Consider the following 240,495-nt stretch of genomic DNA (forward strand, 5'->3'; position numbering starts at 1 on the left):
CTTCTCCAGCTGAGGCAAATCCCTTCACAATTTGGGCTGGCTGAATGGGTGTTCACGCTGGCCGTGGTGTGTGGGACTGAGGCTATGCCTGTTCTGTCGGCTGGTGTGCCTGGGCTGTGGGGGACAGAGCTCAGCCTGCTCTGCTGCAGCAGTAGTAATATGAGAGTTGAGCCCCACACACAGAGCTGTAGTGCTTTTTGTGTGGGGTTGCAGGAAACTTGTGGCACTGTGTAAAATCCCATGTGGCACAGCAATAGCGGCCGTTATCTGTCTCTTCCAGCTTGTTCACCACCAAGATGCAGGTGCTTTGTCTCACATAGGCTAAGAATTTGTCACTGGAGAAGCCTGCCTCTCGCTTTAAGTCTGACCCAGAGAGAGTGAGGTACAGCAGCCTGTGTGGGGCCCCTCCAGCTTGGGCTCGGTACCAGTGGATGTAGGTAGAGTCCGATCCACCAAACACCTTGCAAGTAAATTTTGCAGAGCTGCCTTGAAGTGGCTGCTTTGTGACAGAGGTCTGCTCCTGCTCCAGGTGCATGGCCCACAGAACAGCTGGAAGGGAAAAAGAGAGAAAGCTACCATGAGGAGACAGCACCTAGACACATTTCCCTCTTCAGAGAGCAGTAACATATACATGGCCTTGCAAACTGTGAGTTCCTGAGGAAGGTACATGGGTTCAGTTATCCTTTGCCTTGCAGCTTGTGTAGCCATTTATGTCTCTGTAAATGTGAGGGGAAAAATGGCTAAAGCCCCTATCTGTAGTGTGAGTGAAGATCCATTTCTGTTTACACCTGGGCAAAGATGGTGTGAAAAATTACACAAGGTACAGGGCAGTGAAGAATCTTTATCTGTGTGAAACCATCCAGGAATATGGATCCTGATTTCCCCATTTCCATACACCAGTTTTATTTCAGTACAATCCTACCAGTTTCATTGGGATTGCCCCAGCATCAAGTTGTGTTACTGCACTGGAGAGAGAGAGAGAGAGAGAGAGAGTGTGTGTGTGTGTGTGTGTGTGAGAGAGAGAGAGAGAGATAAATAACACAGAATAAAACAATTAACTATAGCTAATGTGTCTAGTAAACTTACCAGGGAAGAAACAAGCAAAGAGGGCTTCTAGACACCCCACCATGTCTCCTTAGCTTGCTGCACCTTTTCAGGAAGGAAAAAGTTAATGGTGCTCAATTTTGTCAAAAGAAAAACACTGTTACCCAGTCCTGACTGAAGAAAGCAAGAAATAAGGATATTGCTGCTGTTCTTACTGTACTGGCTGGTTTCCTGTTGGGTTGGGGGGGGGGGAGGAGGGAGAGAGAGAGACTAACCATTTTAGGTTCTTAGGTCCAGATCCTAATTCAGTGATGAGGATGATTTCAATGAAAGTTAGACTAAATACCTTTGAGAATTTTGGCCTTAGTGCATTCTCCTCCCATCGAAGGAGATATCCATGTAATGAATTCTAGTGCACTCTTCCACCATTAATGCCCTGTGGTTAAGGCACTAAACTAGGACTCGGGAGGTCTGAACTCAATTCACAGCAATGCAGAAAACTCAATACATGACCATAGGCAAGTTACTAAGTGCCTGATCTTCAGAGGTGCACAGTACCCACTGCTTCAGTTGACTTCCACTGGAGGGAAAATGTGCTCAGCTCTTCTTGGAAATCTATCCCATAGTTCTCATTTTACAGAGAGAGGACAAGTGCCCTTCTCGTTTGATTTGAAGAGTTTGAAAGTTGTCCAGTATTGTACTGCTTCTCTTGCATTAATCCATTGAGGGTTTCTCTGGGTGTGTATAATGTGCAGTAAAGTTAGTTCTGTTATGTTTTGTTGTCTACCCTCGGCCGCTGCTGCCATGGCCACAGAATTCCTGCATCCTGTGTCTACTAGTGCAGAGGTTCTCAACCTTTTTTTTTTTCCCCCTTAGTTCTCCCCCTCCCCACCCCGAACATACTATTAAAAACTCCATGGCCCTCTTCTGCCACAACAACTAGGTTTCTACATATAAAAGCCAGAACCAGCATTAGGGCGTAGCAAGCAGTGCAATTGCCTGGGGCTCCATGCCACAGGGCCCCCCAGGAAGCTAAGTTTCTCAGGCTCTGGCTTCAGTCCCAGGTTTAAGGGGGTCAGAGCCCCAGGCCTCAGCCCCATGCAGTGGGACACCAGCTTTCTGTCCTGGGCCCCAGCGAGTCTAACACTGGCCCTGTTTGATGGCCCCTTTGAAACCAGCTTGCAGCCCCCACCCCCGCAGGGGTCCCCAGACCACTGATTGAGAACTACTGTACTAGTGGACCCACCATTGCCGAGTGTGAAACTGGGGCAAAGCTGGTTCTAAGGCCTTGTCTGTGTTTGTGTAATGCCATGTCCCTGGGTGGGTTGTTGGAAGCAGGGATTGAAAGCATGAGCTCAAAGAGCCAGCAGTGTTAGCCAAGGCTGTAGCAGGCTATTCAGTCTCTTTCTGCTGCCCAACCATGGCTAGAGGGAGATAACAGCATTATACTGAGGGGGTTCAATCAGCACCTTTCTGTACCTTTCTCTACCATTGTTCACTTGGCTAGCAATGTTGCAGATTCAGGAATGGTGACAATGGTAGGGGAGGGAGCACAGTGGCTGCGGGTGGTTTTTACACTGCATGATTTAGACCCGTTTCTAATCAAACAAAACTGCCGACTGATCTTGATTTTTCCTTTGGTTTTATGTGGAAAGTAAAATGGCAGAGGTAGCGGTTTGAGTAGGGTTAAACAGTGTGATAGCACCCTGTGTACGCTAGTACTCCAGTCATTGCCAAAAACTCTCAGTGGAGATGAATTACGTGACTTGCTGATGTGAGCAAACTAGAAATTCTCTTCCCCATTCACCTACCCCAAATCCTCTGCAGTCTTTTATCCTCTCCACCCTGTTGTCCCTTATTCTCTCCTCCCCCATCATTCTCAATCACCTGTCTTGCGATGTGATGATTTAAGTAACAATTGCTCGTTCTGCCTTTAGAGATGGAGCCGGTGTTGCTAGGCAGATGCTGGGGAAGTGGGCCCAGTACCACGCACTAGGAAAGCTCCTCCTCCCAGTTCCTGGGATGAAGGGGCATCAGCATGGGTGGGTGGAGCTGGGGCAGGAGTCAGTCTGCTGTATTGGCTACGGTATGTGTTTGAGAGGCTGTCTGCCCTATAGAGTGGGCTGAGGGTGGGGCTCAGTGAGCTCTGCTGCAGCTGTAATGTGAGAGCTGAGCCCAGCCCCCCAGGATGTGTGTGTGTGGGGGGTGATTTTGTTGTTTTGTGCAGGGCTGCAGGAGGTTTGTGGCACCGTGTATAATACCATGCGGCACAGTAATAGTGGCCGCTGTCTGCCTTTTCCAGTTTATACACCATCAGTCTGCAGATGCTGCGCCTTTGAAAATAGGCAGTGAGTTTCTCATTGGAGAAGCCAGCCTCCCAGCTTGGGTTAGAGTCTGAGAAAGAAAGGTAGAGCAGCCTCTGTGGTGCCCCTCCAGCTGGGGCTCGGTACCAGTGGATATAGGTAGAGTCCGACCCGCCAGACACTTTGCAGGTGAATTCAGCAGTGGTGCCCACATGTGGCTCCTTTGTGATGGAGATTGGCACCTGCTCCAGGTGAATGGCCCATAGCACAGCTGGAAGGCAAAAGGTGGGTAAAGAGAAAGGAGAAACAGCGGCTAGAAATAATCCACCTAGATGGAGCTGTAATATCTATCCTAGAGGGCTGAAGGGATACCGGCATTGCTTCTCCGCTGCCTTTCACCGTGTATGTTTATTTAGAAGTGTGCATGGTGAGGGTAAAGTGTGTAAATTTCTGCCATGGGTGTGAGTGAGAGGACAATTCTGATCTCAGGGTTTGTTCTCGCCCAGGCACAGGTGTCAGTGACTGCGCAAGGGGCAGGGCAGTGGAGAATTGGGCCCATTGTCTGTGGATTATCTGTAAAGCTCCATACACACTCAGGGGTGCTGACACTCCAGTCTTACTCCATTGCATTGACTAGGGTTGTCCTGGAATAAAACTGTTGTAACTCTGGGGATCCAAGCCCACAATGCTGCATAAATAACCATAACTAATAAACAGAACTGAGTTCAACAAACTTACATGGCAAGAGGCAAGTGAAGAGAAATTCCAGAAACCCCACCATGTCTCCTGGAATTGCTCTGGCTCCTGAGGAGAGATGAAGACACAAGAAGTCAATGCTGCTCAGTCTTGAGTGACAAATACTCAAATGCTGAAAGAAAACAGTGGGAGCAGGCTGCCCAGTCCTGAGCAGAAGAGATGAAGTGCTGCTGTTCTCACTGTGGCAAAGAGCTTCCAATTTATTTAAGAGTGTGAGAGGGGACACGTGTCAGCCCAGTGTGTGAGCCACTAACCAAAAACAGACTGCTCACGGCATGCTCTGCACCCTGCACTAGAGAACTACACCGTCATAAGTCTTGACACATACAAACTTTAAATAGTTAATGTTAAAATCATTTAGTCAGTTAAACGGGAAGGGCTAAACCATGTCTGACTCTCAAAAACTCCACACCAGATCCCTCTAACGCAACAGGCAGGAGGTGCTGTCATTGGAAATAAAACACAAACTCATCCCTTCTTGGGTAGATCGCTGCCTGCTCATGTGTGTCCTTTTTTTCCCTTCTTTTTCTTTTTAATGAAATTTAATCCAAAAATTGTGATAACTTGTTATGGTTAAAGATGCCATGGAACCTTTTATAAGAGTAGGAGCCTATGCCCAATGTTCTAAGTATTTATGTGCCTAACTCCAATTGATTTCAATTGGCGTTAGTCGTATCTGGAGCATGTGGGCTCTAATATCTTTGTCCAATTCCTATTTGAGTACTTCCATTCTGCTCACCTAAACTTCCCCCTGCAGTTTCAGTTGGATACTGTGTAATCCTCGCTTTCTCTCCAAGCTTTTGTGTAGGCTCATTACATTTCACCCCTGAAACAGCTGCATTACAATATAGATAGGCTTGGAAGGATTAGATTTTTTTTTATATAGGTAAATGTTGATTTCACTATATCTACACACACAGCATTTCCATTAATGATACTTTGTTTGTCTGTAAATTGATTAAGAGAAGTGCTGCTTGAGAACTTCTTAGTTTGATTTAAGGATATTTACTTTTTATATTTTGACATGCAATGTTGATAAGCTGTATCTTAACAGTTATAAAGCTTTAACGTTTTGAATCTGAATATCTACTGACACTAAATGATTGTCTGACTCCTGGATAAATTCCTGCAGCTGTAAAAATTAAATTGATAAAATTGCTGAAAAATAAACATTGATTATTAGCTATCACAATTACAAATAAAAATCGAATTCTTCCAAGCCTAAATCTAGGATAAAGTGAGTCCTGGATGTAGTGTATATATCAATTTATTAAAGGTACAACACCAAATTGAAACATGCATTGCTGTCTGAAGATGCTATGACTACTATTGGCCCAGAGCATCCCCTCCGCCTGGCAATCCATGGGCAGGAGCTCAAGGAGAGGAAGTCCCTATGAAGATACCCTCATTGAGTTTCTTGCACATTATCCATTACGGTGAGGGGAACCATATGGAAACAGCTATGGAGCCTGTCCCCAGACCGAGGGGGGCTTCCCAGTGTTCATTATAGGAGAGGCAGGCCCATTTGATTGGAGTCCTTGTGCCTTCACCCCGGTCCCATCTCCTTAGCATCCCGCCTCTCAGCTCCCTGATAGTGCCATTCTATTGAACTCTGGGAGGCAAAAAGGTGGGTTACACACAAAACAGCACAGGCTGGAGCTAACTTGAAGTCAGACACTATTCTGCATTTCCCTGATAAAAAAGCCAGGAGTATAGAGGAGAGAGAGAACTTGCTTATTTGGGTTGTTGCTACACTTTCCTAATTCTCTCCTTCCTTTTCTCCTTTCCCCCACATGTGATGCTAGACAACTAAGGCGGTGTGTAAACTAAACTATGCTGCTGAATACTGACTTATGAAGAGTGCTTTACATGGGAGAGTCAGTTTGCATGAACTTAAAGGGTCACTATCAGGCATATGTGAGCCAATATTTGATGGAGGGTCAGCCGCTGGGTAAAAAGTGGGGAGGAGGGAGATTTTACACACCCTAATGTGAATAAAATGAGCACAGTTTTGTTTGTGATTAAAAACATTCTTTTGAACTGCTTGCAACTCAAACATTGCAGCTTGGGGGCAGGGCACGTAAACCAAGAAGTGAAACCGAGTAATTTGTGGTCCTTGTCCAAGTGGAAACAAACAGAAAAAGTAAATCTAAGAAAACTGGGAGCATAAATTGGGTTTATGTCTCCTTTGCATTGCCAAGGTAGTATGAAGCTCTCTGAGCACCAGAGTGACTCGGGCAGTAGATTGAAACATTTCTTTCATTATTGTGAAATGATGATTTGAGTTAGTTTTTACCTGTTTCAAATAAATATCAGACTGTTTTTTTTCCCTGATAGTGCCCCTTAAACCAAATCAGCTGTATGCTGCTGGTTATTCATTGCAGAATTGCTAAGGGGAGAGAGTATAATTTGATTTATGGTATATGTTTGAATATGCATGTGTTTCCCAAGTTGTTTTGATACAATGTGTGATACTCAATGCACATTGAGTAATATACTTTTATCTTTATTTCTCTGCAGATCTAAATAGCCAGTTACTATACATGCACATTGGTTTTGAGTCACAAATTAAGTGAAATGATAATCTGACTAGATGACCCCCCTTCCTCCATGATAATAAACATTGCACCCAATTCCTGCTTGAAGACTGAGCAAAACAGCTCAGGTTAGCTACAAATTCAAGCTTCTGGTACCCCCTCCTGGCGATAAAGGAGTAAAACTCTTGGAAATCAGTTTGAATAAGCTAGTACTGAAATATGAAGGAAGGTGGTTTCTCTAACTGTAGCTGGCAATTTTCTGTGATGTTACATTCTATCAATCACTCTTTAGTGTTTTTTTTAAGTGTACAGTTCATGCCAGAAAAGTGAATGAAGTTTGTAATTCCAGTGTTGTGAAAGTGCTGTACCAGGATAGAGGAGATCCTATTGTGAAATGTGCACAGACCACTCTAGACCAAATGCTGACTGCATTTATAGAGGTGCAAGACCACTGCTGGCACAGTCATTGCCTGTATGTAACTGGTGTCAGAATTTGACATAATTCCAATGAACTGGTGGTTTTACCATACATCAAACAGTGATAGTCCTGTAGCTGACATTATTCTCTAGGCCAGATTCTGCCCTTCATTACAACAGATGATCATCCTCCATTGAGTTCAAGACAATGATATAACATTGAGTAGAATTTGGCCAACTGTTCTATTTGTCTGTAAAACACCTCACTTACAGGATGTATGCCAGCATTTCCTTCCTGATCTCTAACAGTGGTGGTGTGGTAGTTGTTTGCTATAAAATACATATGCATCTTGAAAACCTGTTAACCTCCTCTTTTACAGGGAGACTTACCTCTGCAGAGTACTGGCATTCTATCTACACCTGTAGGTACGAGATACACAGATGAACATGCAGCTGAAGCTTGCACTGACATACTCAAGGTTAGTCTATGTTGGCCTAGTGACTCATGGCCCCCAGGGGACTTCCAACAGCTGGGGATTGTGGGGCCCAGGGTGCTCCTGCCATGCCTACTTTCTCCCAGGAGCTTCACCATCAGCCAAAGTGGAGGTGGGGGGGAAGGTGGCAGCAGCGGCGCAGACCTGCTATGCTGGCGCTTTGCCACCCAGGGCTTCAGCATTATTACTATTTTTCAGCAGGGGGGGAAGAGGGGGGGGGGGCCCCAGAGCCCCCCCCCCCCAGGCCCGGGGGCCCCCCCGAGAGTTTTTGGCCCCCCCCCCGGTTCCCTTTTTCCTTCGAGCTCGCTTGAGCTCCCGCAGGGCTGCCTGGGGGAGAGGCTCGAAACCGCCCCCCCCGCAGGAAAGGGCCGCGCGCGCTGCTGCTGGGGGGGCCCCGCCGCGCGAGACGGGCCCCGGAATTCTCTGGGCGGCCCTGTTTTTCAGGCAAACTAAATGTATTTCAGGGGCTGGCAGAGCGGAGCAGGTGCCACAGCTCTAACTACCTCAGCAGCCCTCAGAGCCTCACTCCCCTGTGACAGAATTATTCATTTCCACCTGGGCAATTCGGCTCTCTCCAACCTCTGAAGGGTCCACTTTTCATGACCTCCAAATCCCTTTGTACTTCTCTGCATCACTAGTTCTTGGTGTTTGTGAATGGACTGAAACTGTGTGCACTTCTACCAGTTGACTCTTTCATTGGTGCTGTTAGAACTCCTTGGGAACTTTGTTTCATCAGGATTTCTCATGCTGAGAATCCAAACATGCAGTATTTCCTTCCAAAATGACTTCTGCTTTGTAGAATTTGCATTCATTGGATCTGCATCCCCTTTAATCACAGAAAACCTTACTCTGTGTGTGTGTGTGTTTCTCACTCATTCTCCCCTTTCAGTGATTTAAAATGTTAGTTCTTGACAAACTAAGGAGAGACTGACCAACTGGTGCACACAACAAGCATCCACGGTGTGTATGCATGGGGTCTGGATATGGGTAATTATTCAAAATCTGTACATTGGGGAAGACAGAGTCCAAATACCCAGAAGAGCTTTACTGTATGTACTGGAACCTGGATTGTTACATCCTACAATTCCTGCCCCTACTGCATCATTTCAAAAGAGGTTTGATTTTTAAAATTCAGTGTTCCATGTAACTAAAGCAAAACTTTATATTTTGCGAGAACACAGACTAAGGGGTGTTCATTTTGTATAATACACTGTCATCTGCTTGTTTGTATCAGGTCCATTCCAATCACTTTGGCTGTAATAAGCCACTAAACTGGTTGCCCATGTGACCAGCAGAGTGCATAGCAGAGATTGCACAGTGAATGGTGCTAGTTATAATTTTGTTAGTGCCTGACAAACATAGTTGTACTTGTATTTAGTTCCTATAATCACATGGGTCTGTTGTGGTGTCTTTCTATTCCATGCAACAATTTGGCTTTTCTTATTAAGTAACTTCTTGTCATCAGTGATTGATTGGATTATCCAGCAATACTTGCTTAGAGCAGTCAAAGTTGATACTGGTGGTTTTTTTAATATAAAATAATTTTGTTCTTGAGCTTTTCATAGAATATCAGGGTTGGAAGGGACCTCAGGCGGTCATCTAGTCCAACCCCCTGCTCAAAGCAGGTCCAATCCCCAGACAGATTTTTGCCCCAAATCCCTAAATGGCCCCCTTGAAGATTGAACTCACAACCCTGAGCTTTAGCAGATCAATGCTCAAACCACTGAGCTATCCTTGATGAACTTAACCAGTAAAAAGCCAAACCCTTCTCGAAGTGCATGGTGTAAATAGTTGGGTTGTGTGCTGTGGCAGTGTGAGGGCCAAGGAATTGGTTTAAACACTGGGGAAGCAGGTGAACCAGGGAGGGGGAGTAGTGTTGCTTCTGTGACTCCCCTACCTCTGCTGGGAGGAGCAGCCAAGGCCTACTCCCTCACCAGCCACATATGATTAAGTAAAAGGCACCGTAATGACACTGTCCGGTATGTATTTGGGCCCTGATCCAGCAAGGTACTTAAGCACATGCCTATCTTCAAGCACGTGAATAGTCCCTTTTAACTTCAGTACTTGGAGATTAGCACTTCAGTCAAGCAATCAGTGTCTCTGAACTGGATGCTGTGCAATCCTATTAGCACAGGCCTGTGTCCTGAACCGTTTACCCTCCCCCACCTCACAGCTGATCTCTGGGATGGGTGCACACTTTTACTGGATTCTTTGGGGAGAGGAGGCAAAGCAGATGGACATCTAATTTAGTTCCAAAAATTAATGTAAAGGTAAGGGCTGCACACCAGATACAGCTACCCAGCACCGTCTATATTTGTATCTTAGACTAGATGTTACTCCTCTGCCCGCTATACTTTCAAGGCCACACGGTGCATAATCAATCACAGTAGTGGGAGGTTGCCCCATTAGATCTTTCAAGTCTTTATTCAGACTTAGAAATTACAGCTGTTGTGGAAGGTTACTAGACTCAGCATGTGCTATTGCTCCAGCATAAATAAGTCATTAGAGAAATTGAGATACAATGGGTTTGTGCTCCAGTGATGCACCGCCTGAAGTGTGGTAACTCACCATACCCAGTCCTGTACATTAATCAGAAATACAAATCAGGATGTAATTCTTAACCAACATAAATCCTGAAAAAAGTCATGGCAGTATGTACAGCTCCATAAGAAAGTATTTCCTGGTGTACTCTAGAGCAAGCTTCTATGTACACTGGACAAAATTATTTTAAATTTCATTTCTGTCCATTTAGGGAGCTGCAGACATAAGAGTACCACAGAGAAAAATGTGACTGCATAATCAAGCTTGAGTATGAAGAAATTGCTTATTGAAAATGCATGTTTGCCATCTTCAGAGAGACACAAGATTCGTATTCACAACCTGCACTTCCTAAAGGGAAAAGCTAAAATCATTATTTATCTGTCAATCTATTTATCTGTTGTTACACTGGTGCCCATCATTGTGGTATTTAAGCATCTCCAAAGTATTTTAAAGATGTAACACTAACTTCTACCCACTCAAAAGGAAATATTTGATTAGAATTGTTGTTTTTGTGGTGTAATGTGTGGTGGAAGTGAGAGAGGGTGTGGGTGCTTAGTGTGGGACAGTGAAGTCAAAAGTTTTGAGTTCAGTTCTAAACACAGTAAGACCCCTGGTCATCCTTCACTCTTGCAGTAGTGAGCCCCATAATCTAGGTCCAGCCCCTGTGAAATGTCTCTCGTGAAAGCCTCTTCTTGTTGGCTAATTAATGCTAGTGTTCTGGTGGAATGTGGCTATCGTTACACATCTTAGTTGCAGAAAGAGGCAATGTCTTAAATAGCAGAGCAAATCATATGGAGGGCTTTGAATGTCAGGCCAGAGAATTTAAACAACTCTTGGTGACATCCTGCTGTAACTCCACCACCTCTACATAATAGTGCACCAAAAGATGGCATGTGAGGGCTCTACTAGCAGACAGTAATGCAGTGGTCATCTTAGTCACTGTGAAATGCATGTACGTGTAATGATTAAGAAGTCATGTATCTATAATGGAAATTAAACCCTTTAAGTTAAAGGCATCAGGTGGTGACAGGCCTTGGACAAATTCTGTTCGGGTAGGGGATGCTCCTCTCTTTGTCTGGTCAAGTGTGCATTATGTCTCCCACAATGCAAACCTATCTGCATGCAAAGCCAGATGCTAATTTAAAAGATTGCAAGGTCAACAAGAGAGGGAAGAACAAGTAGCAGGGGGTTTCCTGATTATGAATAAAGATCAAAGGATTGCCTGGGGGGGCACCCACATCTTGTCCAAGTGTAAAGTCTGTATGGGCTTTAAAGGCAGGGCCATACAGGTAGTATTGGATGTGGCCCACAATGGTAAATTGCTAGCCCCAGTGGAGTCTGCTTCCCACAGCCCCATATATCATCCTCAACACCCCAAGCTTGGATTTCTAAGAGGAAGAAGCCTCTTTCTCTTTCCAGAGCACCTAAGATGAGGCATTGATTACCCCATAAATCCTACTCTAAGGAGACCTCGTGTCCATCAAGGCGTTCAGCTGAGTCTCTCTCTGAGCCTGGTACTGAGCCTCCAGTACTACACAAGAAGCAGTGTGCAGACAGGTCTTTGAACAGACAGCCCAGAGAGCTGACACCATGCCCTGGTACCATCACCTTCCTTAAAGCAGGGCTCTGAGGCTAAAGAAGCTCCTCTACAAGTCTCACTGGTACCATACTCACCATCTCGCAATGCCAGGCCCTGGTACTGATTCTGTCTTCTGGATACCATTATTAGAGGAGATTTTGTCAACCCAGCAATATGCCTAGGCCACCGCCACTGACTGGAATATTGGTCACGCTTATTGTCAAAAGCAGCGATAAGGCCTTTGTAGCAACCTTAACATAACTAGGCAATCCATGAGGGGTGGGGGTTGAATACAAGAAATGAGCATGACTCTGCTGCCACCCTGTTGAGCATTCTTTTAAAATTGCTGAAGCATGTAGCTTTCAAAAACAGGAAGTCTAAATATATTTATTTGTTGGTAAGTAGAAATACAGCTGCACAACTAATGGCTTGAAATTGCCTACTTAACAGTTTTTTATCTATATGTTGTTGTAATGCTTAGAAGCATAAAAAGCGGGGCAAGGTCTGGGTTGAGAGGACTCATCTTAAGATCCCAGGCAGCAGACAGAAGGCTGACCACCGGAAACCTACCATTGACCACTCAAAGACTACTCCAGACTTTGGATAATTATAGATTTGGGGTGCTCTAACCTGTTGGTCGTCTGTGTGTGTGCTTGAGACTGACTAAAGGAAAAGCTTTAAGCGAAAGTACTCATGTTTGATTTATTAGACAGACTTGCTTTGTCTGCATTGATTTATTTCCTGACACTGTCTCACAAAGAGTAAGGTACCAAGAGATTTGGGTTCAGAAAAACACCAGGTAACATAACCCTCCAGATTTCTTTTCCCAGAAGACCTCTTTATACCAGAGGTACTGGAGTCTCCTGGACTATGATCTTCTACCAGGGCCTTTCACTGGCACTGCTCATCTATGTCTGAGGTTGCCCCATTCAGTCCAGTGGATGATTCTTAGTCAGACTCTCAGGTCTCAGCACAGGGCTCGCTTTTGGCGCCTTACCACCACATTCTGCAGAGCCGGTATTCTGAAGAAGCTCTTTCGAAATATCACTCCACAGGCTCAGGGAATGGAGAATTCTTTTCCCATTCCACTCCCAATTCCCTGGTAGTGGATGTAACTAATGAAATTAATAGACGAGCCCACTCCAGACCTTCTCCTTGAGATAAGGAGTCCCACTGTTTAGACCTCCTGAGTAGGAAAAACTACTCCTTCGTAGCTCTCCTTTTTTGCGTGACACATTTCGCCAACAAGACTTGGTAGTTTGTCTTCAACACACATTCCAAGTTCACGCATTTTAGTGAACATCTACTACACAACCAGAGGGAACAATTTCAAACGATCAAGTGGTACCCAGAACCTCCCTCTGAACTGTTCTAGAGGCTTCAGAAACAGCCATGATTGTGTGGACAGCATTCAGGCTCCAGTCTTCTGTTCTCCTCAGAGAGATGGGTTCTGTTGAAGGTTTTCCCTTTGAAGGCCCCTAGCTCTGACTCAGACTGCCCCCTCCACACCACACTCAGCTAAGAGCTTATGGTTGCTGCTATTTATTACTGAATGAAAAAGAGACAAAATTCAAGTTCTCAAACATCCCATCACCACATCCCCCCAGTCCAACCCAACCAAGCCTCTCCCCAGACCCCTTTTTCTCAGAAAGGAGATCAGAGATGTCAGAAAGGGGACTAGAGGACTATCACATCATCAGTTGCACCTCCCTTTTAAAGAAACAGGTTTCTTGAGGTCCTCAACTGAGAAGTCAAAACTATCTCTTGGGACCATGTGCTGAACAATTCCATCCAACCCTTGTTTGGAAATTGGCTATCCCACTTCCTCCCTCAACACCAATTATATTTGTGGGATGGGTGGATAGCTAGATGAAATTAGGTATCAAGGGCAATGAACCAGTCTCCCTGCTTTAGGGATGAAACTAGAGTGGCTGGAGGTGATTGATATGGAATACTCCATCCCCTTCTACGTGATCTCCCCTCCCTCCCGCACTCCTGCCCTGTCCCTCTTCCAATCTCTCAATCACTCTCAAGAGTAGGAGACAGTTTCTCCCAGAGTTTGTTGGAAGAAGATTCTACTCCAACTATTTCCTAGTTCCGATGAGGGGCAGAGGATGGAGACCAGGTTTCTTAGAGGTGTTCAATCATCAATCTATCCTTTCCCAGCACTTCACAATCATTGGTCTCCAGGATGCCTACTTTCATATAGTTATCTACCAATCCCACAAACATTTCTTACACTTCAAATTAGACTCAGAACACCCAGTACTGAGTCTTTCCTTTCCAATTTACTGCCGCTTCTAGGGTCTTCTCAGCATTGGTTGCCCTTTTTCATCAGTAGGGCATAGCATTATTCCCTGCCTGAACGATTGGCTTCCCAAGGGTCAATCACCTCTAGAGGTCCAGTCAGCAACCTCCAGGGCTGTAGGCCTGTTTCAGTCTCTGGACCTTTATATCAGTTGAAAGAAGTCTACATTGACCCCAGTCGAAAGAACAGACTTCATCAGAGTCACTTTAGACTCCCTAACCGCCAATCTCCCCAAAGAGATGATATTCTCCACTCTGTTCAGTCTAATCTCAACAATGCAACATGGCCTGCAAACAACTGCAAGAACCTGTCTAAAACACGTCCATATGTCAGCCTCCACGTTCGTCATGGCTCACATGAGACTGCACCTCAGATGTGTACACCCCAAACAGACAGTATCTCCACCAGCATCACAGTACCTCAAAGTTCTGGACTCTCTCCAGTGGTGAAGGAGCCACTGAAGGTCTGTGTGAGAACCCATTCTCAGATCCCCCATCTTCAAAGATTCTCACAACAGATGCTCCTCTTCTGGGATTGGGGGTGAGGTAGGGGGGACTCACCACCAAGGGAAAGTGGTCTGCACAAAAGGTCACGCTCCGTATCAATATTCTGGAGATGAGCAGTTTTTTATGCATGCCAACATTTTCTTCACATGACCACTCCATCAGTGTGTGTGTGTGTCTGTGTATATATATATTTATTTATGTATGTATGTATGTATTAACCAACAGGGTAGAGCAAGATCCCAGTCTTTATGTGCAGAGTTGCTAAGGCTATGGAACTGGCACATTTCCCATTAGATAGAAATCTCAGCTGTCTGTCTTCCAGGTCTCCAGAATACAATTGCAGACACTTCCTTCAGGGTCACAAATAAAAACTCAGTGGTTCTATCTTCCACAGAATTTGCCAGACTTGGAACTCAGCAGAAACAGATTTCTTTGCCACTCCAAATAATGTGAAATGCTGTCTTTTCTGCTCCAAGGGAGGATATGGCCACAACTTATTGGGAGATGTCCTCATAACACTGTGGGACCCATATCCTATTGTAGGCGTACCTGCTTCTACCTCTACGCCTCAAAACCTTACTCAAACAGTGTCCGGAAAGACTGTCATTCTCCTAGCACCATCTTTGTCAAGACAAGTGTGGTATTCGAACCTCCTTCATCTCTCTATGGTAATGCCTCTCAGGAAGGAGCTCATCTTGCAAAACCCAGGGACCCTGATCTATCACAACTACTCCTTCTTGAACCTATGGAGCATGGTTCCTAGATCGCTCTTGAACATAGAACTAACCTGTTCAGATATGGTCCAGTCAGTTCTCCTATTTAACAGGAAACCAAGTACTCGCAAAACTTACTTGCTTCCACTCCTGGTGTTCCCTTCACTCTTTCCAAGCCTTAGCTGTTCTGCTCTCCAAAATCCTGGACTACCTGTTGGGTTTAAAGATGTAAGTTATATCATTGAGGTCAGAGTACATTTTGGCCATTATAACAGCCTTCCTCTCACCCATCAAAGGCTTCTCAGTCTTTGCCCACCCTACTACAGCTAGATTCCTCAAGGGCTTACAAAACTTGTTCTCCTCCTCCTCCCCTCCCCCATACAGAATCTGGCCCCTCAGTGGGACCTCTGTTTGGTTCTCTAGGCCCTGAGAACTGAGAAACCTCCCTTTGAACTGATGGCTACCTGATCTCTCCTCCACCTCTCCCTCAAGACTTCATTATCCATAGCCATCACTTCAGCTAGACAAATGGGAGAATGCAGTGCTTTTATGGCTGACCCACTCTATGCCACCGTTTATAAAGACAAGGTAAGACTGTACCCCATTCTCTCTTCCTTCTCAAGTTCTCTTTAGAATACCACTTAATGAAAAGATTTGCCTGCCAGAGGTCTACTCAAAACCTCATGCCTCTCAGAGACCAGTCTACATACGCTAGATGTCAGAAGAGCCCTCACCTTCTACCTTGACAGGTCTAAGACCTTCTGGGCCTCTCCTAGGTTATTTGTATCATTTGAAAAGAAGATGAAGGATCAACCCATTTCCACTCAGACTTCAAAGGTGGGTTTCGTGTTGCCATTTTAACTTGCTATGAATCTAGTGGGATGCAGCCCCCTCAGAGAGAGAGAACACATTTCCCTCAAGCTCAGTACACATCTACAGCTCTATTGAAGGATGACCCCCATAACAGAAATTTGTAGGGCTGCAAGTTGGCCTTCTCTTCATACTTTTGCCAAGCATTATGCCATCTTACCTGCTTCCAGGGATGATACTGCTTTTGGTGTCCTCAGCACCCTTCTCCTCCTCCTCCTCCTCACTGAATTACTGCTTGGGAGTTTCCTATGATGGAGCACCCATAGGAATATATACTGAAGGAGGAGGAGAGTTTATTTACCTTACAGAAACTTGAGTTCATTAAAGATGTTTTGTTGCTATGGGTGCTCCTCCTGCTCTCCTTCTTCTCAGCTGTGGAGGGTCTGCTTTGCAGTTGAGAAGGAAGCGAGTGGCACCTCCCTTATGTCCTTACTTGGAGGCAAGAAGTGCTGCTCTGTGCAGGCACTGGCTTGCGGACACTGCTTTGCATTCTCCACAGGCACATTCCATCCCACAGCAGAGCACCCACAGGGACAAAACATCTAGAAGAACTCAAGTTACTATAAGGTAAGTAACTTTTCTCCTTCAAACCTTCGGAAGACCCTCCGCCCCCCGCCAATAAAAAAAAAATTCTCCCTCATTCTAATTTCTCCCTTCCCTCTACTGCAACCCCTGTCTCCATCTAAAGGGCCTTTTAAATACTGCAGCTCACCTGTTACCACCTTCCACCTCTCCCTACCTTTTTCCCCCATCAGGGAGAGGAAATGGTGATGGACTCCTGCTATGGGACAGATTCTACTCCAGATCTTCTGAGTCCTTCCTGTGTGACTACAAGCAGTAATTATGCATAGATGGTTGGATGTGCCTTCATCTGCCTCTGGCAGGGCTACCCTGAAATTAGACTTGCCAGAGGCTGGCACGCTTCAGGCAGGCACCTGAAACCTTCCTCTGCATCTGTAACTCTGGCTGCCTGCAGCCCATGTACTTCAGTGATTTAGAAGAACTGGAAAAGGCGCTGCTCCAGCAGGAGCAGTTCCCACATGACATATCAGCCACACTTGGCAGTAACCTGCAAAACGTAATCCATATCTAGATACTAGAGTGTCGTCATTAGTGGGTCTTACTATTTCTGGTATCCTGTGGACTTATGAACTGCCATTTTTCTTTTAAAAAGGGAGGCAAAATTGCAAGATGAAGAAAATAGTCACATAGTATTTATGTGGGGCAAAAGTATCCGTGATGGCTGTTCACCCCGGATCAGACCTTTCCTGTTTTAATATCTATGTGCTTTGTGTAAATTCTTGTGTAGGCTGCATACCGGATACCAATGGCAGTGAGACCAACACCAGTGGCATTGAAGTAGCCATGGCATGGGACATAGTGTGTGTCAGATGCATTTAGCACCTCCAAGGCATCAAGTGCACAAAGTGCAGTCAGCATTGGTAAAATTAAGACATTCAACTGATCACTATGTCCTCCTGCCTCTTTTATGTCCTCTACTGTTCTGAAGCAACAGGGCCTGGAGTCCTCAGTCTGCTTGCTGTCAGGAGATGAGGACAACCATGGTTCCAGGAAAGAGGTGAGGATGCTCCCTTTAATGCACAGGGTTTTTTTTTTTTTACTGTTTTACAGAAAACTAATGAAGTGTAGATGTCAAACACCATTTAAAGCAACGTGGGGCATGAGGACATCAAATCTGTGACATACACCAGCCACACTGGGTCTCATTTACCACTTCAAATTTGTGGAAGCAGAATTTGGGGTCTACTGCACCAGACCAAAACTGGTTCCCAAATGAGATCCTTTACTCTGGATCACTCAAAGCCAAGGACTTCTAGACCTATGGGAGCTACAAGATCAAGAGTTCTAGCAAGTCCATGAATGGATGTGGAACCAGATGTCAAGAAAAGGAACTCGAGGAACATCCTATATGTTCTTAAAGATACACAGCCCCACAAACAGTGCAGTTCATGAAAGATTTTTCTTTTCAAGATTTGGATTCAAAGTAAAGTAAATGGACAAAGGGTGCAGAATAGAAAATGTGAACTACAGTTGTGCATTAACCAAATCCCAGGTAAGTGCCTTCATTCGTGGTCAGAAACTAATTGGGGGTTAGAGCTCTAAGACAAATTAATTCTGTTTGAAGAGCAGGTATGAGATGGTTTGTGCTAGAACTCACACATATGGGTATCTGTTGTGCTGAATATCTTTGGGTGGGGGGGAGGAATTTTGTTAGGATTATATTAATCCAATTTAACCAAACTTCAAAAACACTCTCAAAAACAGCTTCTTTTGGATCAACGGTTTATTTTGAATGACACAACACTGAAAAACATAATAGTTTACAGATGATTTCTTGATACAGGATACATTATATACCTTATTTTAAAAGGATCTGTGATGGTGTGCTGCATAAATACATATAGTGAAAATATATTGTTTTTGTCCTTCTTAGATATTTTTTGTTTTCATAATTCAGCCAATTAAAGTATAGATTAGCATTATAACCACTCTATCCACACAATCTCAAACTATTGCAGCTAGAAATAGAGGAGACTGAGCCATGCCTTCCAATGTTTTAGCAGCAATTATATGATGGTTATAATTGTTCATCTCAGAATGAAAATTTCACATTACAAACACAGATACTGTATAATGTTTTTGGCAATGGAGCAGCTAGCTTTGTTTTGGAACAAAGCTATTTACTGTAATGCCAGACCTTGTAAGAGCAATGCATCTATTAATGATACTACAGAGTCAAAGAACTACAATGGAAGGTAACATGTTAATGCATATGTATCTGTATGCACTTATATACACACAAGCATATATGTGTATATATGTTCAAAAATAACATTGAAAAACTTTGCAGCAGTTCATTTTTTTAAACACAACTTAATTTGACCTCATTACTAAAGGATTACTAATAAAATTTTCTGTAGTGCAGCAAGTCAATACAATACACTTAGTGCAGAGAAGTTAAGGTTCTCGTAGTGAGGAGGCTAATTTTAGATTTCATGGGAAAGGATCAAATACAGGATCACCATAGCTCCGACAAAGCACAAACAAACCTGTTGCCACATACGTGTGAACAAATAAGGACATTTCTCTTAATACATTTTTTTCATATACTGCTTCAGACAATGCTAACTTAACTGTTTGCATTCGTGCTCATTTGATGTGTTTCACCAAGCTTTGTCTGGCACCAGTCTGTAAACCATTAGCAGTTTAACTACAAAAGTGGGTTCCTGTGTTTCAAAGAGATTTAAAAACCTACCGACTGAGCTTCTTATAACACTGTTATGCCTGAGCTGAGAACTACTCCAAGGGCTTTGTGAAGTTCTCTGGGAAAAGTCCCTTATAGGTTACTGCATCTCTGTACTGCAGCCAATCAGATTCTTTAATGCCTGTCATCCAGCCAGCCTCCTGCAAGGTAAAAGGGAGAGTTTATAGGCAGACAGCATTTTACAGGTGCAAAATTGGAGGATGTGTTGAGGTCCTTTTAAAATTCATAGTGTTTAATATTAGGGGTGTGTTGGGGGGAACCTTCTAACCCCAACAAGTTAGAGAAAACACATGTTTTTCCTTTCCAATCACCCTAAATTCTCCCCTTTTTATGCAGGATAGTTCACTGTGGTGCCTATAGTGGAAGTTGGTGGTGACAACAGTTCCTGGGTCTGCCACTATTAAAGTACCTCTAAGATCCCAAAACCATGTACCCATTACTTGAAACTTTTCCAAAGATCCAGGCTGAAGCAGACACCTGGCACTGAAAACTTCACACCAAATTATTATAGTTTGGCAATTAACTAACTGAAAGCAGGGTCTTACAGGGTCCAGTGTTGGGGAAACTTAACTTTCTGTAGTGCTAACCCACTCTCCTTCTAATATTAATTCAACGTCTTTCAAAATATATCCTCTGCTCTCAGCTCCAGACCTTTTTGGCTAGGTCAATGCTGCAGCTGGGAGTGAGCCTCCCAGCCTGGGTAGACATCATACTTTAGGTGTGCTCCAGCTAGCATGTTAAATAGCGCTGTGGATGTTGCAGCTCCAGTGGAGACTTGACCTAGCCCCCTGAGCTGCAGCATTCACACTGTGAGCTAACATGAAGCAGTTCAATTGACCACAAAGAGGTCCATGAAATACAATATATTGAACTGCTCCTATAACTTAGGGCAGCAGAGATTGCTAAACAAATAGAGAGGAGATGTTGAGCATCCATGAAAGAGACAAAAATAGATGGGGGGGGGGAAAGGAGAGAGTGGGCCAAATTTTCAGTGTCCTCAACTACCCTATAACGTTGCAACTACACTGTTGTTGTTTCACATGTTAGGCACTGCAATTCGACGTCTTCTGTGCAGATCTCGCTGTTATAGTCTAACTTTAGGCATCCTTCTGCCGAGTGGCTTTAGGTAGGAGATGTGGCTTCAAGTGCCTGCTCCACCCCAGATAGGGACAGGTGAGATCTGAACATGACTCTTCCCATATTGTGTGGGACTACGCTAACCACTGGGCTATGGGCTATAAGAGGACAATATCCTCCTCCTGTGTTTTGTATGGGGTCCAATCCAATAGACATGCACTTCGGCAGCCTCTGAGCAAGTCCACCAAATCAGGCCCTTCAGGCGAAATCGTGGCTGTGGGGATTAGGCGGTGGGTGTCAGGTGATTGTGCACACAACCAGAAATGTTGGCACGTAGAGGACGTCAACTGACAGAAACCTAAGTGCCTACAAGGTTAGCAGACAGCTAAATGGAGTTTTTTGGGCTCTAACATCTGGACTTTAAGATTTAGAGCTAGATCCACAAGGGGATTGAGGTGCCTTATCTACATATGCAAGTGTCTGTATCCTGGCCATTTAATTTTAATCATTTTTGCCTACAAGTGACTGTACTTGCAAAACGGTGGGCACACTTATCTGAATCCAGAATAGTGTAGGTCCCAAATTAGAGGCTGTTTTTAAGAATATGATCCAGACAGTCACCAAATAACGAGACATGATGGAAACTCCTGACGTTGCATTGGGATTATTTTCTCAGGGTGTACTTGTAGAGGTTGAATGCTTTTGATAAAACTTCAACACCACACAAAATTACATCAAATTGTGATTATTCAATGGCTTTCTGAAGTGTCTAGTCAGGGGTGAAATGGCTTTCTAATTTCATCAGGACTGAATACCACTGAAGCAGGTAAGAATGACAATAATTTAGACTGGCAGTGAAATAAACCAGGGTAAATTTAACTGAGAAAATACCTTTCAAGCATGTGGCATGATTGAGACAGAAGGGGCAGTAGTAAATGACAGCTTCCTGATCATAGGAGGAGGCAGATTCTGCTAGGAACAGGGGCTCACTAGAACTTATCTTAATCAATTCAACTCAAGTATATTAGAAAAAGTGGAGTCACCAGGATCAAATAAGCACACTTTGTGCTTGTTTGATATGATCTGAAACTATGAATCGATACTATCAAATATACAAGAAATATGGCTTTAGATAGGCCACTTTCGAAGGAGGAAAAGTGAACAGCTGAGATAAAAAAATGAAAAAACTCAATCTTCTTTTGTCCATCACTAGGGTACGTTGTGGTATTATATTAAGTTTAACAATGATGATAAACATGAAGGGTAAATGTGCACTGAATAATAAATGCTAACTGAATTCAGAAACATGACTATATAAAGGTCTATTTTCTCCATCAATACTGTGATGGGGCAAGGCCAGATGGCTACAGTAAAGTAGTGAGGAACAGTTAAACAAATCCCTGGTATCATGGTAACCAAATGGCAGTTGCTTCAGGTTAACCAAGAAACCTGGGGCCAATTAAGATAGCTAGATTGATTGGGACACCTGAAGCCAATCAAGGGCTGGCTGGAACTAGTTAAAAGCATCCCAATTAGTCAGTGAGGTGTGGGTGCCAGGAGCTATAAGAGGGGGCAGTGCTGTTGGAGGAATGAAGCAGTACAAATCCATATCAGGTGTAAGGAAGGAGGCCCTGAGGTAATGGTGAAGGAGATATTGACTAGGGGCTGCTGTGGAGAACTGGCCCAGGGAATTCTTTAGCCTGAGGCTAACATACGTGTTCCTCACTACTTTACTGTAGCCATCTGGCCTTTCCCCATCACAATACACACAATTTACTCCAATTAATGCTAATAGGATTTACATGCAAACAACAAGAGAATAATATACCTTTATAGATTAACCCAACAAAGACTATGCTTATACTTAATACTCCAAGAAAAAAGAGCTAAGGAATATGGCCCAGACCCTCAGAAGTATTTCAGTGCCTAACTTCCATTGACTTCAATGGAAGCTAAGGGCCTAAGTAGCTTTGAACCTGATTCTGTCATCCTCACATTTAGTACCTTACTTTGTGAATAATGCCATTGAAATAAATGGGACTGCCCATGGATTAAGGTACTACTCAACTTGAATCAGGATAGCAGAATCGAGCTTTATAGAAGAATGTAGAGTCATGCTGAAAAAGTATCCAGTACAGTATACTAGAAATGTAAAAGAAATTATCCTGCTCGTATATTAAAGCAAGAGATCAGTTGATAACATTAGCACTTCTTAAAAGGAGTATTATGAGGACCCAATGTTGCAAACGTGCTGTCAGGAATAGTGCTTAGCATTCTGAATAGTCCCATAGAAGACAATAGGATTATTTAGGGTTGTAAGGAATATTTCCAGCACTACTTACTTGCAGGATCAGGCCTCAAAATGACAGAAATAAGTTCTTCATATCTTCCCCTACCAATGGGGAACTACTCAACAATAAGAAGCTTGGTAAAATAGGTGCAGTACCTTCCTTGAACTCTTTGAAAAGGTAAAATAATTTCTCCACTGCCTATGGAAGAAGGGTGTGTGTGTAGATCTATGTTTCAAGCAAAGCTGAAGAATGCTTTTTGTTCAAATCAAATTGTGATCTGGAGCTATGATCTCATTCAGCCTTATCCTTTGGGAGTCTTTCTATTAAATTCAATGGGCATTAGATGAGGCCAAAGTTTAGAGTAATACAATGTTTTTTAAATAGAAGATACAATTTTATATACTATTGCAAATGTTTGACATTTAAATGAAATTAAAACATTTTTGCATGTTCCAAGAAAACGAAAACTCTGTTGCCAATCTTTTATCAACAACATGAACACTTTTATGGGGGGGCCTGGTCCTCCACAGCCTATACCACTGGAGGGTTTGGCTGAAGCTGCCAGGTCTTTTGCCTGGGTAGGAAACTGCAGGATTAGTAGAAGCTGATATTTCCAGAACCAATACTGTAGGAGATTGACTTCCAGAGGGAAGAGTTAAAACTACAGAGTTACTATGCATAAATTGGTTGTAAGGTTACACAATTTGTGAGCATAATGCTCTATGGCCTAATTTGTATTGATCTGATCTGTTCAAATCTATATGTATAAGCTCCAGATACTAGACTACCAATTTTACTGCAATGTTAAAACAAGATTTATAGTGACCTAATGCACTATTTGTATGCATCTACTATGTGTAAATGAGTGTGTGTGAGAGAGAGAGAGAGAAAGAGAAGTAAAACCATAATTTAAAGCAGCCAAATGAAATCTAGAAGAATGTTGGTCCATAATGAAGGTTAAATCATACCATCAATACATCTACTGCATTTCCAGGTTATAATCCACATTGCCTTCTACTCTTAGATGAAAATGAAGTAAAGACAGTTTTAGTCTTAATATGTTCTAACAGTGACATTTTAAATGACTGCATTTCTTAACAACTCTAGATTGTTAGAAATATCTCCAGGAAAAGAAAAATAGCCAAAGAAATGGTTCCTCGGTTGTTTACCTGGTCATCTGTGGCCTCAGAAGGGATTACTAGCACAGTATCGCCTCGTTTTAAGTTAAGCTCGTCAGTATTAGCTGCCTCAAAATCATGTAGCACTTCAACCTGAAGAATACAAAACATGAGGATGTCATCTAGGGAAAGTACTAAGAAAAAATATGTAGAAACAAATTATCTCTTTCGCGACTCACGTTTAACAATGTGCACCTGTACTGTGCTTTCAAACTCTCAAACACACTGCCATGGCATTGCCTCTCTTTCAACTGATATCACTGCACATACACTCCATTTTTTTTGTTTGATATGTCTGTTCATTCCATGTTTTTCTATTCTCTTCCATGAAGAAAATCACATATTAAATATGAATGTATTCACTCATTCCTTCAATGACAGGTGGGTCCTCTCAGCTCAGAGGGCTCTGGAGGATTGGTGATGCTGCAACATCCCATACGTGCTGCTGCTTGGACAAATCCTGCTGTCCTTATTCATAGAATGGCATCACTGGAGGCTTTCCTGAGGAAGGGTGAAAGGATTTGGCCACCCTATCTTAGGCAAACTGATCAGGGACTTAGAGTGATGCTAATACCCTAGTGATATCTGCGGTTCTGGGCTTTTGATCTTACTCCTGAAGGAATCCTCCCTGTAAATAATACTGAGGAAAATGGTATAATTCCAGTGGTCAGTTAAAGGTGTGGGTAATGGGAATCCTGCTGTGTGGACTGGAAAGCACTCTTGTTTTCTGGCAAATTAGGGCTATGATATTTCTCACTTCAACTAGTAATTATTGACAAGATAATCTGTTTGCAGAGCTAAACTGTTTCTTTAATTAAATAATTTTATCTCCATAAGTAGATACCATATTCTAGTTTCTTTGATGGCAACTAATCCCATGGCATCACTGCAGCAAAGCCAGGAATGGTAATGTGCATTCTCACTTAACTCACGAGAGTTTGGTGAAAAATAGAGGAACACTGTCAGTGTGTCTTAAGTCATAGTCACATGACATGTCTCACTCTTACCTGTTATTTTTGAAGTCTGCAAAGAACATTTGTGTATGAGAACAGAAAAAAACAATCCAGAATAACTTTGCATAACCATGGCTTGTTATGGGACTAGTTAGACTGAACTATCCAAATTATAATAGAGAGCACATGAACTTCATTCATCTTCGCTCAGCTTATCTATTAGTCAATCATTCTGAAATAAGAAACATCAGATACCTGGGAACCAAGAAACACAAAGGTTCTTGGCAGCCAACAAACACTTAGGGCAGAATTTCTCAGACCTGCCCACTGAAATATAATGTTTTTCAACATGATCACCTTAAAAGCTACTCTAATAATATGTGGAATCTTGTTTGCATTGAAGTCAACTGCAAAAGTTTCATTGACTTCAATGGGGCCATGATTGCACTGGTAGATTTTCAGGCCAGAAAGGAACACTTTGATAATCTACTCTAACCTGCTGCATAATGCAGGCCATAGAAATTCTCCCAACATATTAAAATATTTTCACTGCTCTGATTAGATTAGTGCATTTGCACATTTGGACTGAATGCCATAATTCTACCTGGATCATGTTTGCACATAAAGAACAGTACAAGTAAAGTTTTATTTCCCCCTTTACGTAGAAAAAACAATTCAAGGAAAAATAGCTTGACATTTTTGCTATTTAACCACATAGCTGTCAGCCTAAATAAACTGTACGCCCCTGGATATACTTACTTACACTTGGTGCTAGGTTTAAAGGAATGTTTAAAACAAGAGTGACTAAATACTCAAGTGGACCTTAAAGAGAAAGCCAGGTGGCATTCCATGGGCTGCATCATCCGCCGACACAGGCTGTTCCTCAGAGGATGTAGTTTGGATTTCTTCAATGGTTTTCTGCTCACTTACAACCTGGGAAGGTTCACTGGCATCACTTTCAATGCCCTGAGTGCCAACGTCTTCCACAACATCTTCGGATTCATTCACTATGACTTCATGTTCCTCTCCCTCCCCTTCATTGTTTGATGCTGGCTCTATTACTAGTGAAGGGATGCTGCTGACTTTCTCCTGGGGGAAAAAAAACAGAAAAAGAGAGAAATGTTAAGAGCATGATTAATTAGCCTCGTTAGCACTGACCCCCTACTTGGTAAGGCAACGCCCATCTTTTCATGTGCTGTATATTTATACCTGCCTACTCTATTTTTCACTCCATGCATCTGATGAAGTGGGTTGTAGCCTACGAAAGCTTATGCCCAAATAAATTGGTTAGTCTCTAAGCTGCAACATGGACTCCTCATTTTTATTTCTAAAAAGTATGAAACAAAACTTTTATTTATTTGCTTTTCTGTTTATGAGAGAAAATACGGATATATTTTCCTCTCATGCACAGCTGATCTTCTCACTGACGAGAGCTATGCTAGTGCATCTAGGGGATAATATCCTCCCAGTTTGTGACTGCTGGTCTCTATTCCTTCCCATGTCAATTCTGTATCTTACTTCCCATGGATTATAACTGTCACCATAGCAGACAATAAAACACTCTGCACCTTATTCTGTTTTCGCTTAGGCCCCTGTCCAACTTCCAGTGAAATTAATGGGAGTACTTCCACTAACTTCAAAGTGCTCTGGATCAGGCCATAACACTGCCGTAAATCAGAAGTAACTCCACTTATGTCAGTGAAGTAAGACTAGTGTAAACTTTGTGGAAGATCAAAATCAGGCAGGCTATATTCACTTGCAATAGTTTAAACACCAATTAAAGTTCTCCCTGATTTACATCAGCATAAACAAGAGAAGAGACCACATGAAGCTCATTACAATCATGTTAATATAAGAGCCCTATTCAGACAGGATTTTAGGCAGCTGTCTGGAGTGTGCAACCCTTTAAAGGCCGCATTTGCCAGCTATTCACCTAGCCAACATATCAATTCAGCCTGGTGCTCAAGGGAAATACCTCTCCCCCAGTTCTTTAGCATTTGTCATTAATGTGTGTGTGTGGGTGGAAGAGATTGTGTAAATGAGTTTCCCAAATCTGAATCTGTACCTCTTCTCCCAACCCCCCATGGGGAAGCAAGTAGAACAGAGGATGACCAGGTCTATCAATTGTTTTATTTATATAGTCTGGGTTAAAAATACCCCCAAACCCTACATAAAGAGAGAATTTGTATTGATGGGTCAGGGGCTGTTCTGATTATTATTAATTATTTGTACTGTGGTAGCACCTAGGGGCCTCAACTTCATTGTGTAAGGCACTGCATAAGCACATAACAAAAAGCAATCCACAACCTGAAGCGCTTGAGACAACAGGAGGGTGATTGAAACAAACAGATGTGAAGAGCCCAAGGTGATGGTGACATGGAAGTCCTCAATCCCTAGAGTGCCAGAGTAACACCTGGGGTCTTTTCTTTGGTCTCCAGTTGCTGAAAAGCTGGAAGCCAGCCTGACCACACACTAGAACAGGGGTAGGCAACCTATGGCACGGGTGCCGAAGGCGGCACGCGAGCTGATTTGCAGTGGCACTCACACTGCCCGGGTCCTGGCCACTGGTCCAGGAGGGCTCTGCACTTTAATTTAATTTTAGATGAAGCTTCTTAAACATTTTAAAAACCTTATTTACTTTACATACAACAATAGTTTAGTTATATATTATAGACTTCTAGAAAGAGACCTTCTAAAAACATTAAAACGATTACTGGCATGCGAAACCTTAAATTAGAGTGAATAAATAAAGACTCGGCACACTGCTTCTGAAAGGTTGCCGACTCCTGCACTAGAATATCCTTGCAATTTATTTCTTCTAGAGTTGCACAGGATTCAAGGCCTAACTTTCACAGGTGCCCGGGGGCATGAAGGGCAGTTTGGTACCCAACTCCCAATGGGAATAAGTGGGAGTTAGGCCTTTGCTACCCTGTGTGCCTCTGAAAATCTCCCCCATTGAGCACTCACCACCCCATTGACTTCAATGGGAATTACATGTGCTCAGCATCTCTGAACACCAGTGCACTTGATCTTATTTATTATTGGGGAAAAAAGAGCAGTTAGATAAAAAACACATCTGAAGAGTCTCAAAGCTCTGTTTAACAAGCCACTGCTCTTCAGATTTCTAGCTAATGGAATGAAATAGCTTCTGCTTAGCTTTAGGATTATTTGAGCCTGTTATAAACCCCAGAACACATCTGAGAAGTATCTGTCAATTGTAAAGTCATCAGAAATGATTTTTGGCACACTGGGCCAGATTCCCAGCTGGTATAAATTGGCATAGCTCCATTGAAGTCAGCGGTGCTACTTCATACCAGTGTCACTTAAAGCAGAATGGGGGCCAATATGGACAGATACATCATCTCTCTCCTGAGAAGGGGTGTTGTGGTAACTCAGGCCAGGAGACATGAACAGTCCAGTATTTTCTTTTGTGTAGTGCTTCAGAAAGCATCCCGACAACATCTTACCTGAGCCACCTCTGCTTCCTTCTCTTCTATTTTAGGTTTGTCACCTTCATCAGCTGTTTCAGCTGCAGCAGCACCTTCACTGACTTCAGTTACAACAACATTTTCAACTGCACCTGCATCTTCAGTTACAGCTACCATCTACAGCCAACAGAAAATGGAAACCGTTCAGCCACATCCATCATTCTGGACAACAGTTATTCACCAACTGCACCCAGGCCACTTTAAAGAGCTCCAGTCTTTGATCAATAGATAGATAGATATAAACGGGCATCAATTCACTTATTTAGATCCATTAGACAATAATAATAATAGGGAGATATACCTATCTCATAGAATTGGAAGGGACCCTGAAAGGTCATCAAGTCCAGCCCCCTGCCTTCACTAGCAGGACCAAGTACTGATTTTGGCCCCAGATCCCTAAGTGGCCCCCCTCAAGGATTGAACTCACAACCCTGGGTTTAATAGGCCAGTGCTCAAACCACTGTGGGCTTTATTGTGATCTCACACTGGTTTTATACCAAGGTAATGCCACTGATTTCAGTGGAGTGTCTCTGTATTTACATCAAAGTAAATACGAAGAGAATCATGCTGTTAGATGCTATTCTGCACCTTATGCTTAAAGGTGGGAAAAACCTGTTATGATGCTTCCTTAGTATATTTAGCGGCATCAACAAAAGTTACTTCTTCAGGGAAGTTACTTCCTAAGGCATTAGCTAAAAGAAAAATGGATTAAAGGCATACGGCTGCATATTGGGATGGCTCCTTACTGGGCACAGATATAAAACACATTCTACAATAAAAAAAAAAGTTTTAGAGCAGAGTTTGAGGGTTCATTTGCCTTTAAGCTGCATTGCTGGAGAATTTGCCTCTAGGAGAGGGCAGAATGGGTCTGCACTGCACTTTACACATGGGTTCGGCTGGAGAAGGGCCACTTTCACCAGGGCTGCGGCTCTATAGGAACCCAGCAGCAGAGGCTCTCCATGGAACATAATGAATGGATGCCTTGGCCACATCCCCTCCCCAGCTAGTGTCATCTGCTAAGGGGGCTCGGCAAAAATGAAAATTCATACTCCACAACCAAGCAGCTTCATTATGGTATTTCTGTTTATCACGCCATAGTGAAATTGGGGGTAAAAATGATTCACTTTCCCCTCCACCACTGCATGAATCCCCTCCACCACTGCATCTAGCAGAATAGGCTTTGGTGGCTAAGAGTCTGATAATCCTTGTTGCCTCATATCAGATAGCTGCTTCATGGATAAGGCTGATCACATCCAATCTGAGTTGGCTGCCATCATTGCTGGACATTACACTGGTCCCTGCCATCATTAACTCTTAATGAGGCTGGTAAACAAATCTTTCCAATTTTCTTTACAGAAGATAAGAAAAGCTAAAATATATTGTGTGAATTTATAGAGAGACTTTAATTTTAATTGCATTTGACACAGAATCAAGTATACACGGCTTTAACGGGCAGCCAGATCAAATTATACCAGCATACGTCATGGGACTTGTGACTAAAGACATCAGGGCAGGCCTTCTTTGTACTACCAATTTCAGCAGTCTTGCTTCAATAAGAGATTTAAATAAACAATAGTTGTAAAAACCCAGAGAGAAGCTAATGGAGGAGAGATGGGGGAGGCAGTGCATATTAGTTTGCTTTTATACACTATGCTTCTAACAAAATTCTATAGAAATTGATCCTGCTATCTGATGTGATCAGAATCAACACTTCTTTTCTATTTATTGGATTTGTGCAGTCCATTTTCCATGAAGGAAGCATGTTCTAATTTCACAAATATCAGTCCTAAAACACAGTACACCTAAATAGTCAGACTCTGACAGCCCTTTCTCATAAGTCACCGTATGTACAGCATGCATCAAAATGGAATGATAATTCATTCTTGTGACAGACTATAACAAGAAAAGAAAGAAAATCGTAAATATGGGATTTTGTCGATATTACCAGAGTAAGTGGCAAAAATGAAGCCATTTCTCTCTATCATATCTCAACATTTTGGATTAGCCCCTTAGCTATTTAGGATGAAATCCTACCTCCATTTAAATCAATGGCAAATTTCCCATTTACTTCACTGAGACCACAATTTCACCCTAGGTAGCAGTGGTGAATAATACAGGTATTTGTATATCTACATATGCTACCTGATTTCATATTGTAAACAAACCCTCCTGTATACAAAAAAGGTGTAAGTAAGAGGAGAAACATGGCCCAAGGTATTTACTGCTGGGGGAAGTCTATGAGTTAATAGGATCTAGTCCATAATGTTTGACCTGAATACTGCATGCCAGTTTTCACTAATTTAAGATTGGTCTCAATGGCTGGATTTAAAAAGGGACTGGATAATTTTTATAATTAATTATAATTGTAGCTAAGCAAGCTAATATAATGCTATGGGGAACTAAAGCTCATGCTTTAGGGAATAAATCCATTGCCTGCAGAGGTCTGGATGGATTTCCCATGTACAGAACTGCACAATTGGCTAAACAAATAATGGTGAGAGTGTGTGGGTCTCTCTCTCAAGCATCACATACCACCTTCTGCTGCAGGCAGGATACAAGACTCGATGGATAGAGTTTGGCAGCTGTTATGCATTGAACAAATATTGCCAATTTAAATATGAGATTCGATGCATGTGTGTGCGGGGTGAATGTGCCATGCAAGAGAGGTTGAGTTTACATATACACTATACTAGAGAGCTTGATGAACAGTTACATTTTGAAGACATTAGTCAGCTTGCACTTTGTGGACAGTAAGGGATTTCTTGAATACAAGCTGCTGGAGCAGACATATCAAGAGTGACAAGCCAAAGGCTCTAAAAGAAAGATGGTGTTGTATTTGGTATTATTTCAACCCTCAGATTTAGAGAAGTAGGGCTTGATTGACCACTACATTACTCCATTGTCATGCATGTGTAACTCCATTGATTTCAATGCAGCTACGCTGGTGTAAAATTGGAATAATGCAGTGGTGAATCGGGCCTATAATTTTCTGTTTAAATGGAAAAAAAAACAGCATTACACTTCAGGGCTTGATTCTCCATTCACACCAATGTAAAGCAGTAGCAATTCTAGTGAAGTCAATGAACCAAATTCTACCCTCAGTTACCCTGGCGTAAATTTGGAGTAACTTTACTGATAGTAGTAGATTTACTCCAAATTTACACCAGCATAACTGAGAGCAGAATTTGGCCCACTGGAGTTACAATCATCTGAAACCAGAATAAGTAGTGAATCGGTCTATGATATTGTAGCAAATACTTACACACCAGAGTTCAGAAACTTATAAAAAGAGAGGTAGTTAGCATCTTGCAGGATTGGACCCAAATTGAGGAGTTACTGGAGTTTACAGTTTCCTTATTTTTCAATCCTTTTTCCCATTTCTGGATGTATTTAATTTCCAGTCACTAGTGCTGAAATCCTCATGTTACTCTCACCATAATTTAAAATGCATTGTCAAGGTTGCACTTTAGTAAACAAGGATCCAGAATAAATAGTATATGTTTTCTCACACACATGAGAACATAACCTAAAACAAACAGTTGATCAGAGGGTACCTGGTCTTAAAGAGAAATTTAATATTTCATTAAATCTTTTAGTTGTTTTTAACTATATCTAATGAAATGCCCAATTTGTGCTTTAGAAAATAAAGTTGTAAGATAATTATATTCTAACTTCTGTTTCGGTTTAGGGCTTAGCATTCTAGAAAAATGGAATGATGAATGAAAGCAATTAAAAAAAAAAGACACTATTAGCAGCATAGACAAACAAATCCACAGGAAGCGTTAAAGCCTTTCAAACTCCATGGCAGCATATTTTTTGTTCATTCTGAATGTCAATAGAAACAACATATCACCTTCTACCACATAACCACATTCTTACCTGTCCTAAAATATTTATGATAGTATACTACTGCAACAGATAGGTTCTAAAATAGGTCTCAGTTGAATTGACCAGTTCTACTGGCCTGCATATTCATAACATGGAAACAAAAAACCAACACACACAACTTTGTGACACTTTTCTTGAAATATTAAAGAACATAGACCCTCCTACAGCTGTTCATATTTACCTCACTCCCTTCCTCAGCAATCCCAGTTGCCTCCTTTTCACCTGCTGTGACAGTCTCCTGCTAAAAAGGAAATATGGTCAGCACATTAATTTAGAGTTTTTGGCAACCGAAAAGTATGCATGAATAAAATGTAATGGCAGCAGGGCATGTACTGGATGCAACAAAATGAATAGCTGAAGCTCAATGGCAGAATATATGGAAGCTTATTCAGATATTGTCTGGCAAAACAAACCATTCTTATTACAACACAGCATCAGAGCAACAAGTCAGCATAGCCTTAGAACTAAGAAAATTAATCGTTTCCTCCCGCTTCATCGCCATTATCATGCTGAGAATTTGAAGAGCTCCATTATTAATTTTTTATGGTTATTCTCATGGTAATGTTAGCTTTGAAAAAATTTTGATAAGTACCTTCCTCAGAGTACTGCTGACCTTCTGGATTACAGCAATCTCAAACTTTTCCTATAGCTGGCTACAACTATCGTCGTCCCTCCTCCCGTAACCCAACATTTAATTCATATTTTCCTCTTGGGATTTCTCAAAAATGAGAGACTCTTTTTGATGCTCATTGGACAGTGATTCATTTAAGTGAACTGTGCAGAAAGCAATGTTGTTGCACAGAATGTATTGTTTCCCAATTAACCAAGGGCTGGTCTACACTACAAAGTTAGGTTGGCTTAACTACATTGCTTAGGGCTGTGAAAAATTTCACGCCCTCTGAAACATAGTTAAGCCTCTCAGAAGAGCCTCTTCCATTGCCGTAGTAACTGTCCACACCACAGCAGCGCATCTGTAGCCATGCTGCTGTAGTGTTTCTAGTGTAGACATACCCACAACCTACTTTAAGGTCTGATTCAATGGGGCTCAAACATATGCCTAAAGTTAAAAGTTAACAATGTGATCAAGTGCTTTGCTGAATAGGGGCCTCAGGTCTTTTCATGAGGTACTCAGATGTGTTAAAAAACTACTATGATGTAATTGGCTCCCCATACCTGGTATTTTCTTCAGTGTAGATGGGATTTAACACTAAGGCCCTCTAGACAGGAGGAGTAAAACTGTACTAACTGCAAGACCTGTTGGAAAACAGATGACAAGTACATTTCTTCCAGAACTTTTCTGGACTACCATTTCCTAGCTGTTTTCCAGTTCTATTGTAGCATGCACAGTTTTAACACCAAGGTAGACGCAGCTGTGGACAGGGATTATTTAAAAATAGGCTATATAATCTACCTTCATAGAAAAATTTTAGCATGCTTTCTGAATGTGGGGGTAACCCAGTCTGCATCAGTATTGTGTATGAACACAAAGCATGTTACAGTCATGTTTGGCTACAGCCATAGCCGAAAATAGTTTACACATAATAATGTAGACAGAGTCTCAATTAGCAATCTTCACAAGCCTGTAATTGTCACTCCAGAATTGCACAAACTTCATTAGAAATGGTGGTTTTTTTCCCCTAACAAAAGGATGCTGTGTTATTTCTGAACTTCATATCAATCATGTTTTTTAATCTAATCCTCTAGTATTGCCTGCAGTCACATCATAAGCCCTAAGCATGTCCAGATGCCAGGGCAAGTCAATTGCTATCAGCTGTGTTACTATGGAAACCTCTCACAGCTTTATCCTGTTAAAATTACAGTGTTATATAACCCTTTTTATTATTATTAATTCTCCTTTGACGCTACCAAAGCTGACTTCTTGAATTTTTTTTATCTATTTACACTGCAAGCGTAAGTGAGAATTTAGATGCATGACTATATGAACAAAGCTTGATCATAAAATTATAATTTCTTATAAGAAGTAAACACACACACATGCACCAAATGCAATTTTCTGCTGAGTTGACGTACACAATTTTTTTTATATTGATCATATAAAAATGGTCTCTCTCAAACTGGCACTTTTGCTGATTAGTACCCTGACTTTTTGTATGCTTACTGGAAAACTTATAAATGTATGCCATAACATACATTTCTCGGTCAACTTACCTTCAGAGGTGCCAACCCTAAACACCACTGTGCACTCATCTAGAGATGTGTGTATGTCAGACCTGACCCATTTCTTTATTTTAAAAACATACTGCACTATTATACAGTCATAATCCCAAACGGCACAGTTCACAATCATTATTGCATTAGTGTAGAATACTCTAGCATTTTTATAATGAAGTATTCACAGAGCTTGCCGTATTTAACAACTCTTACTATTCAGCTGAAAGTTTGTGGCCTAGTGGGAGGAAGGAAGTGTTTAAGAGAGAATGTGTTGATGGGAACCCATTGTGATGGGTTAGATCACAGAACCCCCCCTTGGGAGCTGCCACCTGATGTGCCAAGACTACTTCTACCCCTGCTTTCCCGCCAGCTCAGGACCCCAGCACCCTGTCTTGCTGAGCCAGACACTCCCGTCTGCTCCAACACACACCCAGGGTCTGAATTACTCACCCCAAAGCTGCAGGTTTACCTGAAAGCAGCTAACAGAAGTGTTCTTGTCTTTAACACTCAGATGCCCAACTCCCAATGGGGTCTAAACCCAAATAAATCTGTTTTACCCTGTATAAAGGTTATGCAGGGTAAACTCATAAATTGTTCGTCCTCTATAACACTGATAGAGAGATGCACAGTTGTTTGCTCCCCCAGATATTAATACATACTCTGAGTTAATTAGTAAAAAGTGATTTTATTAAATACAGAAAGTAGGATTTGAGTGGTTCCAAGTAGTAACAGACAGAACAAAGTAAGTCACCAAGCAAAATAAAATTAAACACGCAAATCTATGTCTAATCAAACTGAATACAGATAATCTCAGCCTCAGAGATGCTTCAGTAAGTTTTTTCCTGAGACTGGACACTTTCGAGGCCTGGGCACAATTCTTTCCCCTGGTACAGCCCTTGTTCCAGCTCAGGTGGTAGCTAGGGGATTCTTTATGATGGCTCCTCACCTCCCTTTGTTCTGTTCCACCCCTTTATATATCTTTTGCATAAGGCGGGAATCCTTTGTCCCTCTCTGGGTTCCTACCCCCTTCTTCTCAATGGAAAGACACCAGGTTAAAGATGGTGACATGATCACATGTCACTGTAAGACTTCATTACCCACTTGCCAGCACACATACATACAGGAAGCCTTACAGGTAAAACAGAGCCATCTGCAGTCAATTGTCCTGGTTAATGGGAGTCATCAAGATTCCAAACCACCATTAATGGCCCACACTTTGCATAATTACAATAGGCCCTCAGAGTTATATTTCATACTTCTAGTTTCAGATACAAGAGTGGTACATTTATACAAATAGGATGGTCACACTCAGTAGATTATAAGCTTTGTAATGATACCTTACAAGAAACCTTTTGCATGAAACATATTCCAGTTACATTATATTCACTCATTAGCATATTTTTATAAAATCATATTGACTGTAATGCCACACCCAAAAAAGCCCATTTGCTAGGCACAGCACCTTAGCAAGAAAATATTTAAAAATAATGGACCAGATTCTCAGAGGGTGTAAATCATCTTAGCACCACAGAGCTTTTCCAATTTACACCAGAAGAGGATCTGTCCTAACATTGCAGCTGTTTTCTTGTCCCACAGTCATATCAGGCCCTGAAGTTCAAGAATGAATTTGGTCACTTGTACTGGATCCCGTGGAAGGGATTGATCCAATGAACATCCTTTTACTTGCAATGTTATGTTCAAAAGTGTGGTGAGGTGTTAAAGCCTACTCCCAACACAGCTTGTAGAATATATATCTTGGTCCCATCTCTATTGGTTTTCATTCCTGTGGAGTATCTTGTCCACAGTCTCATGATAGCAAATGTTATTTTCCAAGATGCTTTATATTAATCTATGGATATTTTATCTTTTGACCATTTATTTCAGCTAATATTTTCCTTGATAGCATGTTAATATCCTTGATCGTTGTCATTCCTACCTGAGTTTCTGATTTTCTAAGTTTGGCTACCTCACTGCTATATATTCCAACATGTGATAGAATCCATTGAAAAATCAATTTATTGCCTTGCTCTCTGATCCTCTGAGCCTCCTTATGAACTGTATTGTTGACAGCATTCCGATTTCTTGAAAAGGAACTGAGGATTGCTTCTTGCAAGTCAACAATCATGAGAACATCCACCTCTATTTGTTTTTTTTTCTTCCATTTTTGAATACACTGAGAATAGCTTTCATTTCAGCCATATAATTCAAATTGATGTATCCCAACCTAATGCTCTTCCTTGTACTCCCTCCATTGAGGCTACCAGATGTAGACACACAACCACTATTCTTGAAGTATTTGTCTGACGAACCACCGGTGTACGCATAAATCTGTTTGCCTTGTGACTGACACTGCTGGATGGTCTTTTCTTCCATTTTCCTTAGTGAAACCAAGTCCAGGTGTTCCTTCGAGCAAGGTTTCAAAAGAAAGAGATATTTACCAAAGTAAATAGGTTCACATGGAGGAATTAATGGGCATACAAGATTCTTCAGGCACTTTACCTTCCTATCATCATGAAATGCCGCTGTTTCTTTAGTAGCCTTTACGCCTCTTTTGAAACAAGACAATCCTTTCAGCCTTGATTTGGTTTTTCAGTTCCTCAGCAATGACATTCAGATGAAGATGATTTCCATACCAAATTAACTGTTCTTTGCTATGATTCTCAAGACTCGCAAATTGCTGTTGGAGTAGATGTTACAGATGCAGTTATCAGGTGAACTGCAGACGACTGCACAAGGTCAGTCTTGGCAAGGCTACTGGGAGCAAATGTGTTACTAGAGAGATGAGGCATATTCAAGTATTGGGAGATTATTGTTTTCAGAGACCTAACACAAGAACCCCAATTAGTACTGGAGTTACATCATGGATGTTTCAGTCTCTTCTTTGCTTTGAATGCAATATTTGTGGTCCAAACCTTAGTTCTGTGGCCAAGGTCATTCCAAAATATACAAGGTTCTTCTCCAACAGCAATACCTACTCCATCCAATAGTATGGTAAATGGACTTTTTTTGGCTGGACTCAGCTGGAATATGTTCCTCTGCCTGACTAATTACAATTACCAAGTTGTCATTCAATTCATTCTCCATTACAGCTATTTCATACATGTATGCATATGATTTCAAGCAGCCTGGCAGTTCAAAGGAGCTCAGCAGGAAAAGAAGAGGACTTAAAACTGAGGGGTGAGGAATTCCCACACTGACTGGTCTTGTCACAAAAAGTACCATTTAGTCTTACTGTTGTTTTCCTGTACTGTAGCAAATCTCTTATCCAGAGGCACGTTTAGCCACAAATTCCCATCTCTCTAAATCTCACTCAGAGTTTATTGTGCCAGACTCTATCAAGTGCTGAACTGAGATAAAAAAAAAAAAAAGAGAGAGAGACTCTTATTGATGACTGTGGTGGCTTTAGTTGGAATCCATCAATAACAGGCTGACAGAAGGCCACCATCAGGTCCAAAGTTGAGTGAAAGGCCTGTATGCCATTTGGGTACGTTTTAGCTTCCCTTCTTTTAGAAGCCACCATAGGAACCTTGATTGTACCATTCTTTCCATTATCTTATAGAAGTGACTAGTGAAAGATACAAACTGCTAGCTTCCTGGAGAAGAGGGATCCCTGCCAGTCTTAAGAAGAGGAACAACAATTGCTGACTTCCACTGTTTAGGTACCTTCAGTCGTTTATGCCGTCCAACAACCTGGCTTTAGCCCTCTTCCCAAAGTTCTTTATCATATGTCCATAGATAAGGTCCAGTCCTTGGGATTTGCTTGGTTCAAACTTCTATTGCATCTTGGAGCTCGCATATAAGAGATCTTTTTGACACTAAGATACTCAGTTGGATATGTAGCCATGGTTTTAGATTCTCTTGGGTCTTTCCTCTTGAATAAGCCATCTTGTGTTTTGCACCAGCTCTGTCCTCATCTTTACATGTCAGCATGCTATTTATCTGTCACAGTCTTTCTCACATATATGTCCCAGAGCCCTCAGTTTTAAAAGAGCCTCATGCTCCAATCTGGCACCTGCAATTAGTTGCAAGCACAAAATTTTGACCAGAGTTAATTGCAGGTGCCGTCCATGGCACTTCCATACCTAACTATCTCATTGCACTCCCAAATCATAAATTGTGTCCACAACTAGATGCAACCACAATCTTGTAACCTCAGATTGAAGGCTGCTTTTTAAAATGAAGCCCAATGTATATTGAACTCATGTTGTGCTTGCCAGGATCATAACAGGTGAGAGTCTCATGCATAGTTGAATAGAACTATGAAAAAATATATAGAATTTAGTTTAGACTCTGACCAATTTAAGGGAGGGGGCACCATGCAAGCAGGCATTACCAGGGATTCTCACAATAAAAATGTTGGTGGCTTCAGAGTGTGGCCACCAAATCTTGCTGCTGGCCACACTGACACTTTTCCCTAAAATACTTATTAACCTGAGGAAAAACAAATAAATATGCATGTATACACACATCCAGATCACTGTAATTTATTTATGTAGGTTATTTTTATGGACTCAATAATAAAAATAATGCTGTGAAAAGTGATATTTGTATGTTTGTTAATATCACTTTTCACAGTAAGTCCTGGCAAACTAAAACCTGGATGGACGGATGGGGATTGAGGCAGTGGGCGCCATGGAGGATGGATGGAGGGGTGGGAGCTGAGGAAGCAGAGGCCAGGGGAATGGATGAGTGCCCCTGTCACCGCATGGGCTGGGGGGTCGGCACCCTGAGCCATCACCTACTGGAGCTCAGGGTCGGTGCCCGCAGTTGTGTGGCCAGGGCCAGGGATCAGTGCCCATGGCTGGGGATCAGCACCCACTGCCACGCGGCTGGGGATCAGCACCTGGAGCTAGCACCTGCTGCTGTGTGACTGGGGATCGGTGCTTGGGGTCCACGCCTGCTGCTACACAGCCAAGTCTAGGAGTCAGTGTCCTGGGCCAGCACCCACCGGATCCTGGGGTTGGTGCCTGCTGCCGCATTACCGGGGCTGGGGATCTGCACCCATGGACAGCACCTGCCAGAACCCAGGGTCGACATCCAGGAGCAGTGCCCAGGGTCAGTGGCCAGGGCTGGGGGTCGTCTGCCTCTGGGGCATGGGACTGGTGCTTGGGGTCTGCACCTGTTTCCACATGGCCAGGGCTAGAGGCCAGAGCCACCACCTGCCAGAGCCCAAGGCTAGTGCCAGGGATCTGCACCCAGGGCCAGCAGCTGCTGGAGCTCAGGGTTGGTGCCCGGGGTCAGTGACTAGGGCTGAGAGTCGGAGCGCATGGACGGGGTCAGCGCCTAGGGCCAGCGGCCACCGGCGGGATTGGGGGTCGGTGCCACGTGGCCAGAGCCAAGGACTAGAGCCCACTGCTGCGTGGCCAGGGGTTGGAGTCTGAAGCCACATGGCTGGACTCCTATTCTGCAGCCAGGCTCCCTAAGTCCCCACCGCCCAACCACCCCAGGGCTGAAGTCCGAGCCCCACTAAGCCCCCGATCCCCCTCACAGGTAGAGAACTCACCTTGCTCCTTCAGCATCGTGCACCACCTGTCTCCAGAGACGTGCAGAGTGGCACATCCAGGGGCAACAGTGAGGAAGGGGAAGGGGCCAGGAGGCTGTTGTGGCCACAGGGAAACATCCTGGTGGCCGCATTAGACCCAAGTCACAGGAGAGCTCTCTCAGAACTACTAAGCGTAACTAATAAAATAGGGATCTCTGAATAGCACCCCCTAAGCATCAGTGTGTTCCATACAACATACAAATGAACATAATAAGGTTAACTAACTTTTACATTAAGACACCACATTGTTGCCTTCTTCATTTCAAATCCAATCTCTTTTTCCCCCACATGTAGCGGAGTGTCTTGAATATAAATTACTACTATATTTGGTGATATATGCTGACATTTTTAATTAATGCATCTCCTCCCCACATGTGCAGCAGAACATCTGCCCAAAGAGCATTCAAAACATACAGCCATGCTCAGAGTTGTGGTCGGTGTTTAACTGAAGATGTATCGGAGTTTGAAAGTGAAAAATGGACACAGTGGAAAGAGCATTTTTAATCAGAAAAAGAAACAGCACAATGGCTAGTGTACCAGGTGCTTTTTTACATGGTATTCTATTTCTATCTTTGACTAGGGCATAGAAATAGGTGGCAGAACTGTCTCCAAAGAACTGCATTAGTGGTGAGACTGCCCTTCCTATACCAATGTAAGCTGATGATGCCTCTACTTTCCCTGGTGCTACGGAACACTGTTAGAGGATAGCATTAGTGTACATATTGCACCTTAGAATGCCAACCACTGCCTTCCCCGCAAAAGTGAGAAAATAAACAACAGCTCAATTGTTGCCGATAACTAATAAAAACCTGCAGTTGGTCTATGGCACTTGAGCCCTGAAGGACAAAGGAAGGAGCATGAAGTAAGTTCCTGTACTGCACTGACAGAATGAGACACTGGAATGAGGACACGGGAACACAAATGGAAGAATGGCCTGTTTTTTTCTCCTTTCACTCCCCCCATGAAGTATGTTTGTTGAAGAAAAAACAGAGGATGAAAGAAAATACCCATGTATCTGACTGCAGAAAATACCAGACTGATTTTTCAAGAACTATTCACATCTAAGGGCCATTTGTGTTAGTAGGACTTATGCCTGAATAAGTAGTACTTCAGGATTTGGCCTTTGGAAAATATACTCTTATAATATTACTGAATGAGACCTATTGGTATGGATCTGAAGCTTACTATAGGTTAACATATTACTTAAATCAGCTACTTACAGCTGGTTGAAAAAACAAATTTAGTCCCTCCCTCCATGCCCCATTTGCAAATCATTAAGGTACCAACCTGGATTTCTGCAAATGCATTTTGTTGTTTCTAAGTATTTACTAAACAATTTGGGCAATCAATTTTCAGGCAAAGGATGGTTTTTGAACAGTTCCCTTTGTCTATTTGCTATTCTTTATATGGGCACAATTTATTATTTAAGCCATGTCAAACTGATTCTGTTCCCTCACTTGGGGACTGAAACATTTTAAAACATGAGAATAAGGATTAAAGAATCATAAGTAAACAACAACAAGGCCAGATTCTGACAGCTACTACTCACTATGAGTTCACACTCCACAAGAAGCCCCTTTGACTTAAATGAGAGTATTCAGATAGCAAATTTCCCAAGATATGCATTAAATTATAGAGGGACTTATCCATAAATCAAATCTATCTAAGGTACCTGTATCCCCATTTTACAGATGGGAACTGAGGTAGAGAGAGACTAAGGGCCAGATTTTTAAAGGTACTGAGGTACCTGAAGGTTCAAATATGCGCCTAGTGGGATTTACAGAAGTGCCATTGAAATAATTGACTTCAGGTGCTTCTGTAAATCCCACTAGCTGCATATATGCATCTTTACACACCTAAATAAATACCATTGAGACTGTTCCAGAAGGTACTTCTATACTGCCAGTGGACTGCTCGCAGCAGCGAGGCTTCCAGCCTGGACTGAGAGAGACAGGCTAGTGGGGCTTGCACTATCATTCTAAAAAGAGCGTGTAGACAGTCATGGCTTGGGCTGGAGCTTCAGAGCCTGAGACACAACTTCTAAATGATGTCTACACGGCTACTTTTACAGCACTAGTGCAAGCACTACTAGCCCGAATCTTCTGACACGGATGGCTTGCTGATGTGAGTGGTGTCAATACCCTAAGCGACTTACCAAGGCCACACAGGAAGATTGTGGAGGAGCAGGGACTTGAATCCAAGTCTACCAAATCAGAGCTTAGTGTCCTGATAACTGGACTATCCCTTCCCTTCCTTCAAATTAAATGAGACCCACATTATGCTGGAAAATTTACCCTAGCCCCACAAGGTGGGCAATACATGTCTAAGGTACGTTTTCTGGCACAGCATGGTCTGACAGGAAATATACTACAGGCAAATTGCACCTATTGATGATGCCACTATAATTGGAGTGTAATGTAAAGCTAGAAGAGATATGTAGTGGGAGAAAATTTACAAATATAACACAAATTTTTAAAAAATTCACACCGATAAACTGAATGCAGGACTGCTATTGAGGGATGTTTTCATCTATGGTAGCCTTATCAAATGTTGGCCTTTGACCTTTTATCTATTTCTTCCTTAATCTTAATCTTCAAAAACTCTTCTTAGATCACATATTAAAAACTATTTTTCTAAAGTAACATTTGCTTCTTCCACTGGACCAAATTCCAACAGTAAATCTACTGCATGTTTTATTAACATCAGCATGTTTCATTTCTTATTTCCCAGAGGACTCCTTTTTTCAAATGAGCAGGAACTTAGTTTAATTTACAAAATAAAACAAAAAGGAGAAAACCTTAACAAAACCATTTAACTGCTATTTAATATCTATCATCTGTCTTCTGAATTGCTACTAAGTTGCCCCACTCTCAAATTATTTGTCTCCCTCTTTCACAATAACACTGCAATTTCTGCCTCAGCTGTACCATATTCTAGCAGAACATGAACTAAAAACTGCATGTGACATTAAGCAGCGAAAAGGATTATGTAAAAGGGTCAATTCAGCCCACTATGAACGAGTGGTGACTGCAGTTACAAGCCTGTCAGTTAATTAGCGTTCAAGGTGTATAATAGATTTTATACTTTCACTTTGCCTCAGCTGAGGATAAAAAGGGGTTAGCGATTTCTTCTTTCAGGAAAATAATTTATTCAAAGATTATTTCCTTCCATGAAATCCCTGTAAAAAGACAAAATCAAACCAATTTTAGAAACAGCCTCTTAAGGTTCATTATAATCTGCTCTTCAAAACGATTTTGTGCGCAATTCAGTTCACTGAAATGAAGAAGAGATTGGGGCTAATGGTTAATTTTCCCCCTCCTCATTTATTCTAAACTATCACATTTACTAAGAGTAGAGGGTAGGCATCTTAGACCCAGGTTTGACAAAATGCTGTGCCTCAGAGACAGGCTGTTTCACTGTTTGCCTTTCCATGATGTTGACACGTTATTACTGTGATTTATACCAATTCAAAAGAAAACACAGATGGGAGGAGCAGACGCATACAAATTGCAGAGGCTTAATGTTTTTTATGAATAATTATAAGCGGCTGATTCTGAGCTCACTCCGGTGAACATCTGGAGTAAATCCATGAAACCAATATAAATAAAACTAGAATGAGGCCCTAAAGACAGTGCAAGGGAGCATGGGGAAGTAAGGACCCACATGCAGCTACATTATGGCTACCAAGATTGTGACTCCAATTCTCTTGTAGAGCACAGCCCTTGTACTATCCATAGGCAAGTGGCCAGGGTAGGCATGGGTCAGGGAGGATGAATACATGGCTTCTGCACGCTCCCCCCACACTAAACAGGCCAGCCATTGGACCCAGCCAGGTGCAAGGGAAAAAAAGTACACTAAACTCTTTTCAGAGTTGCAATAAGTTACTTGTTCTCCCACATCACTGAGCTTAAAGGGTCGACCTAGCTCTTAGTGAATAACAAGTATTAATTTGCATTTGAGACTGTATGAATCAAATAGAGCTGACATCAGGATTCTTGATCTTACACCACTGAGTGAAACTCAGGCTGTAGGTACACGTGGTTGGCATGCAGTACCAGCCCTTCTCTAAGGTCCAGAGCAATTTCTGCAAAATGTAAGCACCTTGTTTTCTGGCTGTGAAGAACGCCTTCTGCATGTGAACTAATGCAGTGATAAAATACATTTACTTGAGTCTGCAGAGAAACTGCATGAAACAGTAATTCTAAAAAAAAAAAAAAGGTGAAGCACCCCATTATGACTATTTCAATATAAACAAATCTCCAGCTATTTTCTAGGCAGTGGCCAGAGTACGGGTTGGTAGCATAATTTTGAGTAGAGTCCTACAGCACATATGATAAGGCCTGTTCACTGCAGTACATATGCCATAAATAATTTCTATAGATGATAACGTTTGTCTAGATGCAGAGAAGTGCTGTTTTGATTTCATACAGTCAAACAGGAAAAAGCAGACGTCCACTTCCCCTATCCCTAGTGAAACAGTGGATGAAGGAAGGACTAATCCTGCTCTTACTAATAAATACCTAGCTTTACAAAGTAGGTAGCACCAGAAAATGAGGCACAGAAACTTGCCCATGTCACCTATCAGGCCCTCTGACTCCCCATCCAGTGCCCCTATTTCTGGTCAAACTGCTTCCTGAGGGTCATAAAAGGTGAATGAAACACTCCTCGACTTCAATGGCAGAAGGACGGACCCATAAAACAGTTCTTTTCCTGTCTAATTCTGGGTCATGTGTCTGCAACAGTCCACAGGAAGATTCCAGACTCAGTTATGGGCCTCAGTGAACTGGATTTTTGGAGCAGTTATGTGGAATATCAAATAATTCTTTGGATTATTTTACTAACTCTAAAAAGGAGTGATTAAGGTGCCTTCAAATGAGGGTAATACCTCAGATGGCTTCCAGCCAAATTCTTCTCTTCCCACACATAATGTCTTACAATCTATCTATAAGTGAGTAAAAAGCAATGGTGATATAATCTGATTTAATAACCTTTCATGTGAGTTGTGGGAAGTCAGGATTTGGCCCAGTGAATACCTGTTCAGATTCTAACAGTGACAGACCACTAGTTACTGACCTGGAGAAAGATAATAGTGCCTGTGGAAGCAGATACACGATTACGCTGGCAGTCAACAGAAATGGATGCATTTTTCTTTAGATCATGGATTCTCAGCACTGGGGTGAAACCCTCCTGGCCTTTCCATATTATTAATAGCAGGGGTGCCCTGGATAGATGGAAGAGGCCCCAATGGGTGCCCCATTATGGAAAAAGGTAGATCCAATACGGAAAAGACTGAGAACCACTGGTTTAGAGTACCTCTTGAAATATAACAGCTTGGCTAGGGAGGAGAGGGAAACAGCTTAGGCAACCTTGCTGCGGTTTTCTTTGAGAGCCATCATCTTTTCCCACAATATTTGACTCCCATTTTTCTGAATGTTGACTTGTAAGATCTTCAACTGGATACCCTCAATTGGTTTTGGAGCTCAGTTTTCCGGCTGGCTTCTAACATTAGGAGATTTTTTATAAACCTGTGTTTTGGTTTCTATTAGGAAGCAGTTCAATGTTCAATCAAACAACATTCAAGATGTACATTAGCCCAGTACTTATCTCTCCACTTGATCCTCTTGAAAAGAGAAAAGCATTAATGCTGTCATCTATAAATGATATCAATTCATTTCCCTGGTTATGTTTGTCTGACAGTTACAATATCTGAATCCACAGCAGTTCAGTTGAACGTCACTCTGAAACACCAGCCATAAGAGGAATGACATATTAAGGTAAAAAGGCACATATAGCTTTTGGAAAGCCTGTTCTGACATGGGAGGCCAGAACGGAAACCAGCCCTAAAAGTAAAGAGGATGAAAATGGAAAGGATGGCTGTAATGTGGTGGCCACATACACAGTGATGAACAAAAAATGTCAGATGAAAGCTGCGGCATATGAGGTATTGGTCACTCACCACAGCTTCCTTTGCTGGCTCACTAGGTTCAGCAGGCAGAGCTTCCTGTTCAGGAACAGCGGCAACAACAGGCGCAGTGGCAGCAGCAGCAACAGGCGCAGCAGCAGCAACAGGCGCAGCAGCAGCAACAGGCGCAGCAGCAGGGGGAGAGAGGGGTTCTTCAGCCTGGGGTTCCAAAGATGGAGCTTCTTCCGCCTCAATCTTATTTAGGTTGTTTTTTTTCAAATGAAAAAATCATTCAAGAACATTTGAAATTGGGGAACGGGAAAGAGTGCACAACTACAGTTCTGTATTTATTATAATTCTCTTTCCCTGGTAGCTGTCATAACAGGCTTGATCCTGCAGACCCATGCTTCAGAGAGGATAGCAGGACTGGGCCTCGTAACAGTAATTAACCCCTAGCATTTTCATCTTCAAAGCACTTTATGTGATTTAACTGATCCTCACGACATCACTCTGAGGTAGGGAACTGGTATCCTCCCAGTTTTAGAGGTAGAAAATGAGACAAAGAAATGAGATGACCTGAACAAGAATATTCTGAAAGTCTGTAGCAGAGCCAGGACCTGAACTCAGAGCTCATAAACCCCAGTCCAGTCTCTAAACCACAAGGCTATTGTAACTATGAGATTTTAAAACAATCCCTTGTTCTTTTATATGCAGTTTTGACTGTTCTGAAAATAAATGGCCCCTGTTCTGTCTATTTATGCTGGCTGTAGTCATACCAGACAGCCGTTTATAGGGAGCAAATATCATGGACCGAAACAATTTGCATTCCTGCTCTTTTCCAGGTCCAATGTCTACCCTTTCTCCCATTAACATTTTATTTAAGTCTGGCGGAATTAAAATAACCAGACTGTGATTAACAAGCTCTCCCTCTACCACACCAGTCACCTATGTGGAATCCATCTTCTGAGCTATGTTACCATGATTTGGATTCTGTCGAATTTTAGCATACATTTGTTGTTAACATAAGGATGCGTCCAGGAATACCAGTCCTGGCACAACCTCAATTCTGCAGCAAAGTGCCACCCCCCCACCCCAAAAAAGAGAAGGATTTTCCACCTTTCGTAAGACAGGTTCCAAGCAATTAACGTAACAGCGGTTAGTTTGTTAGTAAAAATACTTAGGGCAGGATTTGTTCCATATAGAACGGGAGCTACAGGTTGGGATCACTTACACAGAATAGCTAGCTCAACCAGACAAAATAACCTTAATGGATTAGTCCACCATGAACAAATTACTCTGTACGTTGCAAAGCTCAGAAGTTATTTAGTTCAGTCAAGCATTTTCATTCACATTTAATAACACCACACAGTTGGGTAGAAGGTCTCTTGTGATATAAAAGGTAGCCTCTATACAAGTCTCTAAGAGATTAAAACATTTTCTTTTCCAATATTTTTCAAGTAAAATCAAGAGGTCTTTACTTATTTTTCACTCATTCCTTAAATAGGCCAATTCCCACTGCAGTCAATGAAAGTTTGCCTACATAAGGATGTCAGGAGTTGGCACAGTATAAAGACGCATTCATTATATTACACCATGCCGTGCAGCACATTTCTATGTAGTGAATTAATATTAGCTGTATGGTATTTCACAAAGAAGAAATCAGAAACTGGAATGAAAAACACTAGACAGTTCTACCTAGGGAGTCCACTAATAAGCTTTCTGAGGTTTAATACTATAAGTAAGACTTAGACAATTGTTATAATGCAAATTATATTGATTTTCTTCAAGTTGCTTGTACACAACAGGATTTATCAAGTAATCTGCAGTCTATTTGCCATGTTTGAACTTCAGCTAAATACTGCTCAGAGTACACTTATTGAATGATGGAAATACACTATTTGATTACGTTTCTGGATATATGCATATGTACTGTACCAAAGCCGCACCAAATAATATTCTCAAACTTTTCCTGTTTGGCAGCTGGCATACACACTGTATGTCTCTATTTCCTACTATGCTGACACTTCATATTTTTCACATCACCTTTAGCTAAATCAAGACTGCAGCAGAGTATTGGTGAGAAAAAATTGTCTACCAGAGCATGGTCACTTGCACAAACATTTCTAAACCCCTGTATGATAATAAAAATGAATGTGTCAGATTAAATATATGAAAAACCACTGATCGAAAGTAATATTTCCAGCTGGATAAATTATGACAAAGATAATGTATTATTGTAACAGAGAATAAAGTTGGTGCCATTTTGGGCCAGCATCTACTTGGTTAACACTGCACAGTGGTGTTTATTAATACCCTTTCTTGATTGCAATGTCTGTATAAGTTATTAAAAACTAATATAAATTATGTGCAAACTGACCAGTGCTGTTATATTATAAAACTAAAATTCTAAAAATTAAATTTGGAATATTTAAAAACATCCCTTTTTAAGATGCTGGGTGCAGGGCAATGTTTCTGGTTGTTGTGGGTTTATTTTGTTCTGGTTTGCTTCTGTAGAAAAATGTTTGAGTGGAGAAAAATTCACAGCTACACAGAATCCTTAGCCCAACCTTGCAAGCAAAAGCTACATGATTTAAAAAATGGAAGCACATCAGTGCAATAGATGCATTTGCAAAAACACAACACAACATTTTATGGGACATTTAAAAAAAAGAAATAAAAGCCACAACTTACCAAGTTATCTACCACATTCTGATTTGATTGTACTGTGAATAGAGAAGTGTCCTAAGGATATACAAGAAGGAAGCAAGAAAAAATATTTTAGAAGTCTACCAAAGGCTTGGTCAGGCAATGCTCTCAGTTACTTCAGAGCTTTACCTAAGTAAGTGAGGGAGAATCAGATACCAAAACAGATCATTTTAATAAGTTTACCTCAAATGTAGACAATTAAACATTCTGTTTTTTTAGAAATATTTTATGGAAAAATGAAAATTTATTAAACATTATCCTGATGAAGGCATAGCAGTGTAAAACTGAGTTCACGGTCTCACAATATACCTAACTTAAAATAGCTCTATTAGAGAGACAAGGTGGGTGAGGTAACATCTTTTATTGGACCAATTTCTGTTGGTGAGAGAGGCAAGCTTTTGAGCTTACACAGAGCTCTTCTTCAGGTCTGGGAAAGGCACTCCACGTGTCACAGCTAAATGCAAGGTGGAGCAGATTGTTTAGCATAAGTAGTTAGCACATATTGTAAAGGACCATTCAAGGTAGAAGGATGAGAGTCTGGGGGCAGGACTACACTAGAGCGGGGATCGACACTCTGAGATCGATCCACCGGCAGTTGATTTAGCAGGTCTAGTAAAGACCCACCAAATCGACAGCAGATCACTCTCCAGTCAACCCCTGTACTCTATCCCCGAAGGGTAAGGGTAAGTCAACAGGAGAGTTACTCCCATCGACCCCCCGCGGTGTAGACCCCGCTGCAACTGGACCTAAGGTATGTCAACTCCAGCTATGTTATTCACATAACCGGAGTTGCATAGCGTAGGGCGACTTACAGTGATAGTGTAGACATAGCCTATGATATGTTTTTAAGGACAGAAGCACAGAATTAGTAGTCCAGGGGGGGAGGGGAAGAGACTACAAGAAAGGTGGCTATAGCTCACCTTTGTACTCTCCTGATTCTGTGCTGTTCTGAGGCCTGGACTGGCTAAATTATGGCAGCCTGTCCCCATCTTTCTATGAATCTCCACAATGTTGTCCTGTGGCCCTGCTTATCCCCAGACATGCTCCCAGCACATCCCCTATATAAAACCTGGATTTATGATGGGGTTCTTGGAAGATAATCTGAAGCCATCTTCCTCAGATCCTGCACTGAAGGAATTCTCCCTCAGCTGGACCTGGGGTTGTTAGGGCTCCTTTACATGGCTCTGGCTCTTTTCTGCATTATAAAGTGGCTGGAGCAGGGAAGAGAATTGCAATCACAGAGCCCAATTCTGCCTTCCCGCACACCCTAGTGACATGGTCTATTCTTATTTACCAGAAGATTGTTTTGTAAAATGATTGGTTGTTGTCAGCACATAGTTTATGTTAAATTTTATGTCATGTTACAAGATTGTTTCAAAATAAATGAAGATCTCTTTAAAAAATTGAAAGAAACTCATAAAAAAAGGAATTTAAACAATGAACCATTCATTAGCACAGTACCTTCAGACAGCTAAAATCTGCTTATCCAAATGAGATGGGGGATCTGAACACAAGTTAAATAGGTTTTTTTCACATAAGTATGGAATTTTGGTACATGTATCAGATTTTAGTATTTCACACAACAGATTTAGATAACGAACTTTTGACTAAATCTACAAATGTTAACTAAGCACTATCTGGTCTTCTGACTTCCTTTGGGAGGTTATAATATAAAATAGACATTGGGCTGTTAAGTGCATAGGGTGCAATAACTTTTACATTTGTTAAATGTTTATTATAAATACATAAATTCTCCTCTGCCTTTATTTGACAGATGATATCACCAACTAGACAGCTCAAGCTGTACAGTTGTTCAAAAAAAGTTTAGTATATTTTGTGAAACATTTTCAAAGAGTGCATTTTTTAATTTCATTCAAGAATTTTCATGCTTTTTTGATGAAAGTTTTAGAATTAGAATTTTTTTTAAATTAAAAAAGAAAATTTTGTTTTGGTGGGGAAAACATCCCACTCTCCCCCCCCCTTTTCACACTTCCCCCATTTTTTTCCAATAGAAAAAAGTTTAAAAGGGAGACAAAGTAGGGTTTTTTTCTCTAACTATTTCACCAGCAAAGAAGAAACAAAAAGCTTTACACATTAAAAAAAAAATCATAAACTTACAAAAATGTTCAATTTGAATTTTTACTGACATTGAAATGGGTTAAGAAACACCTCAAGTTTGTTGAAACAGCATTCTTCAACAATTTTTTTTTAATCAAAACATTTTGACCTGCTCTGCTTGCCTGTTTTATAGGTAAAGTGCCCTGGATTCAATAGCTTTTAAGTTTGCTATATACTTCAACAAGAGAAGACTCTGGCCAACATTCATTTGAAAGTCCCACCCTAAAATTTCACTGTCAATTTAAAATCCACATGTAATGAGGCAGATTTTTAAATATTGGCCTCCATTTTTGTGTTTGTAATTATTTGTTCTACCCTGCTTAAGTTCTTTTCTGAACCCATCACAGAGTTATCTTAGCAGGTGAAGATGCATAGATGTCCCTATGATGTTAACTGTCCCACCAAATAATTGTGGATGCAAAATTGCACCAATAATTTTTTCAGGTGCAAAGGTGGAAGCCAGCTTTTAAAAATCTGGTCCATTATATACAGTCAGGTCATTTACAAAATACTAAAGACAAATTCTGGTCCTACTGAATTCAATGAGAGCTTTGATTTATTTAAGTGGTACAAAGATTTGCTTCTGTAAGAAATTAAGGGTGAAATTTTCCTCCCCACTGATTTTCTTCCCCCTCCAGACCCATTGTATGGGTAAAAAGACTAGAGCAGCATAAAGGGGCACTGAAAGCCCCAATTCCGGCTGTGGGAGTTGGAAACTAATGTGCCTTCTGAGGGCCACATCACAAGACTTAGTGTAAGGGGAGTGAGTGTGGGAAAGACAGGAGCAGAGGCACAGCACTGCAGAGATTCCATGCAGCACAGTGGTGGCCCATAGGGTAGCCCAGGGATGCTGTTGTATCTTAGATAGGACCCAGGGCTGACTAAGTTATGCTGGGGGCCCTGGAGCAGCCCAAGATTGTGAGGGTGCAAAGGTCACTTAAAGCAACTTTTCCCCAACATACCCCACTTTTGCTGCACTTCTGCCCAGCACCGAGTAAACATCACTAGTAAATTTCTGTGGTTAACAAATAATCTAGAACTAACTTCCTTACTGGAAATCAGATTTTAAAAAATGAACACAAAGGTGTACACAAAAGTATAAGAGTTGGTGGAAGAATATGAAACCCACACTTAACATTTTGGGGTCTGAGTAAATTCACTTCCAAAAAATTCAGCCAAAAATCTAAAACACAGTAGCTTATTGGGGGAAACCTTAGCCCCATAGAAGTGGTGGGAGTTTTGGCATTAACTTCCATGGTGCCAGGATTTCACCTGAAATATTGGCGCTGTATCAGTGACATTTAGGGTGACCAGACAGCAAGTGTGAAAAATCAGGACAGGGATGGGGGTGATAGGCGCTTGTATAAGACAAAGCCCTGAATATCGGGACTGTCCCTATAAAATTGGGACATCTGGTCACCCTAATGACATCGGGTATGTCTACACTGAAGTCATGGGATGCGATTGCAGCTTGTATAGGCGTACCTGTGCTAGCTTTACTCAAGCTGGACAAGCCCACCCAAAACCCTGGTTAATTACTCATGGGGTCAGCCTATCATAGAATATATGGGTTGGAAGGGACATCAGGAAGTCATCTAGTCCAATCCCCTGCTCAAAGCAGGACCAATCCCCAACTAAATCATCCCAGCCAGGGCTTTGTCAAGCCTGATCTTAAAAACCTCTAAGGAAGGAGATTCCACCACCTCCCTAGGTAACCCATTCCAGTGCTTCACCACCCTCCTAGTGAAAAAGTTTTTCCTAGTATCCAACCTAAACCTGCCCCACTGCAACTTGAGACCATTACTCCTTGTTCTGTCATCTGCTACCACTGAGAACAGTCTAAATCCATCCTCTTTGGAACCCCCTTTCAAGTAGTTGAAAGCAGCTATCAAATCCCCCCTCATTCTTCTCTTCTGCAGACTAAACAATCCCGGTTCCCTCAGCCTCTCCTCATAAGTCATGTGCTCCAGCACCTAATCATTTTTGTTGCCCTCCACTGGACTCTTTCCAATTTTTCCACATCCTTCTTGTAGTGTGGGGCCCTAAACTGGACACAGTACTCCAGATGAGACCTCACCAATGTCGAATAGAGGGGAATGATCACGTCCCTCGATCTGCTGGCAATGCCCCTACTTATACAGCCCAAAATGCCATTAGCCTTCTTGGTAACCAGGGCACACTGTTGACTCATATCCAGCTTCTCGTCCACTGTAACCCCTAAGTCCTTTTCTGCAGAACTGCTGCCTAGCCATTCCGTCCCTAGTCCCTATGCTGAAACCCAAGCTGGCTAGATTAAAGATAACTTGGGTATATCAACATGAATATGCCCATTATGTATGATGTTTGGGAACGGAAGGGGTAACTCATGGTCTGGTATTGTCCTCTGCTCCTTACGCTTCTGGCAGTTTGAGACCCGCAAAGCTTAAGGCCAGTCCTTGTCCACTCTTGACAACACAGAAAATCTCTCAAACATGTTTATTTCTTACCTGTGTGAATCCATTAAATGTGCTGCTGGATGCCTAATAGAAGTGGAAAGCAGAGCAAATATAATTAGTTTATTAACTCAGAGAATAATTTTCTTAGTTGAAAATTTAAAAAAATGCCAAAAATACACCAAAAATAATATAAAATAAAATAAAAAAGATGAAGGGCAAGACAGTGAGAGAAGCTACTTGGTAACATTTTAATAGGCTAAAAAAGACAGAATGATTGCTCTTAGGATTTTGAAAAGACTGTGGGTGTATTTTTTTTTTAGAAAATATAAAATACAAAAATGGGCTTTGATGGTTTAGAGCTGCATCACATTTTGGAGAGTTGCATGAAAAATTTTCACCAAGATTAGCAAGGGGTTTAGAGGAGGCAGGGGGAACATGTAAATGGACTGTTTATAAAACACAGGGTTAAGTACAACCTAAGGAACTCTTTTTCTAGACTATGCTACACACTGGGGTAGGTACCTCTTCTTTATCAGCCTCAATTTCCTGGTACAATAATCCATATCTCCGGTTAGCAATTTCATCTTCAGATAAATCTGAGTTGTTGGTCTCATTGTCTTTGGGACTAGTTGAACTCTCGGTGCTAGCGTTTCTGGAATTTCCCACTTGAAACAGAACCAAGGGTCTAGCTATCTCCTTGCTTGGTCCAGAGGTGCTAATGCTTGCCTGCTCCCCAGATGAGCCTTGTTTTAAAGATACCTCCTGATTTTTATTGTTTGTGGTTACACCCATATCTCCCCAGCTATGATCTATACTTCCCAAGTCTTGGGTAGACCATTTATCACTAAAGCTTGGCCAAGTGTTTTCCATATTACTTTCCTCTGAGTCTTGTTGCTTAGAGGAAAAGGGCCAGTTATCAAATCCATTTGTTTGGCCATCAGACAGACTAGAAAACCCCCAGGGATCATTATTAACTGTGGGATCCCAGTTTGCCAGCCAGGGATCTGTTTCCAAGGCTCCTCCAGGGACACTAATGTTACTACTATGGTCTTCGGTCACTGCAAGTGCTGCCCTAACTACCAATGGAACTTCCACATTATCTAAACCAGAATCACTGCACTTTGCATTAGCTTTGTCAGCTGACTCGGGCTGCAGTGCCAATTCTTTTTCAAAGGGTATAAAGTCAGCGTGACCTTCATCAGCAGCACTACCATTTTGGAGGGTGCTGAAGCTATTGTCTTCAGTTTCTTTAACAGACTCTTCTGCACTGAATAATTCAGCATCACACAGAACCTTTCCATCATCTGCAGTGTCCTTTTCAGAGTGGTCTGTAACATCTAGGAAAACATGTCCCATAACATTTATGCACTCCCTGGCTGTCCTCCCTCCAATAACACTGCCAGCATGGTCTAAGTCATCCGAACACTCTGTTTCATGGTCACGATTCAAGTTATCTAAGAAATTCTCAGGTTCAACATCAGCACATTCTACATGCTTACATGTGTTCTCTGCTATGTTAGCCCCATCTTCCAACCCTGTACTCAAACTTCCAGGAACTATTTCATCTCTCTCTTGAATGACATTTACCCCTTTAAATTTTATTTGCCCATGATTTTCCAGGCCAGTTTCCTCAAGGCAATTGTCAACAGTTGTCTCAGTATGCCCATTATTATATTCTGACTCCCACACAGTTTCTATCTCAGTGTTTTCTAGGATTTCATGGTCTCGTTTTGCTAAGCCCTTAAGAGGTTCTACTTCACTGTGTTCTTTATTTTCATAATCTGTCTCTTCAAACTCCTTTGCATGTTTTATCTCCTTGAAGTTAACAGCTCTGGTCTCTACCTTTTCACATGGCTCCACACCTGCCCACACAGACTCTTCTTCCTCCTGCTTCTTCTCCTCTGCCTTTTCCACATCATATGGGGATTCATCCAATAAGCTATTAGTTCCAATGATAAGCATCTCACAACTGGATTCATTCGCTAAAGGCTGATCAGTCTCCAAATCTTTGCATGGGATATTTCTAGCATCTGAATGTGCCTTCAGTGAAGTCCTCTGATTTTCATCTATAGAAGATGACCCTGGTGCATGATCCTCCTGCTCACCTACAGCAGGCCAAACACTAGCAGACAATGTACCAGTGGATTCTCTTGAGGTTTCCTCTGCCTCAGGGAAAGGCAAAGAACCACCTGCAGTGATCTCCTGGCTGACACTGGCTGTGCTAAGTTCTAGGCCCCAGTTGAGTGAACCTAGATCAGTTTGGGATCTGTTAATATCTTCTGTTGACCCATTGTTTGGGGTTTCCTCCATGACCAGGTTACACAGGGAAAGACTTTTTGAAGAATCAGGCTTTAGGCAAGCAGAAAAGCAAAGAAAAGAACAAGATGAAAAAGAGAACGGCGGACTTGATGAGACAACACAAAATTCATATTATACTATAGTAATTTTAGTTTAAAGATAAAGAATGCAAAATAAGTAAATCAGTTTAAGGAAAAGTTATGTGGCTTGTAATATTTGGAGACAATAGCTAGCAATCTAAAGAATGGTATTGATAGATGAAAGAAAGAACTATATTACATCACACTGATTAAAAGATGAATCTAAAACAGTCAGAGGTTCAGGAGGTTTGCTTACCGGCTGCACCAGTTCACTGCTTGTCTGTATGGAAGAAAACCATATAAATAAACAAATGTAACACTAAACCCTGTGGTTTATCTAAACTGTTGTTTTGTTTTTTTTCAGTGCCATATGGATTACCAATGGTTATGGAGCTGGCTGATCACATGGTGCTGGCTCTCTTCCATGTTTCCAGCTGCTAACTCACATTAGTAGCTAGATGTATATTAAATAGTTTTCTAACATTGTTGTCCCATGTAAGTAATTTCTGTGCTTGTCCCAAGGATCTCATTCCATCACCAACAGAAAGGGAGATTGCTCTGCGTGATCATGAATGGGATGGGAAGTGATCCAAAAGACAATAGGTCTGGTCTATGCAGTGTAATTGTAGCTGTGTTGGTCCCAGGATACTAGAGAGACAAAGTAATACTAGAGAGACTGACAATGGGTCTGATGTCATTTACACTAAGTCCCTTTACACAACTCCCTGGCAGGGGCCTTACTGTAAAATAGGTCTGATTCTCTGTTACCATCCACCTTGCATAGACATTTGCATCAGTGCCAAATGGGTGTAAAATGCTGCCAAATTAAAATGCCAGCTATTTACAAACACTTTGCACTGGTACAAAAGACTACACAAAGCGCAGGGCAAAGGTGAATCTGGCTCAGTTTATCTGTTAAGAGGAAGTTCACAACATAATAAAGCTTGTGAAATGCCTGATCCAAATTATTTAACAGCGAAGCCCTTGTCAAGCTTGTTACTTGTTTTAACAGGAGTGGAGAGAACTAGAATTAGCTATAAAAAGAAAAATATTGACAAGCTACAAAGGAAAAATGTGAGATAAGCAGACTTACATAAAACATCTACTATTCATTCAGTGTTATAACTTCAAGAGGTTCTCATGGCATTTACACTGGCTTTGAAATTAAAAGTAAAAAATTAAATTCTAACTAGTATGTGTAAATGAAACCTTAATTTTTCTTCTGGACTTTGATTAATTCTCCCTAAGAAGCAGAGATGAGCATCATAAAAGCATCACACGTGCTATCTATTCATGCAACATGGCTGTAAAATTTTCCTACTTAAGGCCTTGAGTCAACAGAAAAGATCCACAGATTTCTGCGCTACTTAAGTCTGCACAAGGTCACAGATTAGAGTTCTTTGGTTCCTCAGGTGGTCTAGACAGCCAGAACTTGACACAAAGTAGGAAGAAAGCTCATGAAAATGAGCCCTCTTCTTCCTGCACATCATTATACCTGATTCAGCAGCAGGAGACGGGAGAAAGAGCAACTGCATTTTCTATAGCAGTGGCTGATTTTCTAAATACCAGCTGATGGTATGTCCACTGTTACTTTTAAATTTACTGTATTTAAATATCAATTCTCTCTCCACCCCTGAATTTTGAAAAATAAAAAATTAGGTGTCTATTGAAAGGAAGTTCAAAGGAAATACAACCTCAGACATCTGAAAACAGGTGTCCAGTAGCATCCATTACCACCCTCCAATAGCTATTAAATACATGAAAATAAAAGCAGAAAATAGCTGTAATCAGCTTGACTGAGAGAACCCTCAGTACAATTCCTCAATATAAACATCTCTTCTTCATTAGCACTGCCCAGAAGCTGAGTGTCTCCTTCCCTTCATATAAAATTGCCTTCCACCTCTGTGACCAGATACCCTATTTCTGGCCCCAGAGCTCCAAAACCCAGTTTGGTTTCCCTGCTGGCCTGTAATGCATCCAGGAGGTTTTGCATGTTGTGTCTGAAGCGGTGGACACGAGGCAAAACTTTCTGGGGTCTATTACTGCTGCTGCTGCAGGGCAAACAAATGGAATCCTCAGGAGTGCTGGGGAAAACTAACACAGCAGGGATGTAGGGAAAAGATGTAAGGCCAGATGCTCAGCTCATATAAATAAGTGCAGCTCCAGGGAAACCAACTATGCTAATTGACACTGGCTGATGTTCTAGACCATTTACTTTTGTCTCCCTGTGCTTTACATGGGATGGGTGAGGAAGAATTGTACACATGAATCCCCTGCATATGATACATCTGTTCAGCAGGTAATGCAGGATTTAGAGAGAAGGTTCACTTTAAATCATTTAAATCCGGGAGTTAATTTCATCCCAAGAGGGAAACAACTCCACCTCCAGCATGATGTGACCATAAATGGTCTGCTGGGAACATATCTAGGCTCTTTCCAAAACAGACCGTCTAGGACCTCGTTCAAAACTTATTGACTTCAACGGGCTTTAGATCAGATCCCTACTGTAAAGCTTTCTGACCTGGATTATGGCTTTGCATCATATTGTTTTACATGTAGGCATTTAGATAGGGAAGTCTTATTTTGGCTATCAGTTAAGAACAGCCAAACCTTCTTTATACATGTCAGAAACCCTCTATGTGCATCTTCAAGGGGACTCCCAAATAACATTCCCTAATGACTTTATACGGTACTCGGGATGGGATGAGCAACAGCTCTTGGGAGTGGAGCAGTGGCTGCACCAATGTCATAAATGTACATTATTAAAATAAGATTTTGGCTGATTAATTTGGCTATAGGGCTATGGTAGATCTGGCTTTAGATCCTATTTCCTTTTAAATTAACCCCCCAGAAAGATTTGTGGTATATGAGCTAGATGATAAAGGTCATAAAACCTTGTTAATATACTGCAATTTGTTGTTTGCACTAATAAGCACAATAAATCACTTTAAATTACCTTGGTAAAAATGACTTTATTGGACCCTGAATCATCAGCATGGCAATTTTAAAGCCAAAAAATGTCACAAGTAGAAGAATCCTATTAACCTGGATGACTGTAGCTCTTTGTTTTTTGTTGTCCAAATAATAAAGCCATTTTTTTCCCATTCGGTCCTAATGGTGTTAGGTGGGCTTCACATACTTTAAAATATTTTGGCATTCTCTATAAATGCTTCATTTTGCCTTATGTGAAAATGATTACAAATCCTCTAGAGTGCTACAGAATCAGAGGCACAGAAACATCACAATACGCAATGATAAATATTAATCTTACCGTCCATAAATCCCAGGGCAATGTCTGGAAAAAGGGGGAAAAAGATATTGTTGAAAATATTGTTTATACACTATATGTTACAACTTATCTGCATAGTGCTGTAACTATACCCGGTGCTTAAGCACAGCCTTAGTATATTTTTGGGGCTGAGGGAGGGCAAATGGAGGGTTGTGGTAGTTCCTACTGCAACAAAACTGCACTTGGTTCAGTGAGATCACACCACTATGCATATGACTGGCATGCATGGAAAACTTCAGGTATGGAGGATAGCTACACCAATGGCTATAAGCAGGGTAGGCAGGGATGCAACCCCACACTCTGAGTGTCCCTGGCCTCTGTTTGCCAAAGCTGGGAGTGGACGACTGGGGATGGATCACCTGATGATTTCCTGTTCTGTTCATTCCCTCTGAGACACCGGGCATTGGCCACTGTCGGAAGACAGGATACTGGGCTATATGGACCTTTGGTCTGACCCAGTATGGCCATTCTTATGTTCAGAAATGGAGGCCAGCTACTTGGATCATCAACATAGTCATTAATAGGTACATGAGTTTTGCAAGGGACAGTTGCTCATATAAGCCAGAGATCTGGCTTTCCCTTTTCACAATCCCTGTGCAAGTCAGGGACGTATTGTTTTATTTTACAGATGGGGAAATAAAAGCAGAAAGATTGTGACTTGACCAATGCATTAGAGGGAAATAGTAACAAAACCAGGAATAGAATGTGGGAGTCTCTTGCTCTCAATCCCTTTCTCAGCACACTGGATTTCTATATCTCTGAATCTATTAAAATATTCTTCCTTGTGAATAGAGATGATAAAAGTTAGTGGCTTATCAGAAGAAGGGCCAACCTAGTTGCATGGCACAGCAGGGAGAAAGCTTGTAGTGACTTTAGAACATCAGAGGCAGGATGGGTGTCTCTACCTCCCACACCTATTAAAGATTCCTTTCAAAAGATCAAGGGATATGTGGCCATGGCTCCCAAAGACCTTAAAGAATAATCTTATGTGGCTGTTGTAGCAACCCAGGAAAAATCTATAGCTTTAGGTGAAATCAAGTGACAAACTTTTAACCCTCGCAATTGGTTTACGTTCTGAACGTTCTCACCATAAGCAGAAGGGCCAGAGATGGATGGACAGACAGATGGATGAAAGAAAGCTAAATTTAGTCCTGACATTAATATTCCCCCACATCCAAAGGGTCTTCATTGGTCTCAAAGGGTGGCTGGGACACTTTACAACAGACAAAACTTATGCTTCAAAGAGGTGACAAATTAAAAACACAACTACCAAAAAAAAATCAAAAACTGTTTTGAGAACTGCTACTAAATATTTGCCTAACTTCGAGGATGGAGCATATTGCATTTGCCTTCCTGTCTTGCTAAATGCCTGCACCCTAAATTTTATGAAGGCCTGAAGCAAGTCTGCAACTTATGTAATGAACTACTTCAATTTTTTATGACTACAAACCCCTTTTCATAAATCAAAATCAATTACTTCAGTACCCAGCTTTACTGTGGATGAACATCATCATCCAGTTCTCAATTAGTTTATTCCCAGATAAGTATTTCTTTTCCGGACATATCCCAATTGATAATTATCCGCATGCATCTTAATAGCCTATTAGCTAACTGTCAATACTTTCCTGAAAAATTATGGGCCCAGTTCTGCAACCTTTCCTCAAGGAAATGATCAGACCTATTGACGCTGAAAGTCCCACTGACTTGAGTGGTACATTCATATGTGAATGAGAAATAATTGTAAAGTCAAAGTTGGAGGGGTGCATCACATGCTGGTGTCTGATGTTAGTACTACCATTAAGTAGCTACCAGTATTTCCATTAGAAACCCTGTTTTGAGTTGTGGCTTTTTTGTTAGTGACAATAGCGGTGTTTGGGAAAATTTCTTTGCATCCCTTTATCTCTCCTCCCACAGGGCCGGCTTTAGGCCAATTCCACCAATTCCCCCGAATTGGGCCGTGCGCCTAAGAAGGCCCCACGCCCAGTGGCAGGGCCGCCAGGGGGGGCAAGAGGCCAAGAATCCCTTCCCTGGCTAGAGGCTCCTTTTTAATTTTTATGAACCCGGCGGCGCTTCGGGTCTTCGGCAGGTCCTTCAGTGCCGTCGAAGACCTGGAGCGAGTGAAGTACCTGCTTCCAAAGACTATGAGCACGGCCCGGTGAGTACAAGACCCACGTCTTTTTTTATACTTTTTTTTTTCCACTCATCCCTGCTGGGACCCCGTTGAAACTCTTCGAATCTGGCCTCACACTTGCTAAAGACAGTCAGGGTTAGGGTTCCTATGGGTAGGGCGCCCTGCCCTAGGGTTAGAGTTCCTATAAGTAGGGCACTTGGAGCTAGGATTAGGGTTCCTATGGGTTGGGCTCCCCACACTAGGGTTAGGGTTCCTAAGGGTAGGGCACTTGGAGCTAGGGTTAGGGTTCCTATGGGTAGGGCGCCTCGCCTTAGCGTAAGGATTCCAAAGAGTAGGGCACTTGGAGCTAGGCTTAGGGTTCCTATGGGTAGGGTGCCCCGCCCTGGGGTTAGGGTTCCTATGGGTAGGGCACCTGGAGCTAGGGTTAGGGTTCCTATGGGTAGGGCACTTGGAGCTAGGGTTAGGGTTCCTATGGGTAGGGCACTTGGAGCTAGGGTTAGAATGGGTAGGGCACCCCGCCCAAGGGTTAGGCTTCCTATGGGTAGGGCACCGTGCCCTAAGGTTAGGGTTCCTCTGGGGAGGGCACTTGGAGCTACGGTTAGGGTTCCTATGGGTAGGGCGCCCCGCCTTAGGGTTAGGTTTCCTATAGGGTAGGGTACTTGGAGCTAGGGTTAGGATTCCTAAGGGTAGGGAACTTGGAGCTAGGGTTAGGGTTCCTATGGGTTGTGCTTCCTGCCCTAGGGTTAGGGTTCCTAAAGGTAGGGCACTTGGAGCTAGGGTTAGCGTTCCTAAGGGCAGGACACTTGAAGCTAGGGTTAGCGTTTCTATGGATAGGGCACCCCGCCATAGGGTTAGGATTCCTAAGGGTAGGGAACTTGGAGCAAGGGTTATGGTTCCTATGGGTAGGGCTTCCCACCGTAGAGTTAGGGTTCCTAAGGGTTGGGCACTTGTAGCTAGGGTTAGGGATCCTATGGGAAGGACTCCCCGCCCTAGGGTTCGGGTTCCTATGGGTAGGGCATTTGGAGCTAGGGTTAGGGTTTCTATGGATATGGCTTCCCGCCCTAGTGTTAGGGTTTTTATGGGTCGGGCACCCGGAGCTAGGGTTAGGGTTCCTATGGGTAGGGAATTTGGAGCTACCATTAGAGTTCCTATGGGTAGGGCTCCCCGCCTTAGGGTTAGGTTTCCTATAGGGTAGGGTACTTGGAGCTAGGGTTAGGGTTTCTATGGATATGGCTTCCTGCCCTAGTGTTAGGGTTCCTGTGGGTACGGCGCCCCGCCCTAGTGTTAGGGTTCCTATGGGTAGGGCTACCCGCCCTAGGGTTAGGGTTCCAAAGGGTAGGGCACTTCGAGCTAGGGTTATGGTTCATCTGGGTAGGGCACTCCACCGCTGAGTTAGGGTTCCTAAGGGTAGGGCACCCCCCTAGGGTTATGGTTCCTAAGGGTAGGGCACTTAGAGCTAGGGTTAGGGTTCCTATGGGCAGGACTCCCCGCCCTAGGGTTCGGGTTCCTATGGGTAGGGCACTTGGAGCTAGGGTTAGGGTTCCTAAGGGTACGGCACTCCACCGCTGAGTTAGGGTTCCTAAGGGTAGGGCACCCTCCCTAGGGTTATGGTTCCTAAGGGTAGGGCACTTAGAGCTAGGGTTAGCATTTCTATGGATATGGCTTCCCGCCCTAGTGTTAGGGTTCCTATGGGTAGGGAACTTGGAGCTACAGTTAGGGTTCCTATGGGTAGGGTGCCCCGCCTTAGGGTTAGGTTTCCTATAGGGTAGGGTAATTGGAGCTAGTGTTAGGGTTCCTATGGGTAGGGCTACCTGCCCTAGGGTTAGGGTTCCAAAGGGTAGGGCACTTCGAGCTAGGGTTATGGTTCATCTAGGTAGGGCACCCCGCCCGAGGGTTCGGGTTCCTATTGGTAGGGCACTTGGAGCTAGGGTTAGGGTTCCTAAGGGTAGGTCGCCCCGCCCTAGGGTTAGGGTTTCTAAGGATAGGGCACTTGGAGCTAGGGTTAGGGTTCCTAAGGGTAGGGGACTTGGAGCTAGGTTTAGGGTTCCTATGGGTAGGGTACTTGGAGCTGAGTTTAGGGTTCCTTTGGTCCGGGCTACCCGCCCTAGGGTTAGGGTTCCTCAGTGTAGGGCACTTGTAGCTAGGATTGGGGTTCCAATGGGTAGGGTACTTGGAGATAGGGTTAGGGCTCCTATGGGTAGGGCTACCCGCCCTAGTGTTAGGGTTCCTATGGGTAGGGAACTTGGAGCTACAATTAGGGTTCCTATGGGTAGGGCGCCCCGCCTTAGGGTTAGGGTTCCAAAGGGTAGGACACTTCGAGCTAGGATTATGGTTCATCTGGGTAGGGCACCCCGCCCGAGGGTTTGGGTTCCTATTGGTAGGGCACTTGGAGCTAGGGTTAGGGTTCCTAAGGGTAGGTCGCCCCGCCCTAGGGTTAGGGTTTCTAAGGATAGGGCACTTGGAGCTAGGGTTAGGGTTCCTAAGGGTAGGGGACTTGGAGCTAGGGTTAGGGTTCCTATGGGTAGGGTACTTGGAGCTGAGTTTAGGGTTCCTTTGGTCCGGGCTACCCGCCCTAGGGTTAGGGTTCCTCAGTGTAGGGCACTTGGAGCTAGGATTGGGGTTCCAATGGGTAGGGTACTTGGAGCTAGGGTTAGGGCTCGTATGGGTAGGGCTACCCACCCTAGTGTTAGGGTTCCTAAGGGTAGGGCACTTAGATCTAGGGTGAGGGTTTCTATGAGTATGGCTTCCCGCCCTAGGGTTAGGGTTCCTAAGAGTAGGGCGCCCCACCCTAGGTTTAGTGATCCTAAGGGTAGGGCACTTGGAGCTAGGGTTAGGGTTCTTACGGGTAGGGCACCCCGCCCTAGGGTTAGGGTTCCTATGGGTAGGGCAGTTGGAGCTAGGGTTAGGGTTCCTATGGGTAGGGCACCCCGCCCTAGGGTTAGGGTTCCTATAGGTAGGGCATTTGGAGCTAGGGTTAGGGTTCCTATGGTAGGGCGCCCTGTCCTAGTGTTAGGGTTCCTAAGGGTAGGGCACTTGGAACTAGGGTTAGGGTTCCTATGGGTAGGGCACCCCGCCCTAGGGTTAGGGTTCCAAAGGGTAGGGCACTTCGAGCTAGGGTTATGGTTCATCTGGGTAGAGCACTCCACCGCTGAGTTAGGTTTCCTAAGGGTAGGGCACCCTCCCTAGGGTTATGGTTCCTAAGGGTAGGGCACTTAGAGCTAGGGTTAGGGTTTCTATGGATATGGCTTCCCGCCCTAGTGTTAGGGTTCCTATGGGTAGGGAACTTGGAGCTACAGTTAGGGTTCCTATGGGTAGGGCGCCCCGCCTTAGGGTTAGGTTTCCTATAGGGTAGGGTAATTGGAGCTAGTGTTAGGGTTCCTATGGGTAGGGCTACCCGCCCTAGGGTTAGGGTTCCAAAGGGTAGGGCACTTCGAGCTAGGGTTATGGTTCATCTGGGTAGGGCACCCCGCCCGAGGGTTCAGGTTCCTATTGGTAGGGCACTTGGAGCTAGGGTTAGGGTTCCTAAGGGTAGGTCGCCCCGCCCTAGGGTTAGGGTTTCTAAGGATAGGGCACTTGGAGCTAGGGTTAGGGTTCCTAAGGGTAGGGGACTTGGAGCTAGGGTTAGGGTTCCTATGGGTAGGGTACTTGGAGCTGAGTTTAGGGTTCCTTTGGTCCGGGCTACCCGCCCTAGGGTTAGGGTTCCTCAGCGTAGGGCACTTGGAGCTAGGATTGGGGTTCCAATGGGTAGGGTACTTGGAGATAGGGTTAGGGCTCCTATGGGTAGGGCTACCCGCCCTAGTGTTAGGGTTCCTATGGGTAGGGAACTTGGAGCTACAATTAGGGTTCCTATGGGTAGGGCGCCCCGCCCTAAGGTTAGGGTTCCTAAGAGTAGGGCGCCCCACCCTAGGTTTAGTGATCCTAAGGGTAGGGCACTTGGAGCTAGGGTTAGGGTTCTTATGGGTAGGGCACCCCGCCCTAGGGTTAGGGTTCCTATGGGTAGGGCAGTTGGAGCTAGGGTTAGGGTTCCTATGGGTAGGGCACCCCGCCCTAGGGTTAGGGTTCCTAAGGGTAGGGCATTTGGAGCTAGGGTTAGGGTTCCTATGGGTAGGGCGCCCTGTCCTAATGTTAGGGTTCCTAAGGGTAGGGCACTTGGAACTAGGGTTAGGGTTCCTATGGGTAGGGCACCCCGCCCTAGGGTTAGGGTTCCAAAGGGTAGGGCACTTCGAGCTAGGGTTAGGGTTTCTAAGGGTATGGCACTCCACCGCTGAGTTAGGGTTCATAAGGGTAGAGCACCCCCCCAGGGTTAGGGTTCCTATGGGTAGGGCACTCCACCGCTGAGTTAGGGTTCTTAAGGGTAGGGCACCCCCACTAGGGTTATGGTTCCTAAGGGTAGGGCACTTAGAGCTAGGGTTAGGGTTCCTATGGGCAGGACTCCCTGCCCTAAGGTTCGGGTTCCTATGGGTAGGGCACTTGGAGCTAGGGTTAGGGTTCCTAAGGGTAGGTCGCCCCGCCCTAGGGTTAGGGTTTCTAAGGGTAGGGCACTTCGAGCTAGGGTTATGGTTCATCTAGGTAGGGCACCCCGCCCGAGGGTTCGGGTTCCTATTGGTAGGGCACTTGGAGCTAGGGTTAGGGTTCCTAAGGGTAGGGGACTTGGAGCTAGGGTTAGGGTTCCTATGGGTAGGGTACTTGGAGCTGAGTTTAGGGTTCCTTTGGTCCGGGCTACCCGCCCTAGGGTTAGGGTTCCTCAGTGTAGGGCACTTGTAGCTAGGATTGGGGTTCCAATGGGTAGGGTACTTGGAGATAGGGTTAGGGCTCCTATGGGTAGGGCTACCCGCCCTAGTGTTAGGGTTCCTATGGGTAGGGAACTTGGAGCTACAATTAGGGTTCCTATGGGTAGGGCGCCCCGCCTTAGGGTTAGGGTTCCAAAGGGTAGGACACTTCGAGCTAGGATTATGGTTCATCTGGGTAGGGCACCCCGCCCGAGGGTTTGGGTTCCTATTGGTAGGGCACTTGGAGCTAGGGTTAGGGTTCCTAAGGGTAGGGGACTTGGAGCTAGGGTTAGGGTTCCTATGGGTAGGGTACTTGGAGATGAGTTTAGGGTTCCTTTGGTCCGGGCTACCCGCCCTAGGGTTAGGGTTCCTCAGTGTAGGGCACTTGGAGCTAGGATTGGGGTTCCAATGGGTAGGGTACTTGGAGCTAGGGTTAGGGCTCGTATGGGTAGGGCTACCCACCCTAGTGTTAGGGTTCCTAAGGGTAGGGCACTTAGATCTAGGGTTAGGGTTTCTATGAGTATGGCTTCCCGCCCTAGGGTTAGGGTTCCTAAGAGTAGGGCGCCCCACCCTAGGTTTAGTGATCCTAAGGGTAGGGCACTTGGAGCTAGGGTTAGGGTTCTTACGGGTAGGGCACCCCGCCCTAGGGTTAGGGTTCCTATGGGTAGGGCAGTTGGAGCTAGGGTTAGGGTTCCTATGGGTAGGGCACCCCGCCCTAGGGTTAAGGTTCCTATAGGTAGGGCATTTGGAGCTAGGGTTAGGGTTCCTATGGGTAGGGCGCCCTGTCCTAGTGTTAGGGTTCCTAAGGGTAGGGCACTTGGAACTAGGGTTAGGGTTCCTATGGGTAGGGCACCCCGCCCTAGGGTTAGGGTTCCAAAGGGTAGGGCACTTCGAGCTAGGGTTATGGTTCATCTGGGTAGGGCACTCCACCGCTGAGTTAGGGTTCCTAAGGGTAGGGCACCCTCCCTAGGGTTATGGTTCCTAAGGGTAGGGCACTTAGAGCTAGGGTTAGGGTTTCTATGGATATGGCTTCCCGCCCTAGTGTTAGGGTTCCTATGGGTAGGGAACTTGGAGCTACAGTTAGGGTTCCTATGGGTAGGGCGCCCCGCCTTAGGGTTAGGTTTCCTATAGGGTAGGGTAATTGGAGCTAGTGTTAGGGTTCCTATGGGTAGGGCTACCCGCCCTAGGGTTAGGGTTCCAAAGGGTAGGGCACTTCGAGCTAGGGTTATGGTTCATCTGGGTAGGGCACCCCGCCCGAGGGTTCAGGTTCCTATTGGTAGGGCAGTTGGAGCTAGGGTTAGGGTTCCTAGGGTAGGTCGCCGCCTAGGGTTAGGGTTCCTAAGGTTAGGGCACTTGGAGCTAGGGTTAGGGTTCCTAAGGGTAGGGGACTTGGAGCTAGGGTTATGGTTCCTATGGGTAGGGTACTTGGAGCTGAGTTTAGGGTTCCTTTGGTCCGGGCTACCCGCCCTAGGGTTAGGGTTCCTCAGCGTAGGGCACTTGGAGCTAGGATTGGGGTTCCAATGGGTAGGGTACTTGGAGATAGGGTTAGGGCTCCTATGGGTAGGGCTACCCGCCCTAGTGTTAGGGTTCCTAAGGGTAGGGAACTTGGAGCTACAATTAGGGTTCCTATGGGTAGGGCGCCCCGCCCTAAGGTTAGGGTTCCTAAGAGTAGGGCGCCCCACCCTAGGTTTAGTGATCCTAAGGGTAGGGCACTTGGAGCTAGGGTTAGGGTTCTTATGGGTAGGGCACCCCGCCCTAGGGTTAGGGTTCCTATGGGTAGGGCAGTTGGAGCTAGGGTTAGGGTTCCTATGGGTAGGGCAGTTGGAGCTAGGGTTAGGGTTTCTATGGGTAGGGCACCCCGCCCTATGGTTAGGGTTCCTATAGGTAGGGCATTTGGAGCTAGGGTTAGGGTTCCTATGGGTAGGGCGCCCTGTCCTAATGTTAGGGTTCCTAAGGGTAGGGCACTTGGAACTAGGGTTAGGGTTCCTATGGGTAGGGCACCCCGCCCTAGGGTTAGGGTTCCAAAGGGTAGGGCACTTCGAGCTAGGGTTAGGGTTTCTAAGGGTATGGCACTCCACCGCTGAGTTAGGGTTCATAAGGGTAGGGCACCCCCCCAGGGTTAGGGTTCCTATGGGTAGGGCACTCCACCGCTGAGTTAGGGTTCTTAAGGGTAGGGCACCCCCACTAGGGTTATGGTTCCTAAGGGTAGGGCACTTAGAGCTAGGGTTAGGGTTCCTATGGGCAGGACTCCCTGCCCTAGGGTTCGGGTTCCTATGGGTAGGGCACTTGGAGCTAGGGTTAGGGTTCCTAAGGGTACGGCACTCTACCGCTGAGTTAAGGGTAGGGCACATGGAGCTAGGGTTAGGGTTTCTATGGGTAGGGCTCCGCGCCCTAGGGTTAGGGTTTCTAAGGATAGGGCACTTGGAGCTAGGGTTAGGGTTCGTATGGGTAGGGTTTCCCACCATAGGGTTAGGGTTCCTAAGGGTACGGCACTTGGAGCTTGGGTTAGGGTTCCTATGGGTAGGGCACCACGCCCTAATGTTCGTGTTCCTATGGGTAGGGCTTCCTGCCCTAGGGTTAGGATTTCTAAGGGTAGGGCAGTTTGAGCTAGGGATAGGGTTCCTAAGGTTAGGGCACTTGGATCTAGGGTTAGGGTTCCTAAGGGTAGGGCACTTGGAGCTAGCGTTAGGGTTCCAAAGGGTAAGGCACCCCGCCCTAGGGTTAGGGTTCCTAAGGGTAGGGCACTTGGGGCTAGGGTTAGGGTTCCTATGGGTAGGGCTTCCCACCCTAGGGTTAGGTCTCCTAAGGGTAGGGGACTTGGAGCTAGGGTTAGGGTTCCTATGGGTAGGGCTACCCGCCCCAGGGTTAGGGTTCCTAAGGGTAGGGCACTTGGAGCTAGGGTTAGGATTCCTATGAGTAGGGCTCCCCGCCCTAGTGTTAGGATTCCTAAGGGTAGGGCACTTGGAGCTATGGTTAGGGATCGTATCGTTAGGGCTTTCCGCCCTAGTGTTAGGTCTCCTAAGGGTAGGGCACTTAGAGCTAGGGTTAGGGTTCCTATGAGTAGGGCTCCCCGCCCTAGGGTTAGGATTCCTAAGGGTAGGTGACTTGGAGCTAGGGTTAGGGTTCCTATGGGTAGGGCTACCCGCCCCAGGGTTAGGGTTCCTAAGGGTAGGGCACTTGGAACTAGGGTTAGTGTTCCTAAGGGTAGGGCACTTGGAGCTAGGGTTAGGGTTCCTATGGGTAGGGCTCTTGGAGCTAGGGTTAGGGTTCCTAAGAGTAGGGCGCCCCACCCTAGGTTTAGTGATCCTAAGGGTAGGGCACTTGGAGCTAGGGTTAGGGTTCTTATGGGTAGGGCACCCCGCCCTAGGGTTAGGGTTCCTATGGGTAGGGCAGTTGGAGCTAGGGTTAGGGTTCCTATGGGTAGGGCACCCCGTCCTAGGGTTTGGGTTCCTATAGGTAGGGCATTTGGAGCTAGGGTTAGGGTTCCTATGGGTAGGGTGCCCCATCCTAGTGTTAGGGTCCCTAAGGGTAGGGCACTTGGAACTAGGGTTAGGGTTCCTATGGGTAGGGCTTTCCGCACTAGGGTTAGGGTTCCTAAGGGTAGGGCACTTGGAGCTAGGGTTAGGGTTCCTATGGGTAGGGCACCCCGCCCTAGGGTTAGGGTTCCTATGGGTAGGGCACCCCGCCCTAGGGTTCGGGTTCCTCAGTGTAGGGCACTTAGATCTAGGGTTAGGGTTTCTATGAGTATGGCTTCCCGCCCTAGGGTTAGGGTTCCTAAGGGTAGGGCACTTGGAGCTAGGGTTAGGGTTCCTATGGGTAGGGCACCCCGCCCTAGGGTTAGGGTTCCTATGGGTAGGGCACCCCGCCCTAGGGTTCGGGTTCCTATGGGTAGGGGACTTGGAGCTAGGGTTAGGGTCAGGGCCGCCAAGGGGGGGAAATGGCCGAGAATCCCTTTCCTGGCTAGAGGCTCGTTTTTAATTTTTACTCACCCGGTGGCGCTCCAGGTCTTCGGTAGCACTTCGGCGGCAGGTCCTTCACTCGCTCCAGGTCTTCGGCAGCACTTCAGCAGCAGGTGCTTCAGTGTCGTCAAAGACCTGGAGCGAATGAAGGACCCACCTCCGAAGACTAGGAGCGCCACCCGGTGAGTACAAGCCCCACGTGTTTTTTTATGTGTGGTTTTTTTTTTTAGTCATCCCTGTTGGGGCCCCATTGAAACTGTTCAAATTGGGCCCTGCACTTGCTAAAGCCAGCCCTGTCCTCCCCCACAATGTAATAATCTTTCCCAATCCTTAAAAGTCCACGATGTGAAGGTAACACAACTCTGGCATTTCAGCAGAACTATTTCCCCCAATTCTACTATTTTAAAAAGCACAAGAATTAAATTCCACAATAGCGGTCTCTCTTAGGCTGATGGAGGTATCTGTAAACACACTCAAATAGCATTAGCTTGACTGTTCAGATGCAAAATACCAACTGTCAAAAGAAGTTAAAGTAACATTAACTCTAAGGGATATTATCTCATTCCCATCTGAGGAAAAGGTGGATTTAAGATGTTAAAATCAGGCACTTGTGGGTGATATGGAGATTTGACAGCTGGGATGTGTGTAGGGACTGCATGCTCTGGGAGACAGGATACCAGCAGGACTCAGAATGAAGATCAGAATGTTTCTCTGTCTGGGTTTATTAGCTGGGGGTGATAGAGACTAGGTGCTTGTGGGGTGCATGTGTAATAATTACTGTGGAGAGAAGGGACAGAACACAGAGGGTGGTCTGGACTGTGAGGTGGGAAGTTACTGCTGGAAGAGTGGGGTAGGCAAAGGGAGAATAGTCCAAGGCACTTGTGGAATGAGGGTTACAGAGATGGAAAGGAGGTAGGGGCAGAGAGGAGAGCAGATGGGGCACTGTTCAGGGTCTGTTTGCAGTTGAGGGAGTGTGGTGGGAGAATTAAATGGCAGGTTGGGAAGGCATTTGGGAACCACTGCACAGAAGACTATGTTTATCTTCAGTACACTGCCTCAGTGCAGTTTACTGAGAGAGAAAAAACAAACCACAACAAGAACACCGAATGATCTAGAAGACAAGGAGTTGGAGTAAAATTAACACAAATTCAGAAAATGCACTTAAAGCGGGAACTCCATCCTTAGCGTCCCCCTTCCCACCAGTATTACAGGGCTCTCCAAACACTGAGATTGCAGATTTCATCCAGTTACATCTAGTCAGAATAGTGGATTGTAAGTGAATTGTAATCCTCAAAGATATCCTCCAAGTGGGGATAGGCACAGAGCCATGTCTCACCCACACAAAAGATAATCCCCTTCTGCATGTTATTGGGGGGAGGGGCGGAGAGGGAATGCCTCCTATGCACCTATGTGGGAATACACAGACAATGTACATAGTCTCTGTTTAATAGCTCTCCATATTTCATGTGGGCAAATATTTCATCCATTGCAAAAATAAAACCTACTGCAATTTGTACATTACGCTGTCAGCGCTCGAATGCTCTTTTATGAAAGTTTCATGTTTTGTGTTTAATTCTCCCATTTCTTTAATCACATTCAGGATTATTAAATGAGGAGCTGAAAGGGCAGAGCTCGCAGAGTAAAAGCTGGCATTTTCTGTCAACACTGAATGCATAAATCTAAATCCAAGGATTCTATTTCTTACAGGGAGGGGAATTAAATAACAAGCAGGATGTGACAAAGCTCCATGATAATTAAACATTGAAAGCTGCAATGAGAAATCTGACTTGGAGTTTGAAGTGCTGATAATGTGATGTTTTTCTGTCCCCACATGTATCAATGGAAATCACCACAGATCTATTATACAAACAGGCGTGCTCACCAAATAAATTAATTCACAGAGAGAAAGATCAGCAGAAAACCTAGATTGTCTAAACCACCTGGCTTGTCTTCTCACTCCTATACCACTGTTGAGCTCCTGAACAGTCGACAAACCATGTCAGGCCAGAATCACACTGAAACGCGGTCCTTGCTAGCAGTGTGTTAACATGGTTTCTCTTCCTGCTGTACAAGAGGGAAGTCCATGCTGGCCAGAGAAATTCTTATCACCTGACTAGCAGTAAGTATATTTAGAAAGGATTCTATTAACATTATTTAGTACCAGTATAGACAGAAGCTTAAAATTGCAGCTTCACTAGGTCAAGCCAGCAGAAAGCCAGCAACTTCTATATCGCCCATAATTCTGCTGAGGGAAGCTACCTTTGGTCAACATGGCATAGATCGTTATACAGTACAGAATAATTCTTCCCTATAATATCCCACATGAAAACATGTGAGATCATTTTCTTTTCTTTTTCTTATAGTCATAACTAAAATAGATTTATGAAAAAGAAAGCCAATCAGGTCGAATTTTGTACTTCGTACAAAGACTCCATCACAGCATTGTGGAAGTATGCTGCCCCTATAACACACTGAGTGTCTCCAAAGCCACAGTCAGTCATAGCTGGATTTAAAAAAAAAGAACCTGTCAGCAAAGCAGGCTTGGGAAGATTACAACATTTTTTCTGAGTTATTCTATGGTTTGAAAAAAGGTATAATGTCAGAGTCAAAGCCAACAGTTACAGGTGGCTGCTCTCCTTGACTATAATCTCATGTTAGCCTGACATTTCTCTCTCCTCTCCTACCCTATCATCAGGCTGTACTGGTATTGCTGAAGTAGGAAGATGGATGGCTAATGAGAACTCAGGGAGATCAAATTTTTCAGAAATTGTAAATCCATCATTCATTAATTCATGAGGCAGATGTTTGTTACCAAATTCAGCACACTCTATTCCTGTATAGCATACCTCTAGCAAAGAAATACCTGAGACATGGGTGAGTGGGTTAGGGTTATTCCTGTTGATACCACTTCTGGCTTGAAAGGGTCGAAGTCCAGATCTAGCAAACATTCCTCTTTCTTAGCTTCAGGAGCTTCATTCTGTTGGAGAAGATAAGCTCACTTAAAACTCATACAGAAACCACACTGTACAAGCAAAATATGAAGGTCTCCCATCTACCTGCAACCACAGGGAAAAAGTTCTCTAAAGACTTCAGAGAATTCTCCATACAATTCAAGGTTCACGACTGCCAGCCCCGATAAAGCTATAGGGTAAGATTTTTTTTTTAAAAGCCAAAGAGATTTTGATGCCTAATTCCCATCAGGCATCCAACTCTTTGGGGTCTTTGGAAAATCCCAACCATAATGCTCGACTGTTTGTGAAAAGTTAACATAAAAGGATAATGAATACCTGTGAATCAAATTTCACTCTAATAAATGTCTGTGACTCCAAACTGTAGAGTCATTCACAACCCTGCTTAAATCTTGCTACAGTGACCTGTCCAAAGTCTCCATTAACTACAGTAGCACCTTTCTTATTTGCAATTTATAAATAATCAAGTAAGGGCCTGATCCCAAACTCAATGGAGTCAATACAAACATCAGACTGTGTGTGAACAAACATGAAAAAATAATTTGAATACCACATCAGAAAATGCTTCTTTTCACTAATTTCAGTTACAGTTTAGATTTAAATATTTCTCATAACTGTCTAGTAAAGAATCTTAGTTTTTGCAATGAGACCTCACTGAAGCATTTGGTTTTTAAATGTTGGCAGAAAAGTAGGTAAAGAAACCACTGGTTTTTTACATATTAATTGTGGCGTATGCAGGTTACTGAAGTGTTAATTTGCGAGGCTCTGCTGTATTATTTTTAAAGGAATTCAGGTTAGCCATACCATTGTGGCGAATGATAAAATACTACACCTCTCTGGTGGCTAATAGTCTAAACAGATAGGTCCAGAGTTTTAAAATAGTTAAGGGTGAAAACACTGTAAATGAACTCTACTACTGGGAAATGGCAGTTTCAGATGTGTCTAATTAGTTAATTTCTCATGAAAAAAACTGACCTACATGCACAAGCATGGCAACTGTCCCAGGTAAATTAGGTGCATAAATTATCTGAAAATCAGGCTAATCATATTTTCTATGAATTCATACACTTCATTTTAAAGCTGTATATACATAGAATTTGTAGACTTATATTCAATGCAAGGAGTTACACTGCTAAAAAATATCCCTCTGATGTTGATTTTCAGATGAACTGGCTCACAGTTATACATGGAGGAGTTCCAGTTAGGTTTGAGCATAATCCTATGTCACACGGATATACTGAAAATATAATAGATAACATGACTCAGGTAATTAACACTCCTCCCCACCCCCGCACACACACTAGAATTATATCCTTTGTTAAGATTTGTCAAGTCAGCTTGTCAGCAACATTTGATTTTATTACAACATAATCTTGAGGTCCTAGCAGGGCCGGCCTTACCTACAATGGCGCACTGGGTGAGGCTAAAGGTAGAGGAGGGTTGGGGGAAGTGGAGCTGGGTGCAGGGGTGGAGCTTGGCTGGGGGCAAGCGGAGGTGCAGGCAGAGCGGGAGATGGGGTGGACTGGAGCTGGAGCTGGGGATGGGGGAGGAGCTATACTGGAGGTGGAGCTGGGCAGGGGGCAGACGTGTAGGCGGCGCAAAGGATGGGGCAGACTGGAATTGGAGGTGGGCCACGGCTATGAGGTGAACAGGGCTGGGGGGGGGGGGGGTGGAACTAGGGTGGGGGTGGGGGTGGCGGGAGGCTGTTATTGTGACACTCTTGATGCACGGCACCCTGGGCAGTTGCCCCCATCAACCATCCATAAGGCCAGCCCTGGGCACTAGCACTCATATATTTATACAGCTTCATGAAATAACTCAGAGTGTTAACCAGCATGTAATCAGAAATAGACTGAGTACAGAGAAATTAATTATCTTTTACTGAGTCTTGGGAAGGAAGCTGTTATTTATGAGAACTGAAACAAATGAGTGGGAGTCTCATTTAATCCCTGCAAAGTGACAAGGTGAAGTATCTGTTGTGATAGGATATGGACTGTTCAAGAGATTATTACATCATCAGCTACCTTTAGGCCAAAATGAACAGCATGCTCATTTTAACTCTAGAAAAAAACATCTCAGAAGAAAGATATAGTTTAATTTAGATACTGAATTATATGAAAACTTAGGAAAGCGAAAAAACTCTAATAAAGACGTAAAACACATAGAAATGTCTAAAAAATTACTCTGTATATTCTGTAGATTAACGCCTGTAGAACGGGATGAAGCATGAACAAACAATGGCATGATCTACCTCCAAGAAGGCTTGAACTGGGAGTGTATTGCAAAGGCAAGATTGTGCCTGTCTAAGCACAAGTGTGCAGGGGAGGAGGAAGATGCAAGAAATGTAGGCACCCATGCTAGGGATCAGCATGATATGCCCTTTGCCACCCTCTCAGTACAAAGACTATGTAAGCCCACTGTCAGTACTGGCCTCTCCAAAACAGATATAAAGGGGTGGACAGGTCCATTGCTTTGCTTCCTCACCAGGAAGAGTCAGTGGAATTAACTCAGTGCAGTGAGGAGTGCATGCTGTAGCCTCTTCAAGCCTGACTCAACAGCCATGCTCCCCAACCCTCACTAGAGCTCTGGGAGGCATTGCATGTGAGATTTTCAAAAGTGCTCAGCATGCTGCTCCCACTGAAACAAGTAAGAGTGTTCCCACTCACTGCAATGGAAGCAGCGTTAGGCTAAAGCTGAGTATTGTCAAAAATCCCCCCTCACACCTGCTTCATCTCTCTAACTAACGTATTTGGCATCCAGAAATGACAGTGATGGGAATAAGCATGGGAACGGCTCATAATCATTTTCTATTTTGTTTATCTTGCAGTTGAAATCCTGAAAATAAAACAATAATGTAAACAGCAAAAAGTATTATGCAAATATTGCAGTGACACCTAAAATCTCTAAATTGTGTCAAATACCTTCAGTATCCCAACCTAACGCTGTCTGAAGAGAGGGGTGTGGGACTAGGGAAGAAGAGAACACACATATAACAAAGCAACAAAACACAATTCTAAACTATCACCTTCCTCTGCTCTCCCAAGATGTCAGTTTTCTCTCTGTCTCTCTTTTAGTCAATGGGAATTAAATGCTTTCCTGAAAAGGGATGGACATAAGCATGTCCTTATCTACTTTCCTGAATCAGAGCCCTAAATTTTGAACTCTCTCAGGAAGGACTGTCCTTATTTTTACATCTTGTGCAGCACCAAGCACACTGTTGGTGCTTATTAAACAAACAAACAATGACCAATCATCATAATGTTTTTTTTTCCCCTTGTGCTGGAGGGGAAAGGAGGCAGCATGCTCTGAACTATTGAAAATCCTTTTTGAATGTGCTACTAGCGCAGCATGGCACCACTCATCAATCTGTGGCTTTGGTGTTTCTTAACAACAGTAAAAATGCCACTGGAAGATTTAATAATTGTTTTAAAGCTCTGCACCAGTAGAAGGCTTTGTGGGCTTGATGGCATTCAGACCACTCGGAACTGACTGCCAAACCAATTGGAGTAATACACAATATATAATGTAAAAGTGTATGAGAGGCGAGTATGCTTTCTACTCTTTTCATTTATTATATTTTCAATAATTACTTCCCTTATGTTTACCCCAAATTGTTAGTTACATTAAAGACCCTTTATACCATCTGGCAGTGTAAAAGGGCCTTGAAGGTGGTAGAAATGTGATTGACCTTCATTCAAGGCCCCTTTACACCATTAGTTCTTAGTGTAAATGAAAATCAGGCCCACTGCTTTCTATCAATCTATCTAGACAGATTAATATTTAATGCAGGTGGTTATATTCAGGAACAGGTTAGAATGGCATCTTCTGTGTAAGCCAGACTCACTTTCCCCTGCAGTGGTAAGTCCACATGAACTCAGAATGTTGTGGTGCAAGGCACCTGAAACACTCACGCTGTCAGGGCCCCCACAGCCTACCTGCAAAGGCCTCACAGTTAGTGGTTTTGGCCCAGGAGGGGTGTGTGGCCGTGGTAGCCAAGGCATGCACTGTTTCACTATATCCCTCTGCCAGCAAGGTCCCAGACAGATTTTTTCCCCAAATCCCTAAGTGGCCCCCTCACAGATTGAACTCACAACCGTGGGTTTAGCAGGCCAATGCCCAAACCACTGAGCTATTCCTCCCCTCTCCACTCCACTCCACTCATAGACAATTATAAGGGGTTGTCTCTACTACAAGTGCTACAGCAGCACACCTCGTGCTGCAACTGTGCCACTGTAGCGCTATGGTGTAGATACCTACGACAGCAACGGAAGGGGCTTTTCCATCACAGCAGTAAATCCACTGCCTCCAGAGGTGATACTATGCTAATGGAAAAATTCTTCCACCGACCTAGTTGTGTCTGCAGTGCAGTTCGGTCAACCTAACTACATCACACAGGACATGACATTTCTCACAGCCCTGAGTGATGCAGCTAGGTTCAAGGTGACCTAAATTTAAGGTGCAAGCCAGGTCTAAATTAATGCTGTCTTCACCAGGTTAGAATCCTTGCAAAAGGTGGCATTGCATTTTTGTAAAGAAAATTGAAATATTACTTGAACTGAGTCTGGAATCTAATTTTGTTTTTCTTAATTCTGTTTACACCCTCTTGATCTTATATAAATGTAGATGAAAACATTAACTCTCAAACACATACCACATTAATTCATACATTTTATATTTGTACACAGCATACCAGACCTAGGCTCAGATTTCAGACCATTTGTACCTATAATTGCAATGACTGTGCCTGCAATCACAATAACTAAGTGAAATTTATGCATGAACATTTTGCACAACTGATTTTTGTTATAGGTATTTGAACCTACACCATTTTTTATTTTATTTTACAGTATAATTAGACTAAGAAATCAACTTATCTTGTACAGTGCACTGTTGTGTAATTAATATTCACACAGGTCAAAACCAGAGAAGTACCTGATTCAGTTGGGGATGCTTTGCATGAATACATGCATCTATATTTTGCTTTCACTACACACAGTCATGGCGAAATCTGCACAAAAACATAACTGAAATCACAGAATGTCACCCTCCCCTCCCACCTCCCGCTGCTTTCCCCAGTCAGAATCAAGAGAGAGAGATTTTTTTTCCTCCATGATTTTGTTGGAAACCCATAAATTAGCCCAGGATTGCTCAAACGTGTATTTTGGGATATTTGGAAGCATTAGGCTTTAAAAACAAACAAGACTGAATTTGTAATGAAACCTGAAATCAGATGAGTGTCAAGTTTAGTTACAAACATTTCACAGGCCTTTTAGTTGTAGCCGTCTTCAGCAAATCGTATTTTTTCAATATGCCATCACTGCCAATCCTTTTGAGAATGAACAATATGTATAACTCATTCAATGATACTGTAAAAGATCAGTGTTGAATGCCCTCTGCACTCAGAACCCCAACTGACATTAATAGTAGTCCCCCTCTTGGGGAATTGGTGGATTAGCAAGATTAGACTCATATTGTAGCAACCCATCATCTCTGAGACTGACCTGTGAAGGAGTCGTCACACTGATTTCTGGTACAAAGTTGTCCTCAAAGAAGCTGATGATATTCTCCTGCTGCAGCTCCTTTGTGGGTGTGAGTTTAGGCATCGGTGGGACAGGAGGCCCTTTTCTCAACTAGGCAAAGAGCAAAAATGTCACGAAGTAAAAACTTAAGGCAGGTATAATGGAATTAATTTTAGGTTTTAGGTAGGTCTAAAATAAACAGTTCATCTTAAATATTTTGAGGTTAGATTCTGATCTCAGTTGCTTTAGTGCAAATCTGAAGTAACTCCACTGACCTCCGCAACTCCACTGTTGTAATTCAGATCAGAAACTCACTGTCTGACTGTTCAAAATCATCTGGTTTGAGGGAAGAAAACATTTTTAAAAATAAATCTCTCGCATCTATGAGGACTCCAGTTGAAAGGATTAATACGACAGCATTTCTTGGCTGAAGATTCAAACGATTAGGGTAATAGGCTGGAAGACACTTCACCTGCAACACAGTAGCATCATTTGCACTGCAGTGTTGCACAGAAACTTAACTCTCTCATTACTTGTTTGCTTAAACTTTCTTCAGTTTATGTCATTTTTCTGACTCATGTTCACCCATTATTTAAGGCTAGTAATGTTAAGTAGCTGGCAGGACTGGGAACTAATGTCCTTTTTCCCTAAGACTAAGGGAATGTCTTTGCTGCCCCGGAGTTTGGACCATGGAGGTGTGAATAGCAACCTGTTCCAAAGTGCTGCTTTGTAACTCCCCTGGGTGGACGACAAAAGGTTCCAATCATCTACATCAAAAAGTTTTTCTTGGTTGTGGCTTCTTATCCAATAGAAAATATGTAAGATTTTCTTTATTTAAAACTACAGGCAAGCAATCCAGAATGAAATCAATTAAAGGACAGTGATTTAGCCTGAAGTTAACTAGACCCTTTTGGTAGGCTAGGTACAATACTGTATATATTACTGTTCAAGAGGAAACTTGAGTGCCTATAGAAAAATCTTATTTTACCCTTGTGCTATTATACTCTAGTTTGACATAAGCTGCATAACCCGGGCTTCACCCTCACACAGGATTTGTTAAATTTTGCAGTTACAAAAGTTATTTGCTGTGGTGACATGTTTCAATGTGAAATAATCTATTGGTAAATAAATATTTTGGAATTTTCTGTTTTCCAGGGAAACCATCCAGTATATCGTCTGGGATAGAGTACATTTAAAAAAAATTGTAGTTTTGTGGCAAAGTAATCTTTTTACACTTATAATTAATTTTAGGGGGCTACAAATTTCAGATGCAGCCATCAAAGGCTTGTGCTCTTGAAATCCTCAAATATGAAAGAATGAAAAATAGCAGGTCTTTTAGGACAAGTTTTTAATCTTTGTCTTGGGGGTCCTGATTAAAAGCTGAGTGAAGTCAATGGGAATCTTTCTATTGACTTCCTGGGCTTTGCCTCAGGCCCTTAGTGCAGAATTCCATCAAAGACAGGCAAACAAAAACAAAGATAGAACTCATGGTCCTGAATCAGTAAAGCACGCAAGCAATCGTGCCTCTAATCAGCAACAGCACTTAGTATGTGCTTAACTTTAAGGACACATTTATGTCCCATTGATGTTAATGAAACTACTCACCTATGTAAGTTAAACATAGGTGTATGAGTATTTGAAGGATCGGAGCTAATAGCATCACATATGTATTTTAATCACATTTTCTCTCTTTTAAAATATTTATAATATATTAATTTGTTCATAATTTTCTACAACCACTGCAAATTCCTACATAAACAACTCTGGAGTGCATGGATGAGGCTTAAAGAGGAGAAAGTGTTATTTCAGGACAGAGGGGAAACTTTAGGTCAGAGAAAGTTTGTGGAGTGTCAAACTATATTAAGCATTTGAGAATAGAGGGATGGGGTAATATAGAAAACTATTTCCCCTCAGCATCCCATTAGCTCAGGGTTGGGCAAACCTTTTGGCCAGAGGGCCACATCCAGGTATGAAAACTGTACGGCGGGTCATAAATACTCACAAAATTGGGGTTGGGGTGCAGGAAGGAGTCAGGGTTCTGGCTGGGCCTGCAGGCTCTGGAGTGGGGCCAGAAATGAGGAGTTCAGGGTGTGGGAGGGGGCTCCGAGCTCGGGTAAGGTGTTGGGGTGCAGGATCAGGGCTCCAGCTGGGGATGTGGGCTCTGGGATGAGAGGCTTGGGGTGCAGGAGGGTGCTCCGGGCTGGGATCGAGGGGTTCGGAGGGCAGGAGGGGGATCAGGGCTTGGGCAGGGGGTTGAGGTGTGTGGGGAGGCTCAGGGGTGCAGGCTCGGGGCAGTGCTTACCTCAAGCAGCTCCCGGAAGCAGCAGCATTTTCCCCCTCCAGGTCCTACATGGAGGCGCAGCCAGGCGGCTCTGCATGCTGCTCCGTTTGCAGGCGCCGCCCCAGCAGCTCCCATTGGCCATTGTTTCCCGGCCAGTAGGAGCTGCATGGGCAGCGCTTGGGGCAGGGGCAGCACGCGGAACCCCCTGGCTGACCCTAAACATAGGAGCCGGAGAGGGGATATGCCTCTGCTTCCAGGAGCTGCGTGGAGCAGCTGCCAACCCCGCTCCCCAGCTGGAGCGTGGGAGCGGGACAAGCCCCAGGCCCTACTCCCCAGCGGGAGCTCGAGGGCCGGATTAATTCAGCTGGTGGGCCGGTTGTGGCCTGCGGGCTGTAGTTTGCCCCCTCCTCCCGCCCCCCCCCCACATTAGATCCTCAAGTTTAACTGTCAACAAGGCGTTAACCAAATCAAACAGTGTTGACTTAATTGACACCAGGAATTTTTTTTCAAAATGCCATTTTGCTGTGTGGCTGAAATGAGAAATTATGCAACATTTCTTAAAATCTGGTAATATTTGTCCTTTTTTCATCCTGATCGACTAAAGCATTTAACGTACATGTGTAACTAAGTATTTGCGTAGTCCCATTAACTACCTACTTTCTTAAGTGCTTTACTGGATAGAGTCCTTAATGATGATGCACCCATGAATTCTGTGATGATAACTGTGATAAACAGCATCAAGCAGAGATGGTAGAAAAGATAACATTCAGGGTCTACAGTCAGGAACTAACAAAGTCTAAGGACGTCTACTGTACAGTCAGAGGTGAAAGTAAGCCGGTCCAGTCCGGTACAGCGTACCGGCAAGTGCCAGTACGCCGTGCTGGACCGCACAGCCTTCCACGGCAGGGATTGAAAGGGCTCTGGGCTGCCCACGGCTGCAGGCATCCCAGAGCCCTTTGAATCCTGGCCGCGGCTCCGGCTGCTGGGCTGGGGCCTGGATTTAAAGGGCTCAGAGCTCCCCGCAGCTGCGGGTAGCCCAGAGCCCTTTGAATCCTAGCCGCGGCTCTGGCGGCCAGGCAGGCGCCGGGATTTAAAGGGCTCAAAGTTCCCCTCCATGGCAGGATCTCTGGGCCCTTTAAATCCCTGCCCCAGCCCTGCAAAGCTCGGGGTTCCCCCTGGCAGCTGGAGCCCCGGGCCCTTTAATTTGCCCCTGAGCCCCAGGGGGCTCCCAGCCACCTCTTCAGCTGGGAGCCCCTGGTTGATTTAAAGGCTCTGGGTCTCCCAGCCACAGCTGGTGCCCTAGGGCCTTTAAATCTTGGGAGGTCACGCCTCTTCCGGATGAGGCCATGCCCCCTCAGGACTCCGGCAGTACTGGTAAGTCCTGTAAGTTACTTTCACCCCTGTGTACAGTAGGTCTGAACAGCATTGTTTCCTGCACTGAGGAGAATCTGGTGGTAGACAGCACTGCACTTTTCCAGATGTAACAAGCAAGCTGTGATGACACATTTCTTACAACGTGACACAGAAAAAGTGACAAAATAAATCAAATCATATTTATTCTTTAGGAAAGGAAACTATAATCCCTCTGAATCACAAGGATAAAAATAGACATGGTAAATCCATAGTTTGGACTAATACCTAATACGATATCCATGCCTATGAAAATGTAAAAAACAGTCATATAAATCTTGGACAAACCCTCGGATGATGTAAAGCAATGTATCTCCAATGAAATCAATAGGGCAACACTGAATTACACCAGCTGAGGATTTGGTCCTTCAGTGCTGCAAGTAGACTGTGAGTTAGAGGCAAGCAGTCTGATTCTTATCTCACTTACACTGATGAGAATCATGCATGACTCCATTGACATCAAACTTCTCACTCTAGTATAAAATCAGTATAACGGGACAATCAGGTCCAATAAGTATTTTGCCCAAAATTACCACAATAGTACAGTATTTGAGCTACCACAATTATTCCTTATCCCAAGGAAAGGAAAAATTATGGTATCTCAGATAGCACTGTGTGGTGACAACGCTTGGTTAATGTTGACTTTTTAATGACAATGTTGTGCGTAAATAGTCAATAATAAAAGAAAATGTAATCTACAATTCTATTTTTGTATTAATACACATACATGTTTTTAAAAGTTTTTCATATGGTAATTTATGTGCTAGACCAGGGGTAGGCAACCTATGGCACGAGTGCCGAAGGTGGCACGTGAGCTGATTTTCAGTGGCACTCAGACTGCCTGGGTCCTGGCCACCGGTCCGGGGGGGGGGGGGGTGTCTCTGCATTTTAATTTAATTTTAAATGAAGCTTCTTAAACATTTTTAAAACCTTATTTACTTTACATACAATAATAGTTTAGTTATATATTATAGACTTATAGAAAGAGACCTTCTAAAAATGTTAAAATGTATTACTGGCATGCAACACCTTAAATTAGAGTGAATAAATGAAGACTCGGCACACGACTTCTGAAAGGTTGCCGACCCCTGTGCTAGATAGATCTAATTCCCATGAAAACCCTGAATATGTATCCTTTTAAAGGTTTTATTCATAAGTATCAACACATACACAGTTCAATCAGCACCACTTTCTAGTCTCAATCTATTCTCCCATCACCTGTTATTAAGATCAATTTCAACAAGCACCTGCAACAGGGGAACGAACAGCTGGGGCAACTCATGGTGTCACAGCCCTTCCTGACAAAGTTGCGTCAGTGTGGCTCACCATCACTCTTCATTTTAATTTAGAAATCACTCCTCCTGCACTCCAGCATTCACCACCCAAATGTAAATCTCCCACAATAGCTCATCTACATCTGTGTAAGAGGCCTGCTCCCCAGGTTAGCTTTGCTCTTACCTGTGAAGGTGATTTAGGCCGAGCTGGTGCAGGAGATGAAACAGGTGCCAGTGTATGATTGGGACTAGATGAAGGGCTAGGCAGGGGAGAGGCCTCCTCAGGGGGTGATGGTGTTTTCGCAATACGGAGTGGACCTGAGTCACTGAATGAACACGAAGTAACAAGTTCTGAATATATCATGAGGCTTCACTGACTTTATACCATGAGTTACATTTCTGAACCCTTTTTGAAATGTAGGTTTCTAACTCTATAGCCTCAAATAATGATATTTTTGACACAATAGTTGAAATGCATCCCTGGCATCAGGGATGTATTTGGCCCCTTATGTAATTAAATAACTAAAACAGTGAATAAATTGACACTATAGTTCATTGATAGGTTTAAAGGAAATTCCTATTTTCTAGAGGTTGTTTTCTAGAACATCTACTGTTCTCGTGCCTGTATCTTCAAAAAAATAAAGTCCTTACATTTCAGAAGATTCTGTATTTGAAATGATTTCTCATGTCAGTTTGAAAGTATAATAAAATGTGAATGACAATTATTGTCATTAACTCATTAACCAATTTACTTTACACAGCTCACAATCTAAAAGGCTCCAATGATCTACAATCCCAGTTCAAAGCTCAATAATAAATATTAGTAATCAAACAGAACAACAGCTATAAGATGAAATTTATTCGAAAACCTAAGTATACTACTAATTATAGGGCCACATTTTCAGCTGGTGTAAATCAGCATAGCTCACTTGATTTTGTTAGCGCTACATCAATTTATACCAACTGGATCAGACTCAAAGTCTGAGGGACATTTTACTGTCTAGAGATTTCTAAAGTCTAATATTGAAGAAAACAGATTTTTCCTTCTATAATTAATGAGCCTACAGTCTACAGGGTTCTATGAGTAACAGGAGAACTGGCCGTACGTATCTTTAGGGAGAAGTGAAGCATTACATGATTGAGGAGACCAGCCACAATCATGTTCTTAACACTAAAGCAAAGCAAATTTATTCTTTGGCAAGAATATATTTTAGCTCACACTCACCACCTTTTTCTGTGGAAATATTTAAAAAAAAAGGAATATGCAGTTATTAAAAAGCTCCTTCTTATCTATTTTATTTCCCATCAAGGTAGCGTATTCAATGACATGCCCCTTTAAAAAAAATGTGTTTTCCTTCTCCCACCCTCTGAAGAAAAGCTCAAAAAAATTGTGTTCTTTATTTACTTTTTAATAAAAAAATAACTCTCTTATCCTGAAATTACCCTTTCCTGAGTTCCTGAACAAACTTTTGGAACGGCAGTAAAAAAACGCCCTCAAAGAATCCATCCAGGTTTGACACAAGATCTAGTGCATATTGGGACATAAGATATTTCAGAGTGTGCACTGTAGTTAATTTTATGCAGGCTTTCGGCAAAAGAGTTAGACTCAAGTAAAGCTGTTGGTTCTTCAGCTTAATGCTGAATCTTAGCATAACAATAAAAAGCTTCCAAAGTAGGGTTACAATAGTATTCACACAACAACATAATGTAGTGATACCCCCAAAATTATTGTGTGTCATACTGGAAGGTCAAAAATACAAGGTTATTTAAATAAATTAGAAAAAAGCCCATATTGCATTAACCACTCTCTCTTCTGGCAAGAGTAACTTGGCAAAGGAAGAGCAGGGGAAGCACGGGTGTATTTGTAGGACCACAGCTGGCCAGAATACAGGTATATATTAATGGTAGTTTTAAAGTATTTTTATGGAAAATTCCTAACGGAAAGTGTGGTTTCTGTAAAATCAAAGTTTCTGCAAGTGCATCATGGGAGGTGTAGTCCAACCAAGGAAGTCCACAGGGAAGAATGGGGACATTAAGGAACTCCCATGAGGCACTGTGGCAGCTCACACAGATGCAGATTAATGTCGAACAAACCCAAAGTGAAATGTGTGGATAATTCTGAATAGACATTTTTCTAACCTTTGCATTTTGTAAAAAGTTCCAGTATTTCAAGTTTTCCTTCTGATTTAGGGTGAAAACAAATGTTGAAATATTGGAATCTCCTTTGGGACAGAAATTCTGTTTTTTGATCGGCTCTAATTAATGCTAATGTAACACTGTTTTAGGGGCAAATTAGCACATTGGTCAAAATTTAGTTCCACAATTGCTTATGCAAGGGATGATGGTTATAAATGCAGGAATTATATGTCTCTCTAAAACTTCAATTTTTTTCTATAGATCAGTACCATTCTTTTTACACTTTGTGCCTTTTCATCCCATCATCATTATACAACTGAAATCAGAAAACACATTTCTGTCTACGCCAGGCAGAGAGGCAGGAAATCATGCTGTGTGCAAAGTAAAAGTCAGGAGATAAAGGATCAGTATCACTAACCCCAAGTGTTCCAAAATCATGAGCTAAGCTCCCATAAAGCATAGAAATAATTTTGTATTATATATATATATAAAAAAGTTTGGGGTGGGATTCTTTTAATTTGCCTTTCAATTTTTGAATCTTTAGGGGGCACTTGAGCCATGTACTCAGGCTTTCCTCAGCAACCATGAGGGTTAAAAACAGACTTTGTTTTTAATGAAATCTGAGATTCTCACCTACTCAACATGGCTTAAGGAGCCATGGCTTTAAGTAAAACACCATGTATTACAAGACTTGTGGTAAAATAATTAGACAAGACAACACTGTTGTATATTCCACCTATAAGAATGCAAGGGCCAAATCCTTGGCTGCTGCACATTGGTGTACATAGATGAAGGTGTAGCAGTACCACATGCTATAGGTGGGTTGACTATTTTGGAAAGGTGAAAGCCCATTGTAATTTCATAAACAATTTATTACCTGGGTGCTCCTTGGATGGTAAAGGCCTTGTCAGCATGCTGATCTCCCAACTTGGTTATCACCTCATACAGTTTGTGGCATAGCTGAGAAGAAAAACATTTCTCTATGAAATGTGATATTAGGTTAAAGTTTACAGTATTAGATAAAAGTACAGATGGTAAGCCTGGTTTAGAAATTGCTGACTTCTCTAAAACAACATAAACCTCTTCAGATATACCATAGTGACATGTTCATTTAGGGCCTGATTCAAAGCCTACTGAAGTTGAGATGATTTGGAGAGTCTATGTACAATTTATTCATTCTGTATATGATTATGAATTCCATGCATTACTCTAACCCGCAATGTGTAGTGAGTGAGCCATGGCTGTCAAGGACACACTTGCATATTCACACCCTATCCGGATGAAGCTATGGAACAAATAAAGGAAGTTGTTAACATGAATGGCTCCCATTCAAATAGGAACAGCGTAGGACACTGGGTTGTCTGAAGCCTAGGAAAACAAGTTTTCTTCAACTTCTCTGCAGTGTTCCTTGGTTTGAAGGAATGGAATTTTCCCAGAAGCAGGACAAAGAACCAAGTTACTAGTACTAGCTTTTAACAAACACAGACTGAGTGTTTGGGGTATGTCTACACCACAGGATTATTCCGATTTTACAGAAATCGACTTTTGGAAACAGATTGTATAAAGTCGAGTGCACGCGGCCACAGTAAGCACATTAATTCGGCGGTGTGCGTCCATGTACCAAGGCTAGCGTCAACTTCCGGAGCGTTGCACTGTGGGTAGCTATCCCATAGCTATCCCATAGTTCCCACAGTCTCCCCTGCCCACTGGAATTCTGGGTTGAGATCACAATGCATGATGGGGCCAAAAATTTGTCGTGGGTGGTTATGGGTAAATGTCATCAGTCAATCCTCCCTCCGTGAAAGCAATGGCAGACAATCATTTTGCGCCTTTTTCTCTGGATTGCCTGGGCAGACACCATAGCACAGCAACCATGGAGCCCATTCAGCCTTTTTTCACTGTCACCGTATGTCTATTGGATGCTGCTGACAGACACGATACTGCAGTGCTACACAGCAGTATCCCCTTGCCTTTGCAAGTTAGCAAAGACGGTTACCAGCCCTACTGTACCGTCTGCTGCTGTCATGGGTGCTCCTGGCTGGCCTCGGTGAGGTCGGTCGGGGGCACCTGGACAAAAATGGGAATGACTCCCCAGGTCATTCTCTTAAGTTTTGTCTAATGGAGAGTCAACCCTGCCTAGAATATCAGGCAAGCCTACTAAAGAACCAGAGAGGCAAAAAGCCACTCCACGTCAGAGCCCCTGACCCTGCAGAAATGATGAGCTGCATGCCATTCTAGGGGGTGCCCCTGCAACAATGCCACCAGTTGCTTCCCTCCTCCCCTACCCCTCCCGGGCTACCGTGGCAGTTATCCCCCCATTTGTGTGATGAAGTAATAAAGAATGCATGAATAAGAAATAACACTGACTTTATTGCCTTTGCAAGCAGAGATCAAAGTGGGGAGGGCAGGACGGCTGGCTTACAGCAAAATAGAGTGAACCACCATTCTGCACTTGCTCAGCCTATAGCTGAAAATGGGAATCTGTGATAAGTACTAGGATAGAAGCACAGGCAGAACTGAATCTCCATTTGTGTGTGGGCCTTTGGTTGACACTGGTAAAATACAAAATGTCCCAGGATATGTATGTTGGGGGACAGTTCTAAACAGCAGCTTAATTTTTTTTATTTGCAGCAAAATGTAGAGGTCTAAGTATCTGATTGTGAGCCCTGGTAGCAAGGGGTAGGCGCAACCGTGCGGTGCTGCTGACTGGGAGAGCAGCCTGAGGCAGAAGCACCCAGCTGCCACGATATTCCAGGCATGACTGAATCTCCATTAGACAAAACTTAAAGAAGAAAATGAACTGGAGCCATTCTCATTTTTGCCCAGGCGCCCCCAGTTGACCTCACCGAGGCCAGCCAGGAGCACCCACGGGATGATGATGATGGATACCAGTCTTACTGTACTGTTTGCCATCCGCAAGGCAAGGCAAGGGGATGCTGCTGTATAGTGCTGCAGCACCGTGTCTGCCAGCAGCATCCAGTAGACACACGGTGACACTGAAAAAAGGTGAGAAACTATTTTTTTCCCTTTGCTTTCACAGAGGAGGGTGGAGGGGGGCAGGGAAAGGCTGAAGACATAGACCCTGAACCACCCGCGACAATGTTTCTGACCCTTCAGGCTTTGGGAGCTCAGCCCAGAATTCAATGGTTTTCAGAGAGTGCAGGAACTGTGGGATAGCTACAGTCGTCAGTTGCCCCACCCTCCGTGAGCGTCCATTTGATTCTTTGGATTTCTGGTATGCTTGTCTCAGCTCCTTAAGTTTCACGCAGCACTGTGTTGAGTCTCTGTTGTGGCCTCTGTCCACCATAGCCTTGGAGATTTTTTCAAATATTTTGGCATTTCGTCTTTTGGAATGGAGTTCTGATAGAACAGATTCATCTCCCCATACAGAGATCAGATTCAGTAACTCCCGTACGGTCCATGCTGGAGCTCTTTTTTGATTCTGGGACTGTATGGTCACCTGTGCTGATCAGTGCGCCACACTGGGCAAACAGGATAAAAATTCAAAAGTTTGCAGGACTTTTCCTGTCTACCTGGCCAGTGCATCTGAGTTCAGACTGCTGTCCAGAGCGGTCACAATGGTGCACTGTGGGATAGCTCCAGGAGGGCAAAACCGTCGAATTGCAGCCACACTAACCCTAATTCGAAATGGCAATGTCGATTTCAGTGCTACTCCCCTCGTTGGGGAGGAGTACAGAAATCGATTTTAAGAGCCGTTTATATAGAAGTAAAGGGCTTCTTTGTGTGGATGGGTGCAGGGTTAATTCGATTTAACGCTGCTAAATTCGAGATAAACTCGTAGTGTAGACCAGGCCTGAGTGTGTCAGGGAGACAAAGGAAGCTTAGGGCAGGAGAGATGAACAAAGGGACAGGCTTTTGAGGGAGAGGGGACTTCTTTGATTAAAGAATCAGCCAACGAAGAAGGGAGCTGTCTGCAAGAGGGAGAGAGAAAGCAAGAGAGAGAGATTCCATGATTCAATAATTAATTGACATTTGTAAAATGCTATAGGGTATTTCTTAGATGAAAAAGAGGCCGATTTTATAGCATATTTTGGTTTGTGTGGAGAGCTCTTGAAGAGAGCCAGTCTTAAACTAACTTTATTAACAATAGAGTGCTGTTAATTACCAGGCTCAATCCACAGGTTTGCCCTTAATCCACCCTGACATACTAAAGATATGAAGCAGAACTCACCCTGTACCAGTACTGTAGAAGGGTGTGGGTTTTATCATTGCATACAACTAAAGTGCATACCTCTGGAATTCATAGTCAAAGGAACAGTCATTTTTTTTATTTTTGGAATATGGTGGGATCTCCAACCTGTAAGAGGACAGTGGTTGGGGATTTCAAGTGTGAGGCACAGTCAAGGTTACTGTTGGACCCTTACCTGAAAACTTGGTTAGTTTCTAGTATTTCTTTAACTCTCTCTCTCTCACACACACACCTGGTCTGCACACAGTTATTGTACCAGTTTAACTAGATTTAAATTTAACTGATTTTGGGGTGTAGACAAGCTCTTAGGCACTGACTTGGTGAAGTATATAAGCATACGGTCATAAGTGTCTTACTGAAGTTACTCTGTTTGCTTGAGAACCATGGACATAATGATAAATTGCTGGCAGCGTAGGAATTCACAGAGGTAGATCTTGAAAGAGGAAGCCTCTACCACTGCCTCTTGCACTCGTGGAGCTGATGCAGTTTTAAAGTTAATGCTGGCACAAGGTGCTCAGCTACCTTGCCCCATTAATAATGTGTAAGAGGACAGTATGAAGGAAAAAAAAAAGAGAGGGAGGACATTCTACAAAGAACTTTGCAACTGGAGTTGGATTTTAATCCGACAATGTCAGGGACATTACTTTGGCATAGTGCGAAGAAGTGTAGTGAAAACTCATGTTAATACTACACTGTGACCAGGGATCAAGGCAGTAAGGACAAATTCTCAGATACAATATTTTCCACTGCTCCCAAAGACGACATTTGTTTGTTGCATAATTCACACAGCACATTCAGTTTTACTCACCAAAGCGATTTCCTTGTGAAATTTGGCTTCAAGGCTGGATATATTTTTGAAAGTGTTCACGTAGAAGCCAACTCGTCTGAGAGAAGATGACAGAGAGAAAGGAAAAAAGAAGGGTGAAGAGAGAGGAGAGAAAATGAGCTCTTCATTTATTTCAAACAACAAGCAACATTCTTTATTGTGTCCTGACCATTCTGAAGAAAGCAAACAATTGAACGGAATATTAAACAAAAAATTGTATCTTGATTCACTGATCATGTAACAATTCCTGAAGCAGTGCAGCTGGGGGCCAGATTCTGCCACCCTTGTTCATGCTGAGGGTTACTTTCTTCCCCACATGATCCCATTTATGTCAGTGGAAATACTTAGGGAGTAAATTAATACTCAGTGTGAATAAGGGTGGCAGAATCTATCCTGTAGGCATCATCACTGAAGTTAATATAATCAGTGCCCAATATACAATGATAATTACGTATTGTACATAAGCTCCTACCATGTTAGTACAGAATCATTATTATTATATATTTATAGTAGAGTAGCCTCAATAGAGCACCAATGGGAACAGGGCCCCACTGTGCTAGGCACTGTACAAATACATAATAAGAGCCTTCGGGCATGAGAGAGAGAGGAACAAAAGGGACAGGCTTTTGGAATTTAGGATATGTCTACACTATGGGATTATTCCGATTATCCCATAGCTATCCCATAGTTCCCGCAGTCTCCCCTGCCTATTGGAATTCTGGGTTGAGATCACAATGCATGATGGGGCAAAAACAGTGTCGAGGGTGATTCTGGGTAAATGTTGTCAGTCAATCCTCCCTCCGTGAAAGCAACGGCAGACAATCATTTTCCGCTCTTTCCCCTGGATTGCCCGGGCAGACGCCATAGCACGGCAACCATGGAGCCCGTTCAGCCTTTTTTCACTGTCACTGTATGTCTACTGGATGCTGCTGACAGACGCGGTACTGCAGTGCTACACAGCAGTATCCCCTTGCCTTTGCAAGTTGACAATGATGGTTACCAGTCATATTGTACCATATGCTGCTCTCATGGGTGCTCCTGGCTAGCCTCGGTGAGGTCAGCCAGGGGCGCATGGATAAAAATGGGAATGACTCCCCAGGTCATTCTCTTCTTTAAGTTTTGTCTAAAGGTAGAGTCAGTCATGCCTAGAATATCAGGCAAGTCTACTAAAGAACCAGAGAGGCAAACGGACGCTCTGGGTCAGAACCCCAGACATCCTGCAGAAATGATGAGCTGCATGTCATTCTAGGGGCTGCCCCTGCAACGACACCACCCATTGCTTCCCTCCTCCCCCACTCCTCCTGGACTACTGTGGCAGTTATCCCCCCATTTGTGTGATGAAGTAATAAAGAATGCATGAATAAGAAACAACACTGACTTTATTGCGTCTGCAATCAGAGATAAAACAGGGGGGAGGCAGCTTCCAGCTGCTATGATATTCCAGACAGGACTGAATCTCCATTAGACATTAAAGTGGGGGAGGGGAGCACAGCCTCCAGCTGCTATGATATTCCAGGCAGGACTGAATCTCCAGGAGACGAAGCTTAAAGAAAGGAATAACCGGGAGTCATTCCCATTTTTGCCCATTCGCCCCCGGCCGACCTCACTGAGGCCAGCCAGCCAGGAGCAGTCACGGGATGACAATGATGGATATCAGTCATATTGTACCGTCTGCCATCAGGAAGGGAAGGCTTATATAAAGAGCTTCGTTGTGTGGACAGGTGCAGGGTTAATGCAATTTAACGCTGCTAAATTCGATATAAACTCGTAGTGTAGACCAGGCCTTACAGTCTAAATAGACAAGACAAAGGGTGGGAGGGGAAAGGCGAGGCAATCAGAAGTGAAGTGACTTGCCTTAGGCCACACTGCAAGCCAGTGGCAGAGCCTAAAATAGAACCAAGATCTCTTGGATCTGAGTCCAGTGCCCTATCCCCTGGACCACGCTGCCTATTCAAATCATAGTAATTTCAGATCCAAGAGACGAGAAACATGTTCCCCAAATCTGGAATACCCATCTAGTTGCTGGCCTTACTGAAACAAGAATATATGTTGTTTAAAGCATCCAGCCTTTAAGCAAGCAAAAAAAAAATGGCAATGTCTATTCTTCACAAGACTCATGCTGAGCTCTTTCAGACTCACTACAGTAACACGGTGAGACAGGCAAGATTAGCAAATAACCCTGTGCTCCAAGAGATTAGTCCAGCAGTATCTTATCTCACATAGGGCTTCTGTGGTGGAGAACATTATAGTATCCGAGTGCTCACAAACATTAATGAATATATATTCACCCCAACCCCATGAGATGAGGTGGCATTATTTCTATTTTACAGATGGGAAACTAAGGCACTGAGACATTAATGTCAAAAGTATACACTAAATACACGTCTACCCCGATATAACGCTGTCCTCGGTAGCCAAAAAAATCTTACCGCGTTATAGGTGAAACTGCGTTATATCAAACTTACTTTGATCCACCGGCGTGCGCAGCTCTGCCCCCCCAGAGCACTGCTTTACCGCATTATATCTGAATTTGTGTTATATCGGGTTGCGTTATATCGGGGTAGAGGTGTATTGGGTGATCAATTTGAAAATCTAAGGGTCTTTTGAGGGCATTTAACATTGTATGGTTCTTTTTTGTTCAGATCATAGTCTCACAGACTTCAGTTGCAGCCAGCCCTTCTGCAAATCTGATCTCCAGGGTGTCAAATTGGGCATCCAGAAAATGAGGTACATACAGTTAGTGACCTCCTGTGAAAAGTTTGGTTCAAGTCACTTGCACAGGATTGCACAGGAACTCTGTGACAGAGACAAGGATAGAATCCATTTCTACAGACCACCGTTCAACTGTCATAATCACAGGACTGTCCTTTATCTTCCTGCATTACACCTTCCAACTTCTGGAACAAATGAGCTTCATTCACTAAACAAACCTGATTCATTCTCCAACCACCATCCATCGCTTCACAGGCTGTATATGTACAAAGGTTGATGGCAAGCGATAAGTTTTAAAAGACAGATGCCTAAATAGAGCATGCAAAATATGCACACATATGTAAAAGAAAATAATTATGAATGCAAAATACACAACTGTACATGCATGTAGATATTCACATAAAGATGTTTGTAAGAGCAATTAATTTTTCTATGTGTGTATGAACATTTTTTTAAATTGTTTGATTTTTTTTTAATTTGGTCCTGAAAATGTGTCTTTGGCTTATATTAGTGCAGGGAAATCTGAATAACCTTAAGAGCATAAAAACTTCATTTCTCACCTGTTTGGAAATTCCACATGCAATTTCTCCAAATTTTCACCAACAAAAAAATTGCCTTTGGGCTGAGAATAAGCCTGAGAAATTTTATACCAATAGGTCATTTTTCTGGAAAGTGGTAAGTATCTAAAAAAAGGGGGCTTTGAATGAATGTGCTTCCTGAACCATGACTGTAGGCTCAAATGTATGTTGAAATTCTATCAACCATTTAGTCTAGTTAGAAGGTAACAGACACACCGTAATGAAAAGGACATGTATGCCAAAGTGTGAGGTGTGGACTTTTTGTTTTTGTGTGTAGTTGGTTGGGGTTTTTTGTTTGGTTTGTTGTTTCTTTTGGTAGCCTGTAAAACAAATGTATTGAGGTGATAAGTGCCTGAAAGTACGAACAGCACAGAAAAATCTGAACTCATCTCACTTTAAATAGAAGGACAATAGTAGACAGAAATTCTGGCTGCCGCAAGCATCCTTTTTTCAAGTTTCATTTGTTAAATAATGTAACACTCTAATGGGACGTTTCTCTGTCATTTCTCTGTCACCTGCCTATTAAATCTAAAATAGAATTCCTGCATTTTACAACTATTTATCTCTTTCTAGTTCTTTTTAAATTGTAACTTGTAACACAGGGACTGCCATGCAATTTTAAAGAAAACAAGCTGCTAGAGATGCTCAGAAATTATGGTTCTGATATTGGTTCTGACACTGGGGAGTTGGACCTACTTCATTTACTGGGACAGCCATTCTGTGACACACATTAAAATTCAGTGGACGTTGGGAGACTAATTCTGTTAGGGTCTTTGAAAATTATGGCCTATATATGCAAGTTGTGCAATTACCTTGACCATAGAGATGGCAGCTCTTCTTGTAAATCAATATTAAAGTCTTCAAACACTTTCTGTGCTTTTTGAAACTCTTCTTCTGCCTACAACAAAGCAAGACATGTTGGCTTTTATTCTCCAAACACAGTGAAACTGCATGAATCTGTTTTTCTATTAACAAAAGAAGAGTGTAGTTCAAACTACTGTTGTTTATGATAGCTGTATAAAATTCACTTGTTTCATTTTGCAAAGGCTACTGCAAACATTTTTGTATTCTTTAGCTTGCATAGGTTTGAATCTCAGGCATTTCTGGTTCCAAAGAATACAACCAAAACCGAAAGAAAAAGTCACCTCTTTCTGTGTCAAAATGTGCAAAATCACAAGTTCCATGAGGTTGCAGTGGAAACAATAAATTGGCCCAGCTTTACTGTAGAGGTTCAGAGCTTCTCTAAACCTTTGCGTGAACCTCTAAACCTTTGCTGAGTCTTGCATTTGTAACAAAACTTAATTTTCCAAAGAACTCACATTGTAACGTTATTTTCTCAGTTTTACTATTTACACTCTTTTTCTTATTTATTTACAGAGTGATAGACAATATTCTGAAGAATGTAATAATCCAGGGCAAGATCCTGCAACCCTCATTCATGTGAACAGATGCTGTTAAATCAGTGGGACTACACATATGATTATGGGCTGTAGGATGAAGCCCCTCATGGTGGTCTCATCTCATAAAGGGTGCAACTGATCCCTGTACAAAGGGCAAGCACAAGGCCTATGTACCCCTTAAATCCCACTGCAACTCAAAATAGGACTTAAATGGGACTCACTCCTGCAAGAAGTTGAGCACTCTGGCTCTGATCTAGCAAAGTGCATAACGTGTTTAAACGTCAGCATGCAAGCAGTCCCATTTTCTGAAATGGAAGAAAACAGACTTTATGCTATCCACTGTGCAGAAATAAATGTCATCCAAACTCAGGACCTCTGCTGCCAGTAACATTATTATTTAAAGACATACCCTACCTTTGTAATTCTGCTTTCATCTCTTCTTTTTGAGCTCTGCAAGGCTTCCAAGTGATGTCTTGCACTGTCATAGTCCACCAGCTTTCTGCTTCGCTTTGCAATGCGAGTCTGCAAAAAAATTCAGCACTATTTTGCCACACATCCAAGCAATCTGAGAGGGAACTTTAAAGCAAATTAAATTAATTTGTCTGATTATTTACTCTCTCAATTGCAGTCTAAACTTTATTTATCATAGTATTGCACAGTGAAAGCACATTTGGTGAAAGAGACAATTTAGGTAATTTATTATTTTAATAAGGAACCTATTTATTGAGAAATAAGCATGTGACAAGAGATGTGTGCATGGAGAGTTTGCAGGACTGGAATCTCACATATCAATTTCATAATATATGAACAGCAGTGTGAATGGACTCATTAAGCTATACTATAATGGTATCACAAACTAAGTTCCCTTTCATATTACACAATGAATTTAATGATTAATATATATTAACTTTTGTCAGAGTTAGGAAAAATGCTGAAAACACACTTCTCAGTATGACTTCTTTGAATACATAACGAATACATTTAATTTTGACATCACATCATGGGAATGCTAATTAAGCCACTGTAGGTATCGTAGGACCTGTCATAATACTAAAAAAGGTCCCTTGGAAAATTGCTGACACTACAGTAATGCATATTGTATATACATTTCCTTTTATAATACTGTGGACCAGATCCCAGGCTGCAGCTAAAGAGAACAGGGCACAGCTCAGGAACAGGAGTGGGACTTTATCTCACCTTGAGCACCCAGGATCCTAGGTTGTCCTGGTGCTAATGTAGTCCCTGGTGTCAATTATAGCAGGGGCTGAATATGCAACCCTTACTCACAGCTGAAGATCATCCCTTCATAAGGAAGCTCTGGCTGTGTCCCTCTTTTCCTGGCTATTTTTCCTATGTCAGCAGCCTGGGAAGTCTGAAGTCATTAAGCTGGCTCTATGCCCCACTAAGATGCCTCAGTACTACTGGAATCTTCTAGTGGCTGGCTAAAATGACTTCAGAGCAGCTTTGCACCAATGGCAAGACGTAAAGTTGACCCAGCATATCAGAGGATCTGCCCATGTCTCAAATGAGACTGTAAGTAAACTTGCCAGTTATGGTGGTGATTTTTGCAATATGGCGGCTTGTTTTATAGAAAGTCATTGAGTCCACTCTTTCCTTTCAAATAAGCGCTGAACAGCCCTTAGATGACAATTTTGAGAGTCACTATTAGCATAGGCCTGATTCAAACCAGCAACACAGAAGCAAAAGGACTAAATTAATCACAGGCACGAGTGGCTGCACCTCAGTCAGTCAATCATGGGTGAAAGCTTGAGATCCAATTCCACAGTATCTGAAGCCATCCAATCTGGCTATGGCTCTTAAAATGGATGGTGTTAACATAAGCTGGCTACAACTTTGATGGTATCCATAAAAGTAACACATCAGGATGTTTGATTACAAAGATTGCTCCAAATTCAGTTCAATTCCCAATTTCAATACATTTTGAATAGCATTTCATGGTGAAAACAAAGCTGAACCCAGCATTTCTTGAAATTTCAGAACACATGCCTTTAACAAGTACCACCAAGAGCTGTAGCCAATCTTGACTGGCTTTAACGGAGTCCTGTTTTAGTGTGTACTTCAGCTGTCAATGCCACAAAACGGTAACCTCAAATTTCAGCCAATCACAGTCTGTAGAAACGAAACATTTCTGCCCTTCTGAACAAAGCTGAAATCTTTATTTATTTTTTGATGCTTTGGAATAAGTATCCAACGGATGGCATCTGCCTGGCAACTAAATGTGTCAGGATTGCTTTGAAAATTTACGGTATCATCCATTTATAACATTCTCCTTCCTCATCGTCTATTGGGTTAATGGGTTGTTTTCCTTAAAGTCCCATCTCTTCTTTAGTCATGTACTTATTATGCACTCCTCCACTTTACACTGTTGGTCATCACAGCCATGCTCCAAGGCCCCAGCCCAACACGGCACTTAAGCATTTGATTAACTTTAAGCATGTTAATAGTCCTATTGTCTTCAAGTGTTAAGCTTTGTGATTCAGTGTTTTACATTATTGAAATTTCATATGATTGGAGTGCATGCTACTTTGAAATCCTTACAGGGAAGACAGAATTAAAAGGGGACTTGGGGAGTGTATGTTTTGATTTGTATAATAGCAGTCTCTACTGAGATGTATTGCAAAGCTTTTGTGATTGATCAAGCCACAGAAACCATTTATTGCTTCAAATTCAACAAAGAAACCAAGTGACTCAAACATCCAGAGGTGCATCTAACCAAGAAAAGAATAATGACAGAACTCTTCTGATTCTAATAATTCTGCTGTAACACTTTGGGCTCAAGGCCTTGCTCCAGCACTGCTGAAGTCAGTGGTAGTTATGCCATTGACTTCAGTGGGAGCAGAAAAGACCTACATAAAAGTCTGAAATACAAAGGCTAATTTAAGAACATTAAATGGTGCTACTGCATAATACTTAATTTTGTTCACTCAAGAAAATAGCATAGACTATGAATGGAATTTGCTTACAGAATTAGATGTGTTACATTCCACATGAGAGCTGGCTTCCTGTATATTCTTTATTTCATTTCTCTCATGATTATGACTCAGTAGTAATTGGTAACCTTTTAATTCTTCCCTCTATAAAAATGTATTACTGTACTTTGATATCAGGAAACTGTCCAAGGTATGTGTCCAGGGTCAGCAATGATCCATCCACCAGCTTTTGATGAAAGTCTTCCCAGAGCACATCACATTTCTGTAAAGAAAGAAATGAGATACAGAGAAACACAGTTGACAATCACTCAAAATTTAGGGGAAACACTTATGTAAATGGCAACACTTAATTCTCCTGGAATCTTATTATGTTCTTCCTGCAAAAATCAGAATTTAGTTGTGAAATGGATAAAAAAACTTCAATGTGAGTTTTAATTTACAATAGAATAGATTTAACTCCAGTAATCAATTAAAAAATGTTGCAGTCTTCAAAGTAGTAGCAGACTTGGAAAGTCATGAATCCAAGCTTTGCAGGGTTACTACTGATTCTAGCAGGCTGGGAGTCCCAAAACCAAAGTTACTCTATTTCCCACCTATAAATAGGTTCACTGATACGTACATCATAACCTCTCCTCTCATGAGCAGCAAAACACAACAAAAACCAAAATAAAACAAAATGAATAAAGGGTGGTTCCTTCATCCACTAGAGTGATTTGTAACCTCAGTTTTGATTTTTCAGTAAAATGTATGGACAATGGAGAAACTGGGTTTATTTTATTTTACAGTATTTTATTTTAACAGTTGTTTTCTGGTTGAGTATTCTTCCAGACCAGGGGAAGTCTCATATTCCCCATATTTGTCTCTCTCTGCCTATCATTAATAGAGCATTTTGAAGGCAAATGGCTGGCATAAATAGTTCTGCCTCACAGAACTCAAAGGATCTGTAAGTCAGAAAATTTGGATTCAGGATACAAACCACTGCTACTCCAACAGCCAAAAAGTCCCATTCTTCACATCACATCCATTCTTTGCATCAGCTGGGGGCTAGCTCACACCCATGTAAAGTAGTGGGGGAACTGCCAGAATACGCTCCTTGGAATTCTCCTGTCATTGAGCATGTTAATGCAGCTGGACTGATTAGGAATACTATGGAGAAATGAGTGACATCCCATGCCAGATGCAAAGTTCTGCTGCTGCTGCTACAGATCATTGCCCTTAAAATCTCCTGGAACTTGGTTTCTCAATTTTGGGATTTGAACAGGTGTCGGGGGGGGTCACAATCACCCTGCTCTTCTCATGTTTCTAAATGGGAGAGGGATCCCACCTAGATCTCACCTAGATAAAAAGGAAGTTTTATGGTGATCCTGGTATGGGAAGAGTGAGAACCACTGCCCTACAGGATCCATGGGCAAGCAGCAGTCCTGAAGGCTATTTTCTAGTGACACTGTTTACTCATTCTGTGCCACAAGACAGATATATTGTAAATGCAGTATGACACAAGATGCCAGAATTTATTTAATCTATTTCCTACCTTAATTGCAGACTCTAATGAATAATACTCCATTAATAATCCATTAATCACACTTAAAAATCCATATTTATTAACACAATATTTAATTACAGTTGTGTAAAAAGCAGCAAAGCATTAGATCATAGCAAGCAATAGCAATTATGGTACATTGGCATTTGAAAATAGTTTGCAGCAACACATTTTAGATAAATTAAAATCTTGGAGGTTTTCAAAAAGTTAATGGGATTGAAAAGCACTTGCTGAATAAATGATTAGTGCTTCAAATCACCTTCTCTCCTCACATAAAGATCAAGGTCATTTAGATGGAACAATTTAGGAATAATTGCCTGTGGACTTGACAAGGTAAGCATATTCTCCTAAACTGTATTTTCAGCAATGCATAAATCTATAACATCACATCCAAACTTCAGATTAAATTGGAAAAGACTCAGCTGTAGAAACTACAATGTGTCATGTGTTACCCTGTTTGAGACCATACTCACACAGGTGGGGAGATAGAAGATTTATCCTGTATGTAACAGAGACCAAAACCCGGCTGTGTTCTCAAGTAAACTACTGTGACTCCAGGGTAACTCCTCTTAAATCAGTGGGAATACTTTGGATCTACACCAGTGTGTGGTGGATCTGCTAAGCAGGGGACTACAATTCGCATCACCCTCTCTCCACTGCACTTCCCTACCTATTTCCATTATTGGAGCTCAGGGGAAAGCATATCAGAGGGGTAGCCGTGTTAGTCTGGATCTGTAAAAGCAACATCCGACGAAGTGGGTATTCACCCACGAAAGCTCGTGCTCCAATACATCTGTTAGTCTATAAGGTGCCACAGGACTCTTTGCTGCTTTTACAGGGGAAGATCATCAGGGTTGTTCGTTTCTACCCACCAAGTAGCCCTCGTACCTCTGGCTCCTTTACACCCTGCCAGCCAAATTTGCCATTTGGAATCCCATTGCTGACACCAGTGTAAATTACTAGGGTTTCTCAGGACTGGCCTACACCAAGGCTTTGGCTACACTTACACTTCAAAGCGCTGCCGCGGCAGCGCTTTGAAGCGCTAAGTGTAGTCAAAGCGCCAGCGCTGGGAGAGAGCTCTCCCAGCGCTGTCCGTACTCCACCTCCCTGTGGGGAATAACGTACAGCGCTGGGAGCCGCGCTCCCAGCGCTGGGGCTTTGACCACACTGGCGCTTTGCAGCGCCGCAATTTGCAGCGCTGGAGAGGGTGTGTTTTCACACCCTGCTGCAGCGCTGCAAATTTGTAAGTGTAGCCAAGCCCCAAGTCCCTAAGGTTCCAGTGGCATGCCAGGTGCACCAAGATGCAGAGACAAGCACTGCGGGTGCTTCAGCACCTAGGCCTTGTAGGTGCTAGCCCTCATGGATTTCAATAACCACTCAGACCCATGGCTAAGTGAACAGGTATTTTACAGGGCTGGCAGGCAAGGAAATGGTTGCAAATACCCTAGTTGTAGAGGCTTAAACAGTCACAGTTCAAAGTGAGCAATAATGGTTCTTATTCAGGTCCCTGGGGCAGTCTAACTGAGAGACTGGGCTCTCCATTCCTAGTGCCTGAGGTGCCATCTCAGTTCAGTTTCCATTCAAGCAAACAGGAGCTTGCAGACTAATCTCAGTCAGTGTCCCTCATTGAGACGCTTCTTGTCAAGGAGTCCCTGGGCGATGCTCTGGAACTGCTCCCCACAAAGCCAGTCAGGACTTTGGGGAGCCTCCCCTCCCTTGGAACAGACTTTTTCAGGGCAAGAAGCTCACATGTCTTCACCTCCTGGGTCTCTCCTTGGAGCATTTAGCATCCTCTGCCCCTCCGTGTGCTTCCCACAGTGAGCCCGTCCCAGCGGGGTCCTGGGGAAGCCACAGGGTCCTGCACCCCCACTTTGCAGTCAGACATGACTCTCAGCCAGCCAGTAAAACAGAGGTTTATTAGATGACAGGAACACGGTCTAAAACAGAGCTTGTAGGTACAGTGAACCGGACCCCTTGGCCAGATCCATTCTGGGGGGCAGTGAGCCAGACCCCCACATCTGCACTTCACTCCTCTCCTCGTCCCCAGCCAGCTCCAGACTGAAAACCCCTCCAGCCCCTCCTCCTCTGCTCAGTTCCTTTCCCGGGCCAGGTGGTCACCTGACCTCTTTGTCTCCAACACCTTCAGTTGGCACCTTTGCAGAGAAGGGGCCCAGGCCATCAGTTGCTAGGAGACAGAGTGCCAGGCATTTAGGTGCACTGGCCCGTTGCTCTGTAGCAGTCACACGCCCTTATTCTACCACCTAGATACTTAAGAACTGCATAGGGGACACTGAGGCACCAACACAGTATTCAGAGAAAACATTAAGAACATTCCCAGTTTGCCACACTTCTGCACTGGCTTCCTGCCCAGCTGCTGCTGTTCTCCTATGCATACCACACTAACCTGCACCTGGCTGTAATATTAGCAGCCACAACCTGTTCCACATGCATTTCTGTATACAGTTCTTGAGGAATCTGCTCTGAATTCAGCTTCTCTGCAGCTCCCTTCTTGCCATGTGGCTACTGCCTCCCAGCAGAGCCCAGACAGCTCTTGGTTCAGGATCTTTCCCTAACCTGGCCAGGGGAAATGGAAATGCAGTGGGATGGGGGACTGATATGAGTTGTAGTCCCCTGCTTAGCAGATCCATCACACTGGTGAATCCAGAGTAACTCTTCTGGAATCAGTGGTAATACTTTGGATTTATAATAGTGTTTATGAGATAAGATTCTGTCCCCAAGTCCAAAATTAGCAATGATGTAAATGGTCATATAAGCTCTATGTCAGATGTAAGTTGTTCAGACAATAAATTTAAGTGGGTATAAGCAGTGAATTAGTATAATTTACACTGATTTGGCATTGTGTGTGTTTACACAAATGTAACATATTCCATTGGCAGGGAGCAAGGTGGGAGAATAGCAGGAAAAGCAATTAACAGGAGAGTTTGTATTTGTTTTTCCTGCTACAGCTCCAGGGGCGGCTCTAGGGATTTTGCCGCCCCACGCATGGCAGGCAGGCTGCCTCCGGTGGTTTGCCTGCAGAGGGTCCTCTGGTCCCGCAGCTTTGGCAGGAGGTCCACCGAAGCCGCGGGACCAGCGGACCCTCCGCAGGCAAGCCGCAGAAGGCAGCCTGCCTGCCGCCCTCGCGGCACCGGCAGAGCGCCCCCCACGGCTTGCCGCCCCAAGCACACGCTTGGCGTGCTGGGGCCTGGAGCCGCCCCTGTACAGCTCCCACACTTAATACCAGATCAGTACAAATTAAGTTAGATTATAATTTACATCAGTTTTCTGACCAACTTACACCCTCTTGTCATCAGTAAATTTGCCCATAGACTTCTGTGGGACTTAAACTTGCTTACACTTGCTTCCTAATTTGGCCTCTAATATTTATTATACCCTAACAAAAGAAATTCAGTAAAACCACCATCACCACAAAGCCTGGTCCAAAGATAAAAGGGTCATATTCTACTCTCACAATGTTGTAAATCTGGAGTAACTCTTCAGTGGAGATACTCCAGACTTGCACCACTGTAAACAAGAACAGATTCTGGCTAGAGAAAAGTCAGTACGCAATCAGGTATTCTTTCTCTTATAATTAGTCCTACCATTATTATGAAATACTACGGGATGATCATGAACATTCAAAATCTTATAAACATGCATATAAGATGCCTCGCAGTAGCTGGTCAAATAACTGTTATTGAGCCTCAGTCTGCTCTCACTTCCAGTACACTGAGGTAAATCTGGAGTAACTCCAGATTAATGAAGTTAATAGAATTACCTGGGTTTTAAACGAGTGTTAGACAGACAAGAATAAAGCCATTATGCATAATGGTTTAGAATGTCAACCAAGTTTTTATTTTAAAAATAAAAATAATTATTTTAAGAACACACTTTTCACTATCGCTGCATTAAGATGTAAATATGGTTCATGGAGTGTTTTCTGATTACTATGAGATGCTTTCTAGGAGCCCTACAATTACATTCTGCACCAATACATTAGTATAGTAAATGAGGAACTCAGTGACTTAAAGTTAGTATTTCTATTCTTTGGTTCAGACGAATCTATTCTCAACCATGTTTCTTCACATTCACACCTCTTACCTCTCCAACCATTTTCACATCTTCCCGGCCATACCATTCGGGCTCATATACTTCATGAAGAGACTCTGTAAGCTTCTTAGAGGCCTCTTGCATGCCTAGGATTTTGTAGAAAAACAATATATTATTCTAAGCAACACAGGGAATAGTGGGTCGAATCTTTATTTACTTCCACCTTTTTCCCCTTCTCTATAAATAGGACCCTACCAAATTCATGGTCCATTTTGATCAATTTCATGGCCAGAGGGTTTTTTAATTCATCTATTTCACATTTTCAGATGTTAACATCTAAAATTTCATGGTGTTGTAACCGTGAGGGTCCCAACCCAAAAGGTACCCAGAGGTGGGGCTGATCTCCCCCAACCTGAGAGTGGCCAGTCATGGGAAGGACAGGTCCTATCCCTCCTAGCCTGGCCAGGACTCACAGCTAGGAGCCCTCAGCTGGGGCTCTCCCAGCAGCAAGCAGGAGATGGGAGCCACCTCCGCAAGCCTCCTCTGGCTGCAAGAACCTCCGGGGCTGCTGCCCAGCCCCAGAGTTTCCTCCAGCATGTGGAGGCACCCGAAGGTGATCTTCCGGCTGAGAGTGGCTGGGACTCGCAGCTAGGAGCCCTCAGCTGGGGTGTTCCCAGCAGCACAGGGGAGATCAGATTTCATGGGGAATGGCTTATTTCATGGTCTGTGACTTGTTTTTCATGGCCATGAAATTGGTCGGGCCGTATATATAATGAGTTTAAACAAAAAATAAACGTTCATGTTCAGGGCATAAACCAGCCACTAACTACCTGGAATTAACAAGAAATGTCCTTTATGGTCTATTATGAGTGTGACAGAGTAGGGTATCTTTGTACAAAATTATGAACTCCATTTTGTATTATGTGCTGAACATGTGTCTAAACTGTCCCAAGGCAGCGTATTGAATTACATTCAGATAGAAGCTTTGCCCATTCAGATAGTGGCTCTGCCCAGGAAAATCACTTGAAAACTTGCTGAAGGACTGTCACTGAGAAGCCAACAAAATGGCAATCTGTAGCTATCAACTTTGAATGCTCTCAGCTCCTGGCTCACCCCCATGGAACAACGTTTTTCTATGCAGGTGGTGCTAGCATGAATGGGGGATGGGGCTGAAGCATGCCAGGGGAGCACATGGCAAGCAGGCAGAGACACTGTTCAAGAGAGCATGCTGCTCTGTGCAAGAGGCCAGCCACTGTAACAGCTAAGCAGGATGTGCAGGAGAGACTCTACCCAGCCTGAAACACCGACTCGCGTAAGGGGTGAGATCAGACTGGGGAAGGTGGCATCCCAAGACCTTTTGTCATTTTAAAAATCTGTAGGTCTTGAGTGCTTTCAAGAGTAAAGTGACTATGGTTAAGAAATTCCTTTGCTAAACGTGTGTTCCTTGCTTTCTTGCCACATTGTCCCTGAGGGGGTTAAACAAGTAGCTCAGAAAGACCACAGCCTCAGCAGAGCTCTGTGGGAACTTGTGTACATGACTGGTAGTTGGGAGCTTGGGAGGACTGAGGCACAGGTTTCAGGGTTTATGGTAGCTGCATTGCAATCCCATGTCCCCAGGAAGGGATCAGACAAAGGGTCTGAGCCTGGAAATGTGCATAACAAACCCAAAGCTAGAAAAAGTGACTATAATTCTGTCTAAACCCAGTTGGCTTGAAAGCACATGGGACTCAGTGAAGGAGTCCACTCGTAACAGACTGGTGGTCGTACAGAGGGGTACTGTGCCAGGTTGTAACAATGAGATTCTTATACCCTCCTTTGAACCATTGGTCATTACTGGTGAGAAGATAGTAGACTAGCTAGACCATTTTGATCACTCTGTAATATACAAAATGTCTGATTTCTTCTCACTTACATTGATGTAAGTAAGAAGTAACCTTCACTGAAGTGAGCACAGGTAACATCAGTCTAAACCTGTGAGAGGAGAATCAAACCCAGATCAACTGGTCTGACTGAAGTAGATGGGAGTGTTGCTGTTGATTTTAAAGGTGGATGAAATCCTGGCTCTATCTGCAGAAGTGAACTGACCCTTCCTGAGATAACCTTAAGGGTCAGGCCAACATTATAATTACACACAAACTTTATTTAAACTTTTACATAAAACCTGCTGAAATGAGCTGAATTCCAACGACAACAAAACGGAATGCTTGAAAAAAATCCAGCTTTTTAATTACAAAAAAATTGCCAGCCAGAATCTTTGTTTGCTACAGAACATCTGCTCTGCCTTGGAAATAGCTCTAGTGTGAGCTTTAGAATTAACCCTTAATTGACTGAATATCAGAATAGCAGTGAAATTTCGATTTTCCCTGGAAAGAAATACAGACGTTACCCCCTAAATCTGGAATAGCCTGAAACTCCTGTTAGAATACTCCAAGGAAGGTATTTTGTGATCTACTCAGTGACGCTCCCACTCATTGCCCACCATTTGAAAAACACATGGGACATTAAAAGTAAAATGACAAAGTACTTTTCTGTTTACAAAAATGATTTTCTATGTAGAAAAGAAAAAAAATATAAAAGATTTTTCTTTTCTGGCCTCTGCATGGAAGCTTACAGGAAGGAGGGGCACAAGGGTCAAGCACAATGGGAGCTTTTGCATTCAATCTTGCACCATTAAATCCATGGATGTCTTGCCACTATATGAGCAGGCTGGGACCAAGGAATGCTGGAGCGCCTCAGGGCTCTGAATGCTAACAGAGGTTTGTGTGGAAGAGGGTAGGAGAGTAAGGAAGGGGAGAGAACAGGGCCAAGCCTCATCCCACCCCCGTGGCAGGCCGGTGGAGCTGGCTGAATGCAGAGTGGCACGTTCACTGCACCCAGAGCAATAGGAGACACTGTGTACAATGCTTCACAATGCTCCGACTGGGCTTGGTGCACCACTCCCAGTGCAGGACTGTTATTTAATGCCACAATCTAGCCCAGAGTGTTCAAACTGATGGTAAGGGCTTAAGGAGGATTTCCCTCCCTCTGCTGGAATTCACTCTCCTCTCTAGATATGGCTACCCGATCCTTGCTAGGAATGATGCATCACTGGACCTTAAAGGTATTACTGATTTTTTTAAAACATGATTTAGAATCTACCAGACAAAATGAAGAGGATTTTCAAATATTTTAGTAGAGCTCTATGTCAAATCCTCTTTCTACCGGCACAAATTAATTCAGCCAATAAAAAAAAGAAACAAAGCAGCATCGTTGCTTTTAGGAATACTGTGTTCTGACCATTCACTCAATAAAAATGCACATGTCAGGGAGGGTCACACATCCTTACTCACACTTTGATCCACTCTGAAACATCATTCTTCTGCTCTTGTGCCCTTGAGCACACTGCGTACTACACCCACAAAATATGTTCCTGCAGCACACACGCCAACAAAGCCCTGATCTTTATATTTAGCTGCTGTTTACATTCAACTCAGCCACAGACATGATACTGTACAAACAAAAATCAGTGCTGGGTATAAGATCATTTCTATTGACAAATACTTTCTTTTAAACATTCTATTTTATATAAAAACAATAAAAAGCACATAAAACAATATATGTATAAATAGATGCACAAGAGGAAATAGCAAACACCACCACCAATAACAAAATTCAACATTCATTATTTGTAAAACCTGAAAAAACAAAACAAAATGAAAACAAACCTACCAATCCTGAACATGTAGATATTATGCAGGGCATCAATTATTAAAATGACTAAATAGATAAATAAGTGAGAACATAACCTACGAGTATCGTGGATTAATACACACACAACTGCAAAACTGACCAGACATTCTCATATTTTTTCCAAGCAAGTCAAATTTTTCCACTAATGCAGTAGCAGAAAGGACAAATATTATTTAAATGTTGCAGATCCTAGTTATATTTCTGTTTTAAAAAAATGTAAAGGACTCTTTATCATGCTTGGCCTTAATGCTTTATCAAAAATACATCAGAAAAGTGCAAATATAATATTTTACAAATGCCCAATAATCTGTTCTTTCCCCATATTGCTGTAGACCCCATAGACCAAATTCAGATGTAGCCTAAGATAATGGGAATTATACCTAGTTGCACCACAGTGCTAAATTTGGCCTTGTGACTATGATTCTTGCCTCCTGACTATAGTTTTTATGCTATATTTATTGCTATATTCTTCATGTGTGTATGTATATATGTAAAATGATCTACAGCCAGGCTTTCAGCATGTGGCTTCCCATTTGTATGTGCACACAACTGTCTTAGCATGAACTCACAATGTCTAGGGATTATTGATTTGTATTCACATTCAATATTTGTCATATACAGATAATTCTTGTGTGTTATTCAATACTGAAATTAAGAGGATTAGTGACATTCCTAGGCTATGAGCTGTCTCTCTCGCTCTCTCTCAACTGCTGTCACTGAGAAAGATAAATTACTTTTTAAAAGCTATTTAAGTTCTGAGGAATGGTAAAATAATTTGTACCAATGATGAGCGGTTCGCAATTCATATTTAATATCAATTGTTTGAATTGGTATTGCTTGTTCTTGGTAATTGGATCACTTACTATTTAATCACTATAAATGATTAAATAATTGAGTTACTTAGTAAAATAATCCAGTTATTGAGGGTTATATCTTTCCCCTGAGAGCCTCGCATGGTTGAAATCTACTCCCTCTTTCCATGTAGAAGAGCCACCTTCCCTGAATCTTGCAAGGGCTCTTAGCAAGATTAGGGATCCACACATGCAGAAGAACAAGCCTGAAGGCAGCAGGGCAGGCATTGGAGGGAACAAGTCTGCCCCTACCTACTCTAGGAGTAATTTGCTTTAAACATTATAAAGCATGAAGAAGCGGAGACCTTCCAAGATGTGATGCTCCCACGGATGGGTGTTTCCAGAGGCAGCAGGGTATCATAATGGCACAGCATCCATGAAATCAGGCTGCCAGGGAGCCCAAAGCCAGCAGAGAGCCATGGATAGGGTTCAGAGGAAAAGGGTTGCTATGTGTTGGGCCCTGAACTCCAGTTGCTCCCTTGTGATCTACACATTCTGGGGCTGACCTCCTTGTGTTCCAAATGGAGAGCCCTGCTCAATCTATGAGAAATTTCTGCACCTGTGGCTTGAGCTGAGCAATCTGTCCTGGCTCCTAGTATTTTATTACTCGAGTGGGGAGGGATCTTTTCCAAGTGAGGTTCTCAGAGGAATTAACAGGGTTCTTTAGTAAATCTTATCCAAAAGACAAACTCTAAGAAATGAAATGACTAACTTGAAGTAATTTATGTCGATGTATGATAGGAGCTCATATGTCAGCCACAGAATGTGAGAGCTTTCCTACAGCTCTTCTGAAGACCAGCTGTGATTTCCACGTCATATCAAATGATCAAAGAAAGACAGGGCTTGACCCCATCACTTTGCATCCACAAATAACTGCAGGTAAACATCTACATGCCTTTGTGTACCTTGCAAATAACTTAGGGGTGCAAAAAGGGAGGTTGATTTAGGATTTATTTAAAATTCAGGACCATTAAACACAACATTGATTAGAGCCAACTACAACTCTCTCTGGCTTTTGAAGAGCTCAGAGATAAAAATCCCAGAGAGCCCTGAAGGCACGTGATACTAGAGAGGTTTGAGGGAAGGAAGGACCCCAGCCATCAGATGAAAACTATAGTAATCAGGGAAATTTTATCCACTCCCTTAATCCTCTACTCTATGACAGTACTAATACAGGTTGAATAGATGCAGTGAAATGTAGCCACAATGATACAGAAATGCAGATGAGGTGTAGCATTCTCTTATTAGCATCTCATAAAATCAAATATTCTACACTTATTTAACACAATTACCTTATTCCTTCCAATAGTCACCAGAAAATAGCAAGAGCCATAGAGGGATAAGAAGGGCCTGGATAGGCTAAAGCCAAGAGATTTAGGAAGCACCACAGAGCCCAGGGAGGAGCATGAATGCTGTAGAAACTCTTTTCTTTTAGGAATGTGCATTATTAAAATTCAGAAATGATCTTTTTCTTTACATTAAAATGAATTAACAAAAAATGGTCAAAGAAGGGTCATTTGACTACATATTGTTTGAAGGATGCAATGATCTGCTACGGCTTTTCCACATTTAACTTCTAGAATCCTATGATTCTAATGTTATGGAGTAAAATTAAGTTCATACCATGGCAGCTTTCTGCCAAATAAGAGAGAAAATCCTTTTAATTAGAGCTTAAATGTTTCCGTTTGTCCACCTCCTCAGACTCAGATGCTGTTCTGCTGTACTTATATCTTTGAAAATAGCTACCAGTGTAATCTGTTCTGATAAGGGTATCAGCCGTCTCATCAAAAATGTATCCATAATTAAAGAGCAGCAATTGATGCAGGCTCTGTAATTCTGCTCAGAATTTCAAATTTCTGTTTCTGCCTACCACATCAACTAACAGTATTTCTGGACTGTAGAAACACGTCTAAATATGACTAATTATTAATTATTTATTGCTATTACTGTAGTACCTAGGAACCTCAGTCATGGACCAAAATCCCACTGTGCTAGGCACTGTGCAAGCACAGAACAAAAAGACAGCCCCTTCTCCAAATATACTAAGTCACTGTATACATTCTCTCTGTTAATATGGTTAGAAAGTGCTGACTCATCTCCTGTGTATAAGTCCCTATACTAAAAGATAGCATAATTATTTGTTGTTATTATTATTTATTTGTTGAACTCCAACAATGTGTCAGCACAGTAAAATACACAAAATGAAGCTCTTCAAGGCAGGGCCTGTCTAACAATTCAAGAACAGTTGTTGTACTATTCAGTAAGTGCAATTGTGATAAAGTAGCAGAATTTCCATATATGCCTCAAATGTCAGCGTTACAAGATAATATTATCATTTTACAGTGAAGGCACTGACCAGTTCAAGAACTATACACTGATCTATTATTTGCTTTGCAGTGAACACTCTCAACTCGTACTTGTGTGGGCTGGAATGTTGCAGTTTCAACTAATGCAAATTTTGACATTAGGTTGAAGAATGTTCAGCAGTTTCCTCATCACTGATGTGACTGGACAATCTTCTGCTGCTTTTTCTAGGAGCTCATCTAAATCTTTCGGCACAGCTACAAGCACAGGGCAACACAGAGCACTACAGCCCTCGGAGAAGTACCAGGGCACAGGTGTGTCTCTGAAGTACAATTCCTCTGGCACTCCCTGTTCTCTGCGGATGGGGGAGAATACTGCATCGGGTAGGGGGGAGGAGGAGGGAGATGAAGGGAGGGGATTACTCCTGACTGACTACACCTTGTGCTCAGTTGCTCACTTTTGGGTGAGCAGTCCCTGTTCCCCACCCACACCCAGAACAAGCTCCACATAAGTGCTGTATGGCCAGGGGAAAAGGGATTATTCCCCTTTATTGCCTGTGTGGCCATGCAGAACCGAGGCACAATTTAGTACAGTGTAAATATGGGGTGTTGTTACCTTCATGAAATAATATGTTTTATTGTTTGCATAATCTTAGCATAGTACATTTACAGCAATTCCTCATTACATATTCAATATCACTGCCCCTTGTGTGACATTTTTAACAAGAGCTGCTATATGTCTGCCTTGGCAAAATAGATCATTTTGTGCTAAATATGATTCCCAACAAGGATGCCATTTGCTGCTAGTTGTGATTATGTTACTTTTCTTGAGATGATCACTGGGAAGGTAATGATCCACCAAACTCATTTCATTCATCATATTAGTAATAAACTGAGTTCAAGAGATTTTCAAATTTAGACGACAAGCAACATTACGAGAAACATTCAAACAGACCAGCATTACTGATAAAGCGAATCAAGAACTTTCACATAAAGTTAAAGTAAATTCAGTGCAAAGGGTAGTCTTCATTAAATAATGAAGTAAATAAAGGCTGTTAAGGGGCAAAACATTAAAAAATAAATAGAGGTGAAGAGGAGGATTGTTGTCACCAGCACAGACATCAAAGCACCGTGAAAATAATCAGCCTACATTGAGGAAAAATGATCTGGCTAACAAGCAGCCACATCATAATTTCTTTCACTAAATATATGGCTGGTAATGCTAGGGGTCTGAGTAATGATGACACAATACTAGCACCAAGCAGTGCCAAAAAAAAAAAAAAAATAAAAAGGAATTCATATTCCTTCCAACTGTAAAATAGTTTGTTCTGATCTAGATACCAAGGAATGTCACATGCCTGTTATATGACTTTTTTGAACAATGCCTTGCACAATTAGACAAACAATAAATGGTAAACAACTTGAGCCATTCTTTTTACTCCCGTATTGTGATTCTCATCAACAAGAATTTCCTAGAATATCCATGTCCTCTGAAACTTTGCTATGACTTGCAGTAACTGCAACAAGAAATCCTTCGAGCACTGTTGTTAGCTGGTCCATGTTAAAGCATCTTGGGGATGGGGCCGGATAAAGAATCAGGAAAACATTATCATCTCTCTAATGGCCTCCTCCTTTTGCTATCCCCAGAGCATCAGACCCCAAATACCTTCAAAGGTTTTATAGAAGAGGCAATTACAAAAGAGAAACCTATCTGCAGGGAGTAACTGTGTTCAATGGGTTGGATTTACATGTCCACTAGGATTTAAACAACTCTGCTTTATCCCTGATGTTTGGCTGATGTGCAGTGAACTTCTGTGGAGAGCATAGAAAACAACTCAGGTCCAGGTGTGATCCCAAAAGAAGAAATTATTTTTTCTTTGGTAGATGAAAGGTAATATATTATGGACCCAACAGTCAGAAAGGTGTGATAAACCTCATGCAAAGACTTAGAGCCTGAGTCAGACTGACCAGGAGTGAGAGGAAGTGATCCACTGCCTGAGCAGAAATGTCTTCAGGGATTATGGCTGAAGAGGTCAAGTGCAGCATGCACAACTGGTAGCATGATCACCAGTGGCCTGTATTGGGGCATAATATTTTCTGGACACTATCAGTTGTGAAGTGAACAACAGAATGCAAGCTCTGGTTTTTGCTTGTTCTGCGTGCTCAAATGGGAGTTTGTGCACATGAAATATATCACTTATCTGCATAAGTTCTGCATAAGGAATAGCATGCAAAAATATGTGTGCAAGGCTTCACGCATGTAAAGAGGGGCCACACATTTTGAAATTCAGAGCTTAGATCACAGTGCCAATGCAAGATACCAAATCAGAAATGAGGCACCATGATGAGAAAAATGATCTCTCTCACTTGACCATTTCTGTTGGGCAAGCCACACAACTATACTCTGATTCCCCATTGTGTATTTAAAATTATTTCAAAACAGCCAATTTGTTTGGGCATCTTTTTACAAAAACTGTTAAAAAATAAATACAAATATTAAGCCTCATAAAAAGTTACCTTTGATGGCAGCTAAATATCCGCGTAGCTCTCTCTGGAGCCTGGAACCTTCCGCCTGAAAAAAAGAAAGACATGAAAATAGAGGTTGTATATCTAGAATGTAGCTGAGCAAAATCCACATACCTCCAGAATGGGCATTTTCCACCAGTGTCTCATGTGCTTTAAAATACATCCATATAACAGATATTTAAAATAACTGAAAGTGCCTCTAAAGCTTAATTAGCAATAAAAACCAATTTCAGAAAATATCCATCAGATCATGCCACATTATGACTCATTCTAAACATTACATACACCCTCTTTGTGCATGTGTGTACATGTACAAACACAGATACACACATGCAGATGTTGGCTCGTATAAATCTTATGCACCACTTAAACTATCATTTGAGGTTTTAGTTGGAGGAACAGTCCTTGTGCTGGCCCTCCACACAGAGAAGAATTCCAGTTAGCAAGAGGGTCATGTATTTCATAGCCAAGGTCTGGTCGACATGTATGATATCCTATCTTTTCCCTAACAATGATGAACATGTAATTAATTAAAATCCAGAATCTACCTGCTATTGAAGTCAATGGAACTACGCCAATTTATATAGTTGAAGATCTGGCCCCAATTGTAAATCTCATAATAATTTGGCAAAGGGATTTCAAAAATAATTTAGAAGTTTTTTTACTGGCTATTGTAAAAAATAAAGTCATTTTACCCTTTAAATTATTTCTAAAGGTCTTCTCAATCCTTATTGCACTATTAGCAATTTTTCAGAAAATTGCTGCCATAATGGCACTAAATAACCACTGAAATGTTACTGGAAACTTAATATTGTTCCAAAAGGATAAAGTACTCCTAAGAAAAATACTTCGGCAATAAAATCCTACAGTCTGCTCTGAAATCTTAACTGTTTCCTTTGCAAGTACATCAAGGGGAGCTTTTTTTTATCTATTATCAATATCCTTTGAGAATCCCAAAGATCATATGTAAGAATACTGATTGGTGTACTTTAGCTGTGATTGTAACACAGTTCATGCTTCACACTTCAGAGGAGTATTTACAAAAAAGAAAATCTGGTCATATTTTAGTGCCTTTAAGCATACTTTAGATACTAAAAGCTGTTCTTTAGGATACTTTTCATATTCTGCAGAATTAGGTACACCTTAGATGTATATTACTGCCCAATATCCTTTAAATAGTTCTTTTGAAGATATTGTTTAAGAATATTAGCTTGCTGTCATATTTTCTCATGTATGTCCGAGCTCTGCCTAACTGAAGCATCAGTTGTGTGTTCTGAGCTTTAATCATGTTTTTAATATGAAAGTTAGGCGCCGCTTTTGGGAGCTATCTGAACGTTCTGGGGGGTGGTGGATCTCAGCTGGTGTACACTAAAAAATCAGTGGAGCTATGACACTTCACACCCGTTGAGGATCTGCCCTTACGTGCCTAAAGTGCTCAGGTAAGGGGCGCATAAATGGCTGGGATAAGTATCTCTTGTGATTTTGTCAGATTAGATAAATACACAATTTAAATGGTTTAATACAAATTATCCTCACTGAAAAAGGTACTTTTGAAATGAATGTACTGTTGGAGTGCGAGCTATGTAGATTAAAGTTGTTTGTTTTCTGCAGAATCGGACACTATGGGTGGCTGCAAAAGCACAATTTTCCATGCTGCCTGTAGACTGAAACTGGTGGGGAAGTTGTCATCACAGTATCAAGGAGGAGTAGGAACTATAGGCCACTCTACTTACCTGACCCAGGGAGAGGAGGGGAGTTTCTCCTCTGCTTTTAGCAGAGAAAGAGGAGCTGTGCGCTCCCTCTGATTTCACCCCACCACCAACCTGTCTGGTGAGAGGAGAATTCAGGTCCCATTCATGGTTTCTTTGCTGAGACAGTTAATATGGGTTCTAGTCCAATTGTAATGGTGGGATTTTGGATGTAGACACACTTCTACTATGAACTAGATTAAATCCCCCGTCTCGTATCGCAAACAGACGGTTAGATTGTAAAGACTTTCGGTCGTTCATTAACTTGATGGATTTGACTCAGTGACAAAAAACTGGAAGGTTCCATAGCCTGTTACCAATCCTCTGAGCTATCCAGGTCCCATTTTAAGTACAATGTCTATGTACTGTTCAGAGGTAAATGACAGAATTGTATATGATATACTACCACAGTTGTAGAATAACAAGCACGCAACAAAAGATGCGGTAGTGACACAAGTTATTCAGGAAATAGTTTCCAATTCCACATACTATTTTAGGGTAACATCACAAAAACTATGTAATATTTTATGGCCAGTCAGTAAATGTCATGAGTTGCCAATGACCACTAGACATACAGACATATGAAAAAAAAGTCATATTTGATCATATCGACTGTTAGCATTATCCTTCTGTATGAACAGTCAGAACTTAAAAGGTGCAGCTCTCTCAATCTATGCTATTTTAGGGCTCAAGTCACTGACGTATCTAAGCAACACAGAACTCCACCAGCAAATATTCTATGAGACACAGCCAGTTCCAACTTTCATTAACATCAATAGCAAAAGGCCCACAGACTTCAATGACAGGAGAATTAGGCCTTACTAGACAAAAAGGCAAATTTGCTTCAGAAATCCTCTGCCCTGTCAGTTTTACATTGTAGCTATTGGTGAAGATATTTGATCAGCTAACAAACTGTTTTTTCACATAGTGAAATCAATGCACTCCTCTCTTGTCCCCACTATCTTGCACCCTCTGTCCTGTGAGCAATAAGAACAAAGAGAAATGCTTTGGCATTTTGTTTTTCAATTTTAACCACATCTCATATTTTTCCCCTCTGTTCTTTGAATGCTCCCATAGTCTTGTCTTTTCTATTTTTCCAGGTTACGCTTATGGTGCTAGAAGCCATGGAACACTTCAACACCTCACATCAGACATGAAACTGAAATTTAAACCATGCATTTAAGGATGAAGTCTAGTGAAAGAAAAATACAACTATAGTGAAAGAAAAAAAAACCCACTAAATGTATTGCTGTAATGAATGTGCTACGATGGATATATGCAGAGGATTCCCCTTCCTTTCTGAGCCATCACACTAAAGCATTTGCTAGCTCTGAAATCATTGTTGCATGAATTTGCATTAAGACAATCAGTCTATCAACTTTGTTAATTGAGATGTAGCTTCCGGAAGGAAAATAACTGCCATGTACCAGTCTGCTGCTGTACTCATCCGTAAAGAGTGCACCTAAAAGAGACTTTAAAAACAAATCATGTCTTATTTTTTTGCAGACACTGATATCTATTTTATAATTGTATACAATAAAAACATTACAGCAAACAGAATAAGAGTTTTATAATACATAAAAACAGACAAAGAAAAAAAACTCAAAAAGGATAGCAGAATCCTCACAATCCAGTTGTTTGATGTCAATCAGATTAGGCCACACATTGTCAAAGTTAATATATGTGTTCAGAATAATCTCATAGGCGATCTCATTAGATTGCACATACTAGTGATATGGGATGCTCCACATCCAAAATAATACCATTTGACCTATCCCTTACTAAAAAACAACACAAAACTCTACTGTGACGTCCAAAACAATAACTTACAATGGTGTTTTGGACAATTATTGTATGCAAATCCTTGGTCTTGGGGTCACAAATCACTCTCTTCTTCTCTTTTATTCACCAACCCTGGTGTCCTATTTTATAAGCAGCAATATCCTGTGGTCAACAAAGGCATGAGCACCTTGGGGCAGGAGTCAAGCACAGACAACATGTTGAGGGAGCCCAGGAAAATCCTTGACTTTAAGGAGCCCCTAACCCTCCATAGCCATGGGGCTCCATGGTCCCTTAAACCAGTAATGAGCCCTTTTAATGAAAAATATAAATATGGTACAGAAGGTAGGCATATTAGAATCACAGATTAAAACACTAAGGGGCAAATTCAGTCACGAGGGACAAAATTGGTGTAAGACTCTGGAAACTTTTCTAGATGTGGAGGAAGAAAAATTAGAAGTGGAGCTGCAACTGGAAGGTTCTGCCATCAGACACATTAGAAATGTCGTTTCCCCCCCATTTGGAATGTGAATGTCACCGCTTCGTGAATTTAGGAAAATTCCTTAGTATCAGCTTATGGAACTGTTACAAAGCATCATTGTTTCACACTTTCTTTGAACAAGAAAGATAGGGACATGATTTTCTTAATCATTTCATTTACAAGACGCAGCTACAATGCAATTTATGCAGCGAGGCTGAAAGTATCACATACTTGATATCTGAAAGAAATAAATCACCTGAACTTAATGAAAGTCAAGAGCATTGTCTACCACCTGATTGCCACAGGTGCAGATTACTTGTTAAACTGTGAGGCAGAATTACAAAAGGGTTAATCATTTATCTAAGCCTAACAGAACATTGTCATTTTATAACTAAATATGTCTGGTACTACAGTTCAAATTAAAGCATTGCCTTTATCAGTCAGCTGACATGCTTTATTGAAATATGCAGTTATTAGTCTTAGCAAAAAAAAAACTAGGCTGTCATCAAGGGCTTCAATTTGCATACATTTTAGATGGGGACTGACATTCTTTAGAGACATCAAAGTATGAATTTAAAGAACTGTTAACACCATGGAAAGCTTGAAAAATATGAAGGACCAAATCCTACCCATTGGTATGCATGGTAACTCAATGGGAGGTATATGTGCATATCAAATGGCAAAAATTTACACCAATCCTGTTTTTAACATCATTTTCTATCTCTATCTATCTAGGCTTGTGTATGGTTCCCATCACTGTGGTACCTGACTGCCTCCTCAAATTAGGAAGTGCATTCAATGATATATTCTTCCGTCTTTTTCCACTAGCCAGCAGAGACTGGATTCTTTTATTTTTCTTTGGTGATGTTACTGTGAGAAGTCTAGGTTGAAAGAGGTAGGGTTTGAATGATAGAATCAGAGAGTTTAAGGCCAGAAAGGACCACCAGATGATCCAGTATGACCTTCTGTGTATCACAGACCTCCGACACCATCCAGCATCTGCACACTGAACCCATCAACTGAAATTAGAGCATTGGGAGATGAAGTTATTGTGTGCCACAAGCACACCAAAGCCCAAGCCCCACAATGGCAGGCAAATGATTAAGTGAGAGATATCCAGGTGATCCTGGCAAGCAACCTGCGCCCCAGGCTGGAGACAAAGGAGAAAACCTGGCAAAGTCACTGCCAGTCTGACATAGGGGAAAATTCCCTCCTGATCCCACATATGGCAATCAGTTAGACCCTGAGCAGGTGATCAAGAACTAGCCAGGCGAGCAATTGAGAGAGAGAATTCTCAGTACCACCTCAGAGTGCCAACTCACCCTGTCCAGTGTCCCATCTCCAGTTTGGCCATTTCTGATGCTTCAGAGGAAGACCAAAAAAAACAAAAAACAACAACAACCCACAACAGAACCCACAACAACAACAACCCACAACAAAATATTATAGGGGGGGGAAGTACAAGATTTTAGAAACATAAGATATAAACTAGAAGGGACCTTCCAGGGCTGCTGAACTCAGCCCTCCCTCCCCCCAGACACATTTGTCAAGCTCTCTCTTAAAACTAATTGTTTGTCCCCACAACTCTTACTAGGAGGCTGTTCCAGAACCTCACTCCTCTGATGATTGGAAACCTTCCTTTATTTATGGTCAGTTTGTATCCATTTGCTCTTGTGCCAACATCATCTTATAGCTTAAATAGCTCTTCTTCCTTCTTGGTATTTACCCCCTCCCCCCCGATGTATACACAGAGATCAATCATAGCCCCACTCAGCCTTGATTTTACTAGACTAAATAAAGCGAACTCTTTTAGTCTCCTCTCATAAAATAGGCTCTCCATTCCCCTAATAATCCTAGTAGATCTTCTTTGTACCTGTTCCACTTTGACTTCATCTTTCTTGAACATGGGTGATTGTACACAGTATTCCAAATGAGATCTTACCAGTACCTCATTCAATGGCATTGATACTTCTCTATCTGAACTGGAAATACCTCACACAATCCATCCCAGGATCACATTTGCCTTTTTGGTAACCACATCATATTAGTGAGTCATAGTGATCCTGTGATCAACCAACATACCCAGATCTCTTTCCTCCTCGGTTGATTTCAACTCACAAGTTCCCAGCTCATAGCAGACATTTTTATTATTAAACATAATGCATGACCTTGCACTTTGTACTATTAAAATTCATCCTATGTCTGTTTCTCCAGATGGCAAAACTATCCAGATCTTACTGTACAATATTCCGATCCTCCTCTCTATTGACGATGCCCCTCAACTTAGTATGATCAGCAAATTTCATCAGTGCACTCCTATTTCTTTTGCCAATGTCATTAATAAAAATATTTAATAAGTCCCAAGACCGATCCTTGAGGAACTCCACTAGTAACCTCCCTCCAGTATGCACATCACAACCTTTCAGCACAATCCACATTGCTGATATACAAGAGTGCCCTGCTACCTATACTTCTCTCTCGAGCAATACATACCCGTCAATACCTGTATTCCAGTCATGACTGTTATTCCACCATGTTTCTGTAATCCCTGTCTTAATGAGGAGAGAAGACACCCTCAGTAGAAGATGATCTTATAATAGTGCTCAGTTCTTCTAAGCATTACCTTCTCTCCCCCAATATCACCTCAGACTTTCCAGTTTTGATTTTTGTAAAACAAACCTACACGCAAAGTCTAATATTAAAGACATGTGCCATTCACATTGCTTGCACTTCCCTTATCCATTATATCCCACTAATTAATTATCTCATAAGAGTCTTATTTCTTTATTATATATGAATGGGAAAAGTATGGTGCTTTACATCTGTGATTAGTGTAATGAAAGAAGTGGCAAATTCAGGCATCTAGAGGACGGGATGAGCTGATACAGTGAGAGCCTTTGTTAAAACACAAATATCTGGGATAATTAACCAAAGTTTAAAAAAAATAAAATAAAATCCTCCTCTTGACAATGTAGAAAAGGCACAAATGCACTAGTAGATCTTAGATTATGAAACAGGTTTTCCTTGATTTGTCCTGATAGAAGTTAACCACAAAAGTCAATTTTTTCACATCTTATGTTTACTGCTTACTATATACTGTTCCATTCAGGATATTCTACCCATGGTATTTTTTGGTCTCTAACGTCTGTATCTTTTTCCTGTTTTCTAATGGAGATAACTAGAGGTCTGAGCCTGCATTATTTATATACCTCAATCTTATACTGGAGTCAAAGAAAATGTTGGGTATGTGAGGAATGCAGGATCAGACTCTAAAGTGTGTGGCTGAATATAATCTATATCTACATGCCGTGCTATATAGATCTATACTTCCTATAACTGTACTTTGCCTCTGTCTGTATCTATACTTATATCCTACCTCTATCTGTACCAATATGCATTTATGATCTATATCTAAATGCTGTGGGTTAGTGGGTTTCTTAACAAATGTACTTTTTATGCTCATTTGCTTTAATATTTTTTTTTAAATAAAGACTAGTTGGCCCATGTTGGGGGGCAGTGTTAAAACATTCCATATCCACCAAGATAGATCTGCTGGACTGCATCCCCTCCATTTGTCAAAGCCCAGATGTTGATTAAGTCTCGTGTCTCAGTGGGCAGGTACTTGAAGTGTTCTTGAAGTAACATACAACAGTATGTTTGATAAACACTGAATGATAATTTGACTTAAAAAAAATCACAGCAAGGTTTTGTCTTAGAGAAAGCAACTAACAGTCATTAAAAAAGGCTGAGATATAACAGGTAAACACATCCAAGAAGTGTCAAGATGCAATCTAAACTAACCCTAATTTGATTAAGCTTTCTATTTTAGATTTTGTAGGAGTGAACATCTAAAAAGTCCTACCCAAACCCAACCAACTACAGTCTCGCGTGAATTGTGGAATTCATTAGACAGTAGACAGGTATCTCCTGAAAAAGTAAACCTATGAAAGTACAGATTCTCCACTTTCCTGAGATCATGCCTACTTGGAAACTAGTGAGACCGATATGGGATTTAATTGAACACTTGGTCATCTAGTAGTCCTGGTGAAATGCACAAACAGGGTGTGCGTTTTTGAGTTTTCATAGCCTATCAGTGTGCCCATCGTGATCATGCATACATTTTAGGACAAAATGATTCCCAGTGGCAAGCAGGAATGCATTCCTCCTCCTTCCCTGATGACTTGCAGTGTTTATTCCCATCCTCATTGGACTTAGTGGTCAGCATGCATCTCCACTGCTGTGCCACAAGCTTGCTCCAGGGAAGGTGTCTGTTAGCTGAAAAGGGGACTTTCACTGATTACCCGTTTTGAGATTAGGGAAAAATATTCCCCACTGGAGATCAATATTCTTTGGAGAGTCTAGCTTTCTGCAGAGTATCCACTGGGAATCACTTTTGGCATCAACTCTGTTTTAGGAAAGAAGGCTCCTGAAGGGAAATCTGTATTAACAGACAGAGATATGGGAACCCACATGTAAATTACATATTTTTCTCACAAAATACTAAGTGTCAGGAGTTCTCTGCAGTTTTATGCTGAGTTTTTCAAAACTGTAAGGGAATAATACCAGTTAATGGGAATTAGACTTCTAAATCACTCCGGCAGCTTTGAAAAATCTTGTTTTTTGACTGGTCCCTTTTTCCATCCCAAGCCCAAGCACAGGAGTGAGTGTGAAATGGGCTCTACACTCATCATGATGCAGTACAGATTTAAGATCTATAGGTGGGGTGCCCAGGCATTCCAACAAGAAAAAGGCTGCTGGAGAATTTCAGTTCAGATTAATTCCAGGTGACTAGAGTACATGTTGGTGCCTTCCTTCGCCTTCATACCTTTTAGTCTCTGACTGATATTGAGAAAAGGGCCACAAGGACACTTAGTTAGCTACCAAGTGATAGTTTGTTACTGTTCATTATCTTAATAAAAATTGTGGGCTAAGAACCAGATTCACAGCTGGTGTAAATCAGTGTAGCTACATTGATTCTTCATCAGATGAGGATCGGGCCCTAATACTTTCACCAAATGATTTGTTTGAGTGCATTTTCTTACCACAGGGTGGCAGCAGCAACAACAAATGGTAGCATAAAGCACATGAATGGAAACTTGGAGCTAGATCCTCTGCTGATGTAAATCATCGTAGCTCCAGTGTAGTCAATGGCACAACACCGAGTTACACTAACTGAGGATCTAACATTCCCTCCACACACATCGGCCCCCAACCCAAAGAATAGACCAACTAGGGAGTTTTCGGGGATCCCATAATATATACACCAGGCAAGAACAACAACGGCCCCAACCTGTCCCTCATGTGTCTAATGCGAATTTTGTAAATCAACTAAAGGAGCAAGCTTTGCTCAGTGAAGAAAAGCATCTTTATTTTCTCATAATTTTATAAACCAGCAACCGGAACACTAGACATTCTACTTAATTTTCATCCTGGCAACATTTTATTTTCTAACAGTGAGTGGTGGATAGGCTATATTTTATTTACAGCCTAATGAAATACCTGTAACTTCTGCAATGGAAAACAAAACACAGATGGTCTCACATACTGATGGAGCAACTGAGCAATTAAAGATAAAGATGCACAGGAGACATTAAACAGAATATTGATCTGTTATGAATTATAATGCTGGCATTATTCTGATTAAAATACAGTTAGCGACAAGGGAATCGCTGTTTAACTTTGCATAATACTAGTCAGCAAGTAATAAATTCTTTCCATGAGACTGGGATCAGAAAATAAAAATTAAGTGCAAGATGCACTTGCTTGAACAAGAGAGCAGAGAGAAAATTTAGGCCCAAATCCTTCATCATGTTTATTAGTACAAACTCCCATTAGAATCAGTGATATTTTTGCCTGAGAGGGGAACATGCAAGATTTGACACTTGTTATTTTTACTTTAGGCTTGATTAAAAGGCTAGGCATGTTCACAATTAGCTTGTGCAGAAAGGAAGAAATAAAGCTTCAGGAATTGCTATCTTTTAGTATACAGAAAATGTCTGTGTTCTATACGAACCTATTCACAGTACATGAGTTCAGTTTAATAGTGACAACTTCCTTGTGAGATGGGCAGTTTTCTTGTTTGCAAATCAAAATAAAGATAAGATATAAATACGTTTTATGTATTGTTTAAAATCCAAATCTCGTTGCTCTGTGCTAAGAGATCCTGGGTCAGTTCTGGTATCTGGCTTCTTCTGATTCATAGGACTTGGAAAGTATATAAGGGCAGCCTGCTCTGTGCCTGCAAAAAATGAACTGACTCATGTTAGCCTGTAGTGATTCATCTGGCCAATTCAACAGCTGGTTTGATAGGCCCCAAAGAGGCTTCTATTCTGTAGTCCTCAGCTAAGAGGTGGATGGTGGTGGGTAAACCTGAAGGAATTCAGGAATTCTCAGGGATCCTAAATCAAATGAAATTCCTCTGGGGGGGAGGAGGGGAGCTCAGTTCAAAGTGCCTCCAGACACACCATACAGTTTTTTGTTCAGCAACAGCTTTGTTTCATCAAGGTGCATAGGAGGTGACTAAAATTAAGCATGTGGTGATACTCACATGGTTAAGTATCTTGCTGAATCTGAACCTGAAGAAGAGTTCTGTGTAGCTCAAAAGCTTGTCTCTCTCACCAACAGAAGTTGCTCCAATAAAAAGATATTACCTCACCCACCTTGTCTCTCTAATGTCCTGGGACTGACAGAGCTACAACAACACTGCATACAAGAAATGGCCTTGGCTAAAGATTGGATGACCCATATGTAGATTTTGATGAATGTATATATCAATGACAATGAGGCTGCCTAGCAGATCTCAGTACAGGGGAGACAACTTCCTTTCCTGAGTTTGTCAGTGCTCCAAAGGACTGACTTTGATGCTTAATGAAAGGAAAATTATTTCTTCCATCTATTTTGAGAATGAACGCTGTGACAGTTGTGAGAACTGCTTCTCTGAGTTAAAACTAGTATACTGGAAGTCTTCGCTGAGGAGACCCAACTTCAAAAACTCATCTGATTGGAAATAGTAGCTATTGGGACACCTATTTTAATGGGTAGAAAGTATAGTGACACCTCCAGCAGGAGTCTGGGTAGTGCTCTATAGAGCAGAATGAGGTCCCACGGCAGTTTTCTGTGAGCTTGTGAAAAAGGGTTGCTGCCCCAAGGAAACATTTAACAATGGAATTCCTTTTCTTGGGCATGCTGATAACAGAGACTTGGTCTTTTTGCTTGGATATTCTTATATACCCACATTAAAGTCCTCCTGGTGGAACTCAAGGCTACATTTCACTTGTTTACCATGGTAGCTAGATAATGGACTTTGTGCCAACCAACAGAGTAAGTTATAATTTTTTTACTTCCTTTTTGGGTCTGGAAGAGTGAAATCACTTCATTCAAGTATTCCTTTTGAACCTGTCTGGTCCAGGATCAAGAACAGTTTTTTGCAACCATAGACCTCTTCCATGAGACAGAGATTTCAAAAAGTCCATGCTAGGTTCTTCAGCCAGAAAGGCAAACAGTACATCTCTGTTATCTCTTTCCTACTTTTATACTGTCCTGGGGAGCAGTGATAAAGGTGGGGAGGCACAGAGCAAAGACATTGCCCAGTCTTGTGAGAGGTCATTCACTATGCAGGGCACTTTACAGCTGTTTCCAGTTGCAAGAAGATGAATCACCAGTTGATTAAATTGACTTACAATGAGTGAGGATACTTCTGGCTGCAGGTTCCACTCTGCTTAATCCAATCTTTAGTCATGTAAGGATTGGTGTTCATGTCCTCCTTTATGGGCAGTGCATACAAAGATAGGAAACTTTGCTCTGCCTAGGATAGAAGTTGATTTTCTCTCTAGGATAGGGCTGATCATGTTCTTCCTCACTTATTTACAAAAATGTCATGACCAGAACAAGTCTGTTATCCATGGAAGGAGCAGTGCTCTGAGACCTCAGTGCATAGGCTGTGGAGCAACGGGGAGACACCACAGCCTGACCACTTTGATTGGGAGTAGGGGATCTGGTCCAAAATTGTCAGGTCATAATGCCAGTCACTCAATGTTTGAGAGGATGAATGGATGGACTCATGTGCCTGGAGTCCAGGCTGCTGGTGGGGGGAAGTGGGGTTCCTGAGAGAGGTGGAGGGTCAGGCAGGGAATCTGTGCCGCCCCTTCTACTTTAAATAGTAGTCTGTAGCTCAGGAATCACTATGTTCTAGCTGGTGGATGCTGTGCTGTGTCTCTGGTACCCATTTCCTGGACTGAAATGGGATCTAAATGAACCTTCCTCCATTATCCCCAGTTGGCCTCTGACCTAAAGATCGCTCTGCCTGGTTTGCTAATCAGTGAATCCTTTAAAAATATCTGATTCTCCACATTCACCAGTTGAGGGAGGGAAGAATTTACAACGGGACTGTGATCTCTGCCAATGGATGTGATAGGGTGAGATGTGGAAGGAACAACAAATAATACTGGACAGGCCTCCTATGCACTCTGGTTCACTGAAGCATGCCTGTGTCTGAGATCAGAATTCCCAATATGCTCCAATAGTAATTGAATTGTTGTTTCTGTTTATGGTTTTTGTGGCCATTTTCAGTTAACATTCGTCTGAAACAAGACTTTGTACCAGATAGTACATGGTACCATGTGTCTGTGTTTATTATGAATCCAACACATTCCAGAAACCATATGACTCTGTGGTTAGTTTCAACTCTCTCTGTACAGAGTTCTGATAAGAAAAATTATCCAGAAAGAGATAAAAGTGATTTTTCTTCTTCTTTAAGCCATTATTAACACTAACACAATCCTGGAAGAAATGTTAGCATTGCCAGCATGTGCAGGAGCTTAGGGTGTCATAACTGATCTTTTTTTTTTCCCCAACAGGTGAGGTGGTCTGTTGCCACCTGAGAATTTTCATGCCCACAAAGGGGACTGAGGTGATGTCTTCCTGGAACTGGCTACCCGTGAAGGGCCAGTGTACTGAGAAGGCCATTCTTTCAGTTAACATCTTCCCTAGTTGGAAACACTGGGTCTTCGACCATCAGAGGAGACGGCCACACTTACCTTCAGTAGTTACACTAGCTTGATGTTCACTGAGGAACATTCTGGCCTTATAAAATGCGGGCTAAGGGTTAGACGTAAATAAATGGTGGTCCAAGAAGAGATCCCTTGCTGCCTTGCTGTTCTTTCACATCTGGGTTGCTGCCCCTCTTTTCACTCCTTGGCCAGCTGCTTGGAGGAGATGAAAGCATGGAAACAAAGTGGGCATTGGAGAATGGTGCTGTGTCCAGTGCTGGCCATCCATGGTTTATGGGGAAAATGGATGGGTAGGGCCATCAGAGGCATGGCTGCTAATGTAGGTTATAGGAACCCAGGCACAATCTTCCATCTGGCTTCACTCCTCTAACACAGATAGAGGCAGGGGAGGAGGGACAGTTGCTTGCCCCTGGAGCCAGTCCTTTCCTGTTAGGGAAGGGGGCGAAATGACCCTGCCTGGAAAAGTAGGGGTATGGACTGCATTCTGCCCACAGAACTCATCAAGCTCCCCCAATGAGACACTTGATAAGGGAGGGAGAAAGTGAAACAGACTTTTCTTTTATCCTCTGGCATTTCTCAATTTAGCTCACTCGCTGAAGCCTGCAGGGGCACCAGTGGCTGCAAATACCTCAGAAGAGGAAGCAAAGCTGAAGGGACAATTTCCCCAGAACTCAAATGCAGCCCTAGGGCTCAGCTGGGAATCAGATGGATACACTATTGAGCCAAGTTGCTAGTCAGAGATTTTAAGTGAAGTTTGGAATTTCCCTTAAAATGTTCTCTGACAGGGAGGTTTGGTTGAGCTGCTTTGAAAGCTGAGAAATGCTACATTCATCAGAATGGGTGTTACTTCAGATGCTCAATGATAATATTTTATATCTGAACTTTGTCAACTATTTCACTGTTGATCAAAACAAGGACAAACCAAGAGGAAGCATATTATGAAGACCTATGGAATTGGACAGGCTTTTGTTTTTCCATAATCAAACACCAGGAACCAAGCAGAGCCTATGGGTACATCTGAACCCCACTGAGGGGGAATGAAGCCCAGTAGAGCTCAGACAGCATGCATGATCAGATTTTGAACATCTGCACTATCTACTCAAAATGATGTCAATTTGGAACATCATGTGGGCAGGGCTTATTTTGTGGGTGGAGTTTAGAAGAGGAATGCTAATCCTTTCCCCCTCAGTTCAACCCCTTGCCCTACGCCATGGTTATGTCCTGATTTAGTGCTATCTAGATTCTGCTGTGCCCATGACTGCTCATTATTTACTGTCTGTCCACCAAAGACTGAGAAGATAAATAAAATTAGCATCATCAGCCTTGTTTGCCCATAGCAAGACTTCCAGCAGGAAAATACCACTACAGCAAATTCTTCAAAAACAAATTATTTTGAGACAAAATTTTCTGAAATAGGAGATTCCCTCCTCCCCCCTTTCATCTTCCTTCTTATTTCTTCTTCTATTACTAGAGTTTTTGGCTAAAAATTACATGTTACAGGAACTTTGTTTCTTAACAGGGCCTCATTCCTCCCACCTTTGCTCCAACTAAAGAGAAAACGTATACCTCTTTTTTTGACATCACAATTAGTTGCCATGCAACTAAGAAATGATTATGGCTCCCCACTCGACAATAAGCAGCTGCAGAAGAGGAAGTAGAAAAATGTCCCATGTTAATGTAAATGTCCCTTTTAAAAATACAAGATCCTTGCATGGCCCAACAGCTCCCAGCACTGCTCTCTGCTTTGGGCCCAGTGGCTCATGGTACCTCCATCTCCCTCCAGGTCTCAGGAAGGTGAGCGAAGAACCACCTTCCCAGAACAGTGACTGCTACTGCCTCCCTTCCCTTGAATGGAGGGATGGAGAAGTGACGATCCACCTGGCCAAGCAACTCCTGAAGCCTCCATTGCTCCTGGGCCTCAGGGAGAGGGGAGTGCAAATCCTTTACCTCAGGGGCTCTCTGCACCCCATTAATTGCAAGGACACTGAGCAGGAGCCCAGCTGGGGCTGGCCAGCCTGGAGCAAGTGAGGTCAGGGAGGAATGAGCAGTGTCTGTATGGGAGATACACCAGTGAGTGGCATGGGGAGGGACTGATTCAGGGTGGGAATCACAAACATGGCCAGTCTCATGCTCCCAAAGCCAATTCTCACGTGCCACACTAAAATGTGGAGGACCAACCCTGATGTTCCCCCAGTCCTAGTTACATCTCCCATGAGTGAGTTTCTGGATTATAAGAGAGCATATGAACAACCAGAGGTGATGGAGATACAAGTCAGTCCCGAACAGCTTCTCGTTTAATGTGGCCATTTCACCATGTTAGCTCTTTTCTAATGGGGCTGTTTTTATAGAAAACATTTTGATACAGATGAACTTTTTAAAAAATAAATTTGTTATTTTCACTTACATGTAAAACATTTTAGATGAATATAACAGATCTTTTGAATCCCGAGTACATTCAACAACAGATAGAGAAATATAACTTCTTGGGCCTGAACTATTTGAGTGTCTTTTCATGTGAGCTAAACCACACGCAAAGGAAAGAACAGAAAGACTATGGTTAAACCTCTGAGACCTGGATTCATACTTATCTTACATAACAAATGAAATAATCTTGGTACATCTAATTCTTAGTGGGTATTAAATCACAGTAGAAAGCTGTCATGGAATTCAGTATTATTAGTCACCTCTGATCAGTACAGCAAGGAGTAATGGAGGCTAGAATTTAGAGTACATTGTAAGCAGAGTAGATAAAAAGGTCTTTGGGACAGAGAGTATGTCATCGTATGTGTACCTACAGCACCTAGCACAATGAAGCCCCAATCTTGATTGGCTGCCTGGGCACTGTCGTGAAATTAAATATTTACAATAATTATTATTAATAATAATACATCAATAGGGCAGTGCAGGAAGAATACACACTATACTCTATAATGTTCATGTTCAACTTCAGACTTTGACAACTACTAAGTCTAATATAGCCAAGAAAACAAGCAAAGAAATCACACAAATATGCCTCCCCGTTGTAAAATACAACTACAGTTTTGAATTTGCAGTATTAATTTGGGTCAGATTCTGTTCTCAGTTACACTGTTGTACATCCACAGTCACTCCAGTGATTTACATGACATTGTGTTCAAGAGAATGCCTCCAGCTTCAGAATGGTGTTGCATGAAATCAGAATCTGGCCCTTTATTACAAATGTTGGGCCCAATCCTGCAGTCCCTTTGCAAGCAAAACTTTAACTGAGTTTTGTTTACAGGAAGACTGCTGGATGCAATCCTTTAGCTGTAAATCTTCAGACAATGTGTCTGACCTGTTGCCCGAAAGCATATTCATCACAATCAATTAATTCAAATACACCCCAATTTTTTCATGATATACAAGCCAAAGAAGTAACTGACCTCTTGTCGTTTGAAGTTTTGAACATATTCTTCAAACTGTTCGTCTTTTGTTTCATCAGCTTTCCCTAGCTTTTGAAGTACCTAAATTGGAAAGAAGGGGAAAAAAAAGAATAATTGCATTATGTCTAGTAAGGAGAATATTTAAGAGTCACAATAGAACAATATAATGACTTTAACTGCCTCCGTTCTCACCAGAGCTGCTGTTATGTTTTAATGGCATTTTACTTTTTAGCTGTGGTATGCACTATAATATACAATTTGTCTCCAAAGTACATACATGATACTACTACCTTTGCAAAAAATAAAGGAAGATTATAGACACAAAACTCTACAACACTCGGGGGTAGGGGGGGAGAATGTGTGGAGTGGTTGCTCTCTTTTTATGAAGCAATACATATTTCTGACACTGAAATAATCCAAAGGTTCAAAGAAAGAAAGATTTTCTGGAACCATCAGCTACAGTCTAAGTGTGATGGAGCAAAAATAAAAATTAATAGATCTCTTCTACATCTTATGACTCATTTTATGTTACACTATTAACATGATCCTGATTTGTACGGCTTTTAACAAGAAATACAGAGTGAAAAACTGAAAATCACAAATAATTATTTTAAACTTGTACTAGAATTGGTATTTAGTCCTCTTATTCATTCAAAAGTACTTATTATGAGTGTTATATATAATTGATTTGTAGCAGGGCTAGTCATGTGATAATATTTTGGAAAACCATACAATCCTGCTATACTTTTCATCTGTTTGACTACCTACATGCACTCTATCATTAAAATCCCTCTCCTCAGCACTTATTTTAATATTCCAAACAAAAGTTTAATTCTTTCCCCCAAAATGTTGAATTTCTCCACAATGTATTTATTCACACACACACACACACACACACACACACACACACTACACAAGGGGTGAAATCCTGGCACCATTGAAACCAATGGTAAAACTGTATTGACTTCAGTGAAGCCAAGATTTTACCCCAGGTATGTAGCTGTTGGCTTTGCCACTAAAAATCTTCAAGAGTTTCCTATATCAGAGGACAAGAACAAATGGCAGAGACAGGGCAGAAATATAAACAATTAATTAGCAACATCTCCTAGTCTGCAGAAAACAAGTACTTTATGCACCTGATCCACTCATTATCTTCTCTCTAATTTCCACTAATTATGCCTTGGACTGGTTAGAGGCCACAAAAACTGGGCAAGTAAAGGAGAAGAGAAGTGCAGCATGGCTGGTGGCGATGATAAAGGTGAATGCCACGTATGACAGTTATGACAATACCTTGCAATATCCTGACAAACCTTAAACTTAATTCAGTAAGTATTTTAGAAGTTCACTGTATTAAAAATGCAAATGTTCATGTACTATCGAGGGATTGTATTTATTTCCACGGGGGTGGAGGACCACAGCCCCCCAGAACTAGGTGGAGGTTGGTCAGGTAAATGATTTAGGTGGGTGGTCAGGCAAATTCACTCAGAGAACCTCCAGAGAGCTACAATCACCTGAAGAGAAGCTTATCTATACTGGTTCAAACTGGATTTTCTGGGACCAACAGACAAATAAAGGATTTTTGGTTAAATAGCTGAAGTTAAAAGTGACTCGGGGCCTTCCTTCTGATCCAGCAAAGAGACCGGACCTCTGGTTTAATGGAGGGTGTATCGCCCAATCCTTAGGGAAGGACTTTCGAATACTGAGACCCCATAAGGCTGACGGTGCTTGTTCTGAGCTCAACTTGTGTGAACTTGTGACCACAGGAGAACCCCTAGGTAGGGTTTGAAGGACTGTTCACTGGCCAGAGACCTTGCTGGAGTTGGGATGATCTGTGGTAGGCTTATTAGCATGCGTGTAGGTTCTTCTATTGTGTTAATAGGTTTTCTCTGAATGCTTTCATTTTAAGAATAAATGCGCTTGCTTACATAGAGGTGTGTGATAACCTAACTGTAGCAACCATGCTGTGTACCATCTCTGAGGAGAGAAGTGAAGCAGGCCTGCTTAGGCAGTCTGTCTTTTGCTGGGGATAGCACAGTATAGTCAGGGAACTGTGCAGCCTGCAAATACCCTTGGACTGGAGGCTCAGGTCTCCACCCAAAAGAGGTGACAGCTGACGAGCCAGGGGCCTAGAGTAGATGCATTCGTTGGACCACAGAGGTGGAATACAGGTGCAGCTACCCTGAACAGTGACACAATGATTATGATATTGCTAATCCACTGAAGGTAGTTTCTGACATATACACTATAGGCAGATGCTGAAGAGATGGCAGTAGGGGAAATAATTTTAAAAGCTAGTAGTTTACTGGACTTAAGCACATTTTAGATTTCTGTTCATCTCAATGGTATTTTTTAGCCTGTTGCAACTGGTCACTGGGAGCATCAACTTTCCTCACCAAACACTCACCAACTTCCTGTGCATCACATCCTTATGCACGTTGACAGAAGAAAACTGAATCTTTGACAAAGATGGAGCAAATGAAGCCACTTGAATCAGGCCTAGAAGGGAACCTGATAAAAGCAGCCACATGCTAGCTACCAAAGGTAATTATATAGCTCGCATTACTGTAGTATCTGAGTGCCTCCGTCTTTTAATGTATATATCCTCACCACTCGCCTGTGAGGAGGGGAATGGGAGAAGTATAATTATTTTAAATTTTACAGATGAGGAGCTGAGGGATAGAAATGCTTAATGACCTGCCAAAAATCACACAAAATCTGCAGCAGAACAAAGACTCAAAACTGGATCTCCTGAGTCTCACGCTAGAGCCCTCACCATTGGACCATCTATCCAATCTCTCTTTCTTCAGGATTACCATATTTTCCTGAAAACAAATGGTATTGCAGACAAATAGGAGAGGGAGCATGGGAGACCCAGAGGTACCAGAGAGCTACATTTTAGTGGGACCAGGTATGGGATTGCAAAGTTAGGGGGAAAATTCAAAATTTTTAAGACTATCTTGATCTATGAAAGAATGTCACATGGGAAAGTCACATTTTCTATACAGCTCCGACTACTGACCAGAGTAATATATCCAAGTCATACAAACATGAAGTTAGCAGGTAGAATAATTAGAGACTCAGTGACTTGTGATATGAGTAATAACCAAGTGAAAGCAAGGTTATTGCAGGAAATTGACTTGCCTTTATAAAGAAAAGTGGGTATTTGCTTTAGACTGTATTTACCAAATGAAAGGTTAACAAACAGTGAAAAAAATGAAGTGCATCCAATTAAAAATGTATAGCAAGGACATAATGTTAAAAAAATGGGGAATAAAAGGTTCATTTGCAATAAATACAGGAAGCAATCATGAGTGCACTGTCATCCAAGGCATAAGCGCAACCATTTTCTAAGTGTGTTGCTCAGCTCTGAGCACAAATTTCAGCGAAATACAAAATCAAAATAATTTCATGAACATACAGCATGGATGGTGAAAATGATGCTATTCCAGAAACAGGAGTCATTAAGTTGAGTCTCTTTGTACATTTACAAAACAAAGCAAGAGTCTAAAACAGATTGGTGTGTGACACCGGTAATAAATGAGCAAAAAGTGAATTTAAAAAAAGATACTAGAGCTTGCAATGTAATCTCAGGAAAAGTATACAAAATAATCAGAGAGTACCCAATTTTCTAAGGGGCACAAAAGGTGCAAAAGCAAAACCACACAGGCATGTCATATAAGGACAGATACCACTTAATAGAGTTTGGAACAATGGAAAAGGAAGTCCCGGGTCTGCTCAGGTTAACAGCAATTTGCACATGCAGATGACCAAATAGGCATTTCTTTGCTGCTTTTACAGATCCAGACTAACACGGCTACCCCTCTGATACAAATAGGCATATAACTTGTAAAAACAAGGATGCAAAAGAAATTATTAAAATATTTGATGAGATGTTTAATGGACTAGGTTCAGGATATAGCTCATTAATAGGACTGTCACGTGATTAAAAAGTAATTGTTATTAACCACACTGTTAAAACAATAGAATACCATTTTAAAAAAATGATGTTTTCTATATTTTCAAATATATTTATTTCAATTACAATACAAAGTGTATAGTGCTCACTTTATAATCATTTTTATATAAAATATTTTCACTCTAAAAAACAAAAGAAATAGTATTTTTCAATTCACCTAATACAAGTACTGTAGTGCAATCTCTATCATGAAAGTTGAATTTACAAATGTAGAATTATGTACAAAAAAAAATTACTGCATTCAAAATAAAACAATGTAAAACTGTAGAGCCTACAAGTCAACTCAGTCCGACTTCTTGTTCAACCAATCACTCAGACAAACAAGTTTTTTTACATTTGCAGGAGATAATGCTGCCCACTTCCTATTTACAAGATCACCTGAAAGTGAGAACAGGCATTCGCCTGGCACTTTTGTAGCCAGTGTCACAAGATATTTACATGCCAGATACGCTAAAGATTCATGTGTCCCTTCATGTTTCAACCACCATTTCAGAGGACATACGTCCATGCTGATAGGTTCTGCTCAGTAATGATCTAAAGTAGTGCGGACCGACTAATAGTGCGAAGTTCAGTTTCATCAGCAGAGTCAGATGCCACCAGCAGAAGGTTGATTTTCTTTTTTTGGTGGTTCGGGTTCTGTAGTTTCTGCATCAGCGTGTTGCTCTTTTAAGTCTTCTAAAAGCATGCCACACATCTCGTCCCGCTCAGATTTTGGAAGGCACTTCAGATTCTTAAACCTTGGATCGAGTGCTGTAGAACTCTTACATTGGTACCTTCTTTCCATTTTTCAAATTTGCAGTGAAAGTATTCTTAAAATGACAACTTGGGCTGGGTCATCATCTGAGACTGCTATAACATGAAATATATGGGAGAATACAGGTAAAACAGAGCAGGGGACATACCATTGTCCCCCAAAGAGTTCAGTCACAAATTTCATTAATGCATTATTTTTTTAATGAGCGTTATCAGCATGGAAGCATGTCCTCTGGAATAGTGGCTGAACATGAAGGGGCATACAAATGTTTAGCATATCTGACACGTAAATACCTTCCAATGATGGCTACAAAAGTGCCATGAAAACGCCTGTTTTCACTTTCTGGTGACATTGTAAATAAGAAGAGGACAGCATTATCGCCTGTAAATGTAAACAAACTTGTTTCTCTTAGCAATTGGCTGAACGAGAAGTAGGACTGAGTGGACTTGTAGGCTCTAAAGTTTTACATGTTTTGTTTTTTGAGTGCAGTTACATAACAAAAAAAACCCTACACTTGTAAGTTGCACTTTCACAATAAAGAGATTGCACTACAGTACTTGTATGAGGTGAATTGAAAAATGCTATTTCTTTTGTTTATCATTTTTACAGAGCAAATACATGTACTCAAAACTAATAACATAAAGTGAACACTATACACTGTATTCTGTATTGTAATTGAAATCAATATATTTGAAATTGTAGAAACATGCAAAAATATTTAATAAATTTCAATTGGTATTCTATTGTTTAACAGTGTGATTAAAACTGCAATTAATCATGATTTATTTTTTTACTCACGATTAATTTTTTTGAGTTAATCACGTGAGTTAACTGCAAGTAATTGACAGCCCTACTCATTTATATAGATATCAGCATGCCACACAAAGTCCCATTAGTACTGAGAATAAAGTAAAAGGTGAATTTGATCAGATAGTAAAACTAGACGTTATTGAGTGAACAAACACCAGCTGATTGGATTAGGAGTATGGTCACCATAATAAAACTAAACAAATTAAGAATCTGTATAGACCCAGACAATTTGAATAAGGCCATCAAATGAGAATGCAGTTGCTTGCAAACAAACAGTTATAAAGAGGTCACATCTAATCTTCAAAATGAAAGATTATTTTCATTTTTGGATGCAAGCCAAAGGTTTTGTCAGGTTTAACTCAATACAGTAATGTAAAATTCTGCATCTCCAAACGCCCTTTTGGTAGATATATGATTGAGCAACTGCCCTTCTGGATTCCCTGAGCAACTGAGGTCTATAAAGGCCATGTGCATTCCAGACCTTTGAGGACCCATATTGGACAGAGTAACTGTTAATGACCTGCTGATTTGGGACACCACAAGGAGCCTGCAGAATGTACGTGGAATACAAAAGCAAGGGACCTCAAAATGCACAGGAACAAACAATAGATCAAACTGACTGAGATTAGTTCTGAAGGACACTTGATGACAGGATAGAATGACATTAGCATAAATGGCAAGATAAACATTTTTGAGAAGTAAAGAAAGTTGTCACAGAAGCACCAAAATTTAGAGCCCAAGATCTCAGTTGATGCAAACTCACATTGATTGAGGGTTGCCCCAATACAAAACATATTTCCAATAGCCTACACTTTCAAGCACTGACTAAAATACAAAAGAACAAAAGAAATTCTGGCAATAGTTTTGAGCTGTGAGCAGTTTCATGAATATATTTATGGGCAGAAATTGGTTACGGTCAAAACAGGCCATATGCAAGCCATTTTACAGAAACTTAAGTGAAAAGTATCACAATTACTGCAGAAAATAATAATGAAACTGTAAAAGTACTTGTTTGATGTGAAAAACAGGCTTGGAAAGGAGCTTCTTATAATGGACATGTTTTCAAGAATGCTTATTCCTTAGGAAAACAAGGAACTGCAGGAGGAGGAGTCTGAAGTAAATATGACTGTAGTTCAGTTGTATCCATTGCCAAATTAATATGTGACAACTCAGAAGGGAAACACAGAATGACTCAACTTCACAACAGCCTAAGAGTAACTCTAAACCAGTGGTCACCAACCAGTAGATCACGATTGACTGGTAGATCCTGGAGCCTCTGAAAGTCAATTGTGATCCCTAAAAGACTGGCAGCACAGTGGGGCTAAGGCAGGCTCGCTGGCTGTCCTGGCCCTGCGCCGCTCCTGGAAGCCGCCAACACACCCCTGAGACCCCAGGGGGGCGAGGGTTCTTTGCACACTGTTCCTGCCTACAAGCACCGCCCCCACTGGCTAGGAATGGAGAACTGCAGCCAATGGGAGCTGCAGGGGCAGTGCCTGCAGACAGGAGCAGCACGCTGAGCCATGTCCCCCACCACAAGGGGCCGCGGGGCGTGATGGCCGCTTCCAGAAGTGGCATGGGGCCGAGGCAGGCAGGGATCCTGCCTTAGCCCCGCTGCACCACCAACTGGGAGCCGCCCAAGGTAAATGCCGCCCACTGGGAGCCTGCACCCCTCCTGCACCCAAACCCCCAGCCCTGAGCCCCCTCCTGGAGCCAGTACCCTGTTATCCCCTCTTGTACCCCAACACTCTGCCCCAGCCCGGAACACCCTCCTGCACCCAAACTCCCACCCAGAGCTTGCACCTCTCACCCTCTCCCCCAGGTTCAGCCCCCTCCCACGCTCCGAAAATCCTTGGGCCCAGCCCAGTGCCTGTACCCACCTCCCGCACTCAACCCTCTGCCCCAGCCCGATGAAAGTGAGTGAAGGTGGGGGAGAGTAAGCAATGGAGGAAGTGGGGATGGAGTGAGTCTGGTGGGGCCTCAGGGAAGGGGTGGGGTAGATCCTGGGTTGCATTTAAATTCAAAAAGTGATCTTGTATGTAAAAAGGTTGGAGACGACTGCTCTAAACAGATGACCAACAGAACACCATGAAACAGCTATTTGGGACTATGGAGATGAAATGGTTTCATATGATTGGATTCTGCACAAAGGATCCAGTATCATAAAACCACAAAGAAAATGCTATGCATAATCCACAATGCCGATGTGGTATTGAGAAACATCAGACTAAAGTCAAACGTGGCCTGCTATAGCCAGGCATGAATGCTGTCTTTGAAGACATTCTATCCAAGCATGAAATCTGCAAAAGAACCCGATCCAAAGCCCACCATCTCTCATTCACGTCAATGGACACTGAATGAAGCCCTAAACAGAGAAAATAGAATGCAAAAGAGCCACTGAAATGACAGGAAAATCCTGATTTCTGACAATTGACATTGGGGCAACTACAACAGAACTATACATCAGTAAACTAGAACAAAAGAAATATTACAACAAGATTGTCACACAATTATCCCTACTGAAAAGGGGAGCAAGACAAGGCAGTTTGTGAAGTGCTTTGGTGAACCATGTTACGGTATCTAGATGTAAGATATCTCTATATATAGCGCAACAAGACACTTATTTCAATAGTTGCTTTTCTGTTTGGCAAATTTCAGAAAAATGTTATGTTTTGGCATGATGATTCCAAGAACAATTTTGTCCAGGTCTGTTAGGTCTCCTGGCCCTGATTTCTTTCCAGTAATGATGCCTCTACATGAAAAGAAAGGGGAAAGAAAGGAAGGTGTAAGTTTCCTGATTGTTTTGCCTTCATTAATATGTTAGGATTAAAACCAATTACACTACCATTATTCTATAGATTTAATAAAAAACAATCCCTTAGACATCTGGTTAAATTCTTCCTGCTATTGTTTATCGCAGGCCTTATGCAGTGTAAAATACAAAAATAGGCATACTTCAAATTTCTATGACAACTTCCACTGAAATATCTCAAAGAGTTTTAAAAGCATTATTGAACTAAGCCTCACAGTATTCCAGTGTGGGGAGTATTATTTGTTATATATCAGAGGGGTAGCCGTGTTAGTCTGGATCTGTAAAAGCAGCAAAGAATCCTGTGGCACCTTATAGACTAACAGACATTTTGCAGCATGAGCTTTCGTAGGTGAAATGAGGTACAACCGCATCTGCTCTAATCCCTCAGACAGAGGCCAACACCTACAAAATCTCCACCAAGCATTCTCAAAACTACAGTACCCACACAAGGAAATAAGGAAACAGATCAACAGAGTCAGACGTGTACCCAGAAGCCTCCTACTGCAAGACAAACCCAAGAAAGAAACCAACAGGACTCCACTGGCCATCACATACAGTCCCCAGCTAAAACCCCTCCAATGCATCATCAGGGATCTACAACCCATCCTGGACAATGATCCCACACTTTCACAGGCCTTGGGTGGCAGGCCAGTCCTCGCCCACAGACAACCTGCCAACCTGAAGCATATTCTCACCAGTAACTGCACACCGCACCATAGTAACTCTAGCTCAGGAACCAATCCATGCAACAAACCTCGATGCCAACTCTGCCCACATATTACCAGTTACCAGCAACACCATCACAGGACCTAACCAGATCAGCCACACCATCACCGGTTCATTCACCTGCACGTCCACCAATGTAATATACGCCATCATATGCCAGCAATGCCCCTCTGCTATGTACATCGGCCAAACTGGACAGTCTCTAAGGAAAAGGATAAATGGACACAAATCAGATATTAGGAATGGCAATATACAAAAACCTGTAGGAGAACACCTCAACCTCCCTGGCCATACAATAACAGATCTTAAGGTGACCATCCTACAGCAAAAAAACTTCAGGACCAGACTCCAAAGAGAAACTGCTGAGCTTCAGTTCATCTGCAAATTTGACACCATCAGCTCAGGATTAAACAAAGACTGTGAATGGCTTGCCAACTACAGAACCAGTTTCTCCTCCCTTGGTTTTCACACCTCTACTGCTAGAACAGGGCCTCATCCTCCCTGATTGAACTAACCTCATTATCTCTTGCTTGCTTCTTGCTTGCATATATATACCTGCCCCTGGAAATTTCCACTACTTGCATCCGAAGAAGTGGGTATTCACCCACGAAAGCTCATGCTGCAAAACGTTTGTTAGTCTATAAGGTGCCACAGGATTCTTTGCTGCTTTTATAGATAGGGAAACAGACAGAGAGAGATCAACAAGGCCAATATTTTCCAAATTAGGTACCAAAAGGAAATCAAGTCATTTATTTAAATGCCTACATTGAGGCACCATCATTTAAAAATTTTGGTCTATTGGCTGGATCACATAAGAGAGTATTAGCCTGCTATTATTTCCAGCTAATCAACTTCCAGCTAATCAATTTAGCCTTTTAGCTTAAATGGTAGTCATGTCCTTTGGAGCTTGATTCAATCCCAGTTCATGGCCAAACCAGGAGGTCATTTATAAAATGTTAATAACTTAATTAACTGGCTCTTAGTATCCAAAACATAGCTAAATGAGTTACAATGTTCATTATTTAATTAGGATAAAATAGACACATATAGAAATAGCATTTTATCTTCATTTCAACTATAAATGAGAAGTCTTTGGTCCAAAGATGGCCTTGGTTTCACCAGGCACAGCTTCCACTGCCTGCAATAGGAATTGTGTCTGATTATCCCAGGGCTAAATTTCATCCTTTGTTTTCTTCACTCCTATCACCTCCAAGAGCACAAGGTTATTCTTGGACCATATTAGTATGTTGCCATTGCTTTCTGGCAGTGCCATCAGCTGACGACTGCAGAATGTTTGCACAGGCCTCCATTTTCATTAATGCGTGGCTGTGAAAAAATTCATCTGTCATTTATTCAAAGCTAACATCTGTCAAACCATTTAAAACACAACACCATACACTTCAGTGTTTATCAAAGGAGGGCTGTGGAAGGCTTGGAAGAATATCAAAGCAAACCTCTTCACTGATAAATAACTGCTCTTTGTCCCCTTGATATTTTATCAAGTGACTTCCTATAATAGAGCTACTTCAAGCATGCTTGAGGACTGCACTTAGCAACCCTACTAACAGAGAAGCTGAATCAGCAATGATGAGGCACTGGACTGTTTTTCAAATATCAAGAAGAATCACTGACATGTAAAGCACAGAACCAATCTGGAAAGCCTGCTCCATATCACTAATGAACAAGCTATAACCCTCCAGTCCAGAGTGTGTAGGACACTTTCCTGATTCCCCTCTTACATGTTCTGAAGATGACACAGAGGAGAAAAGATGACAAATTTACACCTGCTCAGTCACATAAAACACAGAAATGGAAAACTGAAGAAAAGCAGCTAACCTCACATGCTCTCCTCCTAGACATCATACATGAAGAGCAAAAAATTGCTCTAAGGCAATGGTTCTCAACCAGGGGTATGTGTACTTCTGGGGGTTTGCAGAGGTCTTCCAGGGGATACATCAACTCATCTAGATATTTGCCTAGTTTTACAATGGGCTACATAAAAAGCATTAGCGAAGTCAATACAAATTAAAATTTCATACAGACAACGGCTTGTCTATACTGCTCTATATACTATGCATTGAAATGTAAGTACAGTATTTATATTCCAATTGATTTATTTTATAATTATATGGTAAAAATGAGAAAGTAAACAGTTTTTCAGTAATAGTGTGCGGTGACACTTCTGTATTTTTACGTCTGATGTTGTAAGCAAATAGTTTTTAAACGAGGTGAAACTTGGGGGTGCGTAAGACAAATCAGACTCTTGAAAGGACTACAGTAGTCTGGAAAGGTTGAGAGCCACTGCTCTAAGGAACACTCCCAATAACCTATCTTAACTGACCTGTTTACACTGAGCCCAAGGCTTCCAGTACAATTTTATTGAACTTTTAGCTAAAGATTCCTTCTACCACAGCACCAAGTTTGTTGAATTAATGCTGTAGAGAAAACCTGACTTCTTTTGATAAATAGCAGCAAATCCCTTTGCTACTGAATGTCGCAGTTCATGCTTGGCTCCTCTGAGCTTCAGGACACCAAACACTGCAGTGGCCATCAAGGAAGGAGTTATGCCCCTGAATATTTCACAGCAGAGGTATCTGGATTTCAATGGTGTTGTATGGACATAATTTTCAGGGTACTATGGGAAGCTCCAGGATAAAAGGCTCTGTACAAATGTAAACCTATTGGCTGATCCATTCTCCTGAGTCAGGAGGCCTGAAGACTTGCTTTACTGATGGCTGCATTTCTACTGTTCATTTTATGTCACTCTTTGTTAGTGTTTTGTGTATCGTAAAGGGCCATGGGAACAGTTAGTTAACAAACAAGAACAGCACTTCTATACTATCCACACAAGCATAAAATACTGTGATGTTAATCAAAATGAGAACTGAAAATGTGAGCTTTGTACACAGCTCAAATGACAAAATGTGCAAATTATGCCATGGAAAAATTAATGACTATGATAACCTTTTTATAGGAATTACAGAACACAGTTATAGATCATTCTGCAGATGACATAAGGATGCACTAGGGAGCAACACTGAACAAATGTCATCATATCAAACAAAAAGTAAGGCACAAGCTTTCTAAACAAGTGATTGATTGGTATACGAAATAATCAACGTCATTTTGTATGAGAGTGGAGCAGCAGTATGGATTCAGAATACTTTGGAAGACGGACTTGAGCCTGATTAATATTTGATGGTAATGACAATCGATACCTGTTGGTATTTTCAAAGGTTTATTTCAGAGGTGGTTACAGATTTTTTTTTTTTTAGTTAAAGATGCATTAAAGGAAAGCAGTCACTTGTTTAAACACAACAGTGTATTGTTGTGCTGCGATGGATAGACCCCAAAACACATACAGCAAACAGGGAGGTAACACCTGGTCCTGTGTAAATAGACACCCTCGTAAAATCTAACTGGATTATACAGGACGGCAGCCACCTGCTAATGTGATTGTAAGAGATCCAGCAGGAGAGCTTAGCTGGTCAGCAGGAATTCAAGGAGAATCGGGAAGGAGATGAGCCTCAGACCTGGTTTCCAGGTGAGAGGGCAGGGATATAAACAGTAGTAGCAATGTCTCCCCAGCAACTTTTTCTATTCACTGTCTTTCTGATGGCTGTCCCTCAATGTCTTTTTACAGCATTTAAAATAGCATTCGCCTCTCATCTGCTAATGTTTCATCAAATACTTATCACATGAGTGCTGAAAGTATGAAGAAGGGTGCTGTCTACAACAAACAAAAGTCACAGAAGTGCTTCAGGGTCCTGAAATCTGCCGGGTTCAGAATGCACACATTAGGAAGAGAGAGCTGAATAGAAAAGAGAGGAGGAGGAGAAGCCATAGAGGCATCTCAAAGAACTGGAGGAGCTGCCTGCTCTGCTTCCTTTTGCTACCGCTGGTTCTGCACCTGTAGGTGCTGCCACTTCACACAAAGACTGATCCAATCCTTTTTGACTGAACAAGAGCATGCTGTGATATCCCAAACCTAACTGCCCAACCACATAGCAACAGAATAACCAACTGCATTTCTATGCCTTTCATTACATCCCAAACAAATCACAAGTCCACTCTTGGGAATTAATGAAAATCCAAATAAATGATCTCACTCCCGTCTGATACTTGCTCATTTGGCTGAAAAGCAACTTGGATGTTTCCTATTGGTGTGCCTACTGAAAGATTATTTAGATCAGCAGTATATATAGTCTTGCCACACTGATGTTTAAATCCACCCAGCACAGCATATAGTTCTTTTATCCAAAAATTCAATATCTGCCCACTTGATAGTCAGTACTGACCAAAACCAACAACAAAAAACTAATAACCTAACCCAGCTACTCTGAATGGTCTTAGTAGCACATTTCCAAAGCTTTGGACAGAGAACTCTGTGGAAGAGACACTACTGCCAAAATCTCTGTCAAAGACCATAGGAATATTGGCAGGAGAATGGAGTATATGATCTTTATAGAACTTGTCCACCTCTGAGTTGCATGGGTCTATGACTAATAATTTCATAACAGAAATGAAATCTAGTACAAAAGTTTCTTTATATACACACACACACACACACACACACACACACACACACACACACACACACACACACAGCAGAGTACCATGAGTAAAAAATTAACAGACTGATAAATTGTGTCTCCTCCACAGTAAGGACCATGCCGTTTATCCCACTACAATGAACTTAGTAAAATTTATCTTCCTGTGGTTCTGAATAGCAGTACCACACTGGCAAGATGTTATCTTGAAATGAATCAAGTTTCTCTTGTGCCAAGAACAGAATACCACATATAAAGCCTTAATTTAATAGTGGCTGGCACAGTTTTTCTCTCTTAATTAGACATTCAACTTCTATTTGGAAAAAAAAAAGAGAACTCCAAATTTTATCTCTGAATTAAAAACTTCAATGTACCAAGCATAAGAGGTTTCCTTATCTCAGTTGGGAGACAAATAAAACTGTTGCACTTGGTCTCTTTTTTAAAATCACAAATCAAAACTAAAGAATACTTTAATTATGATGGACCTTGAATTTAAAACTCCACTGCTGATCATATCAGTCTCTACTGAATCACAAAATCTATTTTGCACCTTCATGTTACTTTCTGCAAGTCCGCTGATATGGTTTTAGTGGACCAAGCAACCTGTAAGTAAAGTCATGGTGCTTTTAAACATATTTCTGGCTTAAATCCACATCTGGTTCTTAACAGTCAAACCCTTCCCCTTAGTTTTAGGCAAGTCCACCAACCTGATCTAATTTATGTGTAAGGGCTGGAGATTGTTAGGATGGTCTTCATGTTATTTAGTTGCTAGAGAAGGTGAGCTATGGTAATCTGGTGGTAGAAATGGTCAGAAAATTTCAGGAAGGTCAAAAATTCTATGAAAATTGGCAAAAAAAATCATTTTTATTAGCTGTAACTGAAGGTGACTTTTCCATTTCCCAAGATAGTTCTCTAAAAGGCTGTCTGCAAGCATTTGGGGGACTGCTCAGATTTTAATATTATCAAAGGTCCATACTCTTGGACCCAACCAGATGCCCCGCATTAGCTGCTGTGTATCTACAGAATTTCTATACAGAGAGGCATTAGGAGGAGGGGTGTGTCTACCCACGCTGGAAAAATCTCTGCCATTCCATGCGCTTCTCCTTAGCTCAAACATGGCTTGCTGACGCTCTCACGGGGGAAGAGGTCACCCTCCTCTACAGTGACCTTTCAACAGGCCAAGTCCTGAGGTTTCTACTTGGCTTTAATTATCCTTACTCACAAAAATTCCACCTGAGCTAGGGAGAGCTCACCTGAGTGAGAACAGAGTTAATAGGGAGCAGGGAGCTCTGGATTTGGCCCCATGTTCATGTTCAATAAATAGGGGGTTAGAGAGAGCTGGTGATTATATTACTGTATGTTTCTCTAAACAAAAACTCACCACTGTAATGATAGTTTGGTCTCTGATAGTTACATGGCAAGGATTTATAAACCTATTAAAACGTCCTAAATAGTTTTAAAAAATAATGTACGAAAAATGCACCAAACGGATTCATCGTAATGCTTTCAAACAAAAATCCCAGCCATGGGCCAGGGAGTAACTGACGCATGACTCTCCATGGTTCTTAAAGCACTTAGGTTGGCCACCCCAGATGCTACTCCTTAGAAACAGCACCAAATGTGAAATACAGTAAGAAAAAAGTCTTTCATTAGCCATCCTAAACGTAGAGGTGCCTCTAACTGCTCAGCATACAATCTGTTCACGGTGATGCTACAGCAAGGCTTGCTGTCAAAGTGCTTTGGCTGTTCTTCAATTAATAGAAGTCTGTATCAGACAGGTAATATCAAACAGCAGAACAAGACATCCTTCAATAAGAAGCAGCCACAGACAAGCTGTCACTGAAAATCAGTGGGAGTATGGTACATAGCTGAAGTCTACTAGTTAAATTAGACTGAAGGAGACATTAAATTAAAAGGGTTCTCCTCCTCCCCCACCATTTACTGGAACAGCAAGGTATCATGTTGAAGTCCCCCCTCCTTCACTTTTGGACACAGTGCTCTATTTATCCATAGCTCAGAACAATCCGAAACAATCCATGTATTTTGCACTCAGTAGTTAATGGCACAATTGGGAGAGAAATGCAACTTTTTGCTTTCTAGAGTTTTGTGTGCAAATTTTTGCCTTATAATGCTGCCCTCCTGGCTTTTCAGTGGTTTTACAAATCAGCCATAATTTAAAAAAAAAAAATCTGTGGGACTTAATTCAGTGGTGAGAAAAACAGTGTCACACAGTGAAAATGAGGTTAGGTGTGAAGTGGGGTTAGGCATGTATACGCAGCAAAGCAGTACAACCTGCACCAAAAGAAATATTTGTCATTTCTGCACACTTCTAATCAGAAGATATTAGTTCATCAGTGACTCAATGCTTTTAATGTCTAATCCTGCAACTCTTCAGTATATCTAGGTACTTATATGGCCCCATCACTATACCAGATCAACATATCCCATGTATTTTTGCTCACAATATTCCCTTGAGGTTAGGAAATATCTCCATTGTACAGATGGGAAAGTGAAGTACAGGACGGAGTCAATGATTCCCCTCTCTAGTAAATCCCACACTAAATCATCTGGAAAATTAGCCCAGATCCTGTGTCACAGTCCAGTGCCTTAACCACAAGATCATCCTTACTCATTAAAGGACCAGCACTGCGCCTCCTAAAAAGTAGAGGTTCACTCCCAACAAATAGTTCTCACTTGCACACACAATGCTGCTCAAGGCAATATGAGTGAGGACTATGTGAGTAAGGGTTTTCAGACTCAATCTCAGAATGCCCCATCATCTCTCCTTGACTTGACAAGCACCCAGCATCTCTCAGAAGGCATTCAGCACCTCACTGGAGTGGGATCAAATCACCAGAGCTACACACACGAGTAAGGATTGCAAGACTGAGCTCTCTATGCATCTTTGTGAGGCCTGATCCTCTTTCTGCTGGAGCTGTGCCATTTAGTCAAGTGAGAGAAAGTTCAGAGACATAACTAAGGCTCAGTACTGCTCACTTCATTCCTATGAGTAGATCCACTGAGTGGGTCTACTACAAGAAGGATTTAGTTCTATATCAATTGCAGAAATTATTATTAATAATTGTAATTCTTTAATTTCTGCTGACACGTAGCAAAAAGTTTAAGACCAATTTGATTAAAATTAGGAGTGCAAAAATAAATAGATTATAGGTAGCGAATATTGTTTTTGTATTTATGCAACTTAGGTTATTTATTAATTATTATTATTATTATTTTTAACTAATAGCTGAAACTTTCAACTGTGCAAAATGGCTCCTGCAGCAGGTAGCTTCATTGCAAAGACATTTTTTAAAAAATATTTTGATTATGAGCTTAAATACAGTATGCTTTTCACATAAGAAACCATAATGGCTCTGAAGGGCAACCAGAACTGTACCTGGTTAAAAATACTGATAAATATATATTTAACCTCTAAGAACCACTAACAGATTAAAAATGTAGTGCAAATTCCAGCATTTTGTTAATTTATTCCTACATTTCCTTCCTGTGGGCACTGAAGCACTCAGAGGGAAGTACTGTAGGAAATATACCAGGCACTTATGTATATATTGGTTTTTATTTAAATCTATAAAGAAATCATTAGAGTCTGTCCTGTGATCACACCATACTCTGTGATATTACAATGGCTTGTTTAATTGAGAGACTAGTTTATATACCTGTAGGACATGCTCCATCATGGTTCATATGACTGGGATGTATAATTCAAGAAACTTTCATATATTTCCTTCATGACACATAAGGTCCTAATTCAGTCAGGTACATGACTAACTTTAAACACAAGACCCACTGAAGTCAATGAGATTATGCATGTGGTTAAGTACTGGCTAAACTGGGAATTAAACCGTCCGCAGAAGGATCAATACATCTGCTAATAGAGTAGAGTGTTTCAGATAAATAGTGCCAGACTTTCCAAGACTGTAGATGAATACCCTGGTTAGCCTGATTATATTGTTGCAAGATCAAGTGGTTTGGTACAAAAGAGAATGAGGTCTAGAATTCAGTATCAAAATGAAAACATGGTCAAAATAATATCTGCATATGAAAGAAGGAATTTTTATTTTAAAAACATGGACTAAAACCAAATTTGGGTTGTATAATACAGAGCGGTCACCCGCAAGATTTAACAGTGTGAGGAGCTACAGTGTTTTGGTAAAGATCCACATTTGTCATTCACTGTATCTGTCTTGTTTTCCCTTACAAATTAATGCAATAAGCTCTGAAATGTCATTCAGAGCACATTTTGGAATGAACCTTGCCTGACAGTGGTCCTCAGGTTTAGGAGTGTCACCTTCTGTAAGTAAAGACAGCTGTTGCCCTGGGCTCCCTCATTAGCTGGATATTGTGGGGTGTGATTTAAAAGGTATTTAGAACAACTGACAACATTTTTTAAATATCAGGATGAAGGTGGATATATAGCCAATCTTGGTCTTTATTTAAAACAGTAATGATTTTAAGGGTTTGGGGGCCCCTCATAACCCCACTTCAACCCCTCTTGACCCTGGAAACCTAATCTCCTGGTGAGAGAGATTATCCACAGCAACAAGAGCAGCAGAGTCTGTCTGCAGAAAGAAAAGGGAGCATGGTGTAGGACAGAAAGCTTTAAGACAAGCAGCCCTCAGGGGAAAATTATTCTTTCCCTCAAAGAATCTGGCAGCTGAGGAATAAGATGACAATGCTGGAGGGCTACCCATTTGGGAGAGACAGGAGGAGAGAGATGGGACAGGTCCCCCTATCAGCACCCTTCCCCCATAGCCAGCTATTCCTACATCCAGGCTACCTGATTCTAGCAAGGGGGCGGGGGAAGGGTTGATATGGATCTCCCCATTATCCCTGCAGTGACTCCTCCCTGAAGCAGCAGATGCTTGTGGAATCTAAAGGAGTTTCAGCTTCTCCCCTTTCCTCACTTTACCCCTTTGCTGCTGATATTGGCATTAACCCTACGTTAACTTAAATGCAATCAGGATCACACCTATAGACAGCAAGTCTTGGAAAGGGCTCCCAAGAAAATAGATGGCTAGCCTCAAAACCCTACCATTAAAATTTTATGAATTATTGTAAAGTAAAGACCAACAGGATTCCAGCTTTTTTCAGTATTTATCCAGCTCACCCCAAAGTGAAAGTCTGGAAAGATCTCATCACAACAATCCTTTTCAAGATATGGTAGTTGTAGGAAGGTAAGGCTGAAAGGGATTTTGAGAAGTCATCAAGTCCAGCCCCCTGCACTGAGGCAGGACCAAGAACATTTAGATCATCCCTGACTGGTGTTTGTCCAACCTGTTCTTAACAACCTCCAGTGATGGGGATTCCACAACCTCCCTTAGAAGCCTATTCCAGAAGTTAACTACCCTTACAGTTACCTAATATCCAACCTAAATCTCCCTTGTAGCAGATTAAGCCAATTACTTCTAGTCCCAATTTCAGCTGACGTGGAGAACAATTGATCACCGTTCTCTTTATAACAGTCCTTAACATAAACGAGCAATGAGGTGTCACTTTTTTTTTTTGCAATTAGATTACCCAATTAAAAATGCAGTCTATTAAACTTTACATATAGGCTTTGCCATCTTTGTTATGTCTACACTGTGAGGTAGGGGTGTGATTCCCCTGCTTGTGTACACATACTTGCACTATTCTTATCCAACTAGTGCAAGTAAAAATAGCAGTGTAGCCATGGTATCATGGGCATCAACAGCAGCAACATGGCTTAGCTCTCCCAAGTTTGTATTCACCAGATGCAGACAGGTTTGTACTTGGCACGGCTAAATCGTGCCACCACCACTCATGCTATCATGGCTATGCTGCTACTTATATTATACTCACATTAGGTCAATTAGAGCTAGCACAAGTATGTGTATACAAGCTAGGAATCACACCCCTACCTCATAGTGTAGACATAGCCAAATGGAATGTGAGGTGGTTGATACAACTAAAGTAATTATAATTCCACCAAAGAGGTTGGCAGGAGCAGGGGGAGAAGAAAACACAGTTTATTTCTGTTAATATTGCCAAAAGAAATAATCCTGGCATTTATTACATAAAACTCTAAAGATCCTAGTCCCTTCCATGCCATCAGTTAATGAGTGATTGATTCCTGCAATGTCCTTTCCTAATACTACTTGGGGAAGGGGGTCTGGTTTTCCTCCAGCTACACAGGCTATATAATTTGCAGTGAGCGTTCCTGCCATATGTGCAATTTCACTACAGTCTTCAGACTATGGCTCTAGATACAGAGAAAACCTTTTACAAATCTGGCAGAGCAGTAACCCTTTTACGGGGAAAAAATGCCAATTAGCAGGACTGCTTAAGAGGAGAATAAACAGGCTGATGACAAAAACTAACAGAGCTCTCCCTCCTTTATAAGCTCTTCACTCTATAGCAGGGGTAATCAATTATTTTTTGTCAAGGTACAAATTTCTTGGTCAAGGTCCAGACTCCAGAAAAAAATACAAAAACAATAAGAATACTGATAATAAGCAAACAAGATGTTGCGGTCCTTTCAAAAGCATCTGGTAATCTGGATTTGACCCACAGTCCACCTATTGACTACCCCTGCTACATACTAAAGCTAGGGCAACAGTACTCTGACTCCCAGCTTCATTTGAAGTTCATTATATATAAACTATCTCTTTACAACAAGTAACATCACGGGCCTCCAGTCTGGAGGAGGAGTTGGCCAATATATTATTAGTAGTAAAACTAAAGGTACTTAAAATACATAAATCATAAACAGTTAAATGGATCATTAAACTGATGTTCAGCTCAAACCAGATTAACATTAATCAATTAACTGTTCTCATAATTTAACGCTAACAAATCTCTTCATCATAATATTCAACCCCTAAATGTATGGAACAGGCTTTAGCTGCCACAAACCTGAATGTTGTAGACTGTTTAACATAGGGCTGAGTCAAGTATGGGCCAAATGTGACCCGTGGGATTACAGAGACCACAGTGCAATGATGCATCCAAGTGGCCTAGACTTTGTCGGCTCCATTAAAGATTATGCAGTCTGCAGTCTACACTATTTTATGCTGATTAGTAATTTAACAGGATCCTGAAAGTTGTAACCAATGTGGCCCTCTATTGGGCAAGGTCTGGATGCCACTGGTTTATTACCTTAGCCATTCTCTCAAAATCCTGAACTCAACAGTTTACATGGCATCTCTGCCACAGGTATAATCTGATGTAGACTATGTTAATTTGCATGCAGTATAGGAAACAGCTGATGTGTTGCTTTGAAAGTACTCTAGGGCCTTGTCTACACTACAAGACTATTTCGAATCTACTTAAGTCGAATTTGTGGATTCGACCTTATGAAGTCGAATTTGTGTATCCACACTAAGGACACTAATTCGAATTTCTGAATCCACATTAACAGGGCCGGCATCGACTTTGGAAGCGGTGCACTGTGGGAAGCTATCCCACAGTTCCCGCAATCCCTGCTGCCCATTGGAATGCTGGGTAGAGCTCCCAATGCCTGCTGGGGGAAAAAATGTGTCGAGGGTGGTTTTGGGTAACTGTCGTCATCAAACCATCAATCACGCCCTCCCTCCCTGAAAGCGCTTGCGGGAAATCTGTTCGCGCACTTTTCTGGTCAGTGACAGTGCGGACGCCACAGCACTGCGATCATGGAGCCCGCTGCGATCATCGCTGCACTTATGGCCATTGTCAACTCCTCGCACCTTATCGTCCACGGTCAGCTGCTGAGAAATCGGGCGAGGAGGCTCCGGCAGCGTGGTGAGGAGAGTGGCGCAGACGTCTCACAAAGCAGGGTACGCCGGGCAGTGGAGATCATGGTGGCAATGGGTCAAGTTCATGGTGTGGAACGGCGATTCTGGGCCCGGGAAACAAGCACGGACTGGTGGGACCGCATAGTGCTGCAGGTCTGGGATGAAACAGAGTGGCTGCGAAACTTCAGGATGCATAAGGGCACTTTCCTTGAACTGTGTGACTTGCTGGCCCCTGCCCTGAAGCGGCAGGACACCCGGATGCGAGCAGCCCTGAGTGTGCAGAAGCGAGTGGCCATAGCCCTCTGGAAACTTGCCACGCCAGACAGCTACCGGTCAGTAGCGAACCACTTTGGCGTGGGCAAATCTACCGTGGGGGTTGCTGTGATTCAAGTAGCCCACGCAATCGTTGAGCAACTGCTCTCAAAGGTAGTGACTCTCGGAAACGTCCAGGTCATCAGAGATGGCTTCGCCGCAATGGGATTCCCAAACTGCGGTGGGGCTATAGATGGGACTCACATCCCTATCCTGGCACCAGCCCACCAGGCCAGCCAGTATATTAACCGAAAGGGCTACTTTTCAATGGTGCTGCAAGCACTGGTGGACCATAGGGGACGTTTTACCAACATCTTCGTCGGGTGGGCGGGCAAGGTTCATGACGCGCGTGTGTTCAGGAACTCTGGTCTGTTTAGACGCCTCCAGGCAGGAACTTTCTTCCCGGACCACAAAATAACGGTTGGGGATGTGCAGATGCCTACAGTGATCCTCGGGGACCCAGCCTACCCGCTAACGCCCTGGCTCATGAAGCCCTATACAGGCGCCTTGGACAGTGAGAAGGAACTCTTCAACTACCGGCTGAGCAAGTGCAGAATGGTGGTGGAGTGTGCTTTTGGACGTCTCAAGGGGAGGTGGCGGAGCTTACTGTCTCGCTCAGACATCAGCGAAAAGAATATCCCCGTAGTTATTGCTGCTTGCTGTGTGCTCCACAATGTCTGTGAGAGCAAGGGCGAGACCTTTTTGGCCGGATGGGAGGTTGAGGCAAATCGCCTGGCTGCTGTTTACGCTCAGCCAGACACCCGTGCCGAAAGAATATCCCAGCGGGAAGCGCTGTGTATCCGGGAGGCTTTGAAAGCAAGTTTCCTCAGAGAGCAGGCTAACCTATGACTCTCCACTTGATTTTAAGAGACGCTTATCCTGGGCCTGTGTCTCTATGTGTTGAGTGAGATCTGCAGTTACATACCCCGTTCTCCAAGTTTCCCCCACTTCCCAAACACGTTTTAAAACAAATTAAATGGAACAATTATTGTTAATAAATCTTTCTTTTACTTTGCATTTCTGTTCTGGGTTTGAAACATGGACGCATACTGTGCTGGGTACGGTGTGCATTGATGTACAGACCGCTTGTACAATACAGGACGGACAGCCTCCTGCTCCTACATAGGTCTCTGGGGTGGGGGACGGTTTCAAGTGGTTGTGCATGTAGGGGTGGGTTTGCTGGAAGGGGCGAGTGGGGCCGTCTTTGGATAGGGATTTGGATGCAGGCTCTGGGCTGTGGGTTTGGGCGTAGGAAGGGGTGATGAGTGTGGGGGAAGGGTGAGTATCTGTCCGTGGATGAGGGCTCTTGTTGGGGCTCAGGGCAGCGGAGAGGATCGCGCCTACGGTGGAAGTGCATGGTAAGGGCAGCATGCCTTAGCATTAGGGGGTGGCAGGCGCTAGGACCGTGGACAAGCGTACACATCACAGAATGACCCGGGGCAGCATACACCACACAGAGTGACCCTGGTGACTACTGACTGCAGTGTGTGTGTGCCCTGCAGTTGATCCTGCCCCCGATAGTCTGGATCCTGCTAAAGTAGGAGATCCTGTGCAATTATATATCCCCTGCCCCCCCGCTACATACACACAGTCTTCTGACACGAAAGACGTGACGGAAAGAGTGAACAACAGCAAAACACCTTTTATTAATCTACTACATAGTGGGGTGATGAAATTTGGATTTGGGACTGGGTGATCCTGTAAGGGAAGCGCTTTGACACAGTTATAGCGTCACAGGTGTGTGGTACATTAGCGCTCAGCTGTGGTGCAGTGACAGTTCTCACGGCCCCTACCGCCCCTCCGTCTTGTAATTTTCGGTGAGGGGGGGACAGGACTTCTTGGCGTTGGAGGGTGGTTGCAGATACAGTGCAGGGGGGCTCTCTCCTCCTGCCTGCGTTCCTGCAGAACATCAACAAGGCGCCGGAGCGTGTCCGTTTGCTCCCTCATTAGCCCAAGCAGCGTTTGAGTCGCCTGCTGGTCTTCCTGCCGCCACCTGTCCTCCTGTTCGCTGTGTGAGCGCTGCTGCTGAGAGAGGGTCTCCCTCCACTGGCTCTGCTGGGCCGCCTCGGCTCGGGAGCATGCCATCAGTTCAGCAAACATCTCGTCCCGAGTCTTTTTCTTTCGCCGCCTAATCTGAGCCAGCCTCTGCGAGGGGGATGCCGGGGCAGTCCGGGAAAGAGCAGAAGCTGTGTGATGGGAAACAGTAAGTGATTTCCTTGAACAGATACATGTTTGCGAACAGTCAACACAGTGTAGTCAGTTTCTCTGAACAAGACCATACAGGGCACCTAGTCTCACGAGATCTCAGGACAAGTTCGAGATTTCGGAATACACTCTCATTGGCGGCACCATTGCACAGGAGAGCGGACAAGCGGGGAGAGACAGCTGAATCCGTCTTGCAGACAGTCCTGGTAAGCCTTAAAGTACATAATGCTTATCAGTTACTGGATAGCTGTGCTCTCCTGCTAAAGGCAATCTGGAAAGCAGAAAGGCTGAGCCTTTTGCAGCCCCTCCCGCCAGTGCACGGGAAAGATCAATGAATGCTTGTTCTCTGTGGCCTCCAGCACGTGGCTGTTAAGCGAGGGTTGTTGTTATGCAACCTAATTGCAAACCATTAACAGTAGTAACAATACACTAATTGCCCTACTTAGATGCAGCCTGTCCAGAACGACATCACCCTGAGGCGGGTCACTCGGAGTCAGAGAGAGCGGATGCTAAGGGAAGCCCTGCACAGACCAGGACCATATGCAGCAATGCTCGTGGAGGCGATGATTCCTCTGTACATTAGGATGTCCTGGCGCGGAAGAGTGTGCTTCCACGGAACACCCAATAAGGCACCTCTCCCCAGGAACCTCCTGCGGAGGCTTTTCGACCAGCTCTCTGAGAGCTTTGTTGAACTGTCCCAAGAGGATTATTGTTCTATCCCTATATGTGTGGACCTACTTTTTATATAGTTAGACATTTAAAATTTTTTATATACTATTTCTATTTTTTCTATACCTGTTTTTAAAAAAATAAATGTTTCCATGTTTATAGCACTTACCGCCTGATCCTTCTCCTGATTCTGAGTCCGGGTTAACGGCCGGGGAGGGTTGCTAGGGGACCTCTGTGAGGGTGATGAAGAGATCCTGGCTGTCAGGGCAAGCGGTATTGTGTTCGCTGTTGCCTGCGCCGTCCTCCACAAACCCTTCCTCATCTTCCCCATCGGCGAACATCGCCGAGGAACTGTTCAGGTACACTATGCCATCGTCAGAGTCCACGGTCACTGGTGGGGCAGTGGTGGCAGACCCACCGAGAATGGCATGCAGTGCCTCGTAGAAGCGGACTGTCTGGGGCTGTGCTCCGGAGCGTCCGTTTGCCGCTCTGACTTTTTGGTAACCTTGTCTCAGGTCCTTGACTTTCACGCGGCACTGCATCACATCCCGGCTGTATCCTTTCTCTATCATGGCTTTGGAGACCTTCTCGAAGGTCTTTGCATTCCGCTTGTTGGATCGCAGCTCCGAGAGCACAGACTCCTCGCCCCACACAGCGATCAGATCCATGACTTCCCGGTCAGTCCATGCTGGGGACCTCTTTCTATTCTTGGATTGCCCGGACTCCTCTGCTGGAGAGCTCTGCATCGTTGCAGGTGCTGCGGAGCTCGCCCCGATGTCCAACCAGGACGTCAGATTCAAAGTGCCCAGACAGGAAAATGAATTCAAATTTTCCCGGGTCATTTCAATCCAAGCTCGGACTGCTGTCCAGAGCGTCAACAGAGTGGTGCACTGTGGGATAGCTCCCGGAGCTACTAAGTTCGATTTGCATCCACACCTAGCCTAATTCGAGCTAGCCATGTCGAATTTAGCGTTACTCCACCTGTCGGGGTGGAGTACCAAATTCGAACTAAAGAGCCCTCTAGTTCGAATTAAATGGCTTCCTGGTGTGGACGGTTGAGCGGTTAGTTTGAATTAACGCTGCTAAATTCGAATTAAAGTCCTAGTGTAGACCAGGCCTAAGGAACCACTGATGGCCAGGGATTATAAAACTATAATTCTACCATTCACTTGCCTATCAAAGACTCTCCAGAGGTATTTATTTGCTCACCTCTAAATTATGATAGGAGCTGACATATAATTTACACACAATAGTGTCTTGGATGATCTCTTTTAAACCTGTCTGGCCCTTACTATTTATATACCAACTGTTCCAAAGTGAGGAGAAATAACCCTTCAGAACATTAATCAAATGCATTGCAATTCACCTTGAGTTAACTTGTCGCAACCAAAATTAACAGTAATTGGAAATAATCTCCTTGTCCCGTTCTACACGGGGATGGTTAGAACACCTTTAGACATATGTCTCTGACAACGTTGCCACTGTCTTCTGCCCATAAGTATAACCTGCCAGGAACTCCTCCTTTGTATAGGAATATATAAGCTCTGGTTCCAATATCAAACCAAGTTTTATCCCACATGGAGGGGGGAGGGGGGGAAATCTCCCCAAGGTGTCTCCCAAAACAGTTTCACTTCTGCTCTTGAGGAACTTAGGCAAGCAGTGATACTAGAAGAACCTAACAAACCACCTGTTTTTTAAAATTCATGATTATTTTTCCTCTCCTACTAACAATCAAATGCAAACACTGTCAAATACAAATCAAAACATGTCGAAAGCTACTGCATTTGTTAGGCCCCATATCAAGTTAAGTAGAAATTGTGAAAAACCCTTGAACACACAGCAGGACTTTTACATTGGCACTCCCAGCCCTTGTTCATTTTCCACCAGTCTCATTTCAGTTTGACTCATACTCCATGTGACTGACATTCAGTTCAAGCAGCTTTGAAGAAGGATGAGGAAAATAAAAGGAGGTAATCTATTATATTAGGGCAGTGTCACTCAACTTGCCAGTCATAACAGGCAATCACAGAAGGGTTGCAAGGTATTGCAAATTTTATTACCATCTAAAGCAACGAAAATTTAGCTCTCCCATTCCCATTATACCCTTACCAGGGGCGGCTCTAGGAATCCCGCCGCCCCAAGCAGGGCGGCGCGCCGCGGGGCGCGATCTGGCGGTGCCGGTCCCGCGGCTCCGGGGGACCTCTGGCAGACGTGCCTGCGGAGGTTCCGCTGGTCCCGCGGCTCCGGTGGACCTTCCGCAGGCACGTCTGCAGGAGGTCCATGCGAGCCGTGGGATCAGCGAACCCTCCGCAGTCATGCCTGCGGGAGGTCCCCCGAAGCCGCGGCTCCGATGGACCTCCCGCAGGCAAGACTGCGGAAGGTCCGCCAGAGCCGGCTGCCATCCTGCCGGCAAAATGCTGCCTCAAGCGCGCGCTTGGGTCTGGAGCCGGCCCTGCCCCTTACCCTTCAAGGTCAAGCCCTCCACCCCCTTTCTCTCTCGCACAGAATTATATAGGCTTATCAATGTTATCACTGATAATTGTATAGTAAACATAAGACTAAAAATATTTGACTTCAAAGAAAAACTTGGCAACCTGAAAAAGTTGAGACACACTTCATTAGGGCACCACTCTGTCCATCCTTCTGAACCACACTATTTTATGCAGCCACACTATTATATGCTGTGAACTTGTCAGACTGCATAACCTAAGCACGGTCAGGCTTGGTCAGTACTTGGATTGGTGACCTCAGTGGAAATCCTCAATGCCGCAGGAAATGGAATTGGTCATTTAGTAGATGACACTCTTGTTCAGAGTAAAACTGAACCCTATACCTCAGCATATTGTTAGAAAACGAACTCCATCAGTTAACTCATGCGATTAACTCAAAAAAACTAACCACGATTTAAAAGATTAATAAGTAATCATGATTAATCGCAGTTTTAATCACACTGTTAAACAACAGAATACCAATGGAAATTTATTAAATATTTTGGATGTTTTTCTACATGTTCATATATATTTTATTCTGAATATATATTCATATATATTTTCATATATATTGTATTCTGTGTTGTATTCAAAATCAAAGTATATATTATTTTTTATTATAAATATTTGCATTGTAAAAATGATAAAAGAAATAGTATTTTTCAATTCACCTCATACAAGTATTGTTGTGCAATCTCTTTGTTGTAAAAATGCAACTTACAAATGTAGAGGGTTTTTTTTATTACATAACTGCACTCAAAACCAAAACAATGTAAAACTTCAGAGCCTACAAGTCCACTCAGTCCTACTTCTTCAGCCATTTGCTAAGACAAACAAGTTTGTTTACATTTACAGGAGATAATGCTGTCCTCTTCTTATTTACAATGTCACCAGAAAGTGAAAACAGGCATTTGCATGGCACTTTTGTAGCCAGCATTGCAAGGTATTTTCATGCCAGATATACTAAACATCCGTACGCCCCTTCATGCTTCAGCCACCATTCCAAGGGACATGCTTCCATGCTGATGACACTCATTAAAAAAAATAATGCTTTAATTAAATTTGTGACTGAACTGCTTGGAGGAGAATTGTATGTCCCTTGCTCTGTTTTACCTGTATTCCTCCATATATTTCATGTTATGGGAGTCTTGGGTGTTCATTTTAAGAGCACATGTTCATTTTAAGAACACTTCACTGCAGATTTGAAAAATACAAAGAAGGGACCAATATGAGATTTCTACAGCACTCGATCCAGGTTTAAGAATCTGAAGTGTCTTCCAAAATCTGAGAGGGACGAGGTGTGGAGCATGCTTTCAGAAGACTTTAAAGAGCCACATGTTGATGCAGAAACTACAGAACCCGAATCACCAAAATAGAAAATCAACCTTCTGCTGGTGGCATCTGACACTGATGATGAAAATGAACATCGCACTATTAGTCAGTCCGCACTACTTTAGATCATTACTGAGCAGAACCTGTTATCAGCATGGACACATGTCCTCTGAAATGGTGGTTGAAACATGAAATATGAATCTTTAGCGCATCTGGCATGTAAATATCTTGTGATACCGGCTACAATAGTGCCATGTGAATGCCTGTTCTCACTTTTAGGTGACCTTGTAAACAGGAAGTGGGCAGCATTATCTCCTGCAAATGTAAACAAACTTGTTTGTCTGAGTGGATGAACAAGAAGTCGGACTCAGTTGACTTGTAGGCTCTAAAATTTTACATTGTTTTATTTTTGAATGCAGGGTTTTTTTTAAATGTACTTCTACATTTGTCAGGTTTAATTTTCATAATAAAGTGATTGCACTACAGTACTTGTATTAGGTGAATTAAAAATACTATTTCTTTTGGTTTTTTTACAGTGCAAATACTTGTAATAAAAAATAAATATCAAGTGAACACTGTACACTTTGTATTCTGTGTTGTAACGGAAATCAATAAATTTGAAAATGTAGAGACCATCCAAAAATATTTATATAAACGGTATTCTATTCTTGTTTAACAGCATGATTATTTTTTTAATTGCTTGACAGCCCTAATTAAAATATCAGTGATTTAAAATAATAAAAAGAATCAGTGAAACAGAACGTCAGGAAAAGAGGACCACAGAGATATCTGGGGTAGGCTGCTCTTCCATAACAGAAATCACTTTAATGGAGTCTAGAACCCCATTCAGGTTTGTGCAAGTACCTAAAATTACTGTGTGCAAATCACATTAATCAAAAAGCAGCTTGATAAAAGAAAGTAAAAAAGATAAAAGCATTCAGTGTCCAGATCAGAGCAATTTACTGAAGATCTCTGAGACACTGTGCCCTAATCAGCATTAAGAAATGTCAGCTGCACGGGAATCACAGTGGGAATACTCAATATGCCAGCTTTACTACAAGAACAGTTACATTCTAAAGTGCCTTGCAAATTATATGTGCTCCACACACAAAAAAAAATATCTAAATATGGATGTAGAAGTCTAGCCAACCATCTCCCCCACAATTTTAACTTTGCTTGCCATTGTCCCCCTTCTGGATGTAATTTACCCCTGCACAGACACACCTTTCAGATTTTTAATTTGGAATTTGTTGCAGCAAAACTTGCCACTGCCAGAAAAAAAATGAATAAGAAATTGAGCTTTGAGACAGAATAGTTTGCACAAGCATCAATCAAAATCCAACTGTGCCATTCTGAACCATAATTTAAAAATGAAAACTTCTTTAAAGCATTACTATTCAAGAAGCTACTTACTTCCCCATCAAATAATTCAGCTCCTCAAAGCTGCACAAATTCAACTACAACTTTCAAATACTTGAAAAGCCCTGGCAACATCTGGGGCTGGAAAATTAACTGCATTCAAACTTCAAGGATGTCATACTTACTTACTGCTTTGGACTCTGCAAAGTAGGAATTATATTTTTGTATCCTATAGATGACCCTTATTGCAGTTAAGTTTTCTCCTTACCATGCCACTTGAACATCTAGCTTTGTCATTAGTGCAACATCACTTCTGAGTCATTTCTCCATCTTAAAGATCCTAGATTTCCATAGCTTACCTAGTTTGCCTAATAAAACTGACCACACCTCCAAATAGCAACTGAGAAGCAGAGTGACTGTAGCAGCATCACAAGCTGCATTAGCAGCTGATGAGTTGTGCTAATTCCAGCTGTAGCCTATACTCCCTGATGGGCCAGCCAAGTTGAGTTAAAAACACCACCACAGTTGAGTGAAGGAGTTTTGTGAGTGGGTGGGACTCAAGATATGGGGCAATACTTGAGTTAAAATTGCAATGAAGATAAGCCCTTACTCCTTTTGGAATCAGATCTCCTCTCGTTGCTTATTATGAAGTACTGCAGAGCGGCACGTACACTGGCAAATCTAAATACAGTCAACCCAGCAAACAGCACATAAGGACATGGTGTTTCAAAAACATATGGCACAGCAGAATTTTCATTAAGCAATAAAGCATAACAGAAAGGGTGACTGGTTCCTAATCTGTCCCAAAAGTACCACATTGCTAAGTCTTTATTGTGAGATCAAGGGAGGCTGTGTTCCATGTATTGCAAGATGATGTGACAGTGGCATCTCAGAATTTTAACAGAAATTTGAGGTGAGAACTGCATCATTCACAGTGATTAAATTATTTTGGGACAGACCAATCTGACCAGCCAACCATTTTAATACATTTTAGGAATCTCTGAGAGAATCCATGCAAGATTCTGTAACACTAATCATAATTCCCCAGTCAACCAAAGACATGAACATTATTTTATTAAAGCATAATTCTAGGGTAAAAATGGCACATTTTTACTCAACAGATCTACTCTCTGTGCCTTTCAAAGTCATAGCTGCTTATTTTTCTCAATAAAATACATTTTCACTACATTACATTCCTCTTAGCACTGCAGTGCTTATACATCTATGGGAAGGAGTACACTGGATTCTATTCTGTTCTGCGATTGTTCACACACTTTAAGCAAGTTCCAATTGCAAGTTCTTTATTGTTGTTAATGTGTAAACAGAAATAACCCATTCTGACTTTCAGATTAAGTATGCCATGCTGTCAATTAGGAAAACTATTGGTTTTTTTGTAAACTGAGTAGATTTAATCTGAAAATCATACAGACACAGCAAGCATGGAACTCAACTATGGCATTTTCACAGAGTGGGTTTTTTTTTCAGAATACAGCCATACTTGGAAAACATTAGAAATTTCTGAAACTTTACTGCATGATCCACATCAGTGTGCAAGATTTTTATGCAATAACAGATATATGGCCCCAGTGAGAAATATACAGTTCTTCTGAAGCACATGCTGCTGTCTTCACGCAATTATTTATGGAGCCTTTAATGTTTTCCCTAACTCTTTCTCCACAAAATAAGAGGATAACGCTGGACGACAACAACACTGATCTGGAATTCGGTTAGAGTTTTTCATATCATGCAAAATGGAAAGAGAATGGTATAGAATCAAATCTTTTAAATCTAGAAGGGACCCCCTATCATTCTTGACAATGTAGGATTGCTCCCTCCAGTATGTTGTCTGTTGTTCAACCAGTCTAGTTTTAAATGCTTCAAGTGATGGGGTTCCTACCCCTTCCCTTGAAAGGTTATTCCACAATCTTAGAGGAAGGAGAAACATGTATTACTGCTCTAGTGAGTAAACCATCGTTTTGAAAATCTTGAAGGAAGAAGCAGAGGAGAAATGGTACCTTCAAAACAGAGGCTGTATTATTAACAGGGGCGGCTCCAGGCCCCTGCACACCAAGCGTGTGCTTGGGGCGGCATACCACGGGGGGCGCTCTGCTGGTCGCCGGGAGGGCAGTAGGCGGCTCCGGTGGACCTCCCGCAGACGTGCCTGCGGAGGGTCCGCTGGTCCCGCGGCTTCGGTGGAGCATCCGCAGGCAAGCCTGCGGGAGGTCCACCGGAGCCGCAGGACCGGCAACTGGCAGAGTGCCCCCTGCTGCATGCCGCCATGCTTGGGGCAGCGAAATGGCTAGAGCCGCCCCTGATTATTAAATAGGAAGCAATCACCACATCTGTGAGGAAGAGATTATTTAAGAAAATAAAGAAAAAATGTCTTAATGCTAAACAGTAGACCAACTGTCACATAAACACTGGAAGCGCTTTCTTATCTTGATTACATTGCAATCATGTCACACAAATGCTTCATAAATATTCCAGTAAAAGTTCATAATACAGAATGGAATTTTTATTCTGCATCTAAGAGGTGCTTTCAATATTTTAACCAGGGTTTCCCACAACATTTTTTCCTCCTTTACCTGTGATAAACCCTATATAAAAGGGAGTGTGCTCTTGCAAAAGGAACGGTGAGGGACTGAGGAATCTATTCAATTGTTTTCCCATTTTACTGTAACCATTGAGAAAGGCAACATCACGTGGCAAACAAATATACTGTGTCTGTCTGTTTGGTGTCTGGTACTAGGACCCTTCACAGAGATACAGTGCTATTTTGCTGATTCACCCTAGTAACTGTACCAGGTGGGTTTCATTAGTTAGTCAGGAATATAAAAGGGTTGAGAGTTTCTCAAAGACTGAAAGAACTATAGACAGAGGATTCCTTCAGGGAAGAAAACTTAGGAACAGCTAAATACAAACCATGGTTTATCTTCTTAATGTAAGTTAATTTAACAAAGGCATACCCCAGGAAAGGATAAGTTTGGACAATAACCCATATGTGAAAATCAGCCTGGAACACTACTTATAGAGTTCTCTTGCTGGAAATGTGTATACTTTGTTCCTGAAAAAGGTACTGGCTGTACTGATGGTGGAGCATAGTGTTCAGTTTATAGAATATATTACTACAACTGATCATAAAATTGAGCCCAATTAACAATATATAGATTATAGAAAAAGACTAATTTGTACAGATGCAAGACTAGATTGTTGCTGAAAAGCAGAGTCCAAAAAGATCTCCAATTATTTTTGATGTTTTAGGTAGTGTCAAATGTCTATAGTTCTCACTTGCCTTCAGCATGTTTGGGCTTTTGCATCGGAGGAAGGTGACAGAGATGAGAGCTAAAAAAGTATCTTAGTTACATACCAAATCACCAGCTACAGAGACAAATGCCATGTCTATCTAGTTCAAAGACAGGTCCTATTATGAAAACAGGGCCATATTTTTAACTCAGCTTTACTGAGCCCTCTGTTTTGAACCTTTCAAGCTTCACTCATCACAGGACTGGACTGGAGGGAGATCAAAGATAGGCTGGGGCTATGGCACAACTGAGAGCAGCCTCAGAGCTATTATATCTTGTGCCCAACTACATCTTGACCTCAAGAGTCTCCTCCAGCAGCTGGAAATGGCAAGGATGTAGACCACATCGCTCTTCCTCCTAGGAACTTGTACTCTGGGGACCAAGACAGGAAGATTATGTGCCACTGTGCCGTAACTATCTCTTTAGGAGTTAGGGTAAGCTGGTATTATGCCCTGTTACCCCATCAGACCAGAGAATGGTCCAGATTCTTTGCGCCGTTATGGATCCCCTTCATAACTAGCTGTGCTTGCACAACAGGTAGTTACATGTCTCAGTAACATTAATTGTGCCCAGAGATTGAGGTCACAGAAAGGAAGGCTGGCTTTTAAAAATCAATGCATAATATCAACAAAAGTAAGGGAATGGAACGAACCGGGAAACTGTGTTATTAAAGTACCAGTAAAAGAAAGTCAAAAAAGACAGTTAATGATGACTAGAGTTTTAGCTGAGACTTTTAGTAACTTTGGCCCTAATTCAGGAAAAGCATCTCTATTCAAGAAGGGCACTTAAGCTCATGCTTAAAAGTTATGTGCTTTGTTGAATCAGAGCCTTTGTGATTAATAATCATGCAGACTTTATTCATATGAGCAGCAAAGAATCCTGTGGCACCTTATAGAGTGTTGTGTATTTGGTTGCCATGGGTTTTGTTACTATGGCAACTGAGTTAGACTATTAAGGGATAGCTCAGCCGGTTTCAACCGGCTGAGTGCGCTCTCTGTCTCTGTAAATAAAATGGAGGTTTTGGTTAGCTGTCTGCTCTCTGGCCTCAAGTGATTGCTTCTGCCCCAAGGATACAACACTGGTGACGAGGGTGGGATCCTGGTGCTGCTCCAGTAACAGAAGGAAGTAGAAGTCAAGGTAAAGACCAAACAAAGAAAAAAAGCTGCTTGTTGCACTGACTGTGAAAGTGAAACTAAAAATCATGGCTACTCTGACCAGGCCCCTGGAGCCTTTTGATGAGAATACAGAGCAGTGGCATGTGTATACTGAGCGTTTTGAGCTTTTTGGTATTGCAAATGACATTACAGAAGCGAAGAAGGTGCCAATATTCTTAACTGTTGTAGCTCACTGCACCCTGTTAAGCTTGAGACTAAATCTTACAGTGACATTGTGGAAATCCTGGGGTCTCATTTCTCCCCAAAACCACTGGTAATTGCTGAAAGATATAGGTTCCACAAAAGAGACCAAAAGGAAGATGAAACAGTTGTACAATTTGTAGCCATTTTTAAAAAGCTAGCAGAACACTGTGAATTTAAAGAGATGTTAAATGATGCCCTGCGTGACAGGTTAGTGTGTGGCCTCTGCAGTGAATGACAGAGGCTCAGCTTACATTACAGAAGGCTGTTGATATTGCTGTCTCCATGGAACTGGCTACAAGGGAGGCACAATACGGTGCATCCCCTAGGGTGCAAAAAGTGTCACAAGAACTGACCCACAAAACAGTGCAGAGTCAAGAATGCTGGGTCACCAGGCATCAGAATGCTGGTGTAAGGACCTGGTGTGTCGACACTGTGGCAAAGGGACACATTGAGTATGCCTGTAAACAAAAGAAAAAGAGGCCTGTGGTCTGGCCGACAAAGAGGAACCTTGCATACCCTAGAGCAGACCCAGGATGATCAAGGTGACACCTCCTCACAAGAGGAAGTGCCACTGCATGTTTTGTCTTTGGCAGTGGGCTCACATGAATACTATGGAACTAGACACCGGTGCAGCTGTCTCGCTGGTTCCGGAGACTGTGTATAAGGAAAAGCTACAGCATCTTCCGTTTAAGGCAACAAAAAAGCTGTGCCCATGTTGGGCACTATTGATGTTAAGGTGGAGCTCAATGGACAGGCGGCTAAATTGCCACTGTTTGAGAGGTGACTACCCAGCCTTAATGGGTAGGTCTTGGCAAGATTCAGCTGAACTGGGCAGAAGTGCACCGGATGACTAAAGAAGAAACCAGTCTAACCCCTATACTAAGGAAACATGCTGCTGTTTTTGGAGATGATTTGGGAAGTATGAAGGGAATCACTGTGACATTGAACATTAAACCTGGCAGTCCACCAAAATATCTGGAACTGTGCCATATGCCATCAGGCCAAAAGTTGAAGCAGACCTGGAGCGCCTGGTCACCAATGGAGTCCTAATACCAGTTACCCATAGCTCATGGGCCACTCCTATCGTTCCAATCGTGAAGAAAGATGGCTCTCTGATTTTAAAGTCACTGTCAACCCAGTGTTGTGTGCAGAATCGATGACCTCTTCGCAGGCCTGGCTGGGGACAAAGTTCAGTAAGATTGATCTGAGTCATGCATATTTACAGATGCACATCGATGAAAAGTCCCAAGAGCTGTTGACTATTGTGACTCATGAATAACATCGTGTTCCAGAGAGCTATGGACCAGATCTTGTGTGGCTTGTCAGGAGTTCAGTGCTATCTGGATGATATTCTGGTCACTGGAAGAAATGAAGAGGATCACTTAAAGAATTTAGAGGCTACCCTACAAAGACTGGAAGAGTATGGCAGACAAGTGTGAATTCTTCAAGCCCTCTGTTGAATATTTGGGACACATCATCGATTCTGCAGGTCTTCATAAGGCCCCTGCAAAAGTTAAAGCTATTGTGGAGGCCCACCTCGAAATGTAAGCCAGCTACGCTCATTTCTAGGACTACTGAACTATTATGGAAAGTTCATCTCACAGTTAGCCACACTGCTAAAACCACTTCATGAGCTCCTTGGGCAGAACAAGGCCTGGAAGTGGACTGAAGCCTGTGATGTTGCATTTAACAAAGCTAAGGATGCATTGTTAAATTCTGAAGTTCTAACGCACTTTGATCCATCACTCTAAGCAAAGCAGAAACTAAACGCGCCAAAAAAAACATGAGGCATTAGGAATTGTTTTGGAATTAGGAAGTTTCATCAGTACCTGTTGTTTACTCTTCTTACAGACCATCGACCTCCGACATCAATTTGGCATTCCCCATTAGCTGCTAGTCGTATTCAACGTTGGGCATTGATACTTTCTGCACACACACGAAATCAAATATCGAAAATCCACTGCACGGCAATGCAGATGGCCTCTCTCAAACATCAAGATAATGCCCAAAAGGAAATCTTCTACTTTGAACAGGTAGAGAATACACCCATCACTGCTGCTCAGATAAAGAAGTATTATCCCAAGTTATGGACCTGGTGATGCATGGAAAATCTCGACAAACCTCTCCGGTCTCACCCGACCTTGTTCCCTACATGTCCAGGCGACGGGAGTTATCGGTCCAATCTGGTTGTTTGTTGTGGGGAGGCATGTCATTATTCCACCACCCTCAGATCACAGGTGTTAGAACAGCTACATTCCGGTCACTGTGGAATAGTGTATTTTTGGTGGCCTAGATTGGACAGTGCTATTGAAGAGAAGGCAAATACACCCATGGGACTGGCCTGAAAACTGAAGGAAGCATGTTCTTGGTGGCAGTAGATGCCCATTCTAAATGGCCAGAAGTCTCTATAATGCAGTCCACTACTGCAGAGAGTACTATCCAAAAACTACGAGGACTCTTTAGTCGTTTTGGTCTGCCAGAACAACTCTCAGGAGTTTCAAAATTTTATGAAGGCAAATGGGATACACCACATCATGTCAGCACCATATCATCGGATTAGCTGAAAGATTTGTGCAGACAATGGACAACACTCCATTCAAAGCGTCTAGATACCTTCTTACTTTCCTATAGAAACACACCTCATGCAGCCTTTCTAATGATGGGATGACAGCACTTGCTTTGATCTGCTGAAATCTTCTGAACCCAGACAAACTGTGCAACATCAGCAGCAATATCAAGTCATCAATTATACTTCCAGAGCTAAATGGGTCCCACAGTCATCACTCAAACAGGACCTGTTTGGACTGCAGAGAATCTTACCTGGCGGCGACATGTAGATCAGCTGTTGCCAGGTCATGCCAGTCTTCAGGACCCATCTGCAGTTGAGGGTCTGACTTCACCCTCCTGGTGAGACACCGAATCATGAGTCACCTGTTCCTGACTGTTCTCCTCCATTAGCTGATACCACCTCCTCACTAATCCACCTAGAGACAGAAGGCCTCCTCATCGGCTGGATCTTTAGTTAGAATGGAGGCAGTCTACCCTCCTTCTCTAGTTTAGTGTGTGTTTTATTTAGGGATGTTCTTATTAGGGGAGGAATATGTTGTGTATTTGGTTGTCATGGGTTTTGTTACTTCTGTCTCTGTAAATAAAATGGAGGTTTGGTTAGCTGTCTGCTCTCTGGCCTCAAGTGATTGCTAAGGATACAACATAGACTAACAGACATTTTGGAGCATGAGCTCGGATGCATGTCACATTCACTGAAACAGATCCAGACTAACATGGCTACCCCTCTGATACTTTATTCATATGAGTTATTCAATGAGTTATTGAGTTTGTACTCAATTTGCACATGGGTAAAAGATTACACAAGCTGCCAGCCAGGGTGGAATCAGGCCTTAGGTGTAGTTTTTAAGATGGTATATGTCATTGGGATACTTATCTCATTCACATACATTACAGGTCATGCAAATTTTTCAGTGAGTGGAGGTAACAGCAAGTATCATTTCTTCAAAGTAAACTCAGTGTCAGTATGGTTTCCTGTCTAGGATAGGATTTTCAAAATGCGCTCAGTGTCTTGAGAGCACAAGTCTCACTGACTTTCAATGGAACTTGTGCCATTTAGTTAAACCACTAAGGCAATTTTGAAAATCTCACCTCTAGTGTCCGGATTGGGTCCATTTCTAGTGTGTGCATCGGGATGGAAGGTGAGGCATGAGAGTTTTTATATAAACTATGTCTATAAGTTCACTCTAATTTACATTTTAACATTTTTAGAAGGTCTCTCTCTATAAATCTATATTATATAAATAAACTATTGTTGTATTTAAAGTAAATAAGGTTTTTAAAATAAATAAGAAGCTTATTTAAAATAAATTAAAATGCAGATCTTATCAGTTTAGTATGATCCTTGCGCAGTGACTGAGAGCGCTGGGTCGAGGCCAGGATCAGGCTGGCTCCACTCAGTCTGCTGCTGGTCTAGGGTTCTAGAAGGGTGAAAGTAACTTAAATTTCTTACAGGTATGGTGATGTGGATGATTTGGGTGGCATGAGGGGCTCAGAGCAGGGGGTTGGGATGTGTGTGTGTAGGGGGGAAGTCCTGGGGGGGCGGGGGCTTGGGACTGGCCTGGGACAGTACCAGTTGGAGCTGGGTTACCTGGATGGTGGATGGGTCCCTGCCCTATGCTGTTGCGCTGGGGCTGGGGACAGTACAGTTGGAAAGAGCTTACCTGGATGGTGGATGGGTCCCTGCCCTATGCTGTTGCTGTTCCTGGCCACCTGTGTGGGTCACTGCATCTGCAGGCAAATGGCCACAGGGGCAGCATGTGCCTGTAGTGCCCTGCCCCAGCACAGCCTGCTGCCAGCCCGGGGTTCCATCCATCCAGGCCAGCAGCGGGCTGAGCGGGACCGTCGGCCGGGACCCTGGGCTGGCAGTGGGCTGAGAAGGGCCGGGGCCCCGCTCTGCCTGCTGCCAGTCTGGGGTTCTGGCCACCGACTCCTGCCAGTCGGGGTCTCAGCCGCCGTCTCCGCTCAGCCCACTACCAGCCTGGGGGTCCCTTCACCGAGGCCGGCAGCAGGCTGAGTGGGGCCGGCAGCTGGGACCTCAGCGTGCCATTAAAAGTTGGCACGCGTGCTGTAGGTTGCCAACCCCTGCTATAGACCATGAAAGCAACCTGGTATCTGAGCACATAATGACATGGACATTTTCAGCTCATGTAGAGATATTTCACTGGAAGAATGAAAACCATGTAGCACAAAGGTGGGCAAACATTTTGGCCCGAGGACCACATCTGGGTATGGAAATAGTATGGCGGGTCATGAATGCTCACGAAATTGAGGGTTGGGGTGCGGGCTTTGGCTGGGGATGAGGGCTTGGATGTGCAGCAGGGTGCTCCGGGCTGGGACCAAGGAGTTCTGAGGATGGGAGGGGGGGATCAGGGCTGGGGCAGTGGGTTGGGGCATGGGAGGGGGTCAGGGTGCAAGCTCCGGGCAGTGCTTACCTCAAGCAGCTCCTGAAAGCAGCAGCATGTCCCCCCTCTGGCTCCTACATGGAAGCATTGCTAGGCAGTTCACGGCCAATGGGAGCTGCAGAGGCAGCGCTTGTGACGGGGACAGCCAGAGAGGGAACATGCCGCTGCTTCCAGGAGCCGCGCAGAGCCACAGCACGCACTGAGCGGGGCAAGCCCCAGAACCAGGGCCAGATTAAAACATCTGATGGGCTGAACACGGCCCATGGTCTGTAGTTTGCCCACCCCTGATATAGCACATCTCATACTGATTATTATGCAGTATATGGGGATGATGGACATTACTGGTTGGAATAGCTATTAGTGAAAGAATTCAGCTAAAGACCTTAGTTTACATTAAAAAATTAAAAATTGTTGCAGAAACATCTAACCAGCTGATAGAGTTGTTAGCATGACTGAAATCTTTGGGCTTTTCTACACAGAAACTTAGTGACTGGCAAGCCAAAGTGTGAACGCATTAGGATGTTCCCGACAAGGATGTTCACCTTGGTGTTCTGATTTGTTTTGAAACCTGCAGGGTTCTAAATTAACAACAAAAAATACTATATTGGGCTACATGGAGACTTGGTGCACAACAAGCCAGGGTGTAAATCTACAGCATGCTAGCCTGCTGTGTGGACCCTGCTACGACTCACTAAAACATATGTAGAGCACTTTGACATACTGCAAAGGTTTAAATAAAGATGTGACTTTAAACTAATTTAGCTAACTAAGTGTCAACACCCCTGTGGACACACTTATTCCAGTTTAAATCAGGCTTATTTCTGGTTAAATTAAAGTTGATTATTGGTTTAAGCTAAACCAAAATAAGACTGTCCACACAGGGTGGACACGAATTTACATAAACAGGTTTAAAAATCAATTAAAGTCAAACTGGTACAATTATCTCATGTAAACAGGGCTTTAAAAGATGAAGCAACATAGCACTCAAGGAACACGGAATGAAGTTTGGACATTAATCTGTAGCTGGAGGAAACATTTTGAGGACTTCATTGAAAAATACATTTGAGTAATAAATAAGTGAAGAAATTGCATATCTGGTCAAGCATATTATGCTGGTGGAAAAAGAGACTATATTATTCACAATTAATTATTCACTCAGGTGTAATTAAAATACACATTTGCATTCTCCAGTTCTCATTTATACCTACTCTAAGGCCCATTTGTACTCTCAGGGAGGCTAATGTTGGCCTTAGTATAAACAAAAATCAGGCCCACAGAGAGGTAAAGGAAAGTAATTTCAGATTTCTAAGGCTTCTCATGAGAATGATTCACAGCAGTCTCATATTCTTTGTACATTACTTCCCTAAAGTTTGGTTCAGTTAAGTTTCCTTTTCAGAAGGACAAGATATTGTTTTAATGTCTCTCTCCCCATCTCTCTCTCTCTTTTAACAGGGTCAAATGATCAATAAACTACAAGTTGGTAATATGGAGAAACATCTGAAAGAAAATGGCTGCAAGAGATCAGGCCACTGATGCAAAATATGCCTATTCCATCCTTAGTAACAGCCAACAGCAAGAGTAACAATTAATTGACGATCTAGACTTTTCATATGGAATAAGTCTCATGTGAGAAATCACAGTACTGTATAACATTTTACATCATACTTTTACACCTACCCCCACACACAGCCATAAAGGGGTGGGGGAGTTATGGATTAAGTACAACTATGTATTGAAGCTCTTATTGTGGGATTAGGAAAGGCCTGAATTATCAAGGCTATTCATTCAACAGGCTTTTCAGACAACTCTCCACAGCCTAGGGTTGCCATCTGTTCAGGTTTTCCCAGCATCATCCCTTTTTTGAGGTAGCTGTCCTGGGAAATCTGCAAAGATGCTCAGTATACCTTCCCGGTGGTCCAGTTTTATGAGCTCAGGATGATCCCAGACGTTCCAGGGTTTTTGTACCTCAGAGGAGCAACCCTAGCCACTCACACTTACAGCATTTCATTAATGAGTTATGAAGTACTAGTTGCCAATGAATCCAAGCTAATGATTGCTAGCAAAAATTCAGATCACATTCAGTAACAGTAGAAAAGAAAAGTATTAAAATTTCTCACACACACACACCCCCACACCCACGATGAAAGCGGTAGAGATTCACTGAAACTTTGAAGTCTTAGCATGGAAGGGGAAGAGGTGGAGATGGGGGTAGGGGGGGAAGAGGAAGGAAATAACGTCTTAGGCAAAACCTATGAGTGAACTCCCAGATCACATTTTTTCTCTCAGGGATTTATGTAACGGATGTGTGAATCAGAGCTGTGAAAAATCTAAACCTTTTCTCAATCTCAGGGGTTTATATTAAACAGAATACATCACTAGCCACATCATTTAGCTCTAATTCAGCCGCATATTGCAAGTGCCCAAAAAGAAAAAAAGTGTTTGGCTTTGGAGTTTCTCCTCCTCTCTCACATTGTCTCTCTCTCTCACAGGCACAAAGGCACACATTCCTCCTCTCTCTCTCAGCGCTCAGTATGGTGACCAGATGTCCCCATTTTATAGGGACAGTCCCGATATTCTCGGCTTTGTCTTATATAGATGCGTATTATCCCCCAGCCCTCTTCTGAGTTTTCACACTTGCTCTCTGGTCACCCTAGCACTCAGTATGTTCTGAAATGTAACACAAAACCAAAAGGTTTCTCCTTTTGGACTGAACCTCACAATGAAAAATTGCATAAGAGGACTAAGAAGGGAAAGTGAAGGTGCAAGCCCAAGCTGGCAATGAAAATGAACACCAAGAAAGTGTGTTGTATTTGAATTCAAACTTTCAGGGCATGCACCTGGCATTGGTTCACTGAGGTGTCACAAATCTCTTGTTTCACAAAGCACTGCCCACCATCCATCCTACAGGAACTTAACTTGGGAAACAGCACACAGCAAAATGGGTCAAGAAATCATACTGACTGTGATTATGAAAATACTACTTCAAAGCAGAAATATACCATTGATCCTTTGACTGTTATAGGCTTTTTCTTGAAGCTCTCAAGGAAATTAACAAACATCAAGGGTCAGATTCTGGCTCCTTCTGCTCAAATATGCAAGGCTGGGCTGGGGGAAGAGTTTGGAAGGAAACTCTCCTTCTTATTCATCCACACAAATGCCAACTACACTCCCGGTGTTTGTGTTCGCTGGCTGCAAACACAAGGCAGTTATAGCAGCACAAGGGGCACTGGATAATCCAAAGGAGGCCTATGGGCCTGCCCCTTTCTAAAATCAGCTGGCGGTTCTCAGGGCTGGCACTGAGGGGTGGGGGAGAGGGAAGGCTTGCTGTAATTCTAACACACATAGCCCATCTACCCCCCTCAAGGCATGCTGCCTCTCTCTCTCTCTCCTCTGCAGGTGGAATGCCTACAGCTATTCATGTAATGATTGGTCACAATCCCTTTCATGCAGTAGTGGCTTTGCAAGCTGCAACCAGGGGCGGCTCCAGGCACCAGCAAAACAAGCAGGTGCTTGGGGCGGCACATTTCTAGGGGCAGCATTCTGGCGCCGGCTATCATAGGTGCCAACTCTGGGGCATAGGGAAAAAGTGCCCTTGCCGCCCTTGCCGCCCCAGCTCGCCTCCGCCGGCTCCCCTGAGTGCCCAGCAGCCACTTCTCTTCTCCCCCTTCCCTCCCAGGCTTGCTGTTCGTGAAACAGCTGTTTTGCAGCAGCAAGTCTGGAAGGGAGGAGGCGCTCGGGGAGGCGGTGGAGTGGAGGTGAGCTGGAGTGGGGAACGGTTCCTCTACCCCTCCTTACTTCCTGCACCCCACCTCCCTAGCTCACCTCTGCTTCGCCTGCTCCCCTGAACGCGCTGCTGCACCGCTTCTCCCCGCTCCCTCCCAGGCTTGCCGCCTGCAAAACAGCTGTTTTGTGCAGCAAGGCTGGGAGGGAGGGAGGGAGGAGAAGTGGAGCGGCCGGCGCTCGGGGGTGGTGGAGCGGAGGTGAGCTGGAGATAGGAGTGGTTCCTCTATCCCCTGTTACTTCCTGCGCCCCCCCCCACACCGTAGCTCACCTCTGCTCCGCCTGCTCCCCTGAATGCGCTGCTGCTCCACTTCTCCACCTTCCCTTGCCTGAGAGAGAGTGGTGAGAAGAGGAGCGGCGGCAAACCGGGGGGAGCAGGCGGAGCGGAGGTGAGCTAGGGTGGGAGGTCGTGGGGGCCCCCAGGAAGCAATGGGGAGGGAAATGCTGCACGCCTGGGGGAGGAGGCGGGGCTGGGGATTTGGGGAAGCGGTTCAGAAGGGGTGGAGTTGGTGAGGGGTTGGGGGGCACGAAAAAAAAAAGGGGGGGCAGCCAAAAAATTTTTTGCTTGGGGCGGCAAAAATCCTAGAGCCAGCCCTGGCTGCAACATAGCCCTAATTAAGCTTCTCATCATCCTATAAGATATCTAAGTACTGTCATGACACTCATTTTACGGATGGGTAAGCTGAGGAACAGAGAGTTTAAATGACTTGCCCAGAGTCACACAGCACATCAGTGGCAGCATCAGAAACAGAACTCAAGGGTCAGTCTGTTGTCTTTTTCAGTGCAATCTACAGCCTGATTTCAAAGGGTATTTCTATGCTACAGAGACTATGCCGACATAGCTATACTTCCCTGAGTAACAGCAGCTAGGTCCACAGAAGCGTTCTTCCACTGACTTAGCTACATCTATGCTGGGGGTTAGGATTTTCACATTCCTGATCGACATTGACCTAATTTTTAAATGTAGACCATGCCTAAGTAGATTTCTAAGTGCAAATTATTATACCTGAATAAAAGATTTAAATGGTGGTATTCCTCCACTAAATCCAGTTGTTTATTAATGATCCTTTGATCCCCATTTTCTTTTCTCCTTAAAATGATCTATTCTATCTGTACGTATTCTGCTCAAATCAGAACATTTTGGGGGAAAATTGAAGATGAAAAAACAAATTAATAAAGAACTAGACATTTTAAGGTTAACGGACACTTAGTTAAAAGTACCATAAACATGTTTCTTAGACTTTTTTCCAACAAACTACCAAAAAATGAACCCATTAAGCCCTCTTAGCTCTGTACAATCACAAACCTACAATTGCAATTTCCTGGCAAGGAGTCTTCCTTTAAAAATAAATATGCTGCTACTGAGAAAACAAATAATTCTTTTAGGGATAACTTTTTTCAGAGGCGCTCTTTCAGTTTGAAATTGTATTCACTGGCTTTGCTTTGATGTTTAAAAAAAGCAAGAAAAAAACAGCTACGAACTACCTATCAACAACAATAGCATATGAATATACTTCACTCCACAGTAACTAATACAATGAAAATTAAGTATGGTGATGACATGCAGAATATGCACTACCTACATTCTTTTGGATAACTCTTTGTAATCTAACCTGTAGCACTAAAAATATTCAAAGACCTGTTAATTTTAGCCATTTACTTCAATAGTTCTGGATTAGCTTGACACTTTTATAGAAATATATGATTAATTACTGCATTTTAATTCAGGGTGGAAACATAGTTGGCCAAACTCTGCCCTCATTTAAAGTGAGGTCAGGGAGATTGCAAAGACATCAGAGGGCACCCAGTCAGTGGCAGACTGGAGAGGAAGAGACATGGTTGGGGAGAGGACGTGACTTGGTAAGGGGCACTGGTGTATTTAGCCCTGGTGAGTACTCTTAGTTTTTCAGCTGGTAAGTGTTGGTTAAATTTTTCAATGTCTGAGGCCAATCCTGAGAGATACTGAGCATTTCCTGTAAAAGTCATTTTGCACTTTCATGTGGTACTTTTCAACTTGCATAATCAGGCCCTTACAACTGGGCAACTCCATTGAGCCTGGCAAGGTTACCTGGGTGCAAATGAGGGAAGAATTTGGTCCACTGTAGCTATGTATTTTGTAATCAGTTAAACAGTTTTATTCTGCTTCCAGTAGCAGATGGGGTGGCTCAGTGATTTTACTACCAAAGGGGTATTTGCCCAATAAATGTCAAAGTCTCTCTGCTGGAGATGGCTACAGGCCATACATTTAGGTACATCCTGATCTTGCTGTCCACTCATAGGTTGTTTGGTTTAATGGGCGTCACACATGCATCAAAATAAGATGGATTCTGACTTCATGAACAGGGTTAAGAGGAAAACCTTCAGCACTAAACCGGCACAGTCATGGCAGAATCAGTGGCATGCCATTTTTGCTATGCAAGAAGTAGTTTACCCTGGACTAAATAGTTAAGGGCGCCATTGTGCCTTTAAGGTAGAGCCCTACATTGGGTGCAGCGTGATGATGCACCATCCTCAGACTGTCTGTTGCAGCTCCAAGGGATTGTAAGTGGGGGTGGAGGGTGGTCCCTTTAAAAGGGTGAACGGACCACTTCCCTTTCTGCCCTGCCATCTCCACTAGCCAATAAAAAGTGGTGCCTGATCACAACCTTGGCCCTTCTCTATCACAATCTGGACACTATAGATAAACCAGCTACAGCAGTACCACACTGGGCCTTGTGAAAGGATATGAGAGAGTGGGGCACTGCACTGCACTACCTTTGTGCTTCTCCAATCCCAAGCACAGAATGGTTTGGACCCCCAGCACAAGTCTGAGGCCAACTCAAAGTTAGGGTGGTTTCCCTATGCCAGGAGAATCACCATCTGTCCAATTTGTGTGTCTTTATGGTACCTGTGCATTGCCAGAGAAGCACACAGTGACTGTATCTGAGGTCTCCCTATGGTTCTTTGTGCCCTCCTCTCCGTCTTTTCATAACAATGCAAACCCAGACCCAGAAATAGCCTTAACTGACCTTTTTTTTTCTGATAGAGAAAATTATAGGGAGAAAAATACTTTTACAATTCATATTTAAATACTGGGCTTTGTTTACCAGTTATGGTTAAAAAAAATTCTGATTGGAGAATATTATGGTCATTACAGAGGGTAAATTATCTCTCTGGATGTGAGTACACACAGCTTCCATTAGCATTAAGGGGAGCTACACAGGTGCACCCAAGGAAGAATAGATTCTATCAGATATGCAAAAGTCACACAATGTTAAAAAAAAAAGTATTTCGTGATGTTTCCCTGCAGGGATCAATTATTCTAATGGTGCATCTCTTACCTAAAATGGGCACAAACATAATCTTGTTTAAAAACAAGTCCACAGTCATGACAACATTCAATTTCAAGAGTATGAGGGATAAATATTTATAGATTTTTTTTTTACATTTTGCAGCATTCATGCTCAGACCTTCATTAGCAGACCATAATGTCAATGCAGGAAGAAAAAGTTCAACAGAGCTTCCAGAAAACACAGTAACATCCCATTTCATTTCATTAACACTTTAAAATCTGTGTACTAAAAAGACAACTCTCATAACACAGTCTTACTGGTGATATTTTTGGACCAATTCTTATCTCACCCCAGTTTTACACTAGTGTGACTTCAGTGAAGAATTACTTCTGTTACCTGTGAGCACACATACCCGGCAGTTTCCCATCTGTACAATAAGATTTTTGCTAACTCTGTACTATAGAATCATACAGTCCTTCACCATAACAAATCAAAGACATGGGGAGGCTAGGGGATATCATCCAACCTATAATCTTTGCCTCCAGAATAGTATTTTCCTTGTTGCAATTTTTATTTGTATTACTGCAATGCTTGGAGGCCCCAGCTGAAATAGGCTCTGTCCATACACACAGTAAGAGATGTGTAGGCCTGTGGATGGGGAGTCAGGAGACCTGTGTTGTATTCCCAGCTTTGCCACTTACCTGGGCAAATCACGTTACCTCCTTCAATTTTCCCTTTCACCTTAGTTTCATTTCCAATTACACCAGCACATCAATAGCCTGAAATTGTTTGTTTTGTGATGTGATAGAACCTTGCTAGTCCATACTCGGCTAATCTTTACACCTGGACAAAAATATCGGTCCATCTTTCTTTATCTCTCAGGGAAGATTTAACAGAAATAACAGAGGCAATAGTGATTTGCTATAGCCCTATGGTCTCTCTCCTTTTTTTATGCAATTCATTACAAAACATTAACTTGTATATTATGAAGTTTTATAATAAATAATTAAAATTGGCCTATATTGGTCAGAATCAGTTAAAGTACATTTGGTGATATTTATTACCTTTGCTGTGTTATGTGCTGATGTTCTCACTGCTTTGCAAAATGCATAATTTGCAATGGGTTTACCTGTCTTTACTGCCTAATAGCCGTGTTCTACTGAAATGCACATGCAATCTGCTGTTAATATTGCACCTTTACTTTATATCAGTGGGGTGGGTCCAAATTCATAGCTAAGCTATTTGAGAGAAAATAAACTAGCAGGTTACAAAATGTCTTTTCTCCACAGTGCTCACCTCCAGCTCTCCCGCAGGAGAGCAGCCAATAGTGAGACTTCAATTTAAATAGGAACAAACATCAAAGTCAGGAAAAATACTCAGATAATTAAAATTTCTTCTCAAACATAAAGAGTATCATTATATATAATAGGACTAAGGACCAACAACAGCCTGGAGTACAAATTCTGTATTTGATGAAGGTTTAAAGTCCAACCTGTAGTGTTTATGGGAGGCATGAGATTGTTCTGTTCATAAAGCCTTTGCCCATTCAAATGGCCCTTTCTGCCTTCAGGAGGTTAAAGCCTTTGATAATATCTGCCTTTGAAAAACAGTTTTTGATCCATTCTCCTAGAGATTATTTTGATATTTTCATCTCTCTTGATCTGGGGTGAAGAGTCACATGACAGACCATATATTTTCTCAAACTGTTTGTTGTTCTTATAGTATACTAGCTGAATTCTGCCCTCACACCCATTCAAAATCACTGAAATCACTAGATGAATCAAAGTAAGTGAATCTAAACCAGAGTTAATGTAACATACCGTTCCCTCCCTCCCATGTGTTGCATTGACTTAGACACTCACACATTTACCAATCTTGGCCCACTCTCACTGTGTAAAATGGGGTATAAATTGGTGCAACTCACAAATAAATGGGGTCTTAAGACAGGCGGGCAGCTAGCAGGAGGCTCTAAGAAAGTGTATCTTACAATAATCCTCACCAACATGTTATTCCAGCCCCTCAGAGTGTAAATTACACCGAGTTAGATTAGAACTCAGCTATACCTCAGTAAGTGTAAGTAGATCTAAGAAGGTCTAATGTATACTAGCTTATACATAACCTTTGCATGTGGATCATGAATGCAAAAGTGAGGTAGATTTTGTGGTTTTGCGACTCTGCTAACACTGAGATTGTGCCCTGATCTTTCTTTTTTGTGCTTCAGAAGGGGACAAAACAGGGAGCTCCTTATCTTCCACTATAGCAGAATATTGCATTCACCTGTAAAAGCCTTCAACACTGCTTTATCATTATCAAATATGCAATCCTTGGCCTAAGGTCATTCTTGGTGCTACTGACACCATTGTGAGTTGAGATTGGCCTACAATCTATCAAATGTCATAAAGGTAACTCCAAAATTCCTCTTGCTAATATAATAGGTAAGAAAACTAATGTAAAAGGATAAACAATATTGGAAGAGTAACTGTATTGGTTCAGAGGACAGTTTAATCAGAGACTGAAGAAGTACATTCAGGTACCATAAAAGGCAGTCCTGATTCTGGTGGCTATAATAAACTTGACACCCCCATAAAACAAGTCACAGATGGGTGAATCCAAATGGGAACTTCTCTGTCCACTTGAAGCACACAACTAGATAGGGGTAGATTGTGACCTACAGCTGCAGCCTGCATTGAAGAGAATGCAGAGGGCTGCTCTGCAGATGCTGCCACAGCTCCTCCTGGGATTCATGCTGTAGCTGCTTCTCCACCACCTGCTTTTCACAGGTGTAATCATGAGAGACGAGGCTACAATATAAGGAAGATGAGTCTCCCTTGTTTTTTTTTACTGTTTGGCTTATGCCCTTCTCAATGCAGAGCAGGACCCATGCATTCCCATTCTTGCCCATCCCCACTCAACTATTTTTGTATGGCTGCAACACTGCTCTCTTCTATACTGGATTTCAGAGATGTGGGGTGACATGGCTTACGAGAATCAGTGATGGTTTTACCTCTTGTGATATAAGATATTTACCTCCTGGTAACCCTCACCCTTTCCTTTTGCACATAAGAGAACACTAAATATTTTCCAGCATTACTAATCCATGTGGTTGTAACATCTGAGAAACAGAGAAACACTGAACTACATTAACCATTTATTCATTCCCAGAAAACCAATGCTCATTTTATTTTCCCTTTGATTCTAAGTTCCTTGAGGTGAAACGTGACATACATGAGCTCAGTAGTCTTTCAAACTGGAAAAAAGCTATGATAGCAATTTGCTTGCACAGTAATGGAAGGGAAGATTCTTCTGGTACATTGACTCATTTCATTTCAGCCAAATGACTATGCAACCTGATTTGGAAGAACTATACCAAATTCTGAAGTCCTCTGTGAGGAACTAATAAGATAAAAGGAAGCTCTGAAGGAGGCACGCTTTTGCCCATGATACTACATCTATGCTGAATACCATTGTGCCTGATGTACCAAGTGATATCTTGCTTCAGTATCTGACTCACTCTAACACATCTCAGAACTCCATAAATTCTTATGTCTGAAAGGCTCTATTTGTCACTCACTCTCTTCTTAGCCCATTTAACCTCCTGCTGTTTACTTAGGTGTTCCCACACCCCCTCGCCCGTACTGTCATATCCCCTAAAAGGAGCTGTGAAGGATCACAGTCCAATGCATAGTCCAACCTGCGGCTGGCCTGGGGATCATTTGCTCTTGAGGTTCCAAACTGTGGCCCTCGTAGGCAACTGGGATAAGAAAAAAATTGTGAATTAAAAATGCACCCCAAGCGGTGCCTTGTGATAGTTCAGCTGAAGAAGTTTGGGAAAGTTACAAAAAAGTGGTAAAAGACAAGAAAGAGAGAGAGAAAAAGCAAGCAAATTGTGGACCTTTCTCACTCGATTGCATTATGACAAAAAGGAAAAAGGGGGAGGGGGGAGATTGAAAAGCCAAAGAATGAAGTTTTGAAATGTCTGGTATTGACCAAAAAACTTGAAAAACTGGAAACTTTTCATAGAACTTTTTGGTTTTGAAAAAAAAGTTATGTTTTCACTAAAAAAACAGATTTGAACAAAACATTTTGAACAGTTCCCAAGTCAGTTGGGCTACAAAAGTAGAAGTGAGGGCAGATGTAGGGGTAGGATTTTATATTTGTATTAAAGGCCATAGTTTATTTTGCCAGCCACCCTATTTGAATAGCAAAAAGGAATGACCCTCTGGGGCACTGGTAGAAACTGCCAGTTTCTGTACTGATGTTAAGGCAGGGACAGACCAGAACAGTCCTTATGACTGATTATGGTCATCCTTTGTTTTAGAATAAGTTGTATTATAAAAGATAGGGTCTTGTTTCCTATATGCATTATAAACTTTCCTCTAGTCATTTCTTTGTTTTAAGATTTAGTAAGTAAAAGACAGGGTCATATATTGTCTCTATGTTAATTAAATTAAAGGAATGCTGAAGGGCCGAGCCACAATGCTAACTGTTTTAATTACGAAATTTAGTAAGGTTTAATTTCTAATGCCTTTTTTGCACAACATAAAACACTGCTGTTTGTATATCTTTGAAGGTCTCTGTAAAAGACTGTGTAAATGAGAAGTGCATGCATCAAAAAGGGGGTAAAGGCCATTGTCGGAGCCAGATGGTGAAAAAAAAGAAGTAAACAAATTTAGCAGACTTATCAACGCCAAAGAACCATCAATGCACATCCATAACTGAGGAAAGGCAAATTGATGACCCTGAGGTGGAGGCTGGCACCGCTAAAAACAAAACAATTAATTAAATCAAAAGGACAGAATGGCCCTCTCGGAGGTGCCTTGGAATATTAACATCAAAAGATAACACCAATTAAGAAGTAACCGGTCACAAACTGACACAGCAAAATCCCTAAACTTCAAGGAAAAAAAAAAAGAACTGTAAGAACATGATGCTTTGCCATGGGACTTTGGGTCCGTCTTGCCACAACGCCAAAAGCATTGGATCATGACCGACAGAGCCCGGCTCCCCTCTGCGACCAATCTGGCTGGCCACTAGATCAATCCAGACTATGAACTGGTAACTATAAACATCGGCTGGCAGGACTGTGTGTGTGTGTAATTAAAAAGCATATGCTAACTGCTGTATTCTCAATAAATGCGGTGTGTTACCTTCTCCCCTATAAAAGATCTCGTGTGCTTTGTTTGAGCATAACACAGAATCTTTCCCTTGTAAGCCATAATCATTAAAGAATGGGTTTGTTTCCATGAAAAACCTTGATAAAATGAAAAAAGCCATTTTCTTTAGACTTCTCACTGAAAAAACACAAAACCAGAAAATTTCAGCCAAAAACCAAAACCTTCCCAGTTTGTGGTTTTTGTTTTCCACATAAAGTAGACACTTCTCATAAAAACTTTAATTGCATCATAAAAACAATTTTCTGTAGAAAAAGCAATTTCAACAGAAATTTCCCCCACTACCCATAACAATTAGGCTTTGTCTACACTATAGACCTTACAGAGAGAGAGCTGTATCACTGCAGCTGCACCGCTGTAAGGTCTCCTGTGTAGATGCTTTATGCCAGTGGGAGAGACCTCTCTGGCCAGCATAATTAAACCACCATCAATGAGCGGCAGTAGCTATGTTAGCAGGAGAGCGTCTCTCACCGATTTAGCGCTGTCCACACCGGCACTTTTGTTGGTGAAACTTAAGTCAGTTGGGGGGGGGCGGGCTTTCCCACACACACCCCCATTCGACAAAAGTTTTGCCAACAAAAGTGCTAGTGCAGACAAAGCCTTATGTTCATGTACTTCCAGACTTACCCCTGATGAACTTTGGCTGTCCTGTCAATGCAGAGGAGTAACTTTACTTAGGTCAATGTCTGTTTCTATTTGGGAACCTGGCCCTTCCCCTTGTATTCACCTTACAGAGCCTGAAATAGGCTTTAACATTTCCTGACCAGTGAGCACTATGCAAGTACTTATCCCCAGTTCTATAGTTTAAGAATGCAATAGGTTCATGATGTTGCATGGTCCCTCTTTGTATTCTCCATAATGTGGTGGGTGCAATGGAATGCTTACCTATATAACACTGAGTTTTAATGACAGTGGGAGCACTCTTGTGTGCAAATTTAATTAAAAATAATAACTGCAAGATCTCCCATGTTCCCAACGGGAACCCAACAGTACACTACAGAAATAAACCTCAGAGCTAGAATATTACCAAAATTTAAAAGACAAAAGCTTTCTTTAAAAATGGGAACTGAAGAAAGTTTCCTTCAGCAGAGGTGGAACTTCTGGCATTGACAGAAGTTAGCATCTGGGCTGCCTATGATTGACAGCTTTGTACTACCTCTCCCTCCCCAAAGAGAGAGACGATGTCCCTATACTGAAAGATATATGGATATGCACAACAGAAGAACAACTCCTTTCTTTGTCCATGACAAGACTCTCCATGGCAGAACCTCACGATATTTTGAGAAGGTAATATTTTTATTCCACAACAGAAAAAACAGAGCAGGAACATTCTATTCTTATTCCAGCTGCCCTACCACATAGAATAGCCCAGTGGTTTTCAACTTGTCGTCTGCGGACCCCTGGAGGTCTGCAGACTAGGTCTAAGGTTTCCATAGGGGCCCACACCTACATTTGAAACTTTTTAGGGGCCTGCAAATGAAAAAAGGTTGAAAACCATTGCAATTAAAAGGCCTTTTTTAAAATAAAAAATATTAATTTTTTAAAGGAAGAGAGAATAAGAGGCATATGAATGTTAACTTAAATTCTGAGTGAGAGACCCTGAGGGAGACAGGTGAGAAAACTGGCTCTCTAAGACAGCTTTCCACTTCCATGGTCCTACAGCCACCTAAGGGCTACTCTCTATTACTTCAGCTGGAGCAATTTCCCAGAGTGGCATTCTGCCACAGGAGGATTAGCCAGACTGTGCACTCCAATCCTGCTCCTGGCGAAACTCCCCCAACATCAGGGACACTGGTATAAAATGAGTTGAGATCCTCAGTTTGAAGCTTAAACCAAATTAAGTCCCTTTTTCACCACAAGCAAGAACCCAGTCCTGAGTTGTTGTTAACAACCACTGCATCTTACAACTTCCAAAGCTACTATAATGTCGACAATAAATCATGAAAGTGCTAAATTCTGGTCAGCATGAGGCAGGTGCAGGAGGAGAGACTAAGGAGATTTCTTCTCCTTGTAAAAACTTCATAAAGCTTGATCAGAACTTCATTATAAACTCTGGCACTCACTCCAGGATCTCCAACCAAAATGAATTAATCCAACCCAGGTGGATGTGCAGACAATAGTTGTATTGGGTTACTGGGCATGCCTGCACTGTAGCACCCCCTACTGGCCATGCATACTGCAGCAGTTGCTCCCTGCTTCAATTTCTAGGATAGGTTTCCATACTATAAACCAGTCATTACAATAGGCAGTAGCTGGCACAATTTCCTGCAGTCTTAATGGACAAGATAAAGACTGAATGAACCCTGCCCTTGCACAACTCTCAATATGGGGGCCATGAGCACTCTTGGAAAACAGAAGGGCACTCTGAGGACCTTCAGATGTCGAGAGGTGAACAATCTCAATTTTCCCCACTCTACCAAAACAAAAAACCCCAAACACAAAAGCCCCAAACTAGAAATACACCAGAGAAGGAAAATGAACAAATGTGAATTGCTCCAGGGCATTCAGCTCTTGTAGGCAATTCCTCCAAACAGAAAGGAGTGTGGGAAAATGAAAGTCTGCATTGCTCAAAATCATATCTGAATTCCTGCTCTGGGATGATGTTCAGAGGACAAACAGAATCTCAAATATGAGTTGTATTATTCACAGGGACTTTGTCAAATAAAACTGGTTTACTATGAATAACAACAGCTCCCAGCAATTTATGGTATGTGTCAGTCATTATTGTACCCCACAGATGTGAGGATTAGTTAGTAGTACAGCACGTCTGCCATGTAAGCATCTACATAAGGGCTGCTTAGTTTTTATTATTATATATCCTGGTTACTGATGTTCAATTTATTTGAATTGGTGGAAGGAAGTGCTCCAAACACGATGCTGGAGAACAACTTACTGGTGCCAAATACATTGAAGAAATTCCTAACAAAAGTTAATCTGCGTGAAAATACCACTCCTTGTGTTACTGACGGTCAGTGGGTCTTGGCTGATGTGCTGTGTAACTGCTGGTTTGTAACCACATTCTGACACTTCCATGATAAGAAATACCTTACTCCAGAAGTACTCCCACAAAACCAGTGGAACTACTCATGAAGTGAGATAGTATTTAATAATGGCAAAGGTAAGGTTATCAGAAGCTGACCTTAGTAAGCTAATACTTTGTGTGGGCTTCATTAACTTACACATTCAGTTAATAAAATAAAATAAAATAAAATAAAATAAAGAGCAGCAAATTCTGTTTTCATTTACATTCATGTAACCCCCACTGATTCCAGCAGACTTCTGCAGGTGAATCAAAGACAGAATTTGGCCCACAGTCTGTATAACTTATTCATTGGCCCAAATTCTCAAGTTTTCCTACAGTACTATTTCCACTTCCTTTTGAGCACATATCCCTTGTATCTGATACCCTTTTGGGGAAGCACATCAAATTTTATCCAGCAGAATGCCCACATTGCATAGCATTAGTAAGAGAACCCTGGACCAGCCTCTGAATTCCACTTTTTCAGCTCACTGACCTATCCCATGAGTTCAGTGTTCGAGCCCTTGGATGTCAAGTGTTATCAAGATACCCAACAATTGTTTCCCTTTTTTAGTCTTTGGGCCAGATCTTCAACGGTATAAAGTGGCATCATTCCACTGAAATCAGTTCCATTGAAATATGCAGATTTACACCAGCTGAAACTCTGACTTTTTTTTTTTAAACACAGATATATACACACAGATTAAGGAAAGCTGCAGATTCTTAGGATTTGGCTCACATGCTGTACATCTCTGACTATACAGCAAATACAATGTAACAAGTAAATACCATGGAAGTGCTTCTTAAATGACATGAAAAGGGAGCAATCAAACTACTTGTGTAGCATCAGGCAAGCACTATACAACTGATTGGTATAAACAGGCAAAGAAAAATTAACAAGATTAAAAACAGTGACAGACGGCCCCAGACTGATCTATTAAGCCCTCTGCACTTGTGTGTGGGCGTTTGTTGGGGTGGAGGAAGCAAGCAATAGGCTGATGTGAGTGAGTCTGCTTGCAGTCCTTGGGAAATTTTAGCACAAAGTCAATGTTGGGCATTTCCCTGCAATGAGATGTGATGGGTTTGCACATTCACTTAAGTCTGCTGGCACAGGTACAATTAGCTGCATACTTCACGGTATCAGCAAAATATAAAACTGCTGATGATCAGAATGTGCATTTTGTCTTATTGTCATTGCTTGTATAAATTGACACTAAATGGGGAGGTCAATGAGGAACTATTTAACCCTGGGTCAGATCTGCGGCTTCTGTCACTAGCATAATTCACACAAGTTAATAGAGCTCCACTAATTTACAACGGTTGAGGATCTGGACCCTTACTTTTAATACTGACTAAAAATAAAAATGCTTCCGACCTTAGTGCATGCATGTATACACATTTGTAGGTATGTACTAGAGACAACTCTAAAAATTAAAGGTTAATCGCAGCCCTGTGCAGAGAGCTAGCACAATGCCTATGCACCATTTAAATAATTAATGGTCCATTGGTCTTGTGTGAGCTCTCTGCACTGGGCTAAATATAACCCAAGGAAAGCCTGATCCCATTGCCACTGAAGACAACAGGAGCAGAATCAGGCCTTTAAAAGGTAATCCATACTATAAATCAGGGGTAGGCAATCTATGGCACGTGTGCCGAAGGCGGCACGCGAGCTGATTTTCAGTAGCACTCACACTGCCCGGGTCCTGGCCACCAGTCTGGGGGGCTCTGCATTTTAATTTAATTTTAAATGAAGTTTCTTAAACATTTTAAAAACCTTATTTACTTTACATACAACAATAGTTTAGTTATATATTATAGACCAGTGCTTCTCAAACTGGGGCTGCCACTTGTGTAGGGAAAGCCCCTGGTGGGCCAGGCCGGTTTGTTTCTCTGCCCCGTCCACAGGTCCGGCCAATCACGGCTCCCATTGGCTGCGGTTCGCTGCTCCGGGCCAATGGGAGCTGCTGGAAGTGGAACAGGCTGAGGGACATACTAGCCGCCGCTTCCAGCAGCTCCCATTGGCCTGCAGCAGCAAACCGCAGCCAGTGGGAGTCGCGATTGGCCAGACCTGCGGACGGGGCAGGTAAACAAACTGGCCTGGCCCACCAGGGGCTTTCCCTGCACAAGCGGCAGCCCCAGTTTGAGAAACACTATTATAGACTTCTAGAAAGAGATCTTCTAAAAATGTTAAAATGTATTACCGGCACGTGAAACCTTAAATTAGAGTGAATAAATGAAGACTCGGCACACCACTTCTGAAAGGTTGCCGACCCCTGCTATAAATACTACTAGATAACATCAAGTGCACTTCTATTTACCTTAAATGTAGTTTGTAATAAGCAAAAGCTTAGGTATTGTGATGGAGGTAAGTATTATTTCCCTCTTTTCTTCAGACAACACTCCCACTAATTCAATGGAAGAATTGTTCATCTGCAAGATCAGGTTTATTTTTAAAAAAATGCAAAGCACAAAGGAAAAATAAATATTCGCTGGCTGAAAACTTAGTCTGGACCATATGCTGCCACTCTTAGGCCTGGTCTACACTGTCTATACGCAACACGCAACTTCAGATAAGCTGATAGAAGAGTCGAAGTAGTTTAGTCAAATTATACGTCCTCTCCTCGCGCGCGATGATCGATCTGCTGCTCCTTTCCCCACCGACACCACACGGTGGGTGGTGTGGTGGAGTTCCGGAGGAAACGGAGGATTCGTTTCGATATATATAGATGAGATGAGAGATATATCGAACTCGAACGAAATGATTGCTACCCGCCGATATGGCGGGTAGTGAAGACGTACCCTTACATTGAATAGTACCTTAATCTACATATAGATGCTTTTATTTCAATGGGACTACTCAAGAGTAAGATACCTCTCAATGCGAGTAAGGGTGGCAGAAACCAGCCATTAATGTTTATAACTATAGAAAAAGATCATTTGTATTAGAAGACATTTTCCTGTCTTAACCAATACAAACAGATCACTGCCTTTGGTGATGAGTGAGTATGAAAAACAAGAATGCTACCAATCCTGCACTAAAGGATCAAAGCCCAGATGGGAGCATATGCATTTTATCATGTCTCTGGTAAAATTAACTACTGCAGGATTTTACAGAACGAACAGCAATACACGCCCACATATCCCAGATTAGAAGCCAACACATTATTGAATATATCTCATGTTTACATAGTATGAGAATGGAGTAAGTGGGCATGACATTTGCAGTACATACAGATTCTGCTGACAGAGCTATTAGATATTAATTGTTGACTTTAAAAAAATGTGATTTTTTTTCAGGTAAAGAAATAAAAACATTTTTACACCAGATGTGTCAGTGTTGACCTATGTTCAAGGACATTAGAACTATAGGCCCCTTTTTTCTCATCCAATGGCATATGCAGAGCTTAACAAGATACCAATGCACTAGTAGTCTTCTTTAGTCTTAGATAGCTTTGCAACTACTTTAGTGAATTCGCAACCAGAGTATTTATATGTGCTAGGCCTCATTTGCCAGAGCAATATTCCAGTTTTATACTAATCTAACTCCACTTTTATCAGACCCATCATCAATGCCTTCTAAATTTGACACATTTTAAGCATCTTATTTAATTATCATAGCATCAGATATTACACAGCCACCTGTTCATAGCTGACGTGTTATAAAGTACATATTGTTATTCTCCATATCTAATACAGAAATAGGGTGGAAATGTTTACAAGCAATTGAAGTATATATGCTGTTCATAGACTTGCTAACCCAGTATTTATCCTTTTCATCCCAATTTCTAAACAATATATATATATATATATATATATATATAAGGAAATTCTATGATTTCATAAAAGCACACCTCCTGTTAGTAAAGGAATTGCACTTTGCCAGGGAGTCAGGAAGATCTGTGAAAAGTTTGGCCATGCCCCATCAGATTTTGATTTCTCTCCATGGCATGAGTGGGAAAGCTGAAGAATTTGGCTAGTGAGCTTATATCTTGTCAGTCTCTTGGCTGTCCACAAGCGCCCTGTCTTTGAGGGCCCAGTCCAACTACGACTGCAGTCAGTTGGAGTCTTTCCATTTACTTCAATGGGTGTTGGATCAGGCTATATGTATATAAGCATACGTCAGAAGGTGAGACATGAATTCCTCTTCCTTCCCTCCTTTTTATTGTTTTTTAAATCATTTAGGACATTTTTGTTGTTTGCCTCTTCATCCTGAAACTTGTTGATTTAAAATTGCTGGTTCCTGAAGCTCCTGGCTGGTGTACACAGAACTACCAGTTTGGGTATCAGAGAACAATATGGCCCCACAGCTTTCTTGGTTATTATTACATCACCAGAGCAGCTAGGAGCTCCAGTCATGGACCAAGATCCCTTTGTGCTGGGCCCTGTACAAACACAGAAGATAGACCCTGGCCCCCAAGAGCTTCAAAGGGCAGGGGTCGAACTAGGGCGGGGAACTAAGTGCATAATAACAAGAGCTGAATTCGAAATTGCTACTTAGTTCAACTACTACAGCCGCGCACGCCCCCCGCGGGCGCGCGTCTCCATCCCACTCCACCACACCCTTTTTGCAGTGTGTTTTGCAGTGGTCCACTAGGCGCCGCCGTTTCGACTATCTATCTGCCAGATTAGACGCTAGGTTCATAGTCGAGAAGTCGAACTCACCGCGTCAACCCGGCTGGTAAGTGTAGACTAGCCCTAAGTATACAACAAGCAGCCACAGATAGATACAGACAGAAGGGGCAGTACAAGTAAACCATGGTGCCATGTCGGTCAGCATGACAAGCAGTGGTCTCAATGCCCCAGTGGCTATCAAGGATTTTGAAGGCATCATGGCAAATGAGAATTTTGAAGAGGTATTTGAAAGATGATAATGATGCAGTGCATATTTATGGAGAACTCCTCCCAAATGTGAGGGGCACCCTCCCCTTAGTACGAAGTAGGTATCAGATGGTCTCAACTGCGCGCATTGCATATGTGCCCTGACTGAGATATGAGATAGTGTTTTATATGGGCCTGAGCTGTGAGTTTTTTCCTGGTGTTCCCCTCTCTATCCCCCAAACATTGCTTTTGGACACCATTCTGGCAGGTGTCCACTGCAAGGTGGTAGCTGGTTAGCCTCGTATCTTACCCCATACTCATGTGCAGAGTGAACAGCGTACAGATCACTGTGGTGGTGTGAGTATGAGCACAGTCTGCAATGCCTAGCCAGGCAAAACTAGCACTGAAAAAACAGATTTAAGAAAAATGATCAGAATGGTGTTGAGCACCCAGAACCGTAAATGAGATCAGCAATATCTGAGGGGCTCAGCACTTATGAAATCCGGGACCTAGGTATACAAGTTATGTAGAACATAAACAAAATATACTTGTCACAAACTTTGTAATATTGTGACAGACTGTTTCAAGGTAGCATAAAGCCAGCCATGTGATACTTCCATAACTAAACTGTGTTGTAGATATGGACATAGGCACCATAGGGGTGGCGTATTACAGGGCAGGAAGGAGACCTATGATTTGAAATTGTGACTCTTTGCTGAAAATGCAGTTTCATTTCATTTCCATTTACAAAAAAAAACACCACCTTGCATGAAAACCAAGCACACACATCACAATCCACCAGGGGTGGTTTGGATGAGGCTTAGTGACAATGCCTTGCCTGAAGCAGAGCTCAGAATGCTCTATTTCAGGCAGAGCAATAGAGGGATAAGGAATCCTTTGTATTTGTGACCAACTTTCTGCTTACAGAATGATTTTGCAGTGGATCTAAAAAACGTCAGTCTTCAAGACATATTAACATGCAGTCAAAGCTGCTTCAGGTATTTCCATTAATCAGTGTTGTATGAAACAGAACACTAATATAATGGAGGCTAAAATTATTTCCTTTTTCAAGTGGTAGAGAGAAGTGGTTACAGTGGCTGAACACTATGGCCTCCATCCTGCAAACACTTCCTTCTGGGTTTCGTGCTTACTATTGGGAGCAATCCCAGTGAAATCACTGAGACTACTTCCATGAGTAACTTCCAGACCCCTGAATCAATGTTTTCAGGACAGGCCCTATGACAGGTATTAGCAAAGAGGCACTACTCTAGTCACTATGTGTCACCCAGGATTTTAAACAGTGTGAGAGAGGATTAGTTGCCCTAAAAAATGCACGTTTGTGATCTTGGGGTATCCCAATTTTAAGGGGTTTATAGCAAACCTGATAGAATAGAATCCCCTTTAAAATACACATTTAAATGTTGCCCAGTTAATATTCATTCTATATTTTTCACATGCAGTTAATTACATTTTTTTCACAGTAATCACTGTAACAACAATGAAGCCCTCACAGCACCCTCCAACCATGAACCTTTCTACTCCAATATCACTCAAGACAAACCTAACCAAACAGCCTAGTTCTGTAGTATGAGACAGAGTGCTTTTCACTTGTGGTGTCACTGCCCATGCTGACCATGGCCACGGCATGACCAAGTAAAAACTTCCACACTGTGCTCTGCCAGAGTGCTTCAAACTTGGCATCACTGTTAGAGTTTCCTGCCCGTGGAACTGCTGTGGAGTTTGCCAACAAGGGATCCATTTTTGGTGGAGGTTCCTGAGTTGGGCATACCTGTTTACTAGGTACAAAAGAATCAGACTAGTAACACATTTTACATAGGCCACCAAACAATAACCCACAGGCAATTAAAATTATCCTGGGTCCTGCAGTCACACTTAAAAATGACTCCTGACTTATGAAGATGTCATTAAAACCAACACCTGTGTGTGTGAACTAACAACTGCTTAAAGTCTTTCCTTAAGTTTTATTCAATTTGGCAATCAAAGCAACTTACATTCTCAGCCAACTTATGAATCACCATTTGGATTTTATTCTAATAAGAAACTTTGCAACAAAAGATATAGAAACTATATTTCAGTGGTTCCCAAAGTGAGGTCTCCAGACCCCGTGGGTTATGCAGGGCTCTGTCCCTTGAACCAGGGCCAGAATGCATCAAAACAGCATTCTGGCACTTTTGCCACATGGATGATGCCATTTTGTTCTCGAGCGGGAGCATTTCAGTAGTACTGGAAAGGAAAGTGCGCTAGGACAACTAGGCAGATGCCAAAGGAGTCCTTGGTGGAAAAAAGTTTGGGAACCACTGCTACATTTGAAACAAACAATGCTGGAAACCTTATGTAAAACATATCAGATCAGCAAAACTTTCAGCCTGTTTACTGTCTTTGGAACACGCTGTTTAGAATCATAGATTATTAGGGTTGGAAGGGACCTCAAGAGATCATCTAGTCCAACCCCCTGCTCAAAGCAGGACCAAATCCCCAAATGGCCCCCTCAAGGATTAAACCCAGGGTTGTGAGTTCATAGCAGGCCAATGCTCAAACCACTGAGCTATCCCTCCAGAATGAAGATCTCATAGCAACTTTTAATGGACATAAAATCAAAGGCTGAAAACAAATTCAAATGCTGTGGAACAGAAACTGCCATCTACACAATGTTGAATCTAGGGAGATGTTGCCATTGAGCCAAATTCTAAAGTGCTGATCAAGAAAACTCCACTTAAGTCAGTTGGACTTTTCCTCAGTTTAGGACCAGACTTTGCCCCCAGTTCACTGCTGAAAGCTTTGACTTACCTTTTGAACTCCTTTCACTAACTTTCCCACTTCCTAGCTAACTTGCTCTCTTTTCATCAGCTTCCCCTTCCCTTTCAGAATTCCACCTGAGGTATATGTGCATGGTAGATATTCACATCATATTTGGCTTCCCATCACTTTCCCAATTAGTAGACCTCTGCCCACCCAAATATGAAACTGTGGTAGCAGAATATCATGGGTCAAGAGAACCAGAAGCAACCAGACTTGCCAACTCTCACAAATTTAGGGCTTAATCCTGTATCCATTGCAGTTAATGGTAAAGCTGCCATTGACTTCAATGAGACAGAAGCAGGCACTTATTGCAAGTCTTATGATATTTATTGTATTTCTTAAAGCCCCGGCTGCTGGAATCAAGAAATTGCAAAAGAATCTCAGCTTTCATGGGGAAAGACGTTTTTAACTCCCATGGTTGCAGAGAAAAGTTTGAAAATGTGAAGTAAGTGCACCTTAACAGACTGCAGAAAAAAAATAACCCAACATTTTTAAAATCTCATTATTTTGGGTGCCTGACATGACTTTTGAAGACTTAGGGTTGGCCATTCTACATCCAGCACAGAACCGTTAGCAAAAGATAAATAAATAGCACTAAATAAGCCAGTTCTAGCTGTAAATGGATTTTGCATTTGAGCTAAGAAGTACTTTTGCTGCTAATCCTACAAGAGAGGAGTAAGAGAGAGGGAGAGACTCAAAGAAAGACCAAAGGATAGGAGAAAAGACAGACAGAGAAGAAGATTGGATAGGAGAGACATTTGGAACATAAAGAGACAAACACAAAAGGGCAATTTTAACAGACTAATCCTAAAAAAATGGGCATGTTTAATCATGAGAAAAGAAGCCTGAGTGGAGATCTGATTGCAGTCTTCAAATATGGTAAGGGCTGTTAAAAAGAGGACCTAAGAACATAACACCAATGGTCCATGTAGCCCAGTATCCTGTCTTCCAACAGTGGCGAATACCACATGCTTCAGATGGAATAAACAGAACAGGTAATCATCAAGGAACCCATCCCCTGTCATCCACTCCCAGAGGATAGGAACACTCAGAGCACAGTGTTGCATCCTGACCACCCTGGCTAATAGCCATGGACGGAACCATCCTCTATGAACTTTTCTGGTTCTTTTTTGAACTAGATAAGTTTTGGCCTTCAGAACGAGTTTTACAGGTTGACTGTGAATTGTGTGAAGAAGTACTTCTTTTTGTTTGTTTTAAACCTGCTGTCTATTAATTTCATTGGCTAATAGTTTTTGTGTTATGTGAAGGAGTAAATAACATTTCTTTATTCACTTTCTCCACACCGGTCAAGATTTTTTATAGACCTCTGTCACATATCCCCTCTTAGTCATCTCTTTTCCAAGCTGAAAAATCCCAGTCTTCTTAATCTCTCCTCATACAGAAGCTGTTCCATACTCTTAATCATTTTTGTTGCTCTTCTTTGTACCTTTTCCATTTCTAATATATCTTCTTTGAGATGGGGCAACCAGATCTGCATGTGGTATTCAAGATGTGGTTGTATCATGGATTTTAGAGAGGCAATATGATATTTTATACATACATACACATACATACATATATATATATATATATATATATACACACACACACACACATACATATATATATATATATATATATATTTATATATATATGATATGAGGAGGACGGTGATCACCTGTTCTCCACGTCCTCTGGAGGTAGGACAAGAAGTGATTGGCTTAATCTGCTATAAGGGAGATTTAGTTTAGATATTAGGAAAATCTTTCTAATTACAAGGATAGTTAAACAGTGGAATAGGCTTCTAAGGGAGGTTGTTGAAACCCTTCAATGGAGGTTTTTCAGAACAGGTTAGACAAAGACCTGTCAGGAATGATCTTGCCCTGCCCTGAATTAGATGACCTATTGAGGTTCCTTCTAGCCTTACATTTCTATGATTTTATTCTTCTCTGCCCATTCATTTTCATTGAGAATTATTTGGAGGAAAGTTTAGAGATGAATTATCAGAAATTATATTTTGGCAGCCTGTAGACTATGACGTGATAAATAATTTGTTTGGTTTCTGCTAACTAATCCAAAATGAGTTTTAGGATATAGTGAGGGAACTATAGTATTTTTGTTTTCATCATGGGAATTCCCTTTGCATGATTAGAGAGAAGGTGGGTGAGGCCTCTCACCAACAGCAGATGGTCCAGTAAAAGACATTACCTCACTCACCTTGTGTCTGTAATATCCAGGGACCAACATGGCTAGAACTCCATTGTATACGACTTTGCATGGTTACACTTTCAGGTATTTACACACCAACTTTTCTTGAAATCCAAGTAGTAACACTATTTTTCATCTTAGAATTACAGCTGCTGTTTCTGACTTCCTTCCAGATAACTTAATATGTGGACATAAGACCCAACACTTTCCATTCTATTTTGATGATTTTCTATCTGCCTTTTCCCTCAGATAATGAATCTGTTCCTCTAGTATCATCCTTTTCTGACAACAGAATCTAGTACCCATGAACTCACTCTGGTTGCAGCAGCCTTCTCTGTAGAATCAAGCATGCCATATCTGGAGTTCCAATTCCTTCAGTTATTAAGCCTTGTTTTCAAATGCCACTGGCTCTGCTGCTCTCTCAGAGTCTCTCAGTTATGCTAAAAGCAACTTTTAGCATCATTACCCGGCCTTCCCTGTTTCTTCTTTTAGATGCGCCACAACTTTGGAAACAATAGTACCTAACCATCTCTGAAGTAACTTGCTTTAAGGTTAGTCCTTTATTCATCTTCCCTTCGGATCTGATGTTTAAACAACCCATTGAGGTTTTCCTATTCTTTGCACTGACTTTGATCCTCACTCCTCAGTTTCCTCTCTGTTATCAGTATCTGTCTGATGTATATCTAAACATGATGTACACAGTGTAAGCAATTCAATTCTTACCTCAGGACTGTCTACTTTCCCTTGTGTTCTTAAAAATAAGACAAAGTTAATGTTTGTAATTATCCACCACTTCTACTACAACAAAACAATGCCATGCTAACAATAGACTTGACTTCAGTGGAACTACCCAAGTGCTTAGAGTTAGGCCCAATCTACACGCAGATGCTGCATCAGCTTAAACCTGGATGTAATTATACATTTTTAAACCTGGTTTACAGGAACAAGTTAAACAACCGTAAGCCGGGATTAAAACTATGAAACACTGTCCTCACACAAAGTTGCACAAGTTTAACCAAACATCCCACTTTTAATTACACAGGTGTGTGTAGACAAGCCCTTAGGTACATAGAATCACAGAAGTATAGGACTAGAAAGGACCTCAATAGGTCTAGTCCAGCCCCCTGCACTCAAGACAGGACTAAGTAATAACTAGAGCATTCCTGACATGTGTTTGTCTAACCTGTTCTTAACCTCCAAAGACAGATTCCACAATCTCCATAGGCAATTTGTTCCAATGCTTAACTACCCTGACAGTTAGGACGTTTTTCCTGATGTCCATCCTAAACCTCCTTTGCTGCAATTTAAGCCCATTGCTTCTTGTCCTATCGTCAAGGGTTAAGGAGAACAATTTTTAACCCTACACCTTGTAACAACGGTTTATGTACTTGAAAACTATTATGTCCTCCTGTCAGTCTTCTCAGACTAAACAAACACAGTTTTTACAATCTTTCCTCATAAGTCATGTTCTCTGGACTTTCTCCAATTTGGCCACATCTTTCCTGAAATGCGGGGCCCAGAACTAGACACACTACTCCAGTTGAACCCTTATAAGCACAGAGTAGAGCGGAAGAATTACTTCTCGTGTCTTGCTTATAACACTGCTACTACATCCCAGAATTATGTTGTGGGTTTTTTTTTTGTTTGTTTATTTGTTTGGGTTTTTTTTGGCAACAATGTTACACTGTTGACTCATATTTAGCTTGTGATCCACTATAACCCCCAAATCCCTTTCTGAAGTATTCCTTCCTAGGGAGTCCTTTCCTTTTGTATGTGTGCAACTGATTGTTCCTTCCTAAGTGGAATACTTTGCATTTTTCCTTATTTAATTTCATCCGATTTACTTCAGACCATTTCTCCAGTTTGTCCAGATCATTCTGAATTCTAATCCTATCCTCCAAAGCACTTGCAACCCCTCCCGGGTTGGTATCATCCACAAACTTGATAAGTGTACTCTCTATGCCATTATCTAAATCATTTATGAAGATATTGAACAGAAATGGACTCAGAACTGATCCCTGCAGGACCCCACTCAACAGGCTCTTCCAGCTTGACTACGAACTATATGCTTAAGTACCTTACCGAATCAAGATCTATCATACCCATTTTACAGATGAGATAATGGATCCATTTCCCCCAAGACTTAAACATGATTGTTCTCTGAAAAGTATCATGTACAATGGAAACTTACTCATCAGTTCTGCTTCCCATGTGTATTCAGAATAATATCTAGTTACTTCATAGACAAAATCAGTTTTAATTACTTTGGGGGTATTTTTACTCATGTTAGCTTTGCAGAGCTAGCATATATATGGGACAGTGAAATGGACTGTACTATATGCAGGACTGTGCATTATCAACAGAATTAACTGTGGTTAATGCCACTGTGGACCAATTTCAGCCTTCAGTTACACCTGGGTCATCCCTTTGTCTTCTGTGGAGTTCTACAGATATAGGTGAAGGCAGAATTTGGCTTCCAGAATACCGGTATTTATTATTGATGACAATGCGTTGGACAAAAAGAAAATAGGGTTCGCTCTTCTTCAGAGAACTCAGTTTTTACTCCCTCAAAATCCTAATTTGTTAAAGATATTTATTTACTGAGGCAGAATTTTACAAATCAGTACCTGGTAGTAGCAGAGTTGACAGTTTCATAAAACAAAGAGAGAAAGAGAGAATTGGAAATATGTGAACTGAAAAATACCAGCTGCTTTTTGAGCTATCAACAATAATAAATATAGCTGGTTTTATTGACAGTATCACTTTTGCACAGGCCTCCCTCTCCCTGTACATATAAAGTGTTAATTCCTGATTGCATGATTGAGTCACTGGACCTTGTGATGCTCTAAAGCACAGGTTAAAAGCTGCTGAAGCTACAGGAAAGGAAGTTTGACTATAGCTCCACGGGGGCGGGGGTGTATGTGTGAATGTGACTCAGAACTGAAGATTAAAGGGAATGGATAGCAATGAGGATGCCAAAGAGTTGGGGAGAACAGGGCAGAGGGTCACATCAGGTGAGTAAGTTACAAAACAGAAGCAACCAGAGAAGAGGTAGTGGAAGGGAGTGGGAAAAAACAAAAAAAAGGATACTGAAAAATGGTGGAGAGGGCAATGGACAGGGCACTGGACTGTTAGTCTGGAGACCTAGTTCTAATTTAGCCTTGCCACTGCCCTGCCATGTGACCTAGGGCAAGTCCCTTTACCTCTCTGTGCCCCTGCTTCACCTGCCCTCTTTTGTCTGCCTCGTCTATTTTGATTGCAAACACATAATAAGAATTATGCCCAAAGATCTCACAAAGCGCTTAGCATAATGGGCCCTGATCTTGGATCGGGTGTTTAGATGCTGCCATAATATAAATAATACAGTTAATTAATGAAGAGTCAGAATCTCAAGACAGTGTGACAAGCAAGAACAATAGAACATTTTGGTGTGTGAGCTTTCTCACAGTGCCATAGGTACTTTAGTAATGTATTACATGCATCTTTAGAGTATGCCTATGTTTTCTATATACAATCCCATTGGCTGATACAGGCTTATGTGACATAAGACAATATAGCATTATTGCCTTCCTAGTGGGTCAGTGGTTTCTGATTCTGGAAACTATTGACTGTCTAGCTGTTCTCTGAGATAGAATCAAATTATGTTGTGTTCAAAACCAGGAAAGGCTCACTATGGTATAACACAGCATGATTAGGGAAAAGAGACCCTGCCTTTGAGATGTTGAGGACTGGATTCTCCAGGTCACTAAAGTTTACTTTGTGGCAGCACACGTTGAACTACTTAACCCAGCTGGATATTCCCCATAGAGAATTTCCCTACATAGGGGGAACTCTCTGGCAGTGTAAAGCTGACAGAGGCAGTATTACGCCTCCTACAACAGCTGCCCCTCCAATCCCTGGTCTAAGTCGGAGAAAATGTGTGGGAGATACAGGCTCGGGTAATGCAAGGGTGGAATAGGGTATGGTGGAAATGAGCCCGACTGTATCTGATCCCCCAATAGCATAAGCACTCCTTACTTATGCCAGCAGCACAAGTTAGAGCAGCGGGGGGACTACTCTAACTGCTTTGTGGGGCTGAGCATCAGGGAGCCAGGTCATCTTCCTGTCGCCACCACTGCAGAGGAGAACTGGGGTCTTAAAATGTATTCTGCACAATGATGCATTGGAGGTACATTTCCCTGTTGCTTCTAATGCTTGTTAATCAAAGTGAGACGTGGAGGGCTGGGGTGGGATTATGCCAAATGGCCTGAAAAAAAGATGTAAAGAAACATACAGCAACTCTCAGGCACTAGCAGATACAAACAGTGATATTCTGAGCACACATGAAGGGCTCTGTTGGGGCTTTTACAGTCAGACCAGTGGTAGAGGAGATGGCCCAGCTGCACTGCAGCAGTAGCTAGAGGCACACTGCCTACAGGGTGCGAAGCAGACAGAATGCCTCCATAGCCACAGAGGAAAGAGTGCTCAGAAGCATCTTTTACACTTCCTTTTTCTCCAAATGCAGCTCATCTGCCCCTCCAGCACTAACTGCTAATCACTAGCCAGTCCCTCTGGGGTAATGGGGGCTCTCTTGCTGTGCAAGCCCACCTCACTTGCACTCAGGGAGCCGGAGCACAAGCATTTTCTTAGCCCCATGCATGCACTCCCACTCAATCACACCTCTGTGCCAGCTGTCGCTCTGTCACCCATCCCAACTGAAATGTCACAGAGAAGCAGGTGATCAGCAAGGTTCCATTTGCAGTTCATGTTCCTGCCTGCTGGGGGCAACTCAGGCTACTGAGAAGAGAGACTTATTCATCCTCCCTGCTCCCACTAATGGTTCCTTCACCCTCACAGTATCTATCAGTCCAGTGCAGTAAGGCAAGCAGTGGGGAGAAATGACCAGATCCCACCTCTCAGAAGAAGAACGTTAGTGGTTGGGGTTAGACAATATGTGAGGACAGGAGAGATGGAATCTGATGGTGGAGGGGCCATATTTACTGGAGAGGGGAAAAGAGAGGATCTGGGTTGGACAAATTGGTGGGAGATAGACAGAAACAGAGGGGTGTCATTGAAATGCATGGGGAGCAGGGAAGACTGAGCGGGAGAGGATCCGTTGAAATTTTGTGGAGAAGAAAGAGCAAGATGAGGGCAAAGAGGCAGATACAGAATTAAAAAGCACTTAATAATAGTACCCAACCACTTGTTCTCATTAAAAATCCAAATCACATCTTTAGGTATTAGCCTGGCCAAATCTGAGTTCGGGTAATTATGTGCTACCTCTACCTACATTTCCCCTACAGTTTTAAATGGACGCAGTTTCTTTCTCCTTTTCTGTCTTGAATCGTTTTGTAATGTTACAGCACAGTATCAAACAGCTGCAATATTACACTCCAGGTATGGGTGTAGTGATTAGTTTGCAAAGCTTTTTGGAATCCCTTAAGAAACAAGGCAGTATATAAAACTTACAGTATTGCTGTTGATATTATTGAGTTTACTGTTCAAAGGCCAAAAGTTTACTATATTATATACAGATACATTTTTTTAAAATGATTGAGACAGCTGAATCATATAGTGTATACATTTATATTGGAGCTACTATTTAAAATTTATATATAGGTAAATAAAAGATTGATTGATTACCTCATATGAAGAAAGACAATATACTAATGCAACAAGGAAATATTTTCATATCAATTTTAATTTAGTGAATAAATACACATGCATGCACACATACATTTTAATATTTTATATATATATTTTAGGGCTGACAAATGATTAAAAAATTAATCATGTTTAATGGTATTGTTAAATAATAATAGAATACCATTTATTTAAATATTTTTGGTTGTTTTCTACATTTTCAAATATATTGATTTCAATTACAACACAGAATACAAAGTGTACAGTGCTCACTTTTTATTTATTTTTATTACAAGTATTTGCACTGTAAAAAAAAATAGTATTTTTCAATTCACCCAATACAATTACTGTAGTGCAATCTCTTTATCATGAAAGTTGAACTTACAAATGTAGAATTATGTTAAAAAAAAACCCTACATTCAAAAATAAAACAATGTAAAATTTTAGAGCCTGCAAGTCCAAGCCTGCAAGTCCACTCAGTCCTACTTCTTGTCCAGCCAGTCACTCAGACAGGGAAGTTTGTTTACATTTGCAGGAAATAATGCTGCTCTCTTCTTGTTTACAATGTCACCTGAAAGTGAGAACAGGTATTTTCCTGGCACTGTTGTAGCTGATGTCACAAGATATTTACGTGCCAGATGCGCTAAAGATTCATATGTCCCTTCATGCTACAACCATCATTCCAGAGGACAAGTGTCCATACTGATGACGGGTTCTGCTCAATAACAATCCAATGCAGTGTGGACCGACGCATGTTCATTTTCATCATCTGAGTCAGATGCCACCAGCAGCAGTCTTGATTTTCTTTTTTGGTGGTTTGGGTTCTGTAGTTTCCACATTAAAGTGTTGCTCTTTTAAGACTTCTGAAACAATGCTCCATGCCTCAACCCTCTCAGATTTTGGAAGGCACTTCAGATTCTTAAACCTTGGGTCGAGTGCTGTAGCTATCTTCAGAAATCTCACATTGGTACATTATTTGCATTTTGTCAAATCTCCAGTGAATGTGTTATTAAAATGAACAAAATATGCTGGGCCATCATCCAGGGCCGGTGCAACCATTTAGGCGACTAGGCGGTCGCCTAGGGTGCTAGGATTTGGGGGGCGCCATTTTCTTCGGCAGTGACCGCGGCGGCCAGATCTTCGGCCGCCCCAGTTGCTGCGGCATTTAGGCGGAGAGAGCTGGGGCAGAGGAGCGCGGGGAGGGCCGCCTGCAGCAAGTAAGGGGGGGCGGCACGCAGGGGAACTCCCCACCCCAGCTCACCCCTGCTCCGCCTCCTCCCCAAGCACGCCGTGGCTTCTTCACTTCTCCCGCCTCCCAGGCTTGCGGTGCCTAAGTTGATTGGCGCCGTAAGCCTGGGAGGAGGAAGAAGTGAAGCAGCTCACCCCTGCCCCGCCTCCTCCCAGAGCACACCGTTGCTGCTTCACTTCTCCCACCTCCGAGGCTTGCGGCACCTAAGCTGATTGTCGCCACAAGCCTGGGAGGTGGGAGAAGTGAAGCAGCGACGGCATGCTCAGGATGGAGACGGAGCAGGGGTAAGCTGGGGCGGGGGGGTGCCTCAGGGCGGAGCTGCCGCAAGGTGGGTGCCTCAGGGCGGAGGGGGGGAGCTGCTGCGGTGGGGGGATGCCTCAGGGCAGAGCGGGGGGAGCTGCTGCGGGGGCGGGGCGCCTCAGGGCGGGGGGAGGAGGGCGCAAGGTGGAAGTTTCGCCTAGGGCACGAAACATCCTTGCACTGGCCCTGCCATCATCCGAGACTGCTATAACATGATATATATGGTAGAATGTGGGTAAAACAGGGCAGGGGACATACAGTTCTCCCCCAAGGAGTTCAGTCACAAATTTAATTAATGCATTTTTTTTAACGAGCATCATCAGCATGGAAGCATGTCCTCTGGAATGGTGGCCAAAGCACAAAGGGGCATACGAATGTTTAGCATATCTGGCACATAAATAGGTTGCAATGCCGCTACAAACGTGCCATGTAAATGCCTGTTCTCACTTTCTGGTGACATTGTAAAGAAGAAGAGGGCAGCATTATCTCCTGTAAATGTAAACACACTTGTTTGTCTTAGCGATTGGCTGAAGAAGAAGTAGGACTGAGTGGACTTGTACGCTTTAAAGTTTTACATTGTTTTGTTTTTGAGTGCAGTTATGTAACAACAAAATCTACATTTGTAAATTGCACTACAGTATTTGTATGAAGTGAACTGAAAAATACTATTTCTTTTGTTTATCATTTTTACAATGTAAATATTTGTAATCGAAAATAATATACACTGTATTCTGTTTTGTAATTGAAATCAATATATATGAAAATGTAGAAAAACATCTAAATATTTAATAAATTTCAATTGGTATTCTATTGCTTAAACAGTGTGATTAAAACTGATTAATCACAACTTTTTTAACTGCAATTAGTTTTTTGAGTTAATCGCGTGAGTTAACTGTGATTAATCAACAGCCCTTATATATATATATACACATACACACACACATATACATACATACACACACACACACATATATACACAGAGAGTTGAAAGTTATGTCATTTATCATTAAAAGATATTTTTCCATAGTCTGGCTATTAGGTCTGAGATTTGACCTATGGCATTAAATACCTTGTAACATCAATGTCCTTGATACAGGTATTATAGGAGTAAAACAAAAACAAAACAGAACAGAAAATACTTATACACTTTTGCCAGAATGTCAGCAAATCACAGGGATAAACTGAATAAACAGAACTCATTTATTTCTACCATATTGCTCTTTTATACCAGATAGCACATTGAAGTCTATGAATGTTGTACAGTACATAATCACACACACTGTACCTATGAAGTCAGAAATCAGATTTTCAATCATTTAAAAAGTGTAATATCACACCAGCAAAAAGCCTGTATAAAAATGTATAAATATCTGTTAGTTCCTGCAACTCCCACCCCTTTTTATTTTAAAAACCTAAATAAAAATAAATAGCTGCACATGGAGCTTTTAGTATTCTCAATTTGCTTTTAAAAATATTAGCAAAAAAATTAAGAGATTTTGCCTTATATAGCCATTATGGAGACCCAGAGCTAATTGGTAGTTTAAGTATGAGAGAAAGGTCTGGGGAGTGGGAGATAGCATTTAGAGAAGAGATCCCTGTAGCCCAAAGGGAGGGTCTGAGGCAGAACAAGACAGCAGAAGCATGAGACAAATATGGAGGCAGAGAAAACATAAGTAGATGTTGAAGGCAGACTAGCAAGAGAGATTTTGTGAGGCAAAACAAGGAATGGGTATAGTAGAGATCTGTGTATTTTAAGCAATAAAACTATATGCAAACCTTGAACAGAGAAGCAAAGACATATCTCTATCTGGCAACATCATAATCTACTCTGTCTGCACTCTTGCACTTTATGTTGTCACCAGACCCACTGATAAAATTTATTTCCTTGTAAACCAAAAATATATGGTATTATTGACATTATACACACATACACAAACAAACAACACATATGTTTTATGGCCCTGATTCAGCAAAGCACTTAAACAATTACTTAACTTTAAGTGTGTGCTTAAATTCACTACTGTATTGGGCCTAAGTGATGGTGATATCCATTGATACACAGAATCATGAGATGAATTATATTTTTCATGCAACTCGGACCATAACCTCTGAATAACTTCAAACAGTGGCCTTCTCTATTTAAAAAACAGAACAAAACAACAAAACATTGGGCCAAATTGCAGGATGGGCAATATTCACTACTAAACTAGTGACTGGTTTAAACCCTAATATTTGGGGGACTGATTGGGGACAGCTATACAAGAACTTTATGCTGTTTGAGAGAGGAGAGTTTTAACAATAAAATACAGACTTGTTTTTAGCATATGACAGCCTCAGATAGTAGATCCTAAAATGATGACATTATTATGTGTGGGAGTTTTCTACATTCTATCTGTGATACATTTTTTTCTCCCTTGAATTTCTGTAGAGTTGAATACATGGTACAAAGGCAGCCAAGATATAGGCAGAGAGCTATGAAAAATAGCATCAGTAAAATAATTTTTAAAAAACCCCTAGAGCACTTATGTAAAATGCATAGCAAATGCAGATAGTGTGGGTTAGAGGTTTTATTGGCATTCAGCTGGGATGACTTTGCCACTCGCATGTAATATGGCTAGGGTGACCAGACAGCAAATGTGAAAAATTGGGACATGGGGTGGAGGGTGGGGTAATAGGAGCCTATATAAGAAAACGACCCAAAAATCGGGACTGTCCCTATAAAATTGGGACATCTGGTCACCCTAAATATGGCTATCACAAACTCATGCTGGTAAAACCTTTACACTGCACTATGCCAACATATATTTTCTCCATATACCTGTATATGTTTATGCACAAATATTTTTTCTGCCCAAATTCAAGGTTTGTATTTATATTTCCATAGCTGCAAGAGATTTAAAGCTGGTAAAAATTATGTGGCACATTTATACCCACGGGGTTCAATTAATAAGGCTTAATGTGGATATCCTGCAATACCGATCCTGCAAATTCCCTGTTAACTTCAGTGACAGTTTTTTCTGATTAAAGTCTGGGCTCTAAATCCTTTAACAACTGAAATGTGATCAGCTTCAGCAGTTTTCATGTCATGATGACTACATTTTTAAAAAAAAATGAGGAACACGATTACATTTCCAAACGCCGAGCAATTGCTAATGAAAAAGCTGATATGAGCCCTTAAAGCAGTCTATGCTGTGGTCACTGTGGATTACTGACACGAGTGATTTAGATGGTAGCTAGAACCACCTCTTTCACAGGAAGGCTCAGCTGCCAAGTGAACCTGGTGAGGAGGATCACTTTAGTTCAAGAGGAGCTTGGGAGGATATTAAAGGAAATACAATCCTCTTAGAGTATTGAAAGTGTGCATGTGTGGAGGTGGGGACAAGAGACAGCCAAACCTTTATTTCTGTGAACAGATCAAGGCGACAGATGTATTCCTTCTACTGTGCTGCATTCTACTGTGCTACCATTTGGCCTAAAATTCTCCCCATTTTTTGCCTCTCTTTAATTACAAGACACATGGACCAGACCCTCACTGTAGTTCTACTGCCTTTGAGGGAGCCATGGTAGAGAACATGCACTGAAGATCTGGCCCAGTTGTGTTCTCTGAATGCCAAAGCAAGATTATTATCCAATAATTTTGCAAGTAGATGAAACCCTGGAATATTCAGTGTGGGGGGGGAGGGGAACACTGGAGTAAAACAAAATAAATCCACTTTAGTCACACAATATTTATTCTGAGAAAACTAAGGTTGATTGATCTGCACAATGGTATAAGAGTATTTCAGTCAAGATGAAGAATAAATGGACCAATTATATAATATCTGACCTCGGAAGCTTTCCTGTCCTTAAGGCAAGAATACCCCCTTGTTACTTGGTAGTTATCCAAAGTATTTGTTATACAGGCATTTAAAATTAAAATGATAGTGGTTCCCTGGATTATTTTACATCCCATAATGAATCGAGATGCATTTTCCCGTCCCTTCTGTCATTATACACGAGTCAAAGACAGCCTAATTGAACAAGCCTATGTTAAAACAAAGGCGATTCACAGTATGTGTGTTGTAATTACTGACTTTGTTTCACTGGAAACACTGTAGTGCACGCATCGATTAGAGTTTACACTTCCCTCCTGACCTTTGAGGAAGGGCACACAATATTGCCTCAATCAGGCCACACAGACATTAATGGGCTCTGTCTTGTCTTGTGGATTTTTAGCCATTGTCTAGGGATCTTGTCTGCTTATGATTAAAGAAACATGTTCTTTCCTCTCTTGCCCTAAGAGGGTCAAAACAGACATCAATTTTTCCTCTCCTCTCCCTGCTTCTTAATTCCACCTCAGTAAAATGTACAAATACATCCGATCCCCTAGCTATGAAACCAGAGGCAGCTGCAGCCCCGCCTCCTGCCCGCCACACGCCTATAGCTAAAGGTGAGCGTTAGCAGCACAAAGGGGGGTGGGGGATTGACCTTTGCATGGGCAGCAGAGGGGGTGGACAACGAGGGTGACCAGACAGCAACGGGGAAAAATGGAGGCACTTTTTTGGGGGGGGAGGGAATAGTTGTGTATACAAGACAAAGCCCCAGTATGGGGCTGGTCACTCCGTGGCTGAAGGAACCCAGCCACTATTGAGCTGTCAGGGCGCAGCGCGGGGCTGCTGCAGCGGCACCAGCTGTGTGTGTGGCTGCCTGGGCGGGCTTCCCCGGTGCCATTGCTTCGGCAGCCCTGCCAGCCTGCTGCCCCCCGCCCCCCGCGATGCATTTCCCAGCCCCCAGCCTGGGATGCTCAGTCGCAGCCCCTCGCCGCTGCTGCTGCTGCTGCTTCCCCTCTGCATCCACCCCGGGAGGCGTCCTCCGCCCCAGTGTAAACTGCAACCCTCCAGTTGCACCTGTTCTCCCCTCCCCCCTCCAGGCTAACAAGCCCCCTGCCGCCCCCGGCGCGGGTCTCTCGCCTCCCCCCAGCTCCCCGCTGACCTTCTCCTGCGCCCTGTTCAGCCGCTTCTGGACGTTTTTGGCGAAGATGCCCGTTTTCATGTCGGCCATGGCTGCTGGTCCAGGGAGCCTGGCGAGGCGGCGAGTCAGGCAGAGCCCAGCGGCGGAGGCAGGGAGCGAGCGAGCGAGCAGGAGATGGGGAGGGGCTGGAGGCACGAGGTGGAGGAGGGGATCTTAAAGATACAGAGAGAGGGAGCGAGAGACTGGTCCCACGGCCCCCTCAGTGCTCAAGGGCGGCCGGAGCGGAGCTCCAAGCACTTTCCCTGCCTTTAAAAAAATCTTCCTTCCTGATGCTCTGGAAGGAGAAGAAAATGGTACAAAATATGGAAAGGCAGAATCAGCAGGCAAGGCCAGCATTGGGAGTCTGCAGGTTAATTGAGTGGGGAGGCTATTTACTCCAAATGATATGCAGTCTTCCTGAAAGGGATGCAATTGATTTATACAGCAACGGGCAGCGAAAAAGAGGTGGGGTGGGGGACTGCTGCGGTGGCTGACACTACCATATACTAGAATAATATCATCACCTTCCACTGAATGAGAGCAAAGCACTTTACAGAGATTGTTTAACTCATCTCCTCAAAACCCTTCTGGGGCAGCTGACTATTATCCCCTTTTTTGCAGATGGAGAAACCGAGACAGAAAGATCAAGGATTCTCTTTTGAAAGGTGTCACTCATTTTTGGGTGTGTCCACGTTTCGGCCACCCAAAAGCGAGACACCACAGGATCCAATTTTCAGAAGTGCTGAGTGTTGGCCATTGATATCAAATGACGTTGTGGGTGCTCAGCCTTATAGCACAACATTTTCAAGCTTGGATTTAAGCATCTAAATCTATATTTAGCCACCCAATGGCATCTAGTGGCCTCATTTTCAGAAGTGCTGGGCACTCAGTACTCCGATTGGGTATATTCGGTAACATCAGCTCCCATTGCCTGCACTCTGCATATTTGAATATCAGGGAACATCTCTAAGATAACTAACGTGGGGCAAGCAGGTTTGAAAATATTGCCTCTATCTAGTGTAACAAACATTTAAAAAAAATTAAGTTCTCAGAATTAAAGGCCACTTGTTGAAAATTGGGGCCTAAGTGTCTTGCCTAAGGTCAAAATCAAATATGTGGCAGAGCTAAGAATAGAACCTGAGTGTCTTCTGCCCTACCCACAAAAATATTTATCCTGCCCTGAACCAGTTATCCAAACAATCCTTAAAACAACACTACTCAACACCATGACCTAAACATCAAAACTTGGCTTTTAAGTCAGAGAAGCCCCAGTCCAGGAAAGCACTTAAACACTGGCTCCGACCCTCCCTGCTAAGACTTGCTTAAATCCATCAGTACTGAATTAAGCACATGCTTGCCTGACCTGAAACCAGAGCACAGCAACACAGTGGCATACGGCAAGCATTACTGTGCTCCAGGCTCTGCATCTGTGTCCCTTTCTCTGCATGAAGGTGCTGTTCTACATTTGTAATGCTTTTCATTGATTTTTGAAATATTTACACAAATACAAGCCAGAAGGTTGCCATCACTGTAAAACAAATACAGAAATGCAGAGGTAAATGCCATAATCAAACATCTTTAACTACAGTCTCCTAGCCACTGAAGTAGTAAAATCATCCATGTCCCAGTAACTGCATACTTTCTCAATATCCATCAGGTGTCAAACTTCCATGATGAAGCTCCCATTAACTTCAGTGGGAGTAAGATTAGGCATTTTGGATGTACAGATAACAGCCCATTTATTATCTTTTAGGGGCTAAGGCTTTCTAGACTCAGAGGTAAACATAGTCTATGCCCTGAAAAGAAAATCCGCACAATACACCAGCGGAAACCAAAAAGAAGTATATTTTATGCAGTACGTCACAGTCTACTAATGTTAGCCAGATGCAGAGATCAGAACAAAATCCCAGTGTACTCAGTTCTCCCAAACAACTCCGAAGTAATTTTTAACATCTTCTATAAAAATTTGATTTTGTCTGGTTTTGAGTTTGTAAAAGGGTTGTACAGCTCTATTAACTAATGGAGCTTGTTTTAACTTGAACTGTGTGTGTGTATTTTGCTTATTTAGTCATAACAGCAAGGTACAGCATAGGGGCACCAGGGAGAGTAAGTGCATTCAGATGCTAAGAACAAGTAAACAGTTTTAGTTCCACATCTAACACTTATTGAAACCAATGGAATGATTCCCATTGCACTGGATCAGGCTGTTCATGCAATACAAAGGATGGGGGTATGTGGAGTGCCACTCTGCAGCTGCTGGTATGCTGCTTTTGTGACCAGTTCTCTGCCATGAGAGGAAAGGCGTTTGACCTCGGGGTCCCACAGTACAGATCCTAAAACAACTCTCCGTGCTGGTTTGCAAGGACCATGATGGTATGCAATGGGGGGAATACCTGCACAGACTTCTTTCCTTCTCACATAGCAGAACTGCATTGGTTTTCCTGCATCCAGGCACTTCTGTGGCCTTGGAGAGCAGGCGGAACGTGCCCTCCTCAGTATACAGTTTATTAAACTGCTATGTGAGAGCAACGCCTTCAATATACAACTGCCATTGTGGTTCTTCTTTAAGGGGACTCTGTCAGGATAAAATAATTAAAAAAAAAAGGCAATCTTCCTTCTTTAAGTTACTAACTCCTTTGACTGAAAGAGAAAATTTGAAAAAATTAATAGACTGGTTTTTCTTTGTGGGTTTTTTGTTTGTTTGTTTACTATTTACACTGTTTACTCTTTGGCATTTATCTCAGTTTGGACAATGAAAATGCCATTCAATTTTATTTGTGTTTCCAGTCAGTTTTATATTTTAGCTCTCAGACACTAACACAAAATGACAAATGTTTAGGTTGCAAAAGTGGCACAGGATGTTTATTTGCTTTTTAAAAATGTTTCGATGGGAATTTTAATAAAAATGCATCCATTAAATTAAAATAAGTCTTGCTAGATGACAATCACGGATTCCTCCAAAGGGACATCAAAGACACTTACGTATACTACTTCTTTCTTAATTCAACAAAAGTAGGGCCAGATTCTCAGCTGGTGTAAAATCAGCTGGTGTAATGAGAGAATCTAGTCCATAATGATCAGTTTTCTAATATCACATGAGAGATGGAAAATACTGCAGCACTCTAACTTTACATTTTGCAGCAGACCCCATTTAAATGTATATTTTTCTGCACAGAATGTCACTTTTCATTTCTGTAATGCCTTTCATCCAAGATCTCAGACCATATTACAGACACTGATGTACTGAGCTTCACAACACTTCAGTGAGAGGTGGGCAAAAGATATGTATTCGTCAGGTTACTCAACACCAGGATTGCACTTCACTGATTACAGCAGTGCAAGATGACAGTTTGAGACAGGAAATAAAGAATACCGTATCTAAACGAAACTGCAGGATTACCTGGGAATTGAAGCTGCATTGAAATTGGGGGGGGGTTGATAGGCAGAATATATTTATGTGAGTTAGATTCCTGTTATGACCATTAGAGTAGCAGTTATGAAAAGCAACACAGGATGTTTAATGATCACCAGTGTAGATTACTTCAATTTTAAACTTTGTCAGACAAACAGCATCTCCACTGCTCCCTAGCATTATACTAGCAGACTGGTTCAGCATTGACTCAAAGGGAAGAGGGCTACTTGCGGAATCATAAATTCTACTTCCTGCAGCACCTGGACGTTTCTTACGGTTACGCCATGAACGTATGACTCATCTTGCCAGGATCACAGCACAAGGAAGTAAGGCTATAGACAGTAACCTTGAACTAACCCAACAGTAACTGTAACAAAAGAAACTGAAATATTAAGGAATAGATGGGCTAATTACTTGAGAATCAGTCTATGAAATTTCTGATTACTTAAGGATTTAGGCAATTACTTTTAATTAAAACAATTATAATTTCAGCCAAATTTTTATACTTTTCTGCACTCATATGTCATTTTACTTCACTCCCTACAACTTCAGATTCATATTTCTCTCTGTTTTAGTATGCAGGTATACACTGAACCTGTACATAAGTTCTGGAACAGAATACTGATTATATAAGTGGAAGGAATTTTATTAGAGCTGAATTTTTCAACAATTTTTTTTTGCATATCAAAAAATGCCAGTTCATCAACACTGAAAGCAAAACGGGGGGACTTTAGACAAATTCCTTGACTCAAAAAGTGTTGCGAATAAAAGTTTTGAAATTGTTCAGACATTTTTTGTTTTGACATTTTTTAAACTAAAAATTCCAGTTTACTGGTTCAAAACATTTTGTTTCAAAATTTAAGCTAATTAGACCCCCCAAAAGCTTTTAAAAGAAAAAAAGGTTGAAACTGAAACTAAACATTTTGAAATTAGCAAAACGAAATGTTTCACCCTGAATTGTGGGGGAAATATCAGTTTTGCATCAGAAATATTTTTAAGATTTACACTTTACATCCTGATTCAAGATGGGGGAAAACATCAAACTCTTGACGATAGTTGTGGTATGGGAAAATCATTTCCCATACAGCTGTATATTTTGTCTTATAAAGTGCTGCGTGTACCATTTTAATTAAACGTAATTAAATAATCATTTGAAATTATCTTCCTGCAGTGAGATACATAAAGCTATGAATTTGAGCAGGATTTTTACATCACTCAACATTGGCCTAACTCAGTTCCCACTGAATTCATTTTACAATTAGCTTCAATGAGAGCAGAGGTAAGCCAACTCTGAGTGCTTCTAGAAATTCATCTATAATGTTCCTATCGGAGAAGAACTACTACTAAAAAGGCTTGCAGCTCTTACTTACGTGAGGAGTTCCATTGGTTTCTATTTCTATGGGATTCTTCATGGGTGAAATTTATCCTCGTACACAGGTGCATAGAATGTGTCTCTGCCTTCTGCACAGAGGTATATCTCACCTCTTCTGAAGAGTATGGGCTACAGGATTTGGCTTCAAATAAAATAAAACCCTCACTGTAGCCATAGGAGAAAGAATACATGGATGAAAACAGTGTAGCATTAATTCGAACACTTCCAAATACAGTCAGGCATGAGACACAAGACTGAGACCTGTGCCATAATATGAAGTCCAACAAAGGCCAATTAATATGTCTTGAGATGTTTTATTACTATGCTAATATCGGGTAGGTTTACTTCTTAAAATGCATTCTTGAAATGTCATTAAAAATATATTTTAATAAAAATAATGAGGGGTTAGGCAACTACCTTGGGCAATAAGAGTGCTTTAGATTTAATCATTCAGATAGTACCAGTATCTTAGGACTTGTCTACATTGGAAAGTTTTGTCGATGAAACTAATGTCAACATGAAAAATATCAACAAAATCAAAGTTGCCAAAGCAAGTCTACATTTGCTCCCTCTGTCAGCAGATAGTGTCCACATTCGGAGCACCATTGTCAACAGTGTGAGCAATGCACTGTGGGTATGTATCCCACAGTGCCTGGCGACACCATCTGCGGCAAGGTGTCGTGGGGGGGCAGAAACGGAGCACAGAGCATCCTGGGACGTGCAAAATGTCCTGTCATGCACTGCTTTGCATCCCAGCCCTTCAATGGGTTCTGACTTCCTTTCACACCGTTCTGGCTTTCCTTTTGCGCCGTTTTTCCAACTGTCAGTCTGTGTAGTGCGCACCAGCATCTGCAGTGAGAGAGGATGAATCCTGCATTTCTCTCCTATGCGCTGTTAACTGTCGTGAGAACATCGCGCGTGGCAGCAGAATTACTCGCAAAGTTACTGACAGAGGATGAATCACAGGCACCCGAGTGTGATAAGAACAGCAGCAACTTATCTTTTGCTTTTGGAATTCACAGAGCAGCTGCATAAAGTAGACCATCGCTTTTGGGCTAGGGAAAAAAGCACCGATTGGTGGGATCGCATTGTCATGCAGGTGTGGGATGATGACCCGTGGGTACAGAACTTTAGGACCTTCATGGAGCTATGTGCTGAGCTGGCCCCCGACCTGCAGCGCAAGGACACCAGAATGAGAGCTTTTGGTAGAGAAGCCCTTTTGGTAGAGAAGCATGTTGCAATCGCTGTGTGGAAGCTGGCAAATCCACTGTTGGGGCTGTATTACTCCAAGTGTGGAGGATAATAAATTGCATCCTGCTGCGGAGGACCATAACTCTGAGAAATGTGCATGAAATAGAGGATGGCTTTGCAGAGATGGGTTTCCCTAACTGTGGTGGGCGATTGATGGCACACACATTCTAATTTTAGTGCCAGACCTCCTTGTCTCAGAATACATCAATAGGAAGGGATGGTGGTGCAGGTGCTTCTGGATCACTGAGGGCGTTTCACAGACATCAGTTGCAGGCTAGTCTGGAAAGGTGCATGACTCATGCGTCTTCAGGAACAGTGGCCTGTACAGAAAGCTGCAGGCGGGGACTTTCTTGCCAGACCGCAAGATCACAGTGGGGGATGTGGAAATGCCCATAGTAATCCTGGGAGACCCAGCTTACCCCTTACAGCCCTGGCTCATGAAACCTTACACAGGGCACCTGGACAGCAGCAAGGAGGATTTTAACAACAGGCTGAGCAGGTGCCGCATGGTAGTTGAATGTGCCTTTGGCCATTTGAAAGTTCGCTGAAGGTGTCTCAATGGCAGGCTAGACCTTACTGAGGATAATATTCCCGTGGTCATAGCTGCGTGCTGCACTTTGCATAACCTGTGTGAATCTAAGGGTGAAATGTTTGCTCAGGTGTCGCGCACTGAGGCAGAGCACTTGGCTGCACAGTTTGAACAGCCAGATGCTAGGGCTGTCAGAGGAGCCCAGAGGGCTGCTATTAATGTCAGAGAGGCTTTGAGGAACCATTTTGACAATGCGGGGCACTAACACAGGTCTGCTTTGGAGTTGCTTCCCTGGTGCATCCATGTACAAGCTCCATGCAACAAAATGCTTGAGAAGCTTGTTCCCAAGACTGAATTGCTTGATATACACTTTCGTAGGATACACAATAAAAATGCTGCACCATTAAATACCTTAGCCGTTATTTATTGTTAAAAAGGGTAAAACCTCACAACTGTGTGTAGCTCCAGCTAAATCATTGTGCAAGCTGTGAGAGGGGGTGGAGTGATGAGGAAACTCAAGAGTCCAGTGAAGTGAAAAGGAATGTGTGGGCATAGAGGGGGGTGGGGTTGGCAAAGAATTGTACATGTGCATGTGCTGCAATGGAGGTTGACCACATATCTGCTCAGTTTGCAGCTGTATCAAAGACTGGAGCTTCTCTGTTTGATCCTCCATAGCTTTTATCATCCGCTCTGTCGCTTGCCCAGCAAATACTGCATTGGCTTCCCAGCACTCTTTGCGTTCCCTGGTCTGTCTCTCATCACGCAGCAGCACCTCCCAGAACATGGCTTCTTTGCTGCATCTCGGAGTCTTCCTTGTCTGCCTAAGCAGTCAGCAGGGGTGTGTGGTGTGTTCCTCAAGGTCTCTGCTGCTGTGGACATTGCACAGAAGAAGGATTGTTACTGAAATGTTTCAATCGTTTGCTGGAATGTAACAATCACTTTCTCACTGACTCTAGGCAGGCACACAGCTCTGCGAGCATCCCAATCATGGTGAGGAAGGCAGTTGTGCTCATGGACCAAATGGTCACGGCTTGCAGGACAGCAGGGCAGCTTTGCAGGGAACTCATTCTAAAATTGTCACATACTTTTTCACAGGCGGCCAACCTGTTTGCTGACATCTCACTGCTGCGGGTGAGCAGGGAAAACAGGGCACAACTACTGCATGCTTGCGGCTCTCACCCCAGTCTAAATGCAGCTCAGCTATGTGCTGCTTTGGTTCCAGCTCCAGTGATTGCTAAATGGCATGGTACAGTTTCCTACAATGGGGGAACTAACAAGGCTGCAATCCCTTGGAATCTGCGGCAGAGGATTAACAAGTACCTCTTGGAAACTTTCCAGAGCCTCTCTCTGGAGGAATCCCAGCAGGTCTCGATGTCCATCAACACCCTGTTTGGCCATGCAGATTAGCTACACAGGGCAATGTCCAGCTCACGTAAAGCACTATCTGCCTCCCACTTTTTGATTCCTACTCAAGCCATGGCAACTTATCCGGAATCTCATCTGCTTCCTGTTCCCTGTAGAGCACTTCTGTAGTGGAGAAAAGTTCCTGGTTGCCTGCCTGCCCCACTGAGTGACCCCACTGGGAGCTCCACATCCTCTTCTAGCTCCACTTCTTCATTCAGAATTTCAACCTCCAGGTTACCCCCTCTTTCTGCTGCCTCCAAAGTATCCACGGGGCTATCGGCGCTGGAGGTGGGGTCACCACCGAGGATAGCATTCAGCTCTTTATAGAAGTGGCAGGTCTAAGGTGCACCACCGGAGCAATTGTTTGCTCCCATGCCTATGGTACGCCTGCGTCAGCTCCTTTCGCTTCACTCTGCTCTGCTGCATGTCCTGATCATAGCTCTTTTGACATAAGCCCTGAGAAATTTGCCCGTGTGTGTCCCGATTCCTACGGGTCAATCACAGCTGTGACCAAACAGACTCCTCTCCCCATATACTGATCAGATCCAACAGCTCAGTGGTGGTCCAAGCGGGAGCACGTTTGGTGTGATAGCCAGCCATGTTTACCTGGGAAGCCAGCAAGCAGGAAATGAGATTTAAAATTCCCATGGCTTGCAAGAGGGAGGGGCAGGTTGGCTGCAGGGCAGCAGAGTTCAAATCACTGACCAGAGCGGCAGCATGGGAGTTGTGGGACACTTTTGGAAGCCAATTTAAAAAAAAAAAAAGGCGCACTGTCTACACTGGCTGTTTGTCAACAATAAAGGGAGGGGGAAAAGAAAAAAGACTCTCACAGGGGTGGAAGTTTTTTGTCTCCAAAGCTGGGCCTTTTTCTCGACAAAAGCCCCATTGCAGTGTGTACGCTATCGCTGTTTTGTCGCCAAAAACTGCCTTTTGGAGACATAACTTGCCAATGTAAACAAGCCCTTACTCTAGAGAGGCTGCATAATACACATCAAAGGATTCATAATGAATTCTGGATAAGGTGTTGACAATTTGATTGATCATTCAGAGCTCATATTTTGGCTATGTGCTGAAATGTCTGACTTTAAAGGAAAAATATAGGAAATATTCTAAAAAAAAGTCAAAATATTGTATGACATACCTGACACCTTGGGTTTCTAACAGGACCAATTTTTTTTTTAAAGTTAGGCCCAAATTGCTTGACAACAGGCTCAGATTGCATCCTGCTAGTGCAGAAACTCTCAGGCCAGAACCAGTGAGACCCAACCTTTGAATAAACAGTCCAAAGGGCAGAGGACCCTGTGGAAGGATGTTTTACTGTGTTGTGGATCTACTGAGATAGAATAAACTAACTTCTTTTTTCAGAAGACCCCCCACTCAAAAACAGCAGGAGACTGTTTATTAGGAAGGGGGGAATCTGGAACTACATCCGCTTCACAGGGGAATAATTCCATTGGTACTTAGTCTCTGAAGCCAGATGCACATTAATTAGAAGGTGCAAATTACTAATTCATCCATCTGCACGCAATTGGTGAACGAAACTGCAGAAACTGAAGATGACTCATACTGAAAAATGAACACTAACCACTTCATCACAGTAATTACGCGCTAACATGCCCATCAGGGACATTTCTTGCTAACCCCTAGTAGTCAGTGGTCGGTTTATATCCAGAACCGTTAGGCTTATATTTCTTATAAATGTTATCCTATTTAATATAACTCAAGATACTCTGTTTATATATTATATGTATGTTTAATCCTTTTTACAATCCTACCAAGCCCTTTGCTTCAGTAATATATTGCAGCAGAGAGTTCCCCAGGTTAGTTATGCATTCTGGAAAAAGCCTATGATGCTAATTAATTGTATTGAATGACTGTTTGCTCTTGTATTTGGTAACAAAGATACAAGATAAGGTTTTCTTTTCTCCCACACTCTATTATTATTAATACACATTTATACAGTGTAAAACCACCTTTGTAAAACAACATGCTTGCCACTGTGGCCCCCCTAATCAGGAGGGCCTTAGGAAAAGAGAATCTCAGCTTTAACTAAGCAAAAGTAAGCTTATAGTCCCTTTCCTTCTGAAGATAGCCTTGACAGTTTAACAGATGCAAACCACTGTAGACTGATTGCTAGAGTTGAGAGCTTGATATTGATTTTCCTAAAGATCCACAAGTTATTTATAGTCTTTTCATAGCCACCCTGAGTTGGGTTTTGGGGTTTGGAAAAACCATGAGTCAAGATGTTCATTCACCTCAGCCTCATTGACTTCAATGGAGCTATGACAGTTTACACCAGCTGAGGATCTGCCTCTAGCCACAGGTATCATTGAGAGACCACAAATTGGTTCACAGATGTAGGGAAAGCAGTACTGCCCAGACTACCACTGATGGTTCTAGGACCACTACTAGCCCCCTCTATTGAGAACTGAGTGTGACTTCTGACCACAGGAATGATAGTTTAATAATGAGAAGCAACATAGTCTAGTGGATTTAGCAAGGGAACAATCCCAGCTCTGACACTGGTTCCCTCTGGGGATTTGGTCAAGCCACTATGGGCAACACTTGCATGTCCATAGGGGTTCTCTACAGATTCAAGCATTGCAGTGATTATGCTTGGTTTATATTTTCAAGCTTTTTTCCCACAGACATAGAGGCTATTTTTTCTTAATACAGCTTGTTCTCGATTGCTTCAACTTGTCCTTAAATCTCTTCTGGGCCTTAGGAAAATCTTTAAATAGGGAATCATGAACTTCCAAAGAAGTCTACGTGCATCAATTTTGCATTGCACTTCAGGAATATTAGCACTCAGGTGAATTAATTTTTATACATACACTTGCACTTATCCAATACCTTCTATCGGAGGATCTCAATGCACTTAAATCAACATCAATACATTGGACAATTACTGTGAAAATCTCATCTTGCACACAGTCAAATCTTTTCTTTACAACTGCATCCACTGTCATAATTAAATCCCAAAGCCTCATGCATAATTCTGGCATGGATCAGGCCCCAAGGCCGACCAATGAAGCTCTATTTGCTGATGGTCTAACTGAATCAATAGAATGCTGTTTAGTGTGGCTAGTTTCTCCTTTGACTTATTTTAAAGTTATTGTCCCAGTTTATTGGATGTTTGCTGAGAAACTTCTCTCTTCAGCACATAAAAGAGCTATAAACAAATAGTCTTTGACTCTAGCGTATGTGCAAAGTGCCTCAAGTGGAACGTGACCAGGATTCATCATCGAATCTGGTACACTAGTTGGATCATTAGCTTCCCCAGCTTGGGTTGGGCATAGATGGAGTCCCCATGAACGCTGATCCATGCCCCCCAAACAAACAGTAGGAACTAGAGACAAACTAATGCACATCCTTCTCCTAGCAAGGCTCTCTGGCCTGCCCTTCTAACAATTTCTGATCTTGATCACCCCAGCTCAGGGCATGGCTACACTTGCAAATTTGCAGCGCTGCAGCAGGGTGTGAAAACACACCCTCTCCGGCGCTGCAAATTGCGGCGCTGCAAAGCGCCAGTGTGGTCAAAGCCCCAGCGCTGGGAGCGCGGCTCCCAGCGCTGTACGTTATTCCCCACAGGGAGGTGGAGTACGGACAACGCTGGGAAAGCTCTCTCCCAGCGCTGGCGCTTTGACTACACTTAGCGCTTCAAAGCGCTGCTTGAAGTGCAAGTGTAGCCATAGCCTCAGTTGTATACAGTGTATAGCAGAAGTTCGCAAACTGTGGTCCACAGACCACCAGTGGTCCACGAGCTCCATTCAGGAAGGTCTGCGGATAGTTCCCTCTAAGGTGCGTGCCTGGGTAGTCACACATGAGAGAATGAAGGGCCACCCACCTAATCAGTGGAGCTGAGCAGGCATGGCTCCACTACTTAGGTGCCTGGATCCTGGAGAAGATGCACATGTAAGGTGAGGTGGTGGCCTGGGGGACCTAGGGGGTAGGTGGGAGGGGACAGTGGGGTGAGAAGAGGGGGTGGGGGGAATTTGGGACATGCAGGGCTGTGGCTGCCGGAGAAAGAGGCCACTTTCCCCAGGTCTAGGGCTGTGGCTGCCAGGGAGAGATGGCCCTCCTTCCCAGCATCAGCTCTGTGGCTGCTGTGGTGGGGGAGAGACACTCCTCTTTCCCAGCCCCAGCTCGGGGGCTGCCATGGGGGGAGGGAGGAGGGGAGAGGGAGAGATGCCCCTCCTTCCCAGCCCCTGTTTGGGAGCTCCTGCGGCCGGGGAGAGGGGGCACATCCATCACATTAGAAAGGTAAGACTATGAATATTAAAATATGAGTTGTATGCTTTTATTTGTAGAACAAAAAAAGTTAATTATAAAGGTTTTTTTTTTAATATAGCACTTTTATCCAAAGCACTTTACAATAGTAAGCTAACGTACAAACAACATTTGGAAAGATCATTAAGTGGTCTGCCGAGACGCTCAGCAATTTTCAAGTGGTCCGTGAAAAACAAAGTTTGAGAACCACTGGTTGAATAGCATATTAAATAGCTTTGCTGAAAACATATTTTTCTCTACTGCTATAACCATTAGCATCTAAAATACCTCTTAATCTATCAAAAAAAGCAGTTCCAATAAGTATCACTATAGGAACCAAATTCTACAACTATATCTAGCTTCCTTGTAGTTATCATGTGAGACAGTGACTTCTCTCTCTCTCTCTCTCTCTCTGCAAAAATCTGTTCAGCTAATAATGTTTTACAAGTCTAATTTTAGAATCCTATCTCCACATCTTTCTTCAACAGTATTCATGGTAAAAGTTATAACTGTACATCATCTAAATTCAGTTTTGACATTTTTCTCCCCTTTTCAAATCTTGTATTGAGGAGCTGTTCACACATTGTTACTGTTCTCTCCAAGATACCACAGAAGTCATGCACAGCAGAAGACAAAAAATCCAGTTACACAAGAATTACATTTTCTAACCATATGTCTATTCCAAACAGTCCTTTTAAAAGGAAAACTATAGTAAATTCATAATTAAAACCTTGAACAATTACATGATCTCACACACACACACACAAATTCAAAGTCATTTTTAAATGCCTGCTCAATACTTTTTATAATGAACACTAATGCTTTGCACCTTTATAGTCTCCCCAAAGATACAGTACTTCACAAATACCAGTGAATTAAGCTCCACAGCATCCTTGTGAAATAGGAAAGTACTGTTAATCCCATTGTACTGGTGGAAATGGAGGCACTGGGTCATACAGGACATCTGTGACATTGAGAAAGAGAGCTCAGATTTCTGGATTCTTGATGATGTGCTTTAGGCATAATTTCCATTGGATGGGACTCTATACCATGAAAGCTTTAATGTGTGGTAAAAGCAGGAGACCAAAAACTGTTTTCAAGTACACTTCAGTGTGCACTGAAATATTTTATCTGAGTATAGCATTGTTCTAAAATGAGATCTACTGTACATTTTCTTTTACCTTTTCTATTTCTTCTAAACGTGTTCAGGTTTTTTTAAACTGAGGACCCAATCCCACTCCCTTTGAAGTCAATGGAAAAATTCCTATTGACTTTCTTGGTGTAAAATGGGGTTTTAAGAGGGTTAAATAGCATAAATGCAGAGTTAGTAGCTCAAGGAAGTGGAACAGCCACTAGGCTGTAAGGATAAACTGGGTGTTAATTGGTTGGCAAATACAACTTACCAGGGAGCTCAGAAGGGATGATAGGGTATTAGTGAGTAGTTTCATGGTAGAACAGGGATACATGTAGGAAAACAAATGTTTCAATACACACTGAAACTTACCTGGCAACAATTTTGGCTCCTGCTGTTTCTGTCCATTGAAGTGTGGAGTGAGTTTCCTTTAGTCCTTCTCTGTGTGAATTTCTGCCCATTTTTATAAGTAATATTTTAAAATGATAGTTATGTGTCAAACAAGATGAAATGATTCTGGAATTAAAACACACACACACACACACACACGAGTTTTCCTTTATAATATAAATTCTGAAGTACAAAGTGTTTTGTTGTTGTTGTGTTTTTTACGGACAATAATCCCCAGTGCTCAGCGATCTATGAAGATTTAGATAAGTGCTTTACAAAGGAGGTAAATATCACTTTTCTATTTTTCAGTTTCATACATGGTATGTCTACACAGCCTGCGGCAGCAAGCCTCCCAGTTCAGATCAACAGAGTTAGGCTAGTGAAGCTCGTGCTATAGTGCTAAAAATAGCTGGTTAGACATTATTTTGAAGTTGGGGCTCAGTCTGGAGCTCAGGCTCTGACACCTAGGGGAGGGGGTGGGCTTGAGTGCCTGAATTCCAGCTGAAATTACAATGAATACACAGGTTTCAGAGTGGTAGCCGTGTTAGTGTGCATCAGCAAAAACAATGAGGAGTCCTTGTGGCACCTTAGAGATTAACACATTTATTTGGGCATACGCTTTTGTGGGCTAAAACCCACATCATCAGATGCATGGAGTGGAAAATATAGTAGGAAGATATATATACAGAGTACATGTACACCCCCATCTTTTCATGTACTCTGTATATATATCTTCCTACTGTATTTTCCACTCTATGCATCTCATGAAGTGGGTTTTAGCCCATGAAAGCTTATGCCCAAATAAACGTGTTAGTCTCTAAGGTGCCACAAATGCCTACACAGCTATTTTTAGTGCAGTAGCATGATCCTGAGCCTGGCAGCCCAGGCTGGGAGGCTCACTGCTGTGAGCTCCATAGAGGAACCTACAAGGAACTTGCATATAGTATGAAACTGAACCATTTGTGACAGCTGTGTCAGCAATGGGCGCAGGTGTGAACTGATACTAAATGTGGTTCAACTGCAAATGTAGATAAGGACAAACCATGGTCTTTTTTCAGCAACTGAGATTAAATCCCTGATTCAATGGACAAAGAAATCAGGGGTGAAATCCTGGCTTTGTTGAAGTCAATGACAAAGCTCCCATTGACTTCAATGAGTCCAGGATTTCACCCTAGGTCTGCTGACTCTTAAACTTTGTCTATACTGCCATCTTACCCACAAGGGTAGCTGCATCAAGTGAAACTGGGGTATGATACATTGGCGCAAACTATGTCTATACAAGGGGTATACACTGATGCAGCTACATCTGAGGCTAAAATTCTAGTGTAAATGTAACTTTATTCCCATTTCCCAACCATTCTTGCACCATTACATTTAAATCATCTCCATTGTCTGAGAAGATAGGCAACAAGGAGGAAGCATTAACAGCTCAACAGTGGCAGCAGCTGAATTAACAATGAAGTGCCAAAACTATTTAAAACATCTTAATTACACTGAGCCAAATTATTACAACTGTAGGGCCAGATCCTGACCTATTAAAGAAAATTGCAGGAAAAAAACATTGACTTTGGTGGAAGCAGGGTCAAGGCCCTACTACCCAAAATTAAATATACCAGTAATACATGCAAGCATCTTACAACAACATGCAAGCATCATGGTAATCAATAACACTACAAATTATTGTAATATAACAAAAAAGTAAATAAATAACGATTTGATATATCCAGTTAAAGCAATTACACCACAAAGCTCAACGGTCAGCATTTATTATTTATATTGTCGTAGCTCCTAAGAGTTCCAGTCATTGACCTGGTCCCCATTGTGCTAGGTACTGTACAAACACAGACCAAAAAACCAGTCCCTGGCCCGATGAGCTTACAATCTAAGTATAAGACAAGAGACAACAAATGGATATAGACAGACAGGGGAGTACAGGGAAATAATGAAGCAATAATGATAATGAGCCAGCCTGTTGTAATGTAAATGTGAATAAATATTTTTCAGTTATACTACATAACTCATTGAAATACCGCTGAATACATGGATATTTATGTATTTTATATATGTCTTATGAAATGTTATCATAGTTTTACTCATTATATTGATTTAGAGATGGGAACTGCTAATAACAAGGGCTCCATTATGAAAACTGTTCATAGATGTCATAGGGCTTTTGTATTAGGCTATTCCAAGGCCAGTCAATGGGACGCATCTGTTGACAAGATACAGTGCACAGCTCTTTCGGAATATTTATTTCTTTTTTAAACTATTTTTATAAAGGGGTTCTGAAATTCTAAGCATAGAGATGAACAGTATTCAACAGGAAATAGGAGAAATGGAGTCTACCCTCATATTGACACCTACTTCGTGGTGCAGATAAAGGTTATGAAAAGTAGCTACTGACCATCATGTTCATAAGTAAGATATTGTATGTATCTTCCAGGAACGGTATGACTAACTCAATCATGTTAAAAAAATACAAGAGGAAAAATAGCAAAAGGTGCTCGGGCAAAATCCTTCAGTCCTGTATCGGGATTCAACAGGAGTTAAGGACTGTAGAATTTAGCCCAAAAGAGTCCAAGAGTCTGCACAAATCTATTGTCCAGGTCCTTCAGTCAGATCATGGCAGCCATTTGGAGCCCTGGTCACATCATATTTCACTTCTACTATGCCATCTAAAGGAAAACGCCAACTGGTAATGGCTAGGTAGAAGGCCTGCTGGAATTGCTGGGAATGGGGTGTGCTGATATTTAATCTTCTGTGTATTTTATTTTAAATTACAGTAATACCGAGCAATTAAGTTGTGCACATAGCTTATTTATGGAACCACTTGTTCTTTTCTGTTACTCTTATCATCCCCTCTAGTGTTTAACACACTCACTCATCGGGTCTGGAGGACCCGATCCAGCAATGAGCTCCATGTTGGTGGATCTTCTGAACCTGTATGAAGTGCTTTACAGGACTTTGGGGCCTATTCCAAAGCTCACTGAAGTGAATGGAAAGGCTCCCATTGACTTCGATGGGCTTTGGCTTGGGACTTCAGACTGTCAGTTCTTTGGGTCAGAGATGTGCCTTCCTATATGTTTGTACAAAGGGGCCCTAATTCTGACTGGGGCTTTTGGTCACTAGATCAGTAGAAACAGCAAGACAAACAATATTTCTTGGTATGTGATTGTTTTCACTGCATTAATAAACATTTTTACTCAGAAAGCTACAATAAAAACCAGATTAAAAGGAATAGCTGCTATAGAAGTTCAAAGTATTAATTGTTATTAGATATAGAGAGTCTATAATATGAGGCAAGAGAAGTCATCTAACTTATAACCGGGAACTATACCAACCTTGCTGCTAAATGGACTTTCCCCCTTTACTTTCTTCCTACATTTTAAGATTAGTTGCAACTGTAAATTTAGTACATCTGTTTGCTTTTTCACCATAGGGGTTTATTTTATTTTATGTTGGAGACCAAAATACAATTTTGTTTCTTGTCCATTATAAAAGGAAAGTTTGAACTGTAACTGCAGGTGACATGATATAAGTACAAGAGGAGCATATAAATAGTGTAGTGAATCAAAAGTCATTGTAAATCTTTGCCAGAGTTTCTAAAATAACTGTCAAAGATAATGAACTGGGGTGTTTACAACAGGAATCAAACCAGATAAATGTTGTTTGGTGCCTAAAAGATAAGACTGAAATGAGGGGAGGGGGGAGTTGGGATTAATATCAAATGATGCAGCAATATGCAGTTAAACTAGAATAGTTCAGACAGATGGCCAGAATTATGTGATGTAAGTCAACTGCAGTGAGAGCAGTCATAGTGTTGATGTCAGAAACTGGATGAATATTGTTCATAATTATAATTTCAAATATTTTTTTTGTTTGTAATTTAAAGACGACACACAAAGAGTGGCGCAGAATAGACAGGAGTGGTGGAGCCTGGTTCATGACCTAAGTGACATCTGGTGGCGCAGGAAACATTGAGATTCAGAATTTGCTTTGCACTATGTTTTGTCTGTTGAGAGCACAGCAACAATGGCATGAAGATTACATTGGTCATTGATCAAAGATGAGGTGAAAAATGTATGTCTCTATATTCATAATAGGTAAGTATCTCTCTTTGGTGTTTAGTAAAATCCTAACATTTTCATGTAATATCAAAATAAATCAGACTATAGAATTTATGACTATGCTAGAACATTTGTCATTGGAGCAAGATATTAGGAATGGTCATTTATTAGTCCTAAGAGATTCTATGCATAATGCCAAATGGAGCGAGATAAGACAGCACTGGACAAGATTTGACATAACTCCAAACTAGACAATAGCCACAGAAATTTCCCCAAAGGATGTAAATAGAGTTCATTACATTGTTTTTTGTCCTTGTTTCTTTCCTATTTAACTTAGCTATCTTGAGTTATGCAAGACTCAGAGAGACTTTGTAATGGACAGTTTTAATTTGCGTATAGGGTTTGATCCAAAGCCCATTGAAGTCAATGGAAACACACATTCTGACCTCTATGAGTTATGGTTCAAGCCCACTGTTGACTCAAGTGTTAAACAGCATGTAGATGAGGATACACAATGCATGAAGCTAAGCATAGCTAGTAGTGTGTACCACAGTTCTGGGCAACTGCACCTGTATTTCTCCTCAGTAGTCCAGTAAGGGCACCCACTCTCAGCTTCCAGCTCCCAGCTGTTGCCTCTCTTGGGTGGAGACCCAAATCTCTCTCGCTTCTGACTGGGGTATTTCCAGGCAGGACAATTCTCTTGCCTTCACTGTGTTATTCACAGCACAAACAGTCCTCCTATATAGACCTGCTTGCTTTCTCTTCAGTGACTGATAACAGAGGGAGTACTACTGCTATAAGTTATCATACTGTTCTTTCAAAGCAAATCTACTTTATTCTTAAGGTAAACCATTACAGAGAAAACAATAAAAGAACCTACAGTTCATACATGCGGTTTTTTTGTGATCACAAATTCATCATAGCTTCAGCTCTCAACAAGCACCCAGTTGTTGTATGAGGCCTCAGTAGGCCAAGTCCTTCCTATCCTCTGCTAAGGATTGGGGCCTTCCATGGCCCAAGGGTCCTGTCCTTTTTCTGGGTCAGAAAGCAGTCCCTGAGCCAGCCTAAACTCAAGGCTTTTTGTTCAAAAATCTTTCCTTTGTTGGTCTCTGAAGAATCCAGTTTGAACTAGTACATGCCTGTCTCCTCAAGGGGGTGGCTTCAAAGGTTTGATAAAAGGAAGAAGTACATTAACATTCCCCCTCCCTACTAGAGGAGGTACATACAAAGCCACAATAACACATAAATAATTACATTTTTCATACATTGTACCCCAGAGATATTAACCCTAATTTAATAAACTTTATTGAGTTATATTAAATCTTATCTTAATTCCATAAGGTTCGTTCAGGATATGACAGGATATTGTCGATTGATAACTATTAGTATGAATGTATTTAATATATATATAGTACAGTGGCTGCCAACACATTTCCAACTTTTGTATCTCACAAATGATTATTTCAAAACTGATGCACTTGAATCAGAGATTGAGAATGGTCAGTTACCAGTTAATCCAGTGAGAAAACAGATCTGCCATCAACCCACTGTACATAGCCATGGTTGCACAGTTCCATCATTTATATTTGCTTAGTCTTTGGAGGAACCTTACACAACCAGGGATTATCAGAACATTAGAAAAAACTATTCCAACTGTTAGCTCAAAGATCAGAACCCAAATAAAAGGTGGAGAAAACACTTCCCAGGGGGAAAAAAATCTATAATTCAATAAACTATATTAGTGGCACTTCCTATCAAGGGTATGTTGATAGTTTATAATAAGTTTCAATAAATAATTAATAGATATAAGCAGAGCTGTGTGGAGGATGGAAGTTCCATTTAGCAAAGGATTTTGAGTTTAAAAATATGTCTTTGTTCTGAATTGGAACGAAAAGCAAAAATGTATAATGATGGGGAAAAAATTCAATTCAAATTGATCAAAATGTTTTATTTATAGGTTTATTGTTTCATTTTGCACATTATAATATAGAATACAAAATAAAATTCAAAACAAACATTGGCTTCAAAACAAAAGAAATTTCATTTCATTTTTGTCGTTGTTGGAACTCTCCCTTCCCCTCCCCATTTCATTGTGAAAATAAATTCTGGCAAAATTGGTCCAATTTCATGAAGCATTTTTCCTTCACCACAACTAGATATTCTGACTGAATGGTGTTCTAAACCAGTGGTTCTAAAACTTTTTTTTTCCATGGACCACTTGAAAATTGCTGAGGGCCTCAGTGGACCACTTAATGAGCTTTCCAAATGTTGTTATTGTTAGCTAACTATTGTGAAGCGCTTTGGATAAAAGCACTATATAAAAAAAACCCACCTTAATAATTAACTTTTTTTGTTCTACAAATAAAAGCACACAACTCCTATTTTAATATCCATAGTCTTACCTTTCTAATGCAATGGATGTGCCCTTTCTGAATCGCTGCGGCAGCCCCTGAGCTGGGTTAGGAACGGGGAGGGTCTCACCCTCACCACAGCAGCCACAGAGCTGAAGCTGGGAAGGAAGGCAGTCTCTCCCCGGCAGCCACAGCCCTGGAACTGGAGAAAGTCACCTATTTCTCTGGCCACTGCAGCCCTGCATGTTCCAAATTCCTCCCACCCCCTCTTCTCACCCCACTGCCCCCTCCCATCTACCCCCTATTCCCCCCAAGGCCACCACCTCACCTCACCTATGCATCTTGTCCAGGCACCTAATTAGTGGAGCCATGCCTACATGGCTCCATTAATTAGGTGGGTGGCCCTTCATTCTCTCGTGTGCGGCCAACCAGGAGCACACCTTAGAGGGAACTGTCTACAGACCACCTGAATGGAGCTCACAGACTACTGCTGGCGAGACCCTCTGTTCTAAATTATTATAGCTACATTAGCAAATGGTGGTATGGATGGTTTCCAGCCACCTATTGACCTGTTGGACTCTATAGCAACTGAATAACCATTTATTAAAATATCTATTGATTGTTTATTAATTCTTTATAAACTATTGGTGAGTGTGTCCTTTATAGAAAGTGTGGCCTTATATTGCATTATAGACGTTTTAAAAACAATAAAACTCTTGTTGTAGGAGACATTGAAAAGTGTTACATTTCAGCAAGTTCTCAGAGTTGCTTGTGGTACGAAATAATGTATTGGAATGCAAAGCTCCTGGAAATCCCTCCAGTGAAACACTGCATGTTATTTTCAGAAGCTGCCTCAGTCTGCAGTTATTGTTAGGATAGGAAAGAGATTGTTTCACTTAGAATTCCCACTGCCAACTAACTAACAAAACAAACAGAGAGAATTACTTCTGTCAGCAACATTCAAGCTCAACCACACTACTAGCAAAATGGCATTTACAACAAAATAAGAACATAACTAAAATCTCATTGAAGAGTTTTGGTGACACTGTATCCCATTATTAGAATCTTGCAGCAGTTCTCTGTTGCCAGAAACCCCAAATGGAGTTTCCTTGTATTGCATCACTGAATAACAACAACTGAAGCCTGCACTACACGCAGATATGTACTGATGTAATTATGTCAGGAGTGTGGGAGTTTTACTGAAATAGTTATACGAGTACAACCCTTAATATGTATGCAATTAAACCAATATAAAGGTGCCTAATACCTGTGTAGTTTATTCCCCTTCCCATGTGAGAATAAGCTATTTTTAAAAGTGCCTTTATTTTACTATAACTGCATCCACACTAGAAGGCTGTTATAGTGATACAAATTTTATGTGTAGACAAGCCTAAAGCTTTTTGTGTTTAATTGCAGGCTTGTTACAATGTCTGATGCCACTCTGGTACCACCACAAACTCTGCAAAATCAATCAGCCATCTTAGAAACAAGCTGAGATCTTTCTATTTGCACATCTCCCCAGTGGAAAAAGACCTGGTCGCCAAGTTTTCCCACTCAATGACACCCAGGCTACTTCATTGTCTTGAAATTGTTCCCTCGGTGACACCTGTGCAACACCACTCCCATCTGTGGGTTTGCACAGGTGTAGTGTTGGGAATTGAGTCAACAATTCTGTTGCTGATGCACACAAATCTAGCTCACTCTCTTAGCAGCACTTGCTCTGCAGGTTTATCTGTCTACATTTTTATGCTGTATCCATCAGTGTGGTAAAAGCAGACAAAAAACCTTATTTTTGTCTAAAAAATAAGCAGATATGAGCAAAAGCACACAGGGGGCAGATCTATTGAATAAGAAAGTATCATTTTTCCAGTCACTTTTCAGAGCTGAACAGCAATGTCCAGCGCTGCCTTGCCTAGCTGCTGTCGTCTCACAGCCATGTGTGGGTTGCAGCAAGTCTGACTCAGTTTCCCGCCAACAATCATTCAGTTCTGTGCCTGGTTTTCTACCTTCTGAGAACGGTGACCCCAGCAAAGGTTTGACAGTCCCATGACCTCTTTCTTCTGAAGTCTTTACTGTCCCCTCTCCTGTAGGAAAAACCAGGCCCACCCCTCCTCTGGGTTCCAGCCCAAGGACCCCTGTATGAACCAGTTCCTCCCAATCCCTTGCTTCTCCTGTAGGCTTTTCCCAGACTCATATTCTAATTCTCCCACTTCCTAGGCGGCGTCTTACCATTGCTGAAGGAGTCACCTCTTTGTGGTCTCTCTGGCAGCCCTACCTGTCCTCTGTTCCGCAGCTTTTTTCATTCTCTCAGCTGTTACAAGTCCAGCCAGTACGTCCCTTGGCCCGCGCCGCTTCCAGCAGCTCCCATTGGGCTGGAGCAGCTAACCGTGGCCGCTGCGAGCCGCGATTGGCTGAACCTGTGGATGGGGCAGGTAAACAAACCATCCCGGCCCTCCAGCAGATTTCCCTGCACAAGCGGCATCCCAAGTTTGGGAAACACTGCACTATAACATTTATGTTGGTAAAATAAAATGCAGTAAATACCACTCTGACTTTCAGATCCAACCTAGATTAGTTTTGTAGTTGTCTTTTGTACATTCAGCATGCTTAACAAATGTTGTCAATGTATTATAAACACAAGCTCTCTTCCCAGCCCACTGGTTGGAATAATCCTTTCCATAATAGTAGTACCTATATGCTCGCAATTTAGATCAGTACTCTACTGTGCTAGACCTAGTAAAAGACAGTTCTTGTTCCAAGGAGTTTATATTCAGTGCAGACCAGACAGAAAAAGGAAGTATTTTTTCCCCCATTTAATAGATGGTCACAGATTTGCCCAAGGTCACACAGGAAGTGTGGCAGATCTGCATTTACTGCAAAACCATTCCTGTCCTGCTACTCTAGGAATGGTAAGGTGTCACAAAGTGGAAGATTACATATAGTCTAGTAGGTAGATCAGCTAGGAAAGGTACTGAGGATAATAGCTAATTATCTGCAAAATCAGTAAATAAACAAATGTCTTTAATGGGGGAGGAGGGAAGAGAGAGAAACTATGAAAATGTATCCAAGAAAGGAACTAGTTACTTTAGATTATTTCCTTTACCTAAACTCATTTTGTAACACCACTAGATTTGCCTTTCTAAATCCACAGTATTAGTATAACTATGTAACACTGAAATTAAGCACATGGGACCATTTAAAAACAAATATCTACCCAATTTAAAGGGCATTACAGCACCTGGGGTTATAAACTCTTGATATAAAGAGTATCTAAAATCCCGTGTATCTCTGTTGGGTTTTTTTAAATATGATTTGGAAGTAGATCTTAGTTTAACAACAATGGGTTTACTATTTCCTAGAATGATAGAAGAAATTCATAAAATGTTTGCAGTGAATGCTATAAATGACCACACTGCAGAGCTATTAAAGTAACTTTGTGCACTGAATGAATATAGGCAGTTAGAGACAATCACAGCCGCTCAAAAGGAAAACTAAAATCCAGTGGATTTTATACTAGTCTTCCAACTATCAAGGGTCTCACCTGGAGTGAAATCCTGGCCTCCCTGAAGTCAGTGGCAAAACTCTCAGTGATTTCAGTGAAGCCAGGATTTCAGCACAAATTTCTGTGGCACCCATACTGCAAACACTCTTACCTTTAAACACATGAATGGTCCCACTGAAGTCAGTGTTTGGTGGATTATAGCCTAGAGCTGTGTCTATGCCCGGGAAATCTGGGGAAAAATTTCCATATACTGTATTCAAAGCTCTCATGGCTTCCGGTGGCTTTATGGCTTCATTGATGTGGTGTGAAAAGTATTGAAACTTTGGATGCAGCAGTGCTAGTACACTCGTGCAGCTGCAGAGGTGCTAACACCAGCAGGGATTTTCTGTGAAATTTCCTAGTGTAGACAAGACCTTTAACTCCTCTGTAATCACTGGTGGCTTCTTACACTACATAACAGTTGGCAAGCACAGAGGGCAGCTCACATGCCAGGCAAGCCATTCATCACGCATTTCTCCAGGTCACCATAACTTCATTTGTTTTTAAACATGAAAATGAATCGTAGGGTGGAGTCTTCACGTTAGTGAGCGAAGCAAGTTCTGTGCTTTTATGAAGGTCTAAAAGAGCTGCATAAGAGCTTGTTTAAATCTTAAAGTTAATCATGTTCGAGGCAGCATCTGATTGCTGGCACAAAGCAAATGCACAACAGCCTGGTCTACACACAGTTTACTAGCACACCCTTGTGGGCTGGGGCATTTCTACTGAACTAGTTATACCAGTGCATTTCCAATTGTGGGTGCAGTTAAACCAGTATAAAGGAGAATTATACAGTATTGCCAACTCAAAAAACATACATCAGCCCCCCCAATCATGAGATTGACCCCCCCAGTCACAATTGAAAAAAAAAAGATTATGTTGTGGGCTTTTTGGTCTGTCTTTTGGTTTTTGAACTCCCCTGCCCATCCCCACTGTGCGTAACAATTAGTGCTGCCCATTCTCCCAAAAGTTTTGGGTCAGGTAATTTTGGCCCCACTCCAGGAGTTCTCAACCCCATCTTCCCTCCCCCTGTCCAGCAACTAATTCTGTCCCCAATCTCCAAATCACTCCTGTCCCCATTCCTCATCATTCCAGCCCCTGCCCCACAATCAGTTCAGCCCCCCCAGACTCCATCTCCATTGGTTCAGTGCCCTCAAGCTGCTCCAACCCCCCTCAGTTCAGCCCCCCAGCCTCACCTCTACTCCTCCTGGGCTCTTCACCCTGCTCCCAGGCCTGGCGGGGTAGGAGGGCTGCAGCAGGTTCCTCTCTCCACCTTCCAGAGTTTTTTGTCTCATGGTGAGACAGGCTCCAGCCCCAGGCAGAGGCTGTCACTTGTGGAAAAAAATTGCAAGAGCATGTTTCAAACAGTAAAACTTTTCTACATGGACAAGGCCTATAATTTCTTTCTTACCACCTTCTTCTGGCCAACCTGAAGCATATTCTCACCAGTAACTGCACACCGCACCATAGTAACTCTAGCTCAGGAACCAATCTATGCAACGAACCCTGATGCCAACTCTGCCCACATATCTACACCAGCTACACCATCACAGGACCTAACCAGATCAGCCACACCATCACTGGTTCATTCACCTGCACGTCCACCAATGTAATATACGCCATCATATGCCAGCAATGCCCCACTGCTATGTACATCGGCCAAACTGGACAGTCTCTACAGAAAAGGATAAATGGACACAAATCAGATATTAGGAATGGCAATATACAAAAACCTGTAGGAGAACACTTCAACCTCCCTGGCCACACTATAGCAGATCTTAAGGTGGCCATCCTGCAGCAAAAAAACTTCAGGACCAGACTCCAAAGAGAAACTGCTGAGCTTCGGTTCATCTGCAAATTTGACACCATCAGCTCAGGATTAAACAAAGACTGTGAATGGCTTGCCTACTACAGAACCAGTTTCAACTGCTAGAACAGGGCCTCATCCTCTATACTTGGGCACCATCACACACCTCATCACCTCCTGCTCCAAGTGCAAGGTGCATTTCTTTGACCTCGCCTTCTCTAATAAACTTATAGCAGGGTGTGTGTTTATGTATATGTAGATATAATTTTTTTTTAAATCCCCACAAGACAAACTACTGCATACACTTCTCCCTTGGGGAGAGGATAAGAGAAAACACACAACAGATATTAGTCATATTGCTTAATGCCGTTCTGGAAGGTGTTCAATACTAACGTGGTGTAAAAACCTATATAGACTAGAATGACACCACACACACATTTCCTGGCTCACAGTCACTCATCCAAAGAAAGATCACTCCACCAGGTCCCCAATTTTGTCTCTCTCTGTTCAGCTTAAGTGGCAACCTTTTTCTGCCCTGGTCTCCTGTGTGAAGTCAACTCACGGATTAGTTCCCTGTTTGCCAGAAATCAGCCTTTATACACCTGGAAGTTGTTGCTAATATTTTCCACCATCGTGTAGTAGCAATGGTGGCAACAATTAGTGTGTAAGGATGGAGCACTTGAGGCTGCTGGCATTCCAAACTCCATTTCATGCAGCCTTGGACTGAACAGGATTACATGATGTAGGATTTAAAGTGCAGCCAGTCACCTGGCCCCCTTTTTATGGTGTTGCTACCACTTATGTAGCTGAACAGGTGGTAACAATGGTGGGAAATGTGAGCAAAAATGTATTGTTTTAGACACAGCTAAAATGTGTTAGCTCTGCAAACCTAGACCAAATTCCAACTCGGGGACATTATGTAACATTTATACATTTCCTACCTAAAACATCTAGTTTTAATGGGGAAAAAAAATCTTTCATTTGATCTTGTTAAAAAAATATCCAAGGTTGGTTTGTGTTGCTGGTATAGACTAAATGCTTTTCCTCACAGTATAACAAGCTTAAAATTTCACTTAAAATACCACAACTGATCAAAAAATCTAGAAACTAAGAACTATTGGTGGTATGTTTATTTGCTTTCAGCAGCCAAAATGTTTCTTCCATCTACAGAGCTGGGATGATTGTAATTGTACTGCACTGGAAATTTGGCCTCCCCACAAAACATGGAGGACGCTGGAGGTTAGCAGAATCTTTGCTTTACAGAAACAAATCTGATAAATGAGTGAAACTTGGATCATCGATTCATTGTGTTTTTAAAATGCAGAGACTGTCTGCTAATATATGAATGCTTTGGAAAAAAGCATACACAATACCGTAATGGCTTTGGCTAAAGTGTGGCAAAATAGCCTGAATTCACATGAGCAGGCTCGACAAAATATCTGTGCAGACATTTTTACAGCCACCTTCTCCCCAACACAGGATCCCACAAACCACAATACTGGAACTGAACAAAATGTAGATGACATCATTATTATTATTATATTACAGAGAACAGAATCCCATTGTATCAGGCATTGTACAAATACACTGTCTGTGCCCTGAAGAGCTTAATAGTTTAATAGCCAATAAAGACAAATGGCTAACGCTTTTGAATAGTCTGAGTGGACTTCAGCATGTGCTAAAGTGGTTGAGTTGAACCCTAATCTCCACACAGGCTTTACCTCAACCATCTTAGAATTTGTTAGTTAACACAAGTTCACTAACAGGTTCTAACAACATGCCTTTTGCACTAATTTAGAGCCCTTGGTTTCCAGATTGCTCTGCCCACCGGATGTGCCTCTCTGCTACTAAATCTCACCTTAAACCTCAGGCTAGAAACCTGCATGGGAAAGCAAGTCTGCTGGGATTACACCCGGAAGGAGGCAGAGGGGGAATCATCATGGAGGCAGAGTGGAACAAAGCAGAGAGATGGACTGGCCACAGTGGTCAGGGAGGCAGAGAGCATCAGCTACAATGGTTGGAGGACTAAAATGAGGATTGGAAACCAAGCACACGCAGGGTTACTGTTACTTAGAGATGTACACTAAAAGCTAGCGACTATATTTGAAAATAACATTTTATGTTACTTTGTCTCACAAACATGCAAATAAAATTCCATTCCCTTCTGACCTAGTCCTTTTCCATTTGGCAAACCCATTACTTTGGCAGAAGTAACACTGAGTGGAAAAAATAGAGAGGTTCATTTATTTCTCTGATGTACTTGGGGGTTGGTCCTGCTTTGAGCAGGGGGTTGGACTAGATGGATGACCTCCTGAGGTCCCTTCCAACCCTGATATGCTATGATTCTCTGTCTGTGCATTGCTATTGGACACCAGTGCTAAATATGTATGAGTACGGGGCCCATCTGTCTGTTAGCAAACTCCTGAGCATGCTACTCATTGTTTCGCCTTTGTATGTAGCAGGAGTTCACCACTACAAAACACTAGGGAGTGTTCTGGTAGGCAGGGCACATCTTATCATTGCAGTATTTCAGTGAACACGTCAGAAATTTATTCTTGGCAAGAGAGGTGCATTAAAAATAATAGGAGAATCTGGCAGGTTATATTAATTCAAATGCAAGTCAGAATTGGGGCAGAGACAAGTTTGCGGCATAATAAATATGTTATTAATGAACAAACACCTGCCCAAAAGCAGCCTTTCCTACTGTCAACTGCTAGGAAGAAGGGGAATTGCACTTTTCAGTAGAGCACAGTCTCTGGAACCTGGTGCAGTGGCACTTCCCCGTTGTGAGGAGATTGCTGTGTGGTTAATAGATAATGGTCATCAGATGACACTCAAGAACATGTAGCCTAGTTTCTGAATTTTGTGCAATCAATAAAACTTCCCACTGTGCACTGCAAAGGGCTTCCGCTGTGTGGCTCCTGATATCAACTCTTCATACCCATCATTCAAATCAACCTTTGCTGAAGTTAAAGCTATCCCTCTGCCTCTAGGCAGATAGGAAAGAAAGGGAGCTTCATTCTTTTTCTCTTCTTGCCTCCCACAACTTGCTCTCCTTTCTCTGTGCCTGCTATCAAATATGGCAACGCTGCCTCTTGTTCCCACCCAACCTCATGGCCCCTTCCCACCTTAGAAGACTTGTCCACATTTGAAAATGTATGTCATGTTTAAACGCCATTGGAGCCTTCGAGTCAATTGAGCTGATGTTGAGCAGGCTTCGCAGTCAGCGTACACAAGGACAGATAATACAGTAGAACATCAGAGTTACGAACACCTCGGGAATGGAGGTTGTTCGCAACTCTGAATAAAACGTTATGGTTGTTCTTTTAAAAGTTTTCAACTGAACATTGGCTTAATACAGCTTTGCAGAAGAAAAATACTGCTTAATTTAAATGAAACAAGCATAGAAACATTTTCCTTACCTTGCCAAATCTTTTTAGTAGTTTATGTTTAACCCAATACTGTACTGTATTTGCTTTTTTTGGTCTCTGCTGTTGCCTGATTGAATACTTCCGGTTCCACATGAGGTGTGTGGTTGACCGGTCGGTTCATAATTCTGGTGTTTGTAACTCTGAGATTCTACTGTATTCTTCTCACATCAGCTAATGGAATAAATCCTCCTTGGACCATAGGTTAACCAAGAGTAGGATCCTGCCAGTCATTCCAACCTTTCCATTCATTCCAACACGCCTCTACTGTTAGCAACTATTCCAAGCTATGTGAAATTACCCAAAGTCTGGCACATTACAGGCTCTTGCTGCTCCATCACTGAACTGGTCAGAAACAATCAGCAGCAGAGGCTGCTGGATGTAGTGGGAGATAGCAGTGCAGAAAGTATTTTCTTAACCTATGTGACTATGTTCCTCGTCAATTGCTCAGACAGAAACTGACCAGATTCTGGTCCATTTAATTGGTGTCCAGAATGCTACAGGAAGCAGCACTGAAACAGACTAGAATCTGGTAATTTTAAACTCTACTGCTGTCTGAACTTTTGAGGAATGTTTCCCATGTCTTCCTGGTGGAGTGAGTGGATTTTTCAAGTCATGTATGCAGACAGATGGTAGGGGAGGGGGGATTTGTTTTTTGTAGCTAAGGCACTTAGATTGTAACTTCCATGGGGCAGGGACCATCTGTTTGTTGTTTGTACAGCACCTAGCACCAGAGGCCATGACTGGGGTTCCTAGGCGCTACAGTACAAACAAGCAAGCAATAATAATGAGACTGGGAATCAGGATATCTGGATTCAGTTCCTGGCTTTGCCACTTATTTGCTGTGTGAAGTTGGGCAAGCCATTTAATCTCTCCGTGCCTCAGTTCCCCATCTGTAAAACTGGAATATTTTTTCCCCTCAGCCTGTGTTTAGGAGTTGCTGTAGTACAAATAACAAAAACGTATAGTAAAACCCCATTTTTCCATACTCCTTTAAACCATGTTTTCCTGTTATCCAAATTGAGGTGGTATTGTCATCACCTATCCAATAATTCCCTGAATTTCAGGAATCCCATTTTTCTGTATGTGTTGATGTCTTAAACTTTTCAGATTCGTCTTCAGTATAATTTAACTTTGTATTATAGCAACAGGAAACAAGCATTGACTTAAACAGCAAAAAACAAAACAAAACACCCCCCCCAGCATCTAAGAATTTATCTTGTGCCAAAAAAGAAAGAAAAAAAAATCTTTCATGCCAATAGTCCATGGGAGTTACAAAAAGCAAGAGATGCAAAGAATAAGAAAAGTTGGGGCAAAATCTCTAATTATAATGGCTTGCTCCACAAATGTTATATTACCCCCTTTATAAATTTAAATTCTACTGGAAGTAGATTAATTGATTTAGATCCTGCATTCAGGAAATATCTGCCTCAATAAAGCATATTTAGGGTAGATACAGGCTGTGAGGATATGTGCATTATTTATAACTGTTCAGTGAAAAGCCATGCTGAACAGGGCCCTGGAAGGATCCAAGCCAAAGCTGTGGGGTAAAACAGAAAGAGGGACAAGGGTAGGGATAACCCTGTGTTCCTTATTCCATTCAAGTTCCATGTTCAGTGTGAGGAATAGTCACACTGAAAACAGTGAGTTAGGTACCTAAATGCCTATGGGGATCTGGGCCTCTCTACCATTGTCACATGACACAGGGACATAGCTCCCTACCTTCAAATCTGCCAATAGGTGACATAATCCACTGAAGCATCTGACAAATGACAAATACGGAACACCTGTGTTATGTTGAATGTTGCATCATAGTGGACAGAATAAAATGGATTTTTAACATAAAACTTCTTTTTAAAAAAATGTTGTCTCACTCTGTCAATCAAATATTCCAGCTTTTTAAACAGAAAGCTGGAAAAAACAAATTCCATTCTGTGCACCCATAAGGGCCCTCTCAACATACGTCACCAGCAGAACTCGGACCACAGACCTTCAGTTTTCCAGCACAGACCTCCACCCCTTCTGCTAAAGGAGTAACTGTTGTTCTTTAGCTGGACCAGCTGTAAAGGATGATGCTCCACACTTCACCAATGTGTAACCACAATTTAATATACAGTGTTAAAATATTGGGGGGGGGGGAGAGAGGAAAATCAGGATTGGCAGGTTCTATTCCTTGCCTTGGGAAGGGAATGTCATGGACAATAAAATGTCCAGTGTTTATGTTTGTTTAAAAAGTTTAAAATTATATGGTGCATGTCCCTATTAATGAAGAGCACTTCAGAAAACGGCCCCCTATATGGCTTGTGAGTTATTCTGTGAAGCATGGCTTGTTTTGCTGAAATCTCATTACTTTGGGGTTCTCCCTATTGGAATGTTAGCTGTACTGGAGCAACTACCCCCAGCTGGGATCATTCATCTTGGAAGGTGGAAGTGCTAAAGTGTTAAATTAACAGCATAAAATGGTACTTTACAGAAACTGGCTATGGAACAAGCTACCAGGAGAAGACTAACCTAAATCTGATACTCTCCAAAGCACATTGAAAAAGACGTGCTTAATTGCCAAAGCCTTTCCCATATAAAGAGAAAACAAAGAAATAGCAGCAGGAGACAAAATAAATCAAAAACAGAAAGCAGCGATTCCAAGAATCAGGGAAAGGTGAAGAGGAGAATCCACTATGAAGTCCTCTACAGACACTGCTGTACAGATCAATATAACCGGGTTGAGCACTTGGATACTATAGAAAGGGAAACCAAAGTACATTAATATTAAAGAAAGATGAAACTGGGATAAAGACAGGCTTCACTTGGATACTATTTTCTAATTTTTCTGGATGTGATAGTACTGGACATGCAAACTGGAATGCGATAAAGGGCCACATGAGATACTGCACTCACACAAGCAAATTCCTGGGACTATGAAATCCAGAGAATGAGACACAGAATGTCTGAGCACAGGATCTGGGTATAAATACAACCCAGAGCAATGGGGGAATGTCTGGCTATACATACTTAAAGCTTACCAGAATGCTTATATTAAAACAATTCATTTCAATACAATGCAGAGAGTGCACACAATACCACAACATATGAATGTGCTTCTGGCTTGTACAATGAAAAAAAAAAGATGCTGTATTGTCTTGTTGCATATATATGTCTATTGTAAAAGAAATCAGAGAAGTTTAAGAACTTGTACGTAAAACTCTTTGGTAGAGCTGTCTGGAAGACAACAATTATGTTTCTCAACAGCTCTCAGGATTTCAAAGTTTGGTTTTGTTCCAATCCTTCAAACACTTCTGCAAAATAGATTGTGTGTCAAAATAGTGGCTCACACTCATTGGTCAGATGTGACCAGAGAGCTTAGTACATAAAGCATCTTCCTAGCAAAAGCTCTGTTGAAACCGGTAAGTCTCTGCAAAACATTCTGGCTTTGACAAAATGCTGTATTTTGACAAAATTTCATGTAATCCAATATGTTCTGATTAGCGCTAAGATTCTGCGGATAAATTTGGGTTTTAATATTATTATATAAAAATATCTTCATAATCAAGGCTCTCACCATAGTAACCTGATTCTGATTTCATTTACACTAGTGTAAGTGATTAAAATTGGGCCATATCCTGCTTTCCTTGATTGTTTGGGGTGGCTTTCAGGACCATGATGGGACAGGGATTTTGGCTAAAGGCCAAGCAGTTTTGCCTCAAGATGATCTGATAGAATTTCTCTTGGCCTACCTTTAGGGTAGGCTGCAAGGCCTATATATTTCCACTGACACTATCCTTTACTTTTTTCCAATCCCACTCCCCACTTTGCTTCATCCCAGCTATCCATCTGGGAATCAATCCCTTTCATAGGTGGGGCAATTAACTTTTGGGGACAGAGGAAGGGAATGTTTCAGTTTCCATCATAGCCTGACAAGACAAAGAAAATGGGAATTTGAGCTGCACGACTGAGTGATTTCTATTTTATACTTTTGTGGTGATTGGTGAGAATGTGGGAACCTTGGAAACAGGTGCCCTAATAAATGGGTGAAATTAAATAAAAATATACATACACATTAGCCCTATTCCTTTCAGGCATTACACAAATCACACAACTGAACAAATTAGGTGCTGAAATGGTGAATTTAGCAATATCTGCAGGTAAGCAACATATTGTGAAAAACTGGAAATCCAAATGAAACCTTTCATCTAATTAAATAAATTAAAGTATCATCTGTATTGCGGTAGCACCTAGGAGGCCTAGTCATGGACCAGAACCCCATTGTGCGAGGCACTGTACATACACACAAAACAAAAAGATAGTCCCAAAGAGCTTAGTGGAATATCCTGCAGTGCAAGGTGGAGAATAATCAACTTTGTTCAGTGGAAACTCAGTAGGCCATGCCATATAATCTTCACAAAATATCAACATCAGCCAAAGTTTAACAGGCAACATTGCAGTGAGGTATCATATTACTAATACATATTTATTATTACAAAACCTGCCTTGCTTAGCTGTTGTCTGCCTTCATTTGTTTGACAAATTTGTAAATTAGGGTAATTTGCAATGAGCATCCATGATAACATTTATTTCAAATATGACCAGGGTGTACGTCAAAATGGCCCTGAAGGGATTATCATATTTGTACTTTAGAAGTATAAATCTGCTCTGAAAAGTGACTAAAAACTGAACATTAAATATGTACAAGGGCAGTAAATAAGAAGAGTCATAGCTGCTGACTTCAGTGATATAAAGTAATTGCCTTTTACTTCTGTTAGCACTGTAGCCAAAATAGGTGGGTGAGCTGCATTCTGCAGCTCCTTGTGTAGGAACAGAATGCTTACTAAGTTCTAAACAGCTACACCTGTGTACTACACTGAGGACAACAGGACTGTAGATACCACTGAAGGTGTAATAAGATGAAGAGCATTGGGCACTGCACAGCATCAAGCCTTTACCTTTAGCGATGACATGGGGAAGGAAAGACCCCAGCTTGACCTGTACAGTACAGGGCTGGCAAGTACCGAAACCTCTTTATTTATTAAAAGAACATCTGATATGGAGTCAGTGAACTAACAATAGATATGAACCCCAGGCTGTCATTTTACAGTGACTTTGAAGTCTTAGGGTGAAATCTTGAAGTAAATAGCAAAACTCCCATTTACTTCACTGGGACCAAGATTTCATCCTAGAGTCCAATCACGGACTTCACTGAGAATTGCCTGCATGCAACTGACAGGATGAACAAGCCTTTAAACCACTGATATCCCAAATGCGTGTTTCTCAAAATAAAACAGGAAGACTGAGAAAATTAACTGAAGCCTGATCATTACTGAAATACATTTCCCTGGACAGCCCACTTGAGTAAAACAGGCTGAGCCATCCCTATCCACCCACAATGCAGTGCTGCAAAATTAGGTGCATTACAAGGTCTGACACTTTCCTCTGAAGCACCCGGCCTTGGTCAATGTTGAATGATAAAGGACTAGATTGGAATTGTTGCAGTGGATCATTCTGATATACCTTTATAAGTTAGCTTACCTTGGCCTGAAGTGGGAACTGCAGGGACGTTGATAAATTGACAGCTCATCAAATTTCACCAGAGCTTCAATAAATATTTTTCTAGTCTCTGCT

General features: G+C 42.2%; 1 protein-coding gene and 1 gene segment (V, D, J or C); both read right to left on the reverse strand.

Annotated features, from left to right (window-relative positions):
- LOC120397926 overlaps nucleotides 1-1,262 on the reverse strand; it is a 1,417-nt gene extending 155 nt beyond the window's left edge. Inside the window, 2 exon segments of the V gene segment in view lie at nucleotides 1-549; nucleotides 1,087-1,262. The exon segment at nucleotides 1-549 is cut by the window's left edge and continues 155 nt beyond it. Of these exon segments, the coding sequence occupies nucleotides 131-549; nucleotides 1,087-1,129 (462 nt within the window).
- Nucleotides 1,263-18,450: 17,188 nt separating this feature from the next.
- AMPH (amphiphysin) lies at nucleotides 18,451-230,973 on the reverse strand. 6 transcript variants are annotated; one of them, XM_039524651.1, is made up of 22 exons: nucleotides 230,844-230,973; nucleotides 129,313-129,393; nucleotides 112,887-112,941; nucleotides 103,538-103,632; nucleotides 98,063-98,158; nucleotides 95,360-95,467; nucleotides 94,358-94,443; nucleotides 90,238-90,313; nucleotides 86,097-86,179; nucleotides 83,268-83,409; nucleotides 78,101-78,229; nucleotides 72,494-72,607; nucleotides 58,754-58,777; nucleotides 55,739-55,762; nucleotides 53,156-53,188; nucleotides 48,537-48,587; nucleotides 45,900-46,100; nucleotides 32,411-32,467; nucleotides 28,321-28,458; nucleotides 25,676-25,942; nucleotides 23,892-23,993; nucleotides 18,451-19,494 (listed from the first exon to the last, which is right to left on the reverse strand). In XM_039524651.1, exons 1-22 carry the CDS (start codon nucleotides 230,940-230,942, stop codon nucleotides 19,387-19,389), a joined length of 2,169 nt encoding a protein of 722 aa, XP_039380585.1. In that variant the 5' UTR covers nucleotides 230,943-230,973; the 3' UTR covers nucleotides 18,451-19,386. The 6 variants fall into 6 exon arrangements, with proteins under 6 accessions (XP_039380585.1, XP_039380584.1, XP_039380590.1 ...); XM_039524650.1 differs by having other exon boundaries at nucleotides 32,411-32,470; XM_039524656.1 differs by lacking the exon at nucleotides 230,844-230,973 and adding an exon at nucleotides 205,915-206,168.
- Nucleotides 230,974-240,495: the final 9,522 nt, after the last annotated feature.

The sequence above is a fragment of the Mauremys reevesii genome, linkage group 2, assembly GCF_016161935.1.
Source record: "Mauremys reevesii isolate NIE-2019 linkage group 2, ASM1616193v1, whole genome shotgun sequence".
NCBI lineage: Eukaryota > Metazoa > Chordata > Testudines > Geoemydidae > Mauremys > Mauremys reevesii.

Bases quoted from the DNA above. Each gene is read 5' to 3' on its own strand.
- AMPH (XM_039524650.1), bottom strand. From the start codon at position 230,942: ATGAGACAAAAAACTCTGGAAGGTGGAGAGAGGAACCTGCTGCAGCCC. The intron at 112,942-129,312 runs GTCAGTTACTTC...TCTTTTTTTCAG, and splicing joins AAAACTTCAAACGACAAGAG to GCGGAAGGTTCCAGGCTCCA. The intron at 58,778-72,493 runs GTATTTCTTTGC...CCCTTTTTCCAG, and splicing joins CCCACTCACCCATGTCTCAG to ACATTGCCCTGGGATTTATG.